Genomic DNA, 288,358 nt, shown 5'->3' on the forward strand with positions numbered 1-288,358 from the left:
GGCATTTTTGTCCTGTGTCGGCCCCCGGTGCTTCTCTATGTGCTTTGAAAGGGAGGGGTGAGTGTTTGATGATTGCAATTCACAACCTCACCACTAGTTGCCGCTAAAATTCACATACTGCACCTTTAATTATGGTTTTAACTTATGTTGTCATCTTGCTTTTATGACATGCTATTGCATTTGTGTTAGGGCTGTAACGATTTGACCAAAAAAAAAAACCTTGATTAATTGAACATTTTACCTCGATTACGATTAATGAACGATTATTTTTTTGCGCTTTCTATTTTTTGCCCTCATAAGGTTTTTGAGTAAGTTCCTGATAAGGTTTGTACTGTAAATATTTTCCACTATTAAAGGTGGAATTTTTTTTTTCTAATGAAAAAGTGCATTTCTTTGTGATTTTAAAATACTTCAAGGAAACGGTTCACTTTCAGCAGTTATTGTCTATGGGGCAGATTTCTGTTTGTTGTACATCAGATACAGATAAATTAACACAGTAGGCCTATACATTACATTTATTTGAATGCATTAATGAGAGAGTGATTATGTGTGTGAATTAGTCATACCGTCTCTATTTATTATGAAGCTGTGGTTTGTACTTACTTCAAAGGTATTAAAATATATGCTATAACGGTTGAGTTTCTAAGCTACTTTAGTGATAAATCACAGGACAGCGTTGATAATGCGTTTCTGCGCTGCTCTCTGTGCGCAATCTTCACGTGATGTGCGAGCTTCTGTTTGAGTGTTCGTTTGTCACATTATATCAGGCATTAGTTCAACATTGTACACATCTGATGGTCTAAAATCGCTTTAATGTTCAAACTGGCAGGCCTTAAAACACATACAATTGACAAAGCTTTGTGAGGACGCAGGTGAAAGAGGTCTGCCTTCAGAGTGCGCGCGCGTTGTCAGAGACGCGACATGGCTCGGCTCACTGTGTCACAGAAAAAAGCTGAGCACTGAACGGATAAGTTTTCCTTATTGTTGTTTTTGAATAGTGCACAATCGCTTTAAATGTTCAAGCCTTTAAACGCATTTACTTGACAATGGAGGACGAAAGTGAAAGCGATCTGGCTTCGGGGCTTGCGAGCAACGTCTGTGTGTGTGTGTGTGTGTGTGTGTGTGTGTGTGTGTGTGTGTGTGTGTGTGTGTGTGTGTGTGTGTGTGTGTGTGTGTGTGTGTGTGTGTGTGTGTGTGTGTGTGTGTGTGTGTGTGTGTGTGTGTGTGTGTGTGTGTGTGTGTGTGTGTGTGTGTGTGTGTGTGTGTGTGTGGCAGTGCGTAGGCTATAAGAATGGCAATTAACTTACCTGTATAAACTGTGTAAAACATGCAGTTACTATAGTGATTCTGGGCATCTATAAACAAAGATAACTGCTCCTGCATCTCTCTGTGTGCCTGCAAACTGCACTGATTGTGACTGACGGGCGGAGTCACATGACTAAAACCGGAATAACCGACATGGGAAAAATACGTCAGTTAGAGGTTCTGAATTTCGGTTTCAATTATTTTTCGATTAATCGTACAGCCCTAATTTGTGTTACGTACTTTATTGCAATAAATGTGAAAAGACCAAGAGGCAACCTCCCTCAGTTTCTCTTGAAGCCAATACGGAAGTGACTTAAACTGCAATTCATCGACTGGCCGCTAGAGACAGGCTCCAGAAGGAAGTAGAATCTCATTGAGTCCCATGTTAAAATGCCCAACTTTACAGCAGAAAAAAACATGTTTACAGCCTGGTACAAATTGTGGTTTTGGTCTATAAGGCTAATTTTGCCCTTCATGACAACTGTGAGGGGGGTGAATTTTTTTATAACGCATTCGTTTACATTATATAAAGCCTTAAAGTTCTGCATTATTAAGGGCGTGGCCACTTTGAGTGACAGGTGGATAATCATTTACCTGCTCTCTGTTAGTCATCGCATCACCTCAGCTCCACCCACGTCCCGCCTCTTTCCCCATTTTCTATTATCAGGGAATGACGGGCGATGACGTGCTGCCAAGATGGCAACGGCCAGCTCGACCCTACTTTACGCTTCAAAACTGCTCTTCAGACGTCACGGACACTACGTCCATATTTTTTTTACAGTCTATATAAAAGATGCATGCGACAGCTTGATTAGACTCCTAAATGTGCTCTACTACAACAACTCTTCCTCTTCTCAACAACCCCTTTTCCACCAAGGCAGTGCTTGTGCTGGTTCAGAGCCAGAGCCTAGTTTCAAATCGGTTCTTTGGTTTTTGACACCCAAAGAACCAGCTCTGAGTCAGGAAAAGTGGTTCTTAAGTAGCACCAAAACACTGCTGGTCTAGAAGTAAGAACCGCTTGCGTCAGGGGCTGGGGGCGGGGTTACCGTGACCAACAAGACGAACACAAACTTGTGACCGCCATTTTTGAAATAGCAGCTAATGGAGCTAAAAGCTGCTCGATTGTAATCTCCGTCTATACAAATTACGGCGAGCTGCACGAATGCGTTGGATTCGCTGTGTTTTGATGCCGATGTAGGATCGCAAAAGCCATGTGCATCAATAGTAACGCAATGTTCGCCATTGTTGATGGAAGGCTTGTTCGAGATGCATCGGCGCTGTGCAGACCGATCGCCGTTTGACATCAAAGTACAACGAGAGCATACGACTCCTTATGCTTTTGAATCGTTCTTGCGGTACTTTGATAAAATACGCTGATCGGTCTGCGTAGCGCCAATGCATCTCGAACAAGCCTGGTGTGTTTGTGTTTCCCGCTGCCTTGCTAGCGTAGGTGAGAAAGATGAGACGAATACAGTGACGTAAGACCTGGCTCTGTGGTGGCGCTCTAGCCCGTGGAAAGGCAAACCGGTTCTTAGAAGGCTTGTCAGTCGAACCAACTCCGAACCGACACTAGCACTATCTCTGAACTAGCACCCGGTTAATGCTGGTGAAAAAACGGGTAAACATGGCCTTTGTTGCGTGTTCCCGGGGGCAGGGTTTATATAAATTTTAGGGTTAGTGATGTCACTAACCCGTGAATAAGCTCATTGTAGTCCCTATCAGCTGTTTGTTGTAGTCCTTAAAAAGCGATTTCTGCAATCTCCCTTTGCATTGACCTTTGAGCGTAGTAACTTGCGGATGTTGTTTATGCTCAAACAGCAACATAACACACTAACTAAAGTTAAAAAAGTGAAATCATAATCAACCACCCCTTTAAGAATGCCTTAGCAATCAAGCTACAATAAGTTTACTTAACCTATGTCTTTAAGGTTAAATGACCCCCTCCTCCCCCAACCCCCCCACTCTCCCATTATGAAATGTATCTTTAACACTTGTAATTTGGGTCAACCTCAAATCAAAGCCATTGGCATCAATTGAGAAATGAAACAGTATCCTCTGTCCCATGGCATACATGATGTGATGGTGCAGTGTTTCATTATTGTCTTCTCTTTTTTTTTTTATCATGCTCCTGTGGTGATGTTGTACCTCAGAGAACCAGCATGAGAAACTCGCCCATCTCTTTGTCTGTCATTCAGCAGATCTCCTTTTAGGCTGATGGTAGAGAGGCTGCCAGGTTCCCACAGAGGTGTGGAGCGTTTATCGGCTAGGTAAGTTAACCGTTCCTAAATGCTGATGTTTGATAAGAGCGAGCGAGTCACAGCCAAGCCAACAAAGAGTGACTTTGTCAATTCTGTCACATAGACCCAAAATGCCTCTCTATTCAGGGGAACAAGAGGTGGTTTTTCCTCCTCTGTAATCTGTAGCTATACATCGGATACTCTTTCTGGAACTATGAGAGCTCTGTTAGGCCTTAGATGAGGGGCATTTAGCCCATAACACCTATACTGAGGCCTGTAAGGTTGTATTGTATAGAACAGCAACATGATACATTGTACATTGTGTGCTTGAGATTTGACTTTGTCTTTTACCTTTTTTTTTGTATCGGCACTAACCTGCACGTTAAACCCTTTAAAAAAACTGCAATCCAATCCCAGTGTACGGTTTCTGTGTGTGCCCATACAGCACTTTTTCTTTGGCCTGCGCTTCCATGTTCTCTTATTGACTTGAACTTTCAGATGTCATCAGGAATATGTTTAATCCCACACCAAGCATGACTAAGTCTCAAAAATGTAAATTGATGCTGTTTCAGAAAAAAAGAATATAGCAGAGTCACACAGGTGGGTAAATTCACAAGGCTTGTGGCTACATGAACAAGCTATAACTTATCTGAGTGATCCGATTTTTACAATTTGACAAATCTCACCTGTCAGACAATAAAAAAATCTATCTATCTATCTATCTATCTATCTATCTATCTATCTATCTATCTATCTATCTATCTATCTATCTATCTATCTATCTATCTATCTATCTATCTATCTATCTATCTATCTATCTATCTATCTATCTATCTATCTATCTATCTATCTATCTATCTATCTATCTATCTATCTATCTATCTATCTATCTATCTACCTACCTACCTACCTACCTACCTACCTACCTACCTACCTAGGTATCCTATCATCTGTCTGTCTGCCTGCCTGCCTGTCTGTCTGTCTGTCTGTCTGTCTGTCTGTCTGTCTGTCTATCTATCTATCTATCTATCATCCATATCTATCTGTCTGCCTCTGTCTGTCCATCTGTCTAATTTTTTTCCTTTTTTTCTAGATATAGATACATAGATAGGATCTATCTATCTATATATCCATCCATCCATCTATCCATCCCTAACTATCTGTCTGTCTCTGTCCATCCATCCATCCCTATCTATCTGTCTGTATCTGTCCATCCATCCATCCCTATCTGTCTGTCCATCCATATATTCCTAACTGTCTGTCTGTCCGTCCGTCCATCCATCCATCCATCCATCCATCCATCCATCCATCCATCCATCCATCCATCCATCCATCCCTATCTATCTGTCTGTCTATTTTTTTCTGTATAGATAGATATATAGATACATAGATAGTATCTATCTATCTATCTATCTATCTATCTATCTATCTATCTATCTATCTATCTATCTATCTATCTATCTATCTATCTATCTATCTATCTATCTATCTATCTATCTATCTATCTATCTATCTATCTATCTATCTATCTATCTATCTATCTATCTATCTATCTATCTATCTATCTAGCTGTCTGTCTCTGTCCGCCCGTCCATCCATCCCTATCTTTCTGTCTGTCCTTCCGTCTGTCTATCCATCCACCCATCCATCCCTATTTATCTGTCTGTCCTTCCATCTGTCTATCCATCCACCCATCCATCCATCCCTATCTATTGTCTGTCTCTGTCAGTCCATTCATCCATCCATCCATCCATCCATCATCCCTATCTATCTGTCTGTCTCTGTCTGTCTCTTTTTTTCTGTATGGATAGATAGATAGATAAATAGATTCTATATATCTGTCTATCTACACTCACCTAAAGGATTATTAGGAACACCATACTAATACTGTGTTTGACCCCCTTTCGCCTTCAGAACTGCCTTAATTCTACGTGGCATTGATTCAACAAGGTGCTGAAAGCATTCTTTAGAAATGTTGGCCCATATTGATAGGATAGCATCTTGCAGTTGATGGAGATTTGTGGGATGCACATCTGGGGCACAAAGCTCCAGTTCCACCACATCCCAAAGATGCTCTATTGGGTTGAGATCTGGTGACTGTGGGGGCCATTTTAGTACAGTGAACTCATTGTCATGTTCAAGAAACCAATTTGGAATGATTCGAGCTTTGTGACACGGGGCATTATCCTGCTGGAAGTAGCCATCAGAGGATGGGTACATGGTGGTCATAAAGGGATGGACATGGTCAGAAACAATGCTCAGGTATGCCGTGGCATTTAAACGATGCCCAATTGGCACTAAGGGGCCTAAAGTGTGCCAAGAAAACATCCCCCACACCATTACACCACCACCACCAGCCTGCACAGTGATAACAAGGCATGATGGATCCAGGTTCTCATTCTGTTTACGCCAAATTCTAACTTTACCATCTGAATGTCTCAACAGAAATCGAGACTCATCAGACCAGGCAACATTTTTCCAGTCTTCAACTGTCCAATTTTGGTGGGCTTGTGCAAATTGTAGCCTCTTTTTCCTATTTGTAGTGGAGATGAGTGGTACCCGGTGGGGTCTTCTGCTGTTGTAGCCCATCCGCCTCAAGGTTGTGCGTGTTGTGGCTTCACAAATGCTTTGCTGCATACCTCGGTTGTAACGAGTGGTTATTTCAGTCAAAGTTGCTCTTCTATCAGCTTGAATCAGTCGGCCCATTCTCCTCTGACCTCTAGCATCAACAAGGCATTTTCGCCCACAGGACTGCCGCATACTGGATGTTTTTCCCTTTTCAGACCATTCTTTGTAAACCCTAGAAATGGTTGTGCGTGAAAATCCCAGTAACTGAGCAGATTGTGAAATACTCAGACTGGTCCGTCTGGCACCAACAACAATGCCACCCTCAAAATTGCTTAAATCACCTTTCTTTCCCATTCTGACATTCAGTTTGGAGTTCAGGAGATTGTCTTGACCAGGACCACACCCCTAAATGCATTGAAGCAACTGCCATGTGATTGGTTGATTAGATAATTGCATTAATGAGAAATTGAACAGGTGTTCCTAATAATCCTTTAGGTGAGTGTGTATCTGTTTGTTTGTCCTTCTGTCCGTCTATCCATCCATCCACCCATCCATCCCTATCTATCTGTTTGTCTCTTTCAGTCCATCCATCACTATCTATCTGTCTATCGCTGTCTGTCCTTCTGTCTGTCTCTTACCCTCAGTCCTTCCATATCTATCTGTCTGTCTCTGTCTCCTTTTTTCTGTATAGATAGATAGATAGATAGATAGATAGATAGATAGATAGATAGATAGATAGATAGATAGATAGATAGATAGATAGATAGATAGATAGATAGATAGATAGATAGATAGATAGATAGATAGATAGATAGATAGATAGATAGATAGATAGATAGATAGATAGATAGATAGATAGATAGATAGATAGATAGATATAATCTATCTATCTATCTATACAGAAAAAAGAGACAGAGACAGACAGATAGATAGGGATGGATGGGTGGGTGGGTGGATGGATAGACAGACTGAAGGACAGACAGATTAGATATCTATCTATCTATCTATCTATCTATCTATCTATCTATCTATCTATCTATCTATCTATCTATCTATCTATCTATCTAATCTGTCTGTCCTTCCGTCCGTCTATCCATCCAATCCATCCCTATCTATCTGTCTGTCTCTGTCAGTCAATCCATCCATCCCTATCTATGTCTGTGCTTCCATCAGTCTATCCATCCATCCACCCACCCATCCCTATCTATCTGTCTGTCTGTCTGTCTCTGTCCATCCATATAATTAATAATAATAATTTGTTACATTTTATATAGCGCTTTTCTAGGCACTCAAAGCGCTTTACATAGAAGGGGGGAATCTCCTCACCCACCACCAATGTGCAGCATCCACCTGGATGATGCGACGGCAGCCATATTGCGCCAGAACGCTCACCACACACCAGCTGATTGGTGGAGAAGAGACAGAGGGATGAAGCCAATTGTATATGGGGATGATTAGGAGGCCATGATGGACAGAGGCCAATGTGCAAATTTGGCCAGGATACCGAGGTTACACCCCTACTCTTTTTAATGACCACAGAGAGTCAGGACCTCGATTTAACGTCTCATCCGAAGGACGGTGCTTGTTACAGTATAGTGTCCCCATCACTATACAGGGGTGTTAGGACCCACACAGACCACCGGGTGAGCACCCCCTGCTGGCCTCACTAACACCTCTACCAGCACAACCTAGTTTTCCCAGTTGGTCTCCCATCCAGGTACTGACCAGGCTCAGCCCTGCTTAGCTTCAGTGGGAAACCAGTCTTGGTCTACAGGGTGATATGGCTGCTGGTAAAAGTGTCCACCCACCCATCCATCCATCCCTATCTATCTGTCTGTCTACCTATCTATTGGTAGGTCGGTTCTTTCCCTTCAGCCATGATTATTGTATACTCTCTGCTTTAAGTTGCTTTTTGTTAGTCTATTGTGCAAACTACCAAATCTAGTAGATTAGTTGTGTCCTTCATTGATGTGAACTTACCATTTGGAAATTCACAACAGAACCTTTCGTCAGACCATTTAATGTGATCTTCAATCACAATCTTTTGTAAGACAAATAATAATGCACTATCTTCATGCATTGTTATGACCCACTGACTGATTTAATTAAATAAAGTGTTTTGTGTCTCCAGTGCAGCGCTGCATTCTCCAGTCATGAGGTGCAGTAACTGATGGCAGATGGCGGCTGTTGGCATTTGTACCCGGCTGGCGCCCAGACTGAGTCATGGAAAGCTTGGTGTGAGGCACAAACAGCTCTCACTCGACACTTTAAACCAACCATGTAGGACAATATCATAACCAGACAATTTTTGATAGTGGATAGTGCAAACAGTTTCAGAATTAGTGTAATATGTAAGAGGAACTGTTGTAATGTTGCTTTTGGTTGAATTATATAATGTCCTTGGAGGTGTTAGCAGCCTTTTTTGCTACGAATTACTTGAATTAAAGAGCCAGGCTTTTCAAGCGGATTGCCTGTAAGACAGCAGATCCAAAACAGATGAGCAGAAATGAGTTTTTTCGGGATTCTCAGGGAACATCAGCTTTGAGTTCTGTATTAGCAGTAAATTTCCAGTGCATTCATTGCTTGTCTGAGATGAGAGATAACCACAGCAGGTTGTAAAGTAAATCAAACCCTCATGTTGGTTTTGTCTGTTTGTATGCTGACAAAGAGGTCAAACCCCAGGCCAGACACTGAGAACATAACTTCATCCAAAGTTTCAATATAAATTTTTAATAAATCATCTTGATTCAGGGCTGTTCAGATGTTCTTTATTTAGGGCCCCTTTATAGTGTGCAAATACATGTTTTTTTCCCCCTTCTGGAACCCACCAAAAATCTATCTGTCTGTCTGTCATCCATCCATTTCTATCTGTCTGTCCATCTGTCTATTTTGTTTCTAGATAGAGATACATAGATTGTATCTGTATCTATATCTATACCTACCTACCTACCTACCTACCTACCTATCTATCTATCTATCTATCTATCTATCTATCTATCTATCTATCTATCTATCTATCTATCTATCTATCTATCTATCTATCTATCTATCTATCTATCTATCTATCTATCTATCTATCTATCTATCTATCTATCTATCTATCTATCTATCTATCTATCTATCTATCTATCTATCAACCCACCCATCCATCCATCCATCCACCCACCCACATCTATCTATCTATCTATCTATCTATCTATCTATCTATCTATCTATCTATCTATCTATCTATCTATCTATCTATCTATCTATCTATCTATCTATCTATCTATCTATCTATCTATCTATCTATCTATCTATCTATCTATCTATCTATCTATCTATCTATCTATCTATCTATCTATCTATCTATCTATCTATCTATCTATCTATCTGTCTGTCTGTCTGTCTGTCTGTCTGTCTGTCTGTCATCCATCCATTTCTATCTGTCTGTCCGTCTATTTTTTTTTCTAGATAGAGATACATAGATTGTATCTATATCTATCTATCTATCTATCTATCTATCTATCTATCTATCTATCTATCTATCTATCTATCTATCTATCTATCTATCTATCTATCTATCTATCTATCTATCTATCTATCTATCTATCTATCTATCTATCTATCTATCTATCTATCTATCAACCCACCCATCCATCCATCCATCCATCCATCCATCCACCCACCCACATCTATCTATCTATCTATCTATCTATCTATCTATCTATCTATCTATCTATCTATCTATCTATCTATCTATCTATCTATCTATCTATCTATCTATCTATCTATCTATCTATCTATCTATCTATCTATCTATCTATCTATCTATCTATCTATCTGTCTGTCTGTCTGTCTGTCTGTCATCCATCCATTTCTATCTGTCTGTCCATCTATCTACCTACCTACCTACCTCTATCTATCATCCATCCATCCATCCATCCATCCATCCATCATCAAACATAACATGCTAAAACAGGCTAGTAATGTGCCAAAACATGATAACATTCCAAAACACCTTTGGATGCAGCACATATCTTTATAGTGTTTTGAACATAAGAAATATACACCTTTTTCATATTGTATTGTATTTCCTCTATATAAGTCACCAGGAGTCTCTTACAGAGGCAAGACAACAAGGCAAGACAATCAAGGTTATAATTTTTTTCATTTATATCATCTGTAACATTTTTGCATTTTCAACAATGTGATAAAACATGAGGGCAAAATTCTAAAACACCTTCGCTGTGTCTGAAATCAAATATTTCCCTGCTATATAGGATGCGAAAAACACTACGCCAAAAGAGTGGTATGTCTGAGTACATAGTACTGGAAAAACAATAGGCGAAAAGTCCCCGGATGACCTATTACCTCCGTTGAGATTCTGAAGTGTGCATTATCCCATGAGGCCATGGGAGGGGATTTATGAATAAAAAAGTGAAGTGACGCAACAACAAATTTCATTCATACTACCCATATTCATACTTTATAGAACATACTTTTTAAATGATCGCAAATTAAATTCTAATTCAAATGTAGTACCTACTCAGACTGAGCTATTTTGGATGCAGCACATATAGTTATAGTGTTTCGCACATAAGAAGTATACAACTTTTTCATATTTTATTGTATGTCCTCTATAGAATACATCAGGTCTCTTCTAGAGGCAAGGCAACAAGGCAAGACAATCAAGGCCATTTTTTTCATTGATATCACCTGTAAAATGTTTGCATTTTTTCAATGCAAAAATAAAATTGTTCACTCTCAGAAAAAAAGGTACAGCGCTGTCACTTTTCAAACAGTGAAAAGGTGCATCTTTGTACCATACCCCTAAACGGTACATAATAGTAACTTAAAGGTACATATTAGTACTTTAAAAGTTCATATTAGTACCTTTTCGCTTTTGTACCTTAAGGTGATGGTACACGGGGCAACTTTTTGAGCAATGTTGCTGGGCAATGTTGCTGTCAACGGGCAACCAGGTGAGACACAGATACACTGATCTAAAGTATCCATAAGTATTTATTGCTAATTTGTTGCAAATTCTCATTGGGAAAGTGCCAAAAGCAACTTCGCTCTGCAACATTGCCCAGCAACATTGCTCAAAAAGTTGCCCAGTGTATCATCACCTTTAGGGTAGTGCCCCAGTGACAGCGCTGTACCTTTTTTTCTGACAGTGTATGCTCAATTTTATATAGATATAGCTATACTGTCCAATTTTTATATATTAACATGTTTTTAAGGCTGGGATAAGCTCCTGCATCCCTATAGCCCTACATAGGAAAAGCGTAGAATGTCCTCACAATGGATGGTCTCACAAACAAATGCCTTCTAAAGAGGACAAAATGAACAGCTGGACTCTTAAACTGATACAGCATATAAAATGGAACAGAGCAAGTCTGTTTTCCACATCATATCATGTTAGTATTGCAATGTGTCTTTACCCAATACATGCAAAACACATTATATAATATTTCAAACATAATTCAGCATGACAGTTACAGATATCAGATCTCTGATTTGAGAACACAGTAATCTTGTGTCAGAATGAGTTTTTCGTCCGTTATGGTAATATAAATGTCCATTCCTCTTGAAAGAAGTTTTGTTACACTTTATATTTCTGTTTCCCCGTCTCACTGATGACGCAGATGTGCTGTGAAGGGGAAGACATCGCATACGTGAGTCAAGTGATAAATAAAGCACAAAATAGAGCTGTAAAAGTAACATCATAATGCTTGCTTCTGCTTTTCTGCAATGTGACACATTGATGTTTTCCATCATTTACAGCTTCAGGGGGGGCTTGGACACATGATGTGTGAGGCTGATTAGAGTTTTCTAGCAAAGTTGAATGCTCTGCTGCATGCCAGATTTCATTTGGATGTTCACCAAGTCCTGCTCAACACTCTGGGATGACATTCATGCAGCAGATTCAGATGACTGTGAGATTCATCTATTATATAATGCTCTATGATGAGCTTTGAGGTGGGGAGGCCTTTTTATGCAGCTTTAAACCTTTTCCAGTTTTTTATTCACTGGCTATACTTTCAGGTTATTAGTTCTGTATTTTAAAGTATTTGCTCAGCTACTCCAAGGGGTAAAAGTTTGTCCATGTTGCCAAAGGCCATAACTACACTATCTAATAATATACACTATATTGCCAAAAGTATTGGGACACCCCTACAAATCATTGAATTCAGTTGTTTCAATCACTTCCATGGCCACAGGTGTATACAATCAAGCACCTAGGCAGGCAGACTGCTTCTACAAACATTTGTGAAAGAATGGGTCGCTCTCAAGAGCTCAATGAATTCAAGTGTGGTACCGTGATAGGTTACCACCTGTGCAATAAGCCAATTTGTGAAATTTCCTCACTACTAAATATTACAGTTAGTGGTATTATAACAAAGTGGAAGCAATTGGGAACAACAGCAACTCAGCCACGTGGTAGGCCACGTAAAATCACAGAGTGGGATCAGCACAGTGTTGTGCAGAAGTCGCCAACTTCAATAGCTTCACGTGGCCTTCAGATTAGCTCAAGAACAGTGCATAGAGAGCTTCATGGAATGCATTGTGACAAGTGTAATGTTTGGTAGAAGGGAGATTATGGTGTGGGGGTTGTTTTTCAGGGGATGTGCTTGGCCCCTTAGTTCCAGTGAAAGCAACTCTTAATGCTTCAGCATATCAAGACATTTTGGACAATTTCATGCTCCCAACTTTGTGGGAACAGTTTGGGGATGGCCCCTTCCTGTTCCGACATGACTGCGCACCAGTGCACAAAGCAAGGTCCATAAAGACATGATGAGCGAGTTTGGTGTGGAGGGACTTGACTGGCCTGCACAGAGTCCTGACCTCAACCCGATAGAACACCTTTGGGATGAATTAGAGTGGAGACTGCGAGCCAGGCCTTCTCGTCCAACATCAGTGCCTGACCTCACAAATGCGCTTCTAGAAGAAGTTGAAGCTCTTATAGCTGCAAAGGGTGGACCAAATCCATATTAAACCCTACGGATTAAGAATGGGATGTCATTAAAGTTCATGTGCATTAAAGGCAGGCATCCCAAAACTTTTGGCAATATAATGTAGATTTTATATACCAAAAAAAAATAATCTATACCAGATGTTTTGCCATTGACAATTTTGGTAGCACTTTACAATAAGGTCTCATTTGTTAACATTAGTTAATGCATTTCCAAACAAACAAGAAATAGCTATGTTTTCATCCAAAGTTGCGAATGTAACTTGTGTGCAAAATTGCTATATCGCATAAAACATTTGCGAATAAAGCACAGTTTCCATCCAGTGAGTCGAAGAGAACATTATCTTCACTTTCTGATAGACTACCGCTAAAAAATCACTAAGAAACATTGGAGAAGCCACCATATATAATCATTTTCGTATATAAATGATTTGCGTCTCAGAGAAACTTGTGCGTCTCAATAAACTTGTTGTCTTGCTTTCAGAGGCAGATGCTGCTGTTTGGGAACCCAGTCATGTAAGACAGTTCTAGGAGGGAAATATACCGAGCATCTTTGATAACAGACTTCTGAATGACCAAAACAGCATTTTAGATGCTTTGCGAACAAGATTTTTACGCTGGTTAGTACAGTTATGCTGTCACATCGCGAAAGTCACATGATTTTATTTTATGAGCATCAAGGAATTTATTCTGTAAATGCATTTCCATCATAGTTTATGCGCATCTTTTCGTATCGGATAGAAAATGTATCCGACTCAAACGAGCGCATACATTTTTTATGCGCATTTTTAGAATTTATGCACATCTTGGCGTTTCCGTTCAGCATTTTTTGATGCGATATCCCAAAAGGCGCATAAAAATAGGTGGATGGAAACATTGCTAATGAGCACTGTATTTTTACAGTATTGAATAACCTTTTGGCATTACAAATCAGCATAGTCACTATTAAGGGGTTTGAGATGGAGTGTTCGTTCTTGTTGTGCCATCAGCCAATGTGTGTTGTCATGATGTAATGTTCCAACCCCTTCTAGAAACCAAATACAAAGGTCCAACTCTAAACCTGTCAGGGGGGCATAAGCAGATTGTACAAAAAAGTATGAATGAGATTGTACAAATTCATACACTTTCAGAAAAAAAGGTACAAAAGCTGTCACTGGGGCGGTGCCCTTTCAAAATGTACATCTTTGTGTCTAAAGAGTATATATTAGTACCTCAAAAATACATGTTGGTACCAAAAGTGTATATATTAGTACCTAATTGGTACATTTTAGAACATTTTGAAAGGGTACCATCCCAGTGACAGATTTTGTACCTTTTTTCTGAGAGTGTATGATCTGTTCACCAACATGTAAAATTGTTACAAATTGCCATGAGATTGTGTTGCATTTTCCTGTTGCTCTAGAGATGTCACATGACATTTTCTCATCCAGCGCCACGTTGTTCAAATAGCAAATGCAGGTCTGAAAACAAGGTGTGTTCAGGTGCATTGTTGGGACATTGCCATTGCAAATGAAAACGACTGCGGCATTGACCAGGTTTTTAAACCTGGTCAATGGCGCAGTATTTTTTTTTTTGTTATTTAAAGTTAATAATATGCACATTAGTGATATGCGCCTTAGTAATATGCGCCTATAAGCAGGTGCACACTGCTTGTTACACACACAGGGACGCGCAGCAGCACACAAACATTCTGAAATATTAAAAATAAAAGATTCCTCTCTGGAGAAGTGTTCAGTCTTTCCACTTGCAAATTCAGCCATGTAAATAGCGAATCCGCCATGGTGCAAGCGCAACTGGCTTTTAAAGGGAATGGGAGATGAGTCTCTGACTGGTTTATTGCACGTTATGCCTAAAATACACCCATGACTAATTTAAGAGACTAGGTACAACCTTTTCGGACCAAAAGTGGATTCGGGATGCCTTAAGTGCACCTGCGCCATGTGCTTCAGACCATGCGCTCAGATTGTTAAAATAGGGCCCAAAGTCTCTCATTGTTTAATCTCCAAAAAATCATGGAATTCTTTTTTTATTTAAATGGAAATTATCTTACATTGAGGTCCCTGAAGTACTCATTGTAGTCCAGAGCGTAACCCACCACAAAACGATTGGGAATGACAAATCCAACATCTGTAGAGAAACACAAATAATCAGACCGCACAAATCACAGCCGTGTTCACATAATCATATTGTGATTCATTATGGCCCATCTCTGCAGGGAAGAAGTATGTTTGAGCACCCTTGAGCACTCACAGTCAGGGAGCTCTGCCGCCCCGTGAGGAACCCTCTTCACCAGCAGCCTGAGTGATGAGACACAGGAACACATTAAAGGTCCCATGGCATTACATTTTCATTTTATGAGGTATTTCAACATTAATATGAGTTCCCCTAGCCTGAATATTGTCCCCAAGTGGATAGAAATGTTGATCGGTGTAAAACCGAGTTCTGGCTGTCTTTCTCTGCCTTTGAGAAAATGACAGGCCAGATGAGCCAATCCTGAAGTCTCCTGGTTTGACGTCCAAGCAGGAACGGTTACCTCCCTTTCCCCCGCCCAGAGAATCTGGCACGCCCATGCAAACGCGAGAGATCATTAACGTTATTTGTGAACGAGTGAATGCTGGCAGTTTCTCAGTGTTTGGATGTACAAATGAAAACAAGTCTTTCTTCAGTTCCTTCTGATCTGTGATCATTGATTTCTTATGTGTAGCTTATTATTTATTATTTGTGGACACGCAGCGGCTTCTCTCTCTCCCGACAGAACAGTGTTTTCGTGTTTTCTATCTTGTGAGTCAGTGTTTTTGTACGTCCTTGTCGCGTCTATCTGTTCTAAAATGTGCATACAGTCTTTTCTGTTTAACATCAGCAGTCACATCTTTAGAGATAAACTTCACACACGCCGAAGCTCGGCCTCCAACATCCCCGACCCCCAGTACTGCATCTGGCCCACAGCGGAGGCACCAAACGCGGCGTTAGATTAAGCAGAAGGGGGGTAAGCGTGAGGGTATCCGGCTAGGCTAGCCAGCTTTCCCCACAATAAACTGGATTACATTCGATTACTGCTGTTGTGTCTTTGTTTGCGCTGTGTAACGTTACTCAATGCGCGTCAATGACGCTATTCATATGATTGGAACATATCTAGAAATAATGCTATACTCAACACTTACTAACTCGTTCATCTCGCTGTAATAGTACATTGCATGTGTTACAAAGTTGGTAGAATAATGATGAAGAGGACTCGGCGTGACTGGGACTCGTGTTTATTCAGAACTCTCAGATATAAACACAATAAACTCGCGCTGACAGACAGCGCTCTCATAACTCAGTAGTTACTATAAATAACTTTGTTAGCAATCGCTTCGTCTCCGTGATGTCCGGTTCGCGAACGAATCATTCTTTTGAATCGGTTCTTTTTAGTCAACCGAACCAGTTCACCAAATCGGACTGAATCGTTCTAAACGGTTCGCGTCTCGAGTCAGCGCTGATCCATAATTTACTAAAGTTACTAACTTTCTGACATGAGTGACAGCCCCTCCGACTAGAAATAAACTAATAACCTGAAGTATATGCTAGTAACTACAAGTTCACCCTGAACTGAGACATGCTGAGAGAACTGATGTGAAGTGAACTCAGGTCCATCCGTATCTCTGGCAGACTCGTGCCTGCTCGTGCCTCGTTAAACCACGCCCCCTCCGCTCATTTAAAATGCAAAGATGTCAGCCAATCACAACAGTGGGCGTTTTTACTGAAGTCTCACAGCAGACACGCCTCTTGAAGCAGGGCATTCAGCAACAGGGCAAACAGTAGTATAGAAAAAATGCCTTTTACTTCTAAATTATGACATTTCATGATGTAAAAATCATACTAATAATATAAGTACACCTCAGAAAACACTATAAAATAATAGAAAAATGCCATGCCATGGGACCTTTAACATTGCTGACAAAACACCCTGAACCTCCATTAGATCAAAACTATGAAAATGTTGAGGTCTGCCCCTCTTAGACAGCTTGATTTAATCTCAGGCCACGCATCCTCTTATATTAGCTATGTTTCCATCCACCTATTTTTTGTGTGAATTTTGGGATATCTCATAAAAAACGCTGGATGGAAGCAGTAAGATGTGTATAAATTGCAATCGAAGTCGGACAAACTTTCTAACCAGAATTTAAGCTTTTATTCACATTTAAACATTGATCAGCAAACATAAACAGAAGCTCAACTGAACCTGCTTGATGCACGAGAACAAACCTCATTGGTTCTTGCAGAAGCTCAAATGTGCAGCGTAACACGAGAATGAACCTCATTGGTTCTTGCGGAAGATCAAACGTGCAGCGTAACACAAGAATGAACCTCATTGGTTCTTGCGGAAGATCAAACGTGCTGCGTAACACGAGAATGAACCTCATTGGTTCTTGCGGAAGATCAAACGTGCTGCGTAACACGAGAATGAACCTCATTGGTTCTTGCGGAAGATCAAACGTGCTGCGTAACACGAGAATGAACCTCATTGGTTCTTGCGGAAGATCAAACGTGCAGCGTAACACGAGAATTAACCTCATTGGATCAAACGTGCTGCGTAACACGAGAATGAACCTCATTGGTTCTTGCGGAAGATCAAACGTGCAGCGTAACACAAGAATGAACCTCATTGGTTCTTGCGGAAGATCAAACGTGCTGCGTAACACACAAGAATGAACCTCATTGGTTCTTGCTGAAACTTAAACGTGTTGCGTAACACATGAGAATGAACCTCATTGGTTCTTGCTGAAGCTTAAACGTGTTGCGTAACACATGAGAATTAACCTCATTGGTTCTTGTGGAAGCTCAAACATGATGTGTAACACAATAATAAACCTCATTGGTTCTTGCGGAAGCTCAAACGTGCTGCGTAACACGAGAATTAACCTCATTGGTTCTTATGGAAGCTCAAACGTGCTGCGTAACACGAGAATGAACCTCATTGGTTCTTGCAGAAGCTCAATGTTTATATGTTAAAAGCCTAAATTCGATCAAATTCATTAAACGATTGAGTCTCTTCAGAAATTTTTTCAAAACCACTTAATTCATATGGATTAGTTTTACAATATATTTATGAACTTTGAGGCATCAAAGTGGTGGTTGTGTAGCTGTAAATGGAGAGACAAAAAGCTCTAGGATTTCATCAAAAAGATCTTCATTTGTGTTTGAGTTAACGACATGAGGGCGAGTAAATGATGACAGAATTGTAATATTTGGGTGAACTATCCCTTTAAGTCAAACTCACCTACTGTTCATTGCATTTTGTCTGCAAGTTCTAAAGCCATTTATGATGTGCAAAAAAAGAACTATAGTGACTTATCCGATTGCAACAACTTCCATTTTTACTACAGATATGTTGCGCCAATTTCCCAGCAAGTGACGATTTTGCTCTCTTGAAACCTTGCTTTATTCGCATAAGTTTTATTCGATTTTAAATGGAAACATAGCTATTGCTTTAATGGAGTTCCCCTTCTCACCCTGCAACTTTAACCATTTTGGGCTGGAAAGTCTCCACGTGCTGTAGAAGGGCTCTCATTGTCTTTCCTGTGTCCACTATTGCCTGTGAGGGAAATTAATACATATAAGATTACACTGTAATGGAGATATAGTGCTACAAGCCTCGCTGTCTACAGTTATTCAAATTTCGTCTTCCTGTGGAGTTTTGCAGGTGCAGATTCCATGTGGAAAAGTGTTTGATCTGAAATACTCTAAAAAGCAATTCTGTCAGGCAATATATATATATATTGTCCACTATATATCTTCAGTGTCCACATGATCCTGATTTGCTGCCCTAGACATTTTTTTAATTATTATTATCAATGTTGAAACTTGAAAAAAAAGTTCTTTGATGAACAGAAAGTTCAAAAGAACAGCATTTATTTAAAATAGAAATATTTTGTAACATTATAAAAGTATTTACTGTCACCGTTGTTTGATTGATTTCTTTAAAAGAAAGCTTAACCTTTTGAATGGCGGTGTACACACACATATGATGTAAAAAAAAAACTATTTTAAGGTTGAACTATGTATATAATGCTTTCATTTCATTAATTGAAATAAATGTAAGCATTTGTCCTCCATCTTTCACTGAGCTGCATGCTGTTTAGCACAGCCTTCACCCCTGGAGTGCGCTATGATGCCTAGAATTCTGTCTAGGTACCACAAGACTTTTAATGAGAGTTTAGTAACGTTAAAAAAAACCTACCCAAAGTTATGGAAATAATGATCAACAGCACTTTTATTCAATGCAGCAGCACATGGAGGGATCTACGTGGGTGATTTCATTGGAAAATATCTGATGTGAAATCTGATCTGAAAGGAAAATACCTTTCTACTCTATTGTTTTCCAGACAAATCACAGACTACCCTGCACATGTGCCATGGGAATTGTTCATAACAAACTTTGTTTGCTTCTCTCTTGCATTTCATTTAAGTTAGTTTGTGTGATTTAGTTTTTCATGATTGTTATTTTTAGTTTTTTGTAGAATGCAATTCTACTGATTTGTGATAACATTAAATGAACGTGCCTGCACACTTTGCTAAACCCACTGTGAAAAACACAATCTTACCTCCACAATCAAGACATTCTGTGTGGCATGTGAGGGGGGGAAAACAGAGAGAATATCAGAATGTAGAAAATCCAACAGATTTAAAACAACATCCAAAAACAGCAGAAACAACAAGAAAGAATCTGGATGTCATCACCCTCTGTGGTTGTTTAATGATATATTTGAAGTAGATCTGATCCTATGCAAGCACAGCCACCCCATTACAAGGCAAATACTTTCATTATGGAAGGTTTTGTGTAAAGCTACTCGTGTTTTCAAAAGATCATAGATTACTCCAACCACAGAATGCCACATTAACAGTCTAATTTAATCCTATTTTGGGCAATATATTCCTATTCTGAGTAATCTTTTTTCCTATCATAAGAACTTCATGGATCATGTAGTTTCTTAGATTAATGTGTGCCGTATTTGCTATACCCTACCATTTTGGTAAAATTGTTTAATGTTTTTGAAAGATTATTCCCAAGCAAGGCTGCCTTTATTTTATCAAATATACAGTAAAAAGAGTAATATTGTGAAATAATATTTCAAATTAAAATATCTGTTTTCTATGGAAGCTTGTTTCCGCCACATAATTATAATTGCATAAAAGATAATTGTGACTTTTTATCTCAGATTTTGTTCACAGCTCGCAATTCATCTCACAGTTTCTTTTTTTCTCAGAATTGGCGCATTGCTATTTCGAGGCAACTGAAAACAACTGTGCCATTGACCAACAAAAACCTGGTCTAAAGTCAATAAAGCAGTACTTTTTGTTATTTAAAGGGCGCGTTAGTAATATGTCTCAACGTGCATACACTCTGCTTGTTACAAACACACTAAAGTCTGTGATATAAAGTCAGAATTGTGTGATAGAAAGTCAGAATTGTGTGATATAAAGTCAGAATTGTGAGATTTAAAGTCAGAATTGTGTGATATAAAGTCAGAATTGTGTGATTTAAAGTCAGAATTGTGTGATATAAAGTCAGAATTGTGTGATATAAAGTCAGAATTGTGTGATATAAGTCAGAATTGTGTGATATAAAGTCAGAATTGTGTGATATAAAGTCAGAATTGAGTGATATAAAGTCAGAATTGTGAGATATAAAGTCAGAATTGTGATATAAAGTCATAATTGTGATATAAAGTCATAATTGTGATTTAAAGTCAGAAAACTAATATAAAGTCATAATTGTGAGATATAAAGTCAGAATTGTGTGATATAAGTCAGAATTGTGAGATTTAAAGTCAGAATTGTGAGATTTAAAGTCAGAATTGTGTGATATAAAGTCAGAATTGTGTGATATAAAGTCAGAATTGTGAGTTATAAAGTCAGAATTGTGATATAAAGTCAGAATTGTGTGATATAAAGTCATAATTGTGAGATATAAAGTCAGAATTGTGTGATATAAGTCAGAATTGTGAGATTTAAAGTCAGAATTGTGAGATTTTAAAGTCAGAATTGTGTGATATAAAGTCAGAATTGTGTTATATAAAGTCAGAATTGTGTGATATAAAGTCAGAATTGTGTGATATAAAGTCAGAATTGTGATATAAAGTCAGAATTGTGATATAAAGTCAGAATTGTGTGTGATATTAAGTCAGAATTGTGTGATATAAAGTCAGAATTGTGTGATATAAAGTCAGAATTGTGTGATATAAAGTCAGAATTGAGTGATATAAAGTCAGAATTGTGTGATATAAAGTCAGAATTGTGTGATATAAAGTCAGAATTGTGATATAAAGTCAGAATTGTGTGATATAAAGTCAGAATTGTGATATAAAGTCATAATTGTGATTTAAAGTCAGAAAACTAATATAAAGTCATAATTGTGAGATATAAAGTCAGAATTGTGTGATATAAGTCAGAATTGTGAGATTTAAAGTCAGAATTGTGAGATTTAAAGTCAGAATTGTGTGATATAAAGTCAGAATTGTGAGATATAAAGTCAGAATTGTGTGATATAAAGTCCGAATTGTGTGATATAAAGTCAGAATTGTGAGATATAAAGTCAGAATTGTGATATAAAGTCAGAATTGTGTGATATAAAGTCAGAATTGTATGATGTAAATTAAGAATTATGTGATATAAAGTCAGAATTGTGTGATATAAAGTCAGAATTGTGTGATATAAAGTCAGAATTGTGTTATATAAAGTCAGAATTGTGAGTTATAAAGTCAGAATTGTGTTATTTAAAGTCAGAATTGTGAGTTATAAAGTCAGAATTTTGTGATATAAAGTCAGAATTGTGTGATATAAAGTCAGAATTATGTGATATAAAGTCAGAATTGTGTTATATAAAGTCAGAATTGTATGATGTAAAGTAAGAATTATGTGATATAAAGTCAGAATTGTGTTATATAAAGTCAGAATTGTGTGATATAAAGTCAGAATTGTGTTATATAAAGTCAGAATTGTGTTATATAAAGTCAGAATTGTATGATGTAAAGTAAGAATTATGTTATATAAAGTCAGAATTGTGTGATATAAAGTCAGAATTGTGTGATATAAAGTCATAATTGTGAGATATAAAGTCAGAATTGTGTGATATAAGTCAGAATTGTGAGATTTAAAGTCAGAATTGTGAGATTTTAAAGTCAGAATTGTGTGATATAAAGTCAGAATTGTGTGATATAAAGTCAGAATTGTGTGATATAAAGTCAGAATTGTGTGATATAAAGTCAGAATTGTGTGATATAAAGTCAGAATTGTGATATAAAGTCAGAATTGTGATATAAAGTCAGAATTGTGTGTGATATTAAGTCAGAATTGTGTGATATAAAGTCAGAATTGTGTGATATAAAGTCAGAATTGTGTGATATAAAGTCAGAATTGAGTGATATAAAGTCAGAATTGTGTGATATAAAGTCAGAATTGTGTGATATAAAGTCAGAATTGTGATATAAAGTCAGAATTGTGTGATATAAAGTCAGAATTGTGATATAAAGTCATAATTGTGATTTAAAGTCAGAAAACTAATATAAAGTCATAATTGTGAGATATAAAGTCAGAATTGTGTGATATAAGTCAGAATTGTGAGATTTAAAGTCAGAATTGTGAGATTTAAAGTCAGAATTGTGTGATATAAAGTCAGAATTGTGAGATATAAAGTCAGAATTGTGTGATGTAAAGTCCGAATTGTGTGATATAAAGTCAGAATTGTGAGATATAAAGTCAGAATTGTGATATAAAGTCAGAATTGTGTGATATAAAGTCAGAATTGTATGATGTAAATTAAGAATTATGTGATATAAAGTCAGAATTGTGTGATATAAAGTCAGAATTGTGTGATATAAAGTCAGAATTGTGTTATATAAAGTCAGAATTGTGAGTTATAAAGTCAGAATTGTGTTATTTAAAGTCAGAATTGTGAGTTATAAAGTCAGAATTTTGTGATATAAAGTCAGAATTGTGTGATATAAAGTCAGAATTATGTGATATAAAGTCAGAATTGTGTTATATAAAGTCAGAATTGTATGATGTAAAGTAAGAATTATGTGATATAAAGTCAGAATTGTGTTATATAAAGTCAGAATTGTGTTATATAAAGTCAGAATTGTGTTTTATAAAGTCAGAATTGTATGATGTAAAGTAAGAATTATGTTATATAAAGTCAGAATTGTGTGATATAAAGTCAGAATTGTATGATGTAAAGTAAGAATTATGTGATATAAAGTATAATAAAAACAATTACCCTCAGAACTGGACTTAATAACTTGCAATTGCAAGTTTATATCTCACACTTCTGAGAAAAGTCAGAACGGCAAGAAAAAAAGTCAGATTTGTGAGATAAAAAGTCGCAATTACCTTTTTTTTTTAATTATTCTGTGGCGGAAACAAGCTTCCATAGTCTTCAGTGTCACATGATCCTTCAGAAATCATTCTAATATACTGATTTGCTGCTCAAGAAACATCTGTTATTGTCAATGTATTGTCAAACCATTTTGGATTATTTGATGAACAGAACCTTCAAAAGAACAGCATTCTATTGAGCCCAAACTTTTAATTGATGGTGTAAACGCAGTCTCGACAAGCTATAGAAATGACAGATGACAGATTACTGGTAATGAATATAATCAATAACAGTCATCTGCTCACTATAGAGCTGCCTGATATCTATATCAGACACATCTGGAATAATTAAGGACTTCTGGATGCTGTACCCTGACGGGAGTGAACAAAAGAACGGCAAAACTAACGATTATTTTTGTGGATTTGTAATAAGGAAAGGAGTGACCCTTTTGACTTTAGTCCTTCCTTAAGGGCAGCTTCAGTCCTTCCTTAATTATGATTGCCACAATATACAGAGCATATATCAGACATAAAGATCCAGTCAGATTCTCATCTCTGTGCTAGATTCACTGGATAGATCCTGTCAAGTCTCGTGTCAAATAATTATATCTAAAAATACGATAAAAAATTGTATTAAAAATTTATTACAAAAGAATCCAGTATTCAGTGTCACATGATCCTTCAGAAATCATTATAAAGTGAAAACTGCTTCTGAGACTGAGACATTTCTGAACTGCCAGGACTTAAAAATTTGTCTCAGAACTCTTGGATACAATGAAAACCTCAGACATATGAACACCAGCCTTAGAAGCTGTACATTTTCATGCATTCTTATGACTAATAAGAAAACATGTGCGATACCTTTCCTTTCAGCATGGAGAGGTCGTCTGGTCCAATAATGTGCAGATCTTCAGTGGACTGGTCATTCTGTAAAAGACACCGAGTAGAAAGCACAGACAGACGTTAAAAGCCCCCTACTGTGACCCTGTCAGCACATATGATCTTACAGTCTCTATGGTCATGACACAATGCTGTACACCCGACAGAAGCTGCTTTTGTCTGCTGAGACAATTGGGTTGTGTCCTCTTCTCAGGATCAAGTTGAACTTTTGTGAAGGGGTGAAGTGGTTCTTCTGTGCTTGAGAAGAACGTTCTGGGTTGGTTGTGTTCAGACAGGAAGCTGGCCCACTGGCTGATGGATTGGAGGCTCCTTAGGGGCCCATGAGTTACAGCAAAACACAGACTATGAAGACCCTACCCAGCCATGACAGAACAACTTGACCTTTACTCTATCTTAGAGTGGATTCTCTCTCTGCATTTCAATTACAGACAAACATATATTGTGATAATATAGGCTAAAAGACATATTTGATTACTGTAGCAGTACATTTGGATTTCTCTATCATGGGAGAAAAAGTCATTGGGCCTCATTCATGAAATGTTCGTAAATATATGAGCAAATTCGGAGTAATTTGCGCTTAAAATGGTCCTTTACGAAAACTCTCCTCGAGATTCACAAACGCTTCGTATACCACGGATTCTGTGGTTAAACGTGTGTATATTAATGAATTCCAAACATTCGTAAATAGGACGCGCGTGCACGCTCATTTATAATTAGCATAATCCCCGCCCATGAGTTACAACTGCAAATGACGTGGCCAGGAACACTGTGGAATCTTCTGGAATTCTTTCTTAGGTTTGGCTCCAGTATATTGCATAAATGCTAAAGAGACTAATTGACCATATGCTAGCAAGAAATATTCAATTATCGTGTGTCCACCAAAGGCTCTTCTGAAAACGGCCAGCTGGTGGCGCTTGAAAGCGCTTTGCAAGGGCAGCGTTTTTCCAGCTGAGATACTTTGATTTCTATGAATATGATACAGAATTTCCATGGCAGTAATGTGTTACTAGTATCTCATTTTGAAGAATATTACTGAATATAAAAAATGCCGTAAAAAGCAGTATTAACTTCTCCATTATTGTTGTTCAGTCCATAGATATCCATAATAAAGGCTAGATGTCTCGTGCGCGCTGCTGGCCAATGGAGGTCGACGTCCGCACCTGGCGGCCATCTTGTCACAGGCAGCTCGCTCACTCGTAACATTGTTTTCATGAGTGCTTGCACTTTTTAAATAAGCATAACTTGCTCAATTTTCTACCGATTTTCAAACTGTTTGGTTTGTTATAAACGTCAGAGATGTAGTTATGACACTGCATACTTATGAAAAATTATTCATAATTTGTTCAAGCATCCATGATTATAGACACGTTAATAACGTTTGTAAGAAACCAAACCATTTGTAAATCCGTCAAGATATTTGTGTTCATGCAGATCACTCGCCTTACATCAGGTACCACAGAGCCCTGCCTGTGACAAGATGGACAAGACGGTGATGACGTTAGAGACTCCGCCGTAAGACATCTAGCCTTTATTATGGTTATCTATGGTTCAGTCGGTGTACAAGTAGGATGATTGGTCAGTGTAGTATTTGTCCTGCCCCTCCTCCACTGTGATTGGACGGCTGGGTAAAAAGTGACAGTGACGAGCGAGGCCTATTGAACAGTAAAACGTTGAACAGTAAAAAAAAAAATATACAAAAAAAAAAGACGGGGCAAATCAACTCTTGAAACATTATTCTGGTACATAGTGCATCAAAATGCAATGTCATCAGTTGAATGACAAATTAGAACATAGAACATAGAACGTTCAAATGTTTAACCTTTTACACGTGGTAGGGAGCAGGTGTAAATTTCTTTCATACCAACTAACATTTTGAAAATACTAAAATTTTCGTGAATGTGAAACTTTACGTCAGAGTGGCTTTACGAACAATTTACACACAAATTCGTTCTGCTCGTGTTTCATGAATGAGGCCCATTGTGTGGACATTTTTGTCAGTCTGAACAAATAATCAGTCAAGATGTTGACATTAAAATGTGTGATATTTTGATTTTAATAATGTATAATATAATAATATAATACAATATAATCTATCCTAACTTTCTGGATTTTTACATTTTCAGAAAACATCACTTAGTATGATTTATAAGCTGTTTTCCTCGTGGGGACCTCATTGGATATTGCCATCTTTGTGGGGACATTTTGACCCCATAATGTAGGGTTTACCTGGACACACACACACACACACACACACACACACACACACACACACACACACACACACACACACACACACACACACACACACACACACACACACACACACACACACACACACACACACACACACACACACACACACACACACACACACACACACACACACACACACACACACATGTAGTGTTTTCATCTTTTATGGGGACTTTCCATAGGCGTAATGGTTTTTATACCGTACATACCGTATATTATATCCCCCTACACTGCCCCTGCCCCTAAACCTAACCCTCACAGGAGACATTCTGCAATTTTACATTTTCAAAAAACATCACTTAGTCTGATTTATAAGATGTTTTCCTCATGGGGACCTAAAAATGTCCCCACAAGGATGAGGATTTCGGATATTGCTATCTTTGTGGGGACATTTTGTCCCCATAACGTGATGATTACCAGTCCACACACACACACACACACACACACACACACACACACACACACACACACACACACACACACACACACACACACACACACGTCTGGCGTGCTATCTTTGTGGGGACTCTCCATAGACGTAATGGTTTTTATACTGTACAAACTGTATATTCTATCCCCTTACACCGGATACTAACTTTAATAGTTTAATCAATCAACTACATTAGCTCTGCTTCACCTTCTTCTTTGCTCTCGTTGGTTGTAGCGCTATCCTATTGCGTGCAGAGGGAATTTGAAAGACAACCGTTTATCCCGCCCCTCGGATTGAGCCCTGCTAATGGTGAGTTTCCAGACCCAACATCTTGATGTAGGTCTGGCTTCTCAGGCTAACCCATCACACTAAACTTTATGCATTTTTAAAATAAATACAACATTCTGAATGTTTTATAAGCTTTTGTACCTATGGGGACCTCAATTTAGGTCCAACACCCCCCCACCCCCCACACACACACACACACACACACACAGTAAAAAAAGAAAAATTGACATAACTTAAAATTGTAAGGCAACTTGCTGCACAGCTTTTTTGAGTTTAGCCTACTCAACTTTTAAACAAAGTAGTTCACCTAACTCAATTAACTGAGTACGGTCACATGTCTCCCAATTTAAGATCTTTTGTTCAGCTGATTGAATTTTTATCGTTTTTTTGATTTTGTGTTGAAATTGTTTATTTTTTGGTGATCAGTGTTTTCTTTAGTTGGGCAGTTTGACGACTTTTTAATGTTAGTGTTTCTCTGGCTGCTGTAACTGAGTTTGCTATGGCAAGAAAAGCAAGAGAAAACACAATCAGATGCTGTCTGCACTGATTTTATGAACCAACTTCTTTTCACTGGTTAAGCCAACTTTTTTGCATTTAATTGTCCAGTTAACTAAAACATGGATTTTTTACAGTGCACACACAAACACACACAATTGGTCCCAACTCTGTGGTATTGGTCTACTGTGCAGTTTGGCATATGTAATAATGAAGTAGCCTACACTGTTGTACATCATCCAGGTATTCAGGTTATTGCATTCAGCCAATGTCCATACTGTGCACAATATACATAAAGTATTGCATACAGCAGAAATAGTAGAGTAACGTGGAAATATGCTAGTCTGAGCACATGCACATACCTTTCTGAATAACATGTACACAGGGTTAGAGCGCCCTCTGCTGATTACATCTGATGACGGCCACTTTAACTCATTTACAAAGCATTTATACAAATTATTGGAAGAGGCTATTTGCAATAGATGCTATTTTGGCTACACTAATTGCAAATAGTAGTATTTTATTTGCACTACATGCTATTTGCAGTGTAAATAGTGTTAGCTACTTTATACTTAGCTTGCAGTGTAAATAGTGTTAGCTACTTTATACTTAGCCTACTATTTGCACCTCTATGTTTTGTAGCATATTGTAAAAAAATATGCAATAACATATTCAGTTTATGTTTATATTTATTACATAAATAAATGTTGCCTTATTAGAACCTTACTTGTCTCTGTCCCTATACCTACCCCTACCCATAACAATATTGAAACTGCTGATCAGTAAAAGTGAGCTTGAAGGTCCAGGAAGGGACGGTTAGGTCTATATGGATAATAATACTTTGAAAGGCTGTGTTCGGCTGCATGTCGCGTCCAATCAATGCTAAACACCACATAAAATTTCACTTTATTTTCACTTTTTGAAATATTTCCTACATTTTGTTTTTAAATAAACATCTCTTCGAGCTTGCTATGCAATGGGAAAAGGGAGAATAATAGGATAGGGAAAAGTCCGATTTGCTGAGTATTTTCTCCTTAAAACTGCAGTGAAAAACAGACAGTCTCAAAAATGCGGTTTGAAATCACCATTGTTTCTGACGTCACAAACTACCTTGTAACCAATCACGTCAAAGTGCGGGAGGGCTTTAGCATATTATATTAACTATGACCACTATGAAGGAGGGGAGTCTCAAGAGAATTCAGGTTACCCCGGTATATTTTTCTGTTGATATGAAAAATCATGTACATTTAGCAATATAATGGGTGAAATATGTATATAATGTATATTACGATATTATGATGAACTATATGCCTTTCTCCACTGACGTCCTATGTTGTTCAAAGCATTTCTAAGGATGGTAAATGGGAACATGGTTTGTGTAACATTAGCAACATATTATTAGATGTTTGATAACGTAGTCAAGCCAAAGGCTAAGCATATTAATTACCGGTATGTGACGTTGTAAAGAGTGATACATAAAACGCATTACCATTCTGACACACTGAGTTGTAGAGCCTGTGTGAGTGCGTGGAGGCGGGGCTCATTTGCATATTTATGGATCCGCGTATACTAAATGAAGCAAGGGTGTAGAGTTACATTCAAGCTTTTTAAAGGAACACGCCAACTTTTTGGGACTTTAGCTTATTCATCGTATCCCCCAGAGTTAGATAAGTCCATACATACCATTCTCATCTCCGTGCGTGCCATAACTCTGTGTGACGCACCCACCGCTAGCCTAGCTTAGCACAAAGACTGGAGGTAAACGGCACCAGCTAGCCTACTTCTTATTAAGTGACAAAATAACGGCAACATTTTCCTATTTACATGTTGTGATGTGTATAGTCACATCGTGTACTAAGACCAACGGAAAATGAAAAGTGGCGATTTTCTAGACCGATATGGCTAGGAACTATACTCTCATTCCTGCAAAGTAATCAAGGAACTTTGCTGCCGTACCATGGGTGCAGCGGCGCAATGATATTACACAGCGCCTGAAAATAGGCTAACTTCCGTCAACATAACCAACATGGCAACCTGCTTGCACAGAGAGCGTGCTGGGGACTATTTTTGGGTGCTGAGTAATATCATTGCGCCGCTGCACCCATGGTCAGAGTCCTGCACGGGTGCGGGTACCCGCGAATATTGCTGAAACGGGTGAAAAACATCCTACTGTGTCGGATACGGGTGTCGGATAAGGGAGAAACACGGGTGTAAACACGGGTTTTAAACAGTCACGTGTAAACGAATATAGGCCTATATATAAACAATATATGCATGTATATTGTAGATGTGTTCCTAAAAATATGCATATACAAAAATATGCCTTGCCTGTATTCCAAGTTGATAAAATAATTTCAAATCCATATCAGTTTATCTGTGGCCGCGCGGCGCGCACATGCCCTCACAGAAGAATCACAACCGCGTACGCGCTCTGCCTGCACTGGTCGAGATGGATCATGAGGAATTGAAGAAAAGATAGCCGCAAATGTGGAAGTTCATCACTGAGGAAGCACGCAGATAACTGTGGTAACAAAACCAAGCACAAGCAGTTCTATCGAACAGTATTTGTGTTATGGTTCCTGAGTTTGGTCTCTTAATAACACTGTTTTAGTACATTAAGCCACGTTAAGTGTTTTTTTATAATGGTTTTCTATGGTAGGAAAACGTTTAACGTGTAATTATATGCGTTGCGTTCATATTTTGGGCTCATCTGATTTTTTGTACATAGTATACGTTATTAGTATTATGTTTACTGAGTTTGGTCTCTTAATAACAGTACATTAAGCCACGTTAAGCTCCCGGCCGAAGTTGTCCTTGTGTTAATGGTCATGTAATAACTTCTGTATGCTGGCAATAAACATTTTTGTAAGTGTGTTTATAATGTGATATGCTAAACTGATTTTATTGTGGGTGCGGGTCAGGTGTCGGTTCTATTTTAAGCGGGTCGGGTCGGGTGCGGATTTTATTTAATGCTGTTGTCGGAAAACGGGTCAGATGCGGGTTTAAGCACTGCGGGTACGGGCGGGTGCGGGTTTTCAAAATCGGACCCGTGCAGGACTCTGACCCATGGTACGGCAGCAAAGTTCCTTGATTATTACGCAGGAATGAGAGTATAGTTTCACCGTCGGTGTATGAATGAATGTGTGAATGGGTGAATGTGAGGCAAAATGTAAAGCGCTTTGGATGGCCGTAGGTCTGTTAAAAGCGCTATATAAATGCAGTCCATTTACCATTTAGTCCATTTAATTATCTGCCAATGGGGTAAGAAAAATAATCTTGTTTCTGTTTGAAATCTTCTTGCTTCTGTCCCAAACAGAAACAATTTTTCTTACACCATTGGCATACTTAGCAGGAAAAGCTTTTTTTTTGCAGTGAAAAGATGATTTTTTAAGGAGTTTTAAAGATGTAAGTTTTTGACTGTACTAAAGCATAAAAATACCATATGTTTGCAGATATTTAGGAATGCTGAGTTCACAGTACAAGTTTCTCTAAAAAAAAAAAATGCTACAGTCAGTTATTCTACTTTGAAAGGTGGGTTCCGTGTCAGAATATCTGTATTTGTTTTGGTCTGTGCGAAACCACACATTGCCAGTTAACCCGATAGTATTTCGCCACCCGTGTTGCCAGTTGATGGAAAATCCAGATCGCAGATTCTATACGACCTAAAAAGCCTCGGCATCCATCTAAAAATCTCTATGAACGAGAGCGTATAAAAAAAACGTGGATAAATCAACTCATCAATTTACAGTGTGTAAGTCTCCTCGGCTTCCAATGTCAGTTGCGCTCATTCCTGTTGCGTGTCCTTAAACTGGCAACCCACGTTAGCGTCGAGTCTGAGGAGGAGCGGCGGGGCAAACAATATTTTGAATTTGGACTGCAGTACCCATTTCAACCACTAACTGTCATTCTTACATACAGCACCTTTAAGGGATAAAATTATTGACTACAGGGGGACTTTAAGTTTTTCTGATTCAACCAGCCAATGGTGGGCGGAGCTAGTGTAAATAGCTTTTACCGACAAAGATGGGCTATTTGCTACTAAGTGCAAATAGACACTCCCAAAATTGTTTTGCAGTGTCTTTTTTTTTCAGTTTTGTCATGTATGGGTGTAAAAAATAGTTAATGCAGATTTGAAGGGTGTGTAAACTATGTTTTTTATCTGTAAAAAAATGTAAACCATTTTAAAGCAGGTAAGATGTGTTCACCAGTCACAGGGTATGCACTGAGAAGAAACATGACAGAGCACTCTGCTATCAAACAGAAATAGTTTTATCTATAATACATGATTTCTACTTCTCACCAGATAGCTCTTAAAGCGGATGAACTCTACTCTGGTGGTCAGTGTTCTGTTGGCGCTGCGACTCTGAGCTTTGATTGACTCCACCAGGTCAGAACAGAACTTGTATCCTCCCTTCAGAACACACAGAACCATCATGTCATGATGGCCGATATCTTCAAGGATGTCTCTGGCCAGACACTCAATCCTACAAATCACATTAGATCACAATGTCAGAAACTGTGAGTGGAGGTCATGTGATTGCTTTAATTAGATTTAAGGGTCACATGAAGTTAATGTGCAAAGTTGTAGATCGACCCAAATTTTTTTTGAATGTGATTGTGGAGCTCAGAAAGCACAAGACTGAACTATGATAAAAATGAATAGCTGAAAGCAGAAACTCTGTATATTGCATGTTTTTACATTATTCATATTCATGTACTCCAATCAAAAGGAAAACACAGATATTTAACAGCATTTAGCAATATTGTTAATGGTTTTCAATAGAAAATTCCAGATATATTTAAGCAACAAAAATTATTAGTTGTTATAAGTAGTTTTAAATCACAATGATATCTAATTAATATCTTACTTGTTTCTCATAAACAGTTTGCTTAAGTTTTCTGCTCCTCAGAAAAAAAATTCTAAGTAATTTCACATTTTTAGAAAAGTTTTCCACAAAGTCTCAAACTGTGCTCAGATTTGCCAAGATCTGTAGCTCTCAAAGTCAGAGATCTCAAGAACTAAAATTTCTCATAAAATTTGACCAAATGGTCTGATCTATAGTAACATTAATGTTATAGCTCTGTACTCTTACTGTACAACATCTATTTGTTTCTATTTTCTTAGGAGAAAACATCAGTAACATTTTACAATAAGGTTTCATTTGTCAACATTAGTTAACATGAACTAACAATGAACAATACTTCTATAGCATTTATTCATCTTCAAAAATTACGAAATTAGATTTGTACTAACTGACATTAACAAAGATGGTTTTATTATACTGTATATTGCTCATTGTTTGTTAATGACAAAGCTGGTCCTAATGAAACAACCTTTCACATTTTCGCAAATGTCATGATCTGTGTCCAGCAGAGTGCTTACCTGTTCATAATGACTCCATGAGGGATGTACACGCACTCCAGATCACCCTGGTAATGCTCAGGATAATTAAACAGCTCCAAACTGTAACCTGACCAGCCGTCTTTGATCTATATCAGCAATCAATTAATAGAATATAGAATGGTTAATCGTAAGGTTTACTGTAAGTAGAAATGACAAAATGCAAAAAAGAAGAGGGAAAAAAACTATATGAATGCAAAATTAACAAGTTGTCTTGTCATTTCAGTTGCAATTGTAATGAATAAAATCCAATATGCCATATTTACCACAACGCCTGGTTCTTTTCTCTGGTCAGCTGCCATGTTCGTGGTCATATGTGCGAGAGTGCATTAAACTGGTGCTTCCTGAGACAGGACGAGATGTTTGTGTGCCCACCCACTTTACAAACACAGTGGGATGTGTTTTACATGTTTCCATTATCAAAATATGGCAATACTTTCCTTTTTGATAGACATGGATATAGACATAGTAGTTAAAAATATTTCTAAAGGCTTTTATGAATAGAGTTTTGTTCTTTCACATGAGTCACATTAGATTTTTAACTCAAGTCATGTTGCTCATAACTGGAGAAGACAGCACAACAGAATCTCATTCACGATAGACCTACTTATTTCTCCTCTGAATTTGGACACAGACACAGATCTTAACAAATTGCCTAACTACTGAACAAATATACCATAACATTGTAACAAAACAAAATTTGGCAATAAAGTCAGAAAAACAGATAGTTAGAGGATTTAGCATGATTTGCCATTATTAACATGTTGCTAGCATGGTTTAGCATTTTGCTGGCATGTTTTACCATTATTAACATGTTGCTACTGTGATTTAGCATGTTGATAGCATTATTTAGTATTTTGCTAGCATGCTTTAGCATGAATTAGCATTTTCTAACATGAATTAGCAATTTGCTAACATTGTATAACATGTTGCTAGCATGTTTTATCATTTTGTTAGCATGATTTAACACATTGCTAGCATGATTAGCACGTTGATAGCATTATTTTGTATTTTGCTAGCATGTTTTAGCATGAATTAGCATTTTTGATTTGATTTATCGTGAATTAACATGTCACTAGCATTATTTAACATGTTGATAACATGTTTTTACTAGCATTATTTAACATGTTGATAACATGTTTTTACTAGCATGTTTTAGCATGTTACCATGTTGATAACATGCTTCTACATGTTTGCTAACATGTTTTAACCTTTTGCTAGTAGGCTATGTTTTAATATGAATTAGCATGTTGCTAGCATGTTGTTAACATTCTTTAACATGTTAATAGCATGTTTTTAACACAATAACTTTATTTTAGCATTTTTAAGCATGAATTAACATTTTTAACATTCCTTAATTGGCATGTTGTCAGCTTGATTTATCCTGAATTAGCATTATTTAGCATGTTGCTAGCATGAATTTGCATGTTGCTAACATGATTCCGCACGCTGCTATCATTATTTTACATGTTAGCATGAAGTAGCATGTTTTAGCATGAATTTGCATGTTTAACACAATGCTAGCATGAATTACATGTTGCTAGCATGTTTTACCACATTGATAACGTGTCCTAAGCTAGTTGCAAGGCTTTGTTAGTGATACATAGAGGCCTAGCTTAAATATACTATTAGAGTTATTGTATTAAAGTTTTTACCCCTGCAGGGTAAAAGACAATTTTCTCAAGCCAATTAACAGCAGTGCAGATGCTTAACAACAAGCATGGTAGTCTGGCATTGATGTAAAATAGTGCTGTGCAAGAAATGCCACCAAAATGAATAAAAATGCCCCCTAAATTCAAGATATGAATTGCCCTTGTAGGAGTTGTATTTTGTGTGTATATCATAATATAGTTAAGCAATATCACACATGCAGGAGTGATATTTTCTCAAATATCAGTGTGAAGAAGTGATCTTCACCGCTGCAAGCGGCAGCACTGGCGCACACACACACATGCTCAACCACCACACGCTGTCCCTCCCTGTTGATGCCGCTATTGGTATACCGGTGATGGCTTTTCTTTATGTGGGGGTATCACACCTCCTTCTTCGTCCTATGCTGAGGATCGACGACAACGACCTATTGGAGCCACCTGGCGTCCCTAACGAGGGACACCAAAACAAGACAGGAACAAGATAACACAAGACAGATACAAAGACCAAACACAAGACAGGAAAATCAAAACACAGAGACAAAGAGGGGAGGGAGGGAGGGGAGCCAAGTCAGAGCCAGCAGGACAGCGCAGAACGTCTCTAGCATAGACCAGGGAGGGACGGGAGGGTTGAGCCAGGGAGGCTCAGGCGAGTCTGGAGTCCCGGCAGAAGGCCAGGGCGGAGCAGGAGGGACGCTCCAGGGTGACTCCAGCCAATCAGGACCCCCGGCAGATGACCAGGGTGGTGCCGGAGAGACAGTCCAGGCGGGCTCCAGAGGATCTGGAGTCCTGGCAGATGGCCAGGGCATGACCGGAGGGACAGGGCAGGGTGGCTCCGGCAGATCTGGAGTCCTGGCAGAGGACCAGGGCGGGACCGGAGGGTGGCTCGGGCAGGGCAAGACGCCTGGGTGGCGCGGGCAGGGCATGACGCCTGGGTGGCGCGGGCAGGGCAAGACCCCTGGTGGCACGGGCAGGGCAAGACGCCTGGGTGGCGCGGGCAGGGCAAGACGCCTGGGTAGCGCATCTGGGCCGGCAGCAAGCTCTGGGATGGCCTCTGGGCCATGTAGGATGGAGGAAGCCTTCCTCCTCCTCCTCCCCCTCCTCTGAGAACGAGGCGGTGGTCGGGTGCTTACCACCTCCGGGGGTGCTGCAGTGCTGACGGCCGCCTCTGGGGGTGCTGCAGTGCTGACGGCCGCCTCTGGGGGTGCTGCAGTGCTGTCGGCCGCCTCTGGGGGAGCTGCAGCCTCTTCGGCCGCCTCTGGGGAAGCTGCAGTGCTGACGGCCGCCTCCGGGGGAGCTGCAGCCTCTTCGGCCGCCTCTGGGGAAGCTGCAGCCTCTTCAGTCGCCTCCGGGAGAGCTGCGGCATCGTTGGCCGCCTCTAGGGGAGCTGCAGCCTCTTCAGCCGCCTTTGGGGGAGCTGCAGCCTCTTCAGCCTCCTCTGGGGGAGCTGCGGCATCGTCGGCCGCCACCGGGGGAGCTGCAGCATCAATGGCTGACTTAGTCACCTGGTGAGAGAGAAACTCCACAAATTCCCCAAATGTCAGGTGATCCAGCGCTCTCATAACCCACCAGTCACGGGGCTCATCAAGGGCGTAGTTTAAAAGGTCCTTGAGAGCAGCGTCGTTGAACCCCAGACCCTCAGGGCGCTGCTGAATTCCAGGGCAAACCTTCTTGGATGAGCCCCCTCTTGACGGAGGGAGCTCAAGGCCCTGAACTGGAGCATGCGCAGGTAGAGAGGGCTGGAGACAGTGGAGGCTGGTGGATGGGGTGAGCCCTTCTTCTGCTGAGTCCTCATCTTGGCGGAATCGTACTGTCAGGATTGTTGTAGGGAAAGGAGCGAGGACTCAAAGATGCAGATGAATATGGGCTTTTTAATGATAATAATAAAATAAAACAAGACAAAACAAACTACCCCGAGGGGGAAAAACAGACTTGACTAGGCTTGGCTTGGCTTGGCTTGACTTGACGGGAGCAGGGAATCATTAGGTACATTCAACGACGATTCGGCACTGGACTGCAAACACAAGGAGATTAAATAGGGAACAAACAAAAGAGGGTAACGAGGGAAGACAGGTGGGGCAGGGTTAGACAATAGACATGAGCACATGGCACAAAGAAACACTTGACAAGACATGTGCTCACAACAAACGTGACATGAACATGCAGCTAATGAAAACTCATCAGCTGCATGTTCACACAAAACTAGACAACATAAAAGCACGTAGCCAGTGATAAACACCAACCACATGCTGCACAACAAAAGACAAAACATAACATGAAAGCACACGGCCGATGTAAACATGAACCGTGTGCTACACAGAACACAACACACAAACAGAAGAGCACACGCTCACATGACAAGACAGAGCGCACAAGAACGAGCGAATGCTCATTCTGTGCGCTCGAGACAAAACAAACACGCGGAGCATGAATGTCCGAATCCCAACACAAAACTGAAACCCAAACTAGACCGAAGTGCTGGGATCCGAACACCACGCCCGCACACAAAACACAAGGACAGAAGAGCACGCGGCTCGAGCATGCTCAAAGCTGCGCGCTCACACAAGACAAGACAAACAATACAGGAGTGTCAGGGCTCTGTCACAAACCAAGAGTAAACTAGACCGAAGTGACAGAACCCTGACAAATAGAAGCAACTAGAACAGTCAAGGGCAACAATATGCAAGTGTTAATATGTGTTAAATGTAATACATGTTGCGAAATAATTGCCTAATAGAGTATTAACACTACTTTAATGCTGCAAGGATATCTTCTTGTCTGAGCTGCCCTGCCTGAGGTCTGTCACCGCTCATCAATGTCAAAATATTTGAGATGACCAATCAAATGAAAGTATGCGGGCTTTATACGCAGAAGCTACTGCGCGAGTAACACAACGCTTCACTAAACGGTGCGAGATGCAAGTAGCCAAACTAAACATTTCATATTTGACAGCTGTTTTAGTATATAAAATGTTAAACAATGAAAAGAATATCAGCCAGAGCTCAACTTTAGGAGGGGAAGAGGCAGGGCAAGAGAAGGAGACAAAAAAAGAGTGATGGAAATGAGGAGGCTTATAGAAATGAGAGAATGATGAAAAAAGGAGAGAGGAGGTATGACAGATAATCTACTGCCCACTAACATATAGAAGTTTATACTTATATTATAGAAGTATCGGATCAGGACTTGGTATCAGTAGATACTCAAAATCAAATGACTCGGACTCGAGGGCAAAAAAACCTGATCGGGACATCCCTAGTTTTAACCTGTCAACGGAATGGAATTGGGAGTTCGTGTCGTCATGTTTATTTTGATATTAGGTTTATTGAAGTTGGTTGTATAACATTTGGTTTTTGTTTCGTTTGGTTTTTGGAGGAAATTAATGTTATGTATCTCAAAGTAGAGATATTACCTCATGACACTTACCTGTGGATGGTAGTGCCCCAAAAGGGGCGGAGTCTGGCCTTTAAAAGCAGTGGCCAGACTCCAGTATGGTACTTGTTTACCAAGTCGAGCAAGCGTGCTACTGCGGTGAAGACTGGGTAAACCCAGCCTGATCTGTCGGCGATTTGATTTCGCCCGGCAACTCAGTCTGGAAACCCGTTCACTCATTTCTGCTGCTTCTGTTACACTTTTGCGGGAACCAATCACAGACTGGCTTATCCACCTGGCCCGCTATTGGAGGGATTATCACGATGACGGATAGAGAAGCGATGGGTCGTTGGCCATTGATCACGCTTCTTGTGGTCTGATTGGTTGAAGGACTATCTAATTTATGCACGTTTATGCTCGCGTGTGCAGTAGAAAATACATAGCAGACTCCCCACACCAATATTCAATCTTAAATTGAGCTTGGTCTGGTGATAGCCAGACAAACTGCGGTGCTGTGAGCTAAAGAAAACCCTCCGTAAATAGTAGATACTCGTGAGTTTTTGTGTAGATAATTGTATAGTTATATATCTTTCATTTATTTTGTTGTTTTATTTTTGTTGGTTTGGTACTTAGTTTTTGGGACTGTACACTTTGTAAATATATGCACTGCTGGACTATTGGATTTTCAGTGCACTTGTCAATAAACACCACCATACTCTGAAGAGTACTTGCGGGTTGAGCCATCATCATAATTTTATTTATTTTTTTTTTTTTTTTCCTTTTGGACCGTAACACGTCTGCCAACGTTCTACTGTTTCACAATCAGCATGATTTTTAAATGTGATATTCATTTTATAAAACAGGTAATTATATGAATTGACAATTTTAAGACACAGCGTTGTCAATTTTGACTGTTTTTGCTCTATTTTGTCAACAAAATGTTTTGTTCCAAAGCAGAAAAATTGCATCTCCCAGCAACACACAGTGGTGTTTCATTTTTGAATGATTCAGTTTTTGCATGAATCAGGTGAGTCAAAGATTCAATGACACATTCATAAAGTACTGCTTCTTTCATGAATTAATCAGCCATTTTAAGCGAATCAGTTGAATGAATGACTCTACGATTCACTTATCAGGACTTGCTGCCTCCTACTGGCAGATTTATTGTCATAGTAGCCTGTCATTTTAATTTTTCCTGACATTTAATTTCATATATTCAAACATTTCATATTCATATATTCAAAATGTTATATTTAGAACATTAATCTCGCAACATTATTTAGGCAATTGTAATTGCACTGTAAATGTATTTTGATAAATAATTTTGTAAATGTATTTTGATAAAAACAAAAGATTTTGTTGATACTGATTTCATTGAATTGGTATACCTATAGTCAGTGTATGTATAGCATTAAATAGTGTAATTAATCAAAAGATGATCAACAATATGTAACTTTACTTTTTATAAATTACTATAAGGGTGTTTTTTTCACTTGAGCACCTGCCCCTCAAAATGTCTGTGCAATTCACTGATGTACAATGTTATTATTAAGAAAATAAACAGGGATCATTTTCACTTCACATTGACTTTAAAGGGATTGAATCGCTCCGAGACCATTTAGTTAATCTTAAACAATCTTTATTACACTCAGATTGCTGTAAAGTTTTACTGAAGCCTTTCACACTAATCTTGAAGGACCATAGAAGAGGACGAGCAAAGACACTGTGGCAGTTTTGCCTGTTTCAAATGTTGTTCTTGGATATTTGCTGAAGTAGCTAACATCACGCTCAGTTATTAGCAATGTAGATGGTTTTGTGTCGTTCAACCATGTCAATATCTCTCTCCAGCTGCTTCATTTCCTGCTCCAGACGCTCCTTCCTGCATTTTTTGGGAGCTGTGTCTGTGACAACAGAGAGGCTCTGGTACTGATGATGAAGCTCGTCCCAGTTCTTCTTCAGAGCCTGTCAAAAGTCATCAAGTCATCAGACATATCTTGTAATTTAGGTAACACTATTTTACAGTGTTTGTTACATGTTACATGTAGTAACTATAGTAATTACTATAAATTGTGCTTAACTACATGCAACTAACCTAAACCACCCTAATCCTAACCCTAACCCAACCCAGTAAGTAAATGTAATTAGTAATTATTAGTCAGTACGTAAATGTATGATTACAATGTAACACAGACACAGACTGTATTCAGCAAGAACACATTAAATTGATCAAAAATATCAAATGTATAATGCTACAAAAAAGTAATTGATAACACTGTATTTTAAGGTGTCATTGTTATAGTGAGTCAACTTGCGTACCACTGACCGCCGGAAGTGAGTTATTTTAGTCTATAAAGTTTTAAATATGAATAATTTTCTTACACAAACACTTACACTTCGCTTCAGAAGGCCTTTATTAACCCCCCGGAGCTGTGTGGAGCAGTTATATGATGGATAGATGCACTTTTATGGACTTAAAAAACGAACCGACAAGTCACTGCCATTATAAAGCTGGGAAGAGCCAGGACCTTTTTTTTATTATAACTCTGTACTCCTGTATTCCTCTGAAAGAAGAATGTCATATACACCTAGGATGAATTGAGGGTGAGTAAATCATGGGCCAATTTTCATTTTTGGGTGAACTATCCCTTTAAAGCTTCTAAGAATCCTCTCAGAAAGATCTTAATTTACCTAAAACAATTCTACGTAGGAGTCTTAGCTTAAGAGTGATTCAGGACTGATCTGAGAGCAACTCTGAACGAGGAAAATACAAAAACTTTTATCTTAGTGAGGAGGCGGTGCTTACCTCGTTGCTACGTATGACAGTCTTTTGGAGACTGTGATTGGTTGGTTTTCCAAGAAGGAAAAAAAGAGCGCTTTTAAGTATAGAGTCTATATAAACCTTCACTTTGAAATTACATGCGTCATTCTTTCCTGCTTTACCATACTACTTTTTTGGGAAATCAAGAGCGACACAATAAGGTTCTGAAATTGCTGTAATTGTGTGATCACTGCTTATAGAAGATTGTGAAAGACTCAAATCATCATTCCAGTTGCCAAATACTGTATGTTAATGTAGTGATTACTTCCAAGTTCCATTTCTGGCGCTGTGGCATTTCTGTGCTGTGTCGGATGTTAGCATGTCTCTAATAAGATCGGTCACAAACATGATCCCTGCACGATCTAATGAGTAGTGTCTTATTAACTCACTCATGTATTGTGTGCAACACATTTCTTCTCCCTCTTCGAGTTTAGTCCATTTTCTCAGCTACTAAAGAAACTCATAAGCCTCTTAAAAGTCCTTTGTCCGTACACTTTTGGACCTTAAGACGTCTTTTGAGGGTTAAGATGCTTTCTGAGGCCCCGTCCACACGAAGCCAGAGCTTTCCCTACCTAATCTTTTTTTTTTCCTTGTTTCAAGAAATATCCGCGGACACATGAGAGCACTTACATTGACTCAAAACGATGTAGTATACATGGCAGGCCAGTATGTGGCGCTGTAATTCTGCCACAGAAATACACTAGAAACGGAGAAGAAGAGTTGTGGCTAGAAGGGGTACAGCAATGGTAGGAAGTGAGGCAAAATCTCACAATAAAATAACAATAAATACTAGGGCTGTCAAAAGATTAATCGCGATTAATTGCATCCAAAATAAAAGTTTGTGTTTACATGATATATGTGTGTGTACTCTGTTAATTATTATTTATATATAAATACACACACATTCATGTATATATTTAAGAAATATTTGCATGTATATACTGTATATACATTTATATAATCTATAATATATATAAATATAAATGTTTTATATATAAAAATAATATTTTTTTCTTAAATATATACAAGCTTGTGTGTGTATTTATATATAAATAATAATTAACAGAGTACACACACATATATTATGTAAACACTTTTATTTTGGATGCGATTAATCACGATTAATCTTTTGACAGCCCTAAAAAATACATTTGCTACTTACCAGATTGTGTTTTATTAACTCCTACACCTACCCCAACCCTAAACCTACCCTTACAATAATGCAAATACAGTAATTAAACAACGCAGTATTGATGTGCTCATGCCCAGTGCCCTTAGTTGTATCCCTTTCTAGTCTTTCCTGTGCGCGACGTGGTGTGATGACATCACGTTTCACAAAATATATGGATTGGCTGTACACACGAAAACGCAAGGGTGTCGTTTTCACATTTATCCACTCTGGGACCCGGTATTAGGGATGAAACGATTACCGGTTTCACGATAAACCACAATAAAATTTAGTGACGGTTAGTAATATCGTATAAAATTTTATTATCATTAAAACCGCGTGTGATTATCACGGTTGTGAAAACTTGCGGTAAATCCTGTGTAGTCAGCGTCAGTCAGGCGCAGCACCGCTGTTTTTGAATGATAAGAAATGGCAGATGGCAGTGACAGCACTTCTGGGGATTGTTCAGCCTCTAAAAGGACCAAATCTGAGGTGTGGTCATATTTTGGCTTTTACAAAAGTCCTGAGGGAAACTTAATCTAAGATGGTCACCCTGTCTGCAGAACATGCCAGAAGAAAGTCACTGTAATAGGGGAAACACTTCAAAACTACGAACGGCAAGTGGACTTTGACCTCAATACCAAAACTACATCTGGGAAATAATAACGTGAAGCGAACGAACAAATTTAGTCAAGACTAACATTTAAGGGATAATAATCAGGGTTTGCCATTAACAACCGCCGTTTGCAGGTGTAAGTTAACGTTATTTCGGCTGCACACTAGTCACTCTGGCTGTTGAACTTATAATAGTCTTCTCAAAAGCCATCTGTTATAATCGCGTTGCGCATTATAAACACGTGTTTCTATTGAGTTTATGAATGCAATGTCTCATAATCAGAGGCGTTCAGATTAGCCGGAGTTTCATTCAGAGCGCGCGCCGCTCTTACTCGCTGAAATCTACACTAAAAGCAGAGATAAACGTGCGATGTATGCAGGAGATTCATTCATCATATAGTGGTTGTACTGTTTTTGTTCTATTTCAGCAGCGAAAATGGTTTTAAAAACACAGCAGAAGCACAGCGCATCTGACATGACTGGCATAACGCTGGTGAATTTAGGGACCGTCTCTAAAGTTACATACAACATTGGTAACGTTACACGTTTCAAACTTCAGCATTTGAAGAGAATGAATGACAGTCATAAAACTGACTGTAAAGTGATCATTTAGGTGTCAGGTATGATGCACACATTTTGATATTTAATAAAATAAACATGTCAAATCATATGGAAATATGGATATGCATTATTTCACTTGGATAATGTTTGGGCTCTAACACAAAATATGCTAGATTTAAATGCATCATTGCTGAACACTGTAAATATATTCTCAAGCAATATTCTCATCAGAGATAATATTAGAGATTATATTTACGACAAATTATTATTATTTATGCGTTATGCGTTGCTATTGACGACGGCCATTAAGGAAGGAAATCCCACAGAATCTAGCTTAAAAAAGTGCATAGAGCTGCTTGATTTATTTGTTGTTTGTTGATTTTCAAATATAAAACTTGTTGAAATGTTTTAAGTGTGTGCATCAGTTCTTTTTGAACACTTTCATCTCGTTTGAACAAAACCGTGATAATATTGATAACCGTGATAATTTGGGTCACTATAATCGTGATGTTAAATTTCCATACCGTTTCATCCCTACCCGGTATCAAAAAATACGAGTTTCAGGCTCCCAAAATGCCGGATCCGTGTGGACGAAATGCTGATATGGTACAAAATCTTTACGTATACAGCTAAACACGTCTCCGTGTGGACGGGGCCAGAATTTCTGAATTTTATCTTAGAAAGGTGGGCGTTTCCCCTTCAAATTTTCGTAGAAAATTTGTCACTAGGGAGCTACTCTTTTCATTAAGATTTTTCTTGAATACGGGCCCAGAGGATTAACCATGGTGAAAACATGGTGACCAGTCATAAAAAATATGTATTTTCCCTAATAAAATCATTTACATTTATGCTTTAAAAAATCTCATGTTAATTTGTTTACATTTACTCATAAAGCAGATGCCTTTATCCAACACAATTTAGAAACTACTAACTACAGTACAAACACAAGCAATTAATCACAGGAGATTAATGCTGCAAATCTCTCGCAGGAGAGTGCCTTCCATCAGAACACAGGCTATAAACAATTCGAGATAGTTTCATTCAGAGTACGTTTGTATTCGTTTACCTGTAGGATATGCTGTCGTTCTTCACCTGAGAGCTGTTTCATGGCTCCCTCTCTCATCCGTTCCTTGACATAGTTGTCATATTCCTCTTGTGCTTTCCTGACTTCCTCTCTGCGCTGGAGCAGGTACTCTGGAGTCTGACCATAGTCCTGAGAACATGCATACAAACAGGCTTTTCTTACTATTTTTGCAGATGCAGTGCTGGGTTACTTACTAATTGTAGTCGGTTATTGATTCCAAATAATGACAAAAACACATTTTAGGTAATATAATCTGACTTTTTGATTACTTTTGACCTAACTCATTTATCACATTGAATTGAATAAGATAATCTTGTACCATATTAATATAAAATATAAAATACAAAGAGAAAGAAAATATATGAATTCTTTGTTATCAACAACATGAAGTGCATTAAACATTACATTAGGTCATGATGTAACTGCAGGGGGTTTGTGAGTTTTATGAAAAGCTAATAAGTAAATCATAAAAATGAAAATAAATAATTTTAAAATAATAATAATTATGAAAAAAAAATTGTTTTTCATATCTAATCAACTCCTATTATTTGAATTTTCACTCAGTAAATGTATTGCTATGTTTGTCTTTCAATGTTGAGAAAACGCTTCTTAAAAGTGAAATGATTTGAGCTTCCTCAAGAACCAATGAGGTTCATTCTCGTGTTACGCATCACATTTGAGCTTCTGCAAGAACCAATGAGGTTCATTCTCGTGTTACGCATCACATTTGAGCTTCTGCAAGAACCAATGACGTTCATTCCCGTGTTACGCATCACGTTTGAGATTTCGCAAGAACCAATGAGGTTCATTCTCGTGTTGCGCATCACGTTTGAGCTTCAGCAAGAACCAATGAGGTTCATTCTTATGTTACGCATCACGTTTGAGCTTCTGCAAGAACCAATGAGGTTCATCCTTGTGTTGCGCATCACGTTTGAGCTTCTGCAAGAACCAATAAGGTTAATTCTCGTGTTACGCATCACAATTGAGCTTCTGCAAGAACCAATGAGGTTCATTTTGATGTGTTACGCATCACGTTTGAGCTTCTGCAAGAACCAATGAGGTTCATTTTCATGTGTTACGCATCACGTTTGAGCTTCTGCAAGAACCAATGAGGTTCATTTTCATGTGTTACGCATCACGTTTGAGCTTCTGCAAGAACCAATTAGGTTCATTCTCGTGTTACGCATCACGTTTGAGCTTCCGCAAGAACCAATGAGGTTCATTCTCGTGTTGCGCATCACATTTGAGCTTCCGCAAGAACCAATGAGATTCATTCTTATGTTACGCATCACATTTGAGCTTCTGCAAGAACCAATGAGGTTCATTTTCATGTGTTATGCATCACGTTTGAGCTTCTGCAAGAACCAATGAGGTTCATTTTCATGTGTTATGCATCACGTTTGAGCTTCTGCAAGAACCAATGAGGTTCATTTTTTATGTGTTACGCATCACGTTTGAGCTTCTGCAAGAACCAATGAGGTTCATTTTCTTGTGTTACGCATCACGTTTGAGCTTCCGAAAGAACCAATGAGGTTCATTTTCATGTGTTACGCATCACGTTTGAGCTTCTGCAAGAACCAATGAGGTTCATTCTCGTGTTACGCATCACGTTTGAGCTTCTGCAAGAACCAATAAGGTTAATTCTCGTGTTACGCATCACAATTGAGCTTCTGCAAGAACCAATGAGGTTCATTTTCATGTGTTACGCATCACGTTTGAGCTTCTGCAAGAACCAATGAGGTTCATTTTCATGTGTTACGCATCACGTTTGAGCTTCTGCAAGAACCAATTAGGTTCATTCTCGTGTTACGCATCACGTTTGAGCTTCCGCAAGAACCAATGAGGTTCATTCTCGTGTTGCGCATCACATTTGAGCTTCCGCAAGAACCAATGAGATTCATTCTTATGTTACGCATCACGTTTGAGCTTCTGCAAGAACCAATGAGGTTCATTTTCATGTGTTATGCATCACGTTTGAGCTTCTGCAAGAACCAATGAGGTTCATTTTCATGTGTTATGCATCACGTTTGAGCTTCTGCAAGAACCAATGAGGTTCATTTTCATGTGTTATGCATCACGTTTGAGCTTCTGCAAGAACCAATGAGGTTCATTTTCTTGTGTTACGCATCACATTTGAGCTTCAGCAAGAACCAATGAGGTTCATTCTCGTGTTGCGCATCACATTGGAGCTTCCGCAAGAACCAATGAGGTTCATTTTCATGTGTTATGCATCACGTTTGAGCTTCTGCAAGAACCAAAGAGGTTCATTTTCATGTGTTATGCATCACGTTTGAGCTTCTGCAAGAACCAATGAGGTTCATTCTTGTGTTACGCAGCACGTTTGAGCTTCTGCAAGAACCAATTAAGTTTATTCTCTTGTTACGCAGCACGTTTGAGCTTCCATAAAAACCAATGAGGTTCATTCTCGTGTTACGCATCACTTTGAGCTTCCGCAAGAACCAATGAAGTTCATTCTCGTGTTACGCATCATGTTTGAGCTTCTGCAAGAACCAATGAGGTTCATTTTCATGTGTTATGCATCACGTTTGAGCTTCTGCAAGAACCAATGAGGTTCATTCTTGTGTTACGCAGCAGGTTTGAGCTTCTGAAAGAACCAATGAGGTTAATTTTCATGTGTTTCGCAGCACGTTTGAGCTTCTGCAAGAACCAATGAGGTTATTTTTCATGTGTTTCGCAGCACGTTTGAGCTTCCGCAAGAACCAATGAGGTTCATTCTTGTGTTACGCAGCACGTTTGAGCTTCTGCAAGAACCAATTAAGTTTATTCTCTTGTTACGCATCACAATTGAGCTTCTGCAAGAACCAATAAGGTTAATTCTCGTGTTACGCATCACAATTGAGCTTCTGCAAGAACCAATGAGGTTCATTTTCATGTGTTACGCATCACGTTTGAGCTTCTGCAAGAACCAATTAGGTTCATTCTCGTGTTACGCATCACGTTTGAGCTTCCGCAAGAACCAATGAGGTTCATTCTCGTGTTGCGCATCACATTTGAGCTTCCGCAAGAACCAATGAGATTCATTCTTATGTTACGCATCACGTTTGAGCTTCTGCAAGAACCAATGAGGTTCATTTTCATGTGTTATGCATCACGTTTGAGCTTCTGCAAGAACCAATGAGGTTCATTTTCATGTGTTATGCATCACGTTTGAGCTTCTGCAAGAACCAATGAGGTTCATTTTCTTGTGTTACGCATCACGTTTGAGCTTCTGCAAGAACCAATGAGGTTCATTTTCTTGTGTTACGCATCACATTTGAGCTTCCGCAAGAACCAATGAGGTTCATTCTCGTGTTGCGCATCACATTTGAGCTTCCGCAAGAACCAATGAGGTTCATTTTCATGTGTTATGCATCACGTTTGAGCTTCTGCAAGAACCAATGAGGTTCATTTTCATGTGTTATGCATCACGTTTGAGCTTCTGCAAGAACCAATGAGGTTCATTCTTGTGTTACGCAGCACGTTTGAGCTTCTGCAAGAACCAATGAGGTTCATTTTCATGTGTTATGCATCACGTTTGAGCTTCTGCAAGAACCAATGAGGTTCATTCTTGTGTTACGCAGCACGTTTGAGCTTCTGCAAGAACCAATTAAGTTTATTCTCTTGTTACGCAGCACGTTTGAGCTTCCATAAAAACCAATGAGGTTCATTCTCGTGTTACGCATCACTTTGAGCTTCCGCAAGAACCAATGAAGTTCATTCTCGTGTTGCGCATCACATTTGAGCTTCCGCAAGAACCAATGAGGTTCATTTTCATGTGTTATGCATCACGTTTGAGCTTCTGCAAGAACCAATGAGGTTCATTTTCATGTGTTATGCATCACGTTTGAGCTTCTGCAAGAACCAATGAGGTTCATTCTTGTGTTACGCAGCACGTTTGAGCTTCTGCAAGAACCAATTAAGTTTATTCTCTTGTTACGCAGCACGTTTGAGCTTCCATAAAAACCAATGAGGTTCATTCTCGTGTTACGCATCACTTTGAGCTTCCGCAAGAACCAATGAAGTTCATTCTCGTGTTACGCATCATGTTTGAGCTTCTGCAAGAACCAATGAGGTTCATTTTCATGTGTTATGCATCACGTTTGAGCTTCTGCAAGAACCAATGAGGTTCATTCTTGTGTTACGCAGCAGGTTTGAGCTTCTGAAAGAACCAATGAGGTTAATTTTCATGTGTTTCGCAGCACGTTTGAGCTTCTGCAAGAACCAATGAGGTTATTTTTCATGTGTTTCGCAGCACGTTTGAGCTTCTACAAGAACCAATGACGTTCATTCCCGTGTTACGCATCACGTTTGAGATTTCGCAAGAACCAATGAGGTTCATTCTCGTGTTTCGCATCACGTTTGAGCTTCAGCAAGAACCAATGAGGTTCATTCTTATGTTACGCATCACGTTTGAGCTTCTGCAAGAACCAATGAGGTTCATCCTTGTGTTGCGCATCACGTTTGAGCTTCTGCAAGAACCAATTAGGTTAATTCTCGTGTTACGCATCACAATTGAGCTTCTGCAAGAACCAATGAGGTTCATTTTCATGTGTTACGCATCACGTTTGAGCTTCTGCAAGAACCAATGAGGTTCATTTTCATGTGTTACGCATCACGTTTGAGCTTCTGCAAGAACCAATGAGGTTCATTTTCATGTGTTACGCATCACGTTTGAGCTTCTGCAAGAACCAATTAGGTTCATTCTCGTGTTACGCATCACGTTTGAGCTTCCGCAAGAACCAATGAGGTTCATTCTCGTGTTGCGCATCACATTTGAGCTTCCGCAAGAACCAATGAGATTCATTCTTATGTTACGCATCACATTTGAGCTTCTGCAAGAACCAATGAGGTTCATTTTCATGTGTTATGCATCACGTTTGAGCTTCTGCAAGAACCAATGAGGTTCATTTTCATGTGTTATGCATCACGTTTGAGCTTCTGCAAGAACCAATGAGGTTCATTTTCATGTGTTACGCATCACGTTTGAGCTTCTGCAAGAACCAATGAGGTTCATTTTCTTGTGTTACGCATCACGTTTGAGCTTCCGAAAGAACCAATGAGGTTCATTTTCATGTGTTACGCATCACGTTTGAGCTTCTGCAAGAACCAATGAGGTTCATTCTCGTGTTACGCATCACGTTTGAGCTTCTGCAAGAACCAATAAGGTTAATTCTCGTGTTACGCATCACAATTGAGCTTCTGCAAGAACCAATGAGGTTCATTTTCATGTGTTACGCATCACGTTTGAGCTTCTGCAAGAACCAATGAGGTTCATTTTCATGTGTTACGCATCACGTTTGAGCTTCTGCAAGAACCAATGAGATTCATTCTTATGTTACGCATCACGTTTGAGCTTCTGCAAGAACCAATGAGGTTCATTTTCATGTGTTATGCATCACGTTTGAGCTTCTGCAAGAACCAATGAGGTTCATTTTCTTGTGTTACGCATCACGTTTGAGCTTCCGCAAGAACCAATGAGGTTCATTTTCATGTGTTACGCATCACGTTTGAGCTTCTGCAAGAACCAATGAGGTTCATTTTCTTGTGTTACGCATCACATTTGAGCTTCAGCAAGAACCAATGAGGTTCATTCTCGTGTTGCGCATCACATTTGAGCTTCCGCAAGAACCAATGAGGTTCATTTTCATGTGTTATGCATCACGTTTGAGCTTCTGCAAGAACCAATGAGGTTCATTTTCATGTGTTATGCATCACGTTTGAGCTTCTGCAAGAACCAATGAGGTTCATTCTTGTGTTACGCAGCACGTTTGAGCTTCTGCAAGAACCAATTAAGTTTATTCTCTTGTTACGCAGCACGTTTGAGCTTCCATAAAAACCAATGAGGTTCATTCTCGTGTTACGCATCACTTTGAGCTTCCGCAAGAACCAATGAAGTTCATTCTCGTGTTACGCATCATGTTTGAGCTTCTGCAAGAACCAATGAGGTTCATTTTCATGTGTTATGCATCACGTTTGAGCTTCTGCAAGAACCAATGAGGTTCATTCTTGTGTTACGCAGCAGGTTTGAGCTTCTGAAAGAACCAATGAAGTTCATTCTCGTGTTGCGCATCACATTTGAGCTTCCGCAAGAACCAATGAGGTTCATTCTCGTGTTGCGCATCACATTTGAGCTTCCGCAAGAACCAATGAGGTTCATTTTCATGTGTTATGCATCACGTTTGAGCTTCCGCAAGAACCAATGAGGTTCATTTTCATGTGTTACGCAGCACGTTTGAGCTTCTGCAAGAACCAATGAGGTTCATTTTCTTGTGTTACGCATCACTTTGAGCTTCCGCAAGAACCAATGAAGTTCATTCTCGTGTTGCGCATCACATTTGAGCTTCCGCAAGAACCAATGAGGTTCATTTTCATGTGTTATGCATCACGTTTGAGCTTCCGCAAGAACCAATGAGGTTCATTTTCATGTGTTACGCAGCACGTTTGAGCTTCTGCAAGAACCAATGAGGTTCATTTTCATGTGTTATGCATCACGTTTGAGCTTCTGCAAGAACCAATGAGGTTCATTCTTGTGTTACGCAGCACGTTTGAGCTTCTGCAAGAACCAATTAAGTTTATTCTCTTGTTACGCAGCACGTTTGAGCTTCCATAAAAACCAATAAGGTTAATTCTCGTGTTACGCATCACAATTGAGCTTCTGCAAGAACCAATGAGGTTCATTTTCATGTGTTACGCATCACGTTTGAGCTTCTGCAAGAACCAATTAGGTTCATTCTCGTGTTACGCATCACGTTTGAGCTTCCGCAAGAACCAATGAGGTTCATTCTCGTGTTGCGCATCACATTTGAGCTTCCGCAAGAACCAATGAGATTCATTCTTATGTTACGCATCACGTTTGAGCTTCTGCAAGAACCAATGAGGTTCATTTTCATGTGTTATGCATCACGTTTGAGCTTCTGCAAGAACCAATGAGGTTCATTTTCTTGTGTTACGCATCACGTTTGAGCTTCTGCAAGAACCAATGAGGTTCATTTTCTTGTGTTACGCATCACATTTGAGCTTCCGCAAGAACCAATGAGGTTCATTCTCGTGTTGCGCATCACATTTGAGCTTCCGCAAGAACCAATGAGGTTCATTTTCATGTGTTATGCATCACGTTTGAGCTTCTGCAAGAACCAATGAGGTTCATTTTCATGTGTTATGCATCACGTTTGAGCTTCTGCAAGAACCAATGAGGTTCATTCTTGTGTTACGCAGCACGTTTGAGCTTCTGCAAGAACCAATGAGGTTCATTTTCATGTGTTATGCATCACGTTTGAGCTTCTGCAAGAACCAATGAGGTTCATTCTTGTGTTACGCAGCACGTTTGAGCTTCTGCAAGAACCAATTAAGTTTATTCTCTTGTTACGCAGCACGTTTGAGCTTCCATAAAAACCAATGAGGTTCATTCTCGTGTTACGCATCACGTTTGAGCTTCTGCAAGAACCAATGAAGTTCATTCTCGTGTTGCGCATCACATTTGAGCTTCCGCAAGAACCAATGAGGTTCATTCTTGTGTTACGCAGCACGTTTGAGCTTCTGCAAGAACCAATTAAGTTTATTCTCTTGTTACGCAGCACGTTTGAGCTTCCATAAAAACCAATGAGGTTCATTCTCGTGTTACGCATCACGTTTGAGCTTCTGCAAGAACCAATGAAGTTCATTCTCGTGTTGCGCATCACTTTGAGCTTCCGCAAGAACCAATGAAGTTCATTCTCGTGTTGCGCATCACATTTGAGCTTCCGCAAGAACCAATGAGGTTCATTTTCATGTGTTATGCATCACGTTTGAGCTTCCGCAAGAACCAATGAGGTTCATTTTCATGTGTTACGCAGCACGTTTGAGCTTCTGCAAGAACCAATGAGGTTCATTTTCATGTGTTATGCATCACGTTTGAGCTTATGCAAGAACCAATGAGGTTCATTCTTGTGTTACGCAGCACGTTTGAGCTTCTGCAAGAACCAATTAAGTTTATTCTCTTGTTACGCAGCACGTTTGAGCTTCCATAAAAACCAATGAGGTTCATTCTCGTGTTACGCATCACTTTGAGCTTCCGCAAGAACCAATGAAGTTCATTCTCATGTTACGCATCATGTTTGAGCTTCTGCAAGAACCAATGAGGTTCATTTTCATGTGTTATGCATCACGTTTGAGCTTCTGCAAGAACCAATGAGGTTCATTCTTGTGTTACGCAGCAGGTTTGAGCTTCTGAAAGAACCAATGAGGTTAATTTTCATGTGTTTCGCAGCACGTTTGAGCTTCTGCAAGAACCAATGAGGTTATTTTTCATGTGTTTCGCAGCACGTTTGAGCTTCCGCAAGAACCAATGAGGTTCATTCTTGTGTTACGCAGCACGTTTGAGCTTCTGCAAGAACCAATTAAGTTTATTCTCTTGTTACGCAGCACGTTTGAGCTTCCATAAAAACCAATGAGGTTCATTCTCGTGTTACGCATCACGTTTGAGCTTCTGCAAGAACCAATAAGGTTAATTCTTGTGTTACGCATCACAATTGAGCTTCTGCAAGAACCAATGAGGTTCATTCTTGTGTTACGCAGCACGTTTGAGCTTCTGCAAGAACCAATTAAGTTTATTCTCTTGTTACGCAGCACGTTTGAGCTTCCATAAAAACCAATGAGGTTCATTCTCGTGTTATGCATCACGTTTGAGCTTCTGCAAGAACCAATTAGGTTCATTCTCGTGTTACGCATCACGTTTGAGCTTCCGCAAGAACCAATGAGGTTCATTCTCGTGTTGCGCATCACATTTGAGCTTCCGCAAGAACCAATGAGATTCATTCTTATGTTACGCATCACGTTTGAGCTTCTGCAAGAACCAATGAGGTTCATTTTCATGTGTTATGCATCACGTTTGAGCTTCTGCAAGAACCAATGAGGTTCATTTTCTTGTGTTACGCATCACGTTTGAGCTTCTGCAAGAACCAATGAGGTTCATTTTCTTGTGTTACGCATCACATTTGAGCTTCCGCAAGAACCAATGAGGTTCATTCTCGTGTTGCGCATCACATTTGAGCTTCCGCAAGAACCAATGAGGTTCATTTTCATGTGTTATGCATCACGTTTGAGCTTCTGCAAGAACCAATGAGGTTCATTTTCATGTGTTATGCATCACGTTTGAGCTTCTGCAAGAACCAATGAGGTTCATTCTTGTGTTACGCAGCACGTTTGAGCTTCTGCAAGAACCAATGAGGTTCATTTTCATGTGTTATGCATCACGTTTGAGCTTCCGCAAGAACCAATGAGGTTCATTCTCGTGTTACGCATCACGTTTGAGCTTCCGCAAGAACCAATGAGGTTCATTCTCGTGTTGCGCATCACATTTGAGCTTCCGCAAGAACCAATGAGATTCATTCTTATGTTACGCATCACGTTTGAGCTTCTGCAAGAACCAATGAGGTTCATTTTCATGTGTTATGCATCACGTTTGAGCTTCTGCAAGAACCAATGAGGTTCATTTTCTTGTGTTACGCATCACGTTTGAGCTTCTGCAAGAACCAATGAGGTTCATTTTCTTGTGTTACGCATCACATTTGAGCTTCCGCAAGAACCAATGAGGTTCATTCTCGTGTTGCGCATCACATTTGAGCTTCCGCAAGAACCAATGAGGTTCATTTTCATGTGTTATGCATCACGTTTGAGCTTCTGCAAGAACCAATGAGGTTCATTTTCATGTGTTATGCATCACGTTTGAGCTTCTGCAAGAACCAATGAGGTTCATTCTTGTGTTACGCAGCACGTTTGAGCTTCTGCAAGAACCAATGAGGTTCATTTTCATGTGTTATGCATCACGTTTGAGCTTCTGCAAGAACCAATGAGGTTCATTCTTGTGTTACGCAGCACGTTTGAGCTTCTGCAAGAACCAATTAAGTTTATTCTCTTGTTACGCAGCACGTTTGAGCTTCCATAAAAACCAATGAGGTTCATTCTTGTGTTACGCATCACGTTTGAGCTTCTGCAAGAACCAATGAAGTTCATTCTCGTGTTGCGCATCACATTTGAGCTTCCGCAAGAACCAATGAGGTTCATTCTTGTGTTACGCAGCACGTTTGAGCTTCTGCAAGAACCAATTAAGTTTATTCTCTTGTTACGCAGCACGTTTGAGCTTCCATAAAAACCAATGAGGTTCATTCTCGTGTTACGCATCACGTTTGAGCTTCTGCAAGAACCAATGAAGTTCATTCTCGTGTTGCGCATCACTTTGAGCTTCCGCAAGAACCAATGAAGTTCATTCTCGTGTTGCGCATCACATTTGAGCTTCCGCAAGAACCAATGAGGTTCATTTTCATGTGTTATGCATCACGTTTGAGCTTCCGCAAGAACCAATGAGGTTCATTTTCATGTGTTACGCAGCACGTTTGAGCTTCTGCAAGAACCAATGAGGTTCATTTTCATGTGTTATGCATCACGTTTGAGCTTCTGCAAGAACCAATGAGGTTCATTCTTGTGTTACGCAGCACGTTTGAGCTTCTGCAAGAACCAATTAAGTTTATTCTCTTGTTACGCAGCACGTTTGAGCTTCCATAAAAACCAATGAGGTTCATTCTCGTGTTACGCATCACTTTGAGCTTCCGCAAGAACCAATGAAGTTCATTCTCATGTTACGCATCATGTTTGAGCTTCTGCAAGAACCAATGAGGTTCATTTTCATGTGTTATGCATCACGTTTGAGCTTCTGCAAGAACCAATGAGGTTAATTTTCATGTGTTTCGCAGCACGTTTGAGTTTTGCAAGAACCAATGAGGTTATTTTTCATGTGTTTCGCAGCAGGTTTGAGCTTCTGAAAGAACCAATGAGGTTAATTTTCATGTGTTTCGCAGCACGTTTGAGTTTTGCAAGAACCAATGAGGTTATTTTTCATGTGTTTCGCAGCACGTTTGAGCTTCCGCAAGAACCAATGAGGTTCATTCTTGTGTTACGCAGCACGTTTGAGCTTCTGCAAGAACCAATAAGGTTAATTCTTGTGTTACGCATCACAATTGAGCTTCTGCAAGAACCAATGAGGTTCATTTTCATGTGTTACGCATCACGTTTGAGCTTCTGCAAGAACCAATTAGGTTCATTCTCGTGTTACGCATCACGTTTGAGCTTCCGCAAGAACCAATGAGGTTCATTCTCGTGTTGCGCATCACATTTGAGCTTCCGCAAGAACCAATGAGATTCATTCTTATGTTACGCATCACGTTTGAGCTTCTGCAAGAACCAATGAGGTTCATTTTCATGTGTTATGCATCACGTTTGAGCTTCTGCAAGAACCAATGAGGTTCATTTTCTTGTGTTACGCATCACGTTTGAGCTTTGCAAGAACCAATGAGGTTATTTTTCATGTGTTTCGCAGCACGTTTGAGCTTCCGCAAGAACCAATGAGGTTCATTCTTGTGTTACGCAGCACGTTTGAGCTTCTGCAAGAACCAATTAAGTTTATTCTCTTGTTACGCAGCACGTTTGAGCTTCCATAAAAACCAATGAGGTTCATTCTCGTGTTACGCATCACGTTTGAGCTTCTGCAAGAACCAATAAGGTTAATTCTTGTGTTACGCATCACAATTGAGCTTCTGCAAGAACCAATGAGGTTCATTTTCATGTGTTACGCATCACGTTTGAGCTTCTGCAAGAACCAATTAGGTTCATTCTCGTGTTACGCATCACGTTTGAGCTTCCGCAAGAACCAATGAGGTTCATTCTCGTGTTGCGCATCACATTTGAGCTTCCGCAAGAACCAATGAGATTCATTCTTATGTTACGCATCACGTTTGAGCTTCTGCAAGAACCAATGAGGTTCATTTTCATGTGTTATGCATCACGTTTGAGCTTCTGCAAGAACCAATGAGGTTCATTTTCTTGTGTTACGCATCACGTTTGAGCTTCTGCAAGAACCAATGAGGTTCATTTTCTTGTGTTACGCATCACATTTGAGCTTCCGCAAGAACCAATGAGGTTCATTCTCGTGTTGCGCATCACATTTGAGCTTCCGCAAGAACCAATGAGGTTCATTTTCATGTGTTATGCATCACGTTTGAGCTTCTGCAAGAACCAATGAGGTTCATTTTCATGTGTTATGCATCACGTTTGAGCTTCTGCAAGAACCAATGAGGTTCATTCTTGTGTTACGCAGCACGTTTGAGCTTCTGCAAGAACCAATGAGGTTCATTTTCATGTGTTATGCATCACGTTTGAGCTTCCGCAAGAACCAATGAGGTTCATTCTCGTGTTGCGCATCACATTTGAGCTTCCGCAAGAACCAATGAGATTCATTCTTATGTTACGCATCACGTTTGAGCTTCTGCAAGAACCAATGAGGTTCATTTTCATGTGTTATGCATCACGTTTGAGCTTCTGCAAGAACCAATGAGGTTCATTTTCTTGTGTTACGCATCACGTTTGAGCTTCCGCAAGAACCAATGAGGTTCATTTTCATGTGTTACGCATCACGTTTGAGCTTCTGCAAGAACCAATGAGGTTCATTTTCATGTGTTACGCATCACATTTGAGCTTCAGCAAGAACCAATGAGGTTAATTTTCATGTGTTTCGCAGCACGTTTGAGCTTCTGCAAGAACCAATGAGGTTATTTTTCATGTGTTTCGCAGCACATTTGAGCTTCCGCAAGAACCAATGAAGTTCATTCTCGTGTTACGCATCATGTTTGAGCTTCTGCAAGAACCAATGAGGTTCATCCTTGTGTTGCGCTTCACGTTTGAGCTTCTGCAAGAACCAATGAGGTTCATTTTCATGTGTTATGCATCACGTTTGAGCTTCTGCAAGAACCAATGAGGTTCATTCTTGTGTTACGCAGCACGTTTGAGCTTCTGCAAGAACCAATTAAGTTTATTCTCTTGTTACGCATCACTTTGAGCTTCCGCAAGAACCAATGAAGTTCATTCTCGTGTTACGCATCACGTTTGAGCTTCTGCAAGAACCAATGAAGTTCATTCTCGTGTTACGCATCATGTTTGAGCTTCTGCAAGAACCAATGAGGTTCATCCTTGTGTTGCGCTTCACGTTTGAGCTTCGGCAAGAACCAATGAGGTTTGTTCTTGTGCATCAAGCATGTTCGGTTGAGCTTCTTTTTATGTTCGCTGATCAATGTTTAAATGTGAATAAAAGCCTAAATTAAATCTGTTCATCATATAAAGCGATTGAGTCTAAACCGCTCAATTCATATGGATTAGTGTTACAATATCTATGGACATTTTGAAGCATCAAAAAGGTAGTTGCGTAGCTGTCTATGTAGGGACAGAAAGCTCTTAGATTTCATCAAAAAGATCTTCATTTGTGTTCTGAAAATGAATGAAAGTCTTACAGGTTTGGAATGACATGAGGGTGAATAATTAATGACATGTAATCAGTTACTACCCAGCACTGGCAGTATGTAGCCTATAATGTGCACAGTATGTTTTGTATGCATGAAATACAAGAGCAACTGAAACCTGAAACTCAATATCACATCACTCTCCTCACCTTCTTCTTTAAGAATTTCGGGACAAGACCAGAGTTCTCCAGCGGTTGTTTGTCCCCCTTCTTGGTGTCAGCATACACTGGCTGCACTTTCTTTGGGACTGCCATGATGTTCTCAACGGCGTTGGTCTTAATAAAGTTCTTGTTGGTGTGGAGACCCATGAGTGGCTTCTCTGTTCTTGCAGGGATTGGTGGTTTACCATGTAGCTCACCATCTTCATATTTAAATGGTTTCTCTGAAACAGTACAAATAAATGATATAAATGACAAAAGATATGTTTCTGTCAATATTATATATTGAATGCTCAAAATATCTTAACAGCAAATGCAGGACATGTACTCTCAGGGAGTTTAGGTTCCTTGGAGCGTTTCAGTAGATAGTTTGTTGACATCGGTACTTCCACTTTTGCTGGTCCCATGGTTTTATTGGGGGATTTGTTCACCACTTTCTCCAGCTTCACCTGCTCTCTGAACTTTGACATGTACCTGGAAATTAAGATATTAATGAATGAATCTCACAAACATATGTCTTTCATCCCAGAATCAATAGGGGAAAAATCCACTGATCTAAAGGTTCTCTATATAGATCAGTGGAAAAATCTCATTTTAAATAACATTACATATTTAAAATATATTTCACATTTTGACATCAATTTCAATTAAGTCATTTTCTCACTAATTATTTTTCTGTATAATGACAGGTTTTACTTAACGTTAGGTGTAAAAACTAGGTGTGTTTGTAGCACATCATTCTGAGTGAAGATTCCTATTACGTTCTCATTAAAATTATTAAAGCTAGTAGAACAAGAAGAAATACGTTACCATTTAAATATATCAGTTTTAATATACGTTTCATATTATGGTAATGAGACCTGGTGTTGTAACAATGAAACATGTGTCAATAAGTAACATGTTTCAAAATTTGAAAATAGTGTTAGCCTACAATGTAAATAAATGAACTCGTTTCTAAAATATCAATAGGGAATTAAAGAAGAAGAGAGAGGACACTTTAAAACAAAAAGAAGAAGATAGAGAACACTTCATAATATCAGTTTATTGTGGTATTAATTTGAAATCTCTACCTGGGCGCTTTCATGGCTTTTTCTTCCTCTCTGGGAATAAGGTTATAGATGCTCTCTTGAGGATAGATGGTGTCGCTCATGATGTCTGATGATAGAGACAAAAATGTCAGGAAACAGAAAGATCCCGCTGCAGACTGTTATATGAGCGTAAAATGGCCGAGGAAATCGATGTTGTTTAACAAACGTCTCTATGACAACCACTGCCAAGCAACATTAAACAGTTTCCCCTCGTTTTATTTTCTCCAGCATTAGTAACAAAAGATTCATAGTTTCAGTTGTTTAAATGTCGAACTTCAACAAACCTTACAAATAAAACGTTAACACACATGCTAACGATTTGTTTTGTAGTATCATTTGAAAGTGACAGTACTAATGAGAGACGTATGACTAGGGGCGTGCTCAGAACGTAAACGGAAAATGTCCTTTAGCTGTTGCCGTACTTCTGACGCTGTTTGTTTACATGCCAGCTATCCGCGCACGTGAAAGTGAGATTACTATAGTCTGTTAGTAAGAGAAACGTTGTGCTTTAGGTAAACCTTACTTTTTATACTCTACATATTGCCAAATATTCGTGTAAATACGTAACGTATACGTATAGTGACTTCCAAACTTAATGTTTTGCGGATAGACATATACGGTCAGATAGACTTAGTTATTTTTCTCTGCATTTTAAGGTAAATGTCATTTTTGAATATATATTCCAGATAATTGCCATACATAGTCTTCATTTAACCCCATATTCGTTTGAAATTGACAAAAGCTAAATCCTTTTTTAACGTTTTAATGTTGCACTCGTTTTATGTTCATGTCCAGTCCAATTATTATGTAAACATAAAAACATTATTGCTGATTGCTAAAATCTACATGCTATGTGAACTTATTAAAATAAAATATATAAATATATTTAAATTGCATATCACATCAGTGCTTAAAGTAGGCAGGGAATACATTTATCCTATAAATGCATGTTTCTTAACTCTTCATCCATGTATATATATATATATATATATATATATATATATATATATATATATATATATATATATATATATATATATATTTGACCTTGTAATCTTTAATAAAAATATATTTGGTTTGCAGTGAAACGTCAGACTCTCTGATGTACTGCATGCCAGACTTCTCCAATAATTTGTTCGATTAAACCCCACCCATGCAATGCCCACATTCAAAATTCAATGAGGGGAACCAAGTCCCCGCATTTCTTTTATTCCTTTTCAATAATTTGTTACACTAAAATGTACATCACAATGCGGACGAAAAGATCCATCAATTCAGTTTCATCGCAACGTTAAAGTATAAAGGTAAGTTCACCCAAAAATGAAAATTCAGAATTTCTTGAAACTGATTGAATTTCTTACTTCTGCTGAACACAAAAGAAGATATTTCGAAGGTTGTCGGTAACCAAACAGTTGATGGACCCCATTGACTTAAATGTTTTTTTTTCTCTTCTCGATACTATGGAAGTCAATGGGGCCATGGGACTGTTTGGTTGCCCATGTTCTTTCAAAATATCTTATTTTGTGTTCAGCAGAAGTAAGAAATTCATACAGCATGAGGGTGGGCGAGTAGATGATGACATAATTTTCATTTTTGAGTGAACTATCCCTTAAAGCCCTGTCCTAAATGGTACACTTCATATGCAACTTCAAAGACTTCTTCAGCGATTCCATCTCTATTAAGAATAAAGGACATTAAGTTATGCATTTAGCAAATTTTTGTTTGGGTTCCATTGGGACAGGGGCTATTTGTTTATTAAAACAAATCATTACATAGATTAAACCAATGCATTAACCACCGGTTTCACAGACAAGGCTTAAGCTAGTCCCAAACTAAAATGCATGTTTGAGCGGTTTTAACTGAAAGCAACATGCACTGACAAATCTTAAAGGGATAGTTCACACAAAAATGAAAATTATCCCATAATTTACTCACCCTCAAGCCATCCTAGGTGTGTATGACATTCTTCTTTCAGACAAATACAATCAGAGCTATATTAAAAAATGTCCTGGCTCTTCCAAGCTTTATAATGGCAGTAAATAGGAGCCTAAAGTTTGAAGCCCCAAAAAGTGCATCCATCCATTATAAAAGTAATCCACACGGCTCTGGGGGGTTAATTAAGGCCTTCTGAATTAATCGAAGGGTTTTTGTAAGAAAAATATCCATATTTAACACGTTATAAAGTAAAATATCTAGCTTCCTTCCACCAGATCGCCTAACGTAAATATTTATACATTTTGTATTTTAGCAAATGCTCTATAATCTTACTATCATATCTACCGACATGATTTTAATTCCGTGACATATTTCTGCTTCCTAGATTATCTGATCTTTTTTCCAAGATGATACCTGCAAGTTTCGGCCAGCTGTTGGCTAAAGTGAGAACGCTGAGGACCCACCTGCTATTTGCTCCGTTTGGGTTTTCATACTTCACAACAGCACGGCTATCAAATCAAATCTCTAAACCACATGAAAGAAACATTCTTCTGATGGGTCCTCCCGGAGCAGGGAAGACCTGCGTAGGGCGGATTGTGGGACACCGACTAGGTATGCCCGTTATTGATATAGATGACGATGTCCTCGAAAGGACGTGGGGAATGAGTGTGGCAGACAAGCTCTCTGAAATCGGCGGAGATGGTTTTATCGAAGAGGAAGGTAAAGCAGTGTGCAGATTCGCTGCCACAGGAAGCGTCATCTCGCTGACCGGCTCCAATCCGCTGCATTCGGACGCCATGCGGCATCTGAAGCGCTCCGGACCGGTCGTGTACCTGGATGTGGACACAGAAGATATCATGCAGAGACTCTCTCGAATGAAGGTGAACAGGATCGTAGGACAGGATTCTGGTGTTTCTATGAGAGAGATATTACATTACAGGAAGCAGTTTTATGAGAAATGGCTAGATGCGCGAGTCCTTTGTGGGACAGGAGACTCCGTGGAGGACGTGGCTGATAAAGTCCTGAGGACTCTGGTCAGATATGAGGATTCAGAATCCGAGATGTTTGTTTCAACGAGGAGCCAAATGTCAAGTGACCCCAAGTTCTTCAGTGATGTCGTCATAGAGGGTCTTGCACCAGATGGAGGGCTTTACGTGCCAAAAAAAGGTTTCCCCAAACTGGAACCTTCTGAATGGTTGAGAATATCCAGCATGCCATATGCCACGAGAGCTGCGGCCATACTGGAACACTGCATCCATCCGATGGACGTGTCCCCGGTAGAATTGAGCAAAATGGTGTGTCGCGCTTACGGCCAGAACTTCGCCAATCATTCGGTTGTGCCTCTAAAGCACCTCACTGATCATCAGTATCTTTTAGAACTCTTTCACGGCCCCACCGCCTCTTTTAAAGACCTGGCACTGCAGTTAATGCCTCAGCTGTTTGCCCACTGCCTGCCGCAGATGTGCAACTACCTGATCCTAGTGGCCACGTCCGGAGATACCGGAAGTGCAGTGCTGAACGGCTTCAGAAATCTTAAAGACACTGACCGTGAGAGAATCGGCGTGCTTGTGTTCTTCCCAGAGAACGGAGTGAGTGAGATTCAGAAGCTACAGATGACAGGATTTCAAGAGGGCAATGCCAAGTCCATCAGCGTCCTGTCCGACTTTGACTTCTGCCAGAGGAGCATTAAACAAATGTTTGGGGACTCGAGCTTGATCGGACACTTAGCTGTGGAATATGCCACGGTTCTCAGCACCGCAAACTCCATAAACTGGGCCCGACTGCTTCCTCAGGTGGTCTATCACTGCTCGGCGTACATGGACCTGCTTAGAAGTCGCACGTTGACGTTCGGAGACCCCATTGACGTGTGCATCCCTACCGGAAACTTCGGCAATGCCATGTCAGCCCTGTATGCTAAACAAATGGGCATCCCCATACGAAAGGTGATCTGTGCGTCCAATCATAACTGCATCATATCCGACTTCGTCGCTAGCGGCACGTATGATCTCCGCGACAGGAAGCTGCTGGCTTCAAACGCCCCTGCCATTGATATCCTGAAGTCTTCCAACCTTGAGAGGTTCATCCATCACGCATCCGGTGGGGATGGAAGTCTTGTCAGAGATCTGTTTTTGAATCTAGAAAGAGACGGGATCTTTAAAGTGTCAGAGACTTTACAGCAGAACATAAATCTGGAAGTTCAAGCTGGTTGGTGCTCAGAAGATGACTGTTTGAGGGCCATAGGGGAGGTGCACGCAACAACAGGATACATAATGGACACTCACACAGCGGTTGGTAAAGTAGTCGCCGATCGCATACATGACAAAACCTGCCCGCTTGTGATATGCTCCACTGCGCACCACGGGAAGTTTGCTCCGGCTGTCTTAAAGGCCCTTAAGTGTCAAAACATCCCACATGATCCTGTTGAGCAGTTGGATAAACTCTGCACCATTGGAGGCCGAGAGCAGATGCATGACGCTCTGCTGAAGTGCATGACGAACGGCGGACATCATGCACATAAAGTATGTCAGGCTGACTATAACAAGCTCACAGATGAAGTAGAATCTATGCTACAAGACTCATTTCTGAGAGTGCAGTGAGACCTGCAATACCTGCAAATGTCCACTTGATGGCAATGTCTGCCAAGAAACCCCAAACAGTACGGCTCATCAAATCTGAACATGGTGGCATTAATGTCACGGAATGAAGCTTGAATGCTTTTCATGTTGCTAAAGTCCATAAACTAGCTATAGCTGTACTTTCTCTCAGATGTTTGATTAGTGTTTATACAACAAAATGTTGATAACTTCATTGTAAAAGCCTGTTTTATACTGAGCTGCTACACTGATTGGCAACAGTCTACAGTTACACAATGAAATATTTCTTGGTGGAATAATTCTTTTTGAATATTATTAATAAACTTAATATATTGATCATTGTCAAAATCATATTTCTGTTATTGCTTTAAAGGGATAGTTCACCCCAAAAGGAAAATTACTGTAGTAACTCATAATGTAATAACTGCACTTGCTGCATATACTGCAATAAGTATTACATTATTATTGTAATAAAATGTTCATAATGTTATATTTTTCTCAAAACTTAATAAAATCTTGAGCTCATAATGTAATACATTTTACATTATGAGAAATGTATTGCATTATACACTCACCAAAAACATGTCATATTTTCATTATTGTAATAGATTTTAAAACATAAAAAATATTAGTATTCCTTTACAGTCAATTTTTAAATATCTAAATCAAGTCTTAACCTGCCTAAAAATCCACCAGATTACTGAGACTGCTACTACTACTACTAGAAGTAGTACAGACAGGTCCACTTAAAGGGGCTATATGCGTTTTTCTGAAATTTAAACTCGCGACTGACACCTGTGGCCAAAAAACAGAACTGCTCTTATTTTCTGCTCGCTCTCACAGCGGTGGTGACGTCACATCCGCAGACAGCGCGGGAAAAAACGACCCGCCAGAAAATAGGAAAAATAGGATACAGGCTTATAGGTGCACCCACTGTGAGCGGACAAGGTGTCAGTATGCTCATCAGGAGATGTTTGAGTCATACATGGTAAAATAAAAAGGCTATTGTTACGTTTATTTTGGGGAAAAAGTTGCATATAGCCCCTTTAAGTCAAAGACACCATAGACAAACACGGCATCATGAAGCTTCGAAGCGTTATGAATCAGTGAGTCGAATCAGCAGTTTGAATCGCCAAATTTCAGCAGTTTGGCGGTTTGACACACGATCCAAATCATCATTCGGCTCACTGATTCATAACGCTCCGAAGCTTCATGATGCCGTGTTTTGAAATCGTCATCACTATATAAGTCGTTATTTAGGGGTTTTTTGCGCACAAAAACTATTCTCGACGATTCATAAAGTTATTGTAGAACCACTGTAGTGAGATGGACTTTGTAACGACGTCTTTAGTACCTTTTAAGGGTCTTGAGAGTGAACCGTGCCATTGTGCCAATGGAGGCCTTTCAGAGCCATCAGATTTCAACTAAAATATCTTCATTTCTGTTCCGAAGATGAACGGGGGTCTGACAGGTGTCGAACGACATGAGGGTAAGTAATTAATGACAGAATTTTCATTTTTGGGTGAACTAACCCTTTAAGTTAGGCAGTTTAACCCTAAAGGGACCTTCGGGACAAATGTGGGCAAAATCTTTTTTTCTTTAATTTTAAAAATACTTCCCTTATGAATGGGAAATTAATAGATTTCAGAGCTTTTTTTTTTTTTATTTGTCCAAAAAAATAAAATAAATCCAACACAATGCAGATCATACATACACATAAATGAAGGGGTGAGTCTGTACAACATTCTGAATGTGGCAAATACTCACACATGCACACACACGCACACACGCACACACACACACACACACACACACACACACACACACACACACACACACACACACACACACACACACACACACACACACACACACACACACACACACACACACACACACACACACACACTTTAACAGTGTTGGTATTTAACACTGTTTGTCATTTAACAGTAAGTATACCATTATGCATACTAGAAGTAGTTGTAATAGTAGCAGTATCAGTAATGTGGTATATTTTTAAAATGTACTCTAAAGGAATACCAATGCTTTATGTTAAATAAACATATAATAATAATAATAAATTGCATGAATATTTAAATGCTGCATTTCACAGGTAGTTGTCACAGTTCAAAGACTGGCTTTAGATTTTTAAAAATGTGCTGTAAGGGAATACTAATATTTATTATGTTTTAAAAGCTATTACAATAATGAAAATATTACGTTTGGAGAGTTGATAATGTAATATTTTCTCATAATGTAAAAAAAAATTATTAGTAATACTTATTACATTATGTGCAGTTATTACATTATGAGTCTCTACAATTACCCCATGATTTACTCACCCTCAAGCCATCCTAGGTGTGTATGACATTCTTCTTTCAGACGAATAAAATCAGAGTTATATTAAAAATGTCCTGGCTCTTCCAAGCTTTATAATGGCAGTGAATGACAGCCCAAAATTTGAAGCCCAAAAAAGTGCATCCATCCATTATAAAAGTAATCCACACGGCACCGGGGGTTAATACAGCCTTCTGAAGCGAATCAATGGGTTTGTGTAAGAAAAATATCCATATTTAACACGTTATAAAGTAAAATATCTAGGTTCCGGCAGGCCGCCTTCCGTATACAACTTACGGAAAAAAGCGTAACTGGCACGACGATGTCGGACATAGCGTTAGCCTTTTGAACTGCGAGAGGCATTACACTTTCTTCATAAGTTGAATACAGAAGGCAGTCCGTATTACAAAAAAAACATAAATTTTGTTATTTTACATAGACCGATCTTTTCACTTCATAAGAATAATCAGGAGACACAAGAATTAATCTTGTTTTGCCTGTATATGTTTTTTACTCTCAGAGTGACAGTAGCCATTGACTTACATTATATTTTCAATTTTGGGTGAACTATCCCTTTAAGGGTTAATAAATAAACCGACAATGCAAAAAAAAAAAGCGATAGTTCACATAATTTACTCAACCTCATGTTGTTCCAGACCTGTATGACTTCCTTTCTTCTATCAAACACTAAAGATATTTTGAGAAATGTATTGGTGTTTTTTTCCCTCAATGCAGTAAAAGTTAATGCAAACCAAAACGGTTTGCTTTACCGACATTCTTCACAATATCTTTTTATATTCTGCAGAAGAAAGAAAGTAAAACAGGTTTAGAACGATATGAAGGTAAGTAAATGATGACATCAAAACATAGATCCAGAGATATCGGTTTTTATGTCCAACACTGAATCGAGCACAGGCACAAATGTAGATCTGCTGATCGCTTTTATTTCAACTGTTTATGACATTTCCCAGATAAAAAAAAAAAAACACCTACCATTTACATAACCTCAGTGTTCGTTGTCTTAAGGTCATGCGTGTAAATGCACACATTCACTTAAATCACAAGAAAGCAGGACGTCAACATTGAAGGTTTTCAGTTTATTTTGGTTACTTACATATTCATCCTCTTTTCTCCAAGTGAGGGAAACAAATCATAACAAAGGTGATGATAAAATAGTTTGTATTCCGAGAGATGCCACAAAATGACTGTTCTTGCCGAGTCAGTAAACAGCAATCCCATCATACTCTTGGTCCCATGTGACTTTTTTCATTGCACATTTCAGTTCATAGTAACCGTGACCTCCGCCGCTCTGCTCGACACAGGAGAACAAAATACCTTCAAATGCTTTATGTACAAGAAACACTCAGATATTCAGAGACTTAAATGATATTCGAGTAACATTTATACATCAAGCAGACAAGACTGGGATCTCACTCACAAAACTACCGGAAATGAAGTTGGAACATTCAAGCCGTCAAAAATACTATGCAGGTATTTGACCATTTTTAAAAAATAGCTTTTGAGTTGCAAATGGTTTTTCGACATGCGCTGTGAATGCATCAAGATTAAACATGAACATTTCATCCACACAAAGTAAAAGTTCATCCTCAAGAGCTTTAATAGGCAAAAGCTACAACCAATAACTGTTCATATACAGTACTGTGCAAAACGAAAATAATATAAATGCCACCAACTGGAGTGAGTTAGCCGCTGCTGCAATGGGAAACATTTGCACAATACTGTATTTAATGAGTGTTAAAGGGACAGATATTCTGCTATCAGTCACTCGACCCTAAACACTGAAGGCTTTCATTCGACTTCATGCATCGATGAACAGCATGAGCATTCTGCTAAACATCTCTCGAATGTCATACAGGTTTGGAACAACACGAGGGTCGAGTCAATGACAGAATTGTCCTTTTTGAGTGAGCCATCCCTTTAACACAAACGTGTTTCCTACCCTACTTAATATACTTTGTATGTACAGATTGGTTTTGGCCATGAATCAACAAATTTTCTACAAAGTGTCTGTAAACCCTCAGAGGGGCTTTAGTTTAATACTGAGGTAATGTTGAAATCATACATTTTAATTTCATGCTCCATTACTCGATTCTTAAAGTGGATGGAAAACCGCTATTAGCAGGATGCGAGCGAGTTTGTTTTGTTGACGGTAAAACAACACTGGCTCACATGCGCAAGTGAAAATAACAGTGTCATCGTAATGCTATTACAGTCAATAACGTGTTTCTCGATGGCGACGTAATGCGAGCGTTTTAGATACAGGATTTTAGTCAATCAAACGTAAGCCTTGAATGACTGGTGATATTCACAAGGAGGTTCTTCGAACGGGATAGTTCGCCCCCGTAATAAGGCACAGTGACTAAATCAACATAGAGTGCTTTCTCCAGCACTGATAGACCATCATCACTCCAAGGAAACGCACGCTGAGAAGTGGGATCAACAGTCTTGTACAACTGTCATGATCTGTGAGAATAATGAGGATCGTTTTTGCTCCCCTTCTGCTTGATGAAGTTTCTGCGATGAATAAACACCATCTAAATACACACTTGAGGCGGCTACAAGATTTCCAAGACTCGGACACGCTTGAACACTGAAAACTAGTTTTATCGATATCCAAGTGAATGTTTTTCATGTGCGACTTTACATTGCAACACCAGACATGAGCACAATTGGACATGAGAAGACCTTTTTGAACCACAAATGACACGTTCTCCTGACAACAACCCCCTTTTGCCCCAAACACCAAATATCTATTTGAATCAAACACTGAATGACCCCTCAGTCTTGCTGTTTCAACTCCTGCGAGTCCCACAGCTCTCTGGGATTCGAAGGCCAATGTGCTTGGCGGTCAGTTAATAACGCAGCATCTCATCCGTCAACGTGAAGGACAGACCAGAGACTCCTAACACCTTCAGAAGCTCATAACTGGCCTGCTGGGGAGAGCGAGACGATGTGGCGCCAGCCAGATGCCACGCCGCGCCGCACGGCCGCGGTCTGTCGAGGGTTGATGGATAGTGAGGAGCACCTGAAGGGGAGCGGAGGCAGGAACACGAGGCAGGGCGGTCTCAGAGTCAGCATGCTACACTGGGAGGGAACTGAAAACTGGAGGGTTCAAAACTGGGTTGCATATTATGCGGCAAAAGGAGCTGGCTTTGTGCTTGGACATCGTGGAACAGGTGGACTAACCCTCCTCTTCGCTTTCCTCCTCTAGTGCCTCCTCGAACACTTGGTCGGGGAGCCGGAAACACTCCTCGAAGAAGTTGACCAGCGACTGACTGAGGTGCTGCCGCGTTCCCTCGTTGTGAATGAAGTGTCCTTCGTCTGGGTAGATCTAACAAAGGACACAACGACAAGGTTATTAGCTCAATATCACACAACTCTGAATGCCGCATTCACACTGCAAAGCCAGAGTTTGGTGAAATCGATAGTATCTAAGATTTGTTTTATTTACTATTTGCGAAAATAATCTTTCTGCATTGATTTCAGGATAGGTCCAGGGATCTCAATAATCTTTCTTTTTTATACCAAGGTTTTGGACATGTTTTTCACCCTTGCCTTTGTGTTTGATTGCTGCTATTTTTTAACCCTGTAAAGCCTGATATATGACATGAAAGTCTGAAAAGCCTTTTTTTAATGGAACAGTTTATTAAACCTTTAGACAAAATCCATTAGGCTTTTATGGCTCATATAGTATGACATAGTGAGAATATGGAGCTCATACTCAATGAGGAAAAAACACCTCAGTTTTATTCAGAGGCCCACATGAGAAAAAATATGCAATTTGGTATAGTATATCTCCCAATAACAATATTAGACAATATTTAAATGCAAAATGTATAATCCAATACAATGGTGATTGAAAGATGCAGATAACCAAATAATCAAAGCAAGGTCCATATTTACTAAACAGGGCAAATTAGCGTGAGAGCGCAATTCCAAAAAACGAATGGGAGTGGAAAGTTCTGCGCGTGATCTACTGACAACGCACAAATTAAAGATCACAGACGCAGCCGGATAATTTCCATAATGACCAACGCAATCTACCAAGAGCAGCGCAAATTAGCGTCTGGTTTAAGACATGCTTTATTTGGGCGGTAAATAATACAAACACCAAACACCAGTAAATTCACGAGCGCAAACCTTAGTAAATCACCTAGCATGATTTATTTAAATTATCTTTGCGTCTGAAAGGGAAATTCCTACAAATGCATATGCAATAAGGTCAGCTGCAAAAAAACCTCCATGCCTTTTCACCGCTAATTTTTCACTGCGCGTCTTTAGTAAATAATAATTTGTTACATTTATATAGTGCTTTTCTGGGTACTCAAAGCGCTTTACATACAGAAGGAGGGGATCTCCTCAACCACCACCAATGTGCAGCATCCACCTGGATGATGTGACAGCAGCCATATTGCGCCAGAACGCCCACCATACACCAGCTTATTGGTGGAGAGGAGACAGAGTGAAGAAGCCAATCAGTATATGGGGATGATAAGGAGGCCATGATTGACAGAGGCCAAAGGGCAAATTTGGCCAGGATGCCGGGGTTACACCCCTACTCCTTTACCGAAGGACATCCTGGGATTTTTTATGACCACAGAGAGTCAGGACCTCGGTTTAACGTCTCATCTGAAGGACGGTGCTCTTTGAGAGTATAGTGTCCCAATCACTATACTGGGGTGTTAGGACCCACACAGACTTGAGGGTGAGCACCCCTGCTGGCCTCACTAACACCTCTTCCAGCAGCAACCTGGTTTTCCCAGGCGGTCTCCTATCCAGGTACTGACCAGGCTCAACCCCGCTTAGCTTCAGTGGGAAACCAGTACTGGGTTACAGGGTGATATGGCTGACAGTAGTTTTTTAACGGCAAAAGATGGTTTGCGCTGGCGCAAGCTGTTAGTAAATCTGGTCCCAAGTGTGAAAAAAACTGGGCAACACCCAGAAACGTCTACTGCAATGATACAAACTTTATTGCGAGTGTGTGTGGCGGCCCTGACCCTACCTAATAGATCATAAATTGAGAAGAACAGCTTGACACAGTGACAATCACACACGTCCTGATGAATATCTGCCCTAATTAATTCCACAGTCATTCACCAGCCAGCAATTAATAGCAAATCTATTGGGGAGCAGAAAGCAAAGAGGAAATCTCCTAGTGTGGGAATATAATGGGATTATTCAGCATGTTAGCGTGTGGCTCATGAGAGTGGCCTGTATAATCTGTTTAAATGAGCTGCATGCATTGAGTGTGTCTAATCCCTCTGCTGGCAGCAGTGCTGGATGATCACAGGGCTCAGTATCTAGTCACCCCAGAACTCGCACACCTTTGGCGAACATCGCCACAGATGATGCAGGGTGTACAGTCGGCTTCCAGAAGTGAAAAGCCCATTCATTTACTCCACAGAGATATTGATGTTTAACAATAGTGTATCATTTTTTATGATAGTCCTTTCATTGGCTCTGAGGATGGTATGTGATGATAGGCTTCTGAACAAACCACACGTGTGTTTTCAAACTCAAAAGTCTAATTGCAGAATTTCCAGTGAAGAACTACAATACCCATAATCCTGAAGAGAAATCCACCAATTAGAGAAGTCGCTGGCCACAAACTCCCATAAAGCATTGTGAGTGATTTGATTTGATTGAATAAAGCAATAAGCCCCAAGAAGCCATGGTTTACAGTGAATATATAACCCAGGGTTCCTACACAATTTTCATTTCAAAATTCCATACTTTTCCAGACTTCCCTACAGATTTTTTCGACCATATTATAATTCAACTTCTAACAAGTATGTTACATTCTAAAGATTTAGCATTGGCGTTTTTGCCTTTGATTAGGATAGGAAAGTAGCTAGACAGGAAGTAAGGAGGGAGAGAGAGGGGGGCGGGATTGGGAAAAGTCCATGAGGCAGGACTCGAACTCGGGTCTCCCGAAGCACAACAGCACTACATGGCGACGCACTTACCCACAATGCTATCGGCGCCGACAAGTATGTTACACTCTGAGTCAAAACCTCTATGTAGGCTATCATGTTAAATTTGTAAATTTGAAAATTGTCAATTTAACACCAAACCCAGTCAAGTTCAAAGCTCTAAATGTTATTCATATTTGTAATTTTGTACATTTAAATTAGAGATGCACCGATTGATTGGCCAGGGATCGGAATTGGCAGATTTTCTGCATGATCGGCGATCGGCCGATCAGTCTCGCGTGTCTCCGATTTTGAGTCGATCCGTCTACATGCGGCTGTGAGCACGAGCGCGGCCGCGACGTTGTCATGAACGAACGAAATGACTTGAAAAAAGATTTGTTAATTTTGCTGAACGAGATTCAAAGATCTGAGTCAGTAAATTGACCAGAACTTCCCACAACTATTTTGGCCCAGCATATGGCTTACAATTGCCGCCTCCCCCATGTTGGAGATTTCAAATGATTTGACATAAAGTTTGCAAATAGCTTTCTTTGTAAATTTTAAATCTTTGGCTAACCAGGCTTTATATTTAGGATCGGCAAGCCAGCCCTCGGAAAACGTGCATTTTCCCATTTTGTTTGCCGTGAAGTCCACACTCAAATGTAAAAATCAAGCACAACGTTCCAGGTGTTTTTAGTCAAGCAGTTTGAGGTAGAGGCGCTGTGATGGCAACTGCCGCCTAACAACGTAACAACCAATCACTGCAGACCTAAACTCCAGCAGATCAAGTGTAAAAACGATCGGCAGCGCTGGCAGACTGATCCAAATGCCATGAAAAAAAAAACAATTGTATATATTATAATATTTATTATATACACTTCGAAATTCTTAATTTTATTTTTAGAAAACGAAATAGGGACAATAGTCTGGAAACATAAATATTTTTCCATACTCTGATTTATTTTTTCCATACTTTTCCAGACCTGGAAATTACTAAAATCAAATTCCATACTTTTCCAAACCCCGTAGGAACCCTGATAGCAGCTAAGGGGCATTGTTAGGCACAACTCTAGTGGAATGCCTAAAACCCAGCTGTTAACCACAGCTTCACAGGGCTTATTGCTTTAATAAAACGGTTACCACACAATACAAATATTAAAACCAAAATATATGTATCAATGCAACTTTTATGAAGTAAAAGTTGATTTCCGGCCGAAAAAAATAGTCCCTGACCATGAACAGCAAACACTGATCTATATAAATGTTCTCTATATAGATCAGTGACAGCAACATAAGTTACATTATTACGGCATTAGATGACTGCCTTAATGAGTGAGACACTCAATAGCGAAGACTTTTATATTGAAAGGACTAAAACTTGTGTGAACATGGGAACAAGACGCAACTGACAAATGAGCGCTGTCAGTTTCAGAACATGGGAAAACCCCTTTACTGTTAAAAGAACAAGATATTGCAGCGGACATTCAACTGTTTTTTCATTATGAACATAGGACTGACCTTAAAGCAACACTGTAACTTTTGACGCTCTTGCGGTTAATAAACAGAACTGCATGCATCTTCCGGAAGAACATTGTAGCCGGAGCTACTTCTCTCTGTTTATGTCTATGATGATACACTCAAGTACTGTCCTACTCCGCAGCGGTGTGACCCGAACCAGACTAAAATAGTCCCAATATAAACACTTATTATAAGTGTACCACAGTGATTCAGGATAAGACAAAAACACGGTTTAGAAAATTGATTCACAATGTACTCACTCATTATATAAATGTTGTAAATTTTGAGCACAAAAAAGTTACATAGTGTAGCTTTAAGGAATATGCTAAATCTGAATGCAGGAAATTAACTGTTTTAAAATATATTGAACATTTTTTTTATACTTTTATAAGTATTGTTTTTGATTACGTCATTCACAGTGCTTTATCGGATGACAACTTTGTCTTTTTATATACTTTTTTCAGTTTTCTCTCAGCTGTTTGGTTTAGTTCATTTAAAACAGAACTAGAAGCATATAGGTAACTCTTTACAATAAGGTCTCATTTGTTAACACTAGATAATGCATTAGCTAATGTGAACTAACAATAAAAAATTATATTAAAGAAATGATTAATCTTTGTTAACATTATTAAGTAAAAATCTAATTGTTTCTTATAATTGGTTTGGATTTTAAAAGATATTTAGAAAATATTGAAATTACCATTGACTAAGAATAATAAATGCTTTGAAACATTGTTAGTTAATGTTAACTAATATGTTATTTATTGTTTGCAATTGAAACTGATAACACTTTATTTTACAGTATCCTTGTTACATGTTACATGTACTTACGATTTAACAGTAAATTATGCATAATTACAACCAAGCCCTAATCCTACCCTAACCGGGGTTCGTACAGATACTGTAAAATTACATTCCAGGACTTTCAAGGACATTTCAAGCGCTACTTTTTTGATTTTCAAGGACTACAATCAGAGATCTCACATATCAAACAATATCTTTATTATCTTGCAAATTCTAAAAAAGGTAAATAGATAAATAAAAATAAATTAATAAAACAAAATGGTACAAATAAAGTGCAGCACATGCAATGGCTGTGGTAACTTTAACCATTGAAAGGGTACTATGACAAAGAGATCGCTTCCCTTATTCAAACTGATCCCCCCCCCCCAAGAAAATATGATTGACCTGAAGAATGAAAGCTGTATCGTATACTTGGATATTTATATGAGCAATATCATGCTCACAGCCATGCAAAATGGCTCAATATCTATATCAGACGGGCTGCAGCGTTAATTTTGCCTGAGAAGATTGTTCAGGACTTTACAATTTCAAAAAGTCAAATTCAAGTACATCAAGCACTTTAATATAAGCATATATCTAACCCTATAGTAGGTACATGCAGTTGAATATTACTCAGTACTTTAATATATAATTAAACTGTAACAATGACACCTTAAAATAAAGTGTGACCATAAAACATTTAAAGTGTTCTCAGAATATTTTGAAAACCCTGTGTTGAAAATGAATGGAAAAACATTCTAGGGCTAATCACTCTAAATAATTATAAGAGGATTATTCTAGACATTATTTATTCATAACAATGCATTTCACAGAAATTGTGTTTGGAGATTAAAACATTTTATTGAAACAATATTGGGAATTTTTCACCTAGTTGCAAAAGTTTAAATATTTCAACACACCCAAAGCTGAAATTGTATCTGAAAATTCAGTATATCCATACCTTGGTCTGTGAAAAGGTGGCTTTAGCCCCTGGTGGGAACTTTATATCCTTAAGAACACAGACAATAAGTATGATTCTTACCTGCAGAGTGTAATTTGCTCTCTCGCTGATTAGCCTGGAGATGAATTTGGCTGTGTGTTGAAAATGAACTTTTTCTAAAAGGTAAAAGAAATGCGTGTCAGGTGACAGTATTCTATCTCTTACAAAGATATGGTAAGAAGTGAAAAAAAAGGTACCATCTGCTGTTGGATGAATGATTAAAAACTTTTTATCGACGAACTGGGATGCTCTGTATGCAAGGTTGGCCATCTGTGGAAATATTAAGGAGCACACTATAAGTGTTGTCAGTAATGGTGAATACAAAATACAGATTATAATTCAAGGAAATGTACCTCGTATGCTCTCCGATCTGGCTTGGGAGGGCCCAGATATCTCTCTGAGAAAGCTGAAGCTGAAAGCAGGAAATAAGAACAGTATCAGTCAACAGTGACATTTGTCACTGGCAGAATTCATTTCCGAGCATTTCCTTTGATAAAAATCACTGCACAGCCATTTCACAATACACGCTGATGCGCCTGGTGAGTTATGAGCCGATTTCTGTGCGCTTGCCGCTGTGAAATGTGAGGTATTGTTTATGATGAACACACACATGCTCCATTTTTCATCTCACTGTTCCTCTAGAGTTCTTGGAGTGCTTCAGTCCTCCTACAGGCCCTGCTCTCAGAATACTGATGGGCAGAGGTGGGTAGTATCAAAGTACATTTACTTCATTACATTTACTTGAGTATCTTTTTGGAAAAATTTTACTTTTAAGAGTAGATTTAAATGTGGTTACTTTTACTTTAACTCGAGTAAATTTCTAATAAAAAAACAACAAAAAACTTTTACTTCATTACACTGGGTGACGTTCCTCTCGTTACTTTAGTTTAATGCAATACATGTTAAGAAATATGTTATTCCAAGGGCATGTGCGATGCCCCGTTCACAAATGAATCGGTTTGAATGATTTGTTCAGTTCCCTGCACGCACTGAATCGTTTCTCACTCGGAGTCGTGACAGGAAATGTAAGAACATCAAGAGCGTTGGATGAAGTGTCCAGGGACCTAACGTTACAGTCAGCTGAAAGCAAATCTGCAAATGCATCCTATTGTTTGCTAGCGATGAACATCTTTATTGGTTGAACATCTGTCTGTGTATGCTGTTTGTGAACGAGCTACCTTCAATTCATTCAGGTAATACATTTTACAACCAAACATATTATTACGCCACGATACACTACTACAATGTATGACATTACCAGTAATATTTGGACATATATCTCAATTTATACATTAGATGAATGAGCACCCGCCTTCCTGCGGTGATTTGTGAGTATTGCGCAGTGGCAGCGGTATATTCGTCTTGAAAACGAATGACAGTTAAAGGGTTAGTTCACCCAAAAATGAAAATTACCCCATAATTTACTCACCCTCAAGCCATCCTAGGTGTATGACATTCTTCTTTCAGACGAATACAATCAGAGTTATATTAAAAAATGCTTTAAAAAGCTTTTAATACTGTTCAAATAACACAAATAAGGGTCGGGACAACAATGTTCTTCTTTTGGTTTACTGCGCAATAGGAATTACCAAACTCTAAGAACACAGGTCTTTTGGACAATGAACTGGCCAACCAAAAACTAACCCAGAATTAATCTTGAGTGCCCAAACAGTGCTTATTCCTAAATTTACATACAACCCAAAATACTACAGTTCGCTTTGAACGCAATACTCTGCATGTTCACTTTATTTTGACATTGTCTAATAATCCACAATGTTAGTATTATACAAAGCAAAGAATGTGCAATGATTTTTGGGCTACCGATGTCAGAAATAATGCTTGTCTCTTCTGTGTTTGTTGCAAAGAAATGTACTTATGATAATAATAACAACTTAAATTCAATATCTATCTAAATATTAACATGTTATTGTATTGTTGTTATATAGGCTATAGACTAGTAACTAGCTACTTGAGTAGTTTTTTTATTGGATACTTTTTTACTCTTACTCAAGTAACTATTCAGATTAGTACTTTTACTTTTAGTAAATATTCTACTGACACACACGGGCAGGACCTGCAGGAATGGATGATGATTTGGACACGGACAGTGTGCAATTTGAGCCTGCACTTTTTTAATTGTTAGTCCAGTCATCTTACAGCACATCTCAATGTTTTTTCAGCATCTTGGACATATTTCAAGATATTGCATCAAGTTAAAAATAGTGCATCTGTTACCACAGCGCATCAATGCCAGTTTTACAACAAAAGACCAATCAGAAGAAGCTATGAGTGGGACAAGCATTTTAATGATATTTCCAATTCCTGATATCACACATATTTTGGCAGGCTACATTTTTTAGGGTATTTTATCATCTGAGATACATTTGTAAAATGCTCCCTGCTGGACATTAAAAAGACATTCAGCAGATGTTTTGATTTAGAATGCATGTGAACAAGTCATTCGCACAAAATAAGATCAAATTCTTTAAATAGACGTCTTCAGAACGTGTATGTGCTTACTGAGATATTCATATCTACATTTGAGGATCGGATTGACCCCAGATCTCTGCTGTCAGTAACACTTCAGAATACTGTTCCGTCATTAATGAATAACTACACAATAACTACTATTACCTAATAAGAAACTCTAATTAGCGTATTACAGGGTTTTTCCTGGGTCAAAAATGGTCTTCGGTGGTGGCTGACAGACATGGTCACCCATACACACACACGCACGCACGCACGCACAGTAAAAAAGTCCCCTACCCACGTGATCCCCAAGCGCAATACTGACAATACATTTTAAATAAATTCAAAGAAAGTTTGTAACTTTTGCTTATCTTATTTTGATCCCACATGAAAAAATACTATAGTATATTATAGTAAAATTACTCTAGTAAGTAGTGTTTTTGAACCGTACTATAGTAAATATACTACAGTAAATAAACAAAGTGTTGTAAATACTATAATATACTACAATTTACTGTAGTATCTTTACTATAGTATGGTTCAAAAACACTATAGTAATTTTACTATAATATACTATAATATACTATAGTATTTTTTCATGTGGGATACCTTGATGTTTGTTTTTGTTCCTCATTTTTACACTATTTATTGATAATTGTTTTGGTATATAATCATATCAATATTAAAAAGTAGTATTTAAAAAATGAACAAATAGCCTAATTTTCTGCCATATACAATTTCATAAAATTATCAGCTAGCTAACAACAACTTTGTTCTGGGTTCACCTCACTCCAGTCTAAACTAAGTGATTTATAGGCTATTTATTTTACTACGCATTATGAGCATAAATAAGCTGAAAGACTGTGGATAATTAAAACTATCTCTTACACCCACTCTTGCTAAATTGTGTAAGCACACTTGTGTTCTCATTTCAGGTGTTCTGAGTAAATGATTAAACTGATTCGTTAGTTCAGTGTTGGACAGATCAGTTGTTCTAACCAGTCGTTAAAATGATTCGGTTCAAAGGAGTCATTAGGTGGCGAATCGGACATTAGCAGACGCGTTGTGTGCGAATCCCATCTGTTAGAACATCGCGAAAGATTTGTCAACACACAGAAAACACTTCATAACTGGACACGATTTGTTTCCCGTTTATTGAAAGTATGGTTTATGTCAGCTGGTCAGAGAATCAGTCAATGTTTTTTGAGCGCATTTCACACCCAGTGGTAATTAAAGGAAAACATTGTCTGATAGCGCCACGTGCAACATGGATTCGGTCTTCCGACCTTTTGATTTTGATTAACGTAATATGTGAAATATTAGAAAGCTAAGAATTCTTATTTTAAAGACAGAGAGAGTGCGAGCGAGGGAGGAGCTCTGATCGTCTCTGTCACTCAGTTACAAGCGCAGCATCTATTCTACATCATTCATAAATCACAATAACTCATCAAATAAAGCTTTGGCGGGACAAAAATTTGTTTTGGCGGCCCCCAAAAAATGTTCAATGTAGGAAAAACCCTGTATTAGTGAGTAATAGTGCTTAGTTGAAGGTGGTAGTTCACTATTAGTTAAATCAATTACTACTATTTTTTTCACACCGCATAACATATAACTAACTCTCAAAGGAAGGTCATAGTAACCCACTAGTAATGACTCAAGTACTAGTACTACCAAATCCTTCAGAAGTAATTACTAATTATTAGTTCTAAAGTGAAAAACATGCAGACTGTCCTCCCAATAAAAACGACTCTATAGGTCGTTTTTCAAGCACCTTATTACGACCTTTATTTACGTTTTTAAGTAATGCGCACTCTAGCTGACGTAAAAATAATTACAGTGTCGTGTTACGTCTGTCGTCATAAAATTATGTACGACTGTCGTTACCAATCAAAATGCGTGTTCATTTAAATGTGTGGACTTTTTATCACCAACTACAATCACACCACCCCTAAACCTACCCAGTGATTTATATTGCGGAGCACATGTGTTCCCTGGGATCGAACCCACGATTGCATGATTACATGATGTTGTGTTTTGCAATGCTCAAAATGCTCAAACCCAAAATATGATGCAAATAAAAGGAAACAAAGCATTACAATGAAAGTGTCCAGTTGTCGATAGGGGCACAACTTTAGTAAATACTCCTATGTGTCGTATTTCAGGGAAGTGACAAACGACCTATATAGGCGTATTGGTTGGAGGACATGTTGAAAATATGATAACTCTCTAGTAATGACCGAAGTCATTGTAAGCTTTTGAGGTTTTTGTAAGGTTTTGGATAGTAATGGCTTCTGACGGATTTGGTAACACTTGAGTAATTACTAGTGGGTTACCATGATCTTCACTTTATAGTGATCCAAATAATTAATAATTACTTTAGAGAGATGCCGTAACACTTCAGTCATTAATATCCAAAACCTTACAAAAACCTCAAAAGTTTACAATGACTACGTTTACATGTGCACCAATAATGCGACTATTTATAATAATCAGAGTAAGGTCTTAATCGCCGTAAGATGTTTACATGACATGAGCAGGACTCTTCACTCCAGTTTACATGCAATTTTCATTATTCTGATTATTCGCTAATAAGTATGGTTATACCAAACTCAGATAGGCATACAGTATGCATGTTACCGGCCATTGTTTTAATCTACTCGCATCAAATTCATTATAAATTTTTATGGACATAGCTTACTGGATATAATTCGGCGCCATGATGAACATTGCAATGCCGGGTTTGTCTGCTGCCGTCGTGTTCTTCGCGCCGTCTAGATGAAGATACGGAGCAGAGACTGCGCAGCGAGCTGTGTTGACAGTTTAGTGATTTGGAGAAGAGAAAACTTCAGAATAATGTCACGAAGTTCATTCATGAAGTTGTGTGGACAACACACAGTATCCGTGTACGTCCACGCACATCCGCACTTTGGTCAGAATGGTAATAATGAGATTAATGTGTTGACATGCCTGTTTAAAATGCAATTAAAATCGGCGTACGCCACCTAGTTTAATGTGACTATGGTTACTACGATTATGAGCTTAATCACATTAGTTTGATCAAAGTACTGCGTTTACATGAGGTAAAGTTTAATCGCAATATTGTCAAATCCTATTATAATCGCATTATGAGGGAGCATGTAAACGTAGTCAATGACTTCAATCATTACTAGAATAAACACTGATCCAAAAAAATTGTAATTCCTTCTGAAGGATTTGGTAATACTTGAGTCATTACTAGTGGGTTACTTTGACCTTCACTTTAGAATTAATTATACATTATGCATTATTTACATTTATTATTTATTTGTATATAGTAGTTTTCAGTAGTCCTCTGGGAGATGTGAAAAAAATTGTAGTTATTGATTAACTAATAGTGAACTACCACATTCAACTAAGCACTATTACTTACCAATTAGTTAATCAGAGTTTCTTGTTAGGTATAGTAGTTAGTATAATGTTAATAATGCATTACTCATTTGTTCCTGTGTAGTTATTCACTAATGACGGAACAGTATTCTGAAGTGTTACCCTGCTGACTTCTCTGCAGAACTGTAGTACTATTATCAAATGATGATAAAACGTTTTAAAGTTTACCAGATTTTAGGCTGGTCCTCAGTGCACTAACAGCACTCATCAATGTCAAAATTACTGAGATGGCCAATCAAATGAAAGAAATCGGCCTTTGCTGTTCACACATGATTTCCAGCATGACACTTCAGTTTTTAATGATGAAAGAGTGCGAGGCAAAATGTAAGTTGCTAAATATTCAATATTTGAGAACTGTTTTATAATAGGAATGTTAAGCCAAGACACCCCAGGTGAACAAGGTGAAAAAAATATAACTAATAGATATCACCATACTGCCAATCGATTAGGATTGGTATTACAAGTTTTCTGAAATCTTGTTTATATATGCAAATTAGGTATTATCTAATTAAATATGCACTAATTTGCATACATTTCTAGAACAAAAATCTGATCACTGGTCAGGTTCAAAATTCTTGTTTCATATTTTTTGACATAAATGTTTTAACAGGGGATTTGGGATTTCTGGGAGTTTGAACTTTATCAATGACGTTATTAAAAAACTATATTTTCACAATTTTATTTAGGAATAAAATAAAATCAGGCAAATTGTATAAAAACAAACCCCACAGTAAAAACCTTCAGAATATAGATATGAATGAAACTGTAAAGTTTGGTGTATGCAAGTGCTGCTGAAGTGGAGATTTCTGAGCAGGAGATTTTGAGAAAACGGTCTTTAAAGAAATGAACTCCCATTAAAATCTACAGACGCAAATAGATAAAGTGTTATAAAAGATATAGTGTATTTTTCTTTCCATTAGTCTGGGGAAAAAAACACTATATGAAAAGCCAGAAAGCCCAAAATCTCAAAATTGACAGATGCATGAAAAAAAGTGTTTTTGCCTGTAGTGACACCTTAAACAACCAACAGTAATATTTTGTTAAGCAAAATACTAAAATTTTTGGTCATATTTCACCGTTTTGAATTGATTCTCGTCTTGTCACATTCAGTTCAGAATTACATAAATCAGGCAATTCTTATCTGAATGTGACGAGACAAGAAACATTTTGTTTTCAACATACTGTATTATGCACACATTCATTCTAATTCATATACCTATATTAAAATAAAAATATTATTTACAAATAGTTCAAATTTATTTAAATACGAAAAAAAACGTAACTGACGCGATATATAACGTCGGACGTGGCGTAAGTGTTTTGAACTGCGGAAGGCGGTCTGGTGAAAGCTAGATATTTTACTTTATAACGTTTTAAATATGGGCATTTTTCTTACACAAATGCATCACTTCACTTCAGAAGGCCTTTATTAACCCCCGGAGCCGTGTGGATTACTTTTAAAATGGATGGATGGACTTTTTTGGGCTTCAAATTTTAGGCTCCCATCCACTGCCATTATAAAGCTTGTCAAATATGAAAGAAGAATGTCATGTACACCTAGGATGGCTTGAGGGTGAGTAAATTATGGGATAATTTTCATTTCTGGGTGAACTATCCCTTTAATGCAGGAGTGTCCAATCCTGTTCCTGGAGGGCCTGTTGGTGCGTTTGTAACGGAGGCCAGCTAGCAGTCACTGTGCGATTAAACCTCACTCTTCCTTTAGCCTCCTTGTTAGAACGTCCGACTTTCTAGTGACTAATGCTAGAGGTTGCAGCCTTTAGCCTCCATGTTAGAGCGCTTAGAGCGGGCAGGTTCAAACAGGGGGGTTACACGTTCACACCATGTTGTAATTTCAACTTGTAAAAAGCGTTCACATCCTCATAGATCTCGTAATGACAACTTGTAAGCTGGGAATTTTCTGAGCACTCATACTTGTACCACCTGACCGCTGCAGGTTCATTTAGGCGGTGATAGTGTTGCCATAGAAATGCATAATTCCCATAAGAAAACAGCTCTGAATAGAACATCACGTGTTGTCATCTGGAAATTATGGTAATTAAGACATGGCGTGAACGCAGCATTTAGCTCTAGCCTTAATTAAACACACCTGAACCAGCTAATTGAGGTCTTCAGGATCACTCGAAACTTCTAGGCAGGTGTGTGGAAGCTGAACTCAGCAAGAAAGTGGTCTTCCAGGAGCAAGATTGGACACTTAAGATACACACACACACACACACACACACACAAATCCTACCATATAGCGCAAAGTCTGTGATGGGTGAGAGCACTGCAGCACACTTGAGCATGGAGTCCTCAGAGCTGAGCAGAAGGCTGGTGACGTAACCTCCATACACCTGAAATACAAAACACTCAACTCAAGACCTCAGAGATAGCACTCTCATTACTAGTTACAGAAGTTTCTGATACTGTCTGTGCTCATTAAAGTGAGGCAGAAATTCAGCCTTTGAACATGCATTAATTAACCCTGTGAAAAACGACAATCTTTTGAGGAAAGAAGTAGGCATGGGCAAAAAGAAATGTATATGGTCTCAATTAAGTTCTTCTCACTGCATGAAGCCAATTTGTTCTGCTCTTCTTTAGGACCGAAATTAATGAGAGAGGAAGAGTTTATGTGACATGCTGAAAGTCAGGCAGGCTCTGTAGACTCTCTCATCATCACAACTTCTGTTTGATGAGTCACACTTTTAGGTGAACCCTAAATGATAACAGACAGTGAGAACTCTGTTCCAAAACCTAGTGAGCTGCCTACGTAGATGTCATTCTTGATGTGACGGCTGTTGCAAAACCAGGGCAGCAAAATGCTATCCGATCGTGAAAAGACCAGGTATTAATGCCCTTCGAAATGCTTTCGAAGACGGATTTAAATACAATCACTTATAGCCTACTACGGGGCTGTTGAATGCTTGAATCTGATTGGTTTGGCAAACGTTCTAAGGTGTGCAATTATTTTCATGGAAACGCACGGCTAAAGTAGTTTGTGTCCATATTAAAGCTGCAAGCAGCGATGAAAGGGCCCTCGCACCCGGGGCCACCGCCACCCAGTGGCCTCAGGAAAACAGAGAATAGTGAGCGACATGCATTTAAACGGGTAAATATAGGAGAAATACTGCAAAGTCATTTTGATGTGCCACACTTCCTACTGCCAGCAGGTGGCACTTTGACTATAACCTTTGACTTTGACTTTGAATATTGCCACGTACACTCACCTAAAGGATTATTAGGAACACCATACTAATACTGTGTTTGACCTTCAGAACTGCCTTAATTCTACGTGGCATTCATTCAACAAGGTGCTGAAAGCATTCTTTAGAAATGTTGGCCCATATTGATAGGATAGCATCTTGCAGTTGATGGAGATTTGTGGGATGCACATCCAGGGCACGAAGCTCCTGTTCCACCACATCCCAAAGATGCTCTATTGGGTTGAGATCTGGTGACTGTGGGGGCCATTTTAGTACAGTGAACTCATTGTCATGTTCAAGAAACCAATTTGAAATGATTCGAGCTTTGTGACATGGTGTATTATCCTGCTGGAAGTAGCCATCAGAGGATGGGTACATGGTGGTCATAAAGGGATGGACATGGTCAGAAACAATGCTCAGGTAGGCCGTGGCATTTAAACGATGCCCAATTGGCACTAAGGGGCCTAAAGTGTGCCAAGAAAACATCCCCCACACCATTACACCACCACCACCACCAGCCTGCACAGTGGTAACAAGGCATGATGGATCCATGTTCTCATTCTGTTTACTCCAAATTCTGACTCTACCATCTGAATGTCTCAACAGAATTCGAGACTCGTCAGACCAGGCAACATTTTTCCAGTCTTCAACTGTCCAATTTTGGTGAGCTTGTGCAAATTGTAGCCTCTTTTTCCTATTTGTAGTGGAGATAAGTGGTACCCGGTGGGGTCTTCTGCTGTTGTAGCCCATCCGCTTTAAGGTTGTGTGTGTTGTGGCTTCACAAATGCTTTGCTGCATACCTCGGTTGTAACGGGTTTTTATTTCAGTCAAAGTTGCTCTTCTATCAGCTTGAATCAGTCGGCCCATTCTCCTCTGACCTCAAGCATCAACAAGGCATTTTCGCCCACAGGACTGCCGCATACTGGATGTTTTTCTCTTTTCACACCATTCTTTGTAAACCCTAGAAATGGTTGTGCGTGAAAATCCCAGTAACTGAGCAGATTGTGAAATACTCAGACCGGCCCGTCTGGCACCAACAACCATGCCACGCTCAAAATTGCTTAAATCACCTTTCTTTCCCATTCTGACATTCAGTTTGGAGTTCAGGAGATTGTCTTGACCAGGACCACACCCCTAAATGCATTGAAGCAACTGCCATGTGATTGGTTGATTAGATAATTACATTAATGAGAAATTGAACAGGTGTTCCTAATAATCCTTTAGGTGAGTGTAGATGTCTTCTGGGCAGGACTATTATCAAACATGTGAAGTTTAGGGCAGATTGGACATTGCATGCCTGAGTTACAACAACTTCCTTTAGTGGCGTTAATCGCATACATTAGTACTTAGCCAAGTGTTACATGACTGAATGTGTTTCTAGCATGTTTGGTACTTCATGGCATATTTAAATGTCTTTCTGGGAGTGAATTACAGTGTAAAGCATGCCATTTCCTGTTGCCAGCAGGTGGCACTATGACTAACTGAATATTGGCATGTAGATGTCTTCAGACCAGGACTCTTATCAAACATGTGAAGTTTAGGGCAGATCGGACATTGTATGCCTGAGCTACAACAGCTTCCTGTGTCATGGCGAAACATCAGACTTTGTCAGGCCGCCACGGACACGCTCTTCAGCGAAAACTCAAGATCTTCACAATTGAACATCACCAAGGCCTTAAGATAAGACTGACGGAATATGATGTTGTTCTAGTTAAATCTCAATGAGGAGTTCATCACAATGTAAAACATGGCCTTTCCTGTTGCCCACAGGTGGCACTATGCTTGTAACTGAATTTAGACATGTAGATGTCTTCAGGCCAGGACTCTAATAAAAAATTTGAAGTTTGGGGCAGATTGGAAATTGTATGTCCGAGTTACAACAATTTTCTGTTTCATGGCGAAACATCAAACTTTGTGAGGCCGCCACAGACACGCCCTTCAGGGAAAACTCAAGATCTTTGCAATTTAACATCGCAAAGGCCTTTAGATTAGACATATAATGTAGTGCACATATAATGTCAATATGATTAAATTTCTAGGAGGAGTTTGTTAAAGTAAAACGTCTGGAAATGGCAGAGAAAATTCTAAATATCTCACTTCCTGTTGGGTTTTTCAGATTTTGCACACAGGGTCTTTTTTGTAAGTATTGGGCTTTTACATGTGTCTTCTGAATTTCATACTCTTACGTGAACTGTAGCTTGAACGGTGCTGAATTGAATTTTTTTAAGTGGCGCTATCGAGTCATTTTGCCACGCCTAATTCTGAAACCCATATCAGACGTAAATGTTCATCACTTTTGACACGAGTGCAAAGTTTCATGAGTTTTCGAGCATGTTTAGGCACGAAATGCGATTCATTTGGGAGAAGAGTAATAATAGGCTGAGCAATTCCAATAGGATCCTCATACCATTGGTGGTCTGGCCCTAATTACTTCACCAAATGATACTTCAAAAGTCCTTACAGCTGACAAAAGCAAAAGAACCAAAACCCACAACGACACTCACCAAACAAATACATATACTAAACAATATGATAAAAACGACTAATTATTTCCATGTTTTTTGCCACAAAATTATGTTTTATTATGTACGGAAAGCACATACCCTCTTTCTCCCGCTCTCTTTGCTCTCCCACTCAAACACACACATGCAGTGCTGACACACACGCACAGAAACGTGTTGTCAGCGCGGCTCTGGCGATTTTATCAGTAAAATAGCAACTTAAAAGCTAAATGACATTTCTTACTAGTGAGGTAATAAAGACACTTCTTACAGTTTCGTATTAGTAGACACTGATGCCAAACACTGGACACTGAAAGAGACGCACAGCCTGAGGTAATTCACATACTGTCTCTCTCTCTCTCTCTCTCTCTCTCTCTCTCTCTCTCTCTCTCTCTCTCTAATAACTCACTGCATTAATAACTGCATGATAGTCTGCTATCAGTGGCTCAAGCCTCCTAGCTCTAAAATGACGTTTTGGAATTAGCAATGGAGGCTTGGGTTTAGATGCGTAAGATATTAGTCCTGCACGAAGAGCGTTTTAAAGACAAACCTGACAAATGTTTTGAAATAAATCATCTGAACAATGTTTTGATGTGTGGTAACTGTATTATAAGTGCAATAATTGACTCCGGGCCGTTTAATTATTAGGAAAAAGAAAACAATGCGTTGTGACTGCATTACCACCTCGGGTGTGCATTATTAGGGCCCGAGCACCGATGGTGTGAGGACCCTTTTGGAATTGCTCAGCCTATTATTATTCTTCTCCCAAATGAATCACATTTTTGAGGGCCTAAACATGCTCGAAAACTCATGAAACTTTGCACACGCGAAAATTGCAGTGAAAATTTACGTCTGATATGGGTTTGTTATACTGTTATACAGCATGTTATACTGGCTCCCAGTAGTCAGATATGACAACGCCACTGCAACATGCAAAGCCACATGGCCCACCAAGTATAAATAAATCAGCTATCTGATCAGTAAATGTGCATTAAGTCACAAGTGTAAATAGGCCCATTCAATTCCCTTTCAGCTTAGGAGACAGCAACACAGTTTACTAGGGTTCGGAACTAGAGATCTTAAATGTACTTTTTGTATGCATGTGCATATGAGAGAGGCAAAGAAATGTCTGTGTAATATGTGTGACAGGGTTTCCTGTCTGGACAGATAAAAACAGTAAAATGCAGTATGTATTTACCTGCCCAAAAGCTCCAATTCTAGTCTTGTCAATGTACGGCTCCTGCATCATAGCACTGTCAGACACAAAGACAAAATGTTAAACGGTCTGCCACTTGTTGGGCCTTCTCACATACAGAATAGTCAGTGTCAATCGTATCATTGAGTTTTTAAATCAGGCCATGGTGTACATCTGTAGATCTGCCATGCGGTTAAGGAGATGCAGCACGTTTGTGCAGCTGTGTGTTGGCACTGATGGATGTTCACTGTGTGTTGGGAGCAGATGGCTGCTCAACTACCTGAGGACATCCAGCTGGTCTTTCTCCTCGAACATTCCCAGCCTGCGCTGCACCTTATGGAGTAAGTTAGTCCCCTGGAAGCCACTTCCACGACCGTCAAAGCGCACTGCAACCACCCCAAAACTGCTGACCAGCACTGACGCCCAGTCAATGTGGAACTGCTCTGAGACCGACTGACTGCCTGGAGTCCCATCTCTGAGAGAGACAGAGAAAAAAGGTTTTCTTAAGAAAAGAAGCATTTAATTTGTGCTTGAACATAACGGATGTCTCAATTTAGTAAGCTGCCAACCTAGAAAACATTTCTGGCAATACTAGCACGTTCCTGCATATTCCAGTACATAAAAGTGAAATGACTATGTTTCTTTTAAAAAGTTCACTGTCATATTAACAGTACATTTGAAATGGTTATGTTTTAATAATCATGATTTAAAGTACACTTACTTTGATGTGTCGACTAACATACTAAGGTACATGTAAAGCACTTCATTATAATTGTAACTGTTTATTTTATATTATATAACATATTTTATAATATACAATATATTATATTATTATAAAATATCATCCTTACAAATGTGTAATACAACTATATTTAAATACAGTAACACTTTATTTTTATAGTGTCCTTGCTACATATGTTACATGTAGTTACTATAGTAATAACAGTCAATTATGCATAATTACATGCAACTAACCCTAAAACACACCCTAATCTTAACCATAACCCTATAGTAAGTACACGTAATTCATTAATATTAATCAGTACTTAAATAAATAATTACACTGTAACAAGGACACCTTAAAATAAAGGTTTACACTTTATTTTAAGGTGTCTTTGTTATACTTAATTATATCTAAGTACTGAGTAATATATTAAGTAACTACATGTACTTACTATAGGGTTATGGTTAAGATTAGGGTGTGTTTTAGGGTGTTAGTTGCATGTAATTATGCACAATTTATAGTTATTACTATATAAAGTTATTACTATATATAGTTATTACTATGTAAAATAAAGTGTCACCAAATAAAGTGTAACTTTATATACATAACGTACACGTTTCAGTAGAAATGACATTAAAGTATATTTTAGTTTACTATAATTGCTTGTCAGTAAATTCTGCAGTACACTTTAATCAGATTTCAATGACAATAGAATTAATTAAGATATTACATACAAAGATGTACTTAAATCCTACTTAAGTGTGTTAAAAAGCACTATAAAGTTCAGCTAATTGCATAACACATTTTCATTAAATTGCATTTAATATGCAATTAAGGCCCGGTTTCACAGACAGGGCTTATATTAAGCAAGGATTAGTTCAATTAGGACATTTAAGGAGCTTTTATACTTGCGCCTTAGAAAAAACATTACTGGTGTGCATCTTGAGACAAAACAAAGGCACTGACATATTTTGAGATATGCTTGTGCAAGTTACTTTCAATTAAAACCACTCAAACATGCATCTTAGTCTGGGACTAGCTTAAGCCTTGTCTGTGAAACCAGTGGGTGCTCAGAAAGCATTACATTTACTTGGCACTTAATTATTTCTTTTAAAATATAATAATTCCGTAATAAATACTCTTTTTAAAAGTATCCCAAAGTGTACTTTTTTTACAAAGATAAATAGGCAGCTCACTGGGTTTTGAGACACTGTCACTATATTCACTATAATCCTAATGCAATATTCAGTCACTGTACTGGCGGCTCTGCAGAGAGCACAGGTGATTGTCTGCTGCGGTATGTATGATGTGTGCGGCGGGGTGGGTTAATTGAAGGCGGGCTGCAGGTGAACTCATTTGTGCTGTAATTACAGTGGCTGAAAGTGTACGGCTGAAAAGACAAGATTAATAGCACCGACTCTAGTCCATTTCAGAGTTACACTCTTACTCTTGATGAGACCTGAAGAGCAGTGCAGGAACACAGAACAGGAGAGGAACTGCTGTATGCGTGTTAATAGGATGACCTGGAGCACACGCTTTTTCATATCATGGAAAACACAATTTGCTCTTTGATATAATAGATCTCATTGCACTAGAGGCAAACTTTAAAGTTCAGGATTTAAAACTTCCTCCCCAAACCATTTATTTAAACTTAATTGCAAAAAAATGACTGTTATTAACATTTGAATGCCTCTATTTATATATTAATGACACATATTTGGTATTCAGCACCTTGGCATGACGCTGTTATTCATTTCATGCAAGCGGTTGATTTTATTGGCCTATTCAGATGCAGATAAATATAATTTTTAGAAAATATATGAATAAAATAAATGAAAAACATAACATAACTGTTATTTTCGTTTTCATTCTTTTCCCTGTTCTGATTTGCCCGAGTTCTGTTTCTTAGTTAGTGTCCATAAGTAGGTTTGGGAATCGAAAATCAATTCCAATTCTGGAATACTTAAAGGGATAGTTCACCCCAAAATGAAAATGATCCCATGATTTACTCACCTTCAAGTTATCCTAGGTGTATATGACTTTCTTTTTTTCAGACAATCGGAGTTATATTAAAAAATGCCCTGGCTCTTCCAAGCGTTATAATGGCAGTGAATGGTCGAGTTTTTGAAGGTCAAAAAAGCGCACCTATCCATTCTAAAAGTTCTCCACAAGGCTCCGGGGGTTAAAGTGAAACGGAAGTTGAGATCATCCTTTCCTTCTTATTGTGACGTATATCCGAGTGAAACGGCTTCTGAAATTAGAAAAAATGTAGGGTGGGTCTTGATTTTGTCCTTCGGGAATTGATTGGATCGTTGGAAGTTGGGCGTTGCTAACAAAATGATGACAGATTTGAATGCCAGTTTGCACTCAGTTGTGGAGAAAAACTCGATCTATCTCTTAAATAAATGTATTTTCTCTCTAAATCTTTTCTACATATGTTACTGAGCATATTTTCTCACTTTTCGCTGGTTTAGGCCTGTTTTATGCCTTTTATGGCTTTACTTCTGTAAAACTTTTTTCTCAGCTCTCCCTATATAAGGGGGGCTTGCCGTAAGCGAGTTCACACACGCTGCATTCCTAAGTGCGAGCCATCACGACAAGCTGATTGTCCGACTATATTGAGTACTTTTTACATAAAATAGGTATTATTTCTCATATATTTCTCTCTTTTTGACTCAAGTCCTTCCTGAAGAAGGTATTGTGTATACCGAAAAAAATGCACCTAACCACCATATTTGTTACAGTTGTACGGTGCAGCAGTGAAGAGGAGATTCGGGACTTCCACAAAGATAGGCTTTTTATTCAAATAAGCATTGGACAGAACACCAAACAGCATAGACACAACGTAGACTGGACAAAGACTGGGTGAACAAGAGGAACTTAAATACAAACACTGATGACTGACTAACGAGGGGCACAGGTGACACAGAAGATGATAACTAAACACAGCTGACATAGATTAACTAATAATGATCTTAACCGGGGAGACAGGCAAGAGGCGGGAAACTGAACAAAGGAACATGTGATGCATGAAAAGGAACACAACAGAAACAGACCCACATGTAACAATATTGCTATGATCAGTGACAGGTTTCTGAGAGGCGGCGCAGAAACGAGATAGAGGGCGATAGCGACAGGAAGAGAAGAGAAGTCGTTTCGAGGGGGGAGGGAAGGTTTATGTATTTGATTAAAGATTATAAGGGTAAATTCCTTTTTACAAATTAATGAAGTGCACAGATAAATCAGTTATAGTAAACACTACAATATTAAATATAAATACGAATTGTAAAATTTAATTTCATGTCGACTTTAATAAAGGTCTTCTTAAGTGAAGCGATGCATTTTTGTTAGGAAAATATCCATATTTAGATCTTTATAGCATAAAATATCTAGCTTCTGGCAGATGACCGTACACAAGTTGACTTGTGCCCAAAGAGTAACTTGTGACGCGATGTAGGAGTATCACAAACTTTGACGCTTCTCGCAGAAGCTCCTCTTCTCTTATATTGAAATCCTTCGACATATCTATTTAAAAATTCTCGTATTAGACTTCTAATTAGTGACCAGCGTTTTGTTTTGCTCTATCCGTTGTGCTTCCGTGTTCATGCGTTGGGCCACAGGTTACTCTTTTACTGCAAGTTGCGTACGGTTATCTGCCGGAAGCTAGTTATTTTAGGCTTTAAATGTGGATATTTTTCAAACAAAAAACACATTGTTTCGTTTCAGAAGGCCTTTATTAACCTCCCCAGAGCCTTTTAGAATGGATGGATATGCTTTTTTGACCTTCAAAATCTAATTTACCATTCACTGCCATTATAAAGCTTGGAAGAGCCAGGACATATTTTAACATAACTCCAGTTGTATTCGTCTGAAAGAAGAATGTCATTTACATTCCCTCTGTTTTCTTTGCTGGGCACACATCCAAAATGTGTGCACAGAAAGCCACCTCTCATACTGAGTCCTCTTCCACGTCTTTTTGAACGGACAAATGCACTCAAAAATATGTAAAAAACATCCTTGTAAACAAAGTTGGTTATGTCGTAAATTAATGTAAACAGTTGACAAAGAAAATGCATAACAGTATATTAGATCCGTGCAGCTCTTAAAGTGACAGCTGCCTAATATTCATGCTGCCGTCTCTATAATAATGTTAATCAAACAGCAAAAAACAAAGAAAATTCACTGTTCTTGAGAGAATAACATTCGTAACTAAATTTGTAATTTCAGTTATTTTTGTAAGTTTAGTGTTATTTTAAATTGGATTACATTTTCTGTACCAGAATACCTGAAAATCTTAAAATGCTGATTTTTGTTCATGATATTCAGCTAAAATGTTTTGCAATAAGACTTAGATTAAATGTGAATGATATGAGACGTTTTTTTATTTTTTTATTTTTTTTATCTGATTGGAATCGAAATTCGGAATCGATAAGAATCTGAATCGCTAAGCACAACTGGTATCGGAATCATTAAAACTCCGACCCTATTCATAAGTTCCTCGCCTGTACTTAGTTCTGTTGATTACTCTTAGTTTCCTCTGTTCATTGTAAATACATTTAAGTATTTATAACATGTGAGTTAAAAATGGCTCACTATTTGGCAGGCATTGTGTTAAAGTCACTCTTTTTATTCATGCAGTTATAACTGCTTATCATCGATTTACAATGCATTTGTAAATGAGTTATTAGTCATTAACAAACACCTTTATAAACACTTTACAAAGGGAACCTTAATGTAAAGTGTTACCAAAAAAGGTTGCAAGAAATTGCCATTTACTCACATGAGGAGCAGAAGTGGGTAGTGTGAGGTTTCTATGAAGCCAGCAGGTTTCAGGATCTGCATGCTGAGTTCTGTGTAGGACAATCAGAGACATCCATCTGCATCTGTATTATATTAATATCCCTCTTAAATAATCCTGGAGCAGTTAAACACCAGCATTTTAACATGTTTTGGTTAACATACTGTAATCCTCTATGTTTATCTCCCTGTATTCCACTCTCGGCATCTGCAGCGAGTTCACCGTTCTATTCAAGTTCAGGTTCAACTCGATGTCACGCACCTCTGCAGGAAGAAAGAAAGAAACCAATAATTTCATGATTAAAAAACGGTTCCCAAAGGAACAATCTAACCCCCCAGCCCCAACCCCAAAAGGAAAAAGTTCTAAACCTGCATGATGATGGTGATGATGATTAATCAAACCCAAAGTGCTTCACAGAGAATAAAGCAGACAAAATACAATAAAAACGAGAATTAAAAATAAATAAAAACAATAACAATAGCAATAACAATAGTAGAATAGTACAGTTTATACTAGATTTATTTGGCCTGTTTTCGTTTTGTATAAATTGTATCTTAATTTTAATCAATGTTTTTAATATAGTTGCTTCTTATTTTATTAGAAGTCAATATAACAGACAATAGCCTTAGCCCTGCCTTGTACGCTTGTCTCAAATGAACTGAAGATGGAAATTATATTTGAGTATTAATTGCCTTTTTTACAGTAATCTTAATTTTAATCAATGTTTTTAAAACAAATTTTGCCTCATATTGATGTTTAAATATAATACCCTATGCAATTTTTTTATTTAATATCAAAGTTTGTCAGAAATGATTCTGGAGTTTTGTTTTGTAGTAAGTGTTTTTTTGTTTTTTTGTTTTGTTTTGAAAGTTAATTGCTTTATTTAAACTGAATTTCGTTTTGTATAAATTGTATCTTAATTTTAATCAATGTTTTTAATATATTTGATATAATATAAGACTGGTATAATAAATATATTAGTATATTTGATACCAATATAGCAGACAATAGCCTTAGCACTGGCTCATGCATTTCACGTGATTCTGAATGAAGCTCGAAATGATATTTGAGTATTGTGTATATGATAGTTTACAAAATCAAATGATTCAGAAAATGTTTGCCATTGAAATGACTGGGAAAAGTGTCCCAATCAACCTAAAGTCACACTATTCTATTTGAAATCATAACTGCATTGCATTATGTTGTTTTAAATGTAAATATTTTACTTATAACATTCATCATTTCCAATTATTCAGTTATTTGTATTTATTGAATATTGAATTGGGTTCAGTGTCACAATATTAGTTTTTTAGCTCTTCTTTCAAAAACATTTCTGATTGAAATCTTTTTTGGCAGATAATTTAGCTTGCTTTAAGTAAAAACTTTAAGTAAAAACATTTTACAGAAAACTTTTTTTTTTTTACTTTTACTGTACTTATCTAGTAAACCTAAAATCTAGTAGGCCTACCTGAAGCTAATTAATTATGCAGCTCGTTATTATGCAGGTATTTTGTTTCCCCGGAGTGATAACATTATTATTCATGGCTCGTTCACGCCTACACACATAAGGCCTGAGTAAAGAAAAAGTGTTTTACAAAATGTAAATGAATATATTGTTTTATGTGTATGAGTAGGCTCAATGATTCTCACATCATTTTGAAGCAAAAACTCTAGACAAATACACACATTATTCAAAGGGCTTGTGAACACATATCTATTGTGTGTTTTGAAGCCTTAATTTTAAAACAAATGTTTTAGTTTTTTTTTTAAATCACGCATAAACATTATTCTTTCAAAAATACAAGCATGTACATACATGTTGCTCAGATATTATGGTATTGTGCTGAATACAGTGTATTTACACTTTTGCCATTAATGTGTTTATAAGCAACTGAAAATAGCACAAATGTCAGAGCATGTCAAAACTTCTAAAGGGCCCCAAAACAGCTCAGAATTCAGAGGGTTAAAGAGTTCTTAAAACAGTCCAGGGTTGGGGAAATGTCTAATATATCTAATAGCCAAGGGAAGATTATTCCACAAACGTGAAGCTGAAACAAAAAAAGCCATCCACCCATAGACTTCAATCTGAAAGTGTGCTGCTGAAGAGTAAAGCAGTCAGAAGAGCGGAGAGAGCGAGTTGGTATGTAAAGAGAAACTAAATTACAAAGGTATGCGGGAGCTGTACCATGAAGAGCCTTATATGTTAAAATCAAGATTTTAAAATCAATATGTGCCTGTAATGGAAGCCAATGCATTTCATAAAGAACCAGGGAAATATGCTGGCGAGCAGTTGTGTAGGTCAGTATACGTGCTGCACAGTTTTGAATATACTGCAATTTTTCATGATATACTTCTCAGGGAGACCAGAATAAAGTGCATTACAATAATCTAGCCTCAGCTAAATAAAGGCATAGATAAGCCTTTCCGCATCAGGCAGAGATAGAGAAGGACATAGTCTGTCAATATTTCTGAGTTAGAAAAACACAGATTTCGAGACAGATTTCAGGCAGTGAATGACAATTGCAAATCAAAAATAACACCAAGGTTGTGCACTTGTGATGATGTAGACACAGGGTCAGAATCAGTAAACAAATTGAGATGATTGCATTTATGTCAGCATCCCAACAAGTAGAAGTTTTTAGATTTGTTAAGTTTAAGATAATTGTCATGCATCCACACCAGTATTTGGTCCAGACAGGTAGTAAGATATGTAAGTGCAAGATTAGGATCGAGGTATGTGTAGGTATCATCAGCATAAAAATGAAACCCCAGACCATACTTTCTAATAATGTCACGAGAGGCGACAATATATATGCAAAACAAAATGGGTCCAAGAACTGACCCCTGTGGGACACCATTAAACTAATGTTGGCTCTGATTTAGTTTTTTCACAGACAAACAAATTGGAAACGACCAGTGAGATCCACTCAACAACAACACCAGAGATGCTTAACCAAACCCGCAACCTATCCAGAAGAATGGTATAACATATAGGGCCCTATCATACACCCAGCACAATGCAACACCAGGCTCGGCGCAAGTGTTTTTTGCTAGTTTCAACCCGACGCAGTTATCATTTTCACGTCCAGCACCACGTTGTTTAAATAACAAATGCACTGTTAATAACAAATGCACTGTTTAAATAACTAAATAACTGTTCGGCCATGGGCGTGCTGGTCTGAAAACGAGGTGTATTGCGTTGCTATTTTGAGGCAACTAAAAACGACTGCGCCAACTGCGACAGGTCTAAAGTCAATAGCGCAGTATTTTTTGTGTTATTTAAAGAGCACGTTAATAATATGCGCCTATAGGCAAGTGCACAACGCGCGTACACTCTGCTTGCACACAGGGCACACAAACATTTTTAAATATTAAAAATAAAAGGAATCAGCGTTCAGTTGTGAGCACAACTGGCTTTTAAAGGGAATGGGAGATGAAATTGCACGTTACACCCAAAACATATCCATGGCTCATTAAGAGACTCGGTACAACCCTTTTGGACCATGCGGCGGGTGCGCCTACCGTTTGTTCCATCGTTAAACTAGCAAAAGTGGATTCGGACACGCCCTGAGTGCACCTGCGCTATGCACTTCAGACCATGCACTCAAATCGTTAAAATAGGGCCCATAGTATCAAAAGCAGCACTAAAGCACTAATGTCTAGCAGGACTAGAATGCTGCAAGCACCCCTGTCAGCAGAAGTAAGAGTTTGTGACCTGGACTAGAGCTAGCCTGACATTGTCTTACTCAATTCTAGTTAGAATATGAGTCTGATACTGCTCCGTTGGGCTGTGATTATGGGGCGTGTTTCATCCGAACCAGGAAAGACCTCAATTGGTCTTTGCACGCACGCTGGAAGAAGTAGAATAAGAAGTGTAAACGATCTTTGCCGGTGTTGTAAAAAAGAATTTAAGGATACACAGAGTAGCCTACTTACCAACACGATCATCATTTCTGAGAGAAATAGTGAAGGTGAATGCATATTCGAACATGTTCTCCGGTTAGGATTAGAACAAATTCAACCCAAGCGCTCTTTGGTGACGTGGATGCTTATATTACTGTTTATCATCTGTCCATCATCGTCTAAAGCCCGACCTGACAATTTAATTGGTCCGAACATCTCCTGTTTGGGCATAGTTGCTCCACAACAAATCAAGTCCAGACCAAACTTTCCGACCTCAAATGTTGTGGGCGGGGCTAAGTTCGGCTGGCATCCAGGCTAGACTAGAGCAGTCTCCGTGTCCGGATCTAAACCCATACTGGAATGGTTCTAATAGTTTTTAGACAGATATTACTGTAGCTGGCCAACGACGACTCGTTCAAGGACCTTAGCCAGAAAGGGCAGATTCGCAATAAGCCTATAGTTGGATAAATCTTTTGCATCACAACCAGATTTTTTAAGAACTGGTGTGATAGCAGTCATCTTAAGGGCCACAGGAACCTGGCCAGTAGCTAAGGAATGGTTAATAATTGCAGTGATAGAAGGGCAGAAACCTCAGTAGGCAGGGGGTAGAGATGATGTGGATGAGCTCATAGACATGACCAATTTCAAAACATTATCTATACTGAGAGTGACAAAATTATAAAAAGAACTGGAAAGTGAGTTTTTAGAACGAGACTCAGTCGATGGCAAAGAAGAGCCAGAAGCAATAGAGCTGTAGCTATTATAGCCTTTCTCACTAAAGCATTTATGGAATTTGTTACACATCTCAACAGAAGGACAGATATTTTTATTATGAGGTTTAAGAAGTTTGTTGATTGTTTTAAATAACGTCCTTGGATTAGTTGCACCTTAACTGATCATATGTAAATAGTATACTCTCTGGTGGCTTTTAAAACAGAGTGGTACTCCAGCTGGTGTTGTTCAAACATCAATTTATGAACAGTGAGACCTGATTTTTTTTATACAAGTGCAATCCTCCTTTATACAATCCTCCTTCCCTTAGCTTTGAGTGCACACAAATCGTTCGTATACCAAGGGGACAACTTGGAAATTGCTTTCTTTCCTCTATGAAAAACAAATAAAGTTTATTTAGCTAAATGTTCATGCTACTCACACTCCAAAATCATGCCCCCAATCATAGCTTCCAGAACTTATTCACACTTTGAACTAACAACCAACATTTGGGATCGCTCATATGACCCATGTCTAGCAAATTAGATATTAAAGGCAGAGGGAAAGATTTTCTGTAAATAATGACTTAGATTTTGGTCTGTTACTCTTAAAGCGGTGATTGATTGCCCCTTTTTACAAGATGTAAAATAAGTCTCTGATGTCCCCAGAGTGTGTATGTGGAGTTTTAGCTCAAAATACCCCACAGATCATTTTTATAGCATGTTAAAATTGTCACTTTTTGAGGGTGAGCAAAAACGTGCCGTTTTTGTGTGTCCCTTTAAATGCAAATGAGCTCCTGCTCATGGGGCGGAGCTTCAAGAACTCCAGTTAGCAGCTCTGATTACCTCATGCAGACAGGTAATGAAACTGTTCAGCCTTTTATGTTCAAACCGGAGTCGGACAATGATGGAGAGACTCAAGAAAAAGCGACAACATGTAGAATGAAACATGACGTCCTGAATGGTTAGTTGATGAATTTATGTAGCTGATGTGGAGTTAATGATCTTCAAGTCATTGATTAGCATATTCTGTCATGATAATCTATATCACCTTTTTTGCTTTTTCTCAGGGGCAGGGTTTTTTGTAAAGTCACTAACCCGTGAATAAGCTTGTTGTAGTCCCTACCAGCCGTTTGTTGTAATCCTTAAAAAAATATTTATTTAAAAGAAAATATCCCCTTTACATTGAACTTTGAGCGTTGTGACTTGCAGATGTTGTTTATGCTCAAACAGCAACATTATCAATGAAATCATAATCAACCACCACTTTAAAGAATATTTCTGGCTCAATACATGGTATGTTCAACTGACAAAAATTATAGTATTATCATGTTGATTATCATAAAATAAATTTAGCATTCTCTCTCTTTTAGAGGAAATTTTGATTGTCTTTGAAAGAGCACAAATGTTGCTTGGATTGAGGCACTTAAAATGTAAGTATATGGGGCCAATTTGTAAACATTAAAATAATGTTACAATAATGTTAGTGTAAAACATTTTCTGTGAAACGTTTTAGCCAATTACAACTTTGTTGCCAAGACAACCTAACACCTAAAATTCTAAAATGACAAATAATAGCTCAAATAATAACACGTTTTAACAGAAGATAACCTTCACATTTCTGCTTTTAAATCCTCCATAAATTGGCGTCATTTACTTCCATTGTAAGAGGTTCACTGTAACCTCCATTATGTTTAAAGGAAAGGAGAGACAAGTAAAAATTCCTCAAAATTAAGCCACAATTGTTTTCAATTTAACTTAAAACTACAATGTGTGATATTTTCCCCCATCTAGCGGTTAAAAGGTATATGACCACCCAGTGAATATTAGTTTCTCTTCCTCTCAATTCCGATTTCGTTTTAACTCCTATGGTGGCCGATTTAGTCCAAGATTAATATGGCTTCCAGTTCGACCTCGTCCACATTCGACACGGTGCCATCGAGTGTTAAAACGCGAAAGGCGAAGCTTGAATTTACGGGTATGTCCCTCTTTGGCTAATGTAGTTTCAAGATGGAGGGGAAACATGGCGACCCGCATTCGAACCCCTTACCCGTATGTATTTTCAATGGCATATTATAAACTTACGAGAATACTTTATTACTTGAAAGAAGTAAATATACATTAATGAGCACATGTATTTTTGAAAGAACTAAGTGTTTTTAGCTAAGAATAAACTAAAAAAGTCACACAGTGTAGCTTTAACTTATTGAAATTGAAATATTTCTTTAAAGTTAAAATATGACTATATAATATACCTATGGGAGCTTGTTTTGGTCACAAAATAAAACATTTAAAAAAGATAATTGTTTATATTGAAATATTTTTTATCTCACAATTGCGAGTTTACTTTTTTCCCTCAGAATTGTGTGATATAAAGTCGCAATTGCAAGTTATAAAGTCAGAATTGCAATATATTAAAGGGGTCATAGAATGGTACATGCACTTTTACAAGTTGATTATACGGAAATGTGTGTTGGCAGTGCCTGTACACAACCATCCTATAATGATAAAAATACATCCAGTGTTTTTTTTTAATCTCCTTATATATTTTCCCCTGTCTCAAATCGAGCCGTCTGATCGTGTGACGTTACACGGTGTACGCCCCTCCTAAGATTGTTGATTGACAGCAGCGTTTCAACACAGACCCGCCCTGAGCGAGCTGTCATCAATCCGCCATTGTTGATACTCTGGAGCAGAATGGCGTCTAAGCGATTGTGGTGTTGTGTTGTTGGGTGTAATAACGAACACAGCAGTCATTTTGATGTTCCTAAATCCGAACCGCTGAAGACCCAGTGGCTGCTGAGTTTTGTTTTAGAAGGGAATATCCCCCCGATCAACGTCAATGTTTGCGCTAATCATTTCTCAGCAGACTGCTTTATAAACGAGCGTCAGTATAAAGCAGGTTTTGCTAATAAGCTGCTCTTGAAAAAAGGATCGTGTTCCTGCTGCACCTTCAGAAGAAGGGAGTGTAACGTTTTATTAACCTTTATATTAATCTTTGCAAATCGCTTGCACACTTCACGATGAATGAGGCTAAAGTTTACAGGGTAAGTTACATTACGGCATGCTTTCTGTGTATGGCGTTCTCAATATAATTCATAATCCCACGTTTATAATGAACAACGCGTTATGTTTGTTATTACAAACTGTGTACTCGGGTGATAAAGTTAACGTGGTAACACTACACTAAGCTTACTTTTGTACATGGTTTATAACGGTGTCTGTTACTGATTAAGAAGTAATGTAAAAAAAAAAACTCATAACATAACATCAATCTGTCAATGAACTAACACATCAGTAAACACATAGCAACTACACTACTCTGCCAGTACAAAGATAGATCAAAGTGACATGACGTTAACCAACCATTCAGAAACGTCTTTGACCAGGTAAAATGAGTGTTTTCTTACAATACTAATGAGAATTTTTAATTAAAGTATATTACAAACTTTTCATTTAGACACTAAAGAATCATATTAACTTGTACAAAAATGTCATTCTATGACCCCTTTAAGTCACAAATTTGTGTTAGAAAGTCTGAATTGCGAGATATAAACTCGCAAATCAGACTTTATAACTCGCAATTCTGACTTTTTTTCTCTAAATTGCGATTTTGTCTTGCAATTCTGACTTCTTTTCTCAGAATTGTGAGAAATAAACTTGCAATTGTAAGTTAAAAAATTTCAATTCTGAGGGAAAAAATTACTGATAGTATTAAGTTTATATTTAAAAATTCTGACTTTATAACTCGCGGTTGTGTGATAAAAAGTCACAATTGCACATTGTCAGAATTGTGAGATATAAAATCAGAATTGTGAGTTAATATCTCAATTATTATAATTAATATCTGGCAATTGCGACTTTATATCACACAATTCTGAGAAAAAAGTCAGAACTGCAAGAAGTAAACTCGCAATTGCGAGAGAAAAAAGTCAGAACTGTGAGATAAAAAGTCGCAATTACCGCTTACATTTTTTATTCTGTGGCGGAAACAAGCTTCCATATATACCAACTGAAGTCGTATGGACCACTTTTATGTTGGTTTGTTTTTGGGAAATCCCAGGTCAATGTCTTAATAAGAAAGAGCAGTGTGAACATTCTGCTAAGCATCTCCATACAGAAACATCCACTCACCTAAAGGATTATTTGGAACACCTGTTCAATTTCTCATTAATGCAATTATCTAATCAACCAATCACATGGCAGTTGCTTCAATGCGTTTAGGGGTGTGGTCCTGGTCAAGACAATCTCCTGAACTCCAAACTGAATGTCAGAATGGTAAAGAAAGGTGATTTAAGCAATTTTGAGCATGGCATGGTTGTTGGTGCCAGACGGGCCAGTCTGAGTATTTCACAATCTACTCAGTTCCTGGGATTTTCACGCACAACCATTTCTAGGGTTTAAAAAGAATGGTGTGAAAAGGGAAAAACATCCAGTATGCGGCAGTCCTGTGGTCGAAAATGCCTTGTTGATGCTAGAGGTCAGAGGAGAATGGGCCGACTGATTCAAGCTGATAGAAGAGCAACTTTGACTGAAATAACCACTCGTTACAACCACTCGTTGGTATCCAGCAAAGCATTTGTGAAGCCACAACACGCACAACCTTGAGGCGGATGGTCTACAACAGCAGAAGACCCCACCGGGTACCACTCATCTCCACTACAAATAGGAAAAAGAGGCTACAATTTGCACGAGCTCACCAAAATTGGACAGTTGAAGACTGGAAAAATGTTGCCTGGTCTGATGATTTCTGTTGAGACATTCAGATGGTAGAGTCAGAATTTGGCGTAAACAGAATGAGAACATGGATCCATCATGCCATGTTACCACTGTGCAGGCTGGTGGTGGTGGTGTAATGGTGTGGGGGATGTTTTCTTGGCACACTTTAGGCCCCTTAGTGCCAATTGGGCATCGTTTAAATGTCACGGCCTACCTGAGCATTGTTTCTGACCATGTCCATCCCTTTATAACCACCATGTACCCATCCTCAGATGGCTACTTCCAGCAGGATAATGCACCATGTCACAAAGCTCGAATCATTCCAAATTGGTTTCTTGAACATGACAATGAGTTCACTGAACTAAAATGGCCCCCACAGTCACCAGATCTCAACCCAATAGAGCATCTTTGGGATGTGGTGGAACGGGAGCTTCGTGCCCTGGATGTGCATCCTACAAATCTCCATCAACAGCAAGATGCTATCCTATCAATATGGGCCAACATTTCTAAAGAATGCTTTCAGCACCTTGTTGAATCAATGCCACGTAGAATTAAGGCAGTTCTGAAGGCGAAAGGGGGTCAAACACAGTATTAGTATGGTGTTCCTAATAATCCTTTAGGTGAGTGTATAATTGTGTTGAATGCATTATATAATTATTGCATTTTAATTGCATTGTAATTTTAGGGAGAACTTTTATTAATTGTTTATCTCTAAGTACAGTATATGCAAGCATAAAACCTCCTCAAACATGCAGAAAAAAGCAGCTAATTGCTCTGGGACATAAATGAGAAACAGTTGTAGATGTTCAGAGGTTGGGAGAGGCCATGCGTAGCTGGCATTTTTGATAGAGAGGGACTAAATTGAGCAGATATCATGTGTGCTGCTGTAAACACAGAGACCTTCCATTCTGAGCAGCAGCGATAGAGTCTTGGAAGTGCACGTAACAAGAGCGGTTGAGGGTTTCATTTTAAGACAGGCTTATCAGCGCCTGCTCAGACTCAAGGCCAACAAAGCACACTTGCTCCCATTTCACCAATGCTATTGACATAGCTACACATTTGAAAAACAGCAATGATTTGTACGTCAACATGGAGAAGGATCCGTTTGAGTTCTGTGTAAGTCATCTGACTTTGACCTTGGTGTCACATTTAGCATTTACTGAAAAAAGAGAAGGGGACGGATGGGAAAAATTCAAAATGACAAGGCAAAAGCTTTAGATTTACTTGCAAACAAACAGCGTTCATAAACATTCCACACACACTGACACAGATGTGAGCTCTGTGAAATGACTTCTGTGATGGACCGTCACACTAAATTACGCGTTTGTTGTGATATCTGTGGGCTTACAGGATATTATATAACACAATTACCAGCCTCTTACACAGAGAGGTCACAGTTTATGGAAGGCATGGCTTGTCTGGCAATAATCCAATCATCTGTGAGTGCTCTCAGTGTGCCAGCGCAGGCGTGTGTAGGGCAACTCAATCACATTGTGGCCTATGGTAAGCCTGCGAGGAGCTCTGCTCGTCAATTGACATGCTGTGGGTATATAATGCAATGAGATGAGTGTGTGTGTGTGTGAGCGCGAGTCTGGCTGTGCAGAGGATGGTAATGAGAGCATCTTCCTGAACTTCTCACTCTTCTTTTGAGTGCTTAAAGACCCCCTGTGGTAAAAATCAAGTTTTTAATGTTTTTTATATGTCTATGTGGTGTTTTTAATATGCTCTCAGACAAACCATGTGCAAAGTCATAAGTCAACACCGTTGCTGAGTATTTTCTCCAGTGAACCAAAGACAGTCTCAAAAACGTGGTTTGAAATCACTGGTGTTCCTGACATCACAAACTACCTTGTAACCAATCACATCAACATGTGGGTGGGCTTTAGCATATCAGCATTACTAACTACTGTTGATGTGAAAAATCACGTACATTTAGCAATACAGTATAGCAGGTGAATTATGTATATTACAATGCTATGACTAACTATATGCCTTTCTCCACTGACGTTCTAAGTTGTTCAAAGCGTTTTTAAGGATAGGCAGACTGAGATGTCAAGCAAAAGGCTAATCATATTAATTACCGTTATGTGTCCGACGTTGTAAAGAGTAATACCTTTGTACAGCGTTTAGTACAGTAACTTGAGTAAAAGTTGATCGAGTGGACCTCTGAGCTCCTGTGAGAGAGTGGAGGTGGGGCTAATTTGTATATTCATGGGTCCGCATATACTAAATGAAGCGATGAGTTACATTAAGCTATTTTATTTTGTTTCAAATATGTCATTTTGGTGGTCAAAGATGAGTTTTAAGGGATAAAATTATTGACTACAGGGGGACTTTAAAGGTGAAATATGTGAGGTATTTTATGTTAATCTAATTAGTTACATGATGTGTCAATAATTTATCTAATTAATCACAAAAGATTTTAAGAAAATACTCCCAAAAGATTGAGACATTTAAAGCCGTTATTGTGTTAAATGAGAAAAGCATCAAATAGACGTTACAAGATGTAGCTTTAGAATTTTTTTTATTTTTATTTGATTTAACTTTGAATTCTTTACACATACACTTTTAGGCTTTAATGGCCATGAGGGTGAGTAAATGAGGACAGAAGTTCAATTTTTGAGTGAACTATGCCTCTCTTTATGAATGGGCCGTTGGTTCACCCAATAGATTCACTGAAAATGCCGTTCATTAAAAAAAAAATGTGTTGCTCTGAGATGCACAACAGTTCTGCTCTGGCTTCATAGGTAATATTTTCATTGGCAAAATTGAGCAAAAGCAGACAATAGTGTGTCTAAAATATAGCACAATATTAATTTCTTATTTATTGAACTGTTGCATAAAATCAATATCACATTTGCACTCATGATATTCAGGACAAAAACAGGGTAACACTATTTGGTTACACTTTATTTTAAGGTGTCATTGTTACAGTGTAGTTATATACTTAAGTACTGCAAAAGATTAATTAACAACATGTACTTACTATATGGTTAGGGTAGGATTAGGGTTTGGTTGAGGGTTAGTTGCATGCCATTATGCATAATTTACTGTTATTAATATGGCAAGTATGTAATATATGTAACAATGACACTGTAAGATAAAGTGTTATCCTTTATTTTAAGGTGACGTAGTTACTACATTAATACCAGTAAACTATGCATAATTACAAGTAACTAACCCTAAACCAAATCCTAACCCTAACTCTATAGTAAGTCTTAATTCATATTGCTCAGTACTTATTTGAGTAAGTACAATGTATCTACGTCACCTTAAAATAAAGTGTAACCAAAAACAGCACTCGTGTGATATTGTGCTCGTATACTCGTGTGATATTGTTTAAATATGGAACAAAAACTCATACGGGGCATTTTTGCCCTGATATCTTGAATTGTAGGGGCATTATAACTGCATTCTATGGGCTACACCAGGTAGTCAGTTGTTGCCGTGCTTCATGCCCGTCCCCAAACAACTGTATGAAATTTAAGATAAACCATATTCTGGCAGTTTTGTGCAATTGTAGCCACTGTTCGTTCTGTGTGACCTTCTCACCGAAAATGAATAGTGGAAAACTTTTTCTGAGCAGTACCCTATGATTTGCCGCTCTTTCTCACTTTCGGCTGCTATCTGTCTGCACCACATAAATGGGACAAATGGTCCACTCATAAAATGAGTTTCTTTACCTGCTAGAAGCCAAAATGTGGGAGGGATGATAATGGCACAGATGAGAGCCACAAAATAAAATGTTGACTACATGTATTATACATCCACTGAAATACAGTGCTATTGCACTTTCTATTGACAGCCTAATAACATTATAGTGTAGATTCATACAGCTTATATATCTATAGCGTATATAAAGCATATAAAAAGCTTTTATTTATTTATATATCTATTTTTTATTGCAATTTATTCCTGTGATAGCACGCACGCACAAAGACACAGACACAGACACAGACACAGACACAGACACACACACACACACACACACACACACACACACACACACACACACACACACACACACACACACACACACACACACACACACACACACACACACACACACACACACACACACACACACACACACACACACACACACACACAGAAGGAAGGCTGGATACTCACTCTGTCTGTCATGGGTGCTGTAAACCGCCACATATGGAACTTCAGGACCTGACAACACACAAACACAATCAATAAATAACGATACAAGTAATTCTCCAAGGGTGCTGTAGCTATTGTGTTGTATCTAGTGTTATTAATTTTGATATATTTTTTGTTGTAATTTTAATTGATAAAATGTTTTGTGGTGCTGGGCAATCAATTATTCACGATTAATCGCATCCAAAATAAAAGTTTGTGTTTATAAAATATATGTGTGTGTACTGTGTATAATTATTATGTATATAAATACACACATATGCATGTCTATATTTAAGCATTTTTTATATTATATTTATATTGTTATATGTTTTATTTATATATTAAATATTTATATATAAGATAAATTATATAAATACATATACAGTATATACATGCAAATATAACTTAAATATAAACATGAAGGAGTGTGTATTTATATATACCGTAAATAATAAGCATACACAGTACACACACACACACATATATTATGTAAACACAAACTTTTATTTTGAACGCAATTAATCGTGATTATTCGATTGCCCAGCACTAATTTTTTAGTAATTTAGTTTTGTGTTTTTGACATTTTATAAATATGTCTATTTTGTTTTATAAGTTAAATTTTTTGCTTATTTAGTTTGAGTTATTTTAGTATTTTAATTTAAACTAGATATGATAAATGCTGCCTTGGCGACTAGCTACATAAAATAAGTTTAAGTTTTTTAAATATTTATTTTGTGTTTATTTTATTTCAAGTACTTACGTTTTTGTAATGGTTGTAGTTAGGATAATAACCCTGGTTGTGTCTTACAGAATAATTCTTTCATATCATATATTTTTTATACAAACTATTCATGCATGATTCTGATGAATGAAAACTGCATACAGTATACTTGTTTCACATCATTTGAAGAAACATTTTTGGGCTTGAACTTTGATGACTAACTAATCAGTGGGGTTTATTTGAACAAACCCCATATACAGTAGTATTACACTTTAGCATGCAACACATCCTGCATCATTCGGCTTTTTTGTTAAGGAAAGCTGTGCAGTAATACTGAAAAAAGAGAAAAAGTAATTTATTATGCATTTTTATATTGATGGTATATCAATGTTTTGTTTAAATATTTTTTTTGTGTTGATTTGCAGAACACATACTAGCTTTACTTACTAGTAACTTAATAAGTGACTTTACAACTACATGTCAACTACCAGTCATTAGTTGACTGTCTGCTTATTGCTTAATATCTGCTAACACTTTATTTTGATGCTCCCACAACAGACATTCTACTGACTATAAGTAACTTTGCAAATACATGTGAACTTATTCTACTAACCTGAACTCAAACACCTAACCCTAACTTAAGAGTCTACTAATACTCTATCCCTGGTTTCATAGACAAGGCTTAAGCCTAGTCCCAGTATAAAGATCCAAAATTTTAACTGAAAGCAACTTGCACTGATATATCTAAAAATATGTCAGTGTCATTGCTTTGTCTCAAGATGCACATCAGTAATTTTTTTTCCAAGGCACGTCTATAAAAGCTATTTAAATGCCCTAATTGAACTAAGGCCTAATCCTGGCTTAATCTAAGACCAGTCTGTCAAAGTAGTTGACATGTAGTTGCAAAGTTACTTACAGTTAGCAGAGTGTCTAAAGTGGACCATCAAAATAAAGTGTAACCAAAAACCAAAAACACGAAAGGGAATAAAAACTATTTTACTGATTACCATAGTCAAAGGTGCATGATTGTAATGTATTAAGCCAGAGCTTATGTTTCAGCTGTACATGTTAGCAAATGCTCAACAGAAGTTTACCCATTCATTTTACAAGTGCTCTAAAGTTTATTTGAAAGACTTCTCTGTAACTAAACTGAAAATGGTGCATAAAAGCTTCTGTTGATGAGCATCTGCGATGAAGCTTTTACGAGTGCCACAACAGCACTCATCGTAAACACATCAGTCCTCAAGGAATTCTATCATGACAGTTCAGTGAATATGACCACGGCAGCATTCAGGCCTTCCAGACCGCCTTCAGAACAAATCAGCTGCTGTAGAAACCTTCCAAGTAATCGATGCACTTTGCAGCATGGAAAATTCACTGTTGAACAATAACACGGTGCTCTCTGACAAAAAGTCCACTCTCACCGTCTCCATCCCTTTCTTTCTTTTCACTTCTGTAACACTGAATTCATCACAGACGCATAAAGCTTGTCAGAAGGTGATATAACATTCATCAAGGTAAATCGACATTCACCACAGTGTCAACACAAGTGTTTACTGAAAATATGTCTGGGTTATGTGAGGTCAGAGACTGCTTTTTATTTGAGCAAATCTTTCAACGTTTTAAATGAAAAAACTTAAACCCTATTATTTACAATACTAATTACTACTCTACATGGCATACCGATCAGGCACAACATTATAACCTAATATTGTGTTGGTCCCACTTTTGCTGCCAATACAGCCGTGACCCGTCGAGGCATGAACTCCACTAGACCCCTGAAGGTGTGCTGTGGTTTCTGGCACCAAGATGTTAGCAGCAGATCCTTTATGTCCTGTAAGTTGCGAGGTGGGGCCTCCATGGATCAGACTTGTTTGTTCAGCACATCCCGCAGATGCTCGATTGGATTGAGATCTGGGGAATTTGGAGGCCAAGACAACACCTCAAACTCGTTGTTGTGCTCCTCAAACCATTCCTAAACCATTTTTGCTTTGTGGCAGGGCACATTATCTGCTGAAAGAGGCCACAGCCACCAGGGAATACCTTTTCCATGAAAGGGTGTACATGGTCTGCAACAATGCTTAGTTAGGTGGTACGTGTCGAAGTAACATCCACATGGATGGCAGGACTCGAGGTTTCCCAGCAGAACATTGCCCAAGGCATCACACTGCCTCTGCCGGCTTGCCTTCTTCCCATAGTGCATCCTGGAGCCATGTGTTCCCCAGGAAAGCAACGCACACACACCCGGCCATCCACGTGATTCATCAGACCAGGCCTCCTTCTTCCATTGCTCCGTGGTCCAGTTCTGATGCTCACATGCCCACTGTAGGCACTTTCGGTGGTGGACAGTGGTCAGCATGGGCACCCTGACTGGTCTACGGCTATGCAGCCCCATACGCAACAAACTGTGATGCTCTGTGTATTCTGACACCTTTCTATCAGAACCAGCATTAACGTCTTGAGCAATTTGAGCTACAGTAGCTTGTCTGTTTGATCGGACCACACAGGTCAGCCTTCGCTCCCCATGTGCATCAATGAGCCTTGAACGCCCATGACCCTGTCGCCGGTTCACCGCTGTTCACCACTTTTGATAGATACTGACCACTACAGAGAACACCCCACAAGAGCTGCAGTTTTGGAGATGCTCTGACCCAGTCGTCTAGCCATCACAATTTGGCCCTTGTCAAACTGACTCAAATCCTTACACTTGTCCATTTTTCCTGCTTCTAACACATCAACTTTCAGGACAAAATGGTCACTTTGCTGCCTAATAAATCCCACCCACTAACAGGTGCCGTGATGAAGAGATAATCAGTGTTATTCACTTCATAATGTTATGCCTAATTGGTGTATGTTCATATACGTCATTTTAGTTGCACTTATACTTCTAAATGTAAAAAAATGGCTAGGAAAAAAAGCCTAAGCTGTAACATAATCTTAAAGTGAGAGAAAGAGAGATCAAAAGAGAAATGAAGAGATTTCTACCTTTACAGTTGAGCAGGAAGTAGTCCATGCTGGAACTGAAGGAGCCACTGACATACCCGCAGCTGTCAGTAAAATCACAGGACAGACATCGGCGGTTGAAGGTGCCCACTGTGTCTGCGCTGGAACAACCACAGACACATTAACACTGTCAGCGAGAACAAGCCTGTGACAGCATAAACAAAACTTCATACGACACAAGACTTGAATACATATGTGCCGTGTATACCTGTAGAGATGTCTTCTTTTAGGGTCATCCTCAGTACTGAGGAAATATCTGTTCAAACAAAATATATATTATCAAAACATAGTCCATATAACACGTTGTATAATCTATATAAAGAAGCTATATGCTTGTGAAAAAGTACACTTTATTGCCAAATGAATGTAATGTTTTCAGACACTTATTTGGATGTTTATTGCAATGAAATAAAGTGTATATTAAAAGCAATTAGCTGGACTTTATAGTGCTTTATGACCCACTTAAGACAGATATAAGTACATCTTTATATGTAATTTCATAATTACTTCTATTGTCTTTAGCGTGTACTGCCAAATGTACTGACAAGCATTTATTGTAAACTAAAATATACTTTAATGCAAGAGTTTTGTGAGCGAACACAAGTTTTGAAATATATTTTACCTCCCATCTTATATTTTTTCCACTACCATGTCCCTAGAAACTGGTACGTTATGTATTTAAATTAGGGCCGTCAATCGATAATTTTTTTAAATCTAATTAATTACATACTCTGTGATTAATTAATCTAAATTAATCGCATTTATAATTTTTGCTGTGAAAGTATTTTAAATATTTCAATTCTAATGAATCAATGAATAATCAGCATTAGTGACATTAAAGTTCAAAAACTGGCTTGACATTAACTTTTTTTGCTCACCAGCCACTGTGGCTCGTGGTTACTAGCCACTCAGTTACTCAGTTACTAGCCACTCAGTTACTCAGTTACTAGCCACTTAGCATTTTCACTGGCCACAATTTTGCTGCTTGGAAATTACATTTTATATGATTAAAGTTGAATTTGGCATGCTTAAATGACTTTAGTTTGAGTCATTTTACTTGATTTAGAAGATTTAAAACCCTTTCAAACTTTCAATGCAGAGTGACCACCCAAATCAAGACTACATTGTATATCAGCTGGTATACAGGTGGGCAAGGGGTGGGCAATATGGCTAATATGAGAAATTGAATATAGGCTAAATTTACAAAAACAATAATACATTTCTTAAAAAAATATACAGATACAGTAGGTTTATTTAATATGTATACATTTATTTAAAGGGTCACTTCAGTGATTTACCATTAAGCTTTGTATCAGCAGAAACCCCGTAGTATATTTGAATTATGGTACTTTCCCCCCTCATATCCCCCTGAGACGAGAGAATTATGCATTTTATTTCTGGAAAAATTCCTTCCTTCCTTGCGTCATCGGAGGATTTTTTTGTCCAGAGGCTTAAAACTACAGCCAGTAGAGTGAGCTGTTCCACATGTTTTCAAACCGCCCCCAGGGGAGAGATCTCAAGCACAGAATGTAAATGCACTTGCGGCTCGACCTCATAACGGAGCGATGCGGAGCAAAGTGAGTGTTTCAACTTTTCAATGAATTCCTATGAGAGTTTAGCTTCCATATGCGTTCAGAAAACGCTCCAGACTGGACATGCGCTGAGAATGACAGCCGCTTCCCTCAGCTACTACTTCCCTCTCGTGCTGAATGAAATCGGACTCCTGCTGCGTTTGTCCCGTGACTTTCGTTCGGCTCACTCACACTTTATTGAAAAGACACGGTCAGTTTTTAATTGTAGTGTTTATTCTCTAACTGAACGAAATTATTGTATTATTATGAAGATAAAAACGATGCTGGAGGCAGTGTAGGGAGTGGCCTCGTAGGGCAGCAAAGCAAGTGCATTCTGGGAGTTGTTGTCTTTCATCCACATGAGACAAAAATACATTTTCTGTCTTTTCTCAGTCTAGACGGCACCAAATTCAAAAATAATTTCACATTTCTACTACATAAATGACAGTTTAAATACACATTAATCTTCCCAGCGCTGAAGTGACCCTTTAACACCTGTAGTTGTTTGATTAACATTAATGACAGACAGGTATTCATTTGGCTGCTGAATGCATGAGTAGGAATATAGTGTGGCCCCTTTAAGAGTGCGCACTCCCTGTTGAGAATGCGTATCAATAGTACAAGTGTGCAGTGTCGTGGAATGTATACGCTACACAGTTTTTCACATGCATATGATACGCACTTTATGGCGTGTATGACACACTCTTGGGTAGGATAGTGGACATTGCAGGACATCGCAGACAACTTTATTTTTATCAGCACTTCCATCAGGCCGTTTTTATATAGGCTACGTAAATGTTCCAATCAATGATCCATGCAGCGCGTTCTCGTCTCCCTCCTTCACTTTACAGCTCAGGGTCAAAGTCCAATACAGAATGGATTAATCTGCGTTATTTTTTTTTTTACGCGTTATTTTTCCTCAGATGAATTAATCGAAATGAATGCGTTATTTTGACAGCCCTAATTTAAATATATTTGTAATTACACATTTGTATAAAATTGCACTTTAGTAGATTTAAAATGTGTTACCTTTAAATGTAATATCGAATAACACTACAGTTAAAATTATAATCAAGTACGTTACATTTGCTTTAGTGTTAGTAAGTCAACGCATCAACTCAAGTGTACTTAAAACCATGACAAAAGATTTTTAAAACATAATGATTTAAAATATATTGTAAATTAAATGTGAAATTTACTACAAAGTGCAAATTTTTTTTTTTAAAGCGTACTAATGTGTTTTTAAGAAACAATCATGAAAGTGTACTCTCTTTAAGTACACTTAAGTGGCCTTATATTTCATTTGTACATTCAATTCAAGCAAGAGCACTTGTTTTTCACAAGGGTAGATACTTGCTTCCACTGAAATTATCCGGAACAAATTGTCCCAGGAACTTTTTTCCCCCAGTCCTGTTGCTGTCTGAGTTTCCATCACAGTCTAAAGTACCAAATTAGTCTGGTGATGTAGAACTGTGCACAACTTTCCAGTTCCCGCTGGATTTCATCCTCCGCATATAAGCTTAATAAAGCTCATCATTGGTCCATCTGTCGTATTTTTTTAACTCTTACTGCATGCAACGCAACATACTTGGTGGTTGAAATAAAATGGTGCGTTGAGTCAACCAATCAAAATGCTGCATAAACTCAACTAATCGGCATGTTCAGCGCCCAAGTCCTGCCCCCAACATTTTTACCCGAAACTTCGGACCCTGGTCCCTGCGTTTGAAACACGCAGAGTACCACCCCGAAGTCCCTAGTTCATGGGGAAAGTTCCTGCGGCTTTCTATACCATGGTACTGAACAATTACCATACATCCCATAATAATTACTACTTAAAAAAGTTAATTCTTAATGACTAATGAATCATTGATGTTCAGTTTGTGGTGTTGGTGGATTCGCTCACATTAACTGGCTGTCCTCATCATATGCCAGAACCTGCGTGACGTCCCAGTCTCCTGATGTGATGGACTGCAGAGAATCTGTGCTGCTGTTGGGCTTCATGAAGAAAACAAATTAAACAGACATCAGTCATACCGAATGGAACTCAGGATTGTGAATAATCGAATATTATTAATGTGTTGTCATTAAAAATAGAGACAGAACATGTATGAAGAAATTAAGCAATTAATCAGTTAAAGGCTGTTGACCGTAAAAACGTGATTAGTTGGCTCAAAAATATCACGAAAACCAAACGCCTTGGGAAAATGAAGAAACATGTTTGTATTATATTTGCATTGATCTTTTGACATATAAGAAGTCGTTGTACCATTACAGTTTTTCACAATTGCTAAGACACATTTCTTGAAACCTTCACCCATTTTCTCACAACATTTAACACAAAACCAAATCTTCAAACTACATTCACAAAACCCCTGACTCTTCTAGCAAAATCAATCGGCTCAAAACCATTTCACCTGTACTCAAAATCAAACATTGCTTTCAGATCATCCACACAGCCAGTCAATATATAAACACTACAGATAATTCATTAGACGCTACATAAAAAAATGCATCCAGAACATCAAGTAACAGAAAAAATTTACATTGTATACATTAAACGGAACTTGCAATTACGTAAACAGCATAGTATTGTATTGATTGTCTATATATACAGCACTTGTATACTGTAAACATAACATGCAAAAGCCCAAAAGGTGAAAGAAAACTCTAAAAGAAAAGCATGTTTCTATACACTTACAGTTTTTCTCAATTGCTAAAACACTAAACCCTATTGTCTGAACCAAATGCTCAGTTGCCTGAACCCACTGATTGAATCAATCACTCTTTTGGCAAAACCATAAGCACTTTTCACCTGTTTAGACACAACTTGCCAACACATTTTCATTGTGATGCACCCGTGCTGCAAAATGGTGAGCACAGGTGACAAAAGTTTAAAGCACAGATGTCACCACTTGAACACAACAACTCAAAATTGATCACACTTGTGGCTAATGATGTGAGGGAACATATACAGTAAGCCAGTTCAGAGAGCACTGGTTTGTGAGGCCCTACAATGGATAGAAATATGAGAGGAAGAGTTCGTGTGAGAGGAGGTCAAGGTGGTCGAGGTGATCAGCGAAGACAAAGAACAGTAATTCCTGATGAAATCAGAGCTACTGTAATTGACCATGTTCTTGTCCATGGTATGAGCATGAGGGAGGCTGGACAAAGGGTACAACCAAACATCAGTGGATTCACTGTGTCCACCATAATCCGAAAGATTTAGAGAAGAGAACAGGTAATTACCTTTTTTTGACATTATAGTACAGTATGTAAATGTTGACAACAATTATTGTATGACATACTATATACTGTACCACAGTATACTGTAAGTAAATATATGTTTCAGTACATCACTGTACCAATATACTGTAGTATTGTATTGGAGGGTTGGTCTAACTGTTCGTAGGCCAAGTATTCCATGTATATTTTTGTACTTTATTTTCACATGGGCTTACTGTACACAAGTGGCAAATGCATAAGATTTCTGTTTTGTCTTTTTGTACAAGTGCTAAATGAACAGGGTTTTTTTTGTTTTGCAACATGCATTTAGCCTACAGTGAACAATAAACATTTATTTCTCCAGCTTCATGTCCTGAGCATTGTGTTTTCTATTTTTCTACGTAGTGTTTAGTGACTGTTCAGTAGTGTTTTTAATTTTGATTGACGAGGGGCACGATTTGACAACATAGTTCAGTTTTGAGCACAGATTGAACTGTTTTGAGGTGAAAGTTTGGTTTTGAAAGAAGAATCTGAGGTTTTGTGAATGTAGCTTGAAAATTGGGTTTTGTGTTCACAGTTTAGAGAAAAGGAGAGCAGCTTTCAAGAAATGTGTCTTAGCAATCGAGAAAAACTGTAATTCTTTAAACTCAAGGTCAAGTAGAGATTCATTCTGCCTCAGTATCACGTCTTCGTGTTGGGTCCATATCACAAGCAATGTTGTTTCTTGCCAGGCAAAGAAAAAAAAAACCCTCTGGTGTGCTAGATCTAACCTTGACAACACTCCACACCTTGCTCTTCCTCCTCCACCACCACCACCTCTTACACATACTCTTTCTCTTCTTCTCAGTTTCCATCCATTGCTATCAATATTATATTTTGTACAGTTGGTTTTCATCACATCATTAGAAACAATTTTGAGCCGTTGTGTGTAAACGATGACAACTGTGTTGTAGTTGTGTGTAACTTCTGCCACTTATGTTTACCATTTTGAAACACAAGTGCATTAAAGTTGCAAAATGAGTTTTAGTGAGTGAGAATGTGTTTAGAGTTTGCAAGAGGGCATTAGATTTGCAAATGGTGTCTAACTGCCTGAACTTGTTTAATGTTTTGCAAAAAGAGTGATTTATTCAACAAATGGGTTTAGGCTGAACTTGTTTCAGAGAATGGGGTTTAGTGTCTTAGCAATTGTGAAAAACTGTAAAACATCCTGCAAGTTTCAGAGCTTAAAACTTCCTCCTTATTATAAACAAAGCATTTATTTAATCAAGCTCCAAAAACAGCTTGTTTGGACATTGAGGGATCTGTGATATCACAAGCAAACACATTGCATATTCCTACCTCCAGAGCAAGTCATTGGCAAATAGTTTTACATCATCGCACCACAGGCCTTGCCCCCTGGCGTACAGCCGATTAAAAGCTGACACTTTCCTAGACCGGATGCGGGCGTCGCTTTGTCAAAAGCAAATTGAACCCATTATAATCACTGAAGCTTTCTACGCTGAATACATATTCAGATCAAAATGTTTAAAAGCACTGCTTTAAAGTTGGCATGAAATAAAAATTGATTTTTTTGGCTTTTAGTATGAATAGGGTAAACGTACCTATTAAGCTCACCGATATCTACTTTGAGACATTTTAGTGCACAGGGCATTGGTTTGAGTACAAGAAGTTATGTTAAAATAAAATATGAATCTACCATTCAACGTAAAAAGCACATGTTTGTACCCTTTAAGCACACCCGTTACCATTAAGCTCACAACATGTTCTTTTGGGGAAATTTCTTTTTTCATTTTAAACAACATTTTTAAAGAATTATTTTATAAAGATTAACTTGAAGTGACAACCATGAGTTAATATTTAAAGTCTGTTTATGAAGTATTTATAGACGTTCAATGTGGATGAGCTTAAAGAAAGCACACTGAGGTTTATTGGAACAGCAATTTTGAATTCAATAAATATTATTAAATTAAATTTAAAAGGACAATTTTGCTAAACAAATAATCTAGGTAATGTATTTAGTTCAGGTTCCAGGTTATAATATGCAAAAGTCTAAACATTAATGTCTTAATTTTGCAGTAAGAAGTTATACTTATTCGAAAACAAAGGCTTAAACATCTAAAAAATGCACAATTAAGGGGCTACACTTTTGGTGAAAGTTTCAGTTTCAAAATGTCCACCAGACAGTGTGAACACATGAATACCCATATCTCAGTGAGAAATGGTCTGATTAGCTTGAAATTACAGGAGGTATATAGTAACAAACACATCAATTGGTTAAGACATCAAGTAGGATGATAAATAATGTTCTAAGATCAAAGATAGTACTGTACTTAATGGGTACTTGAGCTTAAAGGGGTGGTAAACCACGATTTCACTATTCTAACTTTAGCTAGCGTGTAATGTTGCTGCTTGAGCATAAACAACATCTGCAAAGTTACAACGTTCAAAGTTTAAAGCAAAGGGAGATATTTGCTTTTAAAGAAATCCATTTCTAAGAACTACAGCAAACGGCCAGTAGGCGACTACACACATTCCTCCAGGGTTGGTGACATCACCAGGCTCAATATTTACATAAACCCCTCCTCCGAGAATATTAAATAGGGGGGTCGGGGCGCCATTTAGTATCGCGGCGCTGTTGTGGTATAGTTAGGCTGGAGTGTTGTTGCAGCGATGCCGAGGAAACGCTGTTATATTCATCCGGATTGCAGGTCTGGGGTACTTGCTTTGTTCAGCCTTCATAGGGACAGGGGTGCGTTGCAGAGCGTTTAACATACAACATGTTATATGCACGTGTGTATGAGACAGAGGGGAACAGGCGTGTGCGGGGCTCCCGCAGCACATCTCACGGAGGAAAACTTCCACCATCTTCGCGAGTTCAATGCCGGATTTGCACAACGTCAGCTGCGTGAGACAAACACGGCCAGTGTGTGAATGCACGACGCGCGCGGGGCTCCCGCAGCACATTTCACGGAGGAAAACTTCCACAATGTTCGCGAGTTCAATGCAGGATATGCACAACGGCTTGTCCTGAAAGCTGGATTTACAAACAGAAGCTGTTTACGGGCCACAACCTGTAAGTCTGATTTATTTTTCATTGACGTGTTTTCCTGTAATAGGTTGTAGCAAGGAAGTAAACAGATGACAACGCTGTTCTGCAAACCAGTCTGTGAAATGCTCATTCATACTTAACGTTATCGACGAACACCTATCGTCACAAACACTAACGTTAAAATCTCAACAGCGAACTTGGCATTAGTGTAAATGATTCTTTGATTAGAGCTTTTATGTATTATTTATCTACAGGCTTGCTAAACATGGTTCTGTGTGTGATTTGGCTAACTTACTAGTTAAAGCCAGTGCTTAGTGTTCGTTTTGGGTTAATAGTTCTTGCGACAGATATTTGGCAATAATCGTTCTAAAAAGAAGTAACAGTGCCATTCAGTAGCGATCACTATAGATCCGCAGTCTTTCCTCTTGAGGACTGAACAGGTTCTGCTCGATCATCTTCACTAAAATGTTCTGGGTCTGATTCGGGCTCAGATTGGTGTGGTTTTATTGACGCCATCGTTTCTAATACTGATCAAAGCACAGTCTACCGGTAAAGGTAAGGGGCGTGACGTTTGCGATAAACGTGCACTGCGGTTAGCGAATCACAACACACTGGGCCAGCTAACCAATCTGAGCCCATTGCGTATTTTTGAGGGACTGGCTTCATACAACCCGGAAAGCATCAGACCGTTTTACAAGGAGGGACAGAGCAGTGTAGAATAAAGGTCAAATATATGAAAAATTATGATTTTTTTTAAAAAACGAAGCATGAACACATGTTACAGTGCACCCCACAAACACAATCAAGCCTTCAAAACAATGTGTTTTACCACCCCTTTAATAGGTACGTTTACCCTATGTCTTACTGTTATCTATAAGCTAGTGTGTCTCTCACTTCCGCCATTATGGATTTTGATGACAAAATTTTGATGCAGCTTCTCATCAGATTTTCTGTCCAATCAAATGCTCCCTACAGTCTGAAGCGTCCCGCCACCTACTTTATAAATAGGCGCTGAAGCTGCGGCTAAAATCGTTCACTTGTTCACACATTTACTATTTTCTACATAGTGAATGGCACATAGTGCACTATATAGGGGATAGGGAACAATTCATTGTAAATATGTTTTCCATTGGGGCGAATTAAGTCTGGTTTCACACGAAACACCGCAGCGCGCACACAGTCTGCTGGTCCAGACACACGAGAGCAAAGAGCAGATCATATGTGCAAGTAGGCGCAGACCAAAAAACTCATCGGACACATTTGAAGTCTGCACAGAATGCTGCATTTCAAAACAATATGGAGGAGATTAGGAGGAAACTCCGGCTTTACCGAGCTCACTTGCTCTGGCCGAGCTGGGATATAAACAACGCTATTGGCTTATTTTAAAAAGGGGGAGGGGCTGATCGATAAGTCCTAGCCTGTCTTCCTATTTCAGTGGAAATTACGTCCACACATTGAATAATGCTGTGTGTTTCAAGGCCATGTTAGTGAAGTTTGTACCTGTGAGATGGACATGGAGATGTGGAAGAACTTCCCTCGTCCTCCCTGTGGAATTGCTCTGGTGAAGAACAGCCTCGTACCGTCTTTAGAGAACAGCGGCTCTTCATTCTGTTTGAGAAATGTAACTCTAAATGATCATTACTGTCACACCAGCACTATTATTACTGTCATCATGGTGATGTTCTCCTCCCATGGTAGTAGTAGTGCTCTGCGGAGTTTCATAATTACTGAATTATAAGACCTGCAGGAGCACTAGAGAATGCGTCCGCAGCACAGAGTCGTATATCTCCAAGAAACACAAAAAATGTTAAAACCATAACAACATATATTAGAATGTGAATTATTATGATGATGCAGTGCATATGTAATAGTGCGTCTGAGCCCTCAGGCCTATTTCTGCAGGAGCCACACAATCCTTTATTCATGTTATTGCAAAACATTTTATGTGGCCACTTCCTCCCTCGGGCGAAAAACAGACATGAAAAACTAATCAGGAAAAACAATATCAGCTCAAGCACGGTTCTGTGGGGAATATGATAAGACAAACAACATCAAATGTTCCTGACTATTCAAAGCTGTTATCGTTGACAAACACTGACATGGCACATCCCATCATTTTTTCCCCTTGTCTAGGTGGAGGAAGTTATTGCTCACCTGTCTGTGCAGCCACCCCTCACTTTCATCCTCATGTTTCTGAGAAAAAAAACAAAACAGAAAATCACATGGCAAGATTGCAGTGAAATATTACAAAAGTCCAGAATCTAGTTTCTGGTTCATTAAGTCCAATTCAATGAAAACTGTGTGTGTACTTAATGAAACATACCGCAGTTGAGTAAGAATTCTTTCTAGCAAGTAACAATACAGTGACCTGGTGACCTCCTGCGATTAAAACGCTGTTTATGTGAATGTATGTCATTGGTTTAAAAAAATAAAATAATCAACCTACGCTGTGAAATGGTCGCTTCATTGTACAAGCAACAATACAGTGACCTGTTGACCTCCTGATATTAAAGCGCTGGTTATGTGAATGTACGTTATTGGTTTAAAAAAAAAGAATAAATCAACCTACGCTGTGAAACAGTCACTTCATTGTACTGCAAATTTTGGAACTAGGGCTGTAACAATATTAGATTTTTCACACCCCGGTTATTGTGGCCAAAAGAATTCACGATACCAATATATCAATGTCTATAGAAACCTTTGGGGAAAAAGTTATCAAATTAATTTTTACTTTGTTTATTTAGTTTTTTCTTTTTTACCTAACGAACATAATTGTATACTGATAAACACAGGGCACATGTGTCTACTTTGAAGCTCCCTATGAAATAACAAGAGAGAAAATACTGTTAATTTCAACAGTATGATGAATAAATATTAACATCAAAACCTGGTAATGTGTGTACTCGTATTTTAAGCTCTTTAACCTTTCGTTGCGCAGGCGCCAATGAAGTTATACAGTAAGCTAATTCAGTTTTAATGTGTGCCTAAAACGGCCGCAGATGGGACAATAAGTGCATGCTTTTACTGTAGCAATGTGCTCGCACAGTTTTTCTAGATCAGTCTTAACTGAGTAATAGATTTGAACAAAACAAAAAATCAAGAAATCAAAAATCTGTGGTGCGTTTCCCGTACAACAATGTTCCTCACTGCTTAACTACCATAGTACGATGCATCGTTGAAGAAATCAACTATCTACTGAAGACTGTTTCCCGAAACCGTATTGTCGCAAATTTGTCGTTCAACCAAGTTGGTTAATGATGTCACACAGGTGGTGGAGTAATAACTTATTTTAATGAATCCGTTTAAGTTTATAAATTATGAACATGACATCTGAGGACTAATTCAAATTTTCTCAGTTATTTTGCTTTATTTCCAGATTCAATCATTGGTTCGTCCTTACGTACTAGAGCATGTACGCACATGCACACTCTTTAAAAACAGTGCTTTAAATCTCTTGACAAACTAAAAGACGTAAATTACATTTGTATGTATTCTAAATAAAAGCTATAGATTGTATTGAATGTCAGCTTGCTTATTTTGCTCAAGATTAGGATTTATTAAGTCCACATGTTATGCAAACAAGAAACTATGCTTCTAACGACAGGTCGAGAGATGTCGTTCCAACCACGCAACTTTGTGATGCTGTTTGTGAACGTTCGTTGGAACTATGGTTTTGGGAAACACTGACTCGTTGAACTATGCTGATAACAACGGAACTTGAGACCGTAGTTGGCTAACGACGTATTCGGGAAACGCACACCTGGTTGTTTAAACTGCATAGGCCTATATACATTTTACTCCAGGCAAATTGTTCAAAATAAACGTGAGAGCGTGTTATAGGCTATATATGACATAGGCAGATATAACGGCGCTACTAAGTCTCAGATGCTCAAAAACACAATCATCTTTATTAAAGAGACTAAATGCTCTTACCAATGCTTAGGTCGCTCTTTCTCCTATTGCGGTCTTTGATCTTTACTGATGATACTGATGATAAATAAAATGCAGCTCAAATCTTTTGCTTTCATTGACGTGAACTCTACGTTAAATTTGCATAGCCGATAGCGTGGGAATTGAAGATTGGATTTATATTCATTTTGCAGAGAGGTGTAAGGTAAGACAACTTTTATTTGTATTATTAGTTTAGATTAGCCAGTTTCGTTTGCAAGCGCCGTTGCGAGTAGCAGTAGCTGCAACAGTGTGTAATAGGGAGAAAGAAAAAAAAAAAACACGGGCTCCAGTCGGACTCGGGCCAAGATTTTTGATAAGCTGTCAGACACAGGCCGGGCCGGGGCCTAGATTTGAGGCCCGTGCAGGGCTCTATCTGAGAGGTCAACCAGGTACTGGCACTGGAGTATTTACGTGTCATGTTATCATAAGAGTCCTATTCATTTTAAATATTGTGGTTATCGGCAAATACCGGTATATTGTCACACCCTAAATTAACACAATGTCGATATTTCGTGCTTTGAATACACGATTATCGCCAATACTGGTATATTGTACACCCCTAATTGGAACAACGTTCCTAAACAAAAATTTGGTCCTTACCTCATCTCTACCCCTAAACCTAATCCTACCCATAAGTTATCCCTAAAATCAGAGAGAATGATAGATGAATAACACCGATGTACAAGCACCAAACCCGGATTTTAAGCCTAAACTTGACATAAACTGTAAACTTGTCCCTCAAATCTGATTGGTTGATTTGAATGTTGTTCCAGAATCAACAAAGATGTTGATCCAGGAACATGATGAACTCTGCAAAATCAGGTTCTGCTGTGAATTGGCCTTTACGGTGGACTTTGGAAAACACTTCAAAAACCCAGGCATACCTTGGTGCAGACACCCGTTGTGGCCACACAGAGGGTCAGGATGGAGATATTCTGGGCTCGGTTCAGCCAGTTTACAGCCAGTTTCGTACTTGTGGCCCACTTCACCATAGTCACATAGTATTCGCTGTAATATACACAAGAAATAAGCATGTCTTCTGGCAGAAAGACTACAGTATATTCAATCACTAGACCTGGACTGAATCTTTCAAAGGTTTACAGAACTCAAATGCCCATTGTTCACAGCTATACAAACTTCTCATTCCCTGGGTGAACATTTATTGAATATTTTGGCTAATTTGACGATACTTTCAGCTAGGGATGCATTGGTTACAGGCTGATATAGTTTTTTTAGTGCTGTCAATCTATTAAAAAAAAATTACTAATTAAGTTTTTAGTATTTTTATACTGAAATAATTTCACAGTTACTCTCCAAATTAATGTAGAAACAACTTAAAGATAGTATAATTTTAATATTTGCTGTAATGGCATCTTTTTATGAATGAAGGCCAGTATCACTGATAGTAATTCTGCCACTGATGTCTCTATGAAATAGATTCTTACTACATTAACGATTACATTAAAGTTATAATATTACAGTATAATTGAAAGCTATATCAATTTCAACATTTATTAGGCTTTAAAAAAACTTTTAATTTAAGTGAACTTAAAGCTTGTCAAACAGGTAGGAAAGAAATTAAAAAACGTTATCAAACAGTCTGCACTGCATAAATAATATGTTAAATATAGATTAATACTTATTAAATATATAATTTTCTCTGTAACCTTTGTTACCTTGTTTAACATTAATGACAGACAACATTAGTGGCTGCTGTCACAAGATCTGCCGCTGCCGAACATGACGCGGATCTGATGTTCTGTCACGCACATCTCATTTTATCACAACCCTTTAAGTTAATTTAAGACGTTATTTAACTCATTTAAGACTGCCCTTATGAGAATACTCATCAAAACGGGTGTGTTATTGTTCGTTCAAGCGCGCGATGCTGGCACACGTAAATATTTTTTAACGCGTTAAACTGAAAACATTAATCGCATGCGTTAACATGCTAATTTTGGCAGCACAATGTTTTTTTTTGTGCTCATTTCCTCTATTTCTAAATTTAGATAACTTTTGCCATCATCTAACAATCAATATCTATAATATTTAAATTATAAATATATTATTAATACAATATATTCACAATATTTATTTACATATTAACCTGTAGCAAAACTAAAAAAGAAAATCCATTTGTAATACTGTTCATTAAAATGTTGTAATGTATAAATTCACTTGTAGCAGAATTTAAATGTAATCCATTTATCGATACTTAGTCTTAACAGTAAAAAAATGGTAACACTTTAGTTTAGGGACCAATTCTGACTATTAACTATGCTTAATACTATGCTAGGATATTGGTGGTTTATTAGTAGTTATAAAGCACATATTAATGCCTTATTCTGCATTACCATATTCCACATCTCTTAATCCTACCTAAAAGCTTAACAACTACATTACTAACTATTAATAAGCACTATTTAGGAGTTTATTGAGGCAAATATCGTAGTTACTATTTAGTCAATAATGAGAATTGGTGCCTAAACTAAAGTGTGACCAGAGGTGGACAGTAACGAAGTACATTTACTTGAGTACTGTACTTAAATACACTTTTTGAGTATCTGTACTTTACTGAAGTATTCTTTTTTAGGGAAACTTTTACTTTAACTTCACTGCATTTGAAAGACAAATATCGTACTTTTTACTTAGAAATTTACATTTCTATCAAGGTCCTCGAAGTTGAAAGGCGTTTCTGTAGCAGCTTTGCAAGTCAGTGGATGATTTTTTTTCTTCTTTAAAAGGTTTTTATTGTTTTGCAGACAGCCTATAAGTAATCACTTTTGTGGGGTCATATGAAGTTTCCCAACATTTTTTGAACACTGATCAGTTTATAGCAAAATGGAAGAAGACGGTTCCTCTGCACAGTGTGTGCACCCATGGCCATACTTAGACAGTAAGTTTCAGTTTTGAATGAATGCCTCATAAAATGTTAAAAAATGTAAATGTCCGGGAGAAAGAGAAGCATAGACATATGGATGAATCTGAAAAAGCATGATGAAAGAGCTCAGTTCAGTCTGGTTTTTGTGCCTCTCAGATGCCAGAGCACGAGTACTGAATAGAGCTTTCTTTTGCACTTTTTTCGCACTTAAACAGACCAATACACACAAAATGTCAAAATTTTCATTTTGGAAAGTATTCACATGAACAAAGTTGATTATGTCTTCAGTGAACGTAAACATTTGGGGGAATATTGGATGTGTATAAGTGTATAGGAATTGGTGCATTCTGCCTTAAAGTGACAGCAGCTTTGTAAAAAGCTTTGAAACTTTTATACGAGTATTTAAATTAGTTCAAGGTGGTTGAATGCTAGCATGTCGGATGGTGCATCACTGACTGGCTTAAACCCCCATGATGGCTATAGTGTGCATTCATACAACAATAATAAAATAATGCATTGACATAAAAAAAGAAATTTACTTTTGATACTTAAGTACTTTTAAAATAAGTACTTCTGTATTTTTACTTAAGTAAAAATAGTTTTTTACAACTTTCACTTGTAACAGAGTAATATTTGACCAGTAGTACTTTTACTTTCACTCGAGTAATGGATTTGTGTACTTTGTCCACCTCAGTGTGAGGGCACATGGTGATCAAAAAATAAGAGGAACGATTTTATTTCAATGCTTTTGCTTTCGCTTGCAAAACGTTTGAGCCGTCTCACAAAAGTGTTGTGTTCCCCTGAGAAAATGTTGTGCAACATTTTCCCAGGGAACGCCAAAGTTTCGAGAGAATGCCAACGTTTTGTAATAGAGCGCAAAGCACTCAAATCTAATTTTTTTGCCCAAACAACATGTCCCTCTAGGTGCTATGTATTTAGCACATTCTACTGTAAATTTCCCCATAATGAACATTTGGAGCGTAATGAGTGCACAAGCAGTCAGCCCACCCTATTCTTTGGTCCTCTGGTCTTCTCATCTCAATAGTGTGCAGTGGGCCATTGAGATTCACCACATAAAGAGAAATGACTGGGTTTTCCTCCCCTGCCTGGAAGAAAAAACGGTCAAGCATGACACATTATCATCTTCACCACTGTCCATATGTTTACGGTCATGCACAGTGTTTACCTTGGGGTAATGGTATTGTCTCGCCGTAGGGTAGACAGAGCCGGTGAACATGGGGATCTCCATTTTGGGCACCAGCGTGTCGTTGATGGTCGCGTACGCAAGCCTGGCCCCATCCGGAGACCACCAGTGTGCGATGTGAGACTTAAAGATCTCCGCTGCACAAGAAAGATTCAAGAGGTTTCTCTCAGTCATATTTCACTGTGGTTCAATCACTCGAATAATTGCAGGAATAGTAAAGAGTAATCATCCATGACAGCCTCTCTCAGGTCTCATTCCAGCTACGTCTACACACACACACACACACACACTCAGATTTCCCATCTTCATTCGGATACAGTCAATGCACCTGACGCGGTTAAGAGCATTTCTCTGTAACCACCTGTTTCTATATGAATCTATGCTTCCCTCACACAGAGGTTCTGGCCCATAAATCACTGGGCGGACTGTAATCTCAGCGGGGCTGGCGAGAGAGAAAGTGTCAGCCCTCTCCATCAAGTGACCCTTCTCTTCTACAATCTCTGGGAAAAAAGCAATTTCTGGACTCCACCAAAGGCTGCGGAAATAGGGTCTGACCCCTCTTCCTGTGCATGAATGGGCAGGAAGCCGCATGTTCAGCACAGTTGTGCTCACTTCATCACCTACAGAGAAAGTGAGTGAACTAATCTGTTCAGAGAGCTTATGTTGGCATCTGAGGATTTTGACAGTTATTTAATAGTTAACTTATGTTTTTAATATGTTTACATTTTAGTTTTCAATTTTATTTTGAATTAATTAGTACATTAATGTAATGTAAAACGATAGTGGTCAGTACGTTTTTTTTTGTGCTTTTGTTTTAAATGTATACTTTTATTCAGCAAGGATGCATTAAATTCATTAAAGGTGACAGTAACATTTTACATTGTTTCAAAAAATTCTGTTCGTTTGAACTTTCTGTTCATCAAAGACTATATAATAGTTTCCAAAAAAAAAACAAATTAAGCGCAACTGTTTTCAATATTGATAATAAGAAATGTTTCTTGAACTGCATATATATATTGTTGTTTTTACTGCATTTTTGCACAAATAAACGCAGCCTCAGTGAGTTCTTTCAAAAACATTCATATAAAATAATGTGAAATAATATTATTCATAAAACAATAATATTGATAATTAAGAATTTGCAGTTTGAACAACATTGTTTTCTACATGTTTACCAATTTGAATTAAAATGTCTAAAATTAAATGAGATTATACATTTTAGGTTTTGATGTAAATCTCATTTTGAATCTGAAGTAAATCTAATTTTCACAATACATTTGTGTACAATTATAAAGTATACAAATTTAAAAGGCATACATTTTAAGTTGTTAGTGTAAAAGAACTCTTTGTACTTGACATTTTATATAAGCTGTGGATTTCCAAACTACTTTCATTTGTATCCTACATTTAGGATATATTAGATATGTTTTAATATAAAAAAAATATTGTGATTTTAACAGTAAAAGTAAAATACTGTTAAATGTACAGTTTTTGGAAGTCCCTGCGTGGCACTTCATATTTGATGTATTTTAGTTGAAATTGCTTTTTTCTTCTTCTTTTTTTTCTTATCAGTTATATATACAGTAAGGATTTATGTTACATCTAATGTTGTTAAATTAATGTTTATGGATTTACATTAGTGCCATGTGTGTACCATGATGGAGTTTAGTATTTTTGTGAATGGGGTCTAATGCTATTTCATGCATTCTGACTTATTTACAGTTAAAGAGTTATATTCTTATGCTAAACATGCACTCCTTTAGGATTCGAATAAGTTTTGAACAAGTGTGTTTTTGGTTGTGAGGGAAAGATAACCTTGTTCAGCTTCCCAAATAACCCAGTGTTAAGGAAACAGTGGATGCAGTTTGTTTTTCCGGAGCAGCAACGAAGTTGTGCAAGTGTGTTTGTTTGTTCCTGCATGAGTCGAAACCGCAGGCGGTGAGTGAAACTGCATCAAATGTCTTTGTTTTGTTTGGCAATCAGCGCTTAAGTGCATTATGTAAAAAACATGAACGTATAGTAAATTGAAAGATATCCAGATATGCCACGATGTTTTGTGTGTGTGTGTGTGTGTGTGCTCATGACTCTTTAGCTCCACCCACTGCATGCCTCCATGAGCTCGGCTGTGTTCGGAAAGAATTGGTACAGCGTATCTGTCTTTTATAAATATGATCAAACTAAAGACTCTTCTGAGATATGAAAGATGCAATACTACTCTATAAATACTCAAGATTAACATGAGATTGGCAGATTTATTTTTTATGCTAAGAATCATCCTCACAGCACATCCGGATCCATGTTTGTTTAACATCCTGTCTAATGAGATGCCTACATTTGGTTGGCCTTTGAACGCAGTATAGATGCATCCTTTACTGCCAATGATATCCCACTATCCTGTGCATTTCAAGTCTTCTGGGTCCATATCAAGCCTGTAGCACTCCTCTCAGAAACTGAAGCCTCCACGCCTCGATCGCCCCCAGGTGGTTGGTCCCAGTATAGCTCATAACCCCATCCCTCCGTGTTTTCTAATGGACGTCAGACAAACTAAACAATCAAATTACACTTCAAACATTTTTTTCCCAAAGTTGGTTTCTGTCATTGTAGGCAGTTTTTATCACGATGATTTCATTTCAAGTGTTCGTTTTTAAAATAAGTTTAGTTTTAGTTAGTTATTTGATGCTATAAAAAGGGGGATGTAACGTCATGATTGACAGCTGAGATTGACGGCTTCTCTGAGTGAAGATGTCACTGAGGCACTAACAGACTTTTTTCGGGAGGAAATTGGAGCTTTAGCTTTAATCTCTACATTTCCATAACTGTTTATTTCACACCGACATAATGAATTGTTCTTCATCTGCGAGAGTGTGGGCGGGCTTTTGATATCGCGTCTCTACTTCCTGCTCTCTACCGCGCAGATTCCGGTCCCGAGATCGCTACTGATGTCAGATGTCAGCACCATATTCAGACCTCCGGAGGCTTCAATTACTTCAGCGGAAGAGAATGAAGTCGCGTTGTCCATATTTTTTTACAGTCTATGGTCCATATACAATAGCTTTGAACATTTGATTTTTGGGTGAACTAGCCCTTTAATGCCACTTAAGACAATAACTGCATCAGTTCAGAGTTTCAATAAAATATTTTAAAGCCAACAGAGCATGATGCGGATGTTTCTGGAGAAAGTGCTTTTGAGTATCATGGGAACTTTACGATGAATCTGATCATTAAAGAGATGCTGACCCATAGATGAACCAAAGCAAGCCTGCCGCAGACATCTCTGTACAAAACAACAAAAACGGCTCTCATTAGACATGAGATGTCAGAAACCCTGCAAACACATCTCTCTCTCATTCCTGTTTTCTGCCTGTATCTCTGTGCCCTTTACTCTGACAAACACACTCACACTCTCAGTAGTGAGCCAGGAAGCTTGTTGGGCTGTTGATTGCTCACACAGGGAGGTTTAATGGCAGAGCTGAATGACAGATGAAACAGGAGTGTGTGTTTTGAGAGCTGGAGGACAGTAATGTCGTGTCTAGCACACACACAGTCCTCTTACACTTGTTCTTCTTTAATCAGAGGACACAACTGTAGCTGAATGAGCTGAGACTTTACTGTTCAGACTGAGCATTTCCATCATCTTTTCTTCATCTACAAAACATTTAATTTGCCCTTGTGTACAGGCTGTTCCAAATAGGACCAAAAGCTAAGCATCATTACACATATAATTCATGGATAGAGCAATCCCACAATGCATTGTGAAACATTTTCAGCACGATTTTTACTTTCTTTCACGCAATTCAGTTTATCTCGCAATACAGACTTTTTATTCAGAATTGCAACTTAATAACACAATTCTGACTCTGGATCATTACACGAACACCATTAGTTGAGCACATTACTCCAGGTTTAAGGCAACTCCTTTGGCTTCCGTTAGGTATGGGATTCAATTTAAGATTTTACTTTTCACTTATAAGGCTCTCCATAATCTAGCACCTTCATATTTGCTTGAACTTCTTTATGTGTATTCACCTAGCCGATCTCTCAGGTCTTCTGCTTCTATAACTTTACCTTTTTTTTTTTAGATTAGCTTATTCGGATTGATATAGCTTTTGTGTATTTTTCTACCCATTTATTGTTCACGCATCTTATTATATTTAAGGTGTCCTTGAGTGTCTTGAAAGGTGCCCATAAATAAAATGATTGATTGATCACATTTGCAAGTTTATTTCTTGAAAATCTGAGTTAACATCTCGCAATTCTTTTTCTGAAAAATTGCTATTTTCATCTTGCGTTTGTTTATATATATATATATTTTAAATTAGGATTTTATATCTTGAGATTTTTTTCCTTAAAATGTCAATATAGAGCTTATAACTTGCAAGTTTTGAGAAAACGTCTAACAATTTTGACATATTTTCTCAAAATTGCATAATTTATAATTCACAGCTCAAACTTTCTCAGAATTGCAAGTTTCTTACACAAAGTTCTGAATTTATTTCAAGTTCATTTTCAAACTTATATCTCAATATATATATATATATATATATATATATATATAGACATATATATATATATATATAGACATATATATATATATATATATATATATATATATATATATATAGACATTATATATATATATACACACACATATATATATATATATATATATATATATATATATATATATATATATATATATATATATATACACACATATATATATATATATATATATATATATATATATATATACACACATATATATATATATATATATATATATATATATAGACATTATATATATATATATAGACATTATATATATATATATAGACATTATATATATATATATATATATACACACACATATATATATATATATATATATATACATACACACATATATATATATATATATATATATATATATATATATATATATATATATATATATATATATATATATATATATATATATATATATATATATAGACATATATATATATATATAGACATATATATATATATATATATATATATAGACATATGCTGATCAGGAATAACATTCTGACAGTGAAGTGAATAACACTGATTATCTCTTCATCACGGCACCTGTGAGTGGGTGGGATATATTAGACAAATATTAGAAGCAGGAACAAGCAAGTGTAAGGATTTGAGCGAGTTTGACAAGGGTCAAATTGTGATGGCTAGACGACTGGGTCAGAGCATCTCCAAAACTGCAGCTCTTGTGGGGTGTTCCTGATCTGCAGTGGTCAGTATCTATCAAAAGTGGTCCAAGGAAGGAACACTGGTGAATCGGCTACAGGGTCATGGGCGGCCAAGGCTCATTGATGCATGTGGGGAGGGAAGACTGGCCCGTGTGGTCCGAAAAGATGAGCTACTGTCGCTCAAATTGCTCAAGAAGCTGGTTCTGATAGAAAAGTGTCAGAATAGACAGTTTGTTGCGTATATGGGGCTGCACAGCAGCAGACCAGTAAGGATTTGTACCCATGCTGATCCCTGTCCACTGCCGAAAGCGTCAACAGTGGGCACGTGAGCATCAGAACTGGACCACGGAGAAATGGAAGAAGGTGGCCTGGTCTGATGAATCACGTTTTCTTTTACATGACGTGAGTGGCCGGGTGCCTGCGTCGCTGGAGAACCAGGAGAACACATGGCACCAGGATGCACAATGGGAAGAAGGCAAGTCAGCAGAGGCAGTGTGATGCTTTGGGCAATGTTCTGCAGGGAAACCTTGGGTCCAGCAATCCATTTGGATGTTACTTTGACACGTACCACCTACCTAGGCATTGTTGCAGACAATGCACACCCTCTCATGGAAACGGTATTCCCTGGTGGCTGTGGCCTCTTTCAGCAGATAATGCACCCTGCCACAAAGCAAAAATGGTTCAGGAATGAGTTTGAGGTGTTGTCTTGGCCTCCAAATTACACAGATCTCAATCCAATCGAGCATCTGTGGGATGTGCTGAACAAACAAGTCTGATCCATGAAGGGCCCACCTCGCAATTTGCTAACATCTTAGTGCCATATACCACAGCACACCTTCAGGGGTCTAGTGGAGTCCATGCCTCGACGGGTCAGGGCTGTTTTGGCAGTAAAAGGGGGACCAACACAATATTAAGTCAAGGTCATAATGTTATGCGTGATTGATACATGTATCTAGTATATACACTCACCTAAAGGATTATTAGGAACACCTGTTAAATTTCTCATTAATGCAATTATCTAATCAACCAATCACATGGCAGTTGCTTCAATGCATTTAGGGGTGTGGTCCTGGTCAAGACAATCTCCTGAACTCCAAACTGAATGTCAGAATGGTAAAGAAAGGTGATTTAAGCAATTTTGAGCGTGGCATGGTTGTTGGGCCAGTCTGAGTATTTCACAATCTGCTCAATTACTGGGATTTTCACGCACAACCATTTCTAGGGTTTACAAAGAATGGTGTGAAAAGGGAAAAATATCCAGTATGCGGCAGTCCTGTGGGCGAAAAAGCCTTGTTGATGCTAGAGGTCAGAGGAGAATGGGCCGACTTCAAGCTGATAGAAGAGCAACTTTGACTGAAATAACCACTCGTTACAACCGAGGTATGCAGCAAAGCATTTGTGAAGCCACAACACGCACAACCTTGAGGCGGATGGGCTACAACAGCAGAAGACCCCACCGGGTACCACTCATCTCCACTACAAATAGGAAAAAGAGGCTACAATTTGCACAAGCTCACCAAAATTGGACAGTTGAATACTGGAAAAATGTTGCCTGGTCTGATGAGTCTTGATTTCTGTTGAGACATTCAGATGGTAGATTCAGAATTTGGCGTAAACAGAATGAGAACATGGCTCCATCATGCCTTGTTACCACTGTGCAGGCTGGTGGTGGTGGTGTAATGGTGTGGGGGATGTTTTCTTGGCACACTTTAGGCCCCTTAGTGCCAACTGGGCATCGTTTAAATGCCACGGCCTACCTGAGCATTGTTTCTGACAATGTCCATTCATTTATGACCACCATGTACCCATCCTCTGATGGCTACTTCCAGCAGGATAATGCACCATGTCACAAAGCTCAAATCATTCCAAATTGGTTTCTTGAACATGACAATGAGTTCACTGTACTAAAATGGCCCCCACAGTCACCAGATCTCAACCCAATAGAGCATCTTTGGGATGTGGTGGAACGGGAACTTTGTGCTCTGGATGTGCATCCTACAAATCTCCATCAACTGCAAGATGCTTTCCTATCAATATGGGCCAACATTTCTAAAGAATGCTTTCAGCACCTTGTTGAATGAATGCCACGTAGAATTAAGGCAGTTCTGAAGGCGAAAGGGGGTCAAACACAGTTATTCCCAGATAACAACCGCCAAAGTGAATAACACACCGCTCATCCGGGTTTTACAAGTTATCTTGACCGGTACTACTTATATGCTTAACGTGTCACTCAGCTGTCGTTGATTGTTTGGCGCCATCTTGTGACTGAAAAACACTTAACCACCACGGGTTACAATGGAAGACTTCAAGGGTTTCACGGCCGGAACTTTCCTTTATAAAGTTTTAAATACGGATATTTTTCTAACACAAACACATCGATTCGCTTCAGAAGGCCTTTATTAACCCCCCAGAGTTGTGTGGAGCACGTTATTTGACGGACAGCTGCATTTTTATGGACTTCAAAAACAGAGCTACAACTACTGCTATTATAAAACTTGGATTAGTCAGGACTTTTTTAATATAACTCTGATTTTATTCGTCTGAAAGAAGAATGTCATTACACACCTAGGATGACTTGAGGGTGAGTAAATCATGGGCTAATTTTCATTTTTGGATTAACTATCCCTTTCAGCATTAATTTCAACATATATGGTAAAAACAAATCTTTTCAGCAATATATAAAGGCTTAAAACTATTGGAACTATTGGAATTAAAACTACACGGAATCTTTGCATAAGATATAATAAAATATTTAAACTCAAGACAATATTTCGTGTCTAATTTACTTGAGACAAGTAGCCGTGTAATAAGCGGGGTAATGTACATCCAGCCGGTTGTTATCGCAGAATAAACCCCTTCAGAGTGACGCCTGATCACTCTGTCAGGGTTTATTCTGTGATACATATGCGATCCCTTACATATGTCTATCACATAAGTCTTTCCACAAATTTCACAAATTCAGTGCATTCAATGCATCCTCGGTTCTTCTGAAAAAATGCACAACCACACGGTGTAATTTGTTCAAAGAGAAAACTGTTGAATGATTTTTTCATCAATCACTATGCTTTTTCTCTGTGGGTGTGAATATTCCTCAAGAAGACGTGTGTGTAGACAATAAACAGGGAAGTAGCTGACTAGGTTTTAAAGCTGCTGCCTGTTTACCATGGACAGCACTTTAGTTGTAAGTGTAAGTTCTCACATTTTCTGGTCTAAATATACTCAGGCAATGTACAAATAGAGAACGTGTTAGAACATGTCTCCTTTAGAGTTCTCTTCTGACATTTCTGCTCCTCATTGATCATACTGCACCAATGAGAGATCAATCGATCAAGTCCACTGTTCACGTTCCACGCGTCAGCACACATCTTTCTATGTCTGCAAGCAGCACATTTCTAAGATTCTCATTTAAATTCAAATAAGCCCTAACAAACATGACTTTAGTGTTGTTCATCACCTTCACTGGATTCATCAGGGTAATAACAGGCTTCTAACAAACCATTAGCAACTTAATTAGCTGGAGTTCATTGAGAAGATAATTCAGTGAGGGTGAAGGTCTGTAGAGGTCTGCTCAGCTCCACTAGCACATGCTAACACAATCACTCAGCTAAAGCCATTTGTCATTACGAACACTACTTTGTGTTATTGCAGTAGTTTTGGTTTGACTTCATTTAAAAAAGAAAGAAGAAAAAAGCTACTTGTTATGTAGTTCTTCCATACATAGCTTGCATCCTGCCTAACATGGATGCATAATCAAAACTAGTAGGTTGGTTTGCAGTTACTGTAAAGGAAGCATTTTATTGTTATAAGGCAGTTATGTTTGGTTTTGGGTCTCAGGGACCCTTGCAAAACAAAACAATACAAAATGGCCATTCACGCGTTTAAACCCAATGCCCAATTGGCACTAAGGGGCCTAAAGTGTGCCAAGAAAACATCCCCCACACCATTACACCACCACCACCAGCCTGCACAGTGGTAACAAGGCATGATGGATCCATGTTCTCATTCTGTTTACGCCAAACAGACTCTACCATCTGAATGTCTCAACAGAAATCGAGACTCATCAGACCAGGCAACATTTTTCCAGTATTCAACTGTCCAATTTTGGTGAGCTTGTGCAAATTGTAGCCTCTTTTTCCTATTTGTAGTGGAGTGGTACCCGGTGGGGTCTTTTGCTGTTGTTGCCCTCGGCCTCAAGGTTGTGCGTGTTGTGGCTTCACAAATGCTTTGCTGCATACCTCGGTTGTAACAAGTGGTTATTTCAGTCAAAGTTGCTCTTCTATCAGCTTGAATCAGTCGGCCCATTCTCCTCTGATCTCTAGCATCAACAAGGCATTTTTGCCCACAGGACTGCCGCATACTGGATGTTTTTCCCTTTTCACACCATTCTTTGTAAACCCTAGAAATGGTTGTGCGTGAAAATCCCAGTAACTGAACAGATTGTGAAATACTCAGACCGGCCCGTCTGTCACCAACAACCATGCCACGCTCAAAATTGCTTAAATCACCTTTCTTTCCCATTCTGACATTCAGTTTGGAGTTCAGGAGATTGTCTTGACTAGGACCACACCCCTAAATGCATTGAAGCAACTGCCATGTGATTGGTTGATTAGATAATTGCATTAATGAGAAATTGAACAGGTGTTCCTAATAATCCTTTAGGTGAGTGCATACCTAGGATGACTCGAGGGTGAGAAATCATGGGCTAGTTTTCACTTTTGGGTGAATTATCCCTTTAATAGGACAATAAAAGCCCTCCCTACACCTACCCCTAACCCTACCCAATAAATACTATTAAACATTTCGTTAAGCACTTTGTTTCCACGTTTAGAACATGTTCTTAATTTTTATTCATCATTTATTTTAAAGTAAATGCTGATGTGATGGGTAAAGGGAGAAGAGCGAGCTCGAAGAGCTAACTCCATTTGCCTTAGGAGCCTTAGACTTAGTGCTATTTGCACTTGGTATTACACTCCGTATTCATATACTATTATATTAATATAATAATATTAATTTAAAATTTTTATTTCAGTTAGTTGCCAATGAAATGGCATGATGAAAAAGATGATGCTGCAAGAGGGAGGGGAAGTTATTTTGACTAAAGATTATAAGGGTACATGAATCTAAAAAATATATAATGATGTGCACGAATAAATCATTTAAATACTGTAATATTCTATTAACAAAAATAATAAAAATGTCAATTTTGATTTTATGTTGACTAACAAAGCCAAAGTCACAGGTTTGATTCTCATTATGGACTGAATCACCCATTGTTTAAAAAAAGTCTTTCAACAGAACACTTTCTATTCAGTAAACCGGACTGGATTTAGACACGTCATATGTGCTGTGAGGTTTAGCTTCTGTTTTGTGTACTAATAAATTACCATTTCACTGTAAATCCTCCTCATGAATATTAAATAAAGACCATTTAATAATTTATAGTAGTTATCAAAGGAAATAAACTGTTTCACGTTATTATTTTTTGAAGAGCTCCAGCTGTCACTTGTCAGAAACACAAAGTACTCCTGCTTGTTGCAATCAAACAGGAGCACTTACGCCGTCAGTGTGAACCAGGAGACTAGTCGACCATCCTGACCCGTCCCCAGAGCCAAACTCATGCTCAGTTTTATCTCAAGAACAGCATCATTAACTCTTTTGTGCAGAATACTGATAGAGCATCAGTGTTATGTCTCAGAGTAGCAAATTGAAAGGTGCGCTGGTCATTTTGTGTGATTATGCTCTCTTGTGATATAGTGGTGTGTGTAACACACATCAGCCTCATTATCAGCTAATCTAAAGGATTTTTACACTTTTAGACAATCTGAGAGCTCTCCCCCTCCATAGACCGTAATTTAATTACCACGGTTTGGAACTACATGAGTGAGTAATTAATGACAGAATTTTCATTTTTGTGTGAACTAACCCTTTAAAGGGGTCATGATGAATTGAGAAATAAACTTTTCAGTCAGCCTTTGATATATAAAAGTTAATCGTGATAAGAATATCCTGTAAATTTCAGAGCTGAAAACGTCCTTGTTAGTCAAAGAAAAGCTTTTATTGACACCAGCCCCAACAAACGCTCAATCTCAGAATACCAACCCTTGACGTCAGCGTGTGGTGAAACACCGCCTCAACAGACGAATAAGTACGCCTGATTTTGTAGCCCTGCCCACCGACTCGTGGAGCTAAACGGATCGCGCTACCGAGCAATAAACATGCCGAAAATGGCAAGATATTGCGCTGTGCCTAGTTGTGGAAGACCACAGTTCCTGCATAAGCTTCCTTTGGATTCTATTATTAGGAATGTGTGGTTGAACTTTATTTTTAATGAAGTTCCAGCTCACGTGGGTAAGATGTTGCACGATTGTTCGCTTAATTTCACAGAGGAATTGTTTGTAAACAAGACACAGGTCGAGACTGGATTTGCAGACAGACTGAGATTAAAACACAATGCTGTGCCTTCTATATTGGATCTGACAGGAATGGTGCAACACTTAACGTTATGTGAGTAAAAAAAATGTTTTTTTGCATTGTTACAGATCGTTTGATATCTACTGATTATGTTGCGGAAGTTTTGAAAATGCTGATTTGTCTGCAGTGAAGTTTTGCTGATGTACGTACGTACTTGGTGTGTGTGTGTGTTAGTGATGCACGGTTCGGGGATATATCCACCGATCGGGCGGGCCAAGTAATAAAAAATAACATTCATATTAATCACGGGTGGATGAGAGATAAATCCTTGTGTTTGTTTGATAGACATTTTGCGAGCCCTGTGGGTGGATTCCAGTTGTCGTTTCTCCACATTGAAAGTTTTCAAAACAATTCCCCACATGTACTGACGGGGAAGCCGAAACTCATTAGTATGCAAAACTGTTAACCAATCATAGCAGAGGGCGTTTACTTCCAAGTCTTCAGTGCGGCACGCCCATAAAAACAGAGCGTTCCAGGAGAGAGGCCCAAAACCAGGGTAGAAAATAGCCTATTACTTATTCATTATGATGTTTTTGAATGTAAAAACCACACAAATGTAAAAGCCAATTTATGACCCCTTTAATGTTGGTATGATTTTATCTTATGTTTATAAGCATTTACAAAAAAAAAAAAAAAAAACAGTAGCATTGTGAAATATTATTAAAATTCAAATAATAATAAAGTTTTATTTGCATATATTTTAAAATGTAATTATTCCTGTAATAGCAAAGCTGAATTTTCAGCATTTTTACTCAAGTCTTCAGTGTTACATGATCCTTCAGAAATCATTCTAATATGCTGCTTTGCTGCTCAAGAAACATTTCTTATTATTATTCATTTTAAGAACAGTTGTGCTGCTCAATATTGGAAACCGTCATACATTTTTTCAGGACTTTTTAATGAGCAGAAGTTCAAAAGAACTGTTTATCTGAAAATTCTGTTGTAACATTATAAATTTCTTTACTGTCTCTTTTGGTCACTTTAATGTCTCATTGCTAAATAAAAGTATTGATTTCCTTAACAAAGGAGATGATAATATATAATCCCCCTTAAATAGATTGAATTGAATGTAATTATTTCATTCTTGAACTACTTTTTGTAAACCGTAGGTTAAGGACTTCTCTGGTGCAAGCAAATAAATGCATTGCATATGAGGATCATGAATATTTATTGCAGAACAAACTGTTATTAAGAAAATGGGTGTATGAAACACTGAAACTCATGGAAACAGAAATGACAGTTTCCTTTCTCTTTGCTAACAATACAAGTCAGTTCAGCAGCTCACTTCAGTAGGGGGCAGTAGAGAGCCTTAGTAAGATATTGCAGTCTAAAACGCTGTAATGACACTTCATCGTATGCCTGCTCACAAAACGCACACATGTTTTAATCAGATTAATGATCTGGGGATGGCAGAGTACATGGGTAACTGATGAAACTAGTTATCAGAAAAGCAAGAAGCTGCATATCATAATGTGTCCTCAAAACAAGCCCCTAAGATTACTGAATAATGGGATGCAAGTCAGATGACAAAAGAGAGATGATCTTAAGGCGAGACACGGCAGGTGAAAACATCGTTTTTTCATGCAGTGGTCAATTTTGAGATTTTGGGCCAGTTTGCTCCCTTAACATGTAAGCTTTCATGTCAAAATAAAAAAAAATGTCAACATTACACATTAAGGTGGTTATTTCATTATATTTTGTCACCGTGCGCCTTTAGATTTCTACCCGAAATCATCAAACGTTATTCTAGCGCGATCTCTCGTGCCGTCTCCATTCACAGAAACATGTCATGCTTGGTATCATTATAAAGCTCTCAGTCTCACACACACCGCTGGCTAATCCAAATATGGACATTTCCTTTGTAGAACTAACCAACCGCGAAAGTTTGCAGCCAAACACCACATCTGATTGGTCATGTGAATTTCTTACGCGCTGCCGATTGCTTGTGTATTCTCCACCCGAGAGAAAGTGCAGAAAACGCTGAAATCGGCTCATAAACGCTCACAGAAAAGAGCAAGTAGCAAGAGCTAGTAAAAAGAAAGTAAACAACAACAGATTAGACGACGAAACCCCGTCAGAATTAGATTCAAATAGTTAGAGATGGACCAATACAACAAACAGGGACAGTTCATCTGCAGTTTTTGTGACTGGCGTTTGTTAAGGTAGTTCTCTTAAGGTAGTTCTCTAATAGCTATTGCTATTAATAATTTATTAATTTATCAATTTCCACGTGTTTTAAATATTATACACTACTGATATTAATTAACTGAATATATATTTTGTTTGTAGGTTGGGGGTTTTATAGAAATGTATGCAGTTATACAGTATAAAACTTTAAAGGCCGTTTTCTCAAAATGAGTTTTTTCTCACACTCAGAGTCAGATATATCCACTTCAGTAGCAACTACAAGCACCAACTTTTGCAGTCTTTGCAGTCAGAAGGCTTTTACAGAGGGATTTGTTGATATATCATTCCTATCCTGAGTTATAGGTCCTTTGACTCCAAAAAACATGGCGAAAATTGATTTTTTAAGGCTATTGTCAGTATTCTCTAATTTACTAAAGCACAAAATAAGATATCCAGAATCCCCTCTGTAAAAGCCCTCTCATCTAACATGTCAACAAATAGAACCAAGAATTTTAAACATGGTCCTTTCCAATTTCAAGATTTTGTTTTTGGAAAAGTATGCAATTGAGCGTATATTTAAGTATATAAGGCCTCATTTGCATATTAAAACATTAATTTACACAAAACGTGTAATACATTTTTTCCTTATGTTTATGCCAGTAATAAACTGGAGAAGTTTCACAGTGATATCTTGTAATTAAAAAAAATTCCCTATTCACCTGTAGTGTCTCGCCTTAAAGTACATTAATCTTAAATAAAAATCACTTTATTACAGCTATAAGCATCACAAACTGTTCCAGCCAAACCACATGATCATATGAGGACAGCCAAATGGAACACTTTCGGCGGCTGAGAGCGAAACCATTGAGAAAGTTTGGCTTTCTTAACCCACGCATGAACCAAAAAACCTTCACAAATGCATAAAGGGGGTCAAAATGACCCGTACTGTTCAAACTGTTAAACTTTTGAATCATGGCAGGAGTAGTAGGTTATCCAAGTGCTTTTTTGCCAGCTGTTTTATGAATACTCTGAAATTCAGACACAGGGTTGGTGTATGATGCAAATTCTTGGCTAGGGGCAAAAAAGTCACAGCAGATTTTTAAGTAATGCATTTTTTTTTTTTTTTTTTTTACATGTATTCAAAATTCCATATAAGAATACAGATACAATTTGACCCCCTTTATGCATTCAAGGGTTAACATATATGTCCACTGACAGAGTGAAAAGCATTTTCAATTAATTCTCTATGGGAGCTGAATGGCAGACTTGTATGAGGGATTGTGGGATTGACAGTAGTGCAGAGCAAGTGGTGAGAGCGTCAAAATGTCAGAAACTGCTGAACTACATGCAAAAGAATGGCAAAAAGTGCTGGGCGGGCAGCATATCGCTGTGAGTTGTAGGGAGGTCTGTCATAAGTACTTCAAAATCTGTCAGCACTCGGCGGTGCAGGAGGTTCTGCCAGATTTAGTGCTTAAAAATCACATCATTAGGCAAAGTGACCCCATTAAGCCCACCTAAGTCCTAAGTTTGACATGTTTCTGACAGATATCTGAAAACTTCTTCAATAAGTAAACATTTAATGGAGGTTGAATCATCTAAACACTCATGTTTTGTCATAAACTGACAAAATTATCTTTATGGAAAGGTTCATTGTGTTCTTAGCTTAGAGGGCTTATAGGGACAACATAGTTGTCATTGAAGCAGTTCCTTTAAAACCCACTTGAGAAAAAATATATAAATACTGGATTATAAATACAAACAGAAGAATAAATCATTTGTTTTCATTTTATGTGGTTGGCAACCGTTTTTATAAATGTTCAATGTTGTGCACTAGCTGCAGATGCATCCTTTGCAAATGCATCCTTCCAAAAACAGAAAAAAACAAACAAAAAAACATTAAAATCCAAATATAAACACTTAAAAGTACTGGCAAAAGTCCACAATAAAAATCCAACTATAATATTCACCGATCAGGCATAGCACTATGACCACCTTCCTAATATTGTGTTGATCCCCCTTTTGCTGCCAAAACAGCCCTGACCTGTCGAGGCATGGACTCCACTAGACCCCTGAAGGTGTGCTGTGGTTTCTGGCACCAAGATGTTAGCAGCAGATCCTTAAAGTCCTGTAAGTTGCGAGGTGGGGCTTGTTTGTTTAGCACATCCCACAGATGCTCGATTGGACTGGATCTTGTTGTGCTCCTCAAACCATTCCTGAACCATTTTTGCTTTATAGCAGGGTGCATTATCCTGCTGAAAGAGGCCACCAGGGCATACCATTTCCATGAAAGGGTGTACATGGTCTGCAACAAAGTAAAGTTTGGTACGTGTCAAAGTAACATCCACATGATGGCAGGACCCAAGGTTTCCCAGCAGAACATTGCACAAAGCATCAGACTGCTTCCGCCAGCTTGCCTTCTTCCCATAGTGCATCCTGGTGTCATGTAATCCGTAGGTAAGTGACGCACACGCACGGGATGTGAAAGAAAATGTGATTCATCAGATCAGGCCACCTCCTTCCATTGCTCTGTGGAACAGTTCTGACGCTCATGTGCCCACTGTTGCGTTTTCGGCGGTGGACATGGGTCAGCATGGTCACCCTGACTGGTCTACGGCTATGCAGCCCCATACACAACAAACTGCGATGCACTATCAGAACCAGCATTAACTTCTTGAGCAATCTAAGCTACAGTAGCTCACCTGTTTGATCAGACCACAAGGCCAGCCTTCGCTCCCCACATGCATCAATGAGCCTTGGCTGACCACTTTTGATAGATACTGACCACTGCAGACCAGGAACACCCCACAAGAGCTGCAGTTTTGGAGATGTTCTCACCCAGTCGTTTAGCCATCACAATTTGGCCCTTGTCAAACTCGCTCAAATCCTTACGCTTGCCCATTTTTCCTGCTTCTAACATATCAACTTTGAGGACAAACTTGCTGCCTAATATATCCCACCCACTAACAGGTGCCGTGATGAAGAGATAATCAGTGTTATTCACTTCACCTGTCTGTAGCCACGTTTACATGCGCACTTTTTTGTCATTCCGATTAAAATCATTCCGATTGAAATATTCGGTGGACTGTTTACATGAGACGTTATCTAAACCGATCTGGTGTTTACATGTGCTGACTTTCAGTAGGAATCATTTTGTGACATGCGCACACAGTTTGTCTGCCGCCTCAGATTCATTACGTATCGTGGATCAATAGTTCTGTGTTGGTAATTTTTATATTTATTTATTTTTCTGTGGGCGGACATGCAGTAGTTTAACCTAATTTATGTCCTATACAATGGCTATTTCAATAGCTGTGAATGATGAATGCGGAATCAAAAATGAATTCAATTCATTTATTTTGAAAAACACAAAATTAACAATAAAATGCACTCAAATTATTAATAAAAACATAGGATATACGGTGAAACATGAATGAAGCATTCAAGACGTGCTCAGCATCATTACTAGTAGTACTAAACATATATATTTCAGATGATTAAGGAAAGATACCATAAAAAGTAATTAAAGTAGACTGTGGGTATTGTTACTTAACCAATTTGAAGCAGTTGTTGAATTTTTTTTTATAGCTAACTTAACTGAGTAACAGAGAGCAGCTTGAATGTTCCCTGTTGAAATGGCAGCTCTCAACGGCCACCAGGACTTGTACAGTTTTATAAAAGCTATTTATTATTCGTCGTAAAGTGTAAGAATCACCTCAGAAAAATAAATTATTCTGTCAGGCGCAGTTGAAGCCTAGGACAAACGCTGTCAAGATGAGATGGTGTAGCCAGGCTATGTCTGTGTCATTATTCCAACATCATGTTCATAACATGTTACGAAATAAAAAGTTTAATACCTCAGAAAAATTATCTTTCCTCTCTTGTCAACATTAGCCTGGTGTGAGCGCTCTTCAGTTGTGGAGGCGCGCGCTATATATCACGTCACAGAAAGACGTGCACTCAAAGTAATCGGATCAGATCGTTTACATGGTGGAATTTTTTGTTTGATCGGTTCATGAAAAGGTTTATCCCACCCCTCTCAAACCGATTACAATTTCATTCGGTTTGGCCATTTTTATTCCGATTGAGGTGTTTATATGGAGTATTTTTATTCGGATTGGACTTTTAAACCGATTACAGTGCTCCATGTAAACGCACCTTGTGATCATAATGTTATGCCTGATCAGTGTGTATATATATATGCCACAATTCTCAATATAATATTGAACCGTTCGGAACGGCATTCACGGTTCAATATGCGATAGTGAAGTGCGGTTTTTTCAGTTTCGCATTTAATTAATTATTTTTCTACAAATTCTATCATTTGCCTCCATCCCAATACTGAACAACGCGACATACATTGACATCACACGTTAGTGGTAGAGTTATACTCACGGAACACTATAGTTATTCACAATCACGTTTTAAAGCCTTGCCGGTTTCATTCGCGTGCGCGGTTTTAACATGCGCTTTTCAGAGCGCGCGCACTAAAAGCCTGTCAAACATGTGATTACTGGACTAAGTATTCGTCTTACTGCGCTAATACTGTCAAATACACACAAGGTTAACATAAACACAGTCGGTTATGTCTAAAGTGAAAGTAAAATCGCAATCGTGTCTGTATATTAGACGCACGCAGGTCTTAAATTGACAACAAGGCAGTGAACACGCAACAGTTCCCAAGTCCCCAACAACAGTTTTGCATGCATGCAATGACAAAAAAAGACTTTAGTTTTCTTATAATATGCATTTATTTTTACCTGTTTTGACAGCGATTCTCAAATGATTCCTTTAGTGATTCACTTTTCAAAACCCCGCCTTTACGTGACGCTAATCTGCGGTGATTGGTCCGATGACCCAGTCAGTTGTGATTGGTATAGTCTGTGCAGATATTTTCGGAAACGGAACGCCCATCAAAGTCTTATAGTGACAGTAATTTGTTAATATGTGTCAGGAGTTATGAATATGAAAACCGCGTCGGTACCGTTTGATTGTAATATGAGCCTCAGCTGATCTCATTCATAAAAAAAACTCCTCTATTCTCCTCACGAAGACTCGCGACAAATCAACATCCCTCAGGGCTTTTAGTTCAAAAGTGTGCAGATGAGGAGACATATTGATAGATTCTCATATGTCTGTGTCAAATTTCTAAACAGAGGAGTATTTTTTATTCAATACTTCCTCAAAATGCGCAGATATAGCCTAATCATGAGCGATTGAGTCTCTTATGTGTTGTTTTCAATTCATACTGGCAGCCGGAGGGCGCTCTGTGCACATGTAGTCCATGTACAGACAGACGAAGAAGATACCATGTGCCATAATAGAAGTCCATAATAAAAGCTTCCTGAGATCGCGAAACATACATTTGACGACTAATAAACACTCAATCGCGACGATGTATGGTTTGTCTTCAAGCCACTTAGTCTTCAAATGCTCATCCTTGGGCAGATGAAAAAAGTTTGCTTTTGAGTCGCACTTCAGAACACAGCGTCTCGTCGCCATGATGTTTTCTAGTTTTCACTGGCGTCTTGGAGCGCAATAAGTGGGCGTATCGTATTCAAATAACTTGACAAGTTGACGTCATCTAGTCAGAGAAAAAGCTTCGGTCTTCTAACGATTCTTAAAAATTACTCAGAGTCGACTCTTACTTTTGAAAGAAAATAACTATATATACGGTGCACTGTCATATTTCAAACTATGCAGGATGTTTTTGTTCACTTAGATCTGTTACACACTACATGAAAGGTAAATTTCAAAATTCCATGATAGGTGCTCTTTAAAGGGACAGTTCACGTATTAAATGATGTCATTATTTACTCACTCTAATGTTGTTTCAAACCTGTATTCATTTCTCGATGACAGAATTTTCATTTTTGAGTGAAATATCCCTTTAATGTTAATACAACAACAAAAGACAGAAAATCACTCACTGCTCTTGACTGAAAAACTAATACAGTAGCTAAGAATCAATGTATATTTTATAGTGAAGTCTATGTAGTGTTTTATTTTTACATTCATTCATTCAATTTCATGCTTAAATGCTGCGGTACAGCTCTGAGCTGCCAGTGTAAATCTTTATATATATTTATTATATATTATCCAATACACTAGGAATGTGTACAAGGGATTTTTTAAGTCAAGTTTTACGTTTAAGTAAGGTTTTTCAATTCTTTTAAGTAAAATAAAGAAAGAGTATTGCAATAAAAAATAGTCTTCTTTCTCTTTAACCTCTTGCTGTTCCTGTTGCCTAAGAATAGAATAACAAAAAATGTATGTAACAAGCCATCAGAACCGAACCGAACCGAAAACCGTGGTTAAAAATCCTCCCAAGACCCATAAAAGGCACTTAAAACGTCGTTACACAGTCCATCTCACCACAGTGGCTCTACAATAATTTTACGATGCGACGACAATAGTTTTTGTGCACAAAAAAAAATCAAAATAACACCTTTATCCTGCTTGTTATTGTCTTCCGTGTGTGCCTCCACGACGAATGCGCGAGAATATGACGTAGCGCCGGGGTTTGGGAATCCATGAAATGCACACTTAAGCCCCATTTTGAGAACTACGCAGAGACCTAAAGCACGATCAATGTAGAATCCAACAGCTGAGACGTGCGTCTTCCTCTGCTTGTAAACAAATCCCTTCTGGGTCATGTGTCCTAGAGCCAGATCTGCGTCATATTCTAGCGCATGCGCCGTGGAGGCACACACGGAAGACAATAACAAGCTGGATAAAGGTGTTATTTAGATTTTTTTTGCGCACAAAAACTATTGTCGTCGCATCGTAAAATTATTGTAGAGCCACTGTGGTGAGATGGACTTTGTAACGACGTTTTAAGTGCCTTTTATGGGTCTTGGGAGGATTAATGTACTGAATGCCAATGGAGGCCTATCTGAAGCCTTTCTCAGCCATCAGCTTTCAACAAAAATATCTTCATTTGTGTTTCGAATATGAACGGAGGTCTTACGGGTGTCGAACGACATGAGGGTGAGTAATTAATGACAGAATTTTCATTTTTGGGTGAACTAACCCTTTAAGTGGACCTGACTGAAATAGCTTTTGTGCGTCGAAAGTGATATAGGTGAGTGTGACGAAAAAAGAGCAGAGTGTCTCCACAAAACCTGAATGCAAGTGATCACAGAAGACGCATTTGAAACGTGTGATAATACCATGTAACGGTAATGCGTCTTGGCTGACCAAAAACGCATATTAATACCAGGTGGAAACAGGCTTTCTCTCGCTCGCTCGATTTCGGGGATATTGTATATATTTTGGGGAGTGGGGGGCCTCTAGAAATCCCTGAGCCTAGGGACCTGTGTAGACCTTAATCCGCCCCTGTGTGGGACCACAAATTTTTGATCCCAATTAAGTCAAGAATTAAACATTTGAATAGCCCCCCTTTAAAAAAAAGCAGCAACAAAATGTGCATTTACCACTTTCATTGTTGTGTACTACTGCGGGTTAGGCAAAAAGGACAGCAGTTACAAAGGGGACCCTTCTCAACCATTCTGGTCACCCTTCTGGAGTGCATAGGATGTCCTATGCACTTGCGAACACGCAGAAGCAAATGCCACAAGACTGCATGAAGTGCGCCTTACTGTGAGTTTCTTGCAGGGTTCATTTCATGATCTTCATTAGAGCAGACGTGGTCTGCCACAGCAAGAACGACATGCGGTTCACTGATTATCCAGGGGTAATTAAAACTCAGCATTGATTATGCAGACTGATTGAGGTAATTAATATCCTCTCTGCAAAAGTGATGAACTACTCTAAGAAAGCATACTTGCTCACAACAATGCAACAATCTACATTCTTGATCTCCAAATTACAGAGAGGAGATTGTGTAGGGGTGAGGTTGATTAGAACACTTTCCTCATAATAACTTTCAGCCACTTTCAAATCACATTAAGTAAATGAACACTATGGATTGTTCAGCTTTAATGCAACTCCATACAGCTGGAGGAATTATACTGCTCTTGTAATGATGGATATTGGTTGTTTTAGCATTTTTGGGTTGGCATGGGTAATCTGAATTAACATACATTAACCTTTCCCTAAGCACATCAGGGAACTCCATATCCAGAAGGGTCCAGCAGGCATAAACTCCATGGCCGATGATTGCACATCAGCCACCTGTTCTCCTCAACACGCAGAACAGACTCTGGATTTGTATTCAACAGCCTCAGACTGCACCAAAGCTTGAAGATTAATTTATCATTCAGAGGGAACGTCTCCGGATGAATTTGACGGCTGTAAGCCGTTCACATGAACAGTGACTGACCATAAACCCACGGACAGGAAGTCAAGGACAGTTCAGAGAGGGGTCCACGGGGCACATGTAAACTCTTTAACACTAATCCATTGTATTTATGTATTACAGTTTTGTACTGTAGTTTGCAATGCATTGTCGGCTAGTGCATTTGAAGCAATAGCACAACTGTGCTGAACGGGTGTTTCACAGAGTTTGAGTACGATTACATCTTCGCTATCCATGTTTTTCCAACTTTTTCTTACTTGCATACAAATGTTCACGTTGCTTTTATACTCTAGCCTATATTCACTTTTGGTGTTTTTGCTTATAAATAAATGTTCACCTTTGCCTATTACTGTTGCCTGTGTTTTTACTGTAGTAATTTACAGTGTAATTTAAATTTCCCACCTCTTTTGGGGTTCCTTTTTGACCCAGGGTTATTTATGACCAATCATTTTGTAGAGAGTATTGTAAATTGAAATAATCAGAGAAATGTACTGCATGTATTTATGTTACAGAATTAATAGCAGGCATCAGTATATTGCAGGCGTCTCTGCTGCCAGTATTTTACCGTAGAAAATACTGCAAAATACTGTTATTCCATTTTTTTTAGTAATAGGATGTAAAGCAATTTCACAGAATTCATACCATAGAATTAAAGTAGATTGTAACAGTAACAGTAAACTACTTTACTATTACTGGTATTGTGTAATATAGCTGTTTGTGAATTTAAAAGGTCTGCAAAGTTTCAGAGATCTAACTGAACTGTCTGAAATGAGTTGTCTGTAATCAATCTTACTTTCTCCACGAACCAACTTGTAACAAATTTGCATAATGACCACCTACTGTATGGTCTTCACTGGCTGCCCGGGAAGAATGTCTAATTTTACCCGCCCTTAAAGGGCTCATGAATTGAGAAATCAACTTTCCCTTGAGCTTTTGATATATAAAAGGTCATGGTAATATAAGAATATCCTGTAAGTTTCAGAGCTGAAAACTTCCTTGTTAGTCAAAGAAAAGCTTTTATAGACACCAGGCCCAGCAAACGATCGATTTCAGAATATGCCACACCTTGACATCAGCGTGTGGTGAAACACAGCCTCTGCGGAAGAAGATCAACGGCAACTTCATCACTGCTTGTTTAGCCCCGCCCACCGATTCGCGCATGTAACATAGGCCTAGTGTTAAACCATCGAGCTACAAAGCACTAAACATGCCGTTGAGGATGCCGGAGCTGTCAATAAAACAGGAAATTTTATCAATGACGCGTTTATCACTGACTCCCATTTTATTCAACATATCTTTTAACTATATCACGTTTGCACTGTTAGTGAAGATGTAAGCATTCGTTAGTGTAAAGAAACATGTGTAGAGTTGCAATGACGAGATCACTGCTTTCATGCACTCAGCATGTGTGTGATCGGCTACAATGATCATCACTGCAACCTTGCATGCCACGATCTTAATATAATGCCATAGATCTTAATATAATGCCATAGATCTAAATGTAATGCAACACTTTTCACGATTAGTTAACTATGAGAGCTGTAATAGTAAAAAGAGCTAAAAGAGGGAGTAATGGAAAGACGTTAGCCAATCACAGCAGTGGGTGTTTACACTGAAGTCTCACAGCGGACACGCCCCTTAAAATGGAGCGTTCGGAGCAAAAGGCTAAAATCAGGGTAGGAAAAATGCCTTTTATTTATATATTATGACAATTTTTGATGTAAAAAGCATTCTAATATTATAAGTACACCCCAGGAAACGTCATAAAACAATAAAAAAACACTTTAAACACTGTAGTTGTTGTTGAGGCCTAGAAGAGTTTGCGTTGTCAACAGGTCGAGAAGATGCTGTTTTCTGCAATGCAAAAGGAAATCATCTCGGTTACGTCTGCAACCTTAGTTCACTGAGTAGGGAACGAGACGCTGCGTCACCGCTTCTGGAGCGGATCTTGACACCTCGGTGTGGAGATCCGCTCCAGAAGATATATCAAAATAAATCATGTGGATAATGTGAATGCTAACCCCTAGTGCAAAAGATGTGTTCTTAATATTAGTGAATGGGCACTTGAAGTGTACTTCAAATCTTAAAAGAATATAAAAACTGTACTTGCAGATAATATAACATTAATGAAAAAAAAGTCCACTTATATATATATTATCATTTTAACTGCACTGTTTTATTCGATTTAAAAATGAAAAAGAAAAAAATGACTGAATACATTTTAAAAGTACTAAATTAGCACTTCATCATTACAGATGTTTACAGTTTAATTAGAAATTCAATAATATTTTTGTTTACCATAAATGCCTGTCATTATATTAGGCAGTACACTTTAACCATATTTCAAAAACAATACAAGTAATTATGAATTGCATATAAAGATACATACAAAGAGTCCTAAGGGTATTTATAAGGATCTATTGATAGAAATGCAATATAATATACACAACTATGTTTTCAGTGGTGTATAAAGAACTTACATAATGAACCGTTATGTTTTTATTACCTTAGAATGAGCCATTTCTATCTACATACACTGCAGGTCCCCTTACAGTAAAGTCGCCATTTTTCGCCGCCATGTTTCTACAATAGCCCTAAACGGAAAACCTTCTCTACAGAGCGCTAGTCACTCTCTGCTCTCTCAGACGACAACATTTTTGTCCTGTGTCAACCACCATAGCTTCTCTATGTGCTTTAAAAGGGAGGGGCGAGCAGTGGATGGTTGCGATTCACAACCTCACCACTAGATGCCGCAAAAATTTACACAGTGCACCTTTAAGGGGATAGTTCACCCAAAAATGAAAATTCTGTCATCACTCACCCTCATGTAATTCGACTTTGGAGATATTTTAATGAATCCTGATGTGTGTGACTTTAAGTTTTAAAAAGAAGAAAAATATTAAAGTGTACTTCTTTTTCACAAGGGATGTGGGTATAATCAAAGATTTATTGTGGATTTTAAAAAGACGTGTTAAGAACATAATGGAGTCTTCTTCTCTAATAATCTTTGTATGTAATAAATGAGTTATATGAAACATTATTCAATGATTATACATCACTGTGTCCTCTTCCAGATGTGTAGGATACTCAAAATCTCAAAGAAAGACATCATCTTGCCTGGGGGTTCACCCCCTCCACCCCTTTTCCACCAGAATGGTTCAGGTTCTGGAGCCAGAGCCTGTTCTCGGCCAGGCGAAATAGAGCCTGTTGCGAACCAGCCACGTGTTTCTACAGACTGATATAACCCTTTTAAATGTTGTTTATCTGACTATAGCCAGTCTAAAATCAAACCTGGTGTTTGTTCAGTTCTGTTTTCACAGCTCACATAAACTCCTGGTACTCTCATCTTTCACCGTTAATTCACTCGCTCTCTCGCAAGCTGAGTCTCTCTCATGGCAGAGTTTTATATATTTAGATCTAAAGAGCAATGTAGTGCAACATTATTATATTGCAAGTAACTTGGCACATTAATTTAGAATTCAAATAACGTCAGAGGTGTGTGATTATTGGGTGTTTTACAATGGCTTTAAATATGGATCATCCAAAAATAATAAGTCAAAACTATATGTTTTAATGATTGCATGTCCTGCAAAATCAATATGTAAAAACTAAAGAACGCAAATATAGTAGATGAATAATAGATGGATAAATCATACACTGTAAACTGGCAGAGAGATTGACCAGGACGAGTCTCTGCTCTCTTTAATACATTCAACCCTTTCAATAAATAATAAGTCTCAATTTTGAGACCTTCAGCACCTCATAAACTCATGGCAAGGGTCAGTCGCTGCAATATGAGCTCAGATTAAAGTTTAAATGGGAGACTCACATCACACATGGCACACATCCACAACCACAGAGTCCTGTCAAAGGTAGTGGTGCATTCTGGGAGATTCTAGGGTATTGATTGTTCTTTCTTTGATTCTTTGACAATGCACAGAAAACTATATGTCACCGTTGAAGGGCAAGAGAGGACCAGGCCTGCGACATTTTAAGTTGTTTTATGATGTTTTAGACAGCAGTCGGAAGAAAAGCCTGCTCCTCGTTTCTTTTTGTTTCTGTTTATCTTGTGAACTTGAACCCTGAACCTGAACTTTGCTACATTGGTGCCGAAACCTGGGAGAAACACACTGCCAAGAGCCCTCGCTGCTGAAGGGAATCGCAGGGACGAAGAGGTCAGCCAGCACGGAGGAGTGGTACCGACAACGGCTGCTCAAATCACTGGTGCTGGAGCGAGTGATGGATCGGGGGGACGGAGAAGCTTGCTGGGTCATGGAGGAGCAACTGCCATCAATGAGGGGATGGAGGATTCGCTGCTGTTCACCAGAGGCCAGGGCCTGCTGCCATCCTCCATGATGGAGAGGAGAAGGCAGAGTGAGGGAATGGGGCTCGCTGCAGGGCGCCAAAAGCCGTAGGAGTCGTTGTCGACCCCCAGGGGACGGATGAGTCGGAGGCCGTCCACAGAGGGGCGTTTAGTACCATTGCATGGCACAGCAAATGAGGGCCTCTTAGCTATTTGAGGACCGAGCGGCAGTGTGTTTGGGGAACCGGGCCAGGAATGTATTTTCCTTTTCCTCTCTCACCTCTGTCCCTCCTCATCCTTCCGTTTCCTTTCTCTCACCTCGTCTATCCTTACCCCCAGGTGCTGTGGCCGCCATGGTGCACCCCGTCCCCCTCAAGAGTGGCCAGCAACCTGCGTTGGGCTGTATGAAGCAGGGTGGGGACAATAGCCATGGGAGCGGAGCGAGTCCTAATGAGAGATACCTGTGCGACCTATACACACTGGTCTCGAGTCCAACGGAGGAGTTCCGGAAGGATATAAGGTGGCGCGACAACCGTGAAGGGCAAGGGAGGACCAGGCTTGGGACAATTTAAGTTGTTGTTTTATTACGTTATAGACGGCAGTTGGCAGAAAAGGCCACTGCCACTCTTTTCTATTTGTTGTTTCTGTTTATTTTGCGATTATTCTTTACTTTAACCATTTGCTGGTTCTGCCTCCTTCCCTGAACTTGAATTTTGGTACAATATTCATTAAAGATGCAAAGGGGTTAAGTTCACATTAGTTGCCACGGCTCAATAATAATGTTTTTTCTGTTGGTTTGGTCAGGCCAGTTCTTGTCCTAACAAAGCCTCATCTAAAATATGTTTAATTTTGCAAGGCATAAAAACAAATCTTTCATACCTTCATAGAGCCAGTCGCTTAGGCCGTTGAAAATCACACCCTCTTTCCCAGTAGAAACAAGACGGATGGATCTGTTCTCCACAGTGGCCCGGTAGTAGATGTTATTCTCAAATATAAAAATCTAGAGAAATGGACAGAAAAACAAACACATTGCAATCAAAATGTGATGGATAGGCCAGGAGGGCTTTACTGGTGATGACATTTACAGTGTGCATTGAGAACTTTAAAGGGGTTACAGTTTTTATTATAACATTTTTTTCCCCTGAGGTCCATTTATAATGTTGACCCTTAGAAACAATCTTTTTTTGCTGTGCCTTTAGGAAATGCCCACATTGTTGGTGTAACAGTTATTTTTTTGCTCACACACAGGTTTTCTGTTGTGTCACATATAGTTAATATATATGCTATTATAGTTCATATATTATATGCTATTTCATGCATTCTGACTTATTTACACTGTTAAAGAGTTGGATTCTCATGCTAAACATGGCCAATGTTTAAAAAAACGGGTTGGACGTATGACGTAGTATTTCTGCTCCAAATGCATGCCTTCAATATTTGTATAAGTTTCGGAAAGTTTTTCTTTTTTCGAGTATGGCCCTCTTTAACATCATAAAGGGCGGAATTACTTGTATGTACACTTCTCCCAGATGAGAGAGTGCGCACACACATCAACCAGAGCGAGAGCAAGAGCAAGAGCACGTCCATCAACGAGCTTGGCAGCGTTGTCCTTTTGTTTTTAGACGATGAAATCAACAATGTCACTATGGAAGTGTGCTTTTGGTTGTGAGGGAAAGATAACCTTGTTCAGCTACCCAAAGAATCCAGCGTTAAGGGTACAGTACGAAGTTTGTTTTTCCGGAGCAGCAACGGGGTTGTGCAAGTGTGTTTGTTTGTTCCCGGCATTTCAGAGATGAATGTTTTATAAACAAGGCCCAGTTCGAAGCTAGATTTGAAAGTCGTTTGAAACAAAGATGGAGGCGGTGAGTGAAACTGTGTTTTGTTGGCAATCAGCGCTTAAGTTAATTATAATGTAACCAACACGAACGTACAGTGAATCAAAAGTTATCCAGTGATAATGCAATGATTTATTGTGTGTGTGTGCTCATGACTCTTTAGCTCCGCCCCCTGCACGCCTCCACATGCTCGGCTGTTTTCGGAAAGAATCAGTACAGCGTATCTGTCTTTTATAAATATGATAAAACTAAAGATTCTTTCGAGAAATGAAGGATGCAATACTACTCTATAGGTACTCAAGATTAACATGAGACTGGCAGAAACTGTGTGTTATGTACCCTTTAAATGTGAGTACTTCTGCTTTTTGTGACTAATTGTATTATCCTGCATTTTTATGTACGTCACAAAGTTGTTGTTTTTTTTGCATTTTAATCACAATAAATGGTAATTAGACAGGGGAAGTTTTCAGTTCTGAAAGTTATTGTATGCGTTCATAGTTCAGTTTGACTGAGAGAGCTCATGCAGATTCAAAGGTCTTTTCATTTAACTAGCAGGGCTTTACACATGTCTTTTTTTTGGATTGAGTGTCAGTATCCAAGCTAAGATCATTTCTTGAGCATTCAGAAGAGTCAGCTGATGGCTTCATTTATGAAACGACCTCCACAGCACCATCTTTAAAATAACCTCTGCACTCAGAAATGAAAAGAAACACACTCCATGCTTAAGATCACAGAAGAAGGTCCTGAGGGAAGATGGCAGGAGATTTTAACCTTTAAAAGGAAAACCTTCCAGAAGAGAACCCTCCTTGAGCAGTCCAAAACCAAGAGCCCTCAAACACGTTTAAAAATTTGAACCAGCAGCTAGAATGATTATAATGATTGTAGGGTTTCAAATGTTGACAACATTTGAAAGAAATTCAGTGTATTTCAACCAAATTAAAACTGAAAAAATGAATAATGATCTGAATGAAATCTCATTTAACTTGGATTTAATTTATATATATATAATAAATTAAATCCAAGTTAAATGAGATTTCATGCAGTTCATTCAGATTTCATATATATATATATATATATATATATATATATATATATATATATATATATATATATATATATATATATATATATATATATATATATATATATATATACATAATTTAATTTTTTTTGGCACAGAAGCTTTTTTGTTGTATATCTTTTCACACTGAACTATTCAAACATTAACAGTTTCCCCTGAAAAGGTCAGGTAAATTTGTGTTTCAGACATACTTTGCCTGAATTCAATCTTGTCTGAATCGAACATGTCAATGTTTAGCTTGCACAACCTCTGTAAAACTTAAAGAGCAAATTGCCCAATGTTTTTTCAGCTAACCCGTCAGTCCTCTGAGAAATCTATATGCCCAGATAGGAATGTCTATGACTGCAGTATTGTATTTTTTTCCCAGAGCTTCTCATTTACTTTGACCTTCATCGAATACTGTAATTAAAGCTAATTTTCTTGTTGTGTTTCCAGGTGTAACTTCATTGCAGATTTAAATATTTTCCCTAATGTTATGGCTAAAATATCAGTTAGTGGTTCCAGTAGTGCAGTCAATTAATTTATTCCCTAAATGATACAAAATATACACTATATTTCCAAAAGTTTTGGGACGCTTGCCTTTGCATGCACAAGAACTTTAATGACATCCCATTCTTAATTCTTATGGTTTAATATGCAGTTGGTCCACCCTTTGCAGCTATAACAGCTTCAACTCTTCTGGGAAGGCTTTCCACAAGGTTCAGGAGTGTGTTTATGGGAATTTTTGACCATTCTTCTAGAAGTTTATTTGTGAGGCCAGGCACTGACTGGCACTTGGACGAGAAGGCCTGGCTCGCAGTCTCTGCTCTAATTCATCTCAAAGGTGTTCTATCGGGTTGAGGTCAGGACTCTGTGCAGGCCAGTCAAGGTCCTCCACACAAAACTCGCTCATCCATGTCTTTATGGACCTTGCTTTGTGCACTGGTGCGCAGTCATATTGGAACAGGAAGGGGGCATCCCCAAACTGTTCCCCCAAAGTTGGGAGCATGAAATGTGAGGCACTAACAGTTCCTTTCACTGGAACTAAGAGGCCAAGCCCAACTCCTGAAAAACAACCCCACACCATAATACCAGCTCCACAAAACTTTACACTTGGTACAATGCAGTCAGGCAAGTACCGTTCTCCTGGCAACCGCCAAACCCAGACTCATCCATCGGATTGCCAGACAGAGAAGCTTGATTCGTCACTCCAGGGAACATGTCTCCACTGCTCTAGAGTCCAGTGGCAGCGTGCTTTACACCACTACATCCGACACTTTGCATTGCACTTGGTGATGTAAGGCTCGGATGCTAATCTGAAGGACACACAAAGTTTGGAGGTCTGTAGCTATTGACTCTGCAGAAAGTAACCCAAGACTGGTTTCCCACTGAAGCTAAGCAGGGTTGAGGCTGGTCAGTACCTGGATTGGAGACATCCTGGGAATACCAGGTTGCTGCTGCGTCAGACAGAGTTATGGCACGCACGGAGATGAGAATGGTATGTATGGACTAATCTAATTCTGGGGATACGGTGAATAAGCTAAAGTCCCAAAACGTCGGCGTGTTCCTTTAATAGTGAGAATTGGACCCTAAACTAAAGTGTTGCCATTTTTTTTTCATACCCTCACTGGGGGCTGAGCCCCCCTAAAATGAATATCCTAGAATCGCCCCTGGTTGTTCCACAACACAAAAACCCCTAATAAAATGCATTTATTTAGGGCTAATGTAGTAATCTGACCTCTAATGTCAATTAACAATAACCATGGGCATGCAGACTTTAAATGCCTTCTAGAAATGACTCACACCTCATTAAATTTATTTTAAAAAGAGAAAATGGATAGAGTGTCTAAGAAAATCTGGCACCCAGACCAAGTCAATTCTCCTGAATATATTACACTGCCATCAGTATGTGTGGGTGCTTGCAAACCGTTGGCTGTAGAAAGGGGTCCAGGTCCGATCAAATTTTTACGTGTTATGAATACATTTTTTTTCTATCATGTTTGCAAAAATGTATACTGTTGCAAGCTGACTCAACTCAAATCAATGAAAACATAGAGTCCTTGTGGTCCAATTTCATCATGAACATCTGTGCTGTTTTTATGTGATTTTTTACAGGGAGTTCATGTACTGCAGTGTGAGGGGTGTTGATAACATATCAGAAAGACTATTGACAGTGGACTAGCTCAGGAGAAGCATTGATTTGTAATCTCTCTTAAACACACCACAGCCTCTTCAGACCGCACTGGATGACACATACTGATTTATTCAGGCTTGTTTGAGGAACAGTAAACAAAGCAAACTCAGAATATTAGAAATTTAAGAATTTTCAATGCAAATGTAAACAATTTTACTGACTTTCATGCATGCTTATTTGTATTGAATGTGCAGTGTATTTCAAATCTTAAGTATATATGATTGTCAGTACATTCGGATGGTCACTTAAACCATTTTTCAAAGACAATATAAATAAATATTAAAAAATACATATAAAGATGTACTTAAGCCCGACTTGGATCAAAAAGCACTGTGTGGGTCAAAAGCACTCTAAAGATCAGCTAATATACATTTTAACTATAGTACACTTTAATTTGAATGCAAATAAGTGTCAAACATTACATTTAATTTGTTCTTAAGTATATTCTTGAATTATATTCTTTCCTTAAGAAGTGCTCTGTTTAAAAGTATTAAGTGTAACAGTGCCGTTTGATAACAGCCACTTCAAACAGAAGCATCTTCGAATGGCATTCAAGACTTTTGTCTATTATAGTTTTGAACAGTGAATTTGAAATATTTTGACATTTTAACGCTTTAAGTGGACATGGAAAACAGGATCTATCCAATTATCCCAATAGCAGTTCCTCAGATGGCATAGGATCAGTATACATAGCTAATTTTGATGTCTGTCAATAGAAAATAGTGTTGTAGTACTCTAGACCGGTCCACTTTTTGACGGTCTTGGTCTTGTCTCGGTCTCGACCACATTTGTACTCGGTCTTGTCTTGGTCTCAGACTAAGAGGACTCAGGATTTTGTTTCAAGACCAGTCCAGACCGCAACTGCTGGGATATTACTAAATTGCCAGTGCATTGTCTGATTTATTTATTAACATCATTAATGTGATTGGATGATAAACTTACTGCTTCAGATGCAATCAATAACTTATTTCTAATTTGATTTATTTATTTTTCAGGAATGAATTAGGTATTGTGTTAAAAATGTCACCAAAAATGTATACAAATGCTCACAAAATTCTAAATATTGTTGTAAAAAGTTCTGGATTTATAACATGTGATATAATTAACAAATATCACAATAGCAAGAGAGCCGTTTTCACAATTTTGAGCATGACTGCAAACATGATATTGCTTTAACAAACATTCAATTAAAAAAAAACATCCTCAACATTATTTATGCGTTTTTAATTTACCAATTCAGATGCATCTTCTCTATCACCTTTGTAGCGCAAATATTAATTTTGTTGTTAATGATTTAATTTGATTGGTAACAGCTCTATATAGTGTCTTATTCAAATTATATTTATTATAAGTCATTTATTATTTCTCAGGTGGTAATGTGGATCTCTATGAATTTAAGGAGTGCTGGTCTGGTCTTGGTCTTGATTCGGTCTCGTCCTGCCTTGGTCTTGGTCTTGTATTGGTCTCAACACACATTGGTCTTGGTCTCGGATTAGGTGTTCTTGACTACAACACTAATATAAAACATGTTATTTTTTGTAAAAAGATGGTTTAGTTACCACCCAATCTCACAGGAAAATGTAACTATCAATTTTGTATGAATGCATACATTTTAAATGAAAAGGTCCACTGCTAATTCCACCCCTAAACAATATCCATCACTGGGGCGTAAGTAGATCGTATGAAAACATACAAATAAGATCAAATTCATACAAATTAGCCACCAATTCGCCAAAAAGTTAATTAGTTATGCAATGACATAAGTTTGTATTGGTAGTTATGCCATCTACCAACCGGACTATGTGATCCCTCAGCAGCTCTCAGAGTAAATAGTCGCTTTGTATACATCAGATTTCCTTTAAATACAATAGTTCCTAATTCATTTGTGAAAAGGTCAAACTACACAACCAAACTAAATATATAGACGGCTTGAAATACAATGAGTTTTAATGTTGGTTTCAAAACTGTATCAAAGCGTGAAATTCTCATGGTAACTTCAAAAATAATAACAGGGATGCAGAGTGAATATTATAAAAGCACGCAATCTCCATAAACATCTGAGATTCAAACACATTTCCATTTCCTCCATGAAATGTTTCTCCATCGAATGGAAAGAAATGGCTTTCAGATATTGACAATAAAACCCAGAGCAAACACAACTGAAGAAATCCTGAAATATTCTTCTGCCAGGCCAATGAAAATGTGCTGCCCATGAATATATAATGAGCTGACTTAATTTCCGTTCTGTGTTCTGAACTGACAGCTCATCTGCACACACACACAAAAAAAGTTGAGATTCTCAAAACACGAGTCTTCATATACAGAATACGGTTCGTGAGGTGAGAGTTTTATGCTCCAAATGTTTAAATATGCATGTTGAGACGTGCAATGCTATATTTGGCATGCACACATTTAGGACACAGCACTGAATGACAGGATGTCCTAATTATTTAGTATCACACATACACACTCATAAAGTCTCTGAGATGAGTTGTGCCGGTGAGCGCTCCTACATGTGGAATCATAAATTCAGTCAGGGTCTTTTGTGTGTCTGTGTGTGCCATAAACCACCAAGATTATTTCCTTGAACAGAGGGAGAAAGGAGGCGGTAGAGTCTTGTGATTCACTTCTGCTGTTGGATTTTGCTCCTTTTCAGGGATCTAATGTGATAGAAGTGACTGCAGATTGGGCTTGTCACCAGGGGCAGGTCTAGGATTTCATCCTCAGGGGGGCTTAGCCCTCAGTACATATATACTATGTATATTTACATATATTTTTAATAAATTCATACTTTTATTCAGTAAGGATGCATTCAATTGATCAAAAGTAACAATAAAGACATTCCTTATGTTACAAAAGATTTCTATGTCAAAAAAATGCATTGATAACACTATGAAATTTAATTAAATGTTACTTTTAATGTTGGAATTTCTGGAATGTTTCTTGATTACCATTTCTGTTTTCTGTTTGTTCCCGCTTCTAGTTAGTCTTCTAGTTTACTCATTGTTTCATTAGTCATGTCAGCTGTGTCTTGTTTCTTTGATTAGTTCACTCTGACATTGAAGTCCTGTTTTGTTCAGTTCTTTGTCCCTTCTCATCCTAGCTAGTTCGATTGTTCTGTTTGCGGTTTTCTGATCCTGCACTTTTATTTCATCCTGTTTCAATCAAACAAGTGACAAAAAGACGGACCTAAAACAATGAATTTAGCAGCAGTCCAGATCCTGCTCTCGCAGGGAAACCAATTATTAGAGGCACACATGCGGGCCTTCCTGGACCTACAAAATCTAGTCTACTATAATGACACCAGCCTGCATGTGTTTTCCGGGCAGGCTTGAATGAAAGGACCATGCCTGCTCAGAGACAAGCTTCCGAGGAGCTTTATGGAGTATGTGTAGAGGGTACTCCTCCACAACCATTCCCAATACAATAGCTGTGAGAGCAGGGATGAGATCAGCACGCCAGTTACTGCCACCAGCCCAGTGACAGCAACACCTTGAGCCCACCATTGACAATGTTCCCCGCACCGAGCCTGCCCCTGCACATAGCACTGAGTTGTTAAAATATGTGTTCCCGCCCTGCCTCCCACTCCCACCTCCTCTACCTGCTTTGATTCAGCCAATAGAAATATATCTGTATCTACACTCTAAAAAATGCTGGGTTAAAAATAACCCAAGTTGGGTTGAAAATGGACTAACCCAGCAAATGGGTTGTTTTAACCCAGCATTTGGGTTGTTTTAACCCAGCGGTTGGGTTAAATGTTTGCTTAAAACAACCCAATTGCTGGGTTAAAACAACCCAATCGCTGGGTTAAAACAACCCAATCGCTGGGTTAGTCCATTTTCAACCCAACTTGGGTTATTTTTAACCCAGCATTTTTTAGAGTGTATATGAGATTAATGTCCATCCTTTATTGGCCAAGAGAACTGTCTGTGAATTCTTTGCCTGCACTGCCTATTCCTTCAGCCCTGCCAGCACTGCCTCTCATCAGCCCTTTATCTCCTCCCAATTTATCTCCTCAGTACCTTGTGATTTCACCTCGGTCTGAGTGCCCGCCAGTTCAGCCCTGGGCAGTCGACCCATTAGCTCCTCCTAGGACCCCTGTGCCCGTCACTCCTCCCAGACCTATCGAGCAGTCGGCTCCACTATGGCTCCTCGCTCCATCGGCCTCACCTGGTACCGCCGCCCCTTCGGCTCCACCGGGCTTCCTTGTACCTCTGGCTTCGCCTTGGTCAGTTGTCACTCTGCCTGCGCCACAGATATCCGAACCATCAGCTGTGCTTTGTCCCCCCAGCACTTTGTCTCCGTTGGGCTCTGCCTTCCCTCTGGCTCTGCGTTCCCTCCAGCTCTGCCTTGGTCATCGATCGCGCCGCCTTCACCTCAGTCCTTCGGTACCCTGGCTCCACCTCAGATGCTCGTCGCTGTGGCTCTGCCTTGCCCTCCAAGACTTTTGTCTCCGCTCCAGCCGGCGTCATCTCATCCTGGTGTCCCCTTGGTTTCGCCTGCTAAAGCTCGACCATGGCTCCTCCCTCCCTTGACTCCACCGTGGACCTGCATCCTCCTGCTGGGGGTTCTTACCTGGCTGCTTCTGCCGCCTTTTCCACCCTGGCCTTGCCCCTCCTAGTTACCATACTCTTTTCCCACCTCCAGAGATCCATCCCTCCCTCCTTCCACTGTTGGACTGTTTGTCTTAAGGTGCCTTGACATGTCTTTTTGGGGGCAGGTTCTATGTTAAATCTGTGTTTGAGTTTTATTGTGGAAAACATTTATTGATTATTTTTAACTATATTTTTACAGTACTTTAGATCTTTAAACATGTAAGATTTTGAATGCATTTGGCTACAACTGTTTGGTTGAAAAGATGGTTTCACTTAGCCTGATGTCGTCATACTCAATTCTAGTCAGAATATGAGTCTGATACTGCTCCGCTGGGCTGTGATTATGGGGCGTGTTTCAACCGAACCAGGAAAAACCTCAATTGGATAGACCTACAACCAATCAGAGCAACGGAGCGACGCATAACGTTAGTTGTCAAATGTCAACAGAACTCAACTGCACTGTGTTGCCAAGTCCGCGGGTTGAAGCGACCCCAATTATGTGATATACAGACCCAGGAATGCGAATTTTAGCAGGCAGCCCTGCCAAAATAACACATATTTTACCCCCCAAATGCCTTTTTTCCCCGGAGAACCCCCCCGGAAAGCTATTGGGCTTGTTTTTGGCTAGTTTTGAATAGCAATTGGGCGGGTTTTGTTGTGAAAACTTGGCAACCCTGTCTGCACGCACGCTGGAATAAGTAGCCTAAAGTTAGAAGAAAAAGATGAGTGTAAACGATCTTTGCCGGTGTTGTAAAAAAAGAATTTAAGGATACACAGAGTACTTACCAACACGATCATCAGAGAAATAGTAAAGGTGAATGCATATACGAACAAGTTCTCAGTTTAGGATTAGAACAAATTCAACCCAAGCGCTCTTTGGTGACGTGGATGATTACGTTACTGTTTATCATCTGTCCATCATCGTCTAAAGCCCGCCCTGACAAATTCATTGGTCTGAACAGTTTCTGTTCGGGCATAATTCCTTCTCTACGGATCAATTCCAGACTGAACTGCCCGAGTAAAAATGTTGTGGGCGGGGCTAAGTTCGGCTGGCATCCAGGCTAGGTTTCACTAATATCAAGATAATATTTTTTAGCAGCACTCCTTCAAGTATTTCTCAATGAAATAGTTTGTTCTTCTAAGTAATTATTTAAATAGACAGATTTTTAAAATGCACTTAGAGCTGTGAAGAGCTTGTTTTTGGTCAATATTGTTGTTTGATTAATATTCTCACCATTACAGACAGCAGCAGGTCTATCATGCTGCATTTACACAGTGCACAGATCTGATATTTTGACATAAATCTGATTTATTTTCATACCGCATGTTTACACTCACGGAAGACAAACCAAGTGTGTTTACACCAATACCTCACCAAGATCTGAATGTTTACAAGTGCAGGTGCATTACCGTGAGGCATAGCCGTTCTTCTCAGAGCACACATGCAAATTTGCATGTGAGTGCTCGACTGCAGCTGCCTGTCAGTCGCGTTTCAAATTGAGTTGGCACTTGTACTACTGACACAGACGACTTTAGATATACAAAGACGGTATTTCTATTAATGGGAGAAAGTGCAATAAGCCTTTTAAATAAAAGAGTCAATCGCTAATTGGTAAAGTCATTGCGTCACTGCAGTTGCCTTTAGAAGCTTCGGTTGCAATAGAAATAGTCAATGTTCTGAGACACATGCTTAGGACTGCTTGGTTAACAGCTTTGGAGAATTTGATGTTTTCCCATTTAAATGGTTACTTCAGTGATTTAGCATTAAGCTTTGTATTTAAACTGGGTCATTTATGTAGTAGAAATGTGAAATTATTTTTTAATTTGGTGCCTTCTAGACTGAGAAAAGACAGAAAATGTATTTTTGTCTCATGTGGATGAAAGACAACAACTCCCAGAATGCACTTGCTTCACTGCCCTACGAGGCCACTCCGTACACCCTCGTCTTGATCTTCATAGTAATACAATCATTTCGTTCAGTTAGAGAATAAACACTACAATTAAAAACTGAACGTGTCTTTTCAATAAAGTGTGAGTGAGCCGAACGAAAGTCACGGCACAGACGCAGCAGTGTCAGATTTCATTCATTGAAGAGCTGAGCAGAGCTGAGGTAACGTTAAGCGCCAGTCTGGCACGTTTTCAGATCGCATATGGAAGCTAAACTATCACAGGAATTCTTTGAAAAGTTGAAACACTCACTTTGCTCTGCATCGCCCCGTTATGAATGTCCGTACGGCCGTCTATGTCTTACATTCTCTGAGTGAGATCTCTCCCCTATGGGTGGGTTGATAACACGCGGAACAGCTCCATCTAGTGGCTGTAGTCTTTAGCCTCTGGCCAAAAAATCCTCAGATGACGCAAAATGACGATATTCTGAGGATTTTTTCCAGAAATAAAATGCGTAATTCTCTCGTCTCAGGGGGATATGAGGAAAGTACCATAAATTGAATATACTACCGGGTTTCTACTGATACAAAGCCTAATGCTAAATCACTGAAGTTACCCTTTAAAGAGATGGGAGCTGTACTTGCATGACTGAAATTGCTGCCCGAGAGGCGTTTCAAAGTTTCCGCTGAGTGAAATTACTTGCCTTAAGCCTAGTTCAGACTGCACGATTTTCAAACTCGTCGGATCACTGTTCTTTTCACACTGCATGACTATCTGGGCCAGGATTCAGTCACTGCTGTGTTCACACTGTACAATGGATCGGCGACACGGGAGTTCACACAGCATGACTGTACAAGAGGAAGAATCACAGATAGCTCTGTCCCGTCCGCAAACTACGTTTCACAAGCAAACCCACGCGAGAAGTGAGAAGGAAACAACGCGAGATCACACGTGCGTCAGACTGGAGTTCTTGTGCCAGACTGGAATTGTTTTTAAAAATATAGGCTGCAGTGCAAAAACTTGCTATCCAAATTGTCTGTGCACTGATTTGCAGCAAAAAGGAGAAAAAGAAAAAAAGATCATGGTGGAGGAAATGGTTGGGGAGACACAGGGAGCAAGGATTGTGTTCTCCAAAGAGAGTTTGAGGTAAATAAATAAATTTTCACCGTGCTGCTGCTGCGGCTGGTCAAGCAAATGTTTGTGCTTTCTGTTTGATATAACAGAACATGTACATCTATTAAAATACTGATATTCTGGTCTATAACTCCTCCCTGAACCTCCGGCTGTCCTGTATTTTGCTCTCTCATTGGCTATAGTTCATTGCCGAAGTCAGAACTCATTTCACACAGCAGGAGTTTGAATCGCCGACAGGTCCAGATATTTAGCATGCCAAATATCTCACGGGTGTCGGTGACTCATCGGTGATTCTCTCTGATCGCGTCTTTGATCATTCACACTGCGTGATTGTCACTCGCGTGCACAAGCACCGATTTGCCTATGATTTCAAGCATTTTTTGGCGATTTCGCAAAACCTGTCGGCGGGTCAAAATCGGCGCTAAAATCAGTCAGTCTGAACTTGGCATTAAAGGAACTTTGCTTAATTGGTTAATGGCAATCTCTCTTTCTATATACTGTGAGACATTTTAATAAATCTAATAGGACATTTCATGTGATTTTACAATAAAATAATTTTTTGGAAGTGAAAAAGAACAAGTCAACTTATAATTTACAATGAAAAACTGTAAATTGTCATTCCAATAATTCTCTGTGACAGCTCACATTTGATGGTTTTTAAACGAAATAATTGTTTCTTCTTGTTTTTTTTTTTTTTAATCACTTATGTACATTAAGGTTTTATGTTAATTTTATGTTTAAGGTATTATTTAGCTAGTATCTAGTATTCTCTTAATCTTATTTAGGTTTAATATAGTTGATTTAATATTATTATTATTAATATTTTTCATATAATTGAATATTATTTATTTTTTGTTTTTATTCATTTCCAGTTAGTAATTTTAGTGCTTCAACTTAATTAACACTTTAGTTAGTTGCGAAGGCAACATTTCTCATTTTTGTTTTCGTCATATGTATATTTAATTTTATTTAAGCATTATTTCAATGAACAAAAACTGCTTTTAATGGTTTTAGGTTTAGTTAAGGATAATAACCCTACTTTTTAACTGTTAATTTAAGTTCAATATGTAAAACCTAAAAAAGCTACTATTTTTTTTACTGTAAAGTTCTGACAACCACAGCTGCCGTTTTTTACTGTAAATTTGTTTTCACAGTGTGGGAAATATCATCTTTACCAGCTGCTGGCCTCGCGGTCCCCATCCTGCATACTGCAGGTGAGCGTTTCGCACTTCTGGAGGGTTCAGGATCCACGTTTCCCTGTGAAAGAGAAGCAAAGGCATTACTAATTGACTAGTTGGTTGTGGGATGACAAGTGGACTAGTTGACCATCCTGACCCAGACAAACTGACAGGCAATCAGTTAAACATTCATGTCTTCAGAGGGCTAACAGAGCACACTTCCTCTATGTTGTGCAGTGGAGCGTGTGCCAACAGATATTGATTTCATCACAGTGTACTACACAGCCCAACACAACAGCACGGCGAATAAAGCACCATGAGGGAATTCCTGCGGCAGGAAATCTAACAGTGATAGTATATCCCTGTGCGCTGTTAAATCCAGCCGGAGCAGCGGCCCAGCGCTCCAGCGCTGTGTCAGCATCTGTTCCATCTGACAGAACTCATAAATATAGATGCTTTATTCTGCTGCCGGTTATATAAAGGAGCTGTGCACTGCAGGCCCAAAAATTACATGTGACACAAGCTGTATGTCTGTGCTAATCACAGGACAGATGTGTTGGTATGACCACATGGTAGCAGTATGAAAAGATTCAGTCATCTGGCTTTGACACGTGACGTGAGCAGCAAAATGCTGCATCGATGTTTTCCTCAGTTGTATACTGACAAATGAACTCTGTGAACTAATGTGACTGTTATATGAGCTCAGCAACTTACGGAGTTTCCAGGCTGCAAATGATGTAGTCCGCAGTGAAGGAGTGCTCGTAAACCTGAGAGTTTGAACAACACAAAGACAAACAGAGAGAAATTCAGTTGTTGTAGGACAGCAGTTACTTGAACTAAAAGCACCAACAAAGCTTTAGTAGCAATAACGTTTGAGAGGCTATGCATTACAGTGATTTTACCACAGTTAAAGGGTGATTTTAGCCACAACGTAAAGAGGACAGATTTTTTTTGCCATAATTGATTATTGTTTAACTATAGTTGTGTGTTCCTTAATTTTTGCAGTTTTATTTTTTTTAGCTTGATTCTTTTCTGTACAGCACTTTGGTCAGCCTTACCTAAACCTAAATATGTTTATTACTTTTTACATTATGTAATGCAAAGGCTAGATGTTTAAATTATTTATGCTTTAAACCAAAAACAAACAAAAGAACAACTCTTCCACAACATTTATAAGATGTTCCCTGAATTTAGGTGCAGTGTGTAGTATTTATGAGGATCTATTGACAGAAATACAATATAATATGCAAAACTATGTTTTCAGTGGAGTATAAAGACCTGACATAATGAACCGTTATGTTTTTTTTGTTACTTTAGAATGAGCCAATTCTATCTACATACACCACAGGTCCCCTTACAGTGAAGTCGCTATTTTGCACCGTCATGTTTCTACAGAAGCCCTAAACGGACAAACTTCTCTACAGAGCGCTAGCTACTCTCTGCTGTCTCAGACTACGACATTTTTGTCCTGTGTCGACCCCCATAGCTTCTATATGTGTTCCGAAAGGGAGTGGTGAGTGGTAGACGGTTGCAATTTACATCCTCACCACTAGATGCCGCTAAGGTTTACACACTGCATCTTTAAAGGGATAGTTCACCCAAAAATGAAAATTAGCCTATGATTTACTCACCCTCACGCCACCCTAGGTGTATATAGGCGTTCTTTCAGACGAATACAATCTGAGTTATATATATAAAAAATGTCCTGTCTCTTCCAAGCTTTATAATGGCAGTAAATGGCTATTTCTGTTTAAAAAAAAAGTGCATCTCTCCATCATAAAAGTAACCCATGTGGCTCCAGGGTTTAATAAAGGCCTTCTGAAGCAAATCGACCCATTTGTGTGAGAAAAATATATATATTTAAAACTGTATAAACTAAAACAACTAGCTTTCGACAGGCCGGATGCATCTATTTACGGCGAAAGAGTAACCCCTGACCTGATGCATGTGTATTGACATGCGTATCCACGAGAGGCGTCAAAGCTTGCAATATTCCTACCTCCTGCGTCATACATCACATCAGGGGTTATTATTTTGCTGTAAGTTTTAAAGGGGTGGTTGCATGCGATTTCACTTTTTTTAACTTTAGTTAGTGTGTAATGTTGGTGCTTGAGCATAAACAGTATCTGCAAAGTTACAGCGCTGAAAGTTCAATGCAAACGGAGATATTGTCTTTTAAAGTTATGGCAGTTTATTGCCTACAAAAACGGCCGGTTTGGACTACAACAAGCTTCTTCCCGGGTTGGTGACATCATAAACCCTTGCTATTAACATAAACACTGCCTCCGCGAACACGCAACAAAGTGGGCGAGGCCACGTCGTAGTCATTACGAAAGCGAGAGAGCTGTTGCAGAACTACAAACTACATTTGGCCATCTAACCAATCTAAGACCATTGCGTTTTTCAGAGGGATGGGCTTCATAGAAGCAGGAAGTAAACGAGTCGTTCAAAGGACAGTGGAGACAGTGTGGAATAAAGGTAAAATATAAAGAAAAATACTGCGTTTTAAAAAAAAAAGAAGTATTAAGACATGTTATACTGCGCCCCATAAACACAACCAAGCCTAGAAAAAAAACCACGGAACCACCCCTTTAAATATGGATATTTTTCTTACACAAACCCATCGCTTTGCTTCAGAAGGCCTCTATTAACCCCCCAGAGCCACATGGATTACTTTTATGATGGATAGATGCACTTTTATGGACTTCAAAACAAATCAGCCATTCACTGCCATTATAAAGCTTGGAAGAGCCAGGATATTTTTAATAACTCCGATTTTATTTGTCTGAACAAAGAATGTCATATAAACCTAGGATGGCTTGAAGGTGAGTAAATCATGGGCTAATTTCCTTTCCCTTTAAGTGTGCAAAAAAAATGGTTACTTTGACATTTGATAACATCTCATGACATTTTTGTCGACTAAAACAATATATTATCATCTCTGTAGACTGCATCTTGGTGCATTAATATAGAATTAAATTAATGTGTGGTCACATGTTCATCCATTCTGATTTCTGAGGCAGAACTATCTAATTTAATAAAATGCTAATCCATCGTTGTTAAAGAAGGCAGGAGCGCTGTTGTTTCACTCCGAGGACAGTGTCAACAGCTGTCCGTGAGCCAGAGGGCTGACCAAAGCATATGCTCACAGCTGACATGAGCCTGACACGTGTGCTGTAGCAGAGCTGTTAATACTGTCAAAGATTAACATTCAACACCTGTACTCAACACCACCCTCTGTCTTACAGATGCTAAGAGATGGAGAGCTGCTTTGTGAAGGGCAAGCAGCACCATGACAGAGTTTGAAAATAAGGGGCGTTATGAAAGTGTGTGTGCATGTGTGTGTGCGTAGGCAATGACAGCTGGGGGACGAGGTTGTCATCCATCAAGGTGATGTTGAGACGGGCACTGAATAACAAACTAGAAGCAGCGCTTGCACTCTTTCCTTTGGCTCACTCTTTCTTGTCATGTGTGTGTGAAGTGCTCTGGTGTCACTGTCCCAGCGCTGATGACACCTTCTCTGCCGTCTCTTCAGCTCTGTAACGACAGTCGCCCTGATCAAGCTAGCTCGTCGCTTGCTGCTCAGACCTTCAGTGTATGTACTTTCAACATTTGTTTTCACACTAAAGCTTTAGGTGCAGAACCAAGTCTGCATAAAAGCAGTCTGGTTTGTTATGGAAAATGTTTAGGTGTGCAACAAGTATCTTCTCTGTGTTAAAGGGATAGTTCACCCAAAAATTACTCCATGATTTACTCACCCTCAAGCCATCCTAGGTGTATATGACTTTCTTCTTTCAGATGAACACAATCAGAGCTATTTAAAAAAAAATATCCTGGCTAATCCAAGCTTTATAATGGCAGTCCAAAATCTGAAGCCCAAAAAAGTACATCCATCCATTATAAAAGTACTCCACATGGCCTTGGAGGTTAATAAATGCCTTCTGAAATGAATCGATGGGTTTGTGTAAGAAAAATATTCATATTTAACACGTTATAAAGTAAAATATCTAGCTTCCAGGGGACCGCCTTCTGTATTCAACTTACGGAAAAAGCATAACTGGCACGACGATGACGTTGGACGTAGCGCAAGCATCTTGAACTGCGAGAGGTGCTACACTTTCGTAGTAAGTTGAATACCAAAGGTGGTCAGCTGAAATATGAATTGGTCTGAAAGAAGAATGTCATATACACCTAGCATGGCTTGAGGGTGAGTAAATCATGGGGTAATTTTCACTTTTGGGTAAACTATCCCTTTAAAGGGTTAGTTCACCCAAAAATGAAAATTCTGTCATTAATTACTCACCCTCACGTCGTTCGAGACCCGTAAGACCTCCGTTCATATTCGGAACACAAATGAAGATATTTTTGTTGAAAGCTGATGGCTGAGAAAGGCCTCCATTGGCATTCAGTACACTTATACTCCCAAGACGGATAAAAGGCACTCAAAACATCGTTACAAAGTCCATCTCACCACAGTGACTCTACAATAATCTTACGATGCGACGACAATAGTTTTTGTGCGCAAAAAAAATCAAAATAACACCTTTTTCCAACTTGTTACTGCCTTCCGTGTGTCCCTCCACGACGCATGCGCGAGAATATGACGCAGATCCGGCGTTCGGACAGATGACCCAGAAGTGATTTGTTTACAATCAGAGGAAGACGCGCGTGTCTCAGCTGTTGGATTCTACATTGATCGTGCTTTAGGTCTCAGTGTAGTGCTCAAAATGGGGTTAGAGTGTGCATTTCATGGAATCCCGAGCCCTGGCGCTACGTCATATTCTCGCGCATGCACCGTGGAGGCACACGCGGAAGGCAATAACAAGCTGGATAAAGGTGTTATTTTGATTTTTTTTTTGCGCACAAAATCTATTGTCGTCGCATCGTAAGATTATTGTAGAGTCACTGTGGTGAGATGGACTTTGTAATGACATTTTAAGTGCCTTTTATGGGTCTTGGGAGTATAAGTGTACTGAATGCCAATGGAGGCCTAACTGAAGCCTTTCTCAGATCATCAGCTTTCAACAAAAATATCTTCATTTGTGTTCCGAATATGAACGGAGGTCTTACGGGTCTCGAACGACATAAGGGTGAGTAATTAATGACAGAATTTTCATTTTTGGGTGAACTAACCCTTTAAGGCCTGATATACTTTAAGCGAAACTGTGATGTAATTTTGAACAATATCAGGCCGAAACAAAGTTTGTTTGGTTTTCGTTTTGGGAGCTCGAAACAACCTGCTATAGCAAACTTTCTAGAAAAGCTTGCTCTGGCAGAAAAACACCTTCAAACTACCATTGGCTCTGAGACTCGACTTTCTTTGAAGTTGAAATCTTCTCTCTGTTCAGCCCTCCAAGGTCAGACGAGTAAAAACATGAACATAGTAGAAATTGACAGTTTTTTAATGAGCAGCGGTTGTCGGTTGGGAAAATTAACCGAAATGAGTATACCTAAAGCAGTGTATTTTTTTATTTTATTCAATTTTAATTAAGAATAGGCAACATTATGCCAGGATGACTGTCCTTCCTTTGCCGTATCTAAAGTTGCCGCATTTTGGCTGTTGTCTGTAGATTCCTTGATGCACAACTCGTATTCTTTCGGATGTTTCATACGCAAATGTTTTAACAGCGGCTGTTGTTTAGGGTCCTTGCCACCACGAGACAAATCATGAACATGTAGCTTGACTTGAATCGCCTTCTTTTCACTGTTCACGAGTTCCATTTTCACCTTCTCACAGCCTACTGCAGTCGAACGGTCCACCTTAAACACCTTCCCATAATCAACGGCGGCGTCATTACGTTTGACCAGCAGAGCGCAAGCAGGATTCGGTTAGATGGAAAAAAATTAAAAGGTTCGGCAGAAACCAAACCTCGTCAAAAAGCCCAATATTTGGCCAAATCCGAAACCGAATCCTTGGTTTCGGTGCATCCCTAACTAAAACATAAATTATTAATTTAAACTATTTTAAATTAAACAGAAAAATAACAGACAAAATAAATGTTGGAAAATAAATACATGAATAATGTACAGTACGTGTGTGGAAAATGTATTTGTGGTGAGACTCTTGTGGACAAATCCAGAACACAATTTTAAAGGAAAGTGCATTTGGTTACTATGAAAACTACAATAATGAAGACTGAAAAAAAAAAAAAAAAAAAAAAATATTGGAAATAAAAATTGGATAAAAAAAAAAATGGAAATAGTAAAATACTTGTTTTTGTCGTTAAAATGGTAAGAAAATACATTCATAATAATAACAATAATTAAATGATTAATACTATTGACAAAATGTAATAGTAACATAGTAAAAAAGAAGCAAAACTATAAAAAACAGTGTTAATAAATCAGAAAATATAAAATAAATAAAAAGTGTAATAAAATGAATATGAATAAAATGAAGTAATGTTAATATTATTATAATTTAATATGAAAATAACGAAAAAATTATGAAAAAAATTTATATTAAAATTAGATGTAGATTTTTAAGGAAATTTGACAAAATGTATGAAAGTGAGCCGCTATATATATAAAATGATAGCAACTTTTTATTAATTTCTAGGTCTGAAAATGACAGTTCACTAAAATGTCCTGTTATTTTCAGGATTTCTATTACTTTGGGAAAATTTTGGTGCATCTTCTCTTGAATTGTTACCTAGCTAGCAACATCTGCAGCTAATTTCCACAATCACCCTTTGGTTCAGAGACACACTGTATAATACATTATGAAAAGAGAGGGGGGATGATGGTGGAATACAGCTTGAGTTCAGACCAACCAATCAAAGAAAGTGTGAAAACAGACTGTCCTCCTCTCTCTCAGCTGGCAGTAGGGGTGTGTGTGTGCTCGGTTTCTATCACTCCAGCAGGGTGTATTTGGTTCTGGTAAGGCGGTGGAGTGTGGTGGCCCTTTCACATCGTGCCATGATTACTTTCATCTCAACAGACACATACAACAACCAAATAAACACAGGCCTCACCGGCTGCACGTTGTAGGCCAGCAGAACGAGTTTCATATCTGGGGAAACCTCATATTTGCTGGCTTTGTACATTTCCTGGAAAGTGAACAGAGAAAAGGTACATGAGACTTTTAGCAAGCATAGTTTCATTACCATATTCCTTAAATGACTGTGATAGATTGCATCGCGCAGACACAGGGAGAGCGTGGCATTAATCAGAGCTGCAACTCTTTGATTCTGAACAAACATCATGTTCTTTGTCCTTGCCTCCAATGTTTTGCATCCTGCCAGCCCCACTTTAACGATCTGAGGCTGTTAACGAGCTACACAGAACATTGCTCTAATGATGGATGCTTTCAGCTCTATTAAAAACAACAGAAGTGTCAGCACAATGATCCGTTGTGTGACACGGTGGAGTAATTTATACTGCCGAGTGGGCTTGTAATGGTATTCGATTTTCACGGTATGATAACGTCTGAGAAAATATCATGCTTTCACGGTATGTGGTATTAAACAATCAATCACCAGTTAAAATGTCAGTTAAATGAATGAAGCACTTGTTTCGGTTGAAAAAATGCTTTATTATAGCAGTCTTGAAACCATTTATTTGTTTTGTTTATTCAAATTTCAATAATCAAAACTTGTCTAATCAATTAAATGTAATAATTGATTAAGGATTAGATTAACAACTTATTTTTTATCAATAATTTAATATTATATGTATTTTATTCAGATTTTTTTTTCTTTTTATGACTTAATACAAATATATTATCAAAAATGGTGGTAATCAAATTAATGCATGTTTTAAAATTTGTATCATTTTTTTTCAAATTGTATCCTTTTATTTTTTTGGAAGAGTGCCACACAACAGAGATTTACTAAATTAAAACATATAAAACATGTACTTTAAACTTGAGTAAAACATGTAAAAATGTATTTGACAATGGTTTTTCTCAAATAAAATGATGAAATGTTCATTAAGCATTCTCTCAGAGCAGCCCTGCACAGTAAAAAAAAAAATATTTTGTCAAATTAACTTCGATAATTGATGTGGTTCAGATAACATAATATTTTGAGTTTCTGTTGATGAAACCAATCTCCTTCATTGTATTAACTCAAATTTTTTATTTCAATGAACTCAAAATTGTAAGGCAAACAGGTAACTTACTTTAAGTTAAGCCAACAATATTTTTTACAGTGATATTTTCATGAGTTCACCTTCAGGTCAGATGCTGAAAACAGCACGAGCGGCATGCGTACTTGAGTATGAGGTCGATGAAACGGCAATGCTTATTCACAGAGACACACAGAACAAGCAGATTATATATTTATATAGCAGTCTTTTTGCGCTTTAAAATTCACAGACCATGTCGCGATTTGATTTATTGTACAGCTCTACTTTCGATTTATTCATCCATCCATCAATTTGCCCGATTTACATGACATCTGCGTTATACTGTAAATTACATTTTCATAATTGAATTCCAGGATTCCCTTTGCCTCATGGAAATCATACGAACTTGCGTTACAAATGGGACATCCCTTTATCTGCATGGAGGATGGCTCGAATATAGGCGAACATGTTTAATGCTTTTCCTCCTTTTGCAGCCACTTTGCGTCCACATTTGGAGCAAATTGGATATCTATCCTCGAGGACAACTACGCATTAGTTTTTTCTATATCCAAAATATTTTCATTCTGCAGATTTTAACCTCTTTTTCGACGGGGGATAGAAATTAGAGACAAACCATTCTGGGCTCAATTGATTTTTCCGTTTGCAAATTCCAATTCAGTTTGCTCTTCAGATGCTTTCGTACAAATCAGCTCTTCATTGTGGCTTCTTCTTCTGGCAGATCTCTAAAAATTATTTGTTCACAACGTACACTTTTTTATTGCAATTTCAACTGTTTCCAAACTGTGCAAAAGAGACGGGGTTGCGTGCCTTGTCATTTTAAAATGGTTTTATGAGCGCACACACCTAAAGCGCATGCACAGAAGTCAGCTGTCGGAGCGCGTGTAGCCTACTAAACTGAATTAACTTTAGCGTCTTATTGCACTTAAAGCGTCAAAAACACACAAGGCTCACATAAACAGGTGGTTCTGTCTTAAGTGAATGTAAACATCTGCATTACATTACTGTAGTGACAGTAGCCTAATATAAGAATCAGTAGAGTAGGCTATACGTTTTATTCATACAGTGAATAATATGCAGTTTTATTTTGTCATTTGATTATTCCATTTTCCTTGAATGCTGCTTTTAGGCATACCTACCCTTTACCTGGAAAATGTAAAGCAGTTTATTTAATTTGCTTCTTTCTTTTATTGTATTTGTCCTATTGTTTTTCTTTCTATGCTTCTGCAATAAAAAACATGATTCGAGGGAAACTATTTAAAATAAATGTTATTTACAAAGGTGGATGTGTGATATAGTGCAAGAATATGGATGTAGTACTGCATCAAAATGTATATTTTTTTTGAAAAATATAAACAACTTATAGTTAAGCTCATTCAACAGCATTTGTAGCAATAATAATCTCTACAAACAAATATCTTGGTTATATTACGTTATAACATTAATATTATGAAAATGTAAGTGAATGGGATTAAATGTAGAAGGCCATAGGGTCAGCCATCAAACATTGAACTGGACTAGATCCAAAAAGCGTGAATGAATGTATGAATACAAAGGGGCCTAAGACTAATGCTAGAGTGGAATTTTTCTACAATATTCACTCGTCATGACAGTAAAATAGGGCATTTTAGTCAATCTACTGCAGTATTTCCTCTCTTAATTAGTAGAAAATGTGGTTAACACCTGGTCATAGGGGGGAAAAATATCGTCATATACCGTGAAACTGATATAATTTTGAAAAATGGAGTGATATAAATTTTTGGTCAAACCGCCCACTCACAGCGATATTATTAATATTGTGGCGAATTCAAATGCTTTCTTACTGGATCTGAGGAAGTAAGCCTATTTTGTCAGAGCTGATCAACTGGTTTCGTTCCAGTTGCGTTTTGTTTGCCATTTAATAGTTTTCATATACAACAGAAGGCAGCTCTTATCAGTTGGGCAATGTGGTGGTGGCACTTGTGCGACCTCTAGCAAAATGTACTCATGCCGGCAAGAAAAATGGTTGCAAAATGTGACCATTTGGTTGCAGTCTAATAAACTAATAAATATGTAATTACACATTTGTTTTTTTTATGTAATGCAATCACATTCTGACATTATTAAGAGTGACAATAATTTTTGGATTGAATCATGCACAATAAGAGCAGTAACATTTATTAAGCACTTAAACACAGCTTTGATTTTAATGCTTTTAAAGGGTTTCACAATTTTAGGTTGAAGAAAGAGCTGGAAAATAAGGAGGATAGACACTTACAAACTTCCTGTTTGTCACCAGGATTGTGCTTTCGTTGGTCTCCATGTTAAAGCGGACCACATCACCTTCACGGGTACGATACAGAAGCTCATTACCTAAAGGGAGAGGATAAGAGGATGAGAGTTAGTGAGATAGAAAGTCATGGAGAAATTAGTTAATCGTGAAAATCTGTGAGCCCTGACAGTTATAATCAGGTTGCTTTAGTCTCTTCACTTGCTCTGTCAATAATCTAGTCATGATGTGCCTCTCAACGCTCTCTGGCTGTACCAGAGGGGCTGATAATTGAAAAGGAATGATAAAACTTTTCATTTTTGGTTTCCCACATGTGATGGTGACTTTGGCAAGGACATCAGCAAAGAGCTCTTTGAGAGGTCTGGAATGTATCACGGCCTCAGTGAGAAGAACGCAAAGTGAGCAAACAGCCTACAGTTTTAATTGCGGATTAGAGGAATGGTACGCAAAGGCTTTTTTTTTTTATCTTGCTTGCATAACTAATCGGTGATAAGAGGTGACACAATTACCATCACAATCACATTATAGCTAAAGTGGAAGGCACTGAAAGCGCAGCAGTTCTAATGGGTCAGATTGCTGCGGAACGCAATTAAAACTTATCATTTTTTTGGCTGTAGATACTTTCAAAATGTAATGAATATGAAGTAAATAATCTGGTATGGACATAAAACATGAGTTGTTTAATGCGCTGCATGATGAATGATAATGGCGTAAAGTGTTTCTTTCCTTTAATGGTTGTTGTAATCCTCTGAATGTCAAATTTGCTCATTTCATGGTAATTGTTGGGAGAAAGGTGCCCTTCGCTCTGGTATTTCCATGCCTGAAATTTACTGGCAAGCTGATAAGATTCCAGAACAATAATTTGTCTGCTTGACAAATTCCATCCTTTCTCACTTTTCCTCTGACCTGATGTCGGGCCATGCGTTTCAGATCAGAACCTCATCAAGCGTGCTCTTTCCCCTCTGCTCTCATTCATCTCTCACACTCTATCCATCACACATTCAGACAGGTGTGCTCTAAACACTTCTCCACACATCACTCATTCTCCGGAACTCCTCTGAGCTCATCCCAGACATTTATCTCTCAGTCCCTGTCACTAACACAGGTCATTCCTGTTATGAAAATGCTTCTTATATAATATATTTAATATTTATATAATATTATATATTTCTAAAATATATACAGGGCATGGGTTGTAATAAAACAAAATAAGTTTTCCTCATTTCCCAAATAGATTATTTATTAATAGTTTCCTCAGTTCATTGTTCGGTGTTGTTTAAATTTAGATTGATATGGTTTATGCATTTATCCTGCATTGCTCTGTTTGTATCTCTAGCGATCTAAAGACTTATCCAAGTATTTTTCTGTTCATGCAAGTTTTTTACCACACCAGTTGTAACAATAATATACTATGCCAGGGGCATAGTTGCGGGGAGGATGAACCAAAACAAGCAAGTACAACCACCCCCCGAATATATGTATAGCCTAGTATTGTTAATATAGTGCCAAAGTTTAGCGCCCTATGATTTCCGCGATGCAGAAAACATATAGATGGAATTGAGGAATCCAGTCAAAAAAATGGAATTTACTGTATAACGTGGAATTTCACGAAATGAGTCACATTTTGATTGATAAATAAAAAGCAGATCAGTACACTTAAATCAAATTAGACTAATGTCTAATGTAGCGTTCACACCGGATGCGAATGACGCGAATAGTTTGCGCTATTCGCGCGAAGTTGGACGCTTGAACATTTTGAGTTTAATCGCTTCATTCGCGTGTGAAATTCACTTAATTCGCGCGTGACATTCACTTCACAACAGACGCGAATTCGCGTCATGGGAGGGGTTCTGCCAGCCGGCTCGTCTCGTTGAGAAATGGCTGACATGGGCTGTGTTTACACGTCTTTTTTGTTAAAATCTACTGTTAATGTGTGACAAAACGTAGTTTTAAGACTTTTTCAGGCGATAATGTAGTTGTTTAAAGCTCAAATCTGTGGTTTATTTATAAAAAGAGTGCCTATTTGAACATTTTATCTGGTGTTTTCGGAGTTGTGAGCTCCAGTGGATCAGCGGCGCTCCGTGCTCATTTACCCCGGCGAGAGTAGCCTTTCCTCGGACAGTCCTTCTGCCGCTGCCTCTGATGTCTCTGTGGTGTCTCGAGCTATAATTCGTCTTGTGTAGATGTAATGGCCGATCTTTGGTCTCATGGATCTATAATTTGTTCCCTGGCAAATCGTTTAGGCTGAGGGCAAAGTGAAGTTTCATTATTTTTTTATTTTTAGGATATAACTTTACGTTACAGTTGTGGCCGACTAGCACTGACTTTGAATGTTTGACTGAATTATTTGCTTTATTTCATGTATAGCTTATTATACCTTTTACTTATACTTTTGTATTATTGATCAAACATAAACTTGCATTTAACAAAAAGAGACTGGGTTGTGTTCTATGTCATTTAATGTTATCACAGTGATAATCATATTGTCTGAACCAGATATTAATATACAGATTTTCTCCTCATTGTTGTCACTACTAGATCAAGCTCCTGATTGGTTAACGTGGCGCGAATATCAGCCAAAGTTCAGATTTTTGAACTCGGCGGTTCGCGGCATTCGCGCGAATCATGCGTCAAATGCTCAACTTGCGTGAATCGCGTCATTCGCACCACCTCAGTCACGCGAATCTCACCGCAGAATGTCTATGCGCATCTTTGCATTGACTTCACATGTAAATCACTCCCGTGAATCACGTCATTCGTGTCCGGTGTGAACGCACCATAATCCTGTATGTTCAGAAGCAGATTCATTTACCACACACACACACACACACGCACACAAACACACACACACTGAAGCACGTGTGACACTTGCATTGTTTTCAGCCACTGCCGCCTCACTATATGAGGACATGAATGCATGAACCTCTCCAGAGCTGCTTTGAGAGTCACTTCATCAGCATTTTACAGTTTAATTTGAGAAAAACTATTGTCACATCATAAACACACAGAAACTCAAAGGTCTTCATGGCAGCCCGTCAAAATAAAAGTTTTGTACAGTAGAATTTAGATGCGTCTCAACGCAATAATAATACTAACACTAACACTAATAATAATAAATTATCTAAATTTTTTTAAGGAATAATCAAAAAATGTCTTCCCTGTTTTAATTTTAACAATATAAAGTTCAGTTGTGCAGCATGCTGTTTGACAAAAAAAAGTTTTTTAAATTTCATATGATTAAAACATAAATTAAATTAATGTTTTATGTCTTCATTTGATTACAAGAAAGTACACAACACAGAATTTGTGGGGAATTATTTCATATAATTTTTTTTTTATTAATAAAATGGTTGTTTTATGAATTCAATTAAATAGACATGCTTTTTGATTATTAAAATTTAATTAAACCATTAAAATGGAATCCAGAAAACAGAATTTGGTAAAAAAAAATAAAACTATTTCATAGGGTACCAAAAAAAAGGGTACCGTTTGGTAAACCGCACCGAATTTCAGGTACCGGTTAAAATGTGAACAGTACCCAACTCTACCGCTGATGATAAAATATGCAACCCATTTAAATTACATTGATAATTTACCACTTTAAAATGCTATGGAGAAAGTAAAAAATGATCTAAAATAGCCACAATAACTAAAAAGACTAATGAAAAGAGGAGAAAACATCATCCTGCACCAAAATAAATTAAAAAGCTTTTCTAAACTCATGACCACGTTTACCAGAATTTATCACGTTCTATTGTATTTATTGTGGTACATTTCGACTAACTTATAAGTACTTATATTAAATAGTTCTTATAATATATAATCTGTTAGTGGAATAGATTTTGCACTAAAGATTTATAATCATGCGTAGCGTCAGTTCTGGCAGGTCACGTTAGTCAAGCTCTGCTGTCAGCTGATCTACGTGTACCTAGGAATACAATGTCTATCGCAGTATACATATATAAGCTCCTTCATTATTATTAGCAGCTATTGTGTTTGTCCGCAGCGCTCCTCCATCCCCAACTCTTCTCTTCCAGTTAGGATTTGGCATTCTGATTTTCCTTGAATCAGACTAAATTCCCGAATTATGTTGTACATTAAATATTAACATTAATGATATCTGCAATACATTATGTTGGTTCTGTTCTGTTTACCCTAGGGCACTGATCAGACAGAATTTGTTTTTTTGCAGTGAGAATTGCCTTTTTAAAATCGTTTTCTATTGGCAGCAAGTGTTTTGCACGCTGTTTATGTTTTAGCTGCCTGCTGCGTCTTTTGTGTTTTGTAGGAGTGCTCTGAGCGCCTGAAGTTGAAAAGAAAAAAAAATCAACTCTGAGCAGAAAAGCGTCTGATATCATTCACATTTTTTTTCCATTGTCCAATCGAATGAATGGAGAGGCGGGCCTTCCGTTGTAGTGACGGTTACCTTGATTAGACTGACAGAACAGTTGATTTGGGGGTTACCTAGCAACATAAAAAACCTGCAGCGCACTGCCCTTTTCTAAATTTAAAAAGTTTAAGGAGTCCTGTACTGTAGCTAAACTCTACAGGACAGTGAATCCCCAGGAGCAGGGTTGAAGACCTCTGCTACAGCTGGTGATGGTCTAGTGCAGGGGTGTCCAATCCTGCTCCTGGAGGGCCACTGTCCTGCAGAGTTCAGCTCCAACCCCAATTAAACACACCTGAACCAGCTAATCAAGGTCTTATTAGGCATACTAGAAACTTCCAGACAGGTGTTGAGGCAAGTTGGAGCTAAACTCTGCAGGACAGTGGCCCTCCAGGACTGACTTTGGACACCCCTGGTCTAGTGGGTTAAACCACTGAACTGATATGCAGAAGGTTGCTGGTTCGATCCCAGCAGTCGCCACCATCAGTGTGTCCTTGAGCACTTTACTCCATATTGCTCCAGGGGGATTGTCCCTGTAATAAGTGCACTGTAAGTCACTTCTGCCAAATGTAAAAATGTATAGAAAAAGATAACATTGGCCTAAGCATGGTAATGAGGAGCCATCAATTGTCTTAATTATATCCTTATTGTAACAAATGCTACACTCTAAAAAATGCTGGGTTAAAAATAACCCAAGTTGGGTTGAAAATGGACTAACCCAGCAATTCGGTTGTTTTAACCCCGCGGTTGGGTTAAATGTTTGCTTAAAACATTTATTCTCGCGCATGCATCGTGGAGACACACGGAAGACAAGAAGAGGTTGAATAAAGTTATTTTGATTTTTTTTGTGCACAAAAACTATTGTCGTCGCTTCGTAAAATTATTATAGAGTCACTGTGGTGAGATGGACTTTGTAACGACGTTTTAAGTGCCTTTTATGGTTCTTGGGAGTGTAAATGTACTGAATGCCAATGGAGGCCTATCTGAAGCCTTTCTCAGATCATCAGCTTTCAACAAAAATATCTTCATTTGTGTTCCGAAGATGAACGGAGGTCTTACGGGTGTCGAACGACATGAGGGTGAGTAATTAATGACAGAATTTTCATTTTTGGGTGAACTAACCCATTAAGGTATACCTTCTTAAGTGCCATGTTAACAGGTGCTGTCCGTGGCGGTGGAGCTGAATTCATATATCAATGGCTCAAAAATCGATTATTCACTCTATCAAAGGCTGTTTAACTGCGTTATGTTAGAAAGCAGTGTTCAGAAGCACTTAAAAAATAGTTGAAATTGCACTTATTAGGTCTCGTCAGATCGTATAAATATAATCCAAATTGCAAATTAAATCCAACCGTGTATATTTTAAATAATTTTGAAATGATTCATGCCCAAACGTATCAACCCACTATACTGGCAGTATGCCATTTTTATTATCATAATATATTTTGCCATAGTCTTCATTTACTCCACAAGCAGAGTTGATTGCCCGCATCACATTATTGGTGTAAATCACTAATTTCTGTTATTGGATGACCTACTCAATAAAGCCGCAACACACAAAAGATTATCAACAGCTATACAGGGTTTTTCCTACATTGAACATTTTTTGCAAAAAGCAAATTTTTGTCCCGCCAAAGCTTTATTTGATGAGTTATTGTGATTTATGAATGATGTAGAATAGATGCTGCGCTTGTAACTGAGTGACAGAGAGACGATCAGAGCTCCTCCCTCGCTCGCACTCTCTCTGTCTTTAAAATAAGCATTCTTAGCTTTCTAATATTTCACATATTACATTAATCAAAATCAAAAGGTCGGAAGACCGAATCCATGTTGCACGTGGCGCTATCAGACGATGTTTTCCTTTAATTACCACTGGGTGTGAAATGCGCTCAAAAAACATTGACTGATTCTCTGACCAGCTGACATAAACCATTCTTTCAATAAACGGGAAACAAATCCTATCTGGTTATGAAGTGTTTTCTGTGTGTTGACAAATCTTTCGCGATGTTCTAACAGACGGGATTCGCACACAAAGCGTCTGCTAATGTCCGATTCGCCATAATGACTCCTTTGAACCGAATCATTTTAACGACTGGTTAGAACAACTGATCTGTCCAACACTGAACTAACAAATCAGTTTAATCATTTACTCAGAACACCTGAAATGAGAACACAAGTGTGCTTACCCAATTTAGCAAGAGTGGGTGTAAGAGTTAGTTTTAAATATCCACAGTCTTTCAGCTTATTTATGTTCATAATGTGTAGTAAAATAAATAGCCTATAAATCACTTAGTTTAGACTGGAGTGAGGTAAACCCAGAACAAAGTTGTTGTTAGTTAGCTGATAATTTTATGAAATTGTATATGGCAGAAAATTAGGCTATTTGTTCATTTTTTTAATACAACTTTTTAATATTGATATGATTATATACCAAAACAATTATCAGTAAATAGTGTAAAAATGAGGAACAAAAACAAACATTAAGGTATCCCACATGAAAAAATACTATAGTATATTATAGTAAAATTACTATAGTGTTTTTGAACCATACTATAGTAGAGATACTACAGTAAAGTGTAGTATATTGTAGTATATTATAGTATTTACTACACTTTGTTAATTTACTGTAGTATCTTTACTATAGTATGGTTCAAAAACACTATAGTAATTTTACTACTACAGTAAATTGTAGTATATTGTAGTATATTATAGTATTTACTACACTTTGTTAATTTACTGTAGTATCTTTACTACAGTACGGTTCAAAAACACTATAGTATTTACTAGAGTAATTTTACTATAATATACTATAGTATTTTTTCATGTGGGATCAAAATAAGATAAGCAAAAGTTACAAACTTTCTTTTAATTTATTTAAAATGTATTGTCAGTATTGCGCTTGCAGATCACGTGGGTAGGGTACTTTTTTACTGTGCGTGCGTGCGTGTGTGTGTATGGATGACCATGTCTGTCAGCCACCACCGAAGACCACTTTTGACCCAGGAAAAACCCTGCTATAGCGGAGAAAAAAGAAAGAAAGAGAAAAGCGCCGGGTTTGTCTTGACAAAGTCGGACCAACAAGATCTAAAAGCTGCTGAATTTGCTGCCGTGGCAGGCGAAATGTATTTTGAATCGCAGCTTCTGATATGGTAGCCAGGGGACTAAAGTTTTCACAGATGAAATAGTGCACATAGAATTGGCTCCGCAGACGGCGTCGTTTTTGATTTACAACTATTTGCTGTATCACTGCCATAGTTTGAACAAACTCCCCTCCACAATCATTCCATTTAAATAGACTCCATAATGGTTTGCCAACTGATATACCTTTGGATAATATAATTAAAAAAGCTAACAACCATCAGTGTAATGACAATAGTATTATATTTGCATGAAAACACTTCAATTAGCAAAAACAGTGGTGGCCACTATCGGAATGAACTGTCTATAGTGATAAGGTATAGCTAAGAGTGGTCCAGACCAACCTTACGAACGAATGACTTACAGAAGGTATTCTTAACTAACATAGTTTCGGGAAACACGTATTAACGTTAAGATACACCTTAAGGTATAACTTAAGAACGACGTAGCGTTAAGAAGGTTTTGGGAAATCCAGCCCTGACCTTCTTGAATTATTGACTAAACTATTGGTTTTCCCCATGTGTAAAATCTGTTCTTCTAATAATGACAGATATTAGAAAAAACCTGCTTTAAACCGGGTTTACCACAGCCCCATACCCCCAGAAACTACACCCCTGAACATATTATTTTTCTGCTTCAAAAAAAAACTTGTATTTCCTTTGGGAAATGCAAATCTAGTTCAAATTGATATTTCCCTTGACTCCGCCTGTCATCTTGTATGAAATGTTTCATGGATCTTTTTCTGATTTTGCCTTATACATAAAAGGATACAAGCAACGCTGCCCTAATTTTTAGGGAAAAATAAGAAAAAAAGTAATAAGGCTTCATTATTTTGCTGCCTGTGGTTTGGAACAGCCTTCACATAAACTTGTTGCCAAGGTGGGTGGTTTAGTATTTCATTTGTCATTTCATATGCTCTCTGTCTCCTCGGGTCTGTTTTTGCTACGAGGAACTTTCTCTTCACCTATTTCCTGTCAGTAAAAAATCGTAGAATCTCCTGGCCTCTGCAAACCCAGCTTCTCTCCTGCGCTCTCTGTTCTTGATGGAGGCGAGCAGTAGGAACTGGCACAAAGCACTTCCTTCGGTGGAGCCTGGGGTCATTCACAAAAACACTCAGCACTCACCTTCACTCTGCTGCTTTGTTCTTCAGGGCACAATTCACTAACTCACTCACCTTGACTCTCTTGTCTTCTCTTACACACCCCTAAGCATGATTCCTTTCATCCCTCTTTACCCTGCTCTTTCTTCATCAGTCTTTTCTGTCTCAATTTGTTCCAGGACAAGGGTTTGTCTCTGATTTGACTCTTCCTGCATATCTCCACTTGACAGCAGGACTTTATTTCTGTCTGTCTGCCTGACACATGTTGGCTATGTACAATGCTCTAAAGTTTCAGGAGAGACAACTGCATTTATTTGTGGATGTGAATCCCCTAAGTTTTCATTCTGTGACTACAAAATAAGAAGTCAGGCCTATGGCTCAAAAATAATGATAACCAGTGCTTTGGCATCTCACAGCTATAAACAAGAAACATGGATGTCAACAGTTACATCTGTAAACATTATCATAATTAATTTTAATTAAAGTCTATGTAATTAACACACTACTACAAACTGGATACACTTGTAAAGAAGACGTGCACTTAAATGTATTGATTGTGCACTTGTAGTGACCTTCAAATATATATTTTTTTAAAACTGTATTTGCAGATAATATAATATTAATGAAAAAAGGCTACTTAAGTGTACATAAAGAGAGTACACTTACATGAATAAGTGTCTTAACACACGGAAGTACACTTTTAAAAAGTGCAAATCATAATCAAATAATCATAATCATGTCAAATGAACTGTTTTACTTTAATTTTCAAATAAACATTTTATATCATTGTTTTAATAATCCTTTAAAGAAGTACACTGCGGATTCGTGTTCACTAACATACTAAAGTACTTGATTATAATTTTTTAATTAATCACATTTTTTATTGTTATTTTCTAGAGATGCACCAATACTAAATTTCTCAGCTGATAACAATGGCCGATTATCCAGAATGATATCGGCCAATGGCGATGCTGATACCGATTTTTTTTTTTTCTTATGGAAAAGAACCCTCTCCCAAATAATGCTGCAAACTATACAGGGAACCCTCTTATTTGGTACACACTAATATTGGTTAAAATTAACAACAAAGGTATTGTATTAAACTGCTACTTATTTTCAGATATAATAGGCTAATAACACCCAAATAAAATTCGTAGTGTCAAATAGATCCTGCTTTTATGTAGCTATTTTTAACTGCTAATGTGCTATTGTCACGTCAACTTGCCCTAAATTCAACATGAGACACATCATGACATTTCTTCAAACACACACACACACACACACACACACACACACACACACACACACACACACACACACACACACACACACACACACACAGTATGAGTTGCAGCCGGACACATTTTTCCGCACCCTTTTAATTGACAGGATACCATCAGCCCTGATCATCTGCTGCTTTTAAACAATCGGCCGATGGCAGATACCGATTATTGGCCAATACATCGGTGCATCTCCATTTTTTTCCCATCTTTTTAATAGGGCTGGGTAAAAAAATATTGATTTCTCGATTTTAATCAATTCTCATTTTTACGAACTGATTTCAATTCTTAAATCCCAAGAATTGATTAGTCATCCTGTTTTCAGTTAATGAATGAATGGAACATTGTAGCGTGCCTTCCATCCAATAACTCGCAATAATCTTTTTGCTTTGTTACTATTCATATGAAACAAAGTCTTTCAAACTATGACCATTTTATTACGAAATTCAAAAACATAAATACCATTTTAGCAAACTTGTGAATCAAAATCGAATCGAATTGTGAAATGTGTGTCAATACACAACCCTACTTTTTAACATACAAAATGACATAGACAAACAATCAGCCATGCAACAGTGGACATCACTTGATTAAAATTTGTAGCTGTAATGTGCTATTACTATTTGATATTACATTTAATACATTTGAAATGTACTAAATTGCAACTTCATAATCACACATGTGTAATTACATATATATTAAAATTAGGGCTTTCAAAAGAAACGTGTTAATTGTGTGTTTTTTGTTTTTTTGAACGCATAAAAAAAAAAAAAATCCAATTAACACAGCCTCTGTTTTCCTGTCATGCTATCATTCATTCAAGTGCTTTTAAACCATTCAAGTGCGATAAGACACAAATAAGAACTCAAAGATATACTGGCTGTGAAGCAGTTCTCTGTTTTCACTCACCCGAAACACACACAGAAAGCCACTCCAGACTGAATTCTCTTTCAGGCTTGAATGGCAGAAATGCCCGTAATTGGTGAGTAAACTCATAAGCACAGTCTTAAACGAGTTAAAAAGTCTTAAATGAACATAAAGAGAGAACATCGGATGTGTGTCAGAACTGCGTCATGTGCATCAGGTCTTAAAGTGACAGCAGTCTAATATGCCTGCTGCTGTCTGTCATTAAAGTTAATCAAACAACAACAACAAAAAGTTACAATAACTCACAGCTCTTGACTGAATAACTTTTGTTGCTTAAATAAGGATTCATCTATATTTTGGCGTAGGAAATGCTTAGCATTGAGCCCTGCTATGTTCAACTTCACTGGCCGCGAAACGTGCACGACACAACGTAATAATTTCATATTAAATGTAATAATAATAATAATTTGTTACATTTATATAGCGCTTTTCTCTGCTCTCAAAGTGGAAGGGGGGGGTCTCCTCAAGGGACCTTGGTTTAACATCTCACCTGACTGTGTTTTTTGACAGTATAGTGTCCCCATCACTATACTGGGGCGTTAGGACCCACACAGATGCCCCCTGCGGGACTCACTAACACCTCTTCCAGCAGCAACCTAGTTTTCCCAGGAGGTCTCCCATCCAAGTACTGACCAGGCTCAACCCTGCTTAGCTTCAGTGGACATCCTGTCTTGGGCTACAGTGTGATATGTCTGCTGGCACTCACAGCAGAAATGTTGAGTGAAATGCAGAAATGTTGCCACAGGTATGTTTTCCCAATGAGCCTGGGCTGTGAGTAATGCACCAAAATATCTGCAAACCACTCTCAGACCCCTGAAAGGAATCAAGCTGGACCCATGTTCTACATTCAACTGACGGCGCTTTTGTAGAAAAATGACTGCCTGCCAAAGGTGGTGCTGACTTTGCAGACCCCAGCATATTTCCTAAGCAAATACCGAACACATCTAAGTAGGATGTTTTCTAGCACAAATAAAGGCTGGCATATAGAATGCTTCTCAGCAGTACTCTTACAGACTGCGCTGTGCTAAAAGACGCTTCACGCTGATCAGGGAATCAAAATCTGGTGATTATGTAACAAGTGCAACTTTTTCTTTCGTCTTCAGCTCCTGCTTAATCGCTCTTGATTAAATTGATTTCTTCCTCTTGTACAGGTAATTTGCAGCAAGCAGGGGCAGAGGTGTCTGCTATGTCTGGAAAAACAGAGTGCGCCGCAGAAGAACAGACATTTACTGTGCTGTAAATCCACCTTAAACCTCAGCTGCCCTCTGGCTCTGGACAGCTATAAAAAGAAATGCAATTGTAAATTATTCAAAACGCTTTCAATTTAAAGGTGATCCACCGATCCTGGTGTCACATCATACAGAACTGGGATTAATGTCATTCAATTTACTGAACCTGAAAGTAATTCATTTTCATGGCTTTTTGGACATATCCCATGGTAAAACTATTAAACAATGTAAACACCATGTGCTATTTGCTCTCTCTCTCTCTTTATTAACAATTACAAAAAAATTCATGTTCAACATTCAGCATTATTTATTAAAACACTGATGATTTGACTGAAATGAACCAAAACTGACTACAACATCTGATCTCACTAAGGCATTACCACATGCATAACTGAATCGGTGTAAATCACATCTTGAGCCTCTTGAATTGCACCAAGGCCACTTCACATATCCTGATCTGAGCCGCGTATCCTTAGGGAAGGCCTGCCACATTCCCCTTCCTTCTCCAAAGCAGACAGGCTGAAATATAACAGAACCACCAATGCCTCCTGCCTGCCTTGAATGGCTGTTTTCGCTGTGATTTATAGTTATCAGCAATGCTGATCAAGGTCGCCCGTGCGGCTCATTTTTCACTACCTGCTGTCGGAGCCCAGAGAGCGAGCCAGCTAACCACAGGAGGGCGTGCCCCGAGCAGCCACATTAAAGCACATGATGCTTTATTATACAGCCATAGCTGTCCATCATAAAGCTGAAAACACACAAACTGTACACACACTGGTCAGATATACAAGATCATCCACACTGTCTACAGGAAGACCAGTGTCAAACTAAAAAAAATGGTGTTAAAAATGTATTATTGCCAGTACATACATTCAAAATTGAAAATGTAAGTGTTAACATACACTGTTAGGGTCCAACTCGGTTAATTGTGCAAAGTTCCCAGTCATACATTTTTCCATGTATTTATGTATGTCTAGTTCAATTATGAAACTCTAGATGGTGCAAGCTGATTGGTCCTCTACATTAAATCTGCTAGCAATCACATCACTTACTACATGGCACAAGCTGATTGGCTTCTGCTGAATCTGCAACGAATGAGATTGCTTGCTCAACATTTTAATAGTATGGTTTACTGTTCACTCTAATCTGGTACTGCAGAATCAGGAGTGAGGCCAGAAATGTTCGAGTGTGTGGGCCTTTATAAAACAGTGTGGGCAAAGCATAGAGCAGGGGTTCTCAACCCTGATCCTCAAGGCCCACTGTCCTACAGAGTTTAGCTCCAACCTTGATCAAAGTCACCTGCCAGTAGCTTTCTAGTAATCCAGAAGAGCTTAATTAGCTGTTTCATGTGTGTTTGATTAGGGTTGGAGCTAAACTCTGCAGGACTGTGGCAAGGGGGTAATCCAGCACCCGGAAAGCGTACCTTCCATAGGGGCAGCCATTGCTAACCAAGCCATCATCTGCTGTTAGCATCCCATTGACTCCCATTCATTTTGGCGTCGCCTTTGACAGCAAATAATTTTATATCTGAGGCGTTTAAAGACTCCATTTGTCCATTGTTTATTTCTAAAGAAACACGACAATGTATAAAAGGCTCCATTACCTTGTATCTTAGGGTGTTTTCACACCTGAAAGTCTGCACCAAGGTCCGAACCGAAGTACATGTTTTGATACATTTGGTTAGTTTTGGTTTGGTTTCACATTGCAATTATGCAAGTGCACTAAAGAACTTTACATGACACACTTGTGTCCACTCGTCATCATCTATGTGGGCTGCATCTTGACATTGATTGGTTTGTAAACGGACGTGTGTCTGACGTCAGCGTCTTTGACAAGAATGAATGAACGGATGCATATCGTTGCCACTATTGAACAGTGCGCATTGCTTGACTATTTCCTTTTTGTTACGTTTAAAAGTGGACATTTCAAGCTTTATATAGGCTACACATATTTCTCATGTTTGTGAGACGAGTAGCCTACTGAGCTTCGGTTTATTTGAGACGCGCTCCAGTTCATGTACAAAGCATTTGATCGCTCCCGCGATTATTGTCTGCTATAGATTATTTGCTTCTTATTTATTAAATCCAGGCAATTATCTGATTAAACGTTGATTAAAATTAAGATACAATTTATACAAAATGACATTCACATTAAAGAAAGTCTTTCTAAGCAAAATCATACAAAATTTCTTTCAAAATAATTTCTGACCTTCTGTCTTCTGACATATTGCGCATTTTTTCACTTTTCATAATCAATGTAGCCTAGATGAAATTAAAAAATAACATTATAATATTTAAACATAAACAGGAACTTCCTGTAAATGGTTTGAAAGTACGAACCATACAGAAAATACTTTCACACTAGAAACGAACCGAACCTTTGTTCAGTTTGATCCGGACCGAGACTACCTCTTTTCGTCTGACCAAATTTCATCTGTTTGGTCCGGGGGAGGTTTCAAATCTGTAATTTTGATTCGGACCAAACTGAAAAGTCCGAAAATTCGGACCAAACAAGGTAGGTGTGAAAGCTCCCTTACACTATCGCCCAGTAGAAGCTGTTTTTGTAAAAATCATAACCATGCGACTCCCTGTCGCATAGTAGATATTTACCGTATAGACAGGAGGAGAAGCTCGCAGGCAATCTTTTACTGTCTATGAGACAATCGGGGGGACGTGGAGGCATAAAGTCCGATAAAGTCAAGGGAGAAGCATGGGGAGAAGCCCATAGAGAGCCAAAAGCAACGGGACAAAATATTTCAACAACGTGATTCAGATTTCCCTTTGCATAACTACGTCGAAGCCTATGGGGTCGCTGTGTCCATTTCTTTTACTGTCTATGGACTGAAAAACAAAACAAAACACACACACACACACAATTTAGTATGTTTTTTTAAAGGCCCCCTGAAATCAAAATTGAAGTTTTTTAGCTTTTAGTACAACTATGTTAGCCTTAAGGTTAACATATGAATAATATTATGAATATTATGAATAAGCTGGTGTGTTCCAAAACAATGACAAAATTTGCATTTAGGAGATATAAGCATTCAAAACGTACAGTCTCTCACTTCCGTTAAAATGGATCGCAGATTTTGATGACATCATTGCAGACTTCATCTTCTGTCCAATCAAATGCTCTCTATAATCTGAAGTCCGCCCCCTACACTATAAAAAGAAGCTGAAGCAGCGGCTGAAATCGGTCAGCTGTTCACACATTTACTATTTTCTACATGGTGAATGGCACATAACGCACTATACATGAGATAGGAAATGATTCAGACAGTGTAAATATGCTTTCAGTTGAGGCGAATGAAGTCTGGTTTCACGTTACTTTCACGCGCACCGTCGCAGCACACACACATAGTCTAGACCAGAGCCGTTGACTAGAGACACGAGAGCACAGAGCGGATCATATGCGCGAGTCGGCGCATACAACAAAACGTTTCGGACCCATTTAAATTCTGCACAGAATGCTGTATTTCAAAGCGATATGGAGGAGATTATGATGATAAACGGTTAGAGATTAGGAGGAAACTATGGCTTTACCAAACAGAAAGGCTCTAGTCAAACTGTGGTATTAACAAAACGCTATTGGCTGTTTCAAAAAAGGGGAGGGGCTGCTAACAGCTGGAGCCGTTTCAGGGGAAATTACGTCAACACATTGAATAATGCTGCGCGTTTCAAGGCACTTCAGTGAACCTTTAAGCCATTTGGTTTACGAGGACACAGGAAATGTCCTCATAAGTCATGTCTTTAAGTCACACACACTGTGTGTCCTCCTAGTCTTTAAGTTACTCAGCCATGATTCACAGGATACATAAACCTCATTGATATTTGAACAGGGCTTCTTTCTCAACCTTTGTGCACCGATACAATTAACAGCACCCATAATTCTCATGCAGCCAATTCAATGTGAAACTCCATGTTTTACAAGTCAATCACTCTGCTGTACAAATATTAGGCAGGTGCCTGCTGAATTGATCTTTTATAGCAGTCTAGCTTGTCTTTTGAAGCAGGGTAATTGTTGCATGGAAGCATAACAAAAAAGACACGTTTATTGATGTAAGCATCAACTGCATGGCTGAAACAGAAGGTGTGAGGGCTAATCTAATTAAGAGCTAATTAAGAGCAGAGGTCACCTCCCACACACACAGCACAAAGAGAAAGAGATTTATATTTTCAAAAATACATGCTGACAGTTGCATTACTACGGTGGTCCAGAAATCAAGCAACAACACAACGAAAAAGCCACAACACAACGCAATCAAGTCACAACACAACAAAATCAAGCCACAACACAACGAAATCAAGTCACAACACAACGAAATCAAGCCACAACACAACAAAATCAAGTCACAACACAACCGAATCAAGCAACAACACAACGAAATCAAGCCACAACTAGGGCTGCGCAATATATTGAAATTATCGAAATATCGCAAATGTACATATCGCAATATACATATCGCAAGGCCACGCAATATCTGAATGATTTTAATAGGTTACTTCAACATTGTGAAAAGTGTAAACGAAAACTAAATCAAGCAACTACACATCAAAAAGCCACAACACAACAAAATCAAGCAACAACACAACAAAATCAAGCCACAACACAACGAAATCAAGCCACAACTAGGGCTGCGCAATATATCGAAATTATCGAAATGTTGCAAATGTACATATCGCAATATACATATCGTAAGGGCACGCAATATCTGAATGATTTTAATAGGTTACTTAAACATTGTGAAAAGTGTAAATGAAAACGAAATCAAGCAACTACACATCGAAAAGCCACAACACAACGAAATCAAGTCAAAACACAACGAAAAAGTCACAACACAGCAAAATCAAGCCACAACACAGCAAAATCAAGCCACAACACAACAAAATCAAGTCACAACACAACGAAAAAGCCACAACACAGCAAAATCAAGCCACAACACAACAAAATCAAGTCACAACACAACGAAAAAGCCACAACACAGCAAAATCAAGCCACAACACATCGAAAAAACCACAACACAACAAAATCAAGTAACAACACAACGAAAAAGCCACAACACAACAAAATCAAGCAACAACACATCGAACAAGCCACAACACAACGAAATCAAGTCAAAACACAATGAAAAAGCCACAACACAACAAAATCAAGCCACAACACAATGAAATCAAGCCAAAACACAACAAAATCAAGTCACAACACAACAAAAAAGCCACAACACAACGAAAAAGCCACAACAAAATCAAGCAACAACACATCGAAAAAGCAACAACACAACAAAATCAAGTCAAAACACAACGAAAAAGCCACAACACAACAAAATCAAGCCACAACACAACAAAATCAAGCCACAACACAACAAAATCAAGCCAAAACACATCGAAAAAAACACAACACAACGAAATCAAGTCACAACACAACAAAATCAAGCCACAACACAACGAAATCAAGCAACAACACATCGAAAAGACACAACACAACGAAATCAAGTCAAAACACAACGAAAAAGCCACAACACAACAAAATCAAGCCACAACACAATGAAATCAAGCAACAACACATCCAAAAAGCCACAACACAACGAAATCAAGTCACAACACAACGAAAAATCCTCAACACAACAAAATCAAGTCACAACACACCGAAATCAAGCCACATAACAACGAAAAAGCCACAACACAACAAAAGCAAGCCACAACACACCGAAATCGAGCCACAACACAACGAAATCAAGTCACAACACAACGAAAAAGCCACAACACAACAAAATCAAGCCACAACACAACGAAATCAAGCCACAACACAACAAAATCAAGCAACAACACATCGAAAAAGCCACAACACAACGAAATCAAGCCACAACACAACGAAATCAAGCCACAACACAACAAAATCAAGCCACAACACAACGAAATCAAGCCACAACACAACAAAATCAAGCCACAACACATCGAAAAAGCCACAACACAACGGAAGTGCTCCCGACCACTAGAGGGCTCTCGGAACTCAGTAAAGTTAGTTTTCCTTGCCACTATTCTATAGATTTGGCAGTCTTACAAAGATATCAATACTACGATCAGTTTGAGTGTATGTAACCAGTAAGTGTACAGTATTACAGTATAGTGAGCATTGTCGGATTACATACCTCTTCTGTTCTACAAACATTTGAATGATTGAGGACATGGTGGTTCTCCCAACATTCTGCTTTACCTTTTGACCTGCCTCAGCATAAGGTTATGATTGAGAACATGGTCCACAATAGTGACTCTTACTTCACCAGAAATATGTCTAGAATCTTGACCTCTTCTACCTCTTCCACTCGTTTTACTCTGTACCATTCCACCACACATTCTTACTCCTCTTCTTCTTCCTGCTGTTGACCCTGTTTGTTTCCTTGTTGTTCTTCCATTATAAGAAATTGTAACAGTGTTGTCATCTGTCTATATGCTTGCCAAATGAAGGTTAATAAGAGACCTGGTTGATCCATTTACATTTCCCTTCATTACTGAAATTAAAAATTCTCCTGCGCAATTCATCAGTTTAGGACACATTTACACATACAAAAAAAGGTTAATAGAAATGTATACAAAATACACTTGATGCATTATGACAACTAGTTTAACCATTTTGCATTTAATAACAAGGAACTATATGTTTCGAGGGGTAAGACTATTCAATAGAGAATCATAAGCAATTGATAATGTAGAAAACAGCAGACAGTTGCACAATCAATTGCATGACTGTACCAAAGGCATTTGCAGTTTGTTCAAAACAATAAGAAATTACTTTTAGGATGTGCCCAAATGACGTGTGGAAGTAGTTTTGATCATTTAGTTGTGATCTGAGAAATGTACCAAAGCGACTGCATGCTAGCATGTTGCTAAGCTAACAATGTGACTCTCATAAGCATGAGCACTCCATAGCACACAAATATTAGGTCAATTGGTCTGTTGTATATATTGTATATTGAATAAAACATATTTATAATCACCATTTCTCAGAAATTTGGGGATTATTTTCAACGAGCCTACTGCATTGGATTCTGGGATAGCATTCTACATGACAAATATGTACGAGCCCACCTTTTCTTCACATCAGTAATGTGCCCATGATGTATTAAAATACTGTCAAGGCAGATAGCTCACTAGATTTTGAAACAGCTTATAATGCTTCCTCTTATCTCCAGATAAAATAAATCTTTCCTCTCCGTGATCAGGCTTTTAGTGAGTTCAGCCGATAAATACTTTGGTTGAGTTGAGAACTCAAATGCAAATAGTTTAATCTACACCATCAATTGAATTCTGTACATATCGCACAACACGGTGCAGTTGCATTTTATCAACGACCTCTGACGGTAGTGAGAGTTTTTCCACTGGGGGGAGCCGGACTGCTTGAGCTTGCTGCTAACTTTAAATTATCATACGGGGCAAGTCAATGACTCCCATCAAGGTTAAAAGATATTTACTCCACAAATCATACTCTTGTTTGCTCAGCAGCGTTCAGCGAATCTCTGTGTGTACACGATCGGCATACGCCATGCTCCGCGCGGCTGCTTAGACTAAGGACACAGGGGTGGGCCATTAAAATGGAACCAGATGGTTTAGGCCACAGCAGGCATTAGCTCAGTTTAATTTCTCGTTGCGAGTGTTGAGTAATGTCGATTATGTATCTGTTTGATTTAGACTCCTAGCTAGAGAGGCAGATCAATGGGCTCCACTAATTATGCAATTATATAGCTGCTTTAGTACAATCATAATGGGGGCAGGCAGACAGAATCAAAATGAGAGAGTCTATTACAGCCAAAGCGAGACAGAGGACAAAACAGAGAGATGAGAAACGCTGAACGACAGTCGCTTACTGCAAGATGATTCATGACAGCAAAGATGATTCGAGACAGATCTTAAAGGATTAGTTCACTTCGAAATGAACATTTCCTGATAATTTACTCACCCCCATGCCCTCCAAGATTCTTTCTTTCTTCAGTGGAAAAGAAATTAGTTTTTTTGAGGAAAAAATTTCAGGATTTTTCTTCAATGATTGCGCAATCACGTCGGAAAGGTCACTACGGCTAGACGTAGGCAGAAGTACCACCCTCGTGTTTACAAAGCGCTCGTGCGAAGACTAATACAAACATCCTTTAGCAAAAAAAGGTTAAACAATGATGTCGGATGATTTTGAAGTTGGAGATGGTGTTTTTTTTTTTGTAAAGGGCGTTTGTATTAGTCTTCGCACGTTCGCTTGGGACGGTACTTCCGCCTACGTCTAGCGTGACCTTGTGGACGTGATTGCGCAATCCGTGGTGTGTCGCAGAGCAATGCAAGATGAGCAATTTAGGTTAAAAAGTATATAAATGACAATTCCTCAGCTGGGATCGTGCAGAGCCCTCTGAAGCCCTTCGAAACTGCATTGATTTGGACCTTCAACATTTTGGCTGCCATTGAAGTCAATTATATGGAGAAAAATCCTGGAATGTTTTCCTCAAAAACTTTATCAAAAAATGTGTCATCATTTATTCACTCTTGTGTCATTCCAAACCCATAAGACTTTTGTTCATCTTTGGAACAGAAATGAAGATACTTTTTTATTCACTTCAAATATTAAAAATATATAGATCATTTTCATGCTTTGAAAAGTTCATAAAGACATTGCAAAAGAAATCCATATGAATTGTGCACTCTTTTAAGAGAAATGATCACTTTATATGATGAACAGATTTTTTTTAAGGCTTGTATTAACATTTATACTACGGGACTGTTGAATGCTTGAATCTGATTGGTTGACGAACATTCTAAAGTGTGCAATTATTTTCAGGGAAATGCACGTCTAAAGTCGTTTTAGGTAGTTCTTGACCTCATTACAGTTCCATATCACTTCGCCAAATGTTTTCAGTTATTTCAAAGGTCCTTACAGCTTACAACAATAAAAGAACCAAAACCCACAACGACACTGAACAAGCAAATAAATATAGTAAACAATAGGATAAAAAAAACGAAAAATCATTTTCAGACAAAATTACATTTTATTATGTACGAAAAACACATACACTAGTCAATTTCTCCCGCTCTCTCCCACTCAAATGCACACACATACTCTTACAGAAACCTGTCACCTCTCACTAGTGAGGTAATAACGCGAGGCGTCATGGCCGCATTATCACCTTGGGTGTACATTATTTTTCTAACAATTCAACAGCCTGTCGTCAATTATTCCTTGCATAAACATCGATCAATGAATGCACATGATTAAAGCATATCAAATATGATCAACTGAAGCTCAAACATGCTTGCTTGACACACAAGAACCAGTGAGGTTTGTTCTCATTGTATGTTTGAGCTTCCATTGATTACCTTCATTGATTTTCAATAGATGGACAAAAAAAATTATGAATAAATATTTTAATTTGCATTATAAAGATTAACAAAAGGCTGTGGGTTTGCAATGACATTACGGTGATTAAACAATGACAATTTTCATTTTTGAGTGAACTTAACTAACTGTTTCAGAGAGAACTCAAGAGTTTTTATTTTCAGGATTGGATGTGATACTGTTTGTTTATAATAGCCCATGTTTCCTTGAAGGCAATGAAGAAATCCGAGTGTTAAATTGTTTTTCTTTTGTCAGAGCTTTACTACTAGAGTGGTTCTGAAAGCACTAGATTTCTGTGATGGAAGCAAGTGGTCGATGGACGGAGAAGCCCGAGGGATGAGAAAGGCTTTGCCTTTGTAAATAAATTACCTGTATCATTGATTCATTTATAGATTAATTCAGTATGAGCTGCATCAGCTGTGACGTTCTGACTTTGATTGATGAGTTGTAGAAACTTAAAAAAATAAAAAGGGAAAATAAATTCTGGACCAACTCTGTATTAAAAAATTCAATTTCTGGCCTGTCCTTGAAAATCAAGTAATAGCTAATGTTCCAGACAGGAACTAGCGACCCCGTTTTCTGCGAATCAGCCCAACTAAGTGCTTCTGACACATTAACGAAGATCAAATAATCAGCCAATGATTATGAATTCACTGAAGGTGTCACAAGGGAGCAGGCTAATTATATAAAAATGGTGACAAACCATGTCATATTTCACATTTCCTACTCTTGAATGTTCACAAAAATGTCCAGGCTTCTCTTCATATCAGTAATCCAAGGGCACATAAATGTAATTTATTTTAATGGACAAATATATACGGTATATATATATATATACACACACACACACAATGGGGAGAACAAGTATTTGATACACTGCCAATTTTGCATGTTTGCCCACTTACAAAGCATGTAGAAGTCTGTCATTTTTATCATAGGTACTCTTAAACTGTGTGTGACATAATCTAAAAAACGGCAACTAAGGAGTGACGACAACTAAGAAGTGGCTCCGTAAGAAGCATCTCGAGGTCCTGGAGTCTGCAGACCTGAACCCAATAGAAAATATTTGGAGGAAGCTGAAAGTCCATATTGCCAAGCGACAGCCCCGAAACCTGGAGGATCTGGAGAAGGTCTGTATGGAGGAGTTGACCAAAATCCCTGCTGCAGTGTGTGCAAACCTGATCAAGAACTACAGGAAACTTTTGATCTCTGTAATTGCAAACAAAGGTTTCTGTACCAAATATTGAGTTCTGCTTTTCTGATGTATCAAATACTTATGTCATGCAATAAAATGCTAATTAATTATTTAAAAATCATACAATGTGATTGTCTGGATTTTCCGTCTCTCACAGTTGAAGTGTACCTATGATAAAAATTACAGACTTCTACATGCTTTGTAAGTGGGCAAACCTACAAAATCGTCAGTATATCAAATACTTGTTCTCCCCACTGTATACACCTTCTTAAAGGGTAACTAAACCCTAAACCAACATTTTTTAGTTAATGATCTGTAATACTGGGGCTTTATTAATGCTGTTCATTGATTCGAGTAAATGTTTTGACATTTGAGTATAAAGTGTTTTAATTCTATAAAATATGGTGTAAAACCGCCAAAGTGCTGCCCTCTTAAGGTTGAACGGTGGCTACTGCAGTTGAATTTTCCTATTGGACGTTGTGGTACATCGTGATGTAGGATGGTACCTCCAACGGCTCACTATCCGCACCCCTAACACGAGCTCACCACGCCCTCAGAAATGTTTCCCCCAATCACACGATGAGAAAACGGCTTCACTCCAGTATGAACCGTCATGTTACATGAAGTAAACATTATGAATGAAACTCACTTGAGACTTGCTTTAACATTGTATTGAAGAAAATACGGTTAACTAATGCAGTTGTCAGTACACGTCAGGCTTTTCTTGCGATATTATTGCCGCCCGTCATGTGTACAGATAATTTTCATACATGAGACGCGCTTTCAAACCCTGTCACGCAAGTGGTTGCCGCGGACGCAGATAGATTAGGTCAGTTCTCTTGCGCGGCTGCTTCACTAGCATCGTCGGCATCGGGAGTTAACGCAGTTTGAGCAGCGGCTCGCATTAATAAGGCTCCGGGTTTGTGTCTGTTACAGACAATCCACCCTCCTCCACTTCAGGTGAAGGTAGGAGAAATGACCGCTCTGTTGCAAAGCTGGCGTCACTCCAGTCATTCTCCATCTTTGCGACTCGCGAGTCTGACAGCTGTCAATCAATCCGTCACTGCGGGTCTCAGGTGCACGTCCTCCGCTCAGCCCCGCCCTCGGTTCGTCCCCTCTGTGTCCGCCGGGCTCTGCCCACTTTTCCAGCATTTTTTGAAAATTGCCAGTGGGTGGAGTTAAGCTCTGAGCAGGGGTTTAGTTACCCTTTAATATTGTGTTAGTCCCCCTTTTGCTGCCAAAACAGCCCTGACCCATCAAGGCATGAACTATGAATATATGAAGCTTAAATGAATGTATCTGGCACCAATATGTTAGCAGCAGATCCTGTAGTCCTGTAAGTTGCGAAGTCTGCATTTTTGTCTGCAACAATGCTTAGGTAGGTGGTACGTGTCAAAGGAACATCCACATGGATGGCAGGACCCAAGGTTTCCCAGAAGAACATTGCCCAAAGCATCACACTGCACTTGCTGGCTTGCCTTTTTCCCATAGTGCATCCTGGTGCCATGTGTTTCCCACGCACGCATCCGGCCAACAACATGATGTAAAAAAACAAACAAAAAAAGGTTTTATCAGAAAAATTTATCAGACCAGGCCACCTTCTTCAATTGCTCTGCGGTCCAGTTCTGATGCTCACGTGCCCACTGTTGCAGCTTTTGGCGTTGGACAGCTTCTGACTGTTTTGCGGCTATGCAGCCCCATACGCAACAAATTGTGATGCACTGTGTATTCTGAAACCTTTCTATCAAAACCAGCATTAACTTGAGCAATTTGAGCTATAGTAGTTCGTCTGTTTGATCGGACCACACAGGCCAGCCTTTGATCCCCACGTGCATCAATGAGCCTTGGCCGCCCATGACCCTGTTGCCGGTTCACCCCTGTTCCTTCCTTGGACCAATTTTGATAGATACTGACCATTGCAGACCGGGAACACCCCACAAGAGCTGCAGTTTTGGAGATGCTCTGATCCAGTTGTCTAGCCATCACAATTTTACCCTTGTCAAACTTTCTCAAATCCATTTTTTTACTACTTCTAACACATCAACTTTGAGGACAAAATGTTCACTTGCTGCCTAATATATCCCACCCACTACCAGGTGATGAAGAGATAATCAGTTTTATTCACTTCATAATGTTATGCCTGATCGACACCGATCACAGCTCCTGTTAGCGGGTGGGATATATTAGGCAGCAAGTGTAAATTTTCTCCTCAAAGTTACTGTGTGAGTTTGAAAAGGGCCAAATTGTGATCGCTGCGACTCCAGGGCATCCGCATTTTGAAATACATAGACGATTGGCCGATACTGGCTCAGTCTCAAGAGCTTGTGTTTCGACACTGAGATATCGCCCTAGCTCATCTGGTCTCTCTGGGGTTGAGATGTCAAGAAAAGTGTTCTCTCTCACTCCCAGATACAGGAGGGACCTTCAAGAGCAGGGGACAATATTTCATCCCTCAGTTAACTGACAAATTGCTTCAGTGGTGGAGTTTCTGCAGGAGAAGTTATCAGCAGGCACATGCCCCACCACTCTCAGGGTTTATGTGGCCGCCATATCGGCCTGCCACACCCTGGTTGACGGGGTGCCAGTCAGGAAGCATCCTTTGATTGCCCGCTTCATCCGTGGGATGAAGACCGGATTGAGAACTCCTATTAGAGCCAAGATCCCCTAGTGGGACTTAGCTATAGGCCCCTTTGGCGCCTGAAAAGGTTCTGACCCTAAAGATGTTTTTTTTCTAATGCCAGTTTCTTCACTAAAGAGAATTGGGGATCTGCAAGCTCTGTCGACCTCGCCTTCCTGCATAGACTTTGCCCCAGGAATGGTGAAAGGAATTTTGGACCGTACATCCGGTCACTCTTAAAGCCTTCTGTCCTCCTCCATTCACAACGCAGGAGCAAGAGAAACTTCTCCGACTGTGTCCAGTCCGTGCTCTTCAGACCTATGTTCACCGCACTAGCCAGTGGCGTAAGTCAGAGCAACTTTTTGTTTGCTATGGGGGCCGACACAGGGGGGCGGCCACCACCAAGTAAACAATGTCACACTCGGTGAGGGATGCCAGCGTGCACCCCCTTGAAGCAGGTATGCGATGCAGCAGCCTGGTACTCTCTGCATACATTCATAAGATTTTACAGCTTGGATGTTCATGCTACTCCAGGCTCTCATGTTCTTGAGTCATCATCTCAAGCTCATGTCAGACCTTTCGAGTGTTTGTGAGCACACATGAACAACCGTGAGGGGTCCACACACCTCCAGCGCAGCGGTGTGGGTGTTCTCGTTCCCAAAGCACTAAAATTCAGCGCAGCATTGAGAGTAGCTTGTGAAAGGGAAAGTCTTGGTTTACTTGACTGTAACCCTGTTCCCCGAAAAAGCGGGAACAAGATGCTGCGCTTCATTGCCGCACTGTTGATGTGCCAGAATGTCCCTTCAGACAAAGTGATACCTGAAAAGTAACATATTTTTTCCATGCCTCAGGGAAAACACTATTTTGTCAAGTGGCTAAATTAACAAAATCAGAGCTTTATTTGTAATAACAGTAATACAGCATTTTCTCCACCATACAATATATTTTAAATTAATTGCATGCCATTTAGCAGCACAAGTCATCCAGCTTTTATTAATGTGATATTCTAATATCGATCTAGCTTACTGCAATGTGCAACAAGTGTCTCATACCAGCCACCAAGCGAACTCACAGAGTAGCGTTATAACAACTTCCAGCACACTCAAATGTATTTTTAGCATGATTGTTTTGATAAAGTAAAGCAGTGCTGTGTTCATTTTAATGTTTTTAATTTGTCAAATAAAGTGACCGGTATGAGTAGTAATTCAGCACTTGCGGCTGTTTCATTAAAATGAAATAAAATAATGTGAATTTAAGTGATTAAATGTAACAGTAACACAGTTTAAGTTCAGGGAAGAAGGCATTATTCATAACTTTAATCATAAAAAACAAAACGAAAGGAGCGCTAGCGGCTGACTTCAGCATATAAGCACAATAAAAATAGCAACGTAAAATATCGTAGGCTCTCAGCCCTGTCCTGCTTCATACCACAGTAATGTTAAAGGTGCAGTATGTAAGAATGACAGCTAGTGGTTGAAATGGGTACTGCAGTCCAAATTCAAAATATAGTTTGCCCCGCCCCGCCCACTCCTCCTCAGACCCGACGCTCACATCGGTTGCCGGTTTGAGGACACGCAACAGGCACGAGTAAGCGACAATGGAAGGCGAGGAGACTTACAGTGTGTAAATTGATGAGTTGATTTATCCGCTTTTGAATAATCTCTCGTTCATAGACATTTTTATATGGATGGTGAGGCATTTTAGGTCTGGTAGAATATGCAATCTCTGACCCTGTTTGATTGCTGGCTTCCATGGCAGCAATGCTCTGTGTTTTCTGCCAACTGGCGAAATACTATTGGGTAAACTGGCAATGTGTGGTTATCGCACAGACCAAAACAAAAACAGACATTCCGACACGGAACGCACATTTCAAAGTAGAATAACTGGCTGTAGCATTGTCTTTAAGAGAAACAGGTACTCAGTTTCCTAAATATCTGCAAATGTATTATGGTATTTCTATGCTTTAGTACAGTCCAAAGCTTACATACAGCTCCTTTAAACCTTAGGACCCTAAGGCTATTTTCTGTCGGGAGAGAGAAAAGCCGCAGTGTGTGCACGAATAATAAATAATTAGCTACACATAAGAAATCACTGATCACAGATCAGAAGGAACTGAAAAAAGACTTCTGTTTTCATTTGTACATCCAAACACTGAGAAACTGCCAGCATTCACTCGTTCACAACCCATGATCTCTCGAGCGTTTGCTTGGGCGTGCCAGATTCTCTGGGTGGAGGAAAGGGAGGTAACCGTTCCTGTGTGGACGTCAAAACAGGAGACTTCAGGATTGGCTCGTCTGGCCTGTCATTTTCTCAAAGGCAGAGAAAGACAGCCAAAACTCTGGTTTACACCGATCAACATTTCTATCCACTTGGGGACAATATTCAGGCTAGGGGAACTCATATCAATGTTGAAAAACCTCATAAAATGAAAATTTCATGCCATGGGACCTTTAATGTATATTTACTTCTTTCAAGTAATAAAGTATTCTCGTAAGTTTATAATATGCCATTGAAAATACATATGAGGGGTTCGAATACCGGTCGCCATGTTGCCCCTCCATCTTGAAAGTACATTAGCCAAAGAGGGACATACCCGTAAATTCAAGCTTCGCCTTTCGCGTTTTAACACTCGATGGCACCGTGTCGAATGTGGACGAGGTCGAACTGGAAGCCATGTTAATCTTGGGCTAAATCGGCCACCGTAGGAGTTAAAACAAAATCGGATTTGAGAGGAATAGAAACTAATATTCACTAGATGGTCATATACCTTTTCACCGCTAGATGGGGGAAATATCTCACAGTGTAGCTTTAAAGGTCCCGTTTTTCCTGTGTTTTTGAAGCTTTGATTGTGTTTACAGTGTGCAATATAACATGTGTTCATGTTTCGCATGTAAAAAAACACAGTATTTTTCACACAATTTACTGCTGTTTTCACTGTCCTAAAAACGGCTTGATGATTTCCTTATTCTATGAAGTCCCTCCTTCAGAAATACGTAACGAGTTCTGATTGTGCCAGCGGTTCCCGTGTTGTGATTCGACAGCAGTTTAGCGCACGTTGCCTGGAAAGGTCACGCCTCTTACCATAACGGGGAGATACATGCGCTCAAACTACAGCCCCTGAAGGCCAAACAAAGGTGATTTGACTCCGGGATGAAAATAACAGCGTCTGGGACATGGCGACAAACACACTCTACAAACGCAACACTTCCTCTTCTCCACGTGGGAGAGCAACAAGAACACGCCCCATTTTTTGCGTATTCTTGTGGGCGGAAGTTAGTCATCAAACTGTTCTACTGATGTCATTAAAGCAGGGAGTACATGGATGTAGTCCAAACCGGCCGTTCGCTGTAGGCTTTGAAAGGAAACTTCTGTTAAATAAAATATCTCGCTTGGCATTGAACTTTGAGCTTTATAATTTTACAGGTATTATTTATGCTCTAGCAGCAACATTACACACTAACTAAAGTTTGAAAAATGGGATCACGAAGAACAGGACCTTTAAAGCATATTAATGGCTGATTAAACTGTATTCAGCACAAATAGGGCTACAGTAATATGTGAGCAACATGTACATAAAAGTTTGTAGTTTTGAGAAAATAATGTTTATGTGCAGTTTTTGAAAAAAACTAAAATGTTAAGTCTCTGAAATAAGGCCATCTAACACACTTTAAACATTTGTTCACAAGGCTTTGTTCAACGGGATGTTGTTGCCTAGAGTTTTTTCTTCAAAACAATGTGAAAGCCATTTTGATCACTCATTCATACAAAACAATATAGTCATTTAACTTTTGTAAGACACTTATTGTCAGAATGGCTGTATGTGGGGAGGGTGTGGATCAACATGAATAATGCAGTGATTCACACCTGAGGCGTCAACGACCCCTCCCCTGGGAATATCAATGAGGAATGTGACAGAGGAAACTATAATGAATGTGAGGAGACTTAATGATTGAATGTATTGTTTGTTTGTCTGTAACTTATTCACAAAATCACGTTTAATTTAAAAGAAGTAATCTGACTATACATTTTCTTTACATAAAGACTTTAAACCTACAGTACACTCTAAAAAAAAGGTTCTATAAGGCACCAAAAATGGTTCTTGGCTCGTAATCATAGGGGAACCTTTTTAAGTGCTATATAACACCAATTTAGGTGCTTCAGTGGTTCTTCTGCGGTTCTTCAGAGGTGCTATATAGCACCTTAGTCAAAGAACCGGTGAAGAACCACTGAAGCACCAAAATTGATATAGATATAGAATATAGAACCTTTTTTTTAGAGTGTACCGTTCAAAAGTTTTAGATCTTATTATTATTTTTTTTTTTTAAATAAGTCTCTTCTGCTAACCAAGGCTGGATTTATTTTATCCAAAATAGTAAAAACAGTAATATTGTGAAATATTTTCACAATTTAAAATAAATGTGTTCTATGTGAATATATAGTAAAGTGTAATTTATTCCTGTGATCAAAGCTGAATTTATCATCATTACTCCAGTCTTCAGTGTCACATGATCCTTCACAAATCATTCTCATATGATGATTTGATATATATATATATGCTCAACAACATTTCTTATCATTATGATTGTTGAAAACAGTTGTGTATTTTTTTCAGGATTCTTTGATAAATCAAAGATTTAACCCAGAGGGAAGTTCAAAAGAATAAGATTTATCTGAAATAAAAAGATTTTGTAACATTATAAATGTCTTTACTGTTTTTTGATCAATATAAGGCATCTTTATGAATAAAAGTATTAATTTACAAAACAGCAATAATAAACAAAACAGCAACTAAAAACTAAACTCTTACTCAGCCCAAACTTTTGAATGGTAGTGTATAATGTTACAATAGATTTATATTTCAGATAAATGCTGTTGTTTTAAACTTTTCATTCATCAAAGAATCCTGAAAAAAATTGTACACAACTGATTTCAACATTCATAATAATCAGAAATGTTTCGTGAGCAGCAAATCAGCATATTACAGTAATTTCTGAAGGATCATGTGAAACTGAAGACCAGAATAAATTGCATTTTAAAAATATATCCAAATAGAAAACAATTATTTTAATATTACTGTTAATATTACTGTTTTTGCTGTATTTTGGATCAAATAAATGCAGCCTTGTTAAGCAGAAGACATTTTTTTTTAAACATTAGAAAATCGAAAACTTTTGAACGGTAGTGTAGCCTATACCATGAAAACAATACATAGAGCAGTGGTAAAAAATACAGTGCAAAAGAGACATTCAGTGCAAAAAGGCAAACAGGGACAGTTCAAGATGAACGGAAACTAATTAGACTCTCTATTTGAGCGTGCTTGTCGCGCGTCTACATTTAAAAATAACGAACTTGAGCGCGCAAAAGACGCAACATATGTGAACAGCTTAGTCAGTGGTTACATCAGCGTAGCAGTCAATAAACGGGACAGTCATGTACGGGACATTTAGGCCCAATAAACGGGAGTTGGCAACCCTTCTTTTATATCATGCTGTGTTTAATATTCTAGAGCATAAAAATATCCCCATGATGTACGTGTATCTTTATTAATCATTGAAAGGTTGCCTACCTATTTCATATTTCAACATGTTTCCGTTGATTTCACACTTTTTAGTCAGGCAATAGTTCAACTAATAACCTATGTGAAGTTTATGCATCAATAACACTAATATAAGTGAGAAGAAATACCTTAAAAATTCTCATGTTAAAATCAGGGTAAAAAAAAACTTTCATACTGTGCCTTTAATAAAAAAAAAAAAAAAATGAAAACAAGAAAGAACAATATTTGCAATTGTAAAACTCATAATTGAAACAAACAGAGAGGCAGCGGTTCCTCATTACCTTTCAGTTCATTCCCTTCCGACAGATCTGTTTACCTTTGCTGGACTGACGTGAACGATAACGAGCTAAAATGATGGTGTGAAAAATGGGCAGAGCATCAATCAATACGAGAGCAGAGACATTGTGCCATAATTTCCAGCTAAATTACTTCACCCGCTTGCTAGGCGGTGAACTGCGCTTTGTTATGTTATGAATCAAAGCCAGATGAGATGAATGACTGTGAGCGCTGAGTTAATGTTCCTGTGTGAGAGTGATGAGGGTCTGCTGATGCCTCCATATAGCTGCAATGCAGGAACATGAACAAAATTGTAATGAAAGAAATTATCATCACTATGGATTAAATATGCCACAACATGACAACTGAGATATATATATAGTTTTTTGTTGACTTAGCAGGACAGACATAACTGCTGTTTTGGCAGTCTTGCTTAGCACGACTATGCTGCAGCCACAGTTTTTGAAGTAATGCTTGAAGAAGAGGAAAATAGTTTAATTTACCCTTATGTCTTTCAAACCTCATGCCCATAAAAGTAAACATTTATGGTGCTTTTGTAGTCAGCAAATGACAACAAATAAAATGTTTGGGTCAACTATCCCTTTAAATTAGCATTGAAACATGAGTAGCAACAGGACCTTTCTTCTGGTTTGTGAGTGTGTGTGTGTGTGTGTGTGTGTGTGTGTGTGTGTGGGGGGGGGGGGGGGTGTATGCGGCACACTTGGTTTATATGCATCGTTTATTGATTATTGATGCAGACAAATCAAGTTATGACGCACTCGCAAACGAAACAGGCTACACAATCTAAATTAATAAAAAATAAAAATAAAAAACATGCAGGCTGTCTTTTCTTACACCTCTCCGCAAAATGAATTTAGGCAAAATACGATCTTCAATTCCAGTGCTATATGCACATTTAACGGAGTTCACGTCAACGAAAGCAACAGATATGAGCTGCATTTTATTCATTAGCTCATTTCAAGATCAAAGACCGCAATATGAGAAAGAGCGACCTAAGCACTGGTGATATCATTTAGTCTCATTAGTTTTCATGTAGATGATAATGTTTTTGAGCATCTGAGACTTACTTCACTTGCGGCAGTTTGCATGTTGGCTTGCTACTCATTTGCGGCGATGCATGTTCCAGTAGCGCCGTCATATCTGGCTACAACATGTCATATATAGCCTATAACACGCTCTCACACGTTTATTTTTTAACAATTTACCAGGAGTAAAATTTACAGATGTGGTTTAAACAACCAGATGCATTTACACATGTCCAGTTTCGCCTGAAATGATGAATGAAAAATTATGTTTATTGTGTTTGACTGTTCAGTACTGTTCATATTTACACTTAAAAAGCAGACATAAAAATAACTTAATTACTTTTGATATACAGTAATTGGTAAAGTAATTCAATTACTTTTAAAAGAAGTAACTAGTAACTGTAACTAATTACTAATTTTCAGTAACTTGCCCAACCCTGGATATTTCAAAGACTAAGTCTAAAACTAGAGCTTTCCGAGGTTTGAGTATGGAAAAGCTTCCATATCTGCACATTCCAAAGCCGCTGATTAGAGGAGACAGCTCAATAAAGCTCAAACCAAATCAGAATGCTTGATTAATCTATCCACTGATAAACGCCTTCCTCTTTTTGCATTACACCATCCGTTCGTATGCAGAATAGACATCACAATCTAGACACATAGACAAAGATTTAATCACCCTCATTCTGACTTAATTCAGAATTGTAGAACTGTCCCAAAAACTATTTGGAAACCTTCAGACCCACTTAAAAAAGGCTGAATGGTTATTTCATGAGATCTAAAATATCAAAGTAGGTCCTCTGAGCTTGAATGCTTGAATTTTCACAAAACTTTACTGAGCCATTTTTGCAAAGACTTTAATCAACTGCTGTTTTAGTGATTTTCCCCTTGTGAAAAAGAAGTGTGCTTAATTGCATTGGACTAGTGTACTTCAAACCTATATTAAAGTATATAAAAAAAAAAACTGTACTTGCAGATTATATAATATTATTTAAATAAAAGTTGAGTCGCATTACGGCGGAAGGGTGACCTCTGACCCAACATATGACGTAATACGTAGAATGTATGGCACAGGTGTAGCGTAAGCTTAGGTGAGATTGACAAACGCGGAAACACAGAGGAGCAAAACAAAACACGGTCACAAATGAGAATTTTTTGAGGATTTCAATGTAAGAGAAGAGGAGCTACGTCCTATGTCATATGTCGGGTCAGAGATTTCTTCAGAGATTGCCTTCCGTGGGAACTCAACTCTTTTGTGAACACCAGAGCTGCGTCCAAAATCGAATACTTCTCTACTATATAGTATGTGAAAAACAGTACGCTAACCAGTGCTTCCCCTATACATTTTTCCAGCAGCGGTGCTGTTACGTGCCGGAGGTTGTTACCAAGTCGTGCGTGGGGGGGTCCGGGGGCATGCACCTCCGGAATATTTTTTTTTTAAATAACAACTTAAACCATGACTTCTGGCAAGTTTTGTGGATAGAAATGGACATTTTGAACATTAAAATCCAAATTAAACTTTTCATTAGTTTAAAAGGTGACTAGCTTACATAGCCTATTTTACTTCACTAACCTCCAGGGATGTGCAGAAGTTCCTAAGGGGCAGGGGCTCAAAAAAAGTTTTGTGTGTGTGTGTAAAGTTTGGATACTATTTTATGTTTTTGCTAAAAGTCTCTTATGCTTATTAAGCCTGCATTTATTTAATCAAAAATACAGAAAAAAACAGTAACCTAAAATATTATTACATGATGTTCTTTGTAACTTTTTATTAATCAAAGAATAAAAAAAAAGATAAGAGCATCACATAACATACAAGAGCTGCAAGTAATTTTCTCTTTGCCTTTTGTTGTTTGATTCAAATTAATGGATGCTTATTAGATGCTGCCCCTTTAAGACCAAATGGAGATCTATCATATCATTCTCCCATTGATTTCTCCCAACTATTTACGCCCATTTAAGCTAAACTGTGTTTAAGTGAATACTCTCCATGCCGGTCATTTTGAGATATAGGCTATTTGTTGTGTATTTGATGGTTTAGTCGCACACGCGAAGCAAGTCGGTCCGTTTCGCAGCGTGCGCGCGCACACATATACACACACACACACACACACACACACACCCGTCTTGAACTGGGAAACGGCGTCTATTGCGCGGATTATTGTGCTTTTAATTTTATCAAACACATCCTGCAATTTAGCCATAGTGGAGAGAGCATTTGACACCAATCACGGATTGTGCTGAATCTGACGTTTAATGCATGTTTGGGGAGAAATGACAGCGGGCGCTGTGAAGGGAAGGAAGTTGCGCTAGACGGAACGCGGGTATAGTTTATAATAGTTTTACCTCATATCTTCTTTTCATAATCCTCGGGGGAAATAAAAATAAAGCGAAAATAAGATTAATATCACAGCCCTAAAGTTTAAGCAGACTACATTTTTGTTTAGTTCTCTGGCAATCGTCAATCTCTCTCTCTCTCTTTTACAGTGTGTAAGTTAATGTCGTGATATTACTGATCATGTGAAGATTTTGCAGCGGCGCTGAAAATCCAGCGGGGCGCTGCGCATCTGTGAATACATTGTAGGGGAAACACTGCGCTAACAGAGTAGTATGTCCGAATTCATTGTATTCGAAAAACAGTAGGCGAAAAATACCCGGATGACCTACAACTTCCGGCGAGATTCTGAAGTGCGCATATGACGAACACTTTACTACCCCATGAGGCCATGAGAAACCGTTCGGCCCGACAGTGGAAAAGCGGCTTTTGTAATATTTAGTATTACATTTTTTAATAGTCTTTGTCATGTTTAAATACATATTTATTATTATTATGTGTCGACTAAAATTCTAAAGCACATGTAAAGAACTTTATTATAATTTTAACTGTAGTGTGTTATTTAATATTACATTTAAAGTTGACATATTTTCAATGTACTAAATTGCAACTTCCTCATTAAAATGTTTTAACAATATTGTTACAAATATTTAAATACATGACATATCATTTTCAATAGAAATGACATTAAAGTATTTACCATAAATATTGTTTACCATAAATGCTTGTCAGGACATTCAGCAATACACTTTAACTATGTGTGAAAGACAATAGAAGTAATTATGAAATGACCAGGGTTTTAAATTAACTTTTTCACTCACCAGCCAATTTGGCTACTACATTTTTAAGTTACCGGCCATTCAGAACTTCTACTAGGCAAAAAGAAGGAAAAAAGGTAACACTTTACAATAAGGTTTCATTGGTTAACATTAGTTAACTACATTAGTTAACATGAACTAATAATGAACTGTTAATTTCAACATGTACTAATACATTATTCAAATATTTTATTATAGGCTATATTAATATTTGTTAACAGTTAATGCACTGTTGAGTAACATGAACAAACAATGAACAGCTGTATTTTTAAATGCAGGAACAAATGTATTTCTCATAGTTCGTTCATGTTAGTTAATAATATATATTTATTATAAAATTTGGATTTAATACATTAATTTCTTATTCACACAAAATCCTGTCATCCAGCCATCTCCTCCCTTCCTATTTCATCCTCATCACCAAAAATGTATTTTAGGTTGACAGATCAATACAGTACAAAGAACAAACACCAAGTGGGAAAAAAAACCCCTGTGGTCTCAGGATAAACCAGTGTCTGCTTCGTTGCTTTAAAAAAATTTTTTGCTATTGCTTCAATGCAAATGACAAGCGCGCCGTTATTTGTTGCGTAGTGAAGTGTTAAAGTTCAAATAAGCCAGAAATGCGCAGATTCTGTGCATTAAGCTGCATGATGACTCACGAGTTGAGGTATTTGCGCTAAATCTGTGCATATTAGGCTTACACAAACTTCCCCAGCAAAGTGAGTCAACAAAATAAGTAACCCGCCAGATTGGCTAGTTTGACAGCGTTACTCGCCAAAGTAGATTTTTACCCACATTTGGCGGGTTAGCAGGTGTTAAAGGATTAGTTCACTTCAAAATGAAAATGTCCTGATATTTTACTCACCCCCCATCTAATCCAAGACGTTCATGTATTTCTTTCTTCAGTGGAAAAGAAATTAAGTTTTTTGAGGAAAATATTCCAGGATTTTTCTCCACACCACTGACTTCCATGGCAACCAAAATAGATTATACTTGTCTAGGTGGGTCCTGGGATGGAAAAGTTTGGGAACCCCTGCACTAGACGTAAGCGGAAGTACCGCCCCAAACGAACGTGCAAGGACTAATACAAACACCCTTTACTAAAAACTCTCCATCTTTAACTTCAAAATCATCCGACATCGTTGTTTTGCGGTTTCTTTTGCTAATTTAAAGGGCGTTTGCATTAGTCTTCGCATGTGCGCTTTGTAAACACGGGGGTGGTACTTCTGCCCACGTCTAGCGTGGCGTTTTCGACGTGATTGCGTAATCCTTGGCACGTCTCAGAGCAGCGCAAGATGAGCAATTTAGGTTAAAATGTATATTCATTCAAACATTTTTTTTTAAATGACCGATCGTTTCGCTTGATAAGGCCCTGTTCCTCGGCTGGGATCGTGCAGAGCCTCTGAAGCCCTTCAACACCCTTTAAAACTCCATTGATTTGGACCTTCAACATTTTGGTTGCCATGGAAGTCAATGGTGTGGAGAAAAATCCTGGAATGTTTTCCTCAAAAAACAATTTCTTTTCGACTGAAGAAAGAAAGACTTCTTGAATGGCATGGGGGTGAGTAAAATATCAGGACATTTTTCATTTTGAAGTGAACTAATACTTTCAAACCCTGGAAATGACAAACAAAATGTCCTACTTAAGTCCTACTTACGTGGGACAAAAAAAATACAGCTAATTGCATTCGACAAAAATTTTAAACATTTTTTTTCTATAATATATTTAACTGCAATTAACATGCAATAATTGTATTCAGAAATATTACATTCAGTTCACACTTAAATATTATATTTTAAAATATATATTTTTCTGTAAGGGTTAGTAGACAAACAAAGTTAAAATTGGAAGCCTCTTTATATGCTCATTGGGATTTTATTTGGGTCAGTATAAGATTTTGATTCTCAAATGCTTGAAATTCATGACTATGAAAAAAAAATTGGAATCCGTTTTCCCTTGAAGAGGAAATTAGTAATCCACAACCTTGTATTCTGCTGCCTCTCTGAATTGATTATGTGCACAATGAGAATTATAGTACATTTGTGACTCAATGCTCAGATAATCTCTGCAATCGAATTAGATACTGGACAGCTAATGGAAGAACAACGCTAGAGGAAATCAAATGTCTGCTGATGAGAGCACTTACTGCTGATCCACTTAGCGTTTGGGTCGTGAACTTTGAAGTCTTTTTTGAAGATTTCTTCCACTGTCACTTTTCCCTTAAAGGCCAGGCTATCGTCCTCACCTATAGGGAGAAAAATAAAAACAGAAAAGACTTTTAGCTCCAAGACCTCAAAGTTTATTTGGTGCCACTCACAATTTTCACGCCTCCACCATCTCCTGCTCAGTGCATGTCAAAAACTCTCGGTTTTTCAGGTTCACGGGAGGCAAACTGTATCTGCATTGTGTTGAATTGGCTGACAGGCTCTTTTTAGAGGGCTGCCTGGTGATTTTTCCTCTGAAAGAAGCGATAGTCTCTTTGCTAATGGCAACTTCAGCTCTTGGGCTTGATGTGAAAACCACAGTGCTCTCTTAACACAGTGCTACAAAAGTTCTGACTGTTCCAGCCTCCGGCAGCGCCTGGGTTCATTATCTCGGCCGTACCGCTGTGCTCAGGGCCCAAAGATCGCCTCCATCAGGCCACCTCTGTTTGACATTACCTCTCATTTGTTCAGCACACGGCACGAGTGCACCAACTCACCGCCACATCAATACCTAGAGAGACCGAACACGCAGCGTAGTGGAAAAGCGTTTTAAATCACACGCATTGGAAAGGAATGCGCCAGCAGAGCTTTGCATTAAATGACAGCCACATAAGGTAAAAATGAACACCAGAATGTATTCAGTGTGTTTGACAGAGAAAGCGGGGAAGAATCTATCAACTCACGCACACTTCATCTCGCTCCGACTAATATTACGCTGTCACTTTGACTCGTGTACGTGTGCAGGTTCGAGCGTGGGCTGGGTGCAATTCTCCAGTGCCGCAGAGGAGGTAGAAAAAAGGGAAGACATGGAAGTAAACACAATCAGGCGTCCCTCCAGGCTCTGCTTTAGACCAATTGAATGTTTCATTATTAAAATGGGCTTTGTGCATTTACAGCTGATGCCAGCACTAACCTGATTTATTTAGTTATAATTCTGCACATCAGATATGATCACAGAGTGCTTTCGTCTAGTATATGACTCATTTCATATGCATTGGAAGATGCAGAAAAGGCAATATCTGATTTGTACCATTTTGCTGTCAGGATGAGCAGTATTATACATCCTAAATGGGAAGACTGCAGAAGAGCAAACATCAGAAACCCTCTGAAATATACTGTTTGAAATCAACTTAGGGAGCATTATTTCTTGCATTGCCTTGTGGACTATAGTCTGGTCCACTTTCCATCTTATTCTGCCGCACATTTGGAGTGATTTGTCAAACAACCAAGTAAAGTAAAATTTTCTATGTGATATTTAAGAGTGGACAAATGTGCATTTGGACATAACTGAGAGCAGAATATACCGTTGTATTTGAGGATATCTCATTTATTTGCTAATGTCTTTGCAACAGGTTTTCCACATGACCAATGAATTTCATTGACTTTTCAAATTGTTCAATATTACCGGATACAGCTTTTATAAATGTAGAAATGTAGAAAAATTGTTTTAGAGCAAAGCATAACTAAAAGACGTGTTTTAAAAAAAATCACAGATATTTCCAGAATTTCCATGGCCAAGGGAACCTAAGTCTCAACAAAGATTTGAAGCCATAATCCTAGCAAACGTTAGATAATCCAGTGTCTAAGAAGCAGTTGGAACTGCAGCAGGAGGTAGTACATTGCTCCCAAGATAAAACGGTCATTGAAATGATGCTGAATTTTTTGACCATTTAAAATTAAATACATTTAAAATTATATTCAAATTTACAATGAATAGAATACACCTATTCTGTGATGAGCATGTTTTATTTTAAATGTCTTAAATCAAATTACATTTTATAGTCAAATAGTAACGTATATTCTGTTCTGTTCTGTTTTGGTTTCGTTTTCACCGTTTCCTGTGTTGTGCCTGAGTTTCTAGTTATCACTAGTTTCCCTGGTTAATTAGTTCTTGCACCTGTTCTGTTTTTACGTTGTGTATTTAAAGGAACACACCGACTTTTTGGGACTTTAGCTTATTCACTGTATCACCCAGAGTTAGATAAGTCCATACATACCATTCTCATCTCCGAGAATTCAGTTCCTTCAAGCCCTCAGTTCTATCAGTTCATACCTTGGTCTCGTCAATGTTTTTGTATAGTAGCTTTGACTTTTCTCCTGTACATTTTTCTGAGTCATTAAAGATTTTTCCCTCAAATCTCCTGTGCCGTGTGTGTTATAAAGTTAAACAGTAACTTGACAGAAGACAGAACCTAGAAGAGATTGTTTCCCCGCATTTGTGGATTGGGTGCTGGTGAACAACTGATCAGCGTTCACCATCTGCCCAGTGGAGGACACTACCAGCCCCACTACAGATCCAGAGTCCAGTCAGCAATCACCAAGCCAGAGCCCACCGCAAACACTGCCAGAGCCTGCCGCAGTGAAATTGCCAGAGTTGAAGACTGAGCAAGCCATCGCCCCAGAGCCCGAGCCTCACAAAATTTCTGACCAGGTGTGTGAGCGGCAACATCCCGTGCCGCCGTGGGATTAGTAGTGGAGTTTGAGGAAGACTCTGCTCACACTCCCATCACTGATGGGAGTGTGAGCTTAGTAAAGAGGATTCCCTGGCTCCGCCTTCAGGTATCGATCCCGTCACTTCATTGCAGCCTGTCGGCTTCGTCCTTGGCTCCTCCCACTCTCGGCTCAATCTGGGACCATCGGTCTTATGGCTCCACTAAGTTCCCATGTTCCTCTAGCTGCACCTTGGTCAGACGTCACTCTGCCTACGCCATGGACTTCCGAGCTGTCCCCTGCGCTCCGTCTCTCCACCCCTTCATCTCCACTTTGGCCCTCGGACACACCAGCTCCGCCTCAGTCCTCTGGCACCCCGGCTACACCTTGGACAGTTGTCACTGCGGCTCTACCTCAGCCTCCAGGACAATTCAGTGGCTCTCACTGGCTCTTCATCTGCATCCAGGTCTCCACGTCCATTGGTTCCATTTCCATCCATCGTCTCGCTGGTGTTGACAGCCAAATCTCCACTGTGGCTTCTCCCTCTGCGAGGGCCTTCATCCTTGCTGTGGTCTGGGTCCCTGCCTGGTAACTCCAGCTCCTGGCTCCTCCCACTGTCATCGCTGCCCTGGTCTCTCTCTACCCTCCCTCCTCAGTTGGGCATACTTTAACATGAGCATTCTGTTATGTTCTGTTTTGGTTTCATTTTCACTGTGTTTCCTGTGTTTTGCCTGAGTTCCCAGTTATCGTTAGTTTCCCTGGTTGTTGATTAGTTCCTGCACCTGCTCTGTTTTACGTTGATTATTCTCCATGCGTATTGTGCCCTCAGTTCTTTTAGTTCATAGTTCAGTCTTGTCAATGTTTTAGTGCAGTAGCTTTGTTTTTTTTTCTAGTGTATGTTCTTCTGAGTTATTAGGGCCCAAGCCCTGAAAGGGCGCAGAGCCCTATTGTTCTTCCTCAGATTATTCTTTTTTTTTTTTTTTTTTTTTTTTTTTTTTTTTTTTTCGACTTCTCGGGTACTTTTGGGGCACTTAACATGCTCGAAAACTCTTGAAACTTCGCACAGGCGTCGGAATGCGCGGCCATCAGAGCCGGGCTGAAGCTGGTACCCGGGCGTGGCAGGGGGACTCGACAGCGCCCCCTAGAACGCACTTAGAAACTTGGTCCATGTATCAAACACACTTGCACGTACATGTATGAAACTCGGTACACATATAGACCTCATCGGGCCAAACAACTTTCGTGCTCATAGTTATGTGTCAGCCCAACAGGAAGTGAGCTATTATGGGTTGTTCGGAAAACGCATGCTCTGGAATTTAATATACTCCTCCGAGGCCATTGTTTCGATCATTGCCAAACTCGGTCAGCATGAAGAGAACATATCCAGGATGCTAAATTGCGAGCGGATTTTTGATATCTCGTAAAGTCTGGCCGTGGCGATGCAACGAATTTATGGCGAGAAAAGGGAAACAGGAAGTGTGTTATAACTTGTGCAAACATTGACTGGTTTGGATGAAACTTCAGCTGTGTGTTCGTTGTAAGAGGCCGATCACAAGGATATGACTTTTGTGAGTCAAAGTTATAGCGCCACCAACTGGCAGTAGGAAGTGTGTCACTTTCAAAAATGCTTTGAATCACCATCTTATTTTCACCAGATTTATTTCAAACTTCATCAGTATAATGTGAAAACATGACAGATAGAGACGTATGAAATGGATTCCTGAAATTTCAAATACTGTTGCCATGGCAACGTGTCAAAGTTTAATAATCTTTTGGCTGTTCTGAGGCTCTTAGCATGCTTGAAATTGCTTGAAACTGCTTGAAACTCAACACACACATCAGAGATGTCAGTCAGTACACATGGGCAAAGCCTCAGAAACGGGCGGGGATGAGGGGCTCTCTAGCGCCACCTTTTGACAAAAGTGAAGGGCTTCGTTTCATCTACAATCACCAAACTCAGTATATATATTGACCTCATCGAGCCGGACAACTTTCTAATTTACAGTCATTAGCTCCGACCAACAGGAAGTCAGATATTTTGGTTTGAAGGTAAATTTTTGGTTAAATCGGGGTCTGAGTTTTTACGTTCTCCTTGTAGGCGATTTATTCAATCTCCACCAAACTCTGTCAACATGAAACAAAGATACTGAAGATGCTAAAATGTGAACGGATATTGGATATCTCAAACGGTGTTTCCATGGCAAGGGATTAAATAAGGACAAAAAAGGGGAACAGAAATTCTCTGTGTCTGCTGCTCTCCCCTCAATGAACACAAGATGGCAGCATTGTATTAGTTTTGAAGCAGGATAAAAAAAAACTTGTTTCTCTCTCTCTCTCTCTCTCTCTCTCTCTCTCTCTCTCTCTTGTTTGTGATTTATGAGGACACAAATTTGTATAATGACATGGGTATTACACTGGTATTACAACGTGTATGTGTGTGTGTTTAAAAACATACTAAAACAATGTTTTATTAAAATGTAACCAAATAGCTTTAAAATAATCATACTATTTTTCAGATCAATATATTTATTTTTTTTAATATATTTCTTCTGAATATTTATTCTCTGTCTGCCCTCCCCTCACTAAAAGGTAGCAGTGTTGTTCTGAGGCTCTTAGCATGCTTGAAATTGCTTGAAACTGCTTGAAACTCAACACACACATCAGAGATGTCAGTCAGTACACATGGACAAAGCCTCAGAAACGGGCGGGGATGAGGGCCTCTCTAGCGCCACCTTTTGACAAAAGTGGGGGGGTTAGTTTTATCTTCAGTCACCAAACTCGGTACATATATTGTTCTCTTCGAGCCGGACAACTTTCTAATTTACAGTCATTAGCTCCGACCAACAGGAAGTCAGATATTTTGGTTTGAAGGTGAATATTTATGTAATTCAGGGTCTGAGTTTTTACGTTCTCCTCGTAGGCGATTTATTCAATCTCCACCAAACTCGGTCAACATGAAACAAAGATACGGAAGATGCTAAAATGCGAACGAATATTGGATATCTCAAACGGTGTTGCCATGGCGAGGGATTAAATAAGGACAAAAAAAGGGGAACAGTAATTGTCTCATATCTTGTAAAATAATATTTTGATTTAAATTAAATTAAGATTGTATGTTTGGTAATTGAACTTAGATTAATTTAAAATGACTGTACTATTTTTCAGATGAATATATATATATTTTATAAATATTTCTTTGTATAATGTATTGTGCCCGTGTGTGCTGCCCTTCCCTCAATGAACACAAGATGGCAGCATTGTGTTATGTGTGCTGCATGCACATATCTTTAAATTAATTATTTACTGATATAATATAAATGTATTAAAACATAAATTTCACATGATTTTATAAAAGTGGCTATTTATAATAAACTTCCAATAAATGTAGACACGCATCTTACTCTTACCTGACACTGATATTAAAATCATCTTTGCAGTTTCTGTGATTTGGCTCCATTTATACATTTTTTATTAAAAAAAATTTATTGGACCACCCATATTGAAATGAAAGCATGTTTTATGGTCATAAGATTGGTGCACAAACGGTAGCTAAGGTAGCTCAAAAACACATGAAGAGAAGTGTTAGAATAAAACAACATCAGCATTCGAATGGTATTCTGAACTCATTCCAATTTGACCTTTGACATAATCTGACATGAAATTCATATAAATTTAATTGATCTCATAGATGTGGCTGTTGTGGTTTGTGGTCATAGCAGCACCAACAGCTGCAGTTAATGTGGTGAATTCAGATGACTTTGACATAGTCCTTTTAGTTTTTCCAATTTTAAATGCCTATTGCCTGCTGTGCACAGTTAAGCTGATGCCACCGGCGTGGCGGTGCCACCGGCTTGGGCCCGTCATCGCTGCTCGCAGCTTTAATTAAAGATTGTTCCCTCAAATCTCTGTCATGTGTGTTATGAAGCCACACAATAACGTTACACAAATATAGACCAAAATTTCAGGGTGATACATATGTGCTAATCTCATAATGCAGAAAACAAGCACAATTAAAAGTTGAAACTTGTTATTGAAATATTTTTACTTCATTTTGCATATTGTATTATTTTGTTAAAAAAAGAGAAATAGTTCATATTTAATTATACTATATATTTCTAACAGTAAAACATTATTACATTTTTTATTATTATTTTGCAACAAAGCACATATGGATCATTTCTATAAATCTTTTTTTTTGCAACAAAGCACATATGGATCATTCAGACATTTCGGCAATCAGCCTTCATCAGTGAATCACCATGATGATGATGGTTCACTGAATGATGAAGGCTGATTTCCAAAACATCTGAATGATCCATATGTGCTTTGTTGCAAAAAAACAAAAAACAAAACAAAAAAAAATATATATATAAAGATCACAAAAAGGGGTAGATTTTTTGCTTTTTCATATGTGAGCATTGATATTTCCACGGATTCTGTCTTTTTTAACAGTCAAATTATATAATAAAAAGGACCGCTGCATGACTGTGCGACTTAACCAGTCAAAGGCAAAAGGCCTAATAAAAAGGCAAAAAGCAAAAACAAAAAATACCCTCAGAAGCACTCACTGTATCAGAATTTGTAAACATGACTGTTTCCTAGTGGGCTGATAAAAACTGCATCGGAAATTGCATAAAAGTTAGGCAAACTGATAGGAGCCAACTTTTTTGTGCAATATGCATCAGACGGTCCATGAGCGGTCCGTGTACCCTGAGGCTGATACTAGAAAGCATTTAAATGTGAGCAGAAAAAAGAATTTAGAGAATAAACCAATATATTACATAAACAGCAATCTACTAGGCAAGCAAGATAATAATCCCTGTCAATGAGATCAGTCAAGTGAGTTTCAAAGACTAACAACAAAAGAAATGTCTTGGACATGTATTCAATTCTTATGCCCCGCTGGTGTGTCTATGTTGGAGCTGACAGAGCTGATTTTTTTGCCTGGTGCAAAGAGGAGAAATGAGCGCAGCTGGAAGATTCTCTGTCTGGTTGCTTGCTATAGAGAGGCTGCAGCATGCCTGGACTGTTTACTGTTAAAGGTTAGCTGCCCACCATTGCAGCTAGATAAATATCACTGTAAACGTGCATTTAATAAGTGCACTGATAATCATGCAAACAAAAACAAAGCTCAGTAAAGTTCAGCCATTCAGTCAGTCTTATTTGCACTTTTTTTTCTTTTTTTTTTTTTTACAAAATATTATGAAAATGTAAGTCATATTTATAGTTGTAGTCTTCAAATTCAATACAGATATTATTAATATATTGTTTTTCAGGTATTCCCAATACAGATATTATTAAAATATTGTTTTTCAGGTATTCCATGCATACAGAAAACTTATATACCATACTGTGCAGCATAATATATAGTACAGAAATAGCATGAGGTGTATAGTGGGGATGTACAATAAAAAAAAGCCAACAAATGACTACAAAATATATAATCAGTCTACAACAAAAATATATTATAAACAAGGCGAGTGGATAATTCGGCAGCAAAGTACTTCTAGAAAAAATAGTTGGTGGAAAGTAATTTTCTAAAATCTAAACATTTATTGAAATACATAATTTAGTGGGGAAGAATAGAAGTAAATATAAGTGTAGTGCTAAATCTGATAAAATGATTAAAAAAAAAAATCTACTTGTAATCTTACTATTTGTATTCTTATAAAATACATTCAAGAAAAACTATTTAAATTGTAAATTAAAGATTTATATATACATATAAAATAAGACATATATAAATCTAATATAAATAATTTATATTTATACATAAGTATAAAATATTATACATAAAAAATAATACATTTATAATAATATAAAATTAAAAGATGTTTTTTTAAATGTATTGCACAGCTTTTTAATGGGGCAGCCAGATATGATAGATCCGACAGAACTAGATTTTGATTGTCTTTTAATAATCTTTCAGTGCACAAAACGATCATAATATGACAGGCTCCAATACAGAGATGCATATGAGCATATCCCGGGTGCAGAATGATGAGCTTAAAGCAACATGGAGTCACATAACTTTGTGCTCCGTATTCAAAAGTTCAGGGCTCAAAGGGAAGACATGTTATGTGCACAAAGATAAACCTCCAGCAAGATAAAGTCATTTCATGCAAATCTACTGACTTTTATCTACAGATCAAGTATAATAATAGGAATATTGAATCATCTCGGAGAAAGTTTTACCGTGCTGACTCTCATAACCGAATGAGAAACACTGTTTGAATGTTGAACGGAGATGAATAGTTTCTGTGAACTTAAGCTAACTTAAGCTGGTTTCGGAAGACTTGGAATATAGTGCATACAACATTTATGGGGCTTTATAATACGTTTTGCCTTTTGTGGAGCTTAACGGTAAAATCCATGAGTTCTCACAGTATCGGATTTGGACAGTTCCCATCTGATTAGTATTGGGGCCGATACGGACACTGAAAATTGAATCGATGCATCCTTCAGTATCTATAGTATGTTATTTCAAAGATATCAGGCATCTAGGGAGATGTTTTTTTTATGGAAACTTGTTTCCGCAACAGAATAAATAAATAAAAAATTGAATTGCAACTTTTTCCAACTTAAAAAGCCTATCATACACCTTTTTTGCTAGTTTCAGCCCAATGCAATTATCATTTGAATGTCCTGTGCCACGTTGTTTAAATAGCAAATGCATTTGAGCCCATTTGTGCGCCCATGGGCGTGCTGGTCTAAAAAAAAAAAACGAGGAGTGTTCAGGCACATTTCTATTTTGAGACAACTGAAAACGACTGCAAAAAAAATATTGCGCCATTGACCAACTGAAACCAGGGGTCCGTTCTTCGTACATCGCTAACTCAGTTAGCTGGATTTGATTGTTGACGATTTGGCATGAACTTGGATTGTTTGGTTCTTCAACACTCATCCTGGACTTGCTGTCATAGCAACAGGTCCGGAAGCTTAAACCTGCTCACAAGTTTATTTCATGTAATCAGGATTACATTGCATCTTTTTAAGCGGTGTTGATATTTAAAATTTGTCCCAACCACTGCTACTTTATTACAAGAGTTCCTTACTGAACCAGGGGCAATTCTAATTTTAAATAATAACAATAATAATAATAAAAAAATGTATTTGAAAATAATAGTATAATGTTGTGTATAATACTATAGACACAGCCTTGATTGAGAGAATTAAAGAAACTTTAATTAATGCTGTCACGTAACAAATCTGCTTCAAATTGAATTAAAAATCAAATGAATTGCTAAATACAACATTGAAATAAAAATGTTATGGGTGTACAAATTCTATAAAATCATGTTTAAAAAAACAGTGCACATTTCATTTATCTATTATAACTTTTATATTGGTTTGGTCGTTTGGCTGTTTCCTTATAAAGGTCCAGAATTTTGAATTTTTTTTTATTTGTCAAGTTTTTTGCCAGGAGGCTTTTTTTAATTATGTGATGTCATTAGGTTGCTGTCATGCCGCCAGTCAATCGCTGCATTGCTGATCGTGGTTTTGGGTATCGATACATTTGCCCTCTTCTGGGAACACAAGAACGCGCCGTAATCTTAGACAACTTAATCCAGATATTTTAATCCAATCCGTAAATTCGTTTGAAGAACCAAATTAACCAGAGATCAGTTATCACTATTAGAAGATCTGGGATCTGTTAAATCATCTCAGATGTATTAAGCGAGGTACAAGGAACGGACCCCTGGTCTAAAGTGCAATATTAACATGCCAAATATAAAAAATTAAAGGATAATTTTTAAAAGATTATTATTGTGTACATAAATATAAAAATGCCTACATGTCATAATGGATAGTCATTGCATGTATCAGAAATAGCCTACCTATTTGCAGTAATGACGAGCAAGCAGGCGTCATTGAATGAGCAGATCTGTTTCCTTGCTAGAGAAGTGTTCAGCTTTTACGCTAGCAAATTCCGGCATGTAAATAGCGAATCCGCCATGGTGAAAGGCAGCGCAACTGGCTTTTAAAGGGAATGGGAGACAAGACTCTGATTGGTTTATTGCACGTTATGCCCAAAACACCCCCATGACTAGGTACAACCCTTTTGGACCATGCGCCTGGCGCGCCAACCATTTTTCCCGTCATTAAAATAGCAAAAGTGGATTCGGACACGCCCCAAATGCACTTGCGCCGTGCGCTTCAGACCATGCACTCAGATCGTTAAAATAGGGCCCATTATATCACGCAATTCTGACTTTATAACTGACTTTATAACAGAAATTTATAACTTAAGTTTCTCGCAATTCTGAGAAAAAAAGTCTGAATTGCGAGATTATCTTTTATCGCAAATTATCTTTTAAAATGTAAAAAGTAATAAAATGTATTTTATGGATCCCTTTGCATAATATTAGAGTGGTGAAGAATCTCTCCCAGAAATCCACTGCCAAGAAAATGGCAAAAATAAGGAGCATGTAACTGAGCAAATAAGAAAATGAGGACAATCACAGCATTAATTAAAGAGCAGCAAGAGCTTTCACAAGCTGTGGAAATGGGAGATGATCTCCACTTCAAAGTCAGACTGGCTGAATGAAAGAAGCTTTTGTTGGTTAAGAAGATCATAGTGTTATCTGTATGACTGTAGGTCTAACATACTGCTGAGTTCATTTGCACTGCTCTTTGTTTCACAGACATGTGGACTTTCTTGTCAGCCCTTCGGCCCAAAGTTAATGAAACGATTAAAAGGAAATGAAGACCTTCCGGTTCAGTGTATGATTCATTATTTTTTCTTAATATATGCCGCTTCATTGATGTGGAGCTGAAGAAGAGAGTTTTATTTTCATCATTTGCTGATGTGAAAATGCAACGTGAATGCTGAGGCAGGAACATTATTAAAGGGCATCTGTATTTTTGATGCATTGACAATGTTTCCATTGAATCTTGTGCTTTAAAAGATGTGCACACAGGATTGTCTATGTACTCTGACATTGTTAGTATTCATGAGAGAGGCTGGTGTAACTGACCTAATTCACTGCTGTCAGCTTCGATATCAGCAAAATATTTAAAATGCGTTTAAAAAGAACTTTTTGGGGGGGAAATTCCTCTGGCAATCGCACTGAAAAAATTTCTGGAGAGTCTGAAGGTGACTTGGCTGATCTCTACGCACAAGGAAAGTGCAATTTCTGTAACAACAGGACAGAGAAGCGAAAATAACTCTGGGAAGGTTATCTGACAGACCCCCCGCTATGGTGCCACGGAGTGCAACGGTTCCTAAGAGATTTGTGCGAAAAAGGAGTCCTTCCCGGAGAAAAAGGAGTTTCCATCACAAACCCTCAGAGAAATGAGCTCCTCTGACATGTCCAATTAGATGTCATTGTGTCAGTCAAGTGTCAATCTTCAGTGAGAAATGTTTTCTCTAAAAAACATAATAATAAAGCTGGGATAAAAGAAGACCTGACCCAGTTTTCCAGTCAAAGCACTGATCGAGCCCCATCATATCAACCAATCCGTTACATGAAAGAGAGTAGCATGTCACATCGAGACAAGAGCAGAGATTGAGAAAAAACACTCGGGCAAAAGGAAATCCACAGTAACATCATTGATGGAGTGTGGTGGGGTGTCAGGAGCATTTTGTATCTGGCAGTGTGGATAACACTGAACTGTCCATCAGCGGGACAGAGGGGAGGAGGATGAACTGACAGGGACTCTATTACTATGACCTCCTCCTGGGAAGGGCCATGCTTTTAAAGTTGAAATTATCTTTAGAAAAAAGCTTCTGTAAATTGCAGGAGGTTCTAGATTTTACAACTACATAAATATAATAAATAAATAATTATAAAACAAATACACTATACTGTATATTATAAATAATACAAATATTTAAATATCAATATTTAAAGGGGGGGTGAAACACTCAGTTTCTGTCAATCTCATTTCAATCTTGAGTACCTATAGAGTAGTTTTGGATCCTTCATATCTCCAAAAAGTCTTTAGTTTTATCATATTTATAAAAGAAAGATATGCTGTACTGAGTCTTTCCGAAAAAAAAAAACAGAGTGGCTGGAGGCATATCGTGTGGGCGGAGCTAAACACCCATGAGCGCGCGCAGCTATTGCGTTGAGAGAGTCTGAAAGCTGTGACATCCTTAAATGTGGAAAAGAAAATGTTATCCTAAATAAACCATGACTATCAATCAGATTCAACCACACATATATGATCCAGAATCTGATCCGGAGGCTGAAATTTAACAGGAGCAGCAGCAGCAACTACTACAGCAGGACATGTGGTATGTACTGTAACTGTATATATTTGCTTAGTGCTTGTCATGCGCAAGTTTTACAACATTTGTGTGAGTTCACTCATGATTTATGAGGACATAAACCAGGTTTATAAGGACTTAAAGTTAGCCGTAGCAAGCGGAACGGTTTTGCACGTCATGTTGTTTACTTGAGGTGCACTTACACGCCGATAGTTAAAAATTCAAAGACTTTTGAAGCAGTTTTACTCACCGCCTGCTTCCAACGCACGACCGTGAACCTTAATCGCTGGGACCGCAACATCTTTCAGCATTAGACGAGCTACAAATCCGGAGTTGAGCCGGGCCTTGTTTATAAAACGATCGTCACCAAAATGCAGGGAACAAACATGAACACTTGCACAACTCCGTTGCTGCTCCGGAAAAACAAACTTCATCCACTGTCCCATTAACGCTGAGTTCTTTGGGAAGTTGTACAGGGTTGTCCTGCCCTGACAACCAAAAACACACTTTGGTGACATTGTTGATTTCGTGAAGTCCTGTGACTGCAGCGCAGCCAGCTTCCCTAAAGCCGAGCAAAAGCATGGGCGTGCATTTGCTCTCTTGCTCCGGTCGCGCACGCGCCCTTCCAGTAGAAGAGCCCGTACAGCCGCCCTCGTTGACATCACGCAGACCCATATTCGGAAAAAAACTTTCAGAAACTTGTGAGAAACCGGAAGGAGTATTTTTGACAAAGAAATACTCCTTAAAACGTCCCAAAATTTTTTTTTTGAGAAACTTTGTCCATGTTTAGCATGGGAATCCAAGTCTTTAACAGTTTAAAAAACGCAGTATGCATGAAACAGCATTTCACCTCCCCTTTAATAGCAGATGAAAATGTGTCTTGACAAAAATCTTACTCTTGACAAGTTTACCTCGACCATTTTCATCTAAATTGGTATATTGGTCTGGATGGAGCCATTTTAATCGATTGAAATATATAAATACATAAAAGGGGTTGAGGGGGGGGGGGGGGGTTGTGGGGGGTAAATACCTTAATTTCCCTAGAAATAAATACAAATCTATAAATGTACTTGTTTGTTGTGCACTTCTGAATCTATCTATCTATCTATCTATCTATCTGTCTATCTGTCTATCTATCTATCTATCTATCTATCTATCTATCTATCTATCTATCTATCTATCTATCTATCTATCTATCTATCTATCTATCTATCTATCTATTTTTCTGTCTGTCTGTCTATCTATCATCTGCCTGTCTGTCTGTAGTCATGTCAAATCAATAACTAAATCAGCTTACTATCATCTGAAAAATATTGCAAGAATTAGATAATTTATTTCCAGGCAAGACTTAGAGAAACTCGTTCATGCTTTTATCACCAGCAGGGTGGACTATTGTAATGGTCTTCTCACTGGCCTTCCCAAAAAGACCATTAGAAAGCTGCAGCTCATACAGAACGCTGCTGCCAGGATCCTGAGCAGAACCAGAAAATATGACCATATCACACCAGTCCTCAGATCTTTACACTGGCTTCCAGTTACATTTAGGATAGATTTTAAAGTACTATTACTTGTATATAAATCACTCAATGACCTAGGACCTAAATACATTGCAGATATGCTGATTAAATACAAACCCAACAGATCACTCAGATCATCAGGATCAAGTCAATTAGAAATACCAAGGGTTCACTCAAAGCAAGGAGAGTCTGCTTTTAGCTATTATGCCAGCCGTAGCTGGAACCAGCTTCCTGAACAGATCAGATGTGCTCCAACAGTAGCCACTTTCAAATCCAGACTCAAAACACATCTGTTCAGCTGTGCATTTACTGAATGAGCTATGCCACCGTACGTCCGACTGATTGCACCTTATCTTATGCATTTACTGAATGAGCTCTGTGCTTTGTCCGAACTGCTTGCACTTTAATTATGTGTTTCAATTTAACCCTGTTTTATTTTTAGTTTTTAATTATACTTTTTATTTTTTATAATTTTTTATTTTGTTAAGGCTGTCTGGGTGAAAGAGGTTGAGAGACGGGGGAGCGATAAATCGAAATCCCTCCGGTGCGAGGACGATCCGTTTAGATCTGCTCTGACGGATAGATCTGTATAGCCTTGGTGGAACACCCTCAAGTTAGGCCAAGAAGATTTGTCTGTAAGGGTACTGTCTAAACGCACAGTTACCTGACAAATATTTTTAAAGTAAACTTGACTCTCCATTTTCTTCCACCCCAGATAGGGGATTTCATCTTTATTTTTTATTTCCTTTTAATTCCTATTATAACTGTAATACTATATATATTTTAATTTTTTTTTTCACTTATGACTATTTTAACTTAATTTCTATGTAAAGCACTTTGAATTGCCACTGTGTATGAAATGTGCTTTACAAATAAACTTGCCTTGCCTTGCCTTGTCTGTCTGTCTGTCTGTCTGTTTGTCTGTCTGTCTGTCTGTCTGTCTGTCTGTCTGTCTGTCTGTCTGTCTGTCTGTCTGTCTGTCTGTCTGTCTGTCTATCTATCTATCTATCTATCTATCTATCTATCTATCTATCTATCTATCTATCATCTGTCTGTCTGTCTGTCTGTCTGTCTATCTAGTTTACACAAAGTTTGTGGTCTTAAAGTCTCTTATGGTCATCAAGGTTGTATTTATTTAATCAAAATAACAGTAATATTCTAAAATGTCACTACAATTTAAAAGAACTGTTTTCTATTTTAATATGTTTTAAATTAGTATATTGTTCTGTAATAGCAAAGCTGAAATTTCAGCATCATTACTCCAGTCTTCAGTGTCGCATGATCCTTCAGAAATGCATGATTTTCTGCTCAAGAAACATTTATTAACAGTCTTGGAAATGGTTGTGCTTAATAAAGTGTGGGAAGTGTGGATTATTTTATTTTTCAGATTTTTTTTAAAGAACAGAATAACCACTTTAATTTGAAATTGAATCCTTTGTAAAATTAATAAACATCTTCACTGTCATTTTTGATCAATTCAATGCATCCTTGCTAATTAAAACAAACATAACGGCCATCATCTCAGTAAAACATAATTTACTGTCTTATTAGTTTTTCTCAGTCGCTTTGGTTCATTTCTCGAATCATCCTCGACATTTGCAAAATAGTAAGTGCATTTCTCAAAACAATTCGTACAAATAGCAAAACACCATGGATTGCCTGCAAAAGCCAGTCTCTTGCTCAAAATCCTTAGTTCATCTCTCAAAAGTAAATATCTGTGTCAATGAACATGTCAGGGCCATCAGAATGACAAGTCCTTGTGTCATTGTGTACGGATAAGACGGTCAAATTGCTTAGTCATGTTGTCAATATAACCGTGTACACTGGAGGGATGTTCTGATGTAAATATGGCTAAAGTTTTGATGACAATTATTGTAAATTGTAGGTTACACCTTAGTGTATGTGGGAGTTTGATTGCAAGAGACTGCATTCACATTTACGCTTTTACTGTTTGTACTGTAATTTGTTGACAGACCATGTCATTGTGATACAGAAAGGAAAAGACAGCACTGCATAGCACAAAGAAAAAAAAGAAAAGTAGAAATGTGAACGTCTAATGGAAATGTATAGAAATATGCTTGACATATTATGACAACTTGTTCAACCATTTTGCATGAAAAGACTTATGCAATGAACTAATGGCTAAATGTTATGGGGGGTGAGACTATTCAACAGAGACCAATTATAATACATTTTGATCAACATGACATAAGCAATTGATAATGTAGGAAACAGCAGAGAATTGTACATAATCATTTGCATGGATGTACCAAAGCATTTGCAACTTGTTCAAAGAAATGAGAAACTGCTTTTTTGATGTGCACAAGTGACACAATCATGTGAAGATTGAACAGGTAGTTTTGAGAATTTCAATTCTGATCTGAGAAATGTACCAAAGCGACTGAGAAAAACTGTAAAGTGTCCTGGTCTTCATGCACATTCCTAGTTTCACGCACATTCATTCAAAGAGAAAAAAGAAAGTTTGCATTAACTACAAAACTTTTTCCACCTTTAAATAATTTATTTTAGCTAAAGTCGCCATTCCTTCTTGCTTTTTTTAACCTCTCCCCATCTAATCACCGTCATCTAAAAACACTTCTCATGATCCAATCAATTACAAGATAGATACAAATCCCACCCTACATGATTTTGTCATTAAACATCCTGTTTAACTCTGAAATGTCACATTGCGGAAGTAAAATGGGTTGCGAATGGTGTCATGTTGACAGCAAGAATAGGATTATTTGCAATGTGCCTTGGATAAATCAGGTGCACTTATATAAGTGACCTGGTTTCCAGGCAGGAGCCTGTAGAGATCTTTGAGACCTGTCCTATGTCCTGTCCTGCAGTTTTGGAGTGGCGTCAGGACTCAAGCTAGAGATGCCACCTGCTCTGTCTCTACGGCCTGTGCTCATTCTCTCTGCTCTATTATCCTGACTACCTGAACTGTTTTCTGCTCCAGTTTAGATAGAGCACAGACGTGAAGTGAAAGACTGCAGCCAGACAATGTGTCCAAACGGACAGGAGAGGATGTGACAACACTCACACACACACACACACACACACATACTAGTATATGTGGTTTACAGGGACTCTTCATAGGCGTAATGGTTTTATACTGTATAAACTGTATATCCTATCCCCTTACACTAATCCTACCCATCACAGAAAACCTTCTGCATTTTTTGAATTTCAAAAAACACTGTTTAGTATGTTTTTTAAGCCATTTGGTTTACAAGGACACAGGAAGTGTCCTCAAGTCAACTAGAGCTGCAACTAACGATTATTTTTTCTGTCGACTAATCTAACGATTATTTTTTCGATTAGTCGACTAATCTAACGATAATTTTTCCAGATTAGCTTATTATTCTTTTTTACTGATTATTGTATTTCAAAGAGGGTAGTGAATTTGTATATTATTTTAACATGAAATCAATGAATGATGACAATATTAATTGTATTTCAGGAAGGGTAGTCTACATAGTATGCCATTTTATAATGAAATATATGAACACAAGAAGCTTTTTAAACATAATATATAATGATACTATTCATCATAAAATGTATACAGAGTAGGCCTAATTAGGAAAAGTTGTTTACTATAGTAGTTGAGTATGATTTACTTATTGATTTGTGTCAGTAGTAAACGAAAATGCACTTGTATTTATCTGCAAAAGGTTCACATACAGGAGCTTTCAGCATAGTGTTAATGTATAACTAGTCGTCTATTTTGAAGATACATGTGCATAAACAACGACTAAAGCTGCCAGAAGTTTTTGCCCAAACTTCAAAGACACATTTAAATGATTAAAGCTAGAGGCATATCTTAACTGTAATGTTACTTTAATCATGTAAACTACCTATATACAGCAAGTTATTATGCATATGTGTTTGGGACAGAGCGGAACCAGGTCGCATATACAGGAGATATATGCAGCCCATAATAAATAAAAGCACGAGACGTACTGGGGTCGGAGTGAACACCGGAAAATGTGACCGTCTGTTGCAATACACGCGTGGCGCGTTCAGCTGCGCGAGAGAACACTGGCAGCAGGGTTGCCAGGTTTACACAACAAAACCCACCCATTCGTTACTCAAAACTAGCCCAAAACAAGCCCAATCGCGTTTCGGGGAGGTTCTCTGGTAAACATCGCGGTCGGGGGGTTAAATATGTGTGTTTTTTTGCTTCAACCCGCGGACATGAGACACAGCCCGCGGCAACAGTGTAGAAGTAGCCCAATTCTGCGGAAAAAAGCGGACTTGGCAACATTGACTGCAGTGTGAAAGCTCCCGCTCTCCACGCGCACAGCTCCTGCTCTGCCACCGCGTGCAGTGTGAAACCGGCGTTACAGAGCGAACAAAGCACAGTTTTATTCGGCTTCTGTTTAAAGTACTCCCACACTTTTGAATGTCGCGGTCTGGCTTTATATGATAAATGATCATTTTCACTATGCCCGGGAGCAGAAGCTGCCATTATTCTAGATCTTCTGTTCCATTCTAGAACGTAAATAATGTGCCGCCGACGCGTCAACGCATTTCACGCACGTCGCGACGCGTCGTTGCAGCCCTAAAGTCAACACCTCAAACTCATTGTTGTGCTCCTCAAACCACTCATGAACCAGTTTTGGCCACCAGGAAATACCGTTTCCATGAAAGGGTGTACATGGTCTGCAACAATGCTTATGTAGGTGGTACGTGTCAAAGTAACATCCGCATGGATGACAGGACCCAAGGTTTCCCAGCAGAACATTGCCCAAAGCATCACACTGCCTCTGCCGGCTTGCCTTCTTCCCATAGTGCATCCTGGTGCCATGTGTTCCCCTGGTAAACAACGCACACGCACCCGGCCATCCACATGAAGAAAAAGGAAACGTGATGCATCAGACTAGGCCATCTTCTTCCATTTCTCCGTGCCCACTGTTGGTGCTTTCGGCGGTGGACAGTGGTCAGCATGGGCACCCTGTCTGGTCTGCGGCTATGCAGCCCCATACGCAACAAACTCTGATGCACTGTGTATTCTGACACCTTTCTATCAGAACCAGCATTAACTTCTTGAGCAATTTGAGCGACAGTAGCTCGTCTGTTTGATCGGACCACACGGACCAGCCATTGTTCTCCACATGCATCAAAGAGCCTTGGCCGCCCATGACCCTGTCGCCGGTTCACCACTGTTCCTTCCTTGGACCACTTTTGATAGATACTGACCATTGCAGACCGGGAACACCCCACAAAAGCTGCAATTTTGGAGATGCTGTGATCCAGTCGTCTAGCCATCACAATTTGGCCCTTGTCAAACTCGCTCAAATCCTTATGCTTGCCCATTTTCCCTGCTTTTAACACATCAACTTTGAAGACAAAATGTTCACTTGCTGCCTAATATATCCCACCCACTAACAGGTGCAGTGATGAAGAGATAATCAGTGTTATTTATGTTATGCCTGATCGGTGTATGTACAAGAACACACACACATGCCCAAAAGCAGAAAACAAATCAAAGTGTCTCATCTCAATATAAGCCTCCCATTAAAATATTTTACACTGAACTTATTATTGGAGAAATATGTAAATGTATAAAACAACACAAAAACTACAGACAAAACTACTCAATTAGTTTCTCAAAGACTCAACCTGCTAGCTTAATGTAGGCAAACCAGCATTCACAGCACTAATTAAACCACGGCTGGGAGATTTTAATGGCTTTCAGAGAGCAAGGGAATGCAGAGATTTATATTGCCCAGTAACAGGCTTCAGTGGCCACGTACAACGGCACTTAAATATAGTACTTCCTCCACTGCTGAGAGCTTAATCCTGTTCTTTACAGTTTGGATGCTTCTTTTAGTACTATTTCAATGGCAGAGAAGAGCTGATTTTTGTCTGCGGATCAAAAATAACACTATTTTACAGTATCCTTGTTAAATGTGTGTACTAGAATAATAAAAACAGTACAACAAGGCTACCAATGCATCATCAGCTTTTGACTTAATGCGGGTACCACTGTCTCCTAAAATATGCAAGTAGTATTTAGTAGCCAAATTACTACTTAAATGGGTCCTAATATACCCTTTTACAAAGTCTTGATTTTGTTTTTGGGGTGGAATAGAAAATGTTTTCATTGTTTGTAAAAAAAAAAAAACAGATAATTTTTCACATATTTTACATTATTACAGCTCTTCTCTCCCCAGTCTGGCTCAAACATGCCGATTTCGATGAAGCCCCTCCTTCCGAAATACGAAATGTGCTGTGATTGTTTAGCTGGCTCAGTGTGTTGTGATTAGCAACGCTTAGCTAATGTTCGGGAAATGTCCCAAAGAATTTTGTTTGATTTCTAGCGACTACATTTTAAATTAATGTTTGACAATTAATTTTTTTGCAAATCTAGCGACTTTTTGGACAAACCTCAGTTATTTCCCAAATGTCGCCAGTACTGTCCTACAAGCATGAGGTCTTGCTTTCCTCCTACCGTCACACCACTCTCTCAGTCTACTCTGCTCAGTGAGTGGCTGAGAGGAGCAGCAGTACATTCCGCTGAGCGCACGTCTGCAGACAGACGTGAATGAGCGAGCTGCACAGGATCACACAGTGTTGCCACGGACCATAAATTATCTTTATCTTTATTTTACGGACCATATATGTTTTAATGTCTTTTATTTTGTATTTCTCACAGTCTTAGTTCCTGTGCTGCGTTCCAGTTCGTTTTTATTATGCCCTTCTAGGCTTGCTGCGATAGTCGGCGTTGCCGGTGTTACCAGTGTCCAGACTCAACAGACAAGTTAGAGAACAGACAATACAAATAAAAACTGAACGTATCTGCTTAATAAAGCAGGATCCGACCGTGAGTCTCCGCTGCGGCAGGAGTCATTCATCAGATTTAAGAGTGAGGAGCTGACTGAGATGATCGCGGAAGATTTGGTTTCAAAGCGAAACGTAAAAGCGCCTATTTAAGGGAGTTTGTCATTTGTTTTGTTGTTGTGTTTTTCATTAAAAATAATAGGCTAATGAACCCACAATTCAAGCAACCCGCAGCCGAATTGGCGCTTATTCAAAACCGAAAGTAAAATGTGCACGGCCGCACAGAGCGCACATTGTTTACTTTCGCCTGGCTCCGCAGTGCGAGCCTCCGCGCTACACTGACTGCGCACATTTATTTTTGCCGCGCGCACTGAGTATAAACAAGGCTTTACGGACGAACTGTTATTCATTCATGGCGTGCATCTCAATCATAGACTGATCAATGCTTGATCAGTGCCCTGACTACTGAACTAGGGAACTGATTGAGACGCACCCATGGCCTCACAGAGCGCGCATTTACAGACGAGCTGTCATTCACAGTGTGCGCGCACTGGTGCGTTTTCAGTTCAGAGCGGTTGTGTGCATGTTACTTTCGGTTAGACAGAATTAGTGATTTAAAAGCCTCCGCCGGTGATACCGGTATTACCGGTGTTGTCACACATTAATTAACCGGTGGGGAAATTTCCTCACCCTCACATCCCTATGCCCTTCACTTGCTAAATTCCCTCTGTCTCGTTCACTCGGATGTGCGTCATTGCTTACGCTGCATGAGTGCCCACTACTGGCAGAACCTTGGCAATGGACTGAACAGGAACATCCTAAGCCCTTGATCACTTGGAATCCACTATGGAGTTGATTTATTATTTTTTTTTCCCTTACGAAATTGTTTAATGCAGCATTCTATATGTACTGTATATAGGTGTGTTTGGGTTGTTTTAAAGGTTTTTAAAAATAATTTAAATATCATAGAGTTGTTTGTGTTGGGGTAAATTAGACGCAATATGCGGTGACGTCACATTCGTGTTGCATTGTGGTATATCAAGCTGCCTAAAGTGTACATATGAAGTAGACATGTGGTCTGTCCATATAAACTTCCCTCGTCCACTTCACGAAGTGGAACGCACTTCAAAATGGCGGCAGGGATTACCCAGAGGGGAAGTGCTTAGGGAAGTTTGCAAGTGCATGTCTAAATGTGGAGTGGAACGCAGCACTGGTCATTTCATGTGATTTCCTTATTACTAAATGTGATCCTGTAGTGTTATGATTGGTGGTTTTGGTCATGTGTCCTATGTTCTTATTGGTTACTTGTCTTATGGTTTTGATTAGTTCATCGTTTCATTGTGTTCAGGTGTTTCTTGTTTGGTCATTAGTCTTGTGTGTGTATATATATATAGCCTTCATGTTCCATTGTATCTTGTCTAGTATTGTTCTCTGTAAACTGCTCTTGGTGAGTGTTGTGTCGTACCGTGCCGTGCCGTGTCTAGTCAAGACTTTGTTTCTTTTGCTCACTTTAGATCATTGTAAATTAAACTGCACGTGGGTTCATGGGTTCTTGCCTCCAGTGGACTTCTGTTACATTTTTATTTAAAGAATTTTGTTTGACCGTTTTGATTTACACACTTCTCATGTGCTTATCATCTAGGCCAAGGTTAAACATTCAACTTTATTAAACTTACACATATAAAAAAATATTCATTCACTATATGTTTCTGTTGTCTGACAGAAAATATGTACATGAGAACAGCTTTATTGGAAATTCGGCTAGAGAGAGCACGGACTAGGAGAAAAAACAGACATTAGGCAGAATGCAAGTACGACGTGCTGACGTCGCAACAATGCTAATTGACGCATGACATTATCTAGGGACATTTAACAACTTTTTGGGCAGGCTTTATCTATTTCCAGTCAGAATTTTAAGAAGAAAATAAGTACCACTTCTTTGGGGTGTAACGGAAAAGTAATATAACTAGAAGTGTAACATATTACTGTTGCCAGGAAGTATAAGTAAAGTAAAGTTTGTGGCCAATTTAGTTGCAGTCTGAAGTCCTTTACTAGTACTTTACATTTGTGTTGTTTAGCCACATTAAATGTGTCCAGAACCTTCTAAGTGTTTATTTTGTTCGCATGGTCATGTTACAAAATGTGTCCCAATCTAAACATCCAAAAACAAGCCAACATGTTTTGGAAAACATTCAAGGTGTTCTGACAGGATGCAGAAACATGAGAGGCTGCGTCTCTAATAGAATTGTGCACCTGTATGTAGACACTTGAAACTGGTTTGTTCAGCATTGTGTGTGTGTGTGTGTGTGTGTGTTATGGCCTAGAGGCTTGTGGCCCCGGGCCCTTTGCTCCCAGGCTGCTTACCTGGAGTCAGCAGAATGACAGAGGTGACGATCAGAGAGCAGATGACCAGAATAACAAGCAGTGCAATCGCTATTCCCTTCCAGTTCCTCTGCGGAGGGTTACTTCCCACCAGCTCCTACAGAAAAAAAACGGACAAAGAGAGAGAAAGCATGTGAGTCGATGAATGCAAATGGGAGGTTAGTGAAGGACAGTTGTGTGTCAGTGAGCAGCACCTCCTGGGAAACTGCTGTTGGCCTAAAACAAATTCCGCCAACATCACTGAACACAAAAATGAAAAGAACAGAAAAAAACTTATTATATATATTTTTTCATGTTCTTGAAAGAAAACCTATGCTCAGCTGCATTTATTTGATTAAAGGTGCTGTATGTGGGATTGAAATCTACTGGTCGAAATAGCAGCAGTCCAAATTCAAAATATTGAAGAGCGTTGTTTGCCCCGCCCCCTCCTCCTCAGACTCAACTCTCACGCGGGTTGCCAGCTTGAGGACACAAAACCGGAGCGAGCACAATTGACAATGAAAGCCACACTGTAAGTTCATGAATTGATTTATCCGTGTTTTTATATGCTCTCATTCATAGAGACTTTTAGATGGATGCTGAGGATTTTAAGGGTTGGGTAGAATCTACAATCTCTGACCCAGTTTGTTTGCTGGCTTCCATGTCAGTAATGCTCTGTGTTTTCCACCAACTGGCTACCTGTGATGTTGAAATACTATTGGGTAAATTGGCAGTGTGCGTTATCGCACAGACCAAAACAAAAACAGACATTCCGACACGGAACACACATTTCAAAGTAGAATAACTGGCTATAGCATTGCTTTTCAGAGAAACAAGTAGGTGGACTAAGCATGTTTCCTAAATATATGCAAACATATGGTATTTTTATGATTTAGTAAAGTGAAAAACTTACATACAGCACCTTTAAAAATAATTAAAAGTAACATTGTGAAATGTTTTCAGAAATTCAAAATAACAGTTTTCTATTTTAATATAATAAAATGTAATTTATTCCTGTGATCAAAGCAGAATTTCCAGCATCATTACTCCAGTCTTCAGCATCACATGATCCTTCAGAAATCCTTTTAAGATGATGATTTTCTGCTCAGGAAACATTTATTATTATTATTATCAATGTTGAAAACAGTTGTGCAGCTATTTTTTGTTCAAACCATGATACATTGACGAATAGAAATATAATTAATGAATAGAATTCTTACATTGACAGAATTCCTTGACAAATAGAATGTTTATTTAGCATTCATTTAACATAATTTTTTGTAACTTATAAATGTCTTACTGTCACTTTTGATTAATTTAAAGCATCTTAGCTGCATAAAAGTATTAATTTCTAACAAAACAAAAAAAAATCATCCTGACCCCTAAATTTTGAACATTTGACTTTTTTCTACCAGCAATAGTGGAAGATTTATTGGTTGAATAAAGTATGCAATTCTGAAAGCTTGAGGGCGTTTTAATCTCTAAAGGCCAAAAACGCGTACATCATTTGTTTTTGGTTCATGTGTTGTCCGTAAGAACTATGTGGAGCAAAGCCAAGCTTTTCTTTTTTACAAAGCTGAGATTAATTCATTGATGTTAAGCCTAAAACAGAGCAAATGTTCTTGTTAAATATTTGGCAGAAGCTCTAATTGATGCAAATTTGATAAATTAATGGAAGTTCCTCCACATGAAAACATCAATTTGAGTATGAGGAGCTATTTAAAATAAGCGATGAATCAAGTGTGAATAACAGACAATTAACTCAATAATTCAAAAGAGTTTGTTTATTAAAGAAGCAGAGAACACACCCGCTCATACAGATGCTGCCAAAACATAAAAATCACAAAAAGCAGGCAGTCCGTAGACACAGAGCATTTAAACTTTAAAGCAGAATGCATGCAAATAGAGTTGAAAGTAGCATGCGGCTGTGGCCTGTGTTCCAGCGGCTGACGTTTTTATTGGGCTCAACACAGACTAATGAAGTGGAAGTCTAGTGGAGAGGGCGGCATTAAACTCTTTAAGGCCTGAGCTGTTAGTGACCTTGTTCCTGTCCTAATTGAATAGCGCGCCAGACATCATTAGCCTGCAGATAACAGTAGCCAGAGCCTGTTTACTGGGACACCCATTACAAGGACTCATTAAAGTCCCTTTCTCTCTCTGCGTTTCTCTCTTCCTCTCTAGGGTCACACAGATAGACTCTTCCTCTCCGGTATGCAGACAGAGCCACTGAGCCTCGTGTGAATAGAGACACAGCATTACAGCACTAACCACCGACGGCGCCTTTCACCCTGCCCTACCCCATATAAGCTATCTTAATGACAGTAACAGCTAGGTATATTTTGCCCACAATGACACATTAAGAGAATTTATTAGAAATTAGTCTGATTAATGCTTACATGTGCACGCACAAAAGCACCGAAATGGCAGGTGCATGCCATAATCTTAAGCCAAGTATGAGCTGATTATTTTTGTTTTGTTCGCTTTTTCTGTTGTATTTCTTTGTAGTATTGTAGTACTGTAGTATTCTGTAATATCGAGTCAACAGATAAATGGCACCACTGTATGTATCTAAAAATAGCACCCTAAATCAGAGTACCCAAAGTAACATATTTAATCAATTACATTATTAAAATGCAATCTACATCACAGCAATTCATGCTCAAATGAGATGCCTTACAGAAATGATTGACACATACAATTTTAAGTTACACTAAGTGAAAATAGCGATATATTCTATTTACACTATGTAAAAATAGCAGTATTTTCTTTGCAATAAGTGTAGTAGTTAGATTATATTTATACTATAAATAGTGGCGGATCCTATTTGCACCTCCGTGTTGTTGTACATTAAAGGTAAGCAATAATAACATAGAGTGTAAATGATTATATTTATTAAAATTATTAAATGGATGGCGGCTTATTGGGACAATAAAGCCCTCCCTAAACCTACCCCTACCACTATTAAACACACGTAAGACAATTTATATTGACTTTTCATATATTTTCTACATTTTTATTGAAAATAAATGCCTTTCCGATCTGATATGTGATGGGAAAAGGGAGTAGAGTGAGTTCTGCAAAAGGCGGATTTGAACCGTGTCGCATCAAAACTTAATGCCACACTCCTTAAGGCCAAAGTATTCTTCACTTTTTACGCATACGCGAGGGTCAGCGTACACTGCAGTGCCCGTGACACGAATTCCGTCATCAGAAGAGTAAACACATACTGAACACGCACCGCTGGATTTTTGTAACAGGTTACACATGCGCATTTAACTTTGTTGCAGTATTTACATGGGTTGTAACTCGTGGTGAGAGATTGGTCAAAACGTTGCATGCCTTGAACGCCTGTGTAAGCATTCGAGTCAAAAGAAGTATAAATTTCAAGGCTGTGCGTTCGACTGTGTCAAGCACCCAGGTGGTTGATCCCAGTATAGCTCATAAACCCGCCTCCTCAAAGTATTCTAATCTGACGCCGACAAACTAAACAATCAAATTACACTTCAAATTAAAAAAAATTCCAAAGATGGTCATTTTAGGTAGTTTTTATCATGCTGATGTGAGTTCAAGTGTTTTTTAAAATAAGTTTGATTTTAGTTAGTTATTTGTTACCATAAAAATGGGGGTGTGATGTCATGTTTGACAGCTTCTCTGAGTGCAGATGTCACTGAGGCACCAACTGACTTTTTTTTGTGATTTCCGGGAAGAAATTGGAGCTTCAGCTTTCTACATTTCCATAACTGTTTATTTCACACCAACATCATGAGTTGTTCTGAAGTAAACTAAACTAACAGATACTGCTGGAGTGTGGGCGGGCTTTTGATATTGCGGCTCTACTTCCTGCTCTCTACTGCGCAGACTCAGGTCCCGAGGTCACTACTGTGCAGACACAGGTCCCAAATCAGATGTCAACGCCATATTCGAACATAAGCGGCTTCACTTTTCTCCAATGAAAGATATTGAAGGGGCATTGTCCATCTCAGTCTATGGACTGTGTGCATAAACACGCGTATGCATAAAAAAAACGAAGTATACTTTGGTTCTACCCCTACACTATTGCTACAGTTGACAATCCAGTGTCTTCCATAATTTTGTCTGTCCCAACCAGACGTCAGTGGACGGATTTAATGCAAATAGCATTTGCCAACAAGGCAGGCTATTTGCAATTAGTGTAAATAGACACTCCGTTAAGGGGGCGGGGCAACTGTATAATAATATTTGACCAAGTAAACCAGATTTGGAAATCTGGGAATCTTAATAAATAAATAAATATTTAATAAATATGAGATAAATTAATGAATATGAGATAAATACATTATGAATAGTTATAATAACCATTGGGATGTATGATAAAAAGGGCCAAGCCCGAAATGGCTAAACACTAAGCTTTTAATTGTCTCAACCACAAATTATTGGTCAGGAAATTAGCAAAATGCACTACTTAAAAATCCATTGCTGTCTCAGAAAAACATCTAAGACTATGGGAAGTTGTGTGTGGAGTGATGAATCACAATGAAACACGAGTTGATGTTCCAGAGCGCTGTCTTCGAAAAATCTGCTGAGAAATATAATAAATGCATCTCTGCCACAGTGAAGCATGGAGAAGGAAATATCATTGTGTGGGGAGGCTTTTTTAGCTGCTGGTATTGGTGAGCTACTTCACTGTGAAAAGCCATTTAATGCTTTGGAGTACAGGAGAATATTGCAGAATGGCTTTCATCCCACAAATGAAAAGTTGTTATCTATAGAGGAATGATCAGATGTTATTTTTTTTCAACAAGGCAATTATCCTGCCCAAATTGCAAAAACAACCATGAAGTGGCTTGAGAACAAGTCCATCAGGCTCATGTTTTGTCCTGGTCCAGATTTGAACCCTATAGTGAATATTTGGTCTCACATTAAACTCTAAAGACGAACTTGCAGACATTCTACCTATGTATGAACTGTTGGAAGCCATTAACATTGAGTGGAACAACACTGACTCTTCCTGTAAAAAGCTGTCCGCAAGTTTACCCACACGGCTTAAACATTTAAGAAAACAATTAAGAAAACAAATGGGAAAGCTATTCCGTGCTAAGTTACTTTATCTACAGTATTTGTGTAATTCTTGCTCATTTCCTGAACAGTGATTTGTGATTAAAATGGTTAAGACCACTAAATATTTAGCCATTTTTGGCTTTTGTTTCTTTTTTTCTTAGTGCTGGTTCACACAGAATTAGTTTTCTGCTGTTTTTTGCAGAATGTGTTTAGACATTTAGATTAGTTCACTTCAAAATTAATATTTCCTGATAATTTACTCTCCCCCATCTCATCCAAGATGTTCATGTCTTTCTTTCTTCAATCTAAAAGAAATTAAGTTTTTTGAGGTTAAACATTCCAGGATTTTTATATGGCAACTTATATGGCAACCAACTGGTTGAAGGTCCCTAGTGCAAGATGAGCAATTTCAGTTCAAACCTATATAAATGTTTTTTTTTTTTGAAAATTACCCATTGTTTCGCTAGATAAGACCCTATTCCTCAGCTGGGATTGTGCCCAGCCCTCTGAAGCCCTTCGAAGCCGCATTGATTTGGACCTTCAACCCGTTGGTTGCCTTTAAGACCATTGTGTGGAGAAAAATCCTGGACATTTTTCCTCCAAAACCTTTATTTCTTTTCGACTGAAGAAAGAAAGACACGAGCCCCTTGGATGAGATGGGAGTAAAATATCTGAAATTTTCATTTTTAAGTGAACTAATCCTTTAAAAACATGAGAAACAGATCAGTGGAATGAAAAAAAAAGGAAGATCTGAAGACGAAGTCAAACTTCTTTTAACTTGATTGTTGTGTTTTTAGAATGCTGTGTCATACGTGAGACACTGCAAAAGACGCAAGACGTGTTTGAATGGAAAAGTAGGGCAGCGGGATGAAAAAGCGTGTTCTGTGTGAACGGCCCCTTAGAATGTTTGAGTTAAAGCTATAATGCTGCGTTCACACCAAACGCGAATAGAGTGTCAAAATCGCGTGTAGTAGGGCTGCAACAAACGATTATTTTAATAATCGATTCATCTAACGGTTATTAGAACGGTTAATCGAGTAATCATCGATTATGGTTATTGGCATTGACAACTAATCAGTACATTTTGAACGATTATTCAGCTTTTTCAATTAGTTAAAACATTGAGTTATACATAATCTAACTATAATATATAAAAAAGAAAGTCACTTCAGCTTTTGAAATGGTTGTTTTAATTAACTTTGAGCCAAGTTCTCATAACTCAAATCACACACAAATGCTCTCTAAGCATTGTTTAAATATTCTGTTCGCTTTCAATTGAAAAAATAGATATCAATAAACAAAAATTAGCTGCATTACAGACAAAAAAAAATAGGTGTTTGAATGTAAACATCTCTTGGCAGCAGTATTAAGAGCTTCATTTGTAAAACAATAATAGGCCCACTGCTTTTCTTAGAACTGAAACAGAAAAAGAGATTGCATTTTCTAATAAAGAGATGTACCGCTAGTTAGTTAGTTGTTTCCTCTTTAAGTGCTCCAACATGCACGTCTCAATCAGCTCCCTAGTTCAGTAGTCAGGGCACTGATCAGGACAAGAATCAATGGGCTAACTCCCTGATCAGTGCCCTGACTACTGAACTAGGGAGCTGATTGAGACGCAGCCTTAGTTTGAAGTTTTTTTAAACTTTCCCACATCTTGCTAGTTCAGATTTGTTTGCACTCTGTCATGCGCGCTGTTTTCTTCTACCGCAACATTTGTAAGGGCTGCATTACACTCTAGCGCTACAGTGCCGTAGCGGTCAAATAACGATATAGCAGGCCCTTATATTAGGTCACATGAGATCAAACGACTACTCGACAACAAAGACAATGTCGACTAATCGTTTCATCCCTAGCGTCTAGTTGGACGCTTGAACATTTTGAATCCATTCGCGCGTCCACAGCGAATTGGACGCGCGTATAAATCGAGCGTTTGAAGCTAAATAGACGCACGTTCCAGGCGCTCCAGGAGAAATGTGTCATAAAACACCACTTTCATTTTCATAAAAAATATATATTAAACATTAATAGCCACACAAATGTGGTCCAGGCAATGCCTACATTATCTTCACTGCATGTATATTTAAATATCCTTAAAAAATAAAGTTATGAAACTTCTCTTTGCCCTCAGTCAAAACGATTTGGCAGACAACAAATTATAGATTCATGACACCAAAGATCGCCCGTTAGATCCACACAAGACGAACCACTACAGGACATTAGAGCCAGCAGCAAACGTCAGAAGGACTAGCCAAGGAAAGGCTGCTCTCGCCGGGGTTAATGAGCGCTGAGTGCCGCTGATCCACTGGAGCAGGGCCGTGCAGAGAGTTCTTCAGAGGCAGGGGCTCAAATGTAAAAAAGGGGCAATATGTAAATATATATATATATATTAGGGGTGTAACGGTACACAAAACTGACGGTTCGGTACGTACCTCGGTTTTGAAGTCACGGTTTGCTACGGATTCGGTACAGCAGTTTTACAAAATTGCTTTTTATTAATTTTTATTCAACAGTGGTTTAATGAAAAAAAAAATTGTGTCTGTCCTTAAATTAATTCAGTTATAACTAAAAGTTTCTTAAAGATAATGCTGTAAACTATATAGGGAGCCCTTACATATTGCTATTAAAGATTAACAACAGAGCCCAAACTATTAGCCTAAATTCATTTGCTATTTATTATTAGATATAAAAATCAACACTCATAAGCTTCACATAAGGCAGTTTTTGCATTAATATCTAAATCTAATTATTATTTTTTTTTTCTCCAACTCGTTGTTGAAATATAATCATTTAGTGGCTGTAATTTTCATGACAGGTTTATTTAAACATACATTAAATAAACAAGACATCAATAACAGGCTAAGTGGAATATAATGAATATATATAGGCTAATATAACGAATATATAGGCTAATATAGTGCATGTATTCAGTGAAAGAGTTAATCTCTCTAGTGAACTCACAGCTGTGGACACTGAATGACTTCTGAGGTAAATGTGATTCTACATGACATTTTTTGTTTACAAGCTGTTTTATTGTCTTTCCGCGGTTGAAACACAGATGGAGCGATTACACAACATATGATACGTTTCAATAAGTTGTAATGTATCCTCAACATACCTTTAGATATTCATTTCTTTAGGAAGAGATGATCGCGTTCACTCGCGCGCTGCCGCTTGAAGTTGAACTGATACGCGTCTCTCTGTCACGTCACATAATAGAGCGTTAAAACGGCATTTATCGTTTGAATTTCGTGATAAAATGGACTGAATACTTAATATGTTCGTGTGGGAACTCGGATTGAAGTGTGTTCCGCGCTTTAAACAAGCCGACTGTTAACTGTTATAGATTGCATTCATAACCGTTCGGTACACGCGCGCACCGTACCGAAAGCCCGAAACGTTAGTTCGTCTGTCCATGTAATTTTCAACCGATTTATGAATAAGAACAGAAAATTACCGCTCCACTTCACATGCCCAATGGAATTTGAACTTGCTTTGCCAGATCACGATTGGTTGGTGTATATACATGACAAACGCGCATTGGTGAATTGTGTAATACTTTAAAATATATAATATATAGATTTGTAATTAAATCAACACATTAGCTCTGATTATGGATGAAAAAAAATATTGGTTTACTTTTTTTCCTGCGAGGCCACACACTCTCTGAAAGGACCATATTTGGCTCGAGAGCCGCTTCCGAACAGAGGAAAATCAGCAATCAATCAAAACGCACGCAACCCATAGCAACGCGTTATGGCAAGGGCAGGGGCTCGAGCACCCAAAGCCCCCCCCCTCTGCACGTGCCTGCACTGGAGCCCACAACTCCAAAAATGCAAGAATATATATTTTTTTAAATAGGCGCTCTCTTTATAAATAAACCACAGATTTGAGCTTTAAACAACTACATTCTCACCTGAAAAAGTCTTAAAACCTCATTTTGTGACACAATAATAGTATTTTTAAATTATGCAGGGTTTCTCATCACGTCACTTTACCATGTGACAGCAACAAGCAGGATCCTGATTGGTTAACGTGGCGCGAATTGACGCCAAAGTTCAAATTTTTCAACTCGGGCGTCAGACTCGAATTCACAAAAAGCACTACTCGCGTGTAACGCGCGTATCGCACAAGACGCTCAATTCGCGCAAACTGGATGCGCGAATGAGGCGGAATCGTGTCCATCGCGTCTATCACACCGCAGGACCTCCAGACGCACGTCAACGCGCCTTTCCATTGACTTAACATTGAAATCACTCGCTCCTGATGCTCTATTCCCGTTTGGTGTGAACGCAACATTAGGTGTCACGCTGCCTTATAAACAATGCTTCAACCTGTTACAACAAATATAAAATGGATTAAGCAGGAAATAAACATTGGTAATCTGTATCGTCACTGGATATTAAGTGAAGGTGATTAACTGAGGTGAAGTGTGACATTTTTGAATGCTTACAGAGACGTAAGCTGGTATAATAACGGGAAGATGCTAGAAGTGCTGAAATGATTTACTTTAACTGATTTAACTGATTCACCGGATTAAGCAAATAGTAATAATATATTTGTCACTTGCAAAATAGAGCACACTTTATGCTGAGTGTGGCCCAAAAAACCTTTGTTCTGACTAGACCTGCAGCAACGTCCTGCAATACAGTCCAGTAATGGCCCACACCTGGCCTTTCACAAGACAAACACACAAGCGAGGGACAACCCAGATCTATGACATCCATCCTGGGCCATTATCATAATGACCATGCCATTACATGCCAAAACACCACACACCTGTTTATGACAAGCCCTCTGACTTCCATTAAACCACCGCAACACTTTCCTACCAGGAGAGCTATTATACTTTATAATGGCTGCCGTCCAGGAAACCATCATCATATTTTTTATTTATTTCTTTTTTACCAGCAACTCAAAATAATACAACCCACGCTGACCGCTAGCGTGCTTTCATATGTACAACACAAAAACACTCACACACACACAAACACACACACACACACATCCAGATAATAATCTAATGCCATGTTGTGTGCACAAAGAGAAAGGATATAGAAAAGAAATAAAAAAAATAATAAAGAGAAAGTGTTTTGGCAGGTGTGAAATGAATACAGATCTGTTGATAACAACAGAGAGAGCGCAGTACTCCAGCTTTCATTCACTGATTGGAGGAGACTACAGCTTACAAAGCCGACGGAAAAAAAACAACAAAAAAAACACACACTTGAAAAGACACACTACAGCCTGAGTGCAGCTCAGAAAAACAATGGGAACAGACAGACAGGAGGGAGGATGTAAGGTGAATGTACAAGCTGCATTTCTGTCTTTGACATATAGCGCTAATCAATTATGCCTCTGTGTACTTTACAGATATGAAATTACACATTACTGCACTAGTCTGACAAACCACGCTTGAGTTCTTGTTTCTAAACAGCTGGAGGTGGGTATGATTGAAAAAAGATTTGCATCTATAAATAAACATATGGAACTGGTGCATAAAACGTGACAATAACTTGACATTATCGGTAGGTTAAGGGCTTGGAGACAACCTGCAAAAAAAAACCCCACAGGAATAAAGACTTGAATGTAGAATATTCAAACTGTTCACTTATTGGTGGCACGCACTAAACAAAAAAATATTTACAAGTCCACTTGGCATGCTTGAATCAGTAGCGAGCTATCATTTGCTTTCATTGAGATTCAGGGCACAGTATGGAGAAGTGTGTTAAATAGAGGACATTTGCATTGCTAATCCTTATTGTCTGATGTGACCTCCCCAAGTCTTTCACTTTTTGTTACATTGTAGGTCAAGATATACCCGATATTGGCATCTTTTTTGACTGGTGATTTTTCACCTATGGGGGGGATGCAGCTGTGGCCTAATGGTTAGAGAGTCTAACTTGTAACCCGAAGGTCGGGGTTTTAAATCTCAGTACCGACAGGAAATGTAGGTGGAGGGAGTGAATGAACAGCGCTCTCTTCCACTTATCCACAGCTGAGGGCCCTTGAGCAAGGCACCTAACACCCAATCGCTCCCTGGACATCGCAGCAAAAATGGCTGCCCACTGCTCTGGGTGTGTGTTCACGGTGTGTGTGTGTGTGTGTGTGTGTGTGTGTTCAATACTCACTGCTGTGTGTGTGCACTTGGATGGGTGAAATACAAAGCATAAATTCCAAGTATGGGACACCATACTTGGCTACACGTCACTTTCACTTTTCACTTTACATTTCAAATCTGCAGACAGTATTCAAAAAATCTTAGCCTGAGCTGTCCACAAACTGCCCACAGGCTCTTCACGGAGCACCTGTTGAATATTGCAGACAAACATGGAAAGTTTTTTCTCAAAACAGGATGCTCCAGTCTGGAGTGCGTTTCTCATACAAGGATGTAACTCACTGCTCAACCACCGTACTAGGATGCATTGTTGTAGAAACTAACTAGCTAGTCACGACGATTGGTTGACCGATATATTGTTAAGGCCGATTTTTGGCATTTTTAAAATATTGGCATCAGCCGATTACTTTTTCTGATTGGCCGATGTGTTAGAAGCGGGACTTTTATTTTGACGGGTGGCACTGAAAATGTAATTTACCGTCAACATTCCGCTAATATCAAGCGACAACCTCCGCCAGTTTCTTTTGAAGCCAATACGGAAGTGACTTAAACTGCAATTCATCGACTGGCCGCTAGGGACAGGCTCCAAAAGGGAGCAGAATCTCATAGAGTCCCATGTTAAAATGCCCAACTTTACAGCAGAAAAAAACATGTTTACAGCCTGGTACAAATTGTGGTTTTGGATTATACGGCTAATTTTGCACATGACAACTGTGAGGGGGGTGATTTTTTTATAACTTATCCGTTTACATTATATAAAGAAGACAAAGCTAGTTATTTTAGTCTATAAAGTTTTAAATATGGATATTTTTCTTACACAAACGTGCCACTTAGCTTCAGAAGGCCTTTATTAACCCCCCGGAGCTGTGTGGAGAAGTTTTATGATGGATAGATGCACTTTTATGGACTTCAAAAAGAACCATCAAGTCAATGCCATTATAAAGCAGGGAAGAGCCAGGACGTTTTAAATATAACTCTGATTGTATTCGTCTGAAAGAAGAATGTCATATACACCTACGATGACTTGAGGGTGAGTAAATCATGGGCTAATTTTCATTTATGAGTGAACTATCCCTTCAAGTCTAGTTACAGGTGTGTGTTCAGTAGTGATGGGAATAATGGCGTTATAGATAAACGCTGTTATTAACGTAATAATTTTTTTCAGTAACAAGTAATCAAACGAATGACTGTTTCTCCCGTTACAGCGCTGTTAGCGTTACTGAGAATAAAATGCGGCGTTACTATAATTGAGCTCACTGAAGAGGTTTTCATCTAAACAGGATGTTTCAGAAATCTTGTCAGTCAGACCTGCAACGTTTTTTTTTTCTCTGGTTGGTTGGTGTGTGTGTGTGTGTGTGTGTGTGCGTGCGTGCGGGCGTGCGTGCATGCCATGCGTGTTTTCGTACACATAACTGATGATGATTGGTGGGTGGGAGACAAGGTTGAGTTTGAGTTCACACACACACACACGCACACGCATATGCACAGTCACACACACCAACGACCAGGAGGAGTCAGAGCGATGGCAAGTCCAACGACTTCAAAGGTAGCTTTTGCAAATTGGAAGTATAAGCGCTACTTTTCCCTCGTTGAGGTGAAAGGTAAGAATGTTTATGTAATGTGCAACTTATGCCCAAGAAGAAAGAGTCTCTCCACGTCGCTGGCAAGTAATTCTAATCTAATTAAGCACCTCACATCATCACATGCCGCCACAAAATTAGTGGCTAAAATCCCAGGTGATAACATGAGCTCCAATACCAAAGGAGTAGTATAGTACTGATAATATTTACACAATATTTACACTATATTAGGTCTACTGATGATATTTACAATAATGTATTGAATTTGATAGGTGTCTCTCACATTGTCCCACAGCAACATCACAATAGTGTAGAATTAATGGACAATGTTTTATAATAATAATTTATTCTATTTAGTGTCCAATTCATTCATTTAACATATTTAATATTGGGGGCATCCAAGTTATTTGACATATTTGAACATAAAAAAAAAAAAGTAACACAGTAGTTACTTTCCCTGGTAATTAGTTACTTTTATAATAATGTAACTCAGTTACTAACTCAGTTACTATTTGTAAGAAGTAACTAGTAACTATAACTCATTACTTTTTTAAAGTAACATGCCCAATACTGGTGTTCAGTATATACTTTGAACAAGGCTCATCCAGTCAGAATTATTAGATTAATAAGGCTTGCTTCAACAATGTTGAAATGTCAGTGAAGTTTGTGAAATGTCAAAACAAAGTTCCTGAGCCCTTTCATTGAAGCAGTTAATGCCGTCACATGATACACAAACACATGGCACGGCACGGAGCAATAATACAATGGTAAGTAGAATATTATCACTCCTGAAGCATGACACCTGCTGAGCACTTGTCTCTTTAATGTGCACAAAAGCTCTTCAGTGTCTGCTTCCATAAGAGCAGAGAGCTCAGCACAGTGGTAAGTGTTCTTCCTTCACACTGAGTGAGAGGAAGGCGTAAATGTGAGACTGCCCATGTTCCCTTACCTTTACTCTGTTTGGAAGCTTCTCAGCAGCAGGACTAACTCTGAGTCTAACGCTTCCTGTGGTTACCTGCTCTGAAAGACAAATGACTTTGATACTAAAGTATCAGGCTCTATCAGCCCGTCGACACTAAGTGTTGAATCACTGGTAAGACGTTCTAATGATGACAAATCTACAAGTATACGAGATTACTTGAGCGAGACTCCGCTGATTACATTGCATTAAGAAGAGCGTTCAAGAAAACTGTGTGTATTAATAATAAAAGCAAAATTGCAACATTCAATTTTATCTATCGTAGTATTTAAAGTATTCCTGTAGCTCGAGTGGTAGAGCAGGGAGTTAGCAACACAAATGCAATGGGTTTGGGGAATGCATGAACCAAAAAGAGGTATACCTTTGGATAAAAGCATCTGCCGAATACATAAATGTATGGGAAGGTGGGAAATGATTCCCAGTCCTCAGTATCCACCTTAGTTTACAATGTGGAAGAAAGTAATTTAACATTTTCTTTGAATGTGCGAGACTTCCAGATCATTAGTCTCAGGTAAATAACCAGAAGAATATCAAAGTGCAGTAAATGGAAAAACTGTTTGCAATACAAGCCAGTGTGTTTATGCCATGGAATAAAACAATTTAAAGGTCCCGTTTTTCCTGTTTTTTTGAAGCTTTGATTGTGTTTACAGTGTGCAATATAACATGCGTTCATGTTTCGCGTGTAAAAAAAACAGTATTTTTCACACAATTTACTTATCTGTATACCGCTGTTTTCACTGTCCTCAAAACGGCCTGAGAATTTCCTTATTCTATGAAGTCCCTCCTTTAGAAATACGTAACGAGTTCTAATTGTGCCAGCGGTTCCCGTGTTGTGATTCGACAGTAGCTTAGGGCACGTTGCCCGGAACGGTCACGCCTCTTACCATAACGGGGAGATACATACGCTCAAAGTACAGCCCCTGAAGGCCAAACAATGGTGATTTGACTCCGGGATGAAAATAACAGCGTCTGGGACATGGCGACAAACACACTCTACGAACGCAACACTTCCTCTTCTCCACGTGGGAGAGCAACAAGAACACGCCCCTTTTTTTGCGTATTCTTGTGGGCGGAGGTTAGTCATCAAACTGTTCTACTGACATCATTAAAGCAGGGAGTACATGGATGTAGTCCAAACCGGCCGTTCTGTTAAATAAAATATCTCGCTTGGCATTGAACTTTGAGCTTTATCATTTTGGTATTATTTATGCTCTAACAGCAACATTACACACTAACTAAAGTTTGAAAAATGGGATCACGAAGAAGAGGACCTTTAAAAGATAATTGCGACTTTTTATCTCACAATTCAGACTTTTTTTCTCTCGCAATTGTGAGTTTACATCACAATTCAGATGTTTTTTTTTTCTCTCAGTAAACTCGCAATTGTGAGAAAAAGTCAGTCAAAGTCAAAGCAGAAAAAAGTCATGCAATTTACAAATACTGTTCCCTTAGTGTCAGTATACTAAGGATTTGATTATTATTTAACATGGGCTCTTTGGTTTTATGGAGCCATTTAAAAACCATTCCTGAAGGACAGATTTATGTGATGAGTGATATTTACATGCTAGAGGATAGTCCTGTATGTTAGAACAGTGTTTTTCTTTTTTTTTCACTGGTTGTCGCTTGCATCAGACAAAACTAGCTTCGATCGTCCATGTACGTGATACATAATACTGAAATTTCACACTTCACAGAGGCTGATTTGGAATTCATCATCGACCCGCATCAGAGAGAGAGAGTAAGAAATAGAAAGAGAAAGAAAGAAAAAGAGGAGGAGAGAAGAAGCTCCCAATTCCCTAGCCTGCACAGCTCTAAATGCATTCCTGCTGTGCTCTCTTAGCTCTCAAAGCATTGTTCTGAGATGTCTGGCAGGTTGCAATTGCCTGGCAATACCCAATGGAGGAGCCTGGGAGAGCATCAGGAGCCATTTACTAAAAATCACTGTGGCGTCTGATTCAAAGAACACAAATTTATTCCTTTTAAAACTGGAAAATAAGATCCCATCTTTATTTTTATTTGCCATTAAAGAAGAAATCCATGCTTTATCTCAGAAGTGAGGAAGGGGATTTTCAACCCATCTGCTCTCTCTGCTCTCACAAGTGCTTGCCCCGTCTTTCTCTCTTAGCCAGCTGAAAGACTGTTTTATGATTCTCAAATGACCTTCAAGGGGTGAATGGCAGGACATAATGGCTTGTTAAGAACATGTAACCGGGGGAGTTGGAATAAAAAAAGATTAAAGGTGAACAGGGGAAACCCTATGGTGAAATGTAATATGAAAGACACGATCAAAAAAGTCAAACAAAGCAAGAGTTCAGTTTAGTACCACTGTCTCAACAAACCTCTCGACCTGATTCTGATATTGAGCCCAATTCTAAATATGTTCTGTGCTATTTAAGGTTGGTTATCACAAGCTGCCTAGTGTAACATTTTGAAAACAGCGAAATATAAAATACAAGATTTTAGTTTAGTTTAGTTTGCCATTTTTATAGATGCATTTTAGATTCCTTAACATCATATACCTAAACATTAACTACTTTAAAAGAATATAAACGTAATTGACAGAAAAATGTACAATGACAACTTTAGTAACCATTAAATAGTTATTACTGAGCCGCCAATCCTACTCCTACCTCTAAAACTAATCAACCATTTCTTAAAAATTAATTTAGTGTAAAGAAAAACGTATCAAACAGACAACTGTAATCACAATCATTAACTTATTGCAAAATGTCAAACCATAGTCGACCAAATGAAGATGTGTTGCATTCACAGTCCTCTCTGGCAGTATACAATAGTTGTATATGATGCAGAGCATAATTAAAGTTGCTAATCACTGAAAATCTTATTTCCATATACACTGTGAAGATGGGCATATCTCATTCAAATGCACACTTCACCTAAAACATGACATGCCGCAATCAATGACAAAGCAGGCGAGAGCCAATGAGCAAAACTTTATCGTATAACTTCTCATGGTGGAACATTTATAATTTGTAATAAGTGTGGTGTTTGACATTTATGGTCGCTACTGAGGATGGAGATTAAGATTAAGTGTTGAATAAAATGTATTATTTTTATGTATTATGTTGTTTTTTTTTGGTGTATTTTATAGCCATTGTTTCATTCTCAGTATACACCGATCAGGCATAACATTATGACCAACTCCCTTGTATTATGTTGGTCCCCCTTTTGCTGCCAAAACAGCCCTGACCCATCGAGGCATGGACTCCACTAGACCCCTGAAGGTGTGCTGTGGTCTCTGGCACCAAGATGTTAGCAGCAGATCCTTTAAGTCATGTAAGTTGCGAGGTGGGGCCTTCCTGGTTCGGACTTGTCTGTTCAGCACATCCCCCAGATGCTCGATTGGATTGAGATCTGAGGAATTTGGAGGCCAATCAACCCCTCAAACTTGTTGTGCTCCTCAAACCATTCCTGAACCATTTTTTGCTTTGTGGCAGGGCACATTATCTGCTGAAAGAGGCCACAGCCACCAGGGAATACCGTTTCCACGAAAGGGTGTACATGGTCTGCAACAATGCTTAGGTAGGTGGTACGTGTCAAAGTAAGATCCACATGGATGACAGGACCCAATATTTCCCAGCAGAACATTGCCCAAAGCATCACACTGCCTCTGCCGGCTTGCCTTCTTCCCATAGTGCATCCTGGTTCCCCAGGTAAGCGAACCACACGCACCTGGCCATCCACATAAGGTAAAATAAAATGGGATTCATCAGACCAGGCCACCTTCTTCCATTGCCCACTGTTGGCGCTTTTGGCGGTGGACAGTGGTCAGCATGGGCACCCTGACTGGTCTACGGCTATGCAGCCCCATACGCAACAAACTGCGATGCTCTGTGTATTTTGACACCTTTCTATCAGAACCCGCATTAACTTCTTGAGCAATTTGAGCTACAGTAGTTTGTCTGTTTGATCGGACCAAACGGGCCAGCCTTCCCTCCCCACGTGCATCAATGAGCCTTGGACGCCCGGTTGCCGGTTGCCGGTTTACCACTGTTCCTTCCTTGAACCACTTTTGATAGATACTGACCACTGCAGATCGGGAACACCCCATAAGAGCTGCAGTTTTGGAGATGCTCTGACCCAGTCGTCTAGCCATCACATTTTGACCCTTGTCAAACTCGTTCAAATCCTTATGCTTGCCCATCAACTTTGAGGAGAAAATGTTCACTTGCTGCCTAATATATCCCACCCACTAACCGGTGCTGTGATGAAGAGATAATCAGTGTTATTCACTTCACCTATCAGGGGTCACAATGTTATGCCTGATCGGTGCATTGATAAAATGCCTTTTGTGCCCCACGGCTGTCAGGATTACGCTTTGTTTAGTTGTATTTTTGTTCCTATGTGTTTGTTTATTGTGCTTCAGTTCAACTTAGCCTTGATTGTTTCCTATTTAGTCTCCTTGGTTGCAGATTACATTCAGCTCTCTATCATTGTTTCTCTGTGCATTTAAAGTCCCTGTTCCATTCAGTTCATTGTCGGTTCTCGTCTGGGATTTAAGTGTTAATGAGTGCATTTCTCTTTGTGTATATTCTCTGTAGTAATAAAGTTTTAGTTGAAAGTTTTGCATCATGCCTTTATTGTCGATCATGATACATTGTGTTGTGACAACGGCAAACAAAATAAATATTACATGAAGTAATGGTTAAACAATTACAGATGTTATCAATTTTAAGTTTTTAAAGTGTATTCTTGTTAAACATAATTCTTTGAAATGAGATTGCACTATACAGAATTAAATATAATTTTAATTTACATTTTACATGGTATTAATACATCAACATCATACATTTCAGTGTCTGTGCAAACATAAGTAATTGTACGTGTGGTAGAAAAACACTTTACATACAAATGCATACCAATTCTCATGAGATCATTTTGCTATTGACTGATTACACAAATGTCTGCTTTTGTACCACTCTGGGGTGCGTTTGCCAAAGCATCCCTAGCACACTATGGTCGCAAGTTCTGTCGTTATCAGCATAGTTCAACGTGTGTGTGTTTCCTGAAACCATAGTTCCAATGAACATTTGCAAACAGCATCGCAAAGTTGTGTGTTTGGAACGAAAGCTCTCGACCTGTGCAGTTTCTTGTTAGCATGACATGTGGACGTTCTTTTTGCTTCTCTTGATCAAAATAAGCAAGCTGACATTCTGTGTAATCTATATCTTTTATTTAGAATTTATATAAATGTATAAGTTTATGTCTTTCAGTTTGTCAAAAGATTTAAAGTTGAATTTTTGAAAAGGGGAATTTTTGAAAGTGCACGTGCGTACGTGCTCTAGTATGTAAAAATGAGCCTATGATTGAATCTGGAAATAAAGCAAAATAACTGAGGAAAAAGTGAAAATTAGTCCTCAGTTTTGCCATGTCCGTAATTTAGAGGGAAAAAATCTAGCATTAATTTGATCTCAAACGGATTCCTTAAAAGAAGTAATTGCTCCACCACCTGCATGACATCATTAACAAATGTTGTTGAACGACAAATTCGTGATAATATGGTTTTGAGAAATGGTTGTGACCTAGGTAGTTGATTTCTTCAACTATGCATCGTACTATGGTTTAGCAGCGAGTTATGTCGTTGTATGGGAAACGCACCCCAGTTCAGCACTTAATCTCTGTTAACGGTTGTTGTTGATGTAAATTGCAATAAAGTCATGTTCTTCAATGGACCAGGCCTTTCAAATGAAGGCTTTCTGTTCGATTGGGGAGAATGTGACAATCCATAAGTGAGGCTCATTACCTGCAGCGCAGCCACCTCGCCAGTGAGTATTGAACATAAACGAGCTGAGCAACGCTTGTGTTACCCGCCATTATTGATCAATGCACAGCAGGGAGCCAGTTCATCAAGCCCTTCTCACTTTTCTCCAGCCAATTGAGACCCAGGAGTGGACAAGACATTTCCAGTGTTCAATCTAACATATCTTATCATTCATCTCTACCCATCACTAAGTGTAGAGGAAACTGGAGGTGTGGTGCAGAACCTTAGTTCCCTATGATCTGCAATAATGGTCATGATAAGGAGAATGAACTCAGCTCCTGGGTCAATGAACCGGTCATTTAGTCAGACAAAAGAGCATGAGTAAAGGGTGGTGGGTTTCATCAAGATTAGAGTCCCAGAGAATGGAATAAACAACACAGATTGATATCCAACAAAGAATCAATGTGAAGCTGCAGAAAAAGAGGAACAATCAAAATAGCATCAAGATATTGAGGGCATGATGATCCCTGATTATCAGAGAAAAGGACAAAAACAGTCCAAAGCATCCATCTAAACATGCTTCCAACCATGTTCGTTTCAAATTCATTTGTCTTGTTGGAAGTAACACAAGTGCGTGTACCTGTAGTACATTGGAAATAGAATGAAGCATTCATACTGCTGATTATAATGGGTCCGTGCCAGGTGTAGACAGGGTACTTTTTTCCAAAAAAGATAACAATGAATTTGTTCATAGTGAATGTGTCATAACTGCTTTAACCCTTAAATGCATACCTCGGGTCTTTAGAGACCCGAGACGTCATTCACATCAACCTTCTTAGTATTCCTCAATCAATCTATTTTAAACAATATAACAAGATAAAATAATACAATTATAATTGAATGCCTGTTTTTCCACTAGTTTTCTGTCAAAATTGTATAGGGTCGCTAACGACGTGGTGTGTAAGATTTTACTTTTTTTTCTCTGCGCAATAATAAATGAATCTATAATGACGAAATAAGTGCACTTCACCTTTATTCCACAAGGTGTCAATGTCTGATACACAATGATGAAGTGATGTTTCACTCATTGTTACAACAGACTGAAAACAAAACAATAATAAGTATAATCTGAAAAACTTGAAATGGTTCAGCGATTTACTGCAAAGCAAGTACTGAACACATTCAAATATTACTGTCACTGTCACTTGATGGTGGATCTGGTGAAGGAAGCTGTCAGTGATCAAAATGTTTATTTTGAAGACGTTGAAAATGAGTTTTGAGAATATGCATGAGACTTTAACTTTAGTTAGTGTGTAATGTTGCTGTTTGAGCATAAACAACATCTGCAAAGTAACGAAGTTCAAAGAAAAGGGAGATATTTTCTTTTAAAGAAATTGCTTTATGAGGACTACAACAAACGCCTGGTAGGGACTACAACGAGCTTCATAAAATTTACAAAAACCCCACCCCCGGGCACACGCAAAACAAAGGTCATGTTGAGAAGAGCAAGAATTATGTAGTTTTGTTTTTATCATGCCGTCGAAACATTGTCATTTTCACCCCAATTGCAGGTCCTCTTTGTTCTGCCTTCTGCCTTATTCTCCCTAAACTGGATTTAGGGAACAATGGTTCAAATTTATTTTTTAACTCGGTTCCTGAACATTATAATCCAAATATAGCTCTCTGTGCAACACATTTTACGGAGGACCGCTTCCTCAATCAGCGTGAGTTCAATGCCGTATTTGCAAAAATGCTTGTCCTAAAAGATGGAGCAGTTCCCACTTTAAAATCAGAAGCTGTTGTTTGGGCCACAACCTGTAAGTATGTTTTATTCTTTGTTGATGTGCTTTCCATGAATAGCTTTTATCATTATTTTTTATGCTGTAGCAAGGACGTAAACAATGGAAAAGGCTGTTTGTCTCCACTAGCCAGTTGCTAATTCAAATTTATCCGACAAACACCTACAAACTTATTTTTAATCCCACTAGCGAACTTCAAATGTTGGTGTTTGTTGGTGTTTAAGTGATCAGTGTAAATGCAGGCACGCTAAACATGGCTCTGTGTTTGATATGGCCACTGTAATAAATCCATGATTAGTCTTCATAATGGTCTCATCGTTCTGGCAACAGATATTTGGCTACACTCGTTCTATAAAGACTAAACTAACGGTGCTCTACAATCAGTAGCGATCACTATAGATCCACAGTCTGTAATCAAATAATCCCTTCAAGAACTCTAATATCATTTGTTAGAACGAGTATATGAAAAAAAAGGCTACAAGGTGTAACGGAGGCCAGTTAGAAGTTGCTATGCGAGTAAACCTCAGTCTTCTGATGTCAAGAGATGCTCTAGCTACTGATGCTAGAGGTTGCAGCATGAGAGCGTCCGACTCTCATGCCGGCAGACCCGGGTACGAGTCCCGCTTAGATAGGGTTGGATATCGTTTGGGTTTTTTTCGATTCCGGTGCCAAACCGATACTTTTAAATCGGTACCGGTGCCTAAACGATTCCTGAACCAAAAAAAAAAGGCCACAAAACGAGGTGGATGACATTAAATGGCTTTTTATTTATTTATTTTTTATTTAAATTGAACCATTTATTAAAAGTTTAATGTATACTTAAATGTATGAATATAAATAAATACAAAACACAATTTACTTATTTAAAAATTATTATTGACTTATTTACAAATTCACAGTAAAACCTAAGCCACCTAACCCAACTACAACAAGCCTAATATAACTCTAAATAACAGTTACAGTAATAACAGCAGTAGTCTGTATTCTACAAACCAGCTTCGAGCTTCAGCTTTATTTTGAAATATGATGATATTCTCTGGCTAAATATTTTAGAACGCATCGCCTTAATGTTTCCATGGCGACGCGTCATGTTTCTCACATGACACACAGCAGCCGCAATAGCGCTGACAGCTCAGCTGTATCAGGTTTATTTCGTTTTTTCTTTTTCTTTTATTTTATTTTTCTTGTACTGTGTCACAAACTATTTGATGTTCAAATGTGTGAGTGAATGTGTGTTAGTTGATCTATAAAGCGCAATGGGCGGCGCCATGTTAGTTTGCGCCTCAGAATCGGATCTGTCGGATTTACAACACTTGAGTTCATTCTCGTCTCACGAAATACATGAAAGTAAGTGACCAGTGAACTGGAAGAAGAATAGAGTAAACTATATAGTTACTGTATAATGTGCATGTATCTGATGTGAATAAAACACGTAACGTTAGTCAAATTATAACTGTCTGAAAGGATTGTCATTGCCGCTTCCATAGACATCAGTGTGTGTTTTTTTGCTAGTAGCCTACTTATGTGCATTTAAATGTCTGAAACCTGAAATAAACATGATGTGGTTGAAAACACTGAATAGTTGTCATGAGTTGTGATGTGACCAGCGCTGAGCGTCTGTCTCTGGCTAGGTGCCGGCCAAAGCGTGAAAGCACGTTTGAATTTTGGCACCGAAATGAGGAACCGAAATCTGCGTTCTGATTTGGTCCGGTACATACCGGTTATATAAGTTTCGGTACCCAACCCTACGCTTAGAGCAGGGCGGTTCGAGCAGGAGCGGTTAAAAGGCAATCATGTATTCTGCTGTACTAAAGCTTTAATAAGGCTAAAACTGTATATTAAAAGCTAACGTAAAAAGTAGTAGCATTTTCAAATAACAGCGTATCTACAAATTATATAAACACAATCAAACCCCATAAACACAATCAAGCCTTCGAAAAAAGCTGATCAACCACCCCTTTAATATCAAGCAGTTTCATAAAGGGAAATGTGATATTGTCAGGACTGCGTGTGTAACTGCCAAATAAGATATGCTTAGCTTTGCAGGTCCAGGACCAAAGTAGCAACATATCATATGTGTCCTGATATGTGTCTTTGTGAATAAGTAATGAGGCTAAGCCCTGCAGTCCTTACAAGGCCCTGTAGGGTTACAGGGCTTCAGTGTTCAATTGAAAGACCATCATAGCGCCGCAGGCTAGAGCTGGGTTCTTGGGGTGACAACCAAATGTTGAGCCCTGGGGCAAAAAGATCACAGCAGAGGCCTGAGAGAAAATTACGCCTGGAGCCCGGCCAGTCCACTACCTCTAGCAGGAAACCACTGAACCTGTGATGCACACCATAGACACAATGACCTCAACATCTATGGCTGAAGCTAATTTCAGAAAGACATCTACTGGAATGCAAGGTTGTATAGATAAAAGAATATTGCATGGAGGGTATTAAAAGAATAGTAGTTTTAAAATATGATTTTGTCATTATTTTCACACCCTCATGTCGTTACAAACCTGTATGGCTTTCTTTCTTCCATGAGACACAAAAAGAACAATTTAATACAATGCATACAATGTCTAGAGTCTGTCAATCAGTGTTGTAGTCAAGACAACCTCATTTGATTCATTCAGGTTGTGACCTGAATATGTTGAGTCCGAGTCAAAACAAGTCTTTTTTTTGGGAGGGGGGGGGGGGGGGTGGATTCTGATTACACAGCAGTGTCTTGTGAATCTCCACAGTGCACACAAAATGTGCTTCAGTGAGGCTCAATAGTACAGAGCAAATCATAAGCGAGAGATGGCATAGACCACAAAAATCTTCCACAGAGTTGAGTGCTCTAGATGGCTTGGGTTTCAAGTTTGAGTCAAGACCAAATTCAATTGCTCCCTGAATAATAGAACACTGTCATCAAGCTCCAAAAAGATGAAAAATCACCATGAAAATAGTTCATATGACAAACTTGATTTCCGTTAAACGAGACGTTAAACCGAGGTCCTGATTCTCTGTGGTCATTAAAAAATCCCAAGGCACTTCTCGTAAAGAGTAGGGGTGAAACGTCAGTGTCCTGGCCAAATTCCCCCCATTTGGCCTTTATCAATTATGGCCTCCTAATGATCCCCATCCACTGAATTGGCTCAATCTATCTCTCTCCTCTCCACCTATAGCTAGTGTGTGGTGAGCGAACTGACGTCGTTGTTCTGTGGCTGCCGTTGCATCATTTAAGAGGATGCTGCACACTGGTGGTGGATGAGGAGAAATCCCTTGATATGATTGTAAAGTGCTTTGGGTGTACAGTAGTACATAGTAAAGTGCTATACAAATGCCTCATTTAATTTCATTTTTATAATTCACACAGTTAAACATTTATGAAACAATTTTATCTCTAGTAAATTGAAACAGTGCTGATGTGTAGACGTGAATGTCCTGCATTCAAATGAAAAGCCTTGGAGTACACATAAAAAACATTAGCCCATTGACTGAGAGATTAAGATAGTGTAATCTGATATTTATTTTTATGGGTGATAGATATAGATGAAGCTTTATAGACCCATTTGGAGTAGACGTCACAGTTACGTCACTTGCAGCCCTGCGCGCATAGTGGCTGCAGAAAAAAGTGGAGGAAAATGGGGAAAATCCACAGAATAAGAGAATTTTTTTTTGCTGTGCCTTTATGTACAATCAGAATCATAAAGCAAAAAATATGGTGTTCATTTTTATAGAATTCCGTCGTTGAAGACACCCTTTGGAGCTAAACGCAGACGTTTATGTTGCAAGTCACTAGCCGCGTTGCCATTACAGATTTGCACAAAACTTTTAAGATATTTTCTAAATGTCAATAAAAAACTATTGCGAAATGACGGCGTTTCCATTAACCAATGTTATGCGACTAAAACATCTTTTTTTTCCTCTCACGATAAGTAATTCCAAAATTATGCCACGTATGTTGTAGGTTTATGTATATCCCAGTCACCGCACTGGCCATTATTTTTAATCGAAGGAGACGTAGGCGTGTTATCCAAGTATTAATGGCAAGGAAAGCAGCTTATACGGATAGGTGTTTGTGGGTGTTTCTCCCTCATATCTGCTTCAAGGTCTTAATGATAATTTGTGGCATTTCTTTGTTGTTTAGAATCCAGTATTCCTGTAATTCTGTTGTCTTTTATGTCTCGTCTTCTGTCCAACATACGGCGTCATCTTTAAAGAATGATTGTCTTCCTATGCCAGGTGACCTGTCAATGCGGAAAAAATTCATTTTCATTGCAGCTTTGCGAAAATTTTCGAATTGCCTGAAAAACCACCTCATGCGAGCGTACATTTTTTTGCAATATATGGTAATTATAGTCTTATAGTCTTTGCGAAATTGACGCGTTTCCATTGGCTGTAATTTCGATTCGCAATTTCAATTTGGGCAATTTGAAGGGTAATGGAAACGCGGCTACAGACTGGACTGATGAAACCTGCAATAATTAGTTTACTATTAAAGCATGCATTTGATGTAAACAGTAAGTCTACATAATATACACATATGCAGTTGAATATTATGAGTAATAATGAATAATGAGTATATCTCACAATTCTGTTTATCCTTTAAGAATTGTGAGATTGTCGGATTTATGAGAAAAAAAGTCAGAATTTTGAGAAATAGACTCTAAATGATTTTTTTTGGTCTTTTATTCCGTGGCTTCCACAGATTGCTAGGGCAAAACTGTCATTTTCTGCAACCAGGTAGGCTCCGCCCACAAAAAACGTCATCGCTGTTTGCAAACGCAAAATAGGTCTACCTGGAGGTGGTACAAGTAATGGGTGTGTAAGATAATATTGTGAGACCTTACTGATGTTGCAGTCAGCAGCTCATTGTAAACCAGATCTTCCTGTGGAGTGATGCTGCTAAACAACAGTTTAGCAATTGGAACGGATACTCCTACAAGTTAATGACCAGGAGAAAAAAAACATATTGGGTAGCGGGTCCCTGGTCCCAAGTCACAGTTGAGTCAGGAAGCTTTTCTGTGTGGAGTAGATATGTTCTTCTTGTGCTTGTTTGGGTTTCCTCTGGGTGGAAGTCTATTGGAAGATGGATGGATGGAAGTGCCATGCTAAGTTGATGGATGTGGCTGCTGTATTCAGCAGGCCTCTTGAATTCAGTGTCACAAATTTTGGACTATGTGTGGCATGATGGATCAGTGGGTAGCACTGTATTCTTACAGTAAGAGGTCCCCGGTCTGAGCCAGGAGGCCTTTCTGTGAGAAATCTGCATGTTATCCCATGTCTGCATGGGTTTCCTCTGGGTGCTTTGGTTCCCCACACCATCCAAAGACATGCAGCATAGGTGAATTGGAGACCTTAAATTGCACATAGGTGTGATTGTGAGTATGTTTGTGTGTGTCTGTATGTGCGAGCCCTGTGATGGACCGGCCATCCATCCAGAGTGTTTCCCTGACCGCAACGCATATAGAACAAGCGGTTTGAAGAATGGTTCCAGATTCAGACACGGTACTTGATATAGAGATCTGATTTGCAGACTGGGTGCATGCTCACGTTTTTTTGAGCTGGATAAGGGACTAATCTGCACATTCTCACTCATGCTTTTTTTAGTATTCCAGCCATGTCTCCAGTGTTTTCAAGCTAATGTGAAATCGAGTAGGATTTTACTGCTAAACAAACATTTTCTGCATCTGTGATGGAAGCAAAAAAAAAAAATCTAAACAGTCTGTTCTCAAAAGATGAAAAAGAAAATAAGCAGAAAAGAATCTGTTCATGACACACACACTAAATCATTCTTGGCATACTTTTATTCTGCATGGATTGGTTAAACCCAGGAATTGTTTCTGCACCAATAGAGAAGAGAGTCTATAGTAGCTTGAACTCTGTCTGAAATAGGGTAAATAACATGTCAGTGAAAGGGTGACCTCCAGACATCCACATAAACACACACACAAACATTTCTCATTCATTACACATGGGAAGAATGGACGAACTGAATCTTCACTCTTGGTTACTGTGGCTAGCTCTGGTAAGCTTTGGAAGTTTTGCCATCCGCAACCATGAGAATAGATCACATTGACTGAATCACCTCAGAAATAATTAAATAACATGAAATAAAGGTGCATTTGGTATTATTTTAGCTGGCGTTAGCAACACTGTTGTTTGTGTACTTAAAGTAATGATATGGATAGATGCTGCACTGCCAACTATCGACATGGACAACTATGTTTGATTGTCTCTGAGTTTTATTACACTCGTACTAGAGACTAACCACTCTAGTAACGTATTTACAGTGGCGGCAGCCAATGTGCATGAGGATTCTCAATGTTTAGTGAAACGCTGTGGGTCACGTCATTTCAGCATGGCAAAATATATGGAGACCCACTCCATACATAATTAAAATCAAGAGCAGCGTTAGTTCAGTCAGGCCACAAAGCCATAGTCAGCTGTCAAATTGTTCCAATCGCTACCATTCACCTTTTAGACCGAGGATATATATCAGCAACACTACTGGCATTACTGCTCGGGAAGTATGCTCAAACTGCTTGAAATCCTCCCTCTCTCCCCACTATAAGTATCAGCATATTAATGTGCACCTTTTGGCTGTCGTCTTCTTTTTTTTCCAGACTCTTCAAGTCCCAGCTGTTATGGACCTCACTGCCGAGAGACACTCATCCTCAAAGCTAAGCTAAGTGTCTTAATCGTCTGTATATCACTCAAGCTGATGGTTCCATGGGGGGTTAATGCCAAATCTCATATATGTTCTATTAATTATGGAGCAAGAACCCCCATAAGGAACCATACTTGCAAAGATAACTTGTTTCAATAAACTCAACGTAATTTGCCAAAGTGAAGTTCCTAAACGTAATTTAGGGAGGAGCGAGCCCATCTAATCTTCCAATCAAAAGCCAACAGTCAGAGTATATAAACAGCTGCTTACCTCTCCTCAGTCTCAGCTGTACCAGCATCCCACCACCTCCCCAAATTACCCTCCACATTTATCTTAGTTACCTTGCCCTACATAATCACATCCTATATTTAGGCACTGTGGGGGGTATATCAGAGCTCGAGGTGAAGTTGCTTCATGCAAGCCAAATAAGTTTAGCCTAATATCTTAAGATTATATGGGCAAACGAACTTGTTAAGTGGTCCTGTCTGAAACCCTTTTTATAGAAAACTATTATTGTACAGTCTTTTTTTTTAAGCACCAAGCTACCGAATGCACCTTTAACCATGAATTTATATCTAACAATTATATACTTATATAGTTAGCAATTATACAGTAAGTAATAAAGTTTTCAGTATGCCATAAAAAGCTATACAAAATGTGAATTTGGAAAATGTGATTGAAAATAGAGGCAAACACATATCACAGTAAACTCAGGGTTCACACTCTTTTTCAGCAACCATTTTCCATTACTTTTCCAGGACATTTTCAATTTTACTACGGCGGGAATAAAAGACAAGGATCATGCTAAATATTGCTTTCTAAGTCTTTAAAAGCCGTCCTGTTTATTGCCATTACTTAACAATCCAGCATTTTTCAATATGAGCTCTTAATCATACATTATGACTATGGAAGCTTGTTTACACCACAGAAGAGAAAGGAAAGGTAATTGTGACTTTTTATCTCGCTATTCTGACTTTCTCGCAATTGCGAGTTTACATATTTGTGATATAAATGCGAAAATTCTTTTTTCCTCAGAATTGGACTTTATAACTTGCAATTGCAGTTTAGATCTCACAATTCTGAGAAAAGAAGTCACAATTGCAAGATATAAACTCGCAACTGCGCAAAAAAGTCAATTGTGAAGAAAAGGTCAGAATTGCGAGTTTATTTCACGCAATTCTGACTATATCTTGCAATTCTGACATTATAACACACAAATGTGACTTTATATCAAGCTTATGTGATTAGGTAGCAGCTTACGAGTTAACATTCACTGCATACATTTGAGCAGTTAATAGCATTAGCTAACGGCTGCAAGTGGCAACACAAAACTAAACATCATTATTCAAAATACTACTCACAAATATCAAACTCAGCATTCCTGAACATGTGCTTTCTGCAACTAGCGCTAATTGTTCGGGCCAGCGATAAAACTCTTTATACACGGCTAAAGAAATAACTTTTTTTTTTAAAGAATTTTCCCAGACAACAAGATTTTCCAGGACATTTTACATTTTCTCTAATTTTCCATGTGTTTTCCAGGACTGGAAAATTTGTCATCACTTTTCCAGGTTTTCAAGGTTTTCCAGGACGAGTGGGAACCCTGAAACTAGAACCAGACAGGCCTCTGTTGATAGCGATTATAATTAATAACAATACTGTTCCTGAACAGAACCGTGTCTAACCACATACTCACTGTGACACTATGGACTTGTGAACACTATGATCTGAAACATTGCATACACCACTTGTGCATACGCCAGACCTTCTCAAATACACTAACCTGACTACACTAAATAATTCACTTACAGAAAAGTACTGTGGAAGTATCCTGATATGAAACTTTGATATGTCCCATAGTACTATATGATTAACATATTCAATTACCATGGTACTCTACTAGTGGTGCTGATAAACATGTCTGGCCAGCAGTCCAGATGGTTTAAACAACAATGTTTTATGTCTAGGGAGATCAAAATCAACAAGTCAAAATCATAATTATTCAAAAGAACGTGTAAATATTCATAAAGGCCATTGAAGTGAGGCAAGGGTTTCATTTTTAGAAAATAAATTCAGAGAAGCAAGTTAAATTTAAACTTTCTACAAAGTCAACCAGGGTGCAAATCAAACATCAGCGTGCTATTGCTATTCATGCTGAGCCATTTAACTTCCCAGGAACATTAAGGGCCAGATTTACTAACAGCTTGCTTCAGCGCAAACCCTCTTTTGGCTACTGTCAGGCTTTACTAAATACATGCAAGGAAAAAATTTGCGCTAAAAAGGTGTGGACTTTATTGCATATGCAGAGAATTTAGTAAGAATTTTGCGCACATCAATTTATTGGTGTTTGCGCCATTATTTACCACCCACAAAAAGCACGTCTTAAACCAGGCGCTAACTGGTAGATTGCGTTGGTCACTATTAGGCCTGTTGCGATTGGTCGATACAATCGACTGCGTCAACGCTGTTAATAAGTCGACGTCAATATTTTTAGTCGACTGGGTAAGTTGGGTACGATATGAAATTGTAATAGTACCGGTACTTTAAAAATGACAGCACTCAGAGCAGTATTTCTTAATTTGCGTCGATGTGTGACAGCAGGAGTGAGGACGTGTGTGTGAGCTCTGCTTCCACCGTTCACTAAACAATGGAAACAGTCAAATATATATATGCGCAGCTCAGGAAAAAGAAAGCAACAGAAAAGTGCGGTGCGGCCGGGACATGCTCGCGCGCGCTGCCGGACTCTGACCTGAAGCGTGCGCATCTGCGCACACGCCTTTCACTCAGACAGATCACAACGCCAGTTTCGCAGATTATTGGGTTTGAATGGTAAAAAATATGGGAAAAAAAAGCACGTCCTGGCGAGTATTCGTGTAAACGCAGTCGGATATGTCTTTAGTGAACGTGTCTGAGTTGAATGAGAAATCGGGTGTTACAACGAATTTGGTCCGTGCAGCTCTTAAAGGGCCGGACCTAATATTCTGTGTGAAGCAGAGCAGGGCAGGGCAGGAACCTGGCAGGAACATGCCGGCCAAGTGAGTTTTTAGGGTTTTTTAACCCTAAAACAATGAATTGTAAGTTCTGTCATATTATTCATTTACTTTTACTGTTTTTTGCCATGTTATCGATTCAGTATCGGTATTGAGGTATTTTAGTCTGGTATCGTATCGAAGTCATTTTGGTATCGTGACAACACTATTCTATATAAAAAGTATTTGCTGATTTTCTCTTTTTTTTGTTATGTTGGCTTACAAATTTGTACCTTTTTAAATTTTTACTCTTTTAGTTTTACATTTTGTCAAGGGCTTGTTTACATTTATACTTTTTTTATAGTACACTACTGAAGGCCAACGTTACAAGTAAAATTAAATGTTTTTAAGTAAAATTGTTGAAAATTATTGTGATAAATTAGTCGATAGATTAATCAATATAAAAATAGTCGTTAGTGGCAGCCCTAGTCACAATGTAAATGATCTGGCTGAGTCTGTGTTCTTTAATTTGCGTGTCAACTCCCATCAGTGCTTTTTTTGGAATTGCGCTCTCACGCTAATTTGTCCTGTTTAGTAAATATGTCCCTAAGAATTGAAAAGACACTTTTTTGTTGTTGTTGCTATCTATCTTCCTTCATTCCCAAATGCATGCTTGCCAGGGCCTTTGATAAATAAATGGCTTCCATTGAAACAATACCATCCAGGTAACATGGTGCACTATTGAAAAGTTCAGAGTCTGCAGTTTAGAAGTCAAGGTGGCAATGATTGCAAAGGAAGGCCTCTGAAGTTTACCAGGATAAGTTAATAGGGTCCCACTTTATATTAAGTGGCCTTAACTACTGTGTACTTGCATCAAAAAATAAGTACAATGTACTTATTGTGTTCATATTGTATTGCAAAACACTTTTGTTGATATTGAGGTGGGATACGGATAAAGTTGGGACAGGTGTGGTGGTATGGGTACGTTTAAGGGTATGGTTAGGTTTAAAGGACGTGTCAACAGTGTAATTAGAAATGTAATTACAGAAATTAATTACAGATGTAATTACATGCAGGTATAAAAAAAAAAAAAAAAGTAAAATGTAAAAAGATGGATGTACACAATAAGTGTATTGTATCAAATGATTAATTTAAATATTAGTACATACACCTAATATAAAGTGGGCCCGTTAATAGTTATACATTTAAAAAAAAAAAACTCATTCTAAAACCATATGACTTAAGCAGAATGTTTACCATGCAATGGAAGTGAATGGGGTATGTGACAGTCCAAAAAGGGACAAAAAATGACCATAGAATATCAAAAAGTGGTGCATACAACTTGTACACAACTTGTCTTCTGAAGCCAAATGATAGATTTGTATGGGGATCAGAATGAAAACTTTTCCTTTAACGTTCCCCAGAAGTTTTTGTCATTTTTGGTTGAGTTTTTACTTTAATGCTAGTTTGAACCTTATTAAATACTAGGGCTGGAACGACGCGTTGACGTGATTATGCACTGTTTATGTTCATCCCTAATCCCCAGTCATGTTTCACACAAAACAACTAGAGTAAATGCTAACGGCTAGTAGCCTATTTCCCATTTTCAGGACTCATTGCATATTTTCAGGACTCACAACCGCATTAGAAATTAAGATGTCCATCGAGGAAGTTTTATCACAACTGACAGCTTGTTATTAAAGTCCAATCAAGGCAGGAGTTCACCATCAGATATTTTAAGCAACCAACAAGGACTTTAAATGCTTTGTAACCGAGCATACATTTGAGCCGCGCACCTCGCACCCACTGCATCTCTGATGGATCTGCGTTTATGCTAAACTAAACCCATCATGATTATACAGTTCACTGTGGCTCTCACATTATATGAATAGTTGTCCAGTGCGGTTCTATTCATTCAGCGCGGGTTTGTCAAGAATGTGGTTGTGAATCCTGAAAATGTGCAGGTGTCACTTTGGTTATAGAATAGGATTGTCCAACTCGAGAAAAAAAAACAACAACTACAAAACGCTGTATGAAAACAACCATATTAAGCGGCGATGCCATACTAGCCATTAGAATCTGCTCTAGAGTTTTGTGTGAAACATGACAAGGCATTAGGGATGAACATAAACAGTGCATAATCGATTAGGTCAACGCGTCGTTCCAGCCCTACCTGCAGAGGCTGTAAATGCTGTAATGTCACCAAACTGAGGCATGGTGACCTTGCAGAGGAAATGTTTTTAAGTGTTATTATTTACCAATAGCTTGAGTCTTTTTATTAAAATACCCCATAAAACCACTCAGACACAAGAAACAAACAACTTAGAGCAACGCTCCAAATAACAGTGAGGGACCATGGCTCTTATGATGTTGTATCGATCCCCTGCAATTCCTTGGGATGATGCTCAGGGCCGTGATACATTTCAAGATCTCGTTTTTGAAAGCAATCTTGTTGCTGTTCTGCACTTGAAGGGAGGGAATAAAAGAGTTTTAAGTGCAACTGTAACTTTTCCACATTCCATCGCTGCGTCCCAATACTATCCGTCCTAAATAGTATTCAAAAATAGAATTGGTATGTCCCAAATCGTAGTATGTTGAAAAGAGTATTCCAAAGATACCTGGATGGTCTACTAATTCTGGTCAGAATTTGAAGTGTAGATTGACGCACACTCTAACGGCTAATATTGCCAACAACCCATTGCGAGTTCGATGAGTATTTGATTAGAACTGCAAACGCGGGTAAAAAGTGTTAAAAAACTACAAACATGACGGATGTGCGAGTCCGACAGTTAAGCAGAGAGGTTTAGATAAAGGGGTTTAAGTGATCAATTATCTGTATTTAAGATATTTATTCAATGTTATCCACATTATATTTCACTTGCAGCAGCATTGTGAACTTTTGTAAAGATACGTTTGGCCATTAACTTTTAAATGCATCATTATATTTAATTTGCAAACACATGAGGAGAGTCTCTGCATTAAAGATCCACGAATGGCAGATCAACGTGCTACTACATTTCTCTACCGATGCGGTAGGAAATTAAATTGAATGTGGAGGATTTTAAAGGGATAATTCACCCAAAAATGAAAATTAGCCCATAATTTACTCACCCTCAAGTCATCCTAGGTGTATATGACATTCTTCTTTCAGACGAATACATTCGGAGGTATATTACAAAAGTCCAGGCTAATCCAAGCATTAGAATTTGATTCATAGTTGCTCTGCTTTTGAAGTCCATAAAAAGTGCATCTGCCCATCACATAACGTGCTCCACGCGGCTCCGGGGTGTTAATAAAGGCCTTCAGAAGCGAATCGATGCGTTTGTGTAAGAAAAATATCAATATTTAAAACTTTATCAAGTAAACTTTCGTCCGACCGCCTTCCCTGTTCAATTTATGGGAAAATTGTTGAAAGTTCCCCTGCCGATCAAAAGACTAACGCGACCAGGTCCGCTCGTCATGACGTCACGTACGCATCTTGAGTTTCACTTTCAACATTCAACACTTTTCCACGGAAAGCAATTGGCTGGAACTGTACTTGATAAAGTTTTAAATATGGATATTTTTCTTACACAAACGCATCGATTCGCTTCTGAAGGCCTTTATTAACACCCCGGAGCCGCGTGGAGTAAGTTATTTGACGGACAGATGCACTTTTTATGGACTTCAAAAACAGAGCAACAATGAATCAAATTCTAATGCTTGGATTAGCCTGGACTTTTGTAATATAACTAAGAATGTCATATACACCTAGGATGACTTGAGGGTGAGTAAATTATGGGCTAATTTTCATTTTTGGGTGAACTATCCCTTTAACTGTGAAGATGATTGACAGGGCAGTTTAAACGGTGACGGGATGCACGTAACTAAGCTACAGTGTCCGTTAAAGATGACAAAGTAGTATGTCCCAAAGCTTGCATACTCATTTGCTACACACTCAAAAGTATGTACTTTTTCTTCACAAAAAGAGTACATACTTTTAGGTCGTAGTATAAGTAGGCGAATTGGGACGCAGCACATGTATCTATTTGGGTTAATTTGTTTAGTTTGCATTTCCATGGCAACCAGGCTGGGGCCAAACTCATTTATCATGTAACTATTTCATATGCATTAATCATGTGATGCATGCTTTCAGGATAACCCCACACTGCTTGCTAATTCAAATTATGAAATCAGAATCAACACGCATGAACCAGCAGCTGATCTATCAACAAATCATTCAACACAAACACTGAGTTTACACAGTAGCAGAATGCAGCTGCTAGTCCTGTCAGTCCTGTTTGGGGTGATAAATATGGTTCTGGAAGGCGTGTAAACGTATGACTTCAACTGGGCATGTGTACATGTTTCACAGTTTCACTGTCAATTTTTTCTACTTTTACTTATTTTTTACTGCTATTAACTGTGACATATTGGAGCCCATTCCTCTGAGTTAAAAATAAAATATGTCAAGAGAAATAAAGTTTAAAATAAGAACTGAAGTCATTCTTGTAAGATATAAAGTCATAACTGCAAGAACTTTCTCGTAATTGCTACTTTCTCACAGTTCCAACTTTATATTTCTTTATTTCTTGCAGTTATGACTTTATATCTTACAAGTATGGCTTCAGTTCTTATTTCAAACATCACAATATCCCAATAAAGGAATAATACTGTAAGATAAAAAAATACAATTATGATAAATAAAGTTATAATTGTTAGAGAGAAGAAATGAGCACATTTGAGTGAATGGAGTAAGTATTGTTACCTGTCTCTATGGTTACAGACATAAGTGTACAGAACAACTGAAGAGTCATAACTGTTAGCAGCTTGTTTGAATTCACCTAAACATGTGTGATCTTTTTCTCTTCCAAACCAGCTATGTGCAAACCACAAATTACAAGTAAAATCACAGTGCTGATTGCATACACAATGCTTGGGGGAAAAAAACCTGACCATTTAATGGTCAGAAGCGCTATACTACATGACAAATACACCTAATATTGTGTTGGTCCCCCTTTTGCTGCCAAAACAGCCCTGACCAGTCGAGGCATGCACTCTGCTAGACCCCTGAATGTGTGCTGTGGTCTCTGGCACCAAGATGTTAGCAGCAGATCCTTTAAGTCATGTAAGTTGCGAGGTGGTACCTCCATGGATCGGACTTGTTTGTTCAGCACATCCTGCAGATGCTCGATTGGATTGAGATCCGGGGACTTTGAAGGCCAAGTCAACACATCAAACCTGTTGTGCTCCTCAAACCATTCCTGAACCATTTTTGCTTTGTGGCAGGGCACATTATCCAGCTGAAAGAGGCCACAGCCACCAGGGAATACCGTTTCCATGAAAGGGTGTACATGGTCTGCAACAATGCTTAAGTAGGTGGTACGTGTCGAAGTAACATCCACATGGATGGCAGAACCCAAGGTTTCCCAGCAGAACATTGCCCAAAAGCATCACACTGCCTCTGCCGGCTTGCCTTCTTCCCATAGTGCATCCTGGTGCCATGTGTTCCCCAGGTAAGCAACTCACACGCACCCGGCCATCCACGTGATGTAAAAGAAAACCTGATTCATCAGACAAGGCCACCTTCTTCCATTGCTTACATGCCCACTGTTGGCGCTTTCGGCGGTGGACAGTGGTCAGCATGGGCACCCTGACTGGTCTACGGCTATGCAGCCCCATACGCAACAAACTGTGATGCTCTGTGTATTCTGACACCTTTCTATCAGAACCAGCATTAACTTCTTGAGCAATTTGAGCTACAGCCTTGCCAGCATGGACGTCACTAGGCCCTTTTTAGGGGGGTTCAGCCTTTCAAACATATGAAACTGGCGGGAGGCTTCGGCTTCGTCCCGTTTTTTTATCTGCGTTAATCAGCGTGTTCTTCAATCCGCTGTGGCAGCGAATAGAGCGCACGTCAGAAGCAGAGGTGTGTGCGTTGATCTGAGTCTCATTGGTCTATCACCGCTCGTCAATGTCAAAATATTTGAGAAAACCAATCAAATCAGAGTAGGCGGGCTTTAGGTACGCACAGATGCTGCTGAGGCTGAGCGCGACTTTTAGCAGCACGACTCGAACTCAAGTGCGAGATATGTAAGTAGCTAAACTAAACCTCTCAAATTTGACAGCTGCTTCTTTAAGTCAGAAATGTTAAACAAATGACAAAAATATTCAGGCAAATTAATCAACTTTTGTCTAATTTTGCCATTTCGATTTGAAATAGGTCTATGTAATGTCATTTATAATTGAATTAACAAACAAGAAATATTGACAAAGTAGTATTAGTAATAAATGTGTGCATATTGTAAATTTAATAATTCCATGTGTAGCTCTCAGTAAATAAAAAAGCTTGTTAAAAAAACTTTTTTCGGCCTGTATTGGGCATAAGATTAGTAATGAATGTGGGCATATTGTGAATTAATTTAATAAATTTAGTTAGGCTACGTAGCTTTCCTGTTAGCCTTCAGTAAATTAACATGTCTACATAAATGATTCATAAAACATATAAATATCAGTTAAACATATGTTCACTGTTCACATGCTTCACTGACAAAAATGGAAAAACTCTAATAGTCATATCTGCATGGTTTTCAAGCTATTGTTAACAATTTTTTTGCCGTTCAGAACATTTTAAAATGCACATATGTAGATCATAAAAATCTAAATTTTCTCGAGGGGCCATGCCCTCGAAACCCCCCTAACCTCACATTTGGGATCTCATTGATTATAAACCTGCCTATATTGTATGATTAAGGGATGTACAATATGGTCATGCAGAATGAGGCATTAATATTTGCTTTATAGGTATAAGTAATAATAAACAGCCAATATCCTAATATGCAACTAGTTAATAGTGAGAATTGGACCCTAAACTAAAGTCTTACCAATTTTTTTTTTCATATCCTCACTGGGGGCTGAGCCCCCCTAAAAGGAAAATCCTAGAAACGCCCCTGCTTGGCAGCCCATGACCCTGTCGCCGGTTCACCTTCCTTGGACCACTTTTGATAGATACTGACCACTGCAGAATGGGAACACCCAAAAGAGTTTTAGAGATGCTATGATCCAGTCGTCTAGCCATCACAATTTGGCCCTTGTCAAACTCACTCAAATCCTTACGCTTGCCCATTTTTCTTGCTTCTAACACATCACCTTTGAGGACAAAATGTTCACTTGCTGCCTAATATATCCCACCCACTAACAGGTGCCGTGATGAAGAGATAATCAGTGTTATTCACAATGTTATGCCTGATCAGTGTAAATATTGCAAACATGAAACTTTTAAATTAAATAATTTTACAGTTTATTATGTGTAACATGTTTTTGCTCGAAACGAAAAATAGCATCCCTGCACAGGAAAGTCAAAGGAAAAATAGATATATATGTCTGCATTGGCTATCAGCCAAAATCAAAAAATGTTGGCATACCAAATATCATGCATTATTGTGCATCCCTACTGTTAGCCAAACTTAAACTAAGACACAACTGAAACAAAACCAAATCAAACGACAAAACACTCCATATGCATACTGAGCTGACTGTTGATTTTTGGTTCAAGAAAGTCGGTTTAAAATCAGTCAAGCTGCAGACCAACAGACGGGATGATTGGAAGCACGGGAGAGAATGAAACTGAGTGCAGAGAGGCAAACATAAATAAACAAAGCCTTAAAAATGGGTGTGTGAGTCACAGGCAGCGCTACGAGGCATTAGTCACAGTAACGGCACAGCCCGAGAAGGGGTGGCTGATGGAGTCTCCTCTAAAAACAGGCCTGCTGATGACAGACGGCCGCTGTGAGAATCTACCCACCATCTACAAATCCCCATTCGTTCGGTTTCTCTGACACACGTAAAGGTTGAATCCACTTTATGAGGATTTAGTGAGCTGCGGGAAAAGAAAAAAGAAGTATTCACTGAGCAGAGAGACGCAATCCCGCTGCTTATTTTCAGACAATTGCAAAGAAGAGAAAAATGTAAGCTGTGGAAAATGTGTTGACTTGGGTTGGTATTTATATGGAGCAGGGTTGGGTGAGTGGTGGCTGCGTGCCGCTGTGATGGAAGCAGAGGTAGGTATGCACACATGATGGATAAGACAGGACGAAGAGAGCTAATGAGCTCTGGCCAGAAGATGGAGAAGAGAATCTCACTGGGAAGTTTGGTCTGTGAGGAAGAAACCTCAGCCTTCAGAGCATTTGAAGTGGAATTTAGGAGCCTTTAAAACCTCACGGTTTTGTCTCCTCCAACACATGTGCAGATACACAACACGCACAGAAACAGAAAAGAAAGCATTCTTTTGGGCTTTGCTGTAAGGTTTGTGTCTTTCTCTTTGATTAGAAATAAGCTGGGGCTTTGCAGGCAACCCTTGTTTCGTCCCTGAAGCAATGCTGTCATCTCAGCAAGACACAAAGACCTGCACAGCTAAAGGTTATCAGAGAGACAGTATGGGAAATCAGGTGGATTTCCAGAAAACATACATCCCTCTCCCACCTTAGCTACCAATAAACACACATGAAAGAAAAGAAGAAGATCTGCAGTGGCACCTCCAGTAAATTTTCAATGGGGTGGCCAGAGAGGCACAGTAAAAATCTTTGGGTGGCACTAAAACGTGCTGAAAAGGGATAACCTGCAATTGTTATTTTAAGGATCTATGTTTACTTTGTAGATGTTGCTTCCACAAGAAGCATATTATTTAAGTTACCTAAAAAAAAAGATTTGTAGCATGCACTGTAAAATACATTCATTGTTCATATGCAGCCCCATACACAACAAACTGCGAGATATGAGATTTTTTTTTTAAGACATAAAATAACTTGAGACTCGACTCGGACTCGTGACTAAAGACTCCAGACTTGACTCGGACTCTAGATGAAAGACTTGTGAACATCTCTGACAAATACTGCTTTTTGTTTGTTAGGAGTAGCTTGTTGCTCTAAAAATAACAGTATTTCGAAAAGAAGAAAAAAAACCTGCTACCATGCTACTGAAACATGCAGTTTATTTAGTCACTTCTTTTAGTTAGTCACTGTCCAACAATGGGTTAGACCACTACTGAAAACCAAGAAAACTACATGTTGTGTGAGTGGAGAGAGAGAACGTGAGCGAGTATGTGTGAAAAACACTCGCTGACAAGGTGTCCAAATAAGAGTCTGCTGACATGGGTCCCAGAAGCATGATACGAAAACAACATCTCATTAAAGCCACAAAAATAGACCTGCATGAACACAAATACACATTCAGCGGAGAGTGATGCTCAACAAATATCTCACTATGCTTCTCTCTCTCTCTCTCTCTTTCTCTCCCTCAGAGATGCATACCTAACCCTTCCTTTTCACTATGGAGGGAAAAAGACAAAAAATTGAATAATTTATTTCCAGTGCAACAATTAAGGAATTTGGATTTAGAAATTGTGCTGGAGAGACTGTTTATTCTTAACTCTCAGGGAGAGTCTGTATCAGCCTGGTGACAATGTACTCAGACACATTTGGAAATACAGCAAGTGTTCATTTCAGGAATGTGTGTATATATCATTATTTGCGACAATGAAATTATTTTACATAGCAGCAATTTGTCTGCCATTTGCCATATTATAGATATTCGGTACAACAGGGCTAAAGGCACACCTTAAGAAAACATTTTCTTTTCACTATTCCCATAGTGTATGATTGCCGAAAAAATATATATGGTTGTATTGAACATTTATGGAGCAACATATTTTGTGTGAAATTAAATCATAAAAGTGGTTTATTTTGTTTAAAAATCGTATAAATGTATGAGGTGGCACCCCCACACACAGGCTCACCAGTGTGGGGCAAAAGGCACTAAAAAGGCAGTATTTATACAAATACGATATAATAATTAGGGGTGGAACAGTTCTCTGTAAAAAATCAAATGATCAAAAAGCGTGGACAAAACTGTCACCCTTGTTTTCGAGTGCCGTATGCTAAAACATGACTCACTCAGTCATTTATGCCATCATCGGTCGGGTGTTGATAGTGCGCAAGCGCAGGTGGACATGAACAGCACACGTTGTGTTTAAACTAAACTCATTTAAGCCTTGCCAATTTAAACATTCACGAGCAAGATGCGAAAGAGAACTCGCACACACAGAGAGGAGATTTGCGTTTGTGCAGTGTGCACTCATATGAAGCGCACACACTGTGCGTCGCAGATAATGCGTAAATATTGAGTTCTCTTTCAATTCTTGCGCTTGAACGGACAAATTCACTCAAAAAAATATGTCAACATGCCCGTCTTGGTGAGTAATCCTAGCGAACATAGTAGGGTATGTCTTAAGTAAAACATAAACAGTCGATAAAGACGCGTGTTCATGTGCATTATTTATTAAAGGGAAAGAAGCCTTTCCCTGCTGTCTGTGTTTTTAATGTTAATCAAACAAATGACTAAGAAATCACTCATTGCTCTTGACTGAATAGCTTTTGTAACTTCAATAATGATTCATCTTTATTTAATTTATACAGTGAAGATTATAATATGCAATGTTCTTTTGTATTTGATTACTTTATTCAATTTACCTAGAAAACCTGAAAAGCACTGTTTATTTTATATGCATATTTGCCATATTGTATGTATTTGTGCTGTTGCTTGCAGTTTGTTAATTTTTATTTGACAAATGTTTGTTTGTAGTTGTGTAATTGTGCTAATTACCCTGAACATAGCACACACCGAACCGTACCAAAACCGTGACCCTAAACCATGATACAAACCGAACAGTGAGTCATTTTAACCGTTCCACCCCATATAATATATATATATATATATATATATATATATATATATATATATATATATATATATATATATATAGTGCTCAGCGTAAATGAGTACACGCCCTTTGAAAAGTAATATTTTAAACAATATCTCAATGAACACAAAAACTATTTCCAAAATGTTGACAAGACTAAGTTTAATATAACATTTGTTTAACTTATAACATGAAATTAAGGTTAATAATACAACTTGGAGACCAACATTTTTAGTTTTACTCAAATTAGGGTGATGCAAAAATAAGTACACCCCACTGAAAGTCTCTGGAGCAAAGCTACATTTTAGACTACAAATGTCTAATTTAACAGGAATTCAACCACAGGTGAGTCTAATTATTCATTACACAGTTGTCCAGCAGACAGTTGACTAAAAAAGGGTGTTACTTAAAGAAAACCCCTTCCCATTTCATGCTGTCAGCAATGGTCCCACATGGAAGAGAAATATCAAAAGACCTGAGAATGTTTTTTTTTCTTTACACCAGAAAGGTGAAGGCTACAAGAAGATCATCAAAGCTTTACTTATCAGTCAGAATACAGTAGCAAAAGTGGTACAAACATTTAAAAAAAAGATGGAACTGCAACCATCTCACAGGTCGTCCACCTCGACAGAAGCATCTTCTGATGAGAAGGGTTGAAGACAATCGGCAAGTTCATTGCAGTTATCTAAAGAAGTAGAAAGCCGAACTGGGGTGACTATTTCCCGTGACACAACGCGGCACACACTGCAGAGGAACGGCATGCATGGGTGCCATCCACAAAAGAAGCCTCTCCTAAAGCCTTAGCACAAAACAGCCTGCCTAGAGTTTGCCAGGGCCCATGCTGAAGACTACTGCGACTCTATGCTCTGGAGTGATGAGACCAAGATAAATGTTTTTGGAACTGATGGCTTCAAAATTGTATGGCGTCGCAAAGGTGAGGAATACAAAGAAAAATGCATGGTGCCTACAGTGAAACATGGTGGTGGCAGTGTCCTTATGTGGGGCTGCATGAGTGCTGCTGGTGTCAGAGAGCTGCATTTCATGAATTCACAGATGTACTGCTCTATACTGAAAGAGAAGATGCTTCAATCACTTCGTGCCCTTGGTCGTCGACTTGTCGTGCACTTTTCCAGCATGACAATGATCCAAAACACACATCTAAGGCCACTGTTGTATTTCTGAAAGAACAGGGTGAAAGTGATTCAGTGGCCAAGTATGTCTCCTGATCTGAACCCAATCGAACTCCTATGGGGAATTCAGAAAAGACAAGTTGAGCATCACTCTCCATCCAGCATCCAGTCTCTAAAAGAGGTCATTCTTGAAGAATGGAAAAAAATAGATGTTGCAAAATGTTGCCAACTTGTTCATTCCATGCCTAGAAGATTTGGTCATTAAAAATCTTGGAAGCCATTCAAAGTACTAGATTAAGTAGTTTTTGGTGTGGGGTGTACTCATTTTTGCATCACCCTAATTTGAGTTAAACTGAAAAATGTGTAATCTAAGTTATATTATTAACCTTACGTTCATGTTATAAGTTAAACAAATGTTATATTAAACTTAGACTTGTCAACATTTTGGAAATTGATTCATTGAGCTTTTGTTTAAAATATTAATTTTCAAAGGGATGTACTCATGAATATATATTTAAACAAATACTATATATATATATTAGGGGTGTAACGATTCATCTACTACATCGATGTATCGATTTATATTCCTATGATCTAACTACATCGATCTGTGCTCGGCAAGTTGGCCTTCCGGACGACATATATCGATCTAACATCGTTTTAACCCTTAATCGTCCCTTGGGGTCCAGCTGACCCCACTGGACTTTTCCTCCATTTTTTAAAAGTGTTCCCTTCATCTCAGGGCCATGAGACTCTGTGACTTTTCCTAAATAATCTATCTAAACATGCACAAAAAATCTGGGCTTGATTTGGTTGTTCTAAGGGTGTGTAAAAAAAAAGTTACCGTTTAAGTCCCTCGGGGTCAGATTGACCCCACATTGAAAATGAATGGGAAAGTGTAAAAAATGAAAAAAATTCACTTTTTTTGTCAATTTTTTTTTACTAAATCCCGTATAAATCTGAAAATTTCCACATTTATATCAAGGTCTGGTCCTAGAGCATAAACACAAAGTAGAACGAACTTTCTATCTCATACGCACACACGTACACACACACACAAACACACACATGTGTGTGACTGCAACAGAGAGTATTTTTATTGAAATTGGCAAATAAAATCAACAAAACTGGCATAAATCTGAAAGATTTTCATACATAAATGAAGTACTAATACTAGAGCACAAATGCAATTTGGAACAAGCATGTTCACTCACATGCACACACACACAAACACAAACACAGGTGTCTGGAGCATTTTTTTGGATATTGGCAATGAATGGGAAAATGTAAAAAATGCTTTTTTTTTCACTTTGTTTGTAAAAAAAAATCAACTAAATCCAGTATAAATCTGAAAATGTCTACATTTATATCAAGATCTGGTCCTAGAGCATAAACACAAAGTGGAACGAACTTTCTGTCTCATACACACACGCACATACACACACACAAACACACACATGTGTGTGACTGCAACAGAGAGCATTTTTATAGAAACTGGCAAATAAAATCAACAAAACTGGCATAAATCTGAAAAAATTCCATACATAAATGAAGGACAAATACTAGAGCACAAATGCAACATGGAACAATCATGAGAAAGAGAGGGAAAAGGGCAAATAAAAGAAAGATGAAAGGCAGCTTAACTTTTGCATAACTTCCCTATGGATCTCTATTGGATAATGTGGTCATTGCACTCTCTTTCTCTTTAACTATAATTCCTAAAGTTTTTCCACAAACCTACAGATGGCAGATCATCATTCAAGTGATTTTTTCATAAAAAAATAATTTTTAATGAGCTAATTTATGACATAGTTAGGTATTTGTGCAGCAAATAGGTAAAAAACTACCAAATACCCACAAAAACACAGCATAAATGTATAGTTGAGAAGTAAATAAAAAAAATGATATATAGTTTTCCATGTAAAAAAATTATATTTCCTTATGCAATCGCTCTGTAAAAGTTTGGGGTCTATCTGACCCCAAGGGACTCAAACGTAAACCCTACTTGAGGGGCGATTAAGGGTTAAAAGGTAATCAATCGATTGTATCGATCATAGGAAATAACGTATTGGATTTAAGCACGTCAGACTTTATATGGATGTTTTTTCTTAGCACTTTTAATGATAAAGGCGTTAAACGTTACTCGATTCAGTCTGCCTATCTGTGACATCATCGCAACGCACCAGCAGCAGCGCTTTTGTCGCTGCGTGTCGCTGGCGGTGTGAACGGGGCTTGAGAAAACAAAACATAGCATGGCGCATGGCAGAGGAGAAGCCAACGAGCGAGAAATTATCAAGCCACCAAGAGAAAGAGCTACCTGTACTTTCAACCCTTGCTTGATACCTGTGCATTCCTGACACCAGTGTGCCAGCAGAGCGAGTTTTTAGTAGGCTACAGCTGGCGACATAGTGAACGCACAGAGAAGTGTTCTACGGTCAGATCATGTTGATATTTTTGAAAAAGAAATCTGCAGAGTCATTGAAGAGTAGTTGGTTACATTTTATCTTTTGTTAAATGTTGTTTGTTTATTAAACTGAGAGTAGTAGCAGGTTCAGCCAGTTTATTCAACCTGAAGAAATGTTGGTTGCACTTTATTTTTGATATTAATATTGTATTTGTATTATTTTAATGTTGAAAAACAACAGCAAAAGTAGCAGGTAAACCTACTATTAATTAAACCCTAGAGAAGTTAGTTGCACTTTATTTTTGATATTAATATTGTAATATTTTTATGTTGGATAACAAAAGCAGAAGTAGCAGGTTAACCTACTGTTGAAATGTTGGTTGCACTTACTGTGCTTTTATTGAAAATGTATTGAATATTGAAAATGAGAGCAGAAAAGTTTAACTTCCTGTTAATTCAACCTAAACTGTTGGTTGCACTTTATTCAAATAAAATTTGAATGCATTTGCCATTAATTGTTGTTTACTTGTTTGTTTATATCCATAATTAATTGATATACCGGATTCCCTTACAAGAAACAACAGGAATCTTGGAAACTTCACCTGCACTGACCAGTATCCAGATATTTATTTCAGTCACACAATTTTTGGCTAAAAATTTACTGAATCGATTTCAAGTCACTGAATCGTTTCGGATCGTATCGTTCTAAATGAACCAATATCGTCCTTGAATCGTATCGACAACCTCAAATCGTGATATGAATCGTATCGTTGTTAAAACGAATCGTTACACCCCTAATATATATATATATATATATATATATATATATATATATATATATATATATATATATATATATATATATATATATATATATATATATATATATATATATATATATATATATATATAGGTTTTTATTTTCTATTTTTATTCACTATTTTCTGTTTATTTTGATAAATACTGTATTGTTCTGAAAATAAGAATGTTTTTCTCTTGGAAATACATCTGGAAAAAAAGGGGGTTATCTTATATTCAGGGTCTAAACTTTTACGTGTGAATAATACACCCGTAACAATGGGGTGCGCCAAATACGTGTAAAATGAATGTTTCCCCCAGGACTGATAAACGAGTCATCAAACAACTATCGTTAAGCAGCCAAGAAATACAGTGTGTCAGAGTGTAATGTTAGAAGATGGCGAGCCAAAAAAGATGCTAACAGACAAAGAAAAGCTTACCGCAGTCCTCAAAGCTTCCCTTTCGAAGAAACTGACAGGAAAGTGTGTCAGTACGCAGCCGAAAAAAAGAAATGAGAGGCTGTAGAGCTGTCATTTTAGCTGAAGGCACTGGAAATCGCCAAAGATCTGAACAGAACCCACCAGCGAGGCCCATCATTTATTATTTCGGCTACGTACTGACGCACTTGCCTGTCAATATAATCGAAGTGGCCGCTTTGATACAACGTAATAGATTAGCGCTTGCCCTCCAACTTCAGGGAGAAACTACTGTCTTTTAGGGGTGGTTAATCTGTCTGATTTCCCGATTCGATTACGATTATTGAAGTCCCGATTCGATTACAGTCGATTTTCGATTATTAACGATTCGCGATTATTGATTTTCCATTTCACAACAGTAAACGAAAATACACTACAAAGTGATTGCAGTATAAAAAAAAAGTCAGCTACTGAATTACTTAACTCTTTCATTGAGTAACAACAACTCAAAGCACTTGTCGTGTAGTGTCGTGTAGTTACACAGAAATGAATACATCACATTGTGTTGTGACTCATCAAGTTGAACTAAACAATAACAAATAAATAAAAGGCTTATTTCCTTTAGGAAGTAGATCAGAACCAACATACTGTAGAAATTGGACAATTTTCTTCTAGAAAGACAACGTGTTCAGGTGGAGGAAGACTGCAGGTTGCAGTCGAAACATGTCAAGGTAAAGAAGAAGTTTTTTCTCCACCTAAACACCTTGTCTTTCAAGAAGAAAATTGTCCAATTTAATCATTAAGAAGACAAAATGAACATTTTTTAACAACTTACTGTAGCTTCAGCTTATATACTGTACTGTAGAACACAGTGACAAAATGTCAAGAGTGATGGATGCGGTGCGCGCGTGAGGGGGGCGGGAGCGCGTGGACCGCTCGAGCTCCTCTCGTTCGTTTCCTGACGTGAGAAAGACAAAAGGGGAAAAAACGACAGAAGAAAAACGGGTTTGTGTCGGAGGAGTGTCGAGGCCCGTTCGGTTCCGTGAGCGGGAGCCGCGGGTCGGTGCAGCGGAGCGGCGGTGTGTTTCCAGCATCAGTCCGGCTGTGTGTGTGTGTGTGTGTATGTGTGATCCGCTCATCGCGTCCTCAGGATCGCCTTTATTCCCGCGAATGTGCGCGGCGATGTGTGTCGCGCTCGCTCATCTGAAGCGCTCATAAATCTGCGGATTGAAGGCATTTATTCGGTGTTTGTGCGCGAATCTGAGCCATGCTAACGCGCTAATGCTAATGTGCCTGAGCTCCAGAGGAGGCGAGGCGGGAGGATTTCTAGAGTGTTCCCTCAGAATCATCTCAGCATTAACGACAGATTTACATTCATCTAATGAACACACACACACACACAGTGGTAGTGTCAGGTTTAGATAAATAAAAAAATCGATTTTTGAAAATGTAATGATCGATTCATGCTCGTCCATAACATACTCGCGATTAATCGATAATCGATTTTTTTCACCACCCCTACTGTCTTTTCAGCTCTGTGATCGGCCTAAGGAATAAAACCATTTTATTTCACCTGGATCAGATAGGCAATGCAGATCAAACAATTGTGTTTTTTTGAATGCCAGCATCTGTCACTGTACAAAAAAGGTGAGAAATCAGTCATAGTGAAACCTACTAGTGATAAGTTATTTTTATGGTAGCTATTTATGCTTTAGCTATTAGCTTATTATGGTAATATAATAAGTATTTATTTCCGAATGTGATAGTTGTTGGTACATTTTACCAGTATTTACCATACTCTAAATACAAAATTTTTAAATTTAAATATAAAAATATACAATATGAGAAATATTTTTTTTTAAAAGACAAGAATTGGTCTTCAAAAAACCTTTTTCTAAAAGGTACATCTTGCAAGGGGGTGTTGTCTTATATTCAGAATATGGTAAAATAATTCATTTTTGTTCAATAACTATACTGTCATTAAAATATGTTAATATAAATATATATTTTAAAAATTCATGATTTTGAAAAGTAAAGATTCTGAAAGCATATATAATATATTTTTAAACATGATGGTTTCATTATAAATATGGTGATTATCTCTAAGGTGGAAACCCACATTATCTGACATTTACCATCTGAATCTAACCATGTCATGTCAACAGATGGAAAAGTCAGCAAGCTATTTATTATCGTGTTAAATATGGTGCATGTAGCCCCAAATACCATACTTTTACATATTCTTCCGTTATTGAGAAACGGTTGCTTTAATTAGCTTGAACAAAAACGAAAGTCATTAAGAAGACATTTGTATCAAAATCTATTCAATAATTCTAGCGATTATCATTTGCTACTTAAATCTACAATATATATATTTTTTAAAAACATCAAATATTAGATCAAATTAGCGCAGAATCAACTTTGTGCTCCTGCCCGCGATCACGGCAAAGATCAGATTTCTACGTGCATCTTGTAAAGAGGATGTTTTGGAAAGTGTCACGGAACGTTTTTGTGCCATTTAGTGGTTTAGAGGAAAATAAAATTCAAATCCGAGTAGCCTTTAGCCCGGTTGTACCCTATCAGTAGACATATCAGTCTTTCCTTACGGATTCAGGTGCCCACACAAAGATACTTAACTAGTTTAGTCAGTAAAGATGCATTCAATTTCACCAGAAGTGCCCATGCTAGATGAACAGCTGCAACATGATAATGATGTTGATAATGATGATAAGCCCTGGACATTTTTACTTAATGTGAATAACAGTCTAACAGCCTATCACACAGCAGAAATAAATGTGACAACAGCCAGTTGCTGTATAGACGTGCACGACGAAGAGAATGAACTAGAACGATCTTTAATGACAAACACTCAGGAGAACACAGGACAAAGAACCCAGGACAACTCAGGGCTTAAATACAAGGGGAGTAATGAGGATACTAATTAAACAACAATTGAAGGAAATCAATAGCTATGGGAACAAACTAGTGAACTAATGACAGAGAACATCGGCAAACAGAAACAGAAACAGAACATACACGTTACACCAGTCGGTCTGGAACCGGGGACATGAAAGTGACAGTGATAATGACCATGTGTTAAAATGAAACACAAAACTCACTGCTGCGCAGTTTCATCATGGTGTTTTCTACACCTGCCGTCACACTTTATTAGGACATTTCACATGAGCTTTATCTGCAGAGCTGCTCTGAGATTTCACTTAATGAGCATTTCACTGTTTCATTAGAGAAAAGCTATCATTAAATACACACTGAAACTCACTGAAGGTAATTACGACAAACCACCAAAATAAACATTTGGTTTACCTTGAAACAATTATGACAGAAATATAGTACTATCGTATAGTAAAATGTGCTTCTCAAAGTAAAGTTAGTACTGTATTTTTAAGGAATATCATACAACCGAGGTATTATTCCATCCACCCGTCTAGTAATATTGCCTTATTTAACCAAAAAATTCAATGTTTTGTAGTAAATAAAGTGTTTATTTTCATTTGATTACATTTTAAAGGGGACATATTATGCCCATTTTGCCAAGATGTAATATAAATATCTGGTGTCCCCAGGATGTGTCTGTGAAGTTTCAGCTCAAAATACCCACAGATAATTTATTATAGCTTGTCAAATTTGCCCCTATTTGGGTGTGAGCAAAAACGCGACGTTTTTGTGTGTCCCTTTAAACGCAAATGAGCTGCTGCTTCCAGCGTATCCTTTACACAAGCTTCTGATACAATGTCAACAACAAAGCAAATCTTACTCAGACTAAATGTCAGAAATAACCAGTTGTGAAGTGCAGCCTTGCATGTTTGAAACAGAGTCGGACACAGACGAGAGACTCAGGAAGAGGTTGCAACTTTTAGAGTGCACCTGGACGTTTCTGAATGGTCAGTGGATACATTTATGTAACGTTAGTTGTTGTGGAGTTAGGTTGATTCAACTCATCGACTAGCATGTACCGTCATGGTTTCCCTATACTCTTACATAGGAGTAGAGGGAAATCTGGCTTGTTATAAGAGATTTATAATGATTGATGGGTATTGGGGATTATAAAAAAAATATTGGGTGGAACTTTACCATGTTCTG

General features: G+C 38.4%; 4 protein-coding genes across 5 annotated transcripts; 1 reads left to right on the plus strand and 3 right to left on the minus strand.

The window, feature by feature from the left end:
• Positions 1-11,276: 11,276 nt before the first annotated feature.
• On the minus strand, positions 11,277-33,513 carry prtfdc1a (phosphoribosyl transferase domain containing 1a). Its single transcript, XM_079805679.1, has 9 exons — positions 33,458-33,513; positions 33,174-33,280; positions 32,091-32,274; positions 24,286-24,351; positions 19,653-19,670; positions 18,561-18,643; positions 15,319-15,365; positions 15,119-15,195; positions 11,277-11,745 (listed from the first exon to the last, which is right to left on the minus strand). The coding sequence occupies exons 1-9, from the start codon at positions 33,503-33,505 to the stop codon at positions 11,698-11,700; spliced, it is 678 nt and encodes a 225-aa protein (XP_079661805.1). The 5' UTR covers positions 33,506-33,513; the 3' UTR covers positions 11,277-11,697.
• A 6,484-nt stretch (positions 33,514-39,997) lies between these two features.
• enkur (enkurin, TRPC channel interacting protein) lies at positions 39,998-59,085 on the minus strand (the record flags this gene model as incomplete). The annotated part of the gene is made up of 5 exons (XM_079805678.1): positions 39,998-40,171; positions 44,438-44,584; positions 57,927-58,159; positions 58,264-58,409; positions 59,006-59,085. The coding sequence occupies 5 exons, from the start codon at positions 59,083-59,085 to the stop codon at positions 39,998-40,000; spliced, it is 780 nt and encodes a 259-aa protein (XP_079661804.1).
• Positions 59,086-59,443: 358 nt separating this feature from the next.
• Positions 59,444-64,128, plus strand: thnsl1 (threonine synthase like 1). 2 transcript variants are annotated; one of them, XM_079805571.1, is made up of 2 exons: positions 59,444-59,679; positions 61,344-64,128. In XM_079805571.1, the coding sequence occupies exon 2, from the start codon at positions 61,366-61,368 to the stop codon at positions 63,553-63,555; it is 2,190 nt and encodes a 729-aa protein (XP_079661697.1). In that variant the 5' UTR covers positions 59,444-59,679; positions 61,344-61,365; the 3' UTR covers positions 63,556-64,128. The 2 variants fall into 2 exon arrangements, with proteins under 2 accessions (XP_079661697.1, XP_079661696.1); XM_079805570.1 differs by having other exon boundaries at positions 59,444-59,535.
• A 2,845-nt stretch (positions 64,129-66,973) lies between these two features.
• On the minus strand, positions 66,974-157,239 carry dpp6a (dipeptidyl-peptidase 6a; the record flags this gene model as incomplete). Its single annotated transcript, XM_079805920.1, has 20 exons — positions 66,974-69,241; positions 75,166-75,239; positions 75,321-75,393; positions 75,477-75,535; positions 83,273-83,372; positions 87,921-87,975; positions 88,198-88,392; positions 93,422-93,491; positions 93,604-93,702; positions 106,903-106,950; positions 110,627-110,745; positions 110,853-110,900; positions 114,119-114,210; positions 119,987-120,094; positions 120,641-120,679; positions 123,322-123,445; positions 126,327-126,424; positions 126,505-126,659; positions 153,788-153,908; positions 157,225-157,239. The coding sequence occupies 20 exons, from the start codon at positions 157,237-157,239 to the stop codon at positions 69,092-69,094; spliced, it is 1,842 nt and encodes a 613-aa protein (XP_079662046.1). The 3' UTR covers positions 66,974-69,091.
• Positions 157,240-288,358: the final 131,119 nt, after the last annotated feature.

Source organism: Gobio gobio, assembly GCF_949357685.1.
Source record: "Gobio gobio genome assembly, chromosome: 23".
NCBI classification, from domain to species: Eukaryota; Metazoa; Chordata; class Actinopteri; order Cypriniformes; family Gobionidae; genus Gobio; species Gobio gobio.

What these genes read in the sequence shown, in the direction of transcription:
- prtfdc1a (XM_079805679.1), bottom strand. Translation starts at nt 33,505, where the DNA reads ATGACCACGAACATGGCAGCTGACCAGAGAAAAGAACCAGGCGTTGTG. An exon ending in GAAAAGAACCAGGCGTTGTG is followed by an intron (nt 33,281 to 33,457) that starts GTAAATATGGCA and finishes TTGCTGATATAG; the next exon opens with ATCAAAGACGGCTGGTCAGG. An exon ending in TCCGCTTTAAGAGCTATCTG is followed by an intron (nt 24,352 to 32,090) that starts GTGAGAAGTAGA and finishes TGTCTTTTACAG; the next exon opens with AATGACCAGTCCACTGAAGA.
- thnsl1 (XM_079805571.1), top strand. Translation starts at nt 61,366, where the DNA reads ATGATACCTGCAAGTTTCGGCCAGCTGTTGGCTAAAGTGAGAACGCTG.